The 288,358-nt window shown below is 36.5% G+C and overlaps 17 protein-coding genes, 1 long non-coding RNA gene and 1 pseudogene across 43 annotated transcripts in view; 7 read left to right on the top strand and 12 right to left on the bottom strand.

Moving 5' to 3' along the window:
* Positions 1-69,779, bottom strand: part of ncor1 (nuclear receptor corepressor 1) — an 87,618-nt gene extending 17,839 nt beyond the window's left edge. For 4 of the 16 annotated variants that reach the window (XM_042724458.1, XM_042724464.1, XM_042724462.1 and 1 more), the window contains exons 1-32: positions 68,819-69,176; positions 58,637-58,844; positions 48,018-48,109; positions 47,458-47,659; positions 47,135-47,314; positions 44,532-44,645; positions 43,181-43,237; positions 43,035-43,087; positions 41,015-41,081; positions 39,288-39,460; positions 37,774-37,864; positions 36,705-36,883; positions 36,559-36,613; positions 36,245-36,346; positions 24,772-24,902; positions 23,882-24,069; positions 22,831-22,929; positions 19,318-19,380; positions 13,654-13,793; positions 11,623-11,698; positions 8,820-9,279; positions 8,200-8,398; positions 7,618-7,801; positions 6,241-6,405; positions 2,031-2,191; positions 1,771-1,891; positions 1,515-1,610; positions 1,333-1,415; positions 1,056-1,251; positions 591-710; positions 399-473; positions 1-109 (exon numbers count right to left, since the gene is read on the bottom strand). The exon at positions 1-109 is cut by the window's left edge and continues 118 nt beyond it. In XM_042724458.1, the coding sequence (XP_042580392.1) occupies positions 1-109; positions 399-473; positions 591-710; positions 1,056-1,251; positions 1,333-1,415; positions 1,515-1,610; positions 1,771-1,891; positions 2,031-2,191; positions 6,241-6,405; positions 7,618-7,801; positions 8,200-8,398; positions 8,820-9,279; positions 11,623-11,698; positions 13,654-13,793; positions 19,318-19,380; positions 22,831-22,929; positions 23,882-24,069; positions 24,772-24,902; positions 36,245-36,346; positions 36,559-36,613; positions 36,705-36,883; positions 37,774-37,864; positions 39,288-39,460; positions 41,015-41,081; positions 43,035-43,087; positions 43,181-43,237; positions 44,532-44,645; positions 47,135-47,314; positions 47,458-47,659; positions 48,018-48,109; positions 58,637-58,744 (4,139 nt within the window). In that variant the 5' untranslated portion in view covers positions 58,745-58,844; positions 68,819-69,176. Of the gene's footprint in view, positions 110-398; positions 474-590; positions 711-1,055; positions 1,252-1,332; positions 1,416-1,514; positions 1,611-1,770; positions 1,892-2,030; positions 2,192-6,240; positions 6,406-7,617; positions 7,802-8,199; positions 8,399-8,819; positions 9,280-11,622; positions 11,699-13,653; positions 13,794-19,317; positions 19,381-22,830; positions 22,930-23,881; positions 24,070-24,771; positions 24,903-31,509; positions 32,328-36,244; positions 36,347-36,558; positions 36,614-36,704; positions 36,884-37,773; positions 37,865-39,287; positions 39,461-41,014; positions 41,082-43,034; positions 43,088-43,180; positions 43,238-44,531; positions 44,646-47,134; positions 47,315-47,457; positions 47,660-48,017; positions 48,110-58,636; positions 58,845-68,818; positions 69,177-69,642 lie in introns of those variants that run through there. The other 12 variants (XM_042724463.1, XM_042724466.1, XM_042724459.1 and 9 more) reach the window with 11 other exon arrangements.
* On the top strand, positions 69,493-92,504 carry pigl (phosphatidylinositol glycan anchor biosynthesis, class L; the record flags this gene model as incomplete). Its single annotated transcript, XM_042723397.1, has 7 exons — positions 69,493-69,879; positions 70,169-70,268; positions 84,786-84,876; positions 88,029-88,096; positions 90,210-90,241; positions 91,759-91,892; positions 92,451-92,504. Coding segments are annotated over exons 1-7 (813 nt in total), but the record flags the coding sequence as incomplete, so codon positions are not given.
* Positions 92,505-98,109: 5,605 nt separating this feature from the next.
* LOC122137465 (polyubiquitin-C) lies at positions 98,110-102,075 on the top strand. Its single transcript, XM_042724457.1, has 2 exons — positions 98,110-98,265; positions 99,250-102,075. Exon 2 carries the CDS (start codon positions 99,250-99,252, stop codon positions 101,311-101,313), a length of 2,064 nt encoding a protein of 687 aa, XP_042580391.1. The 5' UTR covers positions 98,110-98,265; the 3' UTR covers positions 101,314-102,075.
* Positions 102,076-106,624: 4,549 nt separating this feature from the next.
* Positions 106,625-113,291, top strand: LOC109090762 (P2X purinoceptor 5-like). The gene is made up of 12 exons (XM_042724456.1): positions 106,625-107,482; positions 108,174-108,324; positions 108,786-108,857; positions 109,050-109,125; positions 109,298-109,382; positions 109,540-109,619; positions 110,754-110,896; positions 111,755-111,894; positions 112,206-112,299; positions 112,394-112,459; positions 112,571-112,656; positions 112,737-113,291. The coding sequence occupies exons 1-12, from the start codon at positions 107,349-107,351 to the stop codon at positions 113,029-113,031; spliced, it is 1,422 nt and encodes a 473-aa protein (XP_042580390.1). The 5' UTR covers positions 106,625-107,348; the 3' UTR covers positions 113,032-113,291.
* Positions 113,292-129,200: 15,909 nt separating this feature from the next.
* Positions 129,201-129,949, bottom strand: LOC109103842 (ER membrane protein complex subunit 6). The gene has a single exon (XM_019117185.2). It carries the CDS (start codon positions 129,935-129,937, stop codon positions 129,605-129,607), a length of 333 nt encoding a protein of 110 aa, XP_018972730.1. The 5' UTR covers positions 129,938-129,949; the 3' UTR covers positions 129,201-129,604.
* Positions 129,950-131,766: 1,817 nt separating this feature from the next.
* LOC109104282 lies at positions 131,767-136,287 on the top strand (annotated as a pseudogene).
* Positions 136,288-137,052: 765 nt separating this feature from the next.
* Positions 137,053-163,948, top strand: LOC109109951 (transient receptor potential cation channel subfamily V member 1-like). 4 transcript variants are annotated; one of them, XM_042724452.1, is made up of 16 exons: positions 137,053-137,422; positions 142,590-142,813; positions 157,703-157,860; positions 158,304-158,456; positions 158,641-158,778; positions 158,932-159,230; positions 159,671-159,841; positions 159,974-160,147; positions 160,405-160,509; positions 160,645-160,715; positions 160,984-161,149; positions 161,351-161,417; positions 162,750-163,060; positions 163,176-163,297; positions 163,522-163,625; positions 163,697-163,948. In XM_042724452.1, the coding sequence occupies exons 2-16, from the start codon at positions 142,626-142,628 to the stop codon at positions 163,807-163,809; spliced, it is 2,340 nt and encodes a 779-aa protein (XP_042580386.1). In that variant the 5' UTR covers positions 137,053-137,422; positions 142,590-142,625; the 3' UTR covers positions 163,810-163,948. The 4 variants fall into 4 exon arrangements, with proteins under 4 accessions (XP_042580386.1, XP_042580387.1, XP_042580389.1 ...); XM_042724453.1 differs by lacking the exon at positions 142,590-142,813 and adding an exon at positions 157,392-157,615 and having other exon boundaries at positions 137,054-137,422; XM_042724451.1 differs by lacking the exons at positions 137,053-137,422; positions 142,590-142,813 and adding exons at positions 155,092-155,236; positions 157,392-157,615.
* Positions 163,949-167,359: 3,411 nt separating this feature from the next.
* On the bottom strand, positions 167,360-218,797 carry LOC109110478 (protein FAM222B-like). Of its 4 annotated transcripts, XM_042724447.1 has the most exons (4): positions 218,671-218,797; positions 217,765-217,874; positions 177,150-177,367; positions 167,360-169,312 (listed from the first exon to the last, which is right to left on the bottom strand). In XM_042724447.1, exons 3-4 carry the CDS (start codon positions 177,229-177,231, stop codon positions 167,616-167,618), a joined length of 1,779 nt encoding a protein of 592 aa, XP_042580381.1. In that variant the 5' UTR covers positions 177,232-177,367; positions 217,765-217,874; positions 218,671-218,797; the 3' UTR covers positions 167,360-167,615. The 4 variants fall into 4 exon arrangements, with proteins under 4 accessions (XP_042580381.1, XP_042580383.1, XP_042580382.1 ...); XM_042724449.1 differs by lacking the exon at positions 217,765-217,874 and having other exon boundaries at positions 218,671-218,791; XM_042724448.1 differs by lacking the exons at positions 217,765-217,874; positions 218,671-218,797 and adding an exon at positions 210,952-211,196.
* LOC109060367 (GTPase Era, mitochondrial-like) lies at positions 218,242-223,768 on the top strand. The gene is made up of 11 exons (XM_042724450.1): positions 218,242-218,504; positions 218,699-218,866; positions 219,024-219,151; positions 219,436-219,513; positions 219,618-219,664; positions 219,878-219,939; positions 220,240-220,352; positions 220,563-220,862; positions 220,981-221,130; positions 222,365-222,445; positions 222,650-223,768. Exons 1-11 carry the CDS (start codon positions 218,396-218,398, stop codon positions 222,770-222,772), a joined length of 1,359 nt encoding a protein of 452 aa, XP_042580384.1. The 5' UTR covers positions 218,242-218,395; the 3' UTR covers positions 222,773-223,768.
* Positions 223,769-224,697: 929 nt separating this feature from the next.
* On the bottom strand, positions 224,698-226,296 carry LOC109060376. The gene is made up of 2 exons (XR_002012725.2): positions 225,457-226,296; positions 224,698-225,088 (listed from the first exon to the last, which is right to left on the bottom strand). It is a non-coding gene; the product is annotated as an uncharacterized LOC109060376 (long non-coding RNA).
* A 1,382-nt stretch (positions 226,297-227,678) lies between these two features.
* Positions 227,679-236,616, top strand: LOC109060377 (T-box transcription factor TBX6L-like). Its single transcript, XM_019077541.2, has 9 exons — positions 227,679-228,558; positions 228,808-228,973; positions 229,187-229,289; positions 230,298-230,462; positions 230,594-230,743; positions 231,131-231,201; positions 231,566-231,642; positions 231,862-232,066; positions 233,708-236,616. Exons 1-9 carry the CDS (start codon positions 228,468-228,470, stop codon positions 234,324-234,326), a joined length of 1,647 nt encoding a protein of 548 aa, XP_018933086.1. The 5' UTR covers positions 227,679-228,467; the 3' UTR covers positions 234,327-236,616.
* LOC109060379 (flotillin-2a) lies at positions 234,767-253,378 on the bottom strand. Of its 3 annotated transcripts, XM_042724445.1 has the most exons (12): positions 253,140-253,376; positions 250,060-250,141; positions 247,270-247,360; positions 246,615-246,705; positions 239,913-240,036; positions 239,497-239,615; positions 239,251-239,364; positions 238,204-238,323; positions 237,874-238,088; positions 237,556-237,739; positions 237,212-237,361; positions 234,767-236,713 (listed from the first exon to the last, which is right to left on the bottom strand). In XM_042724445.1, exons 4-12 carry the CDS (start codon positions 246,687-246,689, stop codon positions 236,675-236,677), a joined length of 1,140 nt encoding a protein of 379 aa, XP_042580379.1. In that variant the 5' UTR covers positions 246,690-246,705; positions 247,270-247,360; positions 250,060-250,141; positions 253,140-253,376; the 3' UTR covers positions 234,767-236,674. The 3 variants fall into 3 exon arrangements, with proteins under 3 accessions (XP_042580379.1, XP_042580378.1, XP_042580377.1); XM_042724444.1 differs by lacking the exon at positions 246,615-246,705 and having other exon boundaries at positions 253,140-253,378; XM_042724443.1 differs by lacking the exon at positions 247,270-247,360 and having other exon boundaries at positions 253,140-253,377.
* Positions 253,379-255,927: 2,549 nt separating this feature from the next.
* On the bottom strand, positions 255,928-261,381 carry LOC109045973 (C-X-C motif chemokine 11-6-like). Its single transcript, XM_042724441.1, has 5 exons — positions 261,264-261,381; positions 261,003-261,129; positions 260,800-260,889; positions 260,594-260,668; positions 255,928-256,251 (listed from the first exon to the last, which is right to left on the bottom strand). Exons 1-4 carry the CDS (start codon positions 261,319-261,321, stop codon positions 260,659-260,661), a joined length of 285 nt encoding a protein of 94 aa, XP_042580375.1. The 5' UTR covers positions 261,322-261,381; the 3' UTR covers positions 255,928-256,251; positions 260,594-260,658.
* Positions 261,382-262,922: 1,541 nt separating this feature from the next.
* On the bottom strand, positions 262,923-267,902 carry LOC109080649 (C-X-C motif chemokine 11-6-like). Of its 2 annotated transcripts, none has more exons than XM_042724439.1 (4): positions 267,778-267,902; positions 267,542-267,668; positions 267,338-267,427; positions 262,923-263,257 (listed from the first exon to the last, which is right to left on the bottom strand). In XM_042724439.1, exons 1-4 carry the CDS (start codon positions 267,833-267,835, stop codon positions 263,167-263,169), a joined length of 366 nt encoding a protein of 121 aa, XP_042580373.1. In that variant the 5' UTR covers positions 267,836-267,902; the 3' UTR covers positions 262,923-263,166. The 2 variants fall into 2 exon arrangements, with proteins under 2 accessions (XP_042580373.1, XP_042580374.1); XM_042724440.1 differs by lacking the exon at positions 262,923-263,257 and adding an exon at positions 266,845-267,186 and having other exon boundaries at positions 267,778-267,872.
* A 3,263-nt stretch (positions 267,903-271,165) lies between these two features.
* LOC109045971 (C-X-C motif chemokine 11-6-like) lies at positions 271,166-272,245 on the bottom strand. Its single transcript, XM_042723415.1, has 4 exons — positions 272,096-272,245; positions 271,861-271,987; positions 271,659-271,748; positions 271,166-271,507 (listed from the first exon to the last, which is right to left on the bottom strand). Exons 1-4 carry the CDS (start codon positions 272,151-272,153, stop codon positions 271,438-271,440), a joined length of 345 nt encoding a protein of 114 aa, XP_042579349.1. The 5' UTR covers positions 272,154-272,245; the 3' UTR covers positions 271,166-271,437.
* Positions 272,246-276,592: 4,347 nt separating this feature from the next.
* On the bottom strand, positions 276,593-277,658 carry LOC109045970 (C-X-C motif chemokine 11-6-like). Its single transcript, XM_042724438.1, has 4 exons — positions 277,535-277,658; positions 277,300-277,426; positions 277,098-277,187; positions 276,593-276,946 (listed from the first exon to the last, which is right to left on the bottom strand). The coding sequence occupies exons 1-4, from the start codon at positions 277,590-277,592 to the stop codon at positions 276,856-276,858; spliced, it is 366 nt and encodes a 121-aa protein (XP_042580372.1). The 5' UTR covers positions 277,593-277,658; the 3' UTR covers positions 276,593-276,855.
* A 3,243-nt stretch (positions 277,659-280,901) lies between these two features.
* On the bottom strand, positions 280,902-282,023 carry LOC109080646 (C-X-C motif chemokine 11-6-like). The gene is made up of 4 exons (XM_042724436.1): positions 281,827-282,023; positions 281,592-281,718; positions 281,390-281,479; positions 280,902-281,237 (listed from the first exon to the last, which is right to left on the bottom strand). Exons 1-4 carry the CDS (start codon positions 281,882-281,884, stop codon positions 281,147-281,149), a joined length of 366 nt encoding a protein of 121 aa, XP_042580370.1. The 5' UTR covers positions 281,885-282,023; the 3' UTR covers positions 280,902-281,146.
* A 3,004-nt stretch (positions 282,024-285,027) lies between these two features.
* LOC109080650 (C-X-C motif chemokine 11-6-like) lies at positions 285,028-286,035 on the bottom strand. The gene is made up of 4 exons (XM_019095673.2): positions 285,955-286,035; positions 285,703-285,826; positions 285,509-285,595; positions 285,028-285,388 (listed from the first exon to the last, which is right to left on the bottom strand). Exons 1-4 carry the CDS (start codon positions 286,010-286,012, stop codon positions 285,376-285,378), a joined length of 282 nt encoding a protein of 93 aa, XP_018951218.1. The 5' UTR covers positions 286,013-286,035; the 3' UTR covers positions 285,028-285,375.
* A 2,019-nt stretch (positions 286,036-288,054) lies between these two features.
* LOC109063003 (C-X-C motif chemokine 11-1-like) overlaps positions 288,055-288,358 on the bottom strand; it is a 6,820-nt gene continuing 6,516 nt past the window's right edge. The window contains exons 3-4 of one of the 2 annotated variants that reach the window (XM_019080088.2): positions 288,267-288,358; positions 288,055-288,159 (exon numbers count right to left, since the gene is read on the bottom strand). The exon at positions 288,267-288,358 is cut by the window's right edge and continues 1 nt beyond it. In XM_019080088.2, coding sequence (XP_018935633.2) covers positions 288,147-288,159; positions 288,267-288,358 — 105 coding nt within the window. In that variant the 3' untranslated portion in view covers positions 288,055-288,146. Of the gene's footprint in view, positions 288,160-288,262 lie in introns of those variants that run through there. The other variant, XM_042724437.1, reaches the window with a different exon arrangement.

Raw genomic sequence — 288,358 nt, 5'->3', positions numbered from 1 at the left:
CCCTTTGTGATGCCTCCCTCAAAAGAGCGTATGGGTGGACTTTCCCTCTTGATCTGTTTACCGTACATGGAGGCCTCATCATAGACTTCAGCAGAGGCTCTTGGTGTTCCTGAAACATGGCAGAGAAGATTAAGCATGATGCAGAAATTTCCCTACATTTTCTGAAAAATTAGTAATTATTAAAATTAAAGTAGTATTTAAAGTTTTCTCCTTATGTGGCTCTTTTAGCTGTCAGAAATATTTTGTACTGTATTATTATTTGAAATAATTTGCAATCCTTTATACTAAAATATACTTATCAACTAGAGTTGAAAATAACTAGTCTATATATATTTTTTATAAAATAATGACATTTTCAGACCGGAGGTAAGGAAGTGTGGTGCAAGCATCAGCATTACCTTGCATGATGGATCCTGTAAGTATGGCCCGATCCTTAGACTCGTGAGGACTTGGCAATGCTCTGCTGATCAAACCTGACAGAAAAACAGGAAACATGTCTTTAAAAGGTTTTCTATTGGCAAACACACTTTCCGCTTTAAATCTTTTGTGCTTTATTCTTCTCAGATAAACAACATAAAAATATGACTAACCTTCATAAGGTGCTGTCTCACGTGTTGGGTGTCCACGGGACCCCTCCATGATGTCATATGAGCGCTTGAGATCGTGCCCCATTCGTGGGCTTCTAGTGCCCTCTCTAGGGTTCTTAATGGCTGTTGGAACATAAAGCGAGATATATTATTGTAATAAAATGAACTAAAAACATCAATAGAGCATGTCAAAAAAAACTCCTGGTAAGCTCTGGCTATAGCGCTCCATAAAAATAGAAACTGCTCTTGTTGCACTGCTTACAAACATGTCATTTAGCCCTTGAAAAGAAGCACTTCACCATCTGACTCCACTTGTGCCGGGAAATATAGCAGAAACTGATACTATAATTTTAGCCTTTTGACAATATAAACTATATAAAACATAAAAAGCATATTAAAATAACTTGTTGTCACAAGAACGACTTAAACATTCAATATCACTGGGATATACTGTTCTCATAAGCACACCAGAAAAGAAGCAGTTCTGGCTCTGACCATCAAAAGAGAGGATGTGTCCGCTTTTGCCTTCGTAGATAACGTGAGGTTTAGAATGAGCTTCAGCTCGGCTCTTCTCTGGGCCACTCAGGTCCTCTGTGGCCAGTTTAGCAATAGTGCCTTTCAACAGATCCGCTGCTACATTGGACTGAGTCAGGGCAGGAGTGCCCTACAAAGACAAAGAGTCAGAGTGAGAAATACTACACAAGTATAAATAAAATTACTCAAATACTACAGAAAGGCCTAATACCTGCGTAATGGAGCCTCCTCTGAAAGTCAGGCCCTCTGAGCCTTTTCCAGGTGGCCCTCTCATGTCTGGAATCTGTATGGGTCCTAATGGGAGCAGAGGAGAGGAAGGAAAACATTGTTTGGTTTGTGTTTGAATGGTAAGATTTTGTGTTTAATTTTATAGTATATTTTAAGTCATCTCACCTCTGACAACTCCCTCATACTGAGCTCTGGATAAGAGACCTTCCGCCTGAGCGCTCTGTCCACGTGGAGAACACTCCTCCTGCTTAATATATGACACTAAGCACACACACAAACACAATCATGTGTTTAGATTACACATTTCAGAAGTTCACACTTCTAAACTTCATAACGAAACTCAGGCACAGCTGAGTCTAGTTCAGCTGAGCTTAATTGCGGGATTAAGATGTATTTATACTCTCAAATCTCTCTTGCTCACCAGGTTTAGCAGGGTCCTGTTGTCTTGGTAAACCGAGTGAGATTGAGCCTCCTGTGGTCTTGACTACCTCCGGTACGTACACAGCGTGCGTTTGAGAAGGAAGGTACGTTCCTGGCGTTCCCTGCAGGGAAGACACAAACCAGAGTGAAATACCAGGAAAACCCTTGATCCCCTGCCTTGATCCCATTACATGTAGGAAGTATTTAAACTTAGCAGAAGCACCAACAGTCTTAAATAACACTCAACAGCATTTCTCTTACCTGTGAAATGGAGCCTCCCTGAATGAAGGAGGGCTTGTCGGTGGGTTTGGAAGTGGGAATGAGGGGCGGAGGAGACGGAATGTTGGGCGGCCTGTGACGGGAAAACGTCATGCGAACATCTGAAAGATTCTGAACCGACTGGTTTGGTGCTGGCTGAAGAACTGTGGGAATAAAAGGATAAGAGGCACAAGGGATGAAAAGAGGTGGGCAAATAGGATCACTCTTTATCCTTGCACAGTTGACAAGTCTTTCCCTCTTAAGCCCAGAGTATACTATGGTTTTTATGTGTATGCTAGGGAATGCATATATTGCTAGTGCCATAAATTTCTTTGTCATTACAGTACATGCATACTGTACCCACACTTTTCTTTTTCTATCCCAGCCTGTATACATTGTGCGCTCAGCACCTGTGCCTTGTTTTTTCTTTAGTTAGTTTGTGCACAAAGCAACAACACTGGCCCAGCCCAATGTTTAACAGTCAAAAAACAACAACAAACTACTGGAGACCTCAACAATGATAGACTACATCAGTTTTATATTTTGGGAGCAGTTAATTTACAACAGTTCATTCAGAGGAACATTATATTTATAACAGTTCTATTAGGGGAACCTATTAAGACTAAAAAATTTTATATGATGTAGCTGTCACAAGCTGTCAAATGTGGCTTTTTTCATTTTTAGTGGAAACTGCATACAAAATATTGCTGTGTTCAAGGGGACTTCAGTGGTACACTTCAGGTTTATTATACTACGAAGCAGTTTGGTTCCTGACTTCTGATTGGTCAGTACATTGTTAAAAAGCATGCAAAAATCCACAACACCATAACATATCACTGTATCACTGCAGATCTCTTATATAGTATTGTTATGTTTGTTGCAGAACAAAAATCTGTTATGTCAGTGACTGTATCTGGAAGGACACCACTTGTTGAATTTCTTAACAGAATAAAAAAACAACAACCCACTAATACAAATGTTAAAATCAACATGTCACTTAAGGCTGTGCTATCCTTTGAACTGCATTGAGCATCGTGCCTAACAACGACCTTTAGTTGTGACTATTCACACTACAGAATGGCATCTCTTCTCTTATTGCTTATATGTAGACTTCAAGTCTCACAGGTCAGATTCACTGCTCAGTACTTCTGACCTACTACACACAACCTACCAAACTTCCGCAGGACCTGCAAATGACCTTTCTCAAAACTGACTAGCTTATACAACCTAGACGCCAAAAAACTAAAATAAAGAGCTAGTTAAAAGCTCACCCAAATAGAGAGAGCCTCAAACAAAAGCATGTGACTAAAGTCTGACAAAGAAACAGACCTGAGTCTAACCTGAAGCTCTTAGCATGGGAGGAATGAAGTCTTCCTTCACTTCTGCTCACCGTGACTCACAGCCCTACTAAAAGCACCTCTTCCCTTTTCAGATAGCCCAGCCTCTCACTCATCTCTTTTGAAATATTGAGTTGTGAACTCTCTTGTCTCCTGTGGTGTAAAAAGCCTAGAGTGTAGAGGTGAGATTAGGTGGTCTCTGTGGTTCTTTAGTGCAGGGTGTGATGTTCTCTTAATGTAATCGCTTATCTGTTGTTATCATGTGTTTCCGGACGATTCTTATGGACAAAAAAAAAACAAACAATACAGGTCTGACAGTACAGATGTTAGTATAGTTTCATTGTTCAAGCATGGTTCAACCACTCATTCAGAGATGCTCTAATGTCTGTATAAAGGCTGGCCACATGATTTACTGGGGAATGCAGAGGAGAAGTGAAAGAATACTCCTGCTATGCTTTGTCATATTCATTCAAGGTTTTAGTCAATACCAGTGACCTTTTACTATTCTCAAAACCAATTTAATACCACTACAAAAACAAAATTTGGGATCGAATAAGAAAAATAAATCATAATTTTATTAAACAAGGATGCATTGAACTGATCAAAAGTGACAGTAAAGAAATTTAAAATGTTATAAAAAAAATTATCTTACAAATAAATACTGTTCTTTTGAACTTTTATCAAATAATCCTGAAAAAAAAAACATCACGGTTTCAACAAAAATATACAGCAGGACAACATTATCATTTTTCTGCATTCTTCATAACCTGAACGTGAGTAGGGCTATCACGATTATAAAATCCTAAATGCATTTTGCACGTGTTGATTAAGTTGCGTGCTGTTTTTGTCAAGGAAAATTTTGCTTTTTGAAAGTACTCTGAAACAGCCGTTTTTGCGTGTGACTGTGAATAATGAGATATTTTCGTAAATAGAATCCTGGCAGAAGAATTTTATGAAAACTTATGTCAGTTCCATCTGTATAATCTCAGTGAACACTTACAAAGTTTTACACATGCGCAGTACGGTGAATTTAATGTGGATGAGACTTTTAGAAAATGTTTGAAAACGCTAATGTAAACAGAGAACGTTTTGAAACGAAAATGTATACGGATTCATGCCGTATAGTATAAAACAATAGTCAGGCCATCAGCGCCCTCTGCAGGCATTTGATATAATACATAATGTACCCAAGTTATCATTATATTGTTACATTACGTATATTAATGGCTTTAAATAAATAATATTTATTATTATTCCTCAGGTTGTTTCCTATTCCACAATACCAAAGTGTGATATAAAGCTAGATATCCCTAGTTTGTTCTGAACCTCAAATTAAGGTAATTCCTTGTCAATCGCAGCTGCTGCATCATCAGTAGTGGTCATGTTATTGATGTAGAAAGAGGGAAAGTTTTGTTGACCAGGTCAGTAATGCAAACATCATTCCACTCAATCTGGGTCCTTACAGCAGAGGTCACTGAAGTCAAAGTTCATTATGAAACCTGATCATCATAAAACAAATAAACCTTCAGGAGTGACACAGTCCTACCGGAACATTCCGTTTACTTAATGGATGCTGTATTTTTCTCTCCCTGAGAGAAACATCTAGTGTGTTTTATAAGTGCTCATCTCCATGAGAACAGTTTCCAGGTTGTAAGGGTAGGGCTGATAAGGGAATCAGTCACATGTGCTGAGCCTCGTGAGAGCTTCAAGGTTTCCTTTAGGAGGAAACTCACTGACCTGACTAGTAAAAAACATGTAACTTACAAACAAATGTGAGCTCCTCTGAAAGATGGAGAGGCACAAGGTGGGTCTTAATCAGTTTTCTAGTGACACAAACACTGTCAGGTTACGCCAGGGGTGTCAAACTCAATTCCTGGAGGGCTGGAGCTCTGCAGAGTTTTGTTCCAACTCTGCTCCAACACCCATACCATGTAGTTTTCAAATAAGCCTGAAGGACTTGATTAGTTGGAACAGGTGTGTTTAATTAGGGTTGAATCTAAACTCTGCAGGGCTCCGGCCCTCCAGGAATTGAGTTTGACACCCCTGGGTTACACGCTCCAGACAAGGTTTCTAATGACTGAAATACCAACTCGTGTACTTAATTGTATGCAGGACTAAATAAACACAGAAGCAAAAACACTTCATATGGCTTGAACATGTATGACAAAGTAAAACAGAAATTGATAACAGATTTAACTGCAAAGTTCAAATATTCAGGCCCAAATAAGAAACATTCAAAAGGACTCATTAATTAACCCTAAGGGTAATGTATATGTAGCGTATATGATGTATATATAGCTTTGTTTGAGACTTAAGTAAATAAATTTCACTGCAATTTTAGCCATAACATCTTGCTGGATGAAACTGCATTTTACCATATATTTATTACAATTATACAGGTGCCGTTTTTTTTATTTTATCCAAAGTGACTTCCAACAATGCATGCTACAAATTTTCTTGTAAGAACTTAAAATCTTTGAAGTATACAAGTATAAGTAGATAGACAGTTAACTTTTTTTTCTAATTTTGTAAAAAAAAAAAAAAAAAAAAAAAAAAAAAAAAAAAGATTTGTATTTATTATTTTTATTTATTATTACTAGTTATTTTATATATTATTCATTTATTCAAATAAATGCAGCCTTTATGAGCATAAAAGACTAAAAAAAACTTGCTCAGTGAGATATAGATGTTTTCATTAGTAGACCTTTAGTAGTGTTTTCTTTAGTGTCTTTGGTTTGAATCGCTCATGCTGCTTACATCAATGAATACTCCTAGCAATAGTATTGCTGAGTGTTCATTTTGGAGCCGAAACCTTGAAAAAAAAGCTGCAAGTTTCTAAAAATTTCGCCTGGATACAGGGTGTACAGACTGCTTACCTGGAGGTACACTGTAGCGGGTGGCGTTACTGGCGTCGGGCTGGGGTGAGGCTTTGCTAGGCTCGCGAGGAGAGAGTCTGTATGGAGAACCCGGTCTGCCCACTCCACCGTGAGATTCCTGCTCCATCAGCTTCAGGTCATATGGCATGTAAGTGAATGGCTTACCTGGGGACAGAACAGAGAAAAAAGTCAGTTACTCACAGAAACCAAGCAGACAGACAGAGACACAAAACAGAACGTCAAGCGTCCTCTCTACTTGCGATCAAGAAAACATTTTATGGATATCACTACAAGAGAGTGACCTAATGTTCCTTTTGGTTGGCTGCGTCTATCTGGCTCTATCAAAAACAGCACTGTGTTTCTTAGCTGTGAAGAGCAAAGTCCACTGTTTCTCTCCTGTGCGCTCGACACCCTTCAAAAATCTGTTTTGGAGACCCATTATAAAACAGAGAGGAGGAGGAAAAACAGAAAAATGTCTGTCTTTGCTCAAACTTCCTGGCATGTAAAAACGGAGCGAGAGTGCATGGGAGGATAGAACAGAGGCACTAAAGGCACATCACAATCTATTTGTTTTGCAGCGGTCCATCTGCTTGTCTTTCAGTCGGTTTGTCTCAGGGGTGATTCTGTAACCTCAATTTTGAATTGTTCACTGCTCTCTTCCCTTCAGAGACAGTTCCTTTGGCCAGTAGTTCTCCCAAACAAAAAGTGACAAATGCTCTATTCGGATGAGATTACTTTTATACTGAGGAGGCTGGGTTGATGTCATAATTACCAAAGCTTCTCTGTAGTTTAAACCCCTTATTAACTGCCCAAGACAATAACATTTCTGGACATTACATGAACATATATATATATACATATATACATATACACACACACACACACACACACACACATATATTATATATATATACACTCTATAAAATGAAGAAATGCCCAGAGGCAATAAACAAATTCACATGTTGGATTAATCTATTTTGTTACTGTGAACAATTGCTTTGACCTCATAATTTTTATTGAAACATTACTCATTCTTCTGATGAAAACAACTTCTCTCTGGTGGTGAATGCTGGACTTCACCAATCATTTAAACAATCAACTGCAAGCTCACATTCAGATCTGCCTCTTTCCACTTAACCATTGGGTAGATCCAAAAAAAGGTTTTCTTGCCAATTCCACTTATTCATGACTTTATAAGCCTGTCAATCTACTCGGTCCGAGAATCTCAAGTGGATATTGACCAAAGAGCAAAGGGACATTTCTTCACAAAACTTCTTAGAGGGAACAATTGGTGCTGGATTTAGTTTTTTTTTTTTCTACATTAACTTCAAGTGTTTTCGTGCATTTTTACTCTCTTTCCTTCTGCGTCTGACTCACCTTCTCGGTCCACTACAGTGGGGCTGTGGGTGGTGACTCGTGGCCTGCGGTCAGACTCATTCTGATCCAGTCTCTGTTTGTCCTCCTGCACGGACTCATGTACAGCTTTGATTTGGTGCTGGAACATAGCAAAGCCGCTCAACGGTCCTCCGGGAACGCTGCTGTGACCGAAAGGAGCTGAAACCTAAACAAACCATTCAGGAACAGAGAGGATTCAAACGGGGGCTACATGCTGGACTAATGTTCAGCAAAACTGCTCCATTAGAAAAATGTAAATGATTAAATATTTAAATGCATGACTATTGTTTGCATTGCACCAAGATGCTACATTTCCATGAACCTTGTGAACAGCCAATCAGGGCCTCAGCTAGATTAAATCCATTTCACAGCCACACCAAATCGCCACAACAGACACCAACAAACAGCACAACTAATCAGCCCAACAGAGCAGCCAAACGTATTTTCACTCATCATGATTTCAGTGTGGAAAATCAATTGGTATTTGCTGATTCGTTTGCTGATTGCCGCAGAAGCGAATCACAGCGCGTGATCTGCGGAGGTGGAGATGGAGGCAGGACTCACGTGGCGGGGTGGCTGGGCCCTGTCTCTGTCCAGAGGGGCATATCTGAATGCTAAGTGGGGGTAGAGGCTATGGGGACTGACCATAGGGGGGATGGTGGCGGCCCGCTGCTGTAGCTGCTGCATGTTGAGGAATTTGGCTGAGGACACGACCACTGAGCCTGCAGCGCAAAGCAATGACGGCTTCTCCAGAGAGAAAAGTCTGCCACAGGAAAGAAGGAACAAGATAATAAAATGTATTAGCTACTGATACTCTACTGCTAGTCATATTTCACATATACACAACAACACAGAGACATACCCTCAATACAACAAAAGAAAACAAAAACTGTATTTAATAAAAGCTGAAGCAATATAAATAATTCATTACACATCAGAGCACAACAGTAAGTTTTTTTTTAAAGGCTACAAGAACTGAAATTTATTATTTTACATTTGCATTTCTAATTTAAATGTATATTTTTATTATTCATTTCAATATTACTGAAAATACAATTACATCATTTTCACACATATACATTATCTTTCAATTAATAAATCACCACCCTATTCATGCTACTAGAAACCAATAGCACTGTATGTATGAAAACCCCGTAACAGAACATGAGCAGAGGCGTTGTCACCTTTGTCGGTCAGGTTCAGCCTCCACATCCTCATCCGCACTGCAGGTGGCGCTAGAGTCATTATCGGAGTGTTGTTGCTCCGCCTGTTTCTCCTCCTTGTCCTTGACCTTTGGCTCAGTCTTCACTTGCACCTGTGCTCTTTCGCTGCTCGGAGTGGTCATCTCCACATCCTGTGTCTCACTTTTTGGATGGATCTGCATTTCATATGCCGAGTGTGCGCGCTCATCCTGAGGAAGTCCGTCTCCAGCTCCTCCTTCTGGACTCTTCTCTACTTTCACCTGTAGCTCGCCGTACGGAGGCTCCTGGCCCTTAGCATCTGCAACTGGGCCTTTGTTTGCCGTGACGTCCTGGTCTGACACACCGTCCAGAGCCGAGCTGGGATGAGTTGGCCCGTCAGATTTGGAGGGATCCGTTTGAGTTGGAGAAGGCGCACTCTCTGTGTCTGAACTGTAATCGGGACCTGAGGAAAGGAGATGATAAAGCGTATGATTGAGCCATCACATCCTCTTTAAATTCTTCATTCATCTGTGCAAAGAGGACACAGAATATCAAACCCAATCTATTTCAATCTCTGCTACAGAAACACAAAGGCAGAGAAGCAGAAAACCCAAACAACCCTGGCGTGACAGAGAAGAGGCAGCATTTGAGGTCACCATCGCTGCACACGGCATCACGCAATCAAGTTAATGGACTTCTGGACATAAACATCCTTTGGCTAATCACTACCTTTCCACTCTTGCTATTTGATGACACACCCTCCAGGGTCACAGGAAGTGCTACATATAAAATACATGAAGCACTGCATAAACATACCATTCAAATGTTTGGAGTTGGTAACATTTTTTTAATGTCTTGGAAAATTCTGTTAAGCTCACCAAGGCTTCATTTATAAAATTTTGTACAAAAACCGTACAATTAACAGTTTCCTATTTTAATATATATTTTAATATATATTCCTGTAAAGGCAAAGCTCAATTTCCAGCAGCCATTATTCCAAGTCTTCAGTGTCACATGTGTCACAGTGTCACATGATTTCCTTCAGAAATCATTTTTATACGCTGATTCACAGCAGTTATTTAAAACAAAAATTTTGCAACAATGCAAAAGTCTATATTGTCATTTATTCAATCACCTTGGTGAATAAAAGTTTTTTTTCATTCTTACTAATCCCAAAACTTTGAAAGGTAGTGTGTATACATATATAACCTACAGGCTAACTTACATATACACATCACAGAAACATGCCCACAGGTTGCAAAGAGCCTCTAAAAATGACTCCTCTCCATCATCTATAATTCCTCCCTCCTCTTGCTATGTGGACGCTCTCTGCCACTCTCACACTCTATCTGTTATCTGTCCCTCTGAGAGAGTGATGAAGAGTAACCTGCTTGGCTCCAGGAGCATGTCAGCAGGTGCTACTCCAAAAAGCAGACGTGGAGAGAAAGACAGAAATTTGAGGGAGGGAGAACAGAAGAAAGCAGCATGTAGCACATGACAAGGAAAGCAGACTAGGGAAGCAGCCTTGCAGGTTTCTTGTTTAGCAAGGAGAATGTGAATAAAGTCTATAATGCACCAGAGCAGAGTTTTGTTATTTAAGAGGAAAGGGAGTACAGTTTACTTTTATTTAGCAAGGATGCATTGAATAAGTTTTACCAAAGATTCTATTCCAAATAAATGCTGTTCTTTTGAACTTTCTATTCATAAAATGTTTCCACAACGATACTTAATAGCAAAACCGTTGATAAAAATTAGAAATGTTTCTTGGGCACCAAATCAGCATATTAGAATGATTTCTGAATCATGTGACACTGAAGACTGGAGTCATGATGCTGAAAATTCTGCTTTGCCATCCCAGGAAGAAATTGGCCCAAACTTTTGAACAGTAGTGTAGATGGGGTGGAAGAAGGTGAAGGCACCCAAAGGGAAGGAAAGTGAGTTAAAAGATGTGTAACTAATAATTACTCTACTTTAATCTGAATGCACAAGTGTTATTCCAAGAACGCCGAAGGGTTGGACCAGACAGGTATTGCTTGGCCAGAAATGACTGATTTTCTATTTTCATGTGCAAGTAACTACTCTTATTATGTTTAAAAGTTACTCAATATTAACTTTTTGTGTTTAGAATCATATAAAGACTTGAAGTTGTGTTGTAGCACTAAAGAAATTCACACAACCATATCTGAATAAAAGCACAACAGATCAAACATTCTCGGCAGGAGCACTCAGTCTTCTTACAGCGTACTTTTTTGAGGCTTTAAAGCGAGGGAATGCTTACACAAGAGTGAGTGTGGCAGGCAGAATTAGACCAGATCTCATATCCTTTCTGCACATTCCCCCTATTTCCACTCTCTTTTCTTTGTGTTTCTGTCTTATTCACTTATTTCCTCTCCCTTTCATCCAGATCTCCCCCACCCGGCTGGTTCTCTCCTCATTTGCTCCTGATTCTCACTCATTAAGCATACAGACAGAAGTAGAGGGAGGATGTTGACCTCTGTGGCAGTGCAGAGCGGTCTGGGGCTTTGCTGTCAGATCTAATCAAACGCACTGCAGTCAGACAGGTCAGCACACTGCTACTACTGCTCCCTCACTTCATCCCTCTTCGTGTGTCAGTCTGTCTGTTTTTGCTCTCTTTACATTATAGCTCCGCTGCTTCTCTTCCTCTCTGCTTGATCGGACTCTGGGTTCATGCGTCACAGAGCAAGAGACTGACAGCGATGGGTTTTAGGGTGTTTGTTTAGGCATTAGAGCTTATGTTGGAAGCAGCCGGCTGTAAAAGACTTTAAATCACAGCGAGAGATCATACCGTCACTCTCCTCATCGTCATCAGGCGCAGGATCGCTCTGTGATGGGTCTCGATTTCCACGGAGCCGCCGGGAACCCTGCACACAACACATTTTATTCAGCAAGGATTAGGGTTGCAAAGGGGTGGTACATTTCTGGATAAATGTGAACTTCGTCTGGGGAATTTTGGAAATATTCCAAGTTGGAAACTTACCAGGAATTTATGGGAATGTGGGGAAATTTATAAAACTATCATATACAAACATAAATATAAACATTCTGTTTGATCATAAGCTGACATGCATGCAAACCAATACAAATTTTTAAAAAAAAAATGACATTTTTGGATTTTTTGGGGAATCTGTGATGCTTTTTTTCAGGATTTATTGATTAATAAAAACTTAAGAACAGTATTTATTTAAAATATAAATATTTTCTAACAATATGTCTTTACTATTACTTGTTTTTAATTTAACATCCTTGTTGAAAACAAATACTGACCCCAAACTTTTGAACGGTAGTGTATTGTTAAAAAAGGATTTGTATTTTAAAGAAATGCTGTTCTTTTTTAAAAAAAACCTCTTTGCTCATCAAAGAGTCCTGAAAAAAGAATCACAGGTAATTAAAAAATATTAAGCAGCACAATGGGTTCCAAAATTGATTATAAATCAGCATATTACAATGATTTCTGAAGAATCATTTACACTGAAGACTGGAGTAATGATGTTTAAAAATTCAGCTTTGCATCACAGAAATACATTATATTTTAAAGTATATTAAAACAGAAAACCATTGTTTTAAAAATTGTAATACTGGTAATACTGTGCAATATTACTGTTTTGTTCTGTATTTTTGATGAAATAAACGAAGGCTTGATGAGCAAAAGAGACGCAATGTTTAAAAACATTAAAAATAGTAATGTGTCCAAACTTTTTCAGTAAACCAATTCTCATATTGGTTTACTGGCTTGCTAGTGTATAAACACTTTTTGGTATTTACTAGTTGAACTTAAATCCCATAGTTCAAATATATTTAGAACATCAATAAATTAAGTCTTTGGGCTCAAATGCAGCAAGTGTGGCTTCAGAGAAAATGGAGGGGAATCCCCCTCTTAGGGGACTAGAGAGGATTGTGTGTGGGGCAAGGTCATCTTAAGACTTTTGTTTTATTATCATCATCTCACTTAAATGTTTGTTTAATCAGTGTATTTGTTTTTACAATGGTATAATTTAGTTGCACAGTGTATTACACACAGCACAAGGAAGTTTCAAACTTTTTTATTTTGTAATATTCATGTGATTTACATGAATACTCACCAAAATGGACATTTTGATATCTTGTGTGCAGGATTTAAGAAATGATCTGTGCATGTTATGGAGGAATGCACAGTACATGTAGCGGGTGTGGCCTGCACTAAGCAGTGTGCTGTGTGCATGTGATTAAGCAATGTGTAGGGAAAAAATTCAACTGAAATTGCATTAAATCTGGTTGTTTTAACCAAGATTATGCTGCAAGATTTTCTTTTTCTCAACTACATTTAAGTTCCCAGTTCCTGCAATTTTGCAAATTCCCAGTTTATTCCCATTAATTCCCATGAAAAGTTTCCAGTCTTGAAAATTCCTGTAATTTTGCAACCCGAGCAAGGATACATTAAATTGATCAAGAGTGACGGTAAAAAGCATTTAAATTAAATGCTGTTCTTCTGAACTTTTCTATTTCTCAAATAGTCATAAGAGAACAATGTTTTTGAAGCACCAAATGCTCCAATGATTTGACTGGAGTGAAAATTAAGCATTGACATCACAAGAATAAATTACACTTTAAGAAATAAAAAGAAAATGTTCATTTAAATTGTAATAACATTTTGTAATATTACAGTTTTTTATTATTATATTGTTGATTAATTAAATGCAGATTAAATGAGCAAAAGAGACTGCATTCATAAATCTTACTGACCCCAAATTTCTGTACAATATTTTAAATATCCAGACACAGAAATAGTGACCTCCTAAAAAATTTACTTTTTGTTTGGATGTAGCAGATAGATCTGTACCTGTACCTTGTGTTGCCGTAGTAGATTGTCTAGGCTGTATCGTCTCTTGTTGTTGAAGTAAAAGTTCTTACACTGAGCTTCACTCTTTGTGCCTACCATCTTAGCAATGGCTGACCAGTTCCTACCATGTTCAACCAGCCCTGTGCACAAGAGAAAGTGGGTAAGGTTATAAATGTGTAGACTGATCGCTGGAGTCAAACAAAACCCCTAGTAATTAAATGTTTACATGTATTACTAATGGTTTTCTTGATGGATGGATGGAGCCTAATATTAACCACACGATCGTTCAACAGGTCCCGCTGTGAGATGAAAATAACACCCTCTATCAGCACCACTATTTAGACACATGAAACATGTCTGGGTTTTAGTTAGCAATGACTGTGCCACTCCTCCTGCCTCGGGGGTGCAGATAATCCTGCCAGCTTAGCTAGAATGGATGAACTAGTTTAGGAAGGATGTGCAGGGCACCACAAGGTTGAAGCAGCCCGATTAACTGAACTCCTGATGAGCATCAGCATGAGAGTCAGCCTGATTTTACAGTATCCCACAAGACAACACATTACTGATGATTATTAAGGTTGCAAGGGATGCAAATCACTTAATATTAGGTCAAGAAATCAGAAAGTACAGCTATTCATATATATCTTAACAATAACTGCTCACTCTCTAAGTGTGATATCACATTAGTTAAATATCTACTAAGGTTTGTCAGCAAAAAATGCCCATTGTCAATAGATCTAACCAAATCTTAACAGCCTGACAACAGTATGGATGGTAAAACTACTGAAACAGTGGTTTGGAAAAGTGTTTGCTTCTGGCATTTCTCAGGTTCTTGCAATGTCCCAATTTGGTAGCAAATTAAAATGAATAAATAACTGAAAAAGATAAACTTTAGATTAAATTAGTAAAGTGACTTTACCCTGCGAATGTGTTTCTTCTGTATTTGTCTATTCAGGGTTAAAGTACACGTGACCAGGACCACACGCATGCCAAAAGCAGTTGTCAGCTTCAGAGATCAAAAGATTTACACTGAATAAACACACTGTTTTTCCTATGTATTCCTTTCTTTATTATGATATTGTAAGTGATCTTCATAAAGTACTCGAGCTATGCAAACAGCACAGATAACAAATGACGTCTGTGATGCTGTATGTGGCTGTGTGTTCACAAATCAAAGTTTGGACCAGATCAGAGCAGTTCACGTCACTGATCACTGCCATGACCATGCATGAGATGCTTTCATGCACAAATTTCGTTTGTGTGTGTGTGTGTGTGTGTGTATATATATATATATATATATATATATATATATATATATATATATATATATATATATATATATAACATTACATTTAAGAGGTCATTGCGCTACATAAACATTCTCTAAGTTTCAGAACTCAACTTTCTTGTTTGTCTAAAAACAGCTTATATTGAAGTCAGTCTGCCAAAATGACAGCTTGTGGAATGTGCCCCTTTATGATGTAATAGTGAGGCTAAACGCTGCTTCTACAGCACTGCCTGTTAAGCACCACCCACAGATTCACACGTATAGTATAAAAAACAAGAGTGACTAACGCAGGTCTATGCAGAAAGCAGATGATAAAATGGCTCCAAAGACAACACGGCACTGTACAGTGGCAAGTTGTGAAAAAACAGTCTGCATCACCTTCCTTACGATCCAAATATTAGGAAAGACTGGAGTGTTCGTTTACGAACAAGGCACAATTCGACACAGGATTTTCAAAAAGACTGAAACTAAAAGATGATGCTGTGCCAAATACATTGGATCCGACAGTAATGTTGCACCAAGCACGTGTCATCATTGCTTTGTCTGTTATTACAGATTGTTCAATATGTACTTAGTATTTATATGTTTTTAACCTAAATCACAGCAGCATCCATCAGTGAAGGACGTAGGCTGTGAAACATACACAAACGTTAGCTAATCATAGCAGTGGGCGTTTACTTCTACAATGTGCCACACTTATTCAAACAGAGCGTTCTGATGAGGAGGGTCAAAACAGGACAGAAAATAGCCTATTACTTCTAAATATGTTATTCTGATGTAAAAATCTTGATAACATTAAAAGTGGACCTCAGAGAACAGTACAAAATAATACAAAAGTTTCATAAACATTTAGTCATTAGCAGACGCTTTTATCCAAAGCAACTTACAAATGAGGACAATAGAAGCAATCAAAATCAACAGAAGAGCAATGATATGCAAGTGCTAGAACAAGTCTCAGTTAGCCTAATGCAGTACACATAGCAAGTGTTTTTTAGAATTAAATAATAAATATAAAGAAAACTGATAGAATAGAAAAAGAATAGAGCAAGCTAGTGTTAGAGGCCTTTTTTTGCTTTTAAATAATAAAGAAAAGGTTCATGGCCCATTTAACGAATCTACCAAACATTATACAAATTGTACAAATGCTCAGTAAAGAAGCTGAGATGGACCTCCTCTCCACCTGCCACATCTCCATCTATCTCAACGCACATCATCTTAAAAAACCCATCAATGGATCTTTTTAGCTGCTAACCGGTCAAAGCTCCTCGATGTACTCTACTAAGAACCAAATGTCCTGAAATGACACCGGTTTAAGAGCGTTTCTGTAATCTGTAATCACATGTTGTAGAAGTTGGCCACAATGTGCTGGAAAGGAGGCCACAACCAGCACCAAAACTCATAATGAAAGTGTGTGGGGTGTACTGATTAAGTACTCGTGGTGTCATGAGTACTGAATTAATCACTGCAAACATCATGGTTCAAGATCAACCGCAGTGGTTTACCTTGATACGGTCCTAACACAGAGCTTCCCTCTGTTATCTGTTTTCACTGGCCTTGTGCGACAGTAAAACCTGGCTTATGCTTGATGTGATAATACAAACAAGAAGCTAAGGGACTTAATGAACTAAAAAACTTCTGATGAGCTGTATGTTTTTTGCTCGTGGCCACCTGTTGTTTCAGCAAACAGAGCAGCGCCTCTCAGGTCTGCTTGGCAGCTACAGTGGTTCTCAACAGAATACAAAACAACACTCAGTTCCTCTAAACAAATACTCAAACTCAGTGTGCAGTTCCCCTAGTCTCCAATCTGTCATGTTAAGACTGTCCTCCAATTAAATTGAACTGTGCAGTGACACTGATGGCTCATCTGAGGTCTGTGCAAAAGATACAGGGAGAAACACACACCTTCATGTTTGTTCCTCAGTGTACAAAACCCCCCCCACAAAAAAAAAAAAAAACTAAAATAAAAAAAAAAAAAGAGCACAAAGAAAGAGGAAGCAGAAGGAATGCACTCAGATGACCGCAGTCTGACCTGAAAACACTTCTGCAAACTCTGATGCTTTAAAGAGTCCTAGGGGTAGTTTGTGTGTTAATGCTTCTGTAAGTGCTTTTATTTTTTTATTTATACAAACACTTATTGCACTTAAATTTGTTTATCTGTCAATATATGTGTGTGTAAATGTTCTTAATGCAAAAATGTAAGTATGCCTTCATCTTTGGATATACGTCACTTAAAATTTCAAGTGATATATAAATGATAAACAGTCTACAAATCTATAACAACCAGGTCTCAGAAGGGTCGATCAACAAATTCAGAAAAACTGCTCCACAAAAGTTGTGGTTATAATCTAAATAAGTGCATAAAGCAAATTTTTACTGTCCTCGTTTCCAGAGTTAATACAATCAGTCAAAAACAACAAACAGTAAATACCAGTGTTCGATTCAGTGCAAACAAGACAAAGCTTCTTTTCCTTCATCTATTTCTGCTGTGACACTGAAAAGGGATGCACGATATTATCGGACCCATACTGGAATCAGCCGATAATGGCTTTAAATGTAAATATTGGCATTGGCCCAATATGAAAACTATGCCGATATGTCTTGCCGATAAGAGGAATACATTAACTCACATGTGCTGAGGGTGTGCTAGTGATTAGATCACATCAGCAGTGCGGCTTATTCTTGAAGCAAAGTTTTGCCTGAATCATGATTAGAGTCACGGTTTTGGATCACTGCATTTAAACTGAGAATGCATGTACAGAATGACGCGTTTGGTGTGAGATATAGTCAGTGATTCAATTCGATTCAAGTGTATTTGTATAGCGCTTTTTACGATACAAATCGTTGCAAAGTAACTTTACAGAAAATTAAGTTTCTACAATATTTAGTAGTAGTTTATCAGTGGTGACTGTCAGTTAATGTACATATGGCAGAAATGTACGGAAAAATCAATTAAAGACGTAATCAAACAGATGATGAACACTATTAACAGCAATTATTATATGATCCAATCAAACCTATAGCAAAATTTGGTAGTTCTGTATGTTGTTTCAGGGTTGGCATCATCTGAGGTCCTCTGATATAGTAAACAGTAATAGCACACGCAATGGCATCCTCCCCTGGGTCCTAATGCCCGTTCGGGGAGGAGTTTTAATTCCTTTGGGGGTGCTGTTTGCCTACTTCCAATAAAATGAAAGCAAAATACACAAATAATATTTAGACTGTGTTTCTGAAATCTAAACTGGAAATTCTATTCTCTTGAAAAACTGAAGCACATTTGAAGACCTAATTAAAAAAAAAAAAAAAAAAACTCATTACTGCAATGCAAAAAATACACTAAATTAGTGACCTGCAAATATGAAGAAAATACTGTAATCAATTTATTTTAGCAATCAAAATTAAAGAGATTCACTGTAAAATAGTTAGTATTTTGGTTGCATACAAATGTGCAGATGAACACAGCTGATTGAGGAAGTGCACTCCTCTGTGCTCGATAAACAATGCAATGCATTTAAAAATTTGAATACATTTGAATCAGTAAATTATAGACTTGAACGGACAATTTAAAATAGGAAAACATTATTATTTGTATTATTATACAAATTATATTTAAATACACTAATTTTGTTGCCATTTCTTCAGGATTCTTGATGAAAAGAAAGTTCAAAAGAACAGCATTTATTTGAAATAGAAATTATAACATTTAAACTTCAAGATTATGACATCAAATTAATGCGTCTTTGCTGAAAAAATATTTTTCTTACTGATCCAAACTTTCAACGGTATATTTACATATATATTTGCATAGCATTTTTCATAGCTTTTTTTTTTTTTTTTTTTTTTTTGCAGTAATAAGAATTTTGGGATGCATTTTGTCATGAAATAATGCCATAATACAAAAATGCATAATGGTCCAAGAACAAGACTTTAGTTTCCTGTAACTTATATAATTACTGTTTCTTCTTTGATTTTGGGGTGACATGTGACCTGGACATGTTTTCTGAGAGATTTGCTAAAAAAAAAATCCTTTTCATTAAAAACCCATTAAACTATAAACTCAAAACCTGGGGCTGAATTCTGTCTAGAGTTGACTGGTTGTCTTGTAAAGTTTCTAGTATGTCAAACAGTCACACAGTTACTTCAGTTTCCTTTGTACAATCCTAATCTGAATAATCACTACAAAGAGGATGCTCACAAGTGCAACCCCAACCAACTTCCCCAACATGAGAAAACATGCAAAACCAGACACATCAAATAAGCAGAGCAAAAGTGAGGAGAAAAGTTTGTGTATGTGTGAAAACGAGATCAGACAGAGCAAATTGAGAACCAGAGAAGGAGAGGGGGTGGGGGAGGGAGATGAAGTAAAAGTCAAGCAGTACCTTTTTTGGCGATCTCCATCTCCTCCTCCGTCCAGCGAGACGTCTCTCCAGCTTCAACTGCGCCTGTAGCGACACACACCGTCAGTGTCAGTGAGGAAAAACTCGAGCAGAGCTACACGACACGGCTCATCTCACACCCTCCCTTTCTATCTGTTTACACTCGAGCGCTGCGGAGACCTCCACCCTCCCACAGTCTCTCTCTCTCTCTCAGTCCTCAAATGCTTTCTGTCCTTTTTTGTTGTTTATTGCTTTCTCTCCCTGGTGCTTACTGGACTCAACTAGGCAGGCTCACCTCTCTCTTACTCCTGTCTCTCTTTCTCGCTCGGTCTCTAGGAGAGAGTACAGTCAGCTGATCTCAAGCAGACAGTGGAGGAGCGCAGAAGCACCACCCTTCTGGGTCTAAGACCAGCACACACACTCTCACTCCCTCACCCATATCATTAGGCAGTCTGTCTCATAACAGTAGCCGAACTGAAGCGAGCAGCGCAACAACCCCTCCCTACGTAATTTCCACTCAAACTACAGCAAGAGCAAGAGAGAGAGAAAGACAGAGAAGGAGAGAAAGACAGCATGGTAGAGAAAGACAGCCTGTGCTCTCCTCTCCCGCCCACTCCATGGGTCTCCTTGAAATTGACTAAACACTAAGACAGATTTAGCACAGTGTGAACCTCTGACATTTATGCGAGAGTGCGAGTGTGTCCCCGCAGTGTTTGGATGACATGTGCGGCGAGTCTCTGCTAAAACGGTTCAAATAAACGTCTCTTTGGTGACCCACTAGACACTGTTTGTGTTACCCCATGACCCCTGAGCATGTGCATGTTACATTTATATGCTCGTAGTCCAATGCTTTGTCATGTTGATGGCGGTTTGGACATGGACTTGGTGCATTATGGCTCTTGACCACCGAATGATAAGATAAAAATCAAGCACAGACAAGATTTTTCAGGTGAGACGGCCAGAATCTCTGGGCCCACGAGGGCTTGAGATATAAAGGACAAGTTCACCCTAAAATAAAAATTCTGTCATTAATTACTCACCCTGCATGTCGTTGAAACCCATAAGACCTTCATTCATCTTCAGAACACAAATTAAAGGTGACATATCATGAAAATCGGACTTTTCCAGGTTTGAAGTGCTATAATCAGGTCGTCGGTGCATCTACCTACCAAGGAAAAAAAGATCAACCCAGTAACTTTGTTTTGTTAAGCCTTTTTCTGCAAGCAAACAAGCGCATCTGATTTTGCTCCCTTGGTGACGTGGCAAAGGGATCTCATTATAATATTACCGCCCCTTAATCTGTAAGTTTATACCCACGGCACCGTCATTTTGATTTCGCAAGTGACAACAATGTACCAGCTCTAATGCCATGATGAAAGTTTGAGCAAAACATGCTAACTGTTCTGTCTTTGGCTGCACAGTTTTGAGTCCCAGCCTCAGAGGAGACAAGACAGCAGTCAATTTATTGATTTATTTACAGTATATTGCTGCTGCCACACAGATCTAAACTTGTGTGTTTTAAACGTAAACTTGTGTGTGAATGAGAACTTAGTTTAGTACACACATGCTGTGACAGCTGCTTTCTGTCCATGTGCTTCAGATGTGTGCTCTCAGAAAATCCTATATCAGAAGTTTAAACTCATATGGATTAAACACATGATTTCAGCGCGATAAACATGATAATCAGAACCAAAACAGATGTTTTTAGCAGATATTGGGGGCTGTAATGGTGGAGCTTTATTCTGGAAAAGGGGGCGGGAGCAGAAGCTCATTTGCATTTAAAGAGACAGGCACAAAAACAGCGCGTTTCTGCTTCCATTCAAAATAGGCATTTTCAAAATGATATATTCAATGATCTGTGGGGTATTTTGAGCTGAAACTTTACAGACACATTCTGGGGACACCAGAGACTTATATTACATAATCTAAAAAGGGGCATAATGTGTCACCTTTAAGATATTTTTGAACAAATCCGAGAGCTTCCTGACCCTTCATAGACAGCAATGCTCAGAAACTTAGTAAGGACATCATTAAAGTAGACCATGTGACATCAGTGGTTCAACCATAATTTTATGAACCTACGACAATACTTTTTGTGCACAAAGAAAACAAAAATAAAAACTTTATTCAACAATCTTCTCCTCCTCATCTCATCCTCTGCCATTATTGAGAGTACCACGACACATGCGCATGCTGCTGCTGATGTAGAACAAGCATGCACTGCGCCTTGTTTACAAACGGAGGAATGCATGCACAGGAGGGGAAGAATTGTTGAAAAGTCCTTATTCTTGTTTTCTTTGTGCACAAAAATGATTTCTATAGCTTCATAAACTTAAAGATGAAACACTAGTCACACTGACTTCTTTAATGATGTCCTTAATACCTTTCTGGGCTTTAAATGTGTCTATTGCGTAGCTGTCTATGCAGGATCAGAAAGCTCTCGGAATTACTCACGAATATCTTAATTTGTGTTCTGAAGATGAATGAAGGTCTAACAGGTTTGAAACGACATGAGGGTGAGAAATTACTCACAGAATTTTCATTTTTGGTTGAAATAACCCTTTACACAGCTTTACTGGTCCATCAGATCATAATACAGAGGACAGAGGTCAAACTGGAGTCTGAAGTTTAGTCACCAGAAACACAATTGGTGACTAAACTTCAAGGTACGGCATGCTAATCAACTACAATTTCTGACCAGGACGCTGACTGCATTCAGGGGCAAACGTAATGAACACTGTTTACATAACAATGAGGTCTCTTAATTAATTTTAAAGTGGCACCAAAAGCTAAATGAAACAATCAGGCCATTCTTTCATTCCCCTTTTCGCTCTAATCAAACTCCTCCTGAGACTCGCCGCGTTTACCTGCCTCTCATTATTGTCTCCATGGCGATCCCTCCACCCGCTGTCACCACGGCAACACAAACTCAGAGACCTTGAGTCTGGCGTTGGGTGGCAGGAAGAAGAGAGGGACAAACAATCTCACAGAAAGCGTGAGAGAGAGAGAGAGAGAGAGAGAGAGAGAGAGAGAGAGAGAGAGAGAGAGAGAGAGAGAGAGAGAGAGAGAGAGAGATGGAGCAAAAGAGCAACAGAAAACAGCAAAAATAGGGAACAAAATAGTGCAAAGGGAATAAACAGTAAAATGAAGAGAAACAGTCTAGATGTCATAACGGTGAAAGAACAGAAGAGAAGTATTGGTGATTTGTCAGCCTCAGGGATCAAATCCTCAGTATTTCTGCACAGCAGCCCTGCGACCACGATATCATTTGAATCAAACACCACTAATGCACACGTATACCACACTGCGGCCAGAGAAACCAGCAAACTAGGTGACTTTCAGGCTCTGTAATGAGGTCACAGAGGAACCGCTCACAGACTGACCACACGATCAGCAGACAGACATCACAGCACAGATGCACCTTTTTGAGAGGTGACAGTGAGTGAGTGTGTTAATGTGTGAAGCTATTTGAACAGAAAGAGAGGGAAAGTATGTGGGGAAAAAGGTAGTGCTTACCTCGTGTCTCTGCACTGGCTGCGGGAGAGGGTTTTGCAGGCTCTCGTGCTGGTTTCTGCGCCGGCTCAGGTTTAGAGGGGGTTGTGGGCTCCGGCAGAACTAAGCAACACACAGAATAAACCATCATGACTTGGGCTCATTTGTGTGTACATGCCCTGTTATTGGGAAGTTGGATCCATTATAAGCAAATCAGTTTGTTTGAACTAATCATTAAAACAATAACAACAACAACAAAACGCCACATTTCTAGTTCTCAGTTGGTCCCCAGTTGTTATTTTTTACATTTCAGTTTGTGAAACTTTGACTGAATGAAAATGAGTTAAGTTTATACAATAAGGTAAGATTTAAAAAATACTTATGTTTTTTCTGCTAGTTCTCAGAAACTCAAATTTTTACTTACAAGTTCACTGGCCCATAATTTAATGTCCTGTTTTGTGCGCCTTAATTTATTTATAATTTTCATTTGATGTTCGTTTTCTTTTATAATTATTTTTTCCTTTTTTTTTCTTTCCACAAATCATTTAACAGAACAATTTATTAGGTTTTTGATTTGCAAAAATTGCTCAGACGTGAAAGTAAAGACATTTTAAATTTAAGGTTTAAAATATTAATTTTAACTCTTTATTTTAAGGTCTGATCTCACTACTAACAAACCATTAACTATGACTTTCTCCTCAATACTCCTGAAACTCCTGATTTGCTGCTTATTAATAGTTAGTAAGGTAGTTGTTAAGTTAAGGTATTGGGTAGGATTAGGGATGTAGAATATGGTCATGCGGAATATATGCTTTATAAGTACTAATAAACAGCCAGTATGTTAATGCTAATAACCAACTACTTAATAGTGAGCATTGGTCCCTATACTTAAGTGTTACTTAAATTTTTTTCATTTCTATTCATCAAAGAATCCAGACAAAAAGGAATTTACACAAACTTTAAGCCGCACAACTGTTTTTAGAAAAGCTTATATAAAACGAATGGCAATAATATTTAATGCAAACCAAATGTTTAAGCTTGCATGGCATAAAAACACATGCTCAACAAATGGTACCTGGTTCAGGTGGTGGAGGTGGTTCCTCTGCCACCACAGATGCAGCTTCATTATTGGCCATGGAGCGGGTGGTGATGCGGCCCTTACGGCGTCCCTGGCTGTTGGCGGTCTTTCGGCCGCGTGCCGTGCTTTGCTCCTTACCCTCTTCCTCCTCTCCCTCACACTTCTCTTTATCTTTACTGATGTCCCTGCGGAGGCAAAGGCGAGGAATAAAGGCTCTCCTCCACACTGAACTCAATTCAAACATCTATTCAGATGGTCGGAGCGAGCAGAAAACAGAGTTATGAATGCAGATACTGTGTGAGTTTCTCACCTGCTGATATATTAGGTCTTTTGGTGTTTATCACAGAGCTTCTATAGCATGAGCTCACACAGATCTAAAAACCACTTCTGTACTGCTTTGTGTGTTCACAGAAAAGTCAAAAATCCCATTTTTTTCCATAATTAATTCTACTTTTTGTTGAATTCTCGGTAGTGACATAACAGGTCCCGAGTAAAGCATGCAGTCTCCTCCAAACCAAATGAGTTAATGAGGTTAATCTTAAGCCCCTGTTACAATAAGGCTCACCTCACAGAAAACAGATCATCTCACCTCCTTTAAACCACTGCTCACTTACTAAGAGAGCAACGAAACGCATCTATCCTTTATTTGGGTGGTTTGCGTAAAAAGGTTCTTTCAAACTTTTCAAACATTTGGAGAACATTCAAGACTTAATCTTGCAGTCTGTACCAACATAACAATAAATGTGCTGCTGTCACTCAAATTTTCAATGTGCATGTGCCTTTCAAGATTTCACAGTGGGATTGGAGCAAAAAGGCGAATTGAGGCCAGTTCTGCACAACTATCTAACCAAAATGGTAGGAAAACAAAATAAAAACCTGGAACTCACTTAGAGTCCTCTTTTTCATCTTTCTCCTCCTCTTCCTTCTTCTCCTCGTCCTCTTTCTTCTCTGATTTCTCCGATTTGTCCTCTTCGTTCTTGTCGTCTGTCTTGTCTTCCTGTGACGGTCGTGTTATCTGCTTTAGAATGAAAAGAACCACAATAAAAGCAGCCTTTAGACAGCTGACCTTTTTTAAGAGCACAGACCTGTGACCAGGTTCCCATCACAGGAATAATCAGCAGTTCACCTTAAATTGTCAGCCCAGCTATGAAAAAAAAGGAATGCTAATGTACCATCAAACACTAAATAAGAAATATGATGAAATATGATTCTAAAAAATATTTCAGCTACATTTATTAAGCTTCCCCTTCTTTGTTGCACATGCTTGTGCTATCTCTCAGTGAAGTTTTTCTAAATCAATTGTGACTAGTTTGTGACCAGTTTTTATGTCTACTTAACTGGAAATATATATATATTACACACACACAATTTTGTGCAGATCATGTTAGAAGAATGCCTCCTTAGTTTGGAAATACTGTCAAACTTTTGGGAGGACCCGAGTTTTCTACATTTCACTATTTGCCACTGTGACAGAGCCCACAAAACAATCTCACTTCAGTTCAAAGCCAGACGGCAAACCGAAATGCATGCTCCAAATCATTCCTGCTCTGGACCGAATCAGACAAAATTCCTGTCTGGTTACTGATGATCTATCTCTGTCTCTTCCTTACTTTTTTTCCTTGAAAAAAAATGATGAAAAAAAAAAAAAAAAATTTCACACACATTCAATCATCACATCCCTTCAGGCCTACTTTCCTAACAAGGAAAGTAAAATGCATTTCAATTCTACCATTTTTCATATGACCTGACAACAGACATCTAAAAAACAAATCTGAAAAATGAAGTCAGATTTACTGTGCAAACTAGTTGAGACTGAATTCCAAGAACAAAGTAACCTGGCCTTGCTAGTTCTTAGAAATGTAGCTTTCCGTGCTCAATGGTGCTAATTTTTGTTTTTCGAAACCTTATCTGATTTTCAGTGCGACGATAAGCACAGAACGCTTAAGATCTGATACATATGACAGAAACACATGATGTGGGTCGAAGGGTAAAATATGCATGATTGGCATAACAGGAATGGCCAAACAGTATTTCAAAGTAGGCCAGACATCTAAACATGCACAGCATACAATGATGTTAACATATGTGATGAATACCAGGACATACTTGTCACCAACAGAAATAAAGGACCAAGAAGAGGTGGAAAAATATGAAGAGAGAAGAGGCAGATGATCAAGTGAGAGGAAAGCTAAACAGAGCAAGTACTGGCCAATCAACAAACTCCTGTAGGTGGTGCCCACATGAACAGAGACTTGGGAAACACCATCCACACACACAAACCATATTTATCCAACAGGTGCAAACAACATTATACAGCATCAATAATGTCAATACTGTACTGTAAAATATCTGAAGCCCAGCATAGTCAGTGCAGAAACTCAGAGATTTTAGGCTTATTAAGGTTTAGAAAAAGCAAATCTGATTTAACTACATGTTACACTTCCATTTAAACTTTCAAAACCATCTAAGCTTTACAAGAAATCAATAGAGAAGTATTAGGAAATTAAATTTGCAATCTGAGTTTACTTGACGGCCTTCCAAACATGAGATCTTGTTATTAAGGTTATCAGCATCTGCAAAGCAGGGGACGTTATGGTTTTTTTAAACAGGAAGGGGGCTGGGTCATTTCACACTGATGTACATTCACACAAATGTAGGTTACTCATAAAAAAACAATGTAAACAAAGCAACATTATCTAAATTCTAAATATTCAGGTTTCTAATGTGAACATAGCGACCGTCTAGAGCAGCGTTTCATACGCAGGCTGACAGTCAGACAATTAAGTGAAAATGTAAGTGAAAGCAAGGCCTCCTTTAGACTAACATTAGTCTAAGTCAGTGGTTCTTAACCTTTTTTTCACTGGGCTGCACTATGGTCCAAGTGCAAGTCTCACGGGCCGCACGCATATCATTTACAATTTATGTCACCAATACAAACCAAACAGATGTATAATATTGTAGCCTAAATATTATGATATCTAATCGATTACATTCATTGAAATAAATAAATGAATAAATAAATAACTCTACTCACTATTAAAAAAAACACCTGACGCTGTCGGGATAATTTTGTGGAATTCGGCTCAAAAGGAGTAACAGCACAATGAAGTTGCGATTGTAAGTTGCAGTCTGTAAGATGCGCACGGAATTGCGACTTGATGCGTGAAATGGCAGAAAATGTGCCTTCACAAATGTAGCCTATGTTGATCCAAATATGGAAAGCACTTTCGAATTTAATAATCTGAGGTTCTCTCCAGAGATGTTTAGCCACATTTCTGCAATTAAGGATGATTGCTGCGTAGTATGGGTGTTTCCTTTTGCCTGTACATCTTCAAGTGAGTGGCGGGACAAACTGAACGTTGATGCTGAAAGTCCAGCACTCTATTCTTGATTGTATGTATTCCTTCGCTGGCATTTTCCACATTTTGTTTTTCTCCCTTAACAAATGTTTCCATTCTGATGCTCAATTTTACCAAACTAATGACTGCTGATGATTATTTGAATAAGTAACTGTTCGTTAAATGCGTAATGTTAATTACATGAGTACATTAACGTAATTTGTTATATTTTTTAAACTAATGTAAAAACTAAAATGAATTGTAAAAACTGAAAGTTATTTTTTTTAATTGTTTTCAGCATGGTGGGCCGCATTTGAATATCTGACGGGCCGCGGGTTGAGAACTACTGGTCTAAGTGCAGGACTGCAGTTGGTGGAGAGGGTCTTTTTTCCTTCCTTTTAATGAGGGAGCCAGTGTGCTAATGGCCCAAGTTTCTTTATCATGGTTGCTGGCGCAGTCAGAGGAACTGGAGCCCCTCCTCCTGCTCTGTCTGTTCCACGAAAGAGAAGCAAAGCACTGGAACAAGCAGGGCTCAGCCAACACAAACAAGCTGTGCAGCTGCCAGATGGGACCAAAAAAAAAAAAAAAAAGTCATAACCTCTGCCACAGAGACGTAGAACAAATAAGGGGGAAGGAAGGGAAACTGAGATAATTCAGGTCAAAACAAAAATAAAAATGACAGAAAAAGGGGCCAACACTGAAAGTCATATAGCGAGCATGAAGCAGACGCAAGATTGATCTTTCATTCTCTAGGCTGAAGGGCAGGAGGAGGATGTGCTTGTTCCAGTGCTCTCTTCCAGTTATAGCACATCAACAAACTGACACATGGATCACAAGAACAAAGCAGTATTGTTATCGTTAAAAAAAAACATTAAACAAAAAATATTTAACTGAAATTAAACTGAAATTTAGGGATGTTACTTTAGATAAAATTTTTAAGTTGATCTACTAAAATGACTAAAACTGATAACTAATAAAACAACTAGTGCTGTCAAAATTAACTCAATGCAGACGATTAATTTTTCCACTTTAACAGCATTAAAAATATTTAACACCGTTAACGCAGGGGCAGAGCTAGTTTTGGCCACCTCACTCACAACTGCTGCCTTGGTCTCTTTTTCCTGTACAAGAATTTTGTTTATTTAGATGCAGAATGAGAGACTTTTCAGATGCACACTTCACTTCGCCTCTGTGGTCAGATTAGATGTTACTAGGTCATATGTCAGTAAAAACGAATCTTCCAGTTCTTTCAAGTGATATACTACGATCGCACACACACATAAGGCAGCGTGTGCCATGTCATGTTCAGCAGGGGCAGCTTTTAAAGTAATAGCAGCAAAATAACCCAATAACCCAGAAGCTGTGATGTCTGCTAATCAAAGAACAAAAGAAATGAGGAAATCAATAACTTCTGTAGCTTTAATGATTCATCTATATTTAATTTACTGTTTGATAATTTTCATTCAAAAATGTTAAAATTGATAGCTCTTAATTAGGGCTGGCTTGATACCACTTTTTCAGAACTGATACCGATCCGATACCAAAAAACCTGAGTATCTCCCGATACCGATATCGATCCGATACCAGCGCAGTTTTTTTAAAATCAGTGTAGAATTTCTATACCTCAATGTGTAGGTCGATCATCACTCTTTTGTATGTTACACACAATCTACTAAATATAGACAGCTTCATTATAAAGAAAAAAATAAAAATCATATTCTATGACAAAAATACTATTATAAACTAGGTAAATGGATAATTCAGCAGCAAAACTTACTCTAGAAAAATCATGAGTGCACAATTTTATAAAATCCTAAACTTTTAGTGGAAAAAAAAACACATTAAAATAAAAGTGTAGGACTAAGTGTAGGACTAAATCCGGTAGGCCTACTCATTGCTCTTTGTATTGTTGTAAAATACATTAATGAAAAGCAGGTAATATATTTTTACATAAATATTTAATATAGTAGTGAACATTTGAAGTGGATCTAAACCTTTCATCAAAGTTGCCCTAAAACCAAAACAATACCCGTTCTAGTCTTAGAACAACTTTCATTAACTTTTTTGATCCACTTCAAATGTTGTCTACTACTGTATAAATTAAAAGACATTTATTTTAAATGAATAGCAGAGTAATGAGGCAGCAACATATGATAGATAAGACAAACAAGAAAGGCTATTAGTTATCTTTCATTGTGCAAAAGTATTATAATACTAAAGGCTCCAAATACAGAGCGGCACAAAGCGCTTATGCGCATCCCGTGTGCAGAATGATGCGCTTGAAGCAACACAGAGTCACAGCGCGCAGCAATCCGCATAGAGAAGTTCAAAGCAATAAAGTGAAGAGATATTGATGCGTAGTATATTAAATGTGCATTAGTTTATTGAGCCTTTTCTTTTAACAGTTTTAAATTTCAGTTACTGTGCTCGTGATGAACAATTTATAGTGCTCTCTTACTTCAGTCTTGTGATCTAACCAGATATCCGGTAGAAATTTACATGATTTAGAAACAGCATGAAACTCCAGCAAGACAATTTCCTTTTATGCAAAATAATTTATCTTTATTTACAGATCAAGTAAAACATTAGGAACATTTTCATTTTGGAGAGAGTTTCATCGTCTTGACTGTAGTAACCGAACGCGACGTGCAGTTTGAATGCTGAATGGAGGATGACAGACAGCCGCAGCGGAGAGAAGAGTTTACGAGAATTTGACAAATATTCACCTGTACACATTAAACTGTGAAATGGCTTCAGAACACTTAAAATATAGTGCACAAAAACTTTATTGCGCTTTATAATGTTTATGTGGCTTTCATGTGGCTTAAATAATGTAATAACAGAATACGTACTATACCGGATTTGGATCGGTCTCGTCTGACCGATACCCCGATCCTGCAGAAAATGCCAGTATTGCCAGTTGACAAATCGGTCTTTAGGAAGAATGTAATTAGGCTGGTTTAGGGTTCATAGGGACATTTTCTTAAGACACCTTGTTTTCAAAAAAACAGCTGACGCACAATGGAAAAGAACAGAATGGGGGATATCCTGAATGTGAAGGAACACACACCAGGGTTTTTACAACCAGTTACTAACACCACCTGCACACATAGCACGTACAACAGCTTATTAAAGGCTGCATGACTGGAAATATTAAATGTTTTCACAAGCTATATAAACAGACAGGATTTTTCTTTTCTTTTTAAGCAGGATAAATTTTTTTAAGGGAGAGGAAGTAAGAATTAAAAATTAATCTACCGCCAATATTCTAAAGTCACCTTATCTTTTATCTTTCAGTGAACCTTTGGACACACTTTATTTTGTATCTGTAGGTAAAGCAGTGGTTAAGACAAACTGCACTACAAATAATTACTGTAAAATTCTCCATTTGGCTCAGATCACAAAATATCATGATTAAAACATTGCAAGTTTTTCAATTCCCAACAAAAGTGACTTGATATATGGTGACAAATGTGAAGAGTGGAAAAGATGCTGATTGCATTATAAACTACTCTGAATTAACATATGCAATGAAAGATGCAAATCTAACACAATGAATGTTCAGTAAAATAGTATCATGATTTTCTAAACCAAGTGAAGTAACAGGAAAGACTGTCACAAGCTCCTGCTGAAGCTCAGATAAACCAATCAAGAAAAGGAGAGAGGGGACCAGGCCAAGAAAAAGCTAACTTGCAAACAAAATGGAGCGTCAACAACTCTAGCAGTTTGCAAAAAAACAAACAAAAAAAAAAACATCTATTTTGATTAGGTTTCATTCATAAAATCCTAAGATTGATCCTTTAATCTATGCCTTTATTTTGTTTTCAAGAAGATGCATGAAAATTTGCTCAAATTTATCAGCAGCACACCTCCCATCCTGTAGATGTCACCAAGTCAATAGCACATCCATGATAATCAACACCGCACACATCTTACGTACATGGTATGCTGATATTGGTAAGATGACAGTAAAGGATAATGATTATTAGTTTAAATAATAATAAAATTAAACATATATTCCCTAAAAACTACAATAATAATAATAATAATAATAACAACAATACTATTAACTACAAACAAAATATATAAATGTCCTTTTATATATAATAAATACATAAATGTCTGCTAAATGACTAAATGTAATAAATAAGCAAACAAAAAACCTTAACCATTGCTTGCACCTCTAACCAAAAACAAGAATGAAGCTCTACAAATCTCTACAAACAAATCACAACAGCCTCCAAAAGCAAACAAAAACTACTTCACATTCACTCATTCATACATTACCTTCATCTATGTTTATCTCCCCTTTATGAGTGTCCTTTTTTATGCCATTATATATCCCAGAATGCAGTGGCGCCGAGGCCAGAGTTAGTGACAGGAACAGGCTGAGCAGGAGAGCGTGCCTCGGGCTGCCTGACAGCGGCGTTGCGCTGGAACAGATCCTCAGATCCGGGACCCGGCTCGCAGATCAATGGCACATATTCTGAGAAAGCGTGCCACGGGGTTGTTTGAGCCAGGCTAAAGAAGCGGTGGCATCTCCATCTCACTCACACACAAAAACGTGTGTGAGCTAGCTAATCTGGGTGTTAGGGTCAAACCAGGTAATCCCCGCAGGGTGGAGGGGAGCGGAGACTGACCGATCTCAACCCAGCCCTGTCAGGATTTTGATTGGCACAGCAAGCTGCTCCACAACTTTCTCACTGGTGTCGGTACAAACGGCGCATACCACTGCGCAGCTCAGGAGGGGTGTCTCGCGTACACACATTCCAACCCTCCCCTCTTTCTCCGAAAAAGCTCTAGAGGGACGGCAGAACACACGGGCTGCCAGTTTAAGAAGGAAAAAAAGGAATAAAAGTTTGTTCTTCCCGTTTATGCATATTTTTCTGGCTTGTTCTTTCGCTCACTTTCTCTAAAACATTCTCGGGGGACTCTGGGAACAGAAAGCTTGAGCAGAAGTTTGTTTGGAACAGTGTTCAGTACTCCACGTGAGATGAACTCGACTGACACAAACACTTTTATGGGTCTCTAATGTGGGGCAGGGTCATACACTCCACCCACACACAGGCAAGCTCGGTTAACAGACTATACTACACACACACACGCACACACACACACAGAGCACTTTAAAGATAAGATAAAAACTGAACCTGCTTGCCCTCTCTTTCTAATCAGTACGTGAAGATAAGAATCACAACAGGTGGTAGAGGAAACCAAGACTGCACTGTATATATCCAGGTAGCTAAAGAGACACCAGGAAACACTAACGGCCACATACACAAACAAAAACAGCTGCGCATACGCCTGCTTGCTGAAAGCGCCAGGGGATACTGGGGGCTGAAGGCTCAGGCAGCAAGAGTGTGTGTATGTGTTTGTGTGTGGAACAGATCAGATCATCTCCTCATTACTGCAGCTCAACTCCTGACTCAAAGACACATGCTTTCAATGAGCTGCAGCCTCAGCTTGTGATCTGCATGGCAGCGGTACTCACAGAAGTCCTCTGTTACACACACTCTTATCCAGCGCTGTCTGCGCTGTCTAGATTGAAGCATAGCTGTTATTAATGCCGATTCCGTACAGCAGCTGCTCACACACACAGGCGACAGAGGGCTAATCAAGTTAGACCAGCCGTGTAGATGCTCATCTCATATGTATGATATCATCCAAGATATATCATATGCACATCAAGCAGTACTTGTTAACTTAGTTTTTCTGACATTTGCCAAATGTTAAACACATTTAATCATAATCCAATATTTTTTGTCAGAAAAAGATATGGTATTACGTTTATTGAGTTTCTTTAAAAACATTCTCACGGTAAAGGATGCTAACAGGGATTGCAAGCATGTGAAACAGAGAGAAAATAAAGTTTTAAAGCACCCCCATGAAAACAGGCCAGGATAGAGAGAGGATTTAATGGGAAGTGAGGACTTAGGGGATACATAATTTATGGGATATTGTTCATTAAACTAGATGACCCGACTGCAATACCACAATACCAGTGTCTATAGTATTTCACACATTGCGAAAGCAGAATACCAAGAATACACAAGTGCGTAATAAGACAAGAAGAGATTTTTTTCTTGTGGTATCAATGCCACCTTAAAATAATGAACAATACATTATTTAACCTAATAATGAACTGATAGCTTGAAGTTTGTTGGTCAAATCAAATGTTGTTATGAATTAATAAATAGAACTTTTAAGTTCCACAGGCTCACATATCTCAGTCCTTAAATCTTTATTAAAGGGATAGATCACGCAAACTGTTCTCACTCTGATGTTGTTCCAAACCTGTATGTTCTGTGGAACACAAAAGATGATATATTTTTTTTTTTAATCTTTTAATTCATAGAAAGAAGAAAGTCATGCAGGTTTAAAATTACATAAAAGTGAGTAAATGATAACAGAGGTTACATTTCTGATTGAACTGTCCCTTTACCTCCTTTGTATGTGTTTTGTCAAGTCCAGGTTGGTACAAACCAAAATTAAAGTTCAAAGCAGGCTATTAATTGCTCTTTTTTAATGACTTAAAATGCTAATATTGAGTTTATTTTAGTGCTGTCAAATGATTAATCACGATTAATCGCATCCAAAATAAAAGTTTTTGTTTACACAGCATATGTGTGTGTACGGTGTATATTTGTTAAGTATAAATAAATATACACCCATGTATGTATATATTTAAGAAACATATGTTGCGTTTATATATTAAATATATTTATATACAATATCAATTATATTAATATAAATATATACATGTAAATACATTTCAATATTTTCAAAATATATACTGTATGTGTATTTACATATACATAAATATACACAGTACACACAGATATATTATGTAAATAAAAACTTTTGTTTTGAATGCGATTAATCGCAATTAATTGTTTGACAGCACTAAATTTTTTAGATGAGATCTACATAATGCAATGACATAAGTCTACATTATTAACCATGCCCCTAAATTCATTATCCATCTCTTGTTGTCTACTCAATTTATATCTTTTCTTTCACCATTACAGTTGAATGATGAAACAGACCAAATATTCAGAACCAAAACACAGGTGTAATGTCCAATTATCTTTGTTGTCTTAAAGTTAAAATGATACATTGCATAAGCAATGCATTTTACTTCCATAACAGAGGATTAGTCCTTTCACAACAAATACAAACTTTTTGACTAGGGCATGAAAGCTGAAGGTCAAGCCCTGCACTGTCTAGAATGACATAATGAAAAAAAGGTGGAAAAACAATAAGAAAATAAATGAGGTTTCAATTTCATGTTTACTTGAAATCATCTATCCATGCAATCAGATAACCACCTTGTTTGGGTGTCATAGCCAGATTAAAACACTGTGTTTGAGTAATTATGCATGTGAAAATAAGAAGCCTCAGATATTATGCTCCAACAGCTTTAAAGTTGGAGTTTGAAACTCTCATGTTCGCTTCTTTTCCCTCTGTGGTCCCTGACAACAGCATGGAGCCTCTCGGCTGTGCCAAACAGATAAAACAGATTCCTGGAAAGCTGTGCAGCCCTCCATAAATCAGAGAGAGCAAGAGAGACTCTCAAAGCACAGATGTATTTTTGCCTGATAACCTGCGCGCGCACACACACATGGTATGAGTTCTTATAAGACATCGTCAACAGCGTACAAAAACAACCACAAAACACACCCTCTCATAAAAAAAGAAAAAGCACAACCTCACATTAAGCATGATTCAAACACACCCCCCTCATAAAAAAAGTCAAAACACGTAGCCATTTAAAAGCACCCGCTTTCTCAGACTGAGATGCAGATGTTGCAACAGTGCATACCGAACACTAGGGGACTTCTTGAGTACTTAAACTGAATCTTAAAACAGTCCTTCTGCTTGTTTGCAATCACAAGAATGAATGCAAATTAGCTTACAATTTTGCATTATCTTTCAAAAAAAAAAAAAAAAAAAAAAAAAAACTTCAGGGAGGAAAAATGAATATGGCATACTTAAAATGCTGTCTTGCAATGAATGCCAGTCTTGAAACATGTCAGTTGCAAATTTACAGTTTGTAGCTGTTAATATTATTATATTTATTATATTTATTATTATAATTTTTTTGCATTATTCACACTGTTTTCCTAATTATTGTTGTTCAGTTGCTTTGACGCAATCTTTTTTGTTTAAAGCGCTATATAAATAAAGATGACTTGACTTGACTAATATTGAAAATATGCAGTCAGTACTGTCTTTAAGTGCCTACTTTGTTAATACACTACTGTTCCAAAGTTTTGGGTTGTAACACTGAAATGTTTTATAAATGTTAAATGTTTTTGAAGGGAGTCTCTTAAGCTCACACCAAAGCTGCATTTATTTGATCAAAAATACAATAAAAAAGTACAATTGCAAATTTTTATTACAATTTTTTTTATACAAAGTTTTCTATTTTTGTATGTTTTAAAGTTTTATTTATTCCTATGATGCAACACTGAATTTTCAGCAGCCATTACTCGTTCCATTACTTCTCCAGTGTCTAATTTGGTGCTTAAGAAACATTTCTTATTATCAGCATCATGTTAAAAAAAAACAGCTGTGCTGCCACATACATTTTGTTCAGGATTTTTTGATGAATATCAAGTTCAAAAGAAACTTCTGATCAGCAGTGCAAGTACAAAAACATCTACATCATTTTTAATTACATAATTATTAGTGGGTATTCACTGCACAACAACGCAAACAGCGTCTGAGATTACGCAAACAGCGTCTGAGAAAAGTCAAGGCAAATGCAATCCTTTTGTGACCACAATAATCACAAAAACATCCTTCAAAATCCTGGTGCTGCTTAAAAACAAAGGCTATATTTAATAGCTTACTTTCACACTACTCTTACAATTCCTACAGTATATAGTATACTGTACAAAAATTTCCTTTTTTCCAGAGAACACTTGGATAACAAACTTTGTCAAAATGTGCAACAGAGCTTACTATGCTTATACTGAGTGAAAAGTGCATAAGTCAAGAGAATTTTTTTTTTAAATACCTGATTCCTCCGTCGCCGATTCCCAAAATTTCGTCTGACAAGAGTTTTATAGTTCTGACTCTTCTTTGTCAAGTAATAGTATAGCACACAATCAGACACACACTGCAGAGAGAGAAAACAAATACAGCTGTATCACTTGGGCTTGAATTTGAAAAGAAAATACCATAATGCAATGTCTGTGGGTGGGGAGGTGTGATCTGAGTCAGTAAAGCTGTTACAGGGCTTCAGTTCAAACATCCACTGATAAACATCCAGGGACATCCTGGGTGTGACACCAGTCCACCATACTCAAAGTCACAAAACAGAAAACCCACCTTTCTCTCCAGAAATGAAGCAATGAACCCAAAGTTTTTTGGATGCTGCACAAACCTATGTCACAAAAGAGTCAAAGGGTGAGAAAAAACTGCAGCACATTCACACAACCTCACTTAACATGCCAAAATAAGCCACTGTTACTCACTTCTCCTTGAAGATCTCCTTCTCGTGTTCCGTCCAGACATTCATGAACTGGCGGGATTTGTAGACCTTCATTGGGTCATCCATCAGACCATTCATGTTGATAAACTTCACTCTCCGCTGTTCGGAATCGTACATCATGGGAGGAATGACAGACAACTGCCTCATCTGTTTCTCATTGTTCTGAGAGAGACAAAAAGGTGTCCAGGATGATTCTTCAGTGCTTGTTTACATTAACATTACTCCAACAGCACACCCACGGTCCATTCACTGACCGTCTGATGTATACTGCAAACAAACTTGCAACTTACAACTAAATCACAAAGCTCCAATCAAATTACTTGGTTGCAACACAACTTCCAGGACTAGAAACAGTTTTTATAAGGCCTCCAGGAAACAAAATTGAACAGGATTTACCAAATAAATGGCATCAAATCTTTAATAGTTTTACATTTACACTTTTAGCAGACGCTTGTATCCAAAGCGACTTACAAAAGGCAAGCAAAAGCAATTTATCAAATAGCCAACAATATCTGTAATATTATAGAATTGCTAGATTCGGAAGCAAGCGAGAAAACAGAAAATGCAGTCATGATAGTAAACCAAAATCCTCAATCAGAATTGTATTACCTGTGTTGTTTTCTTGTCTGTAAAATAATCAGTACTTATTTTTGGACTAATATCAATTATGATCACAAATCTATATACATTGCTGCTAGTCATTCAGTATTGTTTGGATGAATGTTTTAAGTGTCTCTTTCAGGTAGGTCTGACATTAAAGCAAAAAGTGTGGTTGGACTCCATTCCCTCTGTCATGTCTAAATGGGTGATTCTTAATTAAAATAAGCTGCAAAGTACATCAGATTTTATGCTGCACAATCTGGTTATGTGATGATAAAATGACTGCAATGGCTCACAGGAAATAATAAAGTCTGATGTATGGGAGAAGGCCGGGGTGCATGTTTAAGTGCTACCTTCCTTACGCTCTACAACTCTGGCTATTACATTTTCTGTACTTGGGGTAAAGTTTTTCTATATGGATCAGATTTCAGATATATTAACCAGTGGTTTACCTCCTGCTCTGAGAGGCCGTCAATGATCTCAGATATCTCGTGTTCACTTCTTGCGATGGTGGCAGACAGGCCTGTTCCCCTCTGGCCCACCCTAAAGACAAGAACGATGAAGCATGGTTAGAGAGTTTGTCTGTTCCTGGCTTTGTTGTCTCCGTACCATGTAACAGTGCTTTCCCAAGAAAGCTACTAGACCAGAGACCCACCCTGTTTCTTCTCCCACAAAAAGCCTTTGAAGCGGTGGTTACAGCTATTGGCAAGATTCCTCCCTGTCTATTCATGAGCACTGGAGCTCTGAAGTTCTTTGGTTTAGAGACTCTTCCAGCAACAATAGCTATATACTCTGGCTTGTCTAAATAATCAAGACAGACAAATAGTGCTCACTGAAATTGGATGGTTTGATCTGAATGAACAGAACTACAGACGTGAGTCCTGCAACGTTTATGAGAACAAAAAAAAACTATTTAGGGAAAAGCACAAATTGCCAGAACTAACAAGAAGGTCTGAGATGATCATGCAGAGGGTTTAGAAGTAAAATTATTTTTCAAAACTGAATCAGTTTTTTTAAACAATGGTTATAACCAAATGATTTATGACATTGGACATGAATATGCAATTTTTATATTTTTTTAAAAAAATACCAAGCGATTATGTCTTACGTGAATATTTTGACCTGTACTGGCAAAATGAGTCTTAATGAACTCATTTTTGTGAAAACCTAAAAATTTTTGTCTGTAGCTCAAAATTAGCCTGTGCGCATTCCCACTGATTTTGCCAACACCAGTCACATTTACAGAGAACTGGATGTGTATCAGTATATTTAGTCCATGCATTCAGTCTTAAAGTGACACCAGCTTAATATAGCTGCAGCTGGCTGTTCCTTAATGTTAATCAAACAATCAAAGAGAGAGAGAAAAATTGAATAACATTTGTGGATTTAATAAGAATCAATGTATATTTAAGGCATACAGAGAAAATTACCAAACATCAGTCTTGAGCTGATTTATTTTTAATTAGTCTTACTGACTGAATCAGTCGGAACCAGTTCAGTTCTTCAATTTTCATTGAATGTTTAGGTGAAGTCAAAGGCAGAAAGCAACACTGGAAAACTCTTGTGCAATAACATATATACATATCTATAAACGGGCTACTTTGCTTGATAAGATTTTGTTTTATCAGCAAAAACAACAGCGTCTGTGTTTCTGGTTAATCAAGGTCAACGGTATGTGATGTTCTTCTGTTCTTCTTTAGTGGTGTTCCAGAAAGAGTTCCCTGTAATTCAGGGAAGCCCTGTAACCCCTGTACCAGGAACTATCACAGAATGACCTCTGACCCTAGCACCCACAGGATCCTCAATGCTGATTGGCCAACTGCTGAGTCAGGACAGAACACAGTGCCTCAAGTGTTTACACATGATGTTACATCACAACTGTGTCAGGGAAACGCAATACTGTTAAATGTGTGTGTATGACAGAGCGTTCATTGGGTCATTATAGAAACTGGGGGCCCTGACTGACCTCTGGAAGCGTTCCTGTTGCTCACGCTGTTTGCGGATCTCAGGAAACTGCCTCTCATAGTATTCACGTGTGCGGGTTTCCTTGGCTTTACGGCGTGGGTTGTTTTCCATTCGCTCAACTTTTTTCTCCCACTCCGTCATCAGCTCATCATACCGCTGGCAAATTTTCTGTTCCTAAGGTAAAAACAGAAAACATTTTAGCAAAGTAAAACTAAATCAGTATTTGACAGGGATTATGAGTAATTATTGAAGAAAACAAAAATTATATTTACTTAATGTTTGTAATGCAATCCAAAAGCAAAAAAAAACAAAAAAAACATTTAATAATACTGACCAAAGCATCAATTTTACTGATGGGACAACTAGAACTATTTAAATGAACTCCTATTTGCAAATTTAGTTACTTCTCAGTGTGACATATAAACCTGAACGGAGAGACAGAAAGAGACAGACGAAGATACAGTGAGCCAGAAACAGCGAATGAACAAGAACAAAGAGGTTCAACAAGCGCAGCCTCAATCAAGACCTGCAAAGAGAAACAAGTGCGCTTGTGTCTGTACTACGGTACACACAGAACAAAAACAGCTTGTTTTTCCTCTCTCTGAACAGTTAACCTTCCTCTTGGCTTTTGGCCATGTCACCACTCTGACTGTTCTTGGTCCAGAAGGTCTGACCGACCCGGTCTACTAACAAGCAATTGCACTGAGCTATACTTTCCTGAGAACAAACCTATTTATAAAAAAATAAATAAAAAAAGAAGAAAAAACAACAACAAAAAAAAAAACAATCATTATGCTTCCTTGCAGCTTAAGCAGCTTATTTTTAGCACAGCAGTTAAAGAAAACATCACCCATTCAACAGTCCTGAACTACAAAAGAAAAAGAAAGAGAGGACAGGCAGAAAGACACACACACACAGAGGGAATTGGCCAATCTTCATTAGCATGGGCTATCTATAAGAGGTCCCTAAACAGCTCAACACAGCATTGACAACACTTTTAGTGACAAGATATTTTTTTCAGTCCACAAAAAGATGAAGTTGTAACAGGACATAATAACACCCATTCAGAAGACATGTAATATTTCATATACAGTTAAGTGAAGCAGAATTTGTACCGAGCATGATGCCACACAACATGAAACAGTGTAAATGACAAAATGTCTTGTTGGAGTATTTACATTTTTTTTCTTCACAGATTTAGAGGTATCACAACTGTTATAAAGAGACATGAAAACAACCTCTAACCTCTTCTGGCAATGTAAATCTAGACACAGATGACAAATTATAAAATCACAAGCAAAAATTTGGACTGATATGCAAATGAGGGCATGCCCAATAAGCTATAGAGATCAACGTGGAACTCCTTATTTGTTTTTTAATTAGTCATAAAGTAACATCTCCATACAGCCTAATAAATATTTGCCCCACACATTCACTTAACTTCTCTACTTTAAGCACAAACTAAACATGATCATGAAGTGCACATAAGCAGATGTGTTTGTATGTGTAAACAAAGGCCATTTATGAAGCACTGGCTACAAAGTCATTAACATAAAATGGTGTGAAAATGCACCTTCAAGTTTGTGTGTTTACTCCATTCTTGATTTTCCCACAAATATTCTTGTTTCTCTGTAACTTCAGTCACCTTACCTGATGGAGGAGCACTTACTTAACCTGCACTCAAACTCATGTGTTCACTGACACAGCACAGAGAAGAGAGACACTTACCCTCTGTTTGCGTGCATGGTTCCTCCTCTTGAAAAACAGAATCAGTTTCTTCCTCATCATCTGATTCCTGCAGCAATAAAAACCAGTGTGTTTACATTCCCTCTCATAAAAGGAGCAAACACTGCACACTGAACAAGATTTCTCTGCTGATACATAACCTGCCCACAAACAAGCATGGTGAATACAGCCTCTCAATGAGTCCTGCCAACTCCATCAGAAGAGCTGAATTCTATCTAGTCTCTACTTTCAAAAAAATGCCTCAAGATACAATTCCATGAGCCCTTGACTCACAAGTTTTTTGCACTTACTTTCTTACTCTTTAAAAACCTCTACCCTTTTACATTGTCTCATCACCAATTCTGTAGGGACACAGATTTTGCATCTCTCTGTGTAATTCATGTGGCATTTCTCCTGTTACTGTCTCCCTAGCATGACTCACATTTCTTGCTTTAGATAAAAGCATCTGATAAATGAATGCACAATTTTGTGGATCACTGATGTAGGCTGTGCACAATGCAGTTTATTTTCAGCTGCTTTTTTATATTTAACTTTTGGGTAAAAAAATTTGGGGTCAGTTAAATTTTTAAATGTTTCTGAAAGAAGTCTCATTATTGCCAAGGCTGCATTTATTTGATTCAAAAATATAGAAAAACAAACAAAAATTGTTAAACAGTACAATTTCAAAATAAGTTGTCTTTTGATAAGTTGAATGCCTCCTTGGTTAATATTCATTTAATTAAAAATATTTAACTAAAAAGCAGATCTTACTGAGCCCAATTTTTTTGAACGGTAGTCTATGATAGTACTGTTTTTTCTGATTTATGCTAATTGGGGGTTTTCTTTTTTTCACATACACAACCCCTCCTATGTATGGAAGTCTGTCTGAGTCGACCGGACACAACACACAAACAGACTGACCTGTCTACATACACAGTAGTTTCACTTTAACCCACCTATGATTAGCTGGCGAGTCACTGATTGCCTCATTTAAATGACTCCGCACACACCATGCCACATCAACTGTCTGTTGGCTGCTTGAAAGTATCAGACAGCCAAGATGATGTGGGTGAGAAATGAAAGCTTACATACAAGCACCTTAAGGTTCATGCTGCTTTAAAAAAAAAAAAAAAAAAAAAAACACATCCCACTCACTTATAGTTTGCACCAACTCCCCAAAAAATTCTGGCTTATATACAAAAGGGAACACAGACCATTTTCATTGTCTGCATCATGTTGAACTTTTATCATACATAGCGAAGATCAGTTTCACTGCTCTTGACAATAACCGTTACAGTAAAAACAAAAAACAATTTTGGTTGATGCATTGAACATAGAAGGTGGCAGTCTTGCACCTTAATGCTGGTTGCCACCTGTCATAAAAAGAAAATAGATGACCACAATGCAGTGTGTGGCTACTACTAAAAGCATTATTGATTTTTTTAATCAACATTTCTATAGATATCATGATAACACCTTCAATGTGATTTTTTTTTCCATACAACAATCATATAGTGAAAATATGATATTGTGATGGCTCTAAATGGGACCCACAAATAGTAGGTAATAATAATTCATTACATTTATATAGCGCTTTTCTAAGCACTCAAAGCACTCTACATTGTCAGGGGGTATACAAGATATTAAAATTATGGCTGATACTGTTAAGTCAATAGTCTTTATTTGTTATTTTGTCTTTAATTGAAAGTATAGATTCCATTTAAAAGTGTAATTACATTAGTACTGTTAGAGACAGCAAAGGATTACTTTAACAGAAAAAAAAAACAATTCCAATATTGGCTAATAACCAATAATGATATATTGTGCATCCCTAGAAAAAAGAAAAAAAAAAAGAAAAAAAAAAAAGCTAGTTTGAGGTCACATGATCAACGACTAGTTCACACAGAACAAAATTTGATCTAATCATCTAGTCTGTGCAGTCCATTGTTCACACATCTGATTTGTCCGGTCAAAGCCACTATTAGAATTATTTATTGTTCGCTTATAGAGAGCAGATACTCACGTCTTAATGTTGTCATGGTAGACTTTAGTATCAGAGGGCTGGTTGTACAGAGGCTGTGGAGAGACAGAGGAAATGGCTGCAGATTAGCTAGAAGAGCAAACTCACACAAGCTATTGCATCAGAAAAGAATTTCACACAGAACTCACCAGCTCCACTTTAGGCCCCAACCCTTCCAGTATCTTATGGGCTTCTTCTGCCTTTTTCTGTGGCACGACAGAGACAGAATGTTGGTAAAAGAGACAGATCTATGTCCTTGTGGTTACACCACACTAAACGAACGAACTGTGCTCTCATTTGTTGACTTCTAGCTTTGATACAGACAGAATGTGTGAGGCTTTGTGTGTTTCAGCAGCAGAAACACAAATTGTTTAAGCTGACAAACAATTTATCACTTGTTTGGAAAACATTTTCTCCTCCAGGGCGAAAGGGAGTAAAAATAAACATGCCAAAAAATCACCATTTCCTGAGCTGTAATGTTCTGTCTGGGAAACGCCTCCATTACACAATCCCACAATTCTTTACACTCAAATCTACAATCTGTTTTTGTAACAGTTGCAAGCACCTACCAAATATGTGTTGTCTGTGTGTGTGCAACTGCTTCTTGATGGAAGCAGGAAGTCCAGTGATGTTCCCAGATCAGGGTGCTATAGTTTTGCCTCACTTTCCCCATCTGTACATCAGTGCTTCTTTCTCTCACACCCACTTTACCTAAGTCTCATCTGTTATTGTGCTCAGTTAACTTCCCTTCCAAAACAAGCAAACAAACACCATGTGCATATGCACATAATCGCTAAATTTAAGTGTCCCGAGTACACACATAAGACACAACTGAAATTTTTAAAGGAAGCAAGGAATAAAGAAAGTGAAATTAAATTCATGAGAAATTGGGTCTTGGCTGATCAGATGACAATAAACAGGCAGAAATACAAAAAGCTTTCAGCACATCAAGAGGTAGCATACTTCTCTTTAAAGGGGACACTGGGTGAAATATTCACTTTTTTTTTTTTTTTTTTTTTTTTAGCATTTTTTAAGGTTTCTAGCATGTCTGCCAGCTCAGAAAGCTGAAAAGAGAACACGCAGCCGGTTTGTTATGGGCTGCCTGAGTCTGCGAGCTGTTTCAATTTGCAGTCAGTTACAGACATTTGATGAAGACCCCAAAGAATCATACCAACTTGTGGAAAATGGGCATGTCCCCTTTAAAGTTCATGCTTTGCCTTGTCTACTATTTAAAGCCATATGCTCTTAGACAGTCGCATCACACTCTGTTAACAATAAAACGTCCAAAAAAAAAAATAAATAAATAAAAAACTATTAATCGGGTTCAATTAGTCATTGATTATTTTCTCCCAGAGCTGTTCAAAGACTCTCAGGAAACTACTTGCTCACTGAGAATAGTCTAAGCACACTTTAACAATAACTGAACATGATCTGTAGAGAGCACACTCTGATAGGTCTCTGAGTGTAACAGAAAGACACCAGGTGTTAATGGGTTCATACCCGGTTTTCATCATAAATGATCTGGACGATGCTGCGATGTTTGTGTTCAACAGGGGGCGGCGTCACTGGCTTTTCTGGCTCTACTGGCTTTGCTGCCTCCTCCTCCAGTTGTTGCTAAGACACAGCAAACATGACAATATACCTTAAACCTAAAGTCTGAAACAAGCATATAAACACAGACACATACAATAGTAATAAACATTTTCTGAACATGAAATCATTAAGAATTCACCAATTTAACACAAAACATATTGCTTTGAAAAGTAAAAACAGACCTTTTTTAGCACACAAATTGAAGCATCATTCATGTCTTTAGCAGAAATGGTGTGGGATGGTAGTTATAAGTACAGTTAAAAGTATGAGCAGTAATTACAGTGATACTTGCCTCAGTAAGCACCAATAATCATAGGGATGAATGACTACAGCAGACACAATAAAACCTTTTCACAGATATCAAACTGATGTGCAGAGGTGTACTATTACATTCATATAAGTTCTCAACAAATTTCCTCGGTGACCTCCCTTCTAAAACTGCAGTGCATAATTAAAGTTCTGTTGAAGTGAGACTTTTTTCATCTCCTATACAGGAGTGAACAAACAGGCAGAAGACAAAGATCTTTTAAAGACAATGAAGACAGTGGTATACAATGCAAGATAACTCTGTTGTTTTTCTGTCACATTTCCCCATCAGGCCAGAAGGGAAAGTACCTTCGACCAGCATGCTAGTATCTCTACAATCAGATATTTCAGAAAAAGAAGATAGTAGACAGAGTGAGGAATGAATGTGTACACTTGCTGCTTATCATGATGCAAGCCTGAAGGATTTGGCATCGCCATCAAAGAGCAAGAACAGTTGGCAAAGAACGGGAGTTGTGACAAGCTTCTTTCAGAAGGGAAACATTTCCCACAAGGCTTATTCATTCCCTCCAGGATTTCATGGGAGTTTTTTGTGATTTTAGCAGCCTAAAATGACTGATATGGCTGCTGCTTTTCTCAAAACTTGTGGTGATATTTGCGGCTTTTTTATTGTTTTGCAGTGAAAATATACCACAGACAACATTCTTCTAACATTGTTATGACTTTTCTGACTTCGAGAACCATTGTAGGGCTCCAGACTAACATTTGAGGACACCAGCACCAGTGGCATTAAGTTCTACAGAAGGTGGCACCAGCACCTGACAGTAAAGCACTCCCCCTAATTGCACATGTACATCTCAGAGATGTCTATTTGATGTCTGCATTTACATATGCAAGATGTATTTTTTAGAGTGTTTGTTCATCTGCAATACGTCTCTAAAACGTTTCCTGTCAGATGTCAAATAGACATTTGTTAGAATGCATGTAGAATTGCTTCTGAGACGTTTATCAGATTACACAGCAGATGTTTCCCATATCTTTAGCAGACATCTAACAGATGTACTTGTGCTGTCTAGGTAGTTTAGATGCAGATAATATTAACTCTTATTACTGTCATTTATAATGTCTAAATATAATATAATAAATACAAAAAATATATATTGGAGAGTAGATGGCTAATAAGCCAATAAGTACTTCTCTGCAGCCATCTACTAGTGGCAATTTAATGTTTTTTTTATTTTTTTTTTAAATAAGTGTTTGCTTTCTTAAATCATGAAACTTTTAGTTTTATAAATGGGGGCAATACTTAAATTCGGTTATACTTAAAGCTTCGAAGTGCTGGGAAAGGTTGTGTGAAGCATTTAAAAACACTCGAAAACATAAGACCATTTTTGGCCAAGTTATTCCTGTAGTTTTTAATCCATTGTGAATGGTGGTGATTTGTGTTTATTGAACAATGTTTTTCCTGATTTCCACATCAGTGGCGTTTGTTCTGATATCTGTAGCTTTGACAGAATTCTAAACAGAATTTGAATGCTTCTCGTTCTCACAAGATTTCACAAAGATGTTATTGATTTTGCAGTGAATTCGACTGCTTTCTTCATTGTATCTCCCAGTGCTGTGTATAATGTTGTCACGTGACCAAGATCAGCCCGTGGCTCCGGTCCGAGCAGATAAACGAATAACGTGGATTCATTCCAGTTTCAGTTCATTTGTCCAATGTAGCTCTTGTAAATCGGTCATGATGAGAACGCTTAATTCCATTTTTGGAACTGAGAAACAAACTTTCTTTGACTGAATGCGCGTTGCGAAGACGTCATGGGACGCATCTAAGCCCAAAATCTGCGGCAATTACAAAAAATTTTGAGCTCTTGCAAAAATTGTGGAGTTTGCTTGATTTGCGATAAACTCAGCGATCGCAGTATCGCAAAATCCTGGAGGGAATGCTTATTGATAAATACAGAATAAAAACCCAATCTGCTGCTAGCTGTGAGCACCAGAGTAAGGGAGCTTTCCTGTGACATGGGGCTGAACCCTGGGACGTGTGGGGAAAGTGTGAGATGGTCAGCTGTTTTGGTTGTGTTTTAAACAAACAAATTTTGTTATCACACAACTAGCACCTAAAACCGCCATAAGTTCTTTATTTAAAAAAATTAACTATAGCTTGGAGCTTAAAACAAGTAGTTCTTGAGCTGTAGCAGTGTTTAAGTCTCTCTCGTGCATCTGTGTTTAGTCAGGCTACACACCTGTTTCTTTTTCAGTTTGAAAATCTGCTGCTCGACCTTGGCAATCTCACGGTCAACACGGTCCATGCTCTGAATCAACTCCTCTTTGGAGAGCTTGGAGGGCGATGTGTCTGCATCCTCACCCACCTGAGGAACTCCACCTGGGGACGAGGCCTCCACCTTCACACTAAACTGGGATTCCTGTCCCAGAAATCGAGCGAAAATAGAGAAAGCACAAGAATAAGTACAAGTCTTCAAACAACCTTTCAAAATAAATCAAATAGCGGTTTATTTTATGGAATGAGGAAATATTTAAATTTCTTCCATCCACACACACTTATTACCTTCCTGACCTCTCCAGAGGTCCTGATGCTGTCCTGTATGCTCTGTGGAGGGTGCAGTACGATGCCAGTGGGCTGAGCTCTTGAAAAGTGTGTTTCAGATACGTTCTCGATGCGGGGACGCTTGGCCTCGAGAGTCTCCTGCTCCTGCTGAGCTGGGATGGCATGAAACTGTTGCTCATAACCATGTCTCCGCTCCGGTGGCCTGCAGGATTTGGAAGAGATACTTATAATTACAATTATTATGCTTCAAAAACCTCAGCACCAAACAACATTACTGAAAATAACAAAACCGTTTAATTTTTAAATAAATGAAAAAACAATAAATTAATCTCAAAACAATTACTCGTGAATCAGAACATAACGCACTTATATTCCAATCACATATTGTCAACCAAGAACTGCATTTCTCTGGGATTTGGAATAAGTAGCATATTAAACAACAAAACTGTCAAACACACACAAAAACTTTTTGGGGGGGGCGGGGGGGGGGGGGGGGGGGGGGGGGGGGGGGTTGGGGGCGGGGGTGGGGGGGGGGGGGGGGGGGGGGTTGCGGCTGTCACCTCTCAGTCCCGGGGTGGAATTCGGATAGTAGTGAAGGCCTGCGGCGTTGCTGGTCCTGCAAAGGGGTACGGTAGTCGGATACCGGGAACTCCTGAACAAACACAGACACACACACATCAGATAGGAAACACTGGGCAAAACAAAAGCACAAGGACCTCATGGACGAGGGCTCAGAAGACTTAAAGACATGTGGGCAAAAAAACAAATAGTGTGTATGTATGAGAGAAAGAACAAAAGGGATAAAGAGAAAAAAAAATACACTGTGACAAGACAGCCTCCCCAGACAGTCAAGAACACACCAGCACAAGTCTGTTTTACATTCTAGTAGAACATGGCGTCATAAAACACAGACATAGAGCTATCTGTAACATTCACTGCTATAGAAGAGATGATCATCAAACCCTCAATTCACCATTCCATTAGAAAACCACAGACACCAGCAGAGCAGTTCTGAGAACAGCTCAGCAACCAAAGCTGCCTTGTGTGAGTCATTTCTTGAAGCTGGTTTACTCTCAGACTAAAGAACAAGGCAAACAAAAAAAAAACTTTAACAACAGCAAGCTAAATAATTCTTTACATAACCAAACTTGGCACTATCAAGTGTTATAGTGCTCATTCATCACAATTATTTTGTGTAAATTTCACATTTAAAACTCACCAGTCATGGGTTCTTAGAACAAATAGGTGCTGTATGTAAGTTTTTAGGGATATGCCGGTATCAAATTTTCCTGTTGCAATTAATTGATAATGTTTTGTCACAGTATGCGGTATTATCACGGTATTGAAATTAAGTTTGAAAAAAGTGGTCATAATACAGTAAAACAGGTTAAATAACTTTTTTCTTATAACAAAAATAACTGAACATTTAAATACAATACAGCAATACAAAAAAATATATATAAAGTTAAGTTTTACACCGATTTAAGTGCAAAAGAACTTTAAAGACCCATAGGTATCACTTTACAATAAGACCTCATTAGTTAACCTTAGTTAATACATTAACACTCACAATGAGCAATAGCTACATTTGCTACAGAAGTTACTAATCTTTGTTAAAAAATTCAAGTCTTAGCTCATGTTAGCTCATTAAATAACAAAGTTGCAACTTTCGATTTTAACAATGTGTTATTAAATATTGGAATACCTAAGATTCATGTATGTTCAGAAGAATTTTTCTTTGGCAGTTTGTTTACTAATGAAGCCCTAATTTAAAGTGTTAATGAACAATAAAGAATCAAAACACCTTCAAGCAATATCTAGGGCATGTTGTAGTCCAGATTAAAATGGAAAAATTTTATGGAAATATATAAATATTATTTTATATTTAAATGTTTAGAAAGTAGCAGCTGCTTTTATTTATGGGGTTTCCAGGGTAAGGGTTGCATTTTCTGCAGTTTAGCGCCATCTGCTGTCAGAGAGTGAATGTGCTTTCATTCAGCGCGTCTCTCACGTGTACCCCCATGTGCTTCTCAAGGCCAATTTATACTTCTGCGTCGGATGCGCGTAGTAGGTACGGCGTAGCATACGCATTGACGTGTACCATACGTCGTACCCTTCGCCGTACCCTGACGCGCACCTCCTCAAAAATGTAACTACGCGTCGCGACGACGCGGACTGCAAGATCTGTGATTGGTCGGCTTGGTAGTATCACGTTACCTCCTACGCATTTCCGGAATGATCTTCTGCACTCTGGACCGCCCGCCATTTTTAAATTCCGAAATTCAGTGAAGAGCCAACATGGAAATGGTCCAAGTGACCGAGCGATTAATTGAAGAAGTGAGGAAATACAGCCATCTGTATGACTCCTCTTTGGGAGATTACAAAGACTGCCAGACGGCAGCGAATTCGTGGACTGTAAACACAGTGGAACCCGCTCCCGTCAACTAGCGTTTCGGCGGTGTAACTGCAGAGCAAAACAGACATACGCAGAAGTATAAATGCTCACGACGGCGTCGCCTACGTGCGTAGTCTACGACGTACACTACGGCGTACACTCGACGCAGAAGTATAAATTGGCCTTCATGCGTGCTTGTTTACATCAGAGCTCACATGCGTCTTTAAAGCAGCATACAGCAGTGTTGTTCATTTTGACCAGTTGATGGGAAAAGTATTATTAAAATGCATTCCAAATTCTGAATAATTTGTAATATATAATTATTCTCGGTATTTAGAAGTGCCCACGATAACAATATCGTGTATATTCATTACCGCGATATATCGCATTACCGAATATCGGCACATGTCTACTACTAAAGCATAAAAATACCATAATATGTTTGCAGATATTTTTACGAAACATGCTAAGTTAACAACCCATCCACTGCCACTTTACCTAATTGTATTTCAACACCCCAGGTTGCCAGTTGGCGGAAAACACAGTGCATTTCATTTCATTCATTGTCAAGTGCACATGTTCCTGTTGGTGTCATCAATCTGGCAACCTGCGTGTGCCAAGTCTGAGGAGGAGGGGCTGGGTGAAAAAAAACCCTCTTCAATATTTTGAATTTGGACTGCAATACCTAGTGTCAATCCTACATACAGCACCTTAGTTATTCCTGTTTGAATCAGGCTAGCTATGGTCATGTATATGGATACTGTCAATCGTACACTTGATCAGACATTTCTCAGAAATACACTACTATTCAAAAGTTTGGGTTTTGTAACATTTTTTAAACAAGTCTCTTATGCTCATCAAGACTGCATTTATTTGAAAAAAAAAAAGGCAGTTAAAACATTAATATTGTGAAACAATATTAAACATTAAAATTATCACACACATTTTTATTTTAATATTAATAATTTATTCCTTTGATTGCAAAGCTAAATTTTCAGCTTAAGTCTCACATGATGCTAAAATGCTGATTTGGTCCTCAAAATATTAATTTCTTATTATAATCAATATTAAACAGTTGTGCTGCTTAATAATTTAATGGAAACCGTGTCACCTTTTATCAATTTAATGTATGCTTGTTGAATAAAATTATTGTTATTATTATTTTAGTTAAACCAATTCATTTTACTTGGCTGGAACAGCAGCTACGCTAATTATGTCTCTATTTGTTTCTCTGCTTTGCCACGGGATTTACATCCCGTGGTAACTAGGATTTACACAAGCTCCAGTCTGGATCCAGAACACCTGAGAAGAGATGATGCCAACCCCTCAGAGGACCTCAGATGATGCTAACCCAGAGACAACATACAGAACTACCTGTCTGTTTGTTTACGTCTTTTACTGATTTTTCCGAACATTTCTGCCGCATGCACATGAACTGACAGTCACCACTGATAAGCTACTACTAAATATTGTAGAAACTTAATTTTCTGTAAAGTTGCTTTGCAATGATTTGTATCTTAAAAAAGCGCTATACAAATAAACTTGAAGTGAATTGAAAATTGAATTTAAAATCTATAGACATTAAGCAAAGGTTTACAAACAAGTAAAATGTGTTCATAGCTGTAGTGGTGGGGCTTAAAGTTGTAATGCTAAAACTCTCAGCCATTTGTTACTTGTGCAAGGCTTTCAGCTTCCAGTTATTATAAAAGCAAAAACAGTCTCTCATGCAGCTTGATTATGCAAACTGGTATTTGTTATATTATTTTAAAATTTTGTTTTTAAACATTCCTTAAAGACAAAGTATACTTTGGGTTTTACACATACTTGCTGGTAGTCATACAGTGCGGTTTGATGCAAATTTTCGTCACCAGAATAGAATTTTTGTTACCACGTGTACCTTGTATGAGCAAGTCGCATATGTACATTGACTTGGTTTTGCACTGGCCCATGCAGCCCATCATTTTACATTAGAAAAGCAAAACTGAAGAGATGGAACAACAAAATAGCGAAGACTAAAACAACAACAGATGCACGCATTGACAAGCGCTTGTGCGAGAGTCTTACGAGATAGAAGCAACTTCAATTTAAAAGAGTACAAAGACATTTTTATCTGTCATACCTTCTGGAGAAAAATAGAGCAGACACTAAACAAAGGTGATGCTTTCTAGAGCGCATGTGTCAACATGCCTGCATACACTAGGGCTGGGTACCGATTCAGATGTCCCAATTCGATTTGATTTCGATTCACAAGCTCTCAATTCGATTTGAATCTTGGTTCGATTCTTGATTTTTTTTCCGATTACATTCAGTGAATATAGTTTTAATACAAATGCTATTGAAATTTCTAAAAAAAAATGAACAGTAAACATCTGTTTACAAATGGTGAATTTATAAAAAAAATTAAGAGCCAAAGTTTATCAATATTGTCATCAAAAAAACCCTTTTATTTTTTGGCAAACAAAGTGCTGCACAACAGAGGTTTACTGTTAAAATTAAAAAGAAATGTGATTATTCCTTTAAAAATAAAGATTTATTAATATTTATTAGTAGTAGTAGTAGTAGCATTGTTGTTACATTGAGTCTTAATGGTGCGTTCACACCAGATGCAAATGAAGTGTTAAGCGCGAGAGATTTACATGTTAAGTCAATGCAAAGACGCGAATACATATCCTGCAGCACGATTCGCACGAATTGAGCATTTCGGGCGTTTTGAAGCGTGTAACGTGTAATTCGCGTGAATCGCGCGAGTTAAAAAAATCAGAACTTTGGCGAAAATTTGCGCCGCGTTAACCTATCAGGAGCTTGCTATAGTAGTGAAGTGATTTACTGCCTCCATTTATCATTTGAAAACAAGAAAACTATCGAGACAGTTCTTGTCGGTAACATGAGAACTGAGCTCCCACTGATCGTGTGGAGCTGATCGTCTCAGAAATCGGCGAAACACATTTTTAAATAGGCGCTGTCTTTATAAATAAACCGCATATTTGAGTTTAAAACAAATACATTCTCGCCTGAAATACTTTTAAAACTACATTTTATGACACGATAACAGTAATATTTTGAAAATTATCTGAATAAATGGTGGTTGAAATCAGAATGCTGCGTGAACTCAACTGGCAGAAGCCCCTCACATGACGCAAATTCGCGTCTGTTGTGGAGTGAATTTCACATGCGAATGAAGCTAATTTCACGCGCGAATGAAGCGAATAAACTCTAAATGTTCAAGCGTCCAACTACACGTGAATAGCTCGATTCGAGCTATTCGTCTGTGCTTGTGTAAACAAAACAGTGCGTTGCACCATCCGCAATTCATTCATTCATTTATTTCGGAAATTATGGCACCTTTACGCGTGATGTCAAATGCTTCCACAGATTTGTAGTATTACTATAGAATTTTACTTGAGCATTGCAAATCGTGCATATTGCTTTGTACTTGGTTCTTGTCAACAGTATCTCCACCATGATAAGCGCTGAATGAGTGACAGGCTCTGTGTTGTAACATTGCGCAAGATTAATACGAGGGTAACATCTAGTGGAGAAGACTAATGAAAAGATTCATATTAATCAGATCTTCTTTTAAATGTTTGCTGAAATAAATACCGAAAAAGATTGATTCGTGGCTTTTGAGAATCGATATCGAATCGACGTCATTTAAAAAAAACAATTAATCGAAAAATCTGTTTTTACCCAGCCCCAGCGTACACTATCAAATGGAGTATTTTTTTAAAGGCAGCAAACTAAAAAACACTTTGGGCTTTAGTCACAAACCAAGGGTAAAGCAGTAGTGAGTTAAAAGTCTGTCTCATTCATGATCAACTATGTTGATTTTTAGGTCTGTTACACTAATGAAAAACTTAATTTCCAAACAATTTATTTTAGTGTTTTAAGTTTTAGAGAGCTCTCATTAAGAAAAACATGCCCATAGTTTCATGTTATAAAATGAATATTGAGGCACGGTTTTGTATGGCTAAATGGTGAGAACGCGATCACAGTTGTCTGAGTTGGCTGTGGTACAGCAGGATTACTGCAAGATCTGCTGGTATGAGGTCACCTCACTGAAATAGACAGACATCAGATTTCCTCTAGAAGCCACTCACACTTCATGACCATCTGTGTTAGAGACGTTCTAAACCGCTAACAACCCCAGAACAAACATAATATGTAAGGAAATATGTAAATAATTGAGCAATGTGAATTAAAGAGAGAAAACGCGCAGAAAAGAGAGAGAACAGCCAGTGTTTGCTTATTTCTGCTTCTCTACAGTAATAACCAAATTGATTTTTAATGTTGAGGCCCAGCCAATTCTGGCCTCCTTTCATTTGAGACAGAAAGGGATGTTGAGGAAGAAGAAAAGAGAGAAAAAAAGCTTAGAGGGGCATTCACACATACAGAGTCGCCCATCATTCAATATCAATGACAGCTGGCGATTTCCAGAGACATGAGCACCAGAAATAGTTGGCAATGCATACACTTTTATGCCAATTAGTAGTAACATGATGCAACAACTACTAATAGGAGTGAAGATACTGGAGAAAACTTGATCATTATCTCCTGAGAGACACTATCGTTGACTGTAAGAAAAGACAAAAGAAAAGCTAAAATGTAAAAATCGCTGCTCGGTCTCTAAAAACACAGATTTTAAAAAACGATCTTAAGCTGATGACACGCCTGCCGCCTGCCATCATTGTAAAATAATTACAATGCCAAAGGTGAGGTTTCTTCATTAAATAACATATAAAGTAATTTGAAAACTTTCTGTGAGACATAATTTCACAAACAGCGCGAGTGAATGACCGCACACTCTCTCCTTACCTCTCAAAATGCGAAAATGACTTCAAATCACACTGCATCTGCACTATGAGCGAGCTGCACACTGCACAGTTGACATAGCCATAGAATTATCACTTGCACAATCAAGGCAGTCTTGCATTGTCACTAAAGTTTATGAATCGCATTTCTTTTCAATTCTTGCCAGTGTACGGCCTGCAGCAGTGCAGAGATCGTTTCCACTGCATGCGCTGAATTAAAGTGACAGCGCATTGTTTGCAATAAATATGAAAACAAAAATGTAGTAATTACACCATAAATGCATGTAATTAAAGTCTGTGTTGCACAGCCAAAACATATAGCTTGCTGGCTAGTTTTAAAGGAAAAAGAGCACTTTTAGATAAAAAAAGGCAATGATAGATGGCACGTGTGGAGGTAGGAAAACAAAGTTCTTTATGACCCTTAGGATTGCTTGTAATAAATATTTAAATACAAAAGAAAAGGCAGTAGAGCTGAGTGTTTCTGTTAGTGGTAAGTTTTAATTTAGAATGTTTGTGATAATGTAAGAAAAGTAGTTTAAATGTTTTGCCAGTCCTTAAGAAACTGTGTTGTGTTGTGTGTAAGCTATTGTGCAAAGTGTAAAAACAAAAATGCACTTCATGATTGAACATTTAGGTGAGATAAATGTATATTTTTGAAAAAATGTCTAAAAAATGCTCCCCTCCACTCCAAATAAAAAAAAAAAAAAAACCCTCTCACAAGAGTCACCTATAAGAGGGAAATCCACCCCCCCCACCCCCCTCCCTTTTTAAAATGAAATTCAGGCCCTGTATAAATGTCTAAAAATCCTGATTGAAGTATTACTATAAATAATTCAACATGATAAAAATAAGGCTTTAAAAACATACAAACAGTTAACCGCACAGAAAAACACTACTTTAGCACACTGGCGATCGGCCTCAAAAATCCTGATCAGAGCACCTCTAGTAAAAATCCAACAAAATTGCTTATAAATGTCATATTACATTCATTTATGCCTTTTAATTAGGGCTGTGCTAGTTAGCATGACAACGGCGCTGGTGGAGCACCTCCAGGGTGGTACAGCAAAACACATTTTGGCACATATTAATGTTTTTGACATAATTATTAGGACACTAGTGAAGTACAAAGCTTTGTTTACAAAATAAATTATTGGTTAGCAGCCAAATGTTACATTGAGACCAAGAAAACAACAGAATTCATGCAGAGAAAGGTACGTGAGCCCATAAATTTAAAGGGATAATCCACCCAAAAGTAAAATACACTGTCAAGGTCCAGAAAAGTATGAAAAGCATCGTCAGAATAGTCCATCTGCCATCAGTGGTTCAACTGTAACGTTATGAAGCGACAAGAATACTTTTTGTACGCGAATAAAACACGAGAATACTTTTTGGTGAATCTGAGCAGTACGCAGGCAGTGTACGCTCTTCTGTGTCAGCCAACTCCACAAGGATACATTTTCTACATATATTTACGCTTCGATTTGAAAGAAAACACTGCATCCTGTGTCGCGGCTGACACTGAAGAGCATACGCTGCCTGCGTACTGCTCAGATTGCCAAAATAGCGCTACGCTGATTTGGAGAGACACAGAGGAGACAAATTGTTGACTAAAGGCGTTTTTTTTATTTTTTATTCGCGTAAAAAAAGTATTCTCGTCACTTCATAACGTTACGAGTGAACCACTGATGGCAGATGGACTATTCTGATGATGCTTTTCATACTTTGCTGGACCTTGACAGTGTTATTTACTTGGCAGTCTATGGGACAGTCAGGTTCATCCAAAATATCTTAAATTGTGTTCTGAAGACGAATGAAGCTTTTACGGGCTTTTAGAACGAATGAAGCTTTTAGAACGACATGGGGGTAAGTGATTTATGACAAAATTTTCATTTTGGGGTGGAGTATCCCCTGTTTTGCAGGCTGGTCACTCTATTGTTACAGAAAACATTGTTAGTCTATTTTTATTTATCTTATTTTTTTGGTAAATGACAGTCTACGCAAGTGATTTGTTGACAATTTAGATATCACTGGTCACACTGCACAGAGGCTATTTTATAGAAATATTATCTCTCACAGGTATCAGTCTTTATATCTTGCAAATTCAGTATTTTCACAGTCTGTGCTTGTTAGACAAGGTAAGAAATCAAGTATATTAGTACAAAGCCCTGGACATGACATCAAAGTCCCTTTAAGGCAAGTCATGTCACTCGGCAGGCATCTTTGAAACACCTTTTGGGCATGCAAGTGCAGCTCCTATCTCTATGAATGGGGAAACATCAAATTCTCCAAAACTGTTCACCAAGCTTACGATTAAATTTCACATTTGAAATCACCAATGAAATCTGACAACAACTACCTCATAAATATTGGTCATTATGCTCCAATAGTGATAAAAAACACCCTCATGTCGTTCCAAACCTTTAAGACCTTTGTTCATCTTCGGAACACAAATTAAGATATTTTTAATGAACTCCGAGAGCTCTCTGACCCTCTCATAGACAGCAAGGATCCTTACACGATCAAGGCTCAAAAACATAGCAACTACATTGTTAAAATAATCCATGTGACATCAGTGGTTCAAGAATACTTTTTCTTTGCGCACAAAAAAAAAGAAACAACAGCAGTAAGTACAAGCAGCCATAATATTAGTGCGTGATAACTTTAGCTTTCCCGCTCGTGTTTTGACGCAGACAGAGGGATCAGCCCATTTACCCTCCTCTTGACGTAATCAGAACCATGGGGGGGAGGGTGGAGTCAGAAGTAGTCGAAAGTGGACAGAACAGATGGATTAAAATGCCAGTTGTAAACAGGTATGTGTCTCCATTGTCCACTTGTGATCCGATCGACCAAAATGCATCTTAATACCGAGTGTAAACAGGGCCTTTGTGCAGGATATATGATGAAACATTTATCTATCTTATTAACATAATTATACAACTTAGATACTACTTTTCTTTAATTTATATAATTTTATTTTTTAGATACTAAGTTTCTAATGCTTTCCATGTTTCTATACATTAAAATGCAGTTTAAAATTTTTCATTAAATCATTAAAAGCCTAATTTGTATATTGTGAATACACTGTATGTATACAATCATGTAGTGTATTCCAATCAAAACTTTAGGTTTGGCAACCAAATGCTAGCTTAGCTTATCCCTTGCGTAAACGTTAAATTATATAAATTTTAAGTATAAAAATTGCTGTATTAAGTAACATGTTATTGTTTGATAAGGCATTACAAACAGCTATTCTGTGGGGTCTGAATCTAATTCAACTCAACAAGTGGACTGAACTTCTCATTACATCAGCAATGCATCCCATCTGAGGTCATATTTTCAAAGGTGGTGGGCCCATTAATAACTTGAGATCATCGAGCAGTAGAAATGCTTTTCAAATTCACTCTAGCAATAAAACTTCTGTACGTGTGAACGCCCCATGACACAGCACTCGCTATACAGAGGTGAACAATTAAGTGGGTTGGTCTGGTTGTTAGGAGAAAGGAGTTAAGCTGTGTGAAGTAGCTAACCTTTTTCTCACATACATCTCACTTTAAGAGAGGAAATGAGAGCGGAGGAAAAGAGACCGTAGGATAAATTCATGTCTAAAACTAATGTGGGTTTAAAACACAACGGTTGTTGGTATTAACATCCTACTCCAGGTATTGACATTTCAGGCTAAACAGAGGATGTTATGTTCTTTTCCTGTTTATAAACTTCTCTCATTAGCTCTCGTTAAACTAAGGATGTGTAATGGCTGCTTACAGCAATATTTAGGACTGCTCTGTTACAAAGAATAGGTGGATCAAGTCTAATGGTTCAGGATCTGCACTGTATACACAAAAATTAACAAGTACAAAGTGTGACTGACACAGGAACAGCAAAGTTGCATTTATAGTTCTACTTTAGCAGCATTCTTGTTATGTGGTTTGTAGGCAGCGCAATGTGTGGTGCAGGTAGGAGTGTGTGTGTTACTGACCTGCGGGTGGCGTGTGGAGCTGAAAGTGTACTGCACTGAGTGAGGAGGGTAGCGGCTCTGCTCGCTGCTGAAGGACCCCTGGCTGGGGGGGAAGCCTGAACTAGACATGCTGCAGCTGTCTGGTGGGGTGCTGGAGGCTCAGACGGGGCCTGGAGCACTGCTACTCAATCACGGGCTCAACGTTGGCATGATTGTGCTGCTAAACCACCTGAGGAAGAGAGAGAGAAATAGGAGGAAACATCAGAACATTTCAAGAGCCAAATATTCTGAAGGAGTCTTGAGTACAAACTCTTTCCATGACCAAGCAAGTTTTTAAAGGTCTCAGATCACAATGTGCGACCAATTGGCAGCCATTTCTATTGACGAAACATGCTTTGTTTCACAGGATTGCTATGCAAATGTTCTGCTTGGTTTTCCAGAAAAAAAGTTCTGGCTTCCTGAAACTAACAAAAGACATTTTGATTCTTATCAAGCCCATGAGATTTGTAATGATGTTAATATTTCGACACAAAGCACATCAAAGAAAAGGACCGCATCATGTGGCATCTGTCTTCTCAAGAATGACTCAATGCTCCATGACTTTGCCTTTCTGCTGTTGTTTTTTAATTATTTTTAGGCTAATAAAAAAAAAATTCACATACTTCACAAATCAAGGATTCCAAATTTCAGTACTCAATAACAACAGTAGTGAAATTTCACAGCAATATTTAATAGCAATTACCGAACACACTAATTTAAATTTTTACTAATATTAAATACTCTAATTTTAATATTATAAACCTCATCTCATTTCAAACCTCTATGACTGACTTTCTTCTGTGGAACACATAAGATGATTTTCGGGAGAACAGTTTTTGACTTGCACTGTATGGTCCACAGAAGAACGAAAGTCATACAGGTTTGGAACAATATGAGAGCAAGCCAAGTAGCATTTTCATTTTCAGGGCGGGGGGGGGTTAATTTGAGGGGGGAGTTAGGGTATTTTTTTTTTTTAGACATTTTTAAACTACAATCATCCAACCTAAATGTTTTGTCACCCAGTGTATTTGTGTTTTACAATTTATAATGTTGTGAGGAAGATACTTAAAAAAAACTTTCAAACTCTGAATTTAATTTATTTTAACTAAAAAAGACAAGTAAACAGTAAGTAATAAAATAAGAATAGATTAATGACAAGCAATGGCACAAACAAATACAATAACAAGATACAACTAAAATGAACTGTGCTTTAAGTTTTTCAGGTAGGTTTAACAGTAATATTCAGGTACAGAAATGCCTGTGCCACTAAATTTAGTGAACGGTCACACTGGCGTGACCACCGCGTTATTCAACTCATAAGTGCTGCCATTTCTGTTGTTTTTTAGAAACATTAAACAGCAAACTAAACTGAAAGCATAACGAAACCGCGTTACTCGTTTGAACTGCGTCGCGCTTCGAGTGTAGAGCCTGATTTATACTTGCCGTGTCAGCACGAGCGCGAAGGTGCACGCAGCAAAAATTAAGCGAATATTTAGGAAACGATGGATGGTTTTCATGCTACAGTAAAGTAAAAGACCACTTCTTAAACTGGAGAAAGTGAACATGTTTGTATTCTTGTGGGAAAAACACATGCAGCAGTCACCGACAACAAGTTTAATTTTACTTTTCTTTTTGTTTTCATTTTGAAAAGCTTGTTATCTTTGCTGTTTACCTCACGTTACCCCATGGAGGCTCTTTTATTTGATTCCTCAGTGTTTGCTAAACGTTCTGTAATTACTGGGTAGCATATAATACAGCATGTGGTGTATGCCATGCCTCATCTTATTAGTTTTGGTTAGTAAACATTTTGTAAGCTAGTTTGTCATTGTATCTTACAGTTTTATTGTTGTTGTGCTTTTTAATTAAGAATAACAATGAATCCATCTTTTGTTTTAGTCTTAAAGTGAAAGGTGTGTAGATACAGATAATTATCTTTTCTTGTAAAATGTTACAACAAGATTGCGAATTCGAGCGTAAAAGTAAAAGCACCCCAAGTCCGGCTTATAACACAACAAAAGAACTCCCATTCACCAAATTCAAATTACAAATACTACTGCGCAATAAGGTGCGCGCTCTCAGATGCGTCTCTGTGTGCACGCGCTTTGGGTGTGAGGCGGCTCACAGAAAGGGTCTCTGAATTGTACTGAATTGAGCACTTGAATGTTTAAAATGATAAGACTCAAACGCACGTGCAAATGATACATTCCATCATCTGTCGCAAGCGTCTTTCACATTGAAATATTTGCGGGAATTTCCCGCATTACAAGCGCAGGAACTGCAGGAATCAGTAGAATTATGCGTGATGCCCGCATATTACAAGAGTATGTAGTAGACATGAATGACAGAAACAAAAGGATGGCTCATTTTCATGCTTTTTCTGTTAAACCCTAAATGCAATCTAAGGGTAACATGGACATGTGCACAGCATTTGCTGACTCAGATGTAATGTCTTGAGAAAGCACACCTGTTGACATTATGCTCAGTGCCAGTGCTATCCGCGACTGGACAGCAACCACCCCTCCTGACACACGACACACACCAGCAAAGTGCAACAACAGAAGATGCTACAGTAAACCACAGAAGCCTTTGGAAGCACAATCCACAAGTTTTCCATTATCATGGAAAACCTGTAAACCCAATAACAGCTGGGCTATTCCAACTTCTGTTCCTCTATTCAAGTCAATGCATTAACATCAGAGCAAACGCTGAACCATACATGTGCATGTATTACCATTTGGTTTAACTATTAGCTAGTAGGGGTGTAAGAAAACATTGATACACATTAGGATTGTGATATTTTGTGTGGCGATACTGTATCGATTCTCAAAATCAGAATATCGATATTTATAAAAAAAAAAAAAAAAAAATCATACAAGATTCATGGCAGTTGTTTCGTTTTGAGTTTTACATCGCGACCGCTAGATGGCAGTCTTCATCTCTTAACAAATCCTGAGTGACAAGAAATACTAGCATTAAGGCACGCCACTAATGTTGGCGTTAATGTAGTTCGCTGCTAGTAATGGAGGATAAAAAAATTGTTTCGGTGTACAAAACTGAAGTGTGCTGTCATTTGGGCTTCTGTGGTAACGTCCACCATGGCACTGTGGAACGGGCGCTGCCTCAGTTCCGCCGCTTGCCGTGTCTCATCGCGGTTTCGGCAATTTCACGCGGAACATAAATACAAATTGAAAAACCTGTGAAATCCAAGGGGAAAGGTTCAACATCTTTATTGTTTAGGAATCCTGTTAGCACTTTATTTTTCATTGATATTAATCAGTTGTAATTTTTTTTTCAGATCAAAATGTCATTATGACATTGTATGTTACAATGGTAAACTTAAACTGTGAACCTTTAAAGCAGGGTCTAAAAATATATGGTCTTTTAATAAAAATCAATTTTACACATATTATATATTTAACTAAAGGATCCTGCAAGCACTTTCATTTTTCCCCCTTTACTCATACTGCACAAAAAGTGGTTCAATAACGTTGAATGTTACAGGGTCTGATTATTGCAAATGCAGATCCCACTGTGTTATGGTTAAATAATTTTTATTTAATTATTTATTGCTAAGGTTTGCATATGGTGGTGTGTTCTTAATGACTGCTTTCCTAAAAATATATCCTATTACTAAAATAAGAAATATCCCAATATATCGCCTTGCTTACAGTATCGCAATGTATTGCAACATATCGTATCACAAACCCTGTATCCTGATGCGTATCATATCGCCAGATTCTTGGCAATACACAGCCCTATTAGCTAGAATTTTTTCTTTTTTTTGTATATCCTCAAAATAAATATTTAGTGTGTTTCGCGAAGACCCTTTCATATCAGGTCAAAAGGTCAAGAGCAGTTATTTGCCTTTTAGAGATCACGGATAATGCTTCTATACACACTCAAGACCTCTGTCCCATCTACCAACAAGTGAGTCTGTTTGCATATCCAAATCAGTCTGCAGGAATATCCATGACTGGAGTGGGCCGACTGGTCCTCCGTTCAGAGTGTGTGCGGATGGGATTTTCCATACACACTTCCAAATGCTTATCTGTCAGAGCCTGAGCAAGAACACGGCCTAATCAGAAGGAGATACAGCAGACATATTGTTTGATATGTCTACACTTCATTTTTATACCTGTTTGTCATTCTTTCATCAACACGCACCTCCATCTTATTGCGTCCATTCATGCCATAAATATAACTTTATGTCATCACTTCCCCACAAAATATGTCTCAGGCTGAATCAAAAGCTATTCACAAAGTGAATAGCACTAAACTAGCACTGAGGCAGCGTTCACCAAAAACTGAAACATCATTTATAAATTAAACCTGACAATGAAACACTGGGCAAAAGCTAAATTCAGCACAGGAGAGCAGACAGAAAGCATGACACTCCCACTACCTGAAAAATCCAGGATTTGTCAGAAACATCTGTCCCACTGATATCATTTGGCCCCATCAACACCACTATAGAGAAGAATCACTATCCCTATTCTGGACATTATGTGTCAAGCAAAGACAAACTCTTAAAAAAAAAAATAAATAAAAAAATAAAAAATAATAATAATAATAATAATAATAATAATAATAATAATACTGAAAGATCCACAGTCATTTGCGCTGGAGAAGCTTACTGTATAAACTTAACTTTATTAATGATCTGAGATCAGTTTAGATGGTCAAGATTACATTAGGGAAGAGGAGGATCAACATAGATCAGCATTAAATGGTAAACTCGCCCAGAGGGAGTCTCTCTGCTGGCCAATCTTAAAGGGATAGTTCACCCAAAAATTAAAATTCAATCACAAAACTTACCTTCTTCTGCAGTACGTCTCAGTGTTGTTTCCTTCATACAATTAATAGCTAATGCTGTCCAATATTCTTCAAAATATCTTCTCTTATGTTCCACAGAAGAAAGTCACAAGTTTAGAACAACATGGGGGTGAGCTAAATGATGACAGCACTTTTGAATGAACTATTCCTATTAAATGGGTCATGAGATGGAGAATCAAAATGTTCTTGATATTTACACATATAAGAGGTCACTCAATAAAAATATCGTCGCTGTCCAATGAAAACCACGTATGTCCATTTTGCCGATTTTGATATTTTTCGACGGATTGAATGTCCAGGTTCATTTCCGTATACAGTATGCTTCACATATCTAAATGGCCAATGAAATGTTGTGAAATCATGTCATCTGATTTTCACGTATATCCATTTGGTGTCAAAGCTGTCAATCACGCCGCGTATCTCCCGCCCTGTGGAAGCATCTCGCCGGTCTCGTGAAGTTTCACTTTTCTTTTCTGCAATACATTGCCAAATAAACATAGCCTGGTGAGACAATGACTTTCCTTCATCGAGGTAAACGTTTCCCCCCGACGCCAGACGTACGTCTAGGAGTGACAAAATACGGTAGGACTGTGCAAACAAAGTATCTGTCTAGCATTACCATGTCAGTGTATTGATTCATTGTCCCTTCATAGTTTGCAAGAGACATTTAATAAATGTATAATTAATATTAAATAAACTAAGCGTATTTAGTAAACTAAGACGTAGGCTATTTAATAAACTGAGCGTATTCATCTGTCAATATGAAATGCGACTTGGCCATTCTAATTAATGATCGGAAGAACGCGTATCGACCACCGTTACTGTAAAATATGCACGTATGTCCATTTAAACTCAATTTTGGTCAAATGTGGATTATATCATTACACTGGCAAGGATATGGTTACATGTAAAGATGCCGTACCAAGTATGACAACGCTACATTCAACTGCTTTTGAAATACGGTGTTTTTTTCACTTCCTGAAAAGTAACCGTTTTGGACATACGTGAGTTTCATCGGGCAGCGACGATATATTTCAAGCTTCAAAACTCAAAATTAACTCGTTAAAATATTAATTATTCTTTTTTACCCTTCTGAAACACCCAGATTTGAAATCAGGAGAACAGTGACATGATTCTCCTCTCCAATTAAAATGTGTCAATGGTCTTTTCTTGAAGAAAAAAAAACTGTGTATTGGAGGCAGATATGAAGGTCTGGACCAGAAAATCCAGCTATGATATATTTTTTTTTTTATGAAAAATTAAGAGGTTGCATAAAAAAATAAAATAATAAATAAATAAAAAAAGCCTCGTCATCAGATAATTTAAAACAACAAAATTTTATCAAGACGGAGGAGTGAGAGGATATTTAAAAGTCACAATTAGGGATGTTCCGATCCGCCTTTTTCACCTCCGATACCGATTCTGATACCTAGGGTTCAGTATTAGCCGATACCAGTGAATTTTTTTTCCATTTAAATAAATGTAGAATTTATTTATCTCTGTGTGTGGAACTGATAATCATTCTTTCACAATCTACTAAATACAGACTACTTCATTATAAATAAAAATAAACAATAAACATGAAAGAATATATGTATATTCATAATCTATGACAAAAATGTCAAACTAGGCAGCAAAAGTTATTCTAGAAAACTCAGTGCACAAGAAATTCAGAAATCCAAACATTTAGTGAAAAATAAAAGTGTTGCACTAAATATGGCAATATGTTACACATTGCTATTTGTATTATAAAATCCATTAATGATAAACATTCATGAATGTATTTATATATAAGTATATACACTATCAAATTAAAATACATTTCTTTTAAATGTATAGCATATTTTTTAATAAGGCAACAACATATGATAGATTTGATAGGACAAAACAAATACAGTGCAGAATGATGCGCTTGAAGCAACACGGAGTCACAGCACACAGCGCTTTGCATTAAAAGAGAGGAGAAATTGATGCGCAGTGTATTATATCTGTGCAACAGTTATTTAGCCTTTTGTTTTAATATCAAATACTGTGCGCGTTATAAACAATTTACAGTCAATTTGATGCCCGTGTTTTGTTCTCACAGACACCCGGTAACAAGTAACAAAACAACATTAAACTCCAGCAAGAAAATAAAGTCCTTTTTGCAAAATCACAGACATTTATTTACAAATCAAGTATAATAATAGGAATACAGAATAGTCTTGGAGAGAGCTTTACCGAGCTGACTGTTGTAAACGAATGCGACCAGGATTTAAAGGCTGAACTTCCTTCCAAAATATCTTAAATTGTGTTCCGAAGACGAACGAAGATTTTACGGGTTTGGAACAGCATGGGGGTAAGTGATTATTGACAAAATTGAACCCTTTAAGCTATTGTATGGCTTCAGAAGTAACACAGAATAATACGCACAATCTCGGATATGGATCGGCCCTCTCTGTCCAATACCCGAGCCGACAAAAAATGTCAGTATCGGAGCAGATACCCGATATGAATATCAGATCGGCACATCCCTAGTCACAATAGGAATGAAACCTCTCCAAAATTCAGAGTCAACGTGGCAGCTTGCCTCTGAGTATTTTCCGGTGCTTGCTTGCTCACTAGCATTACTGTGCCACACTTGGCCACAGACATGGCAGCATAACAGATTTCACGTCCTATGTTCCACTCCACTGTACCTCAGCCAGCACATTAGCCAACGCTTATAAAACCAACTGCATTGAGAAATGGAAAAAAAAACAGGCCTGGCACTCTTTACAGGCACACTGTATCTCTCCTGATGGCAAGCCTATTTCAGCTCAAGTGGCGCCGCAAACAAAGCTGGGTTCTTCTGCAGGGTCAAGATAGAGAGAGGTGTTTTATAATCGTCCAACCAGCATTGCTCTGGAAGTCATCTATAAATTATTACACACTTAAGGCAAATCAACCTGGGTCTGTCACCTTGAACAGAACAGTACAAAGTCTGGGCTGTAAGTGTGAATGACAGCAACTTTTTTTTTTATCATATGCAGTTATGCACATGCCTACTGTGAACTTCTGCTTTAATGGCAGTCTACCGTAATTAACATGTCTGAAAAGTGATGAAACCTCATTCACAGGGTTTCTGCATGCTAATCGACATTAAGACATGCCAGAAGTTGACACTCACCAACAACAAAAGTTGGCACCAACATGTTACCCTCAATCTCATCAGAGTACCTTTCACACTCTACTAACCAGACGATCATGGACAGTGAAAATGTCTCTACAATCTGCTTTTGGAGAAATATCTTGATTCGTGCTATTCCATCAGCTGCAGTTCTGGCGCCGCAGTATCCATCTACTGTACAACGCGAAATACATTCACATCAGTGTTAACTCAGCGGTAGAGTGGTTACTCACAGGACACTGCACTTATTTGCAATAATGTACAAAAGTACATTATTTGCTTTAAAGCCTTGCCAGTTAAACATTTCATATGCGTGCTGTTCTGATGTGCTTTTCCAGTAAGTACACCTGAAGCACTCGCACACTAAAAGCCTGTCAAATAGCACCTAATTACTGAACTAAGTTATGCATCACATCTGATTGCGCTAATAATGTCAAAAACACACAAGGTTTACATATAAACACAATTGCTTATGTCTAAAGTGAAAATAAACAATTGAGAGAAAAATGTGTGCGTGCCTGTATATTATATGCGTGCAGCTCTTAAAGGGACAGTACTAAACATGCTGCCGCTTGTCATTAAAGGGATAGTTCACCCAAAAATTATAATTCTGTCATTATTTACTTACTTACATGTTTTCCCAAACCTGTAATAATTGCTTTATTGTCCCAAACACAAACTAAGATATTACGAGTAATCAAACAGTAGCTGGTCCCCATTCAATTTAATAATATTACGTTCAACAGAAAAAAAAGAATCTCATTCAGGTGACAGATTTTCCATTTTTGGGTGAACTATTCTTTTAATGTCAATAAAACAACAAAACACAAAGAGAAAACTCACTCACTGCTCTTGACTGAAGAACTTTAATACAGTTGCTCTCATAAAAATCAATGTACAATTGATGTATACAGTGTATAAGTATATAGTTTTTCACTTTTTATATTTGTTAATTCAATACTGCTAAATACACCTACTGTGCCTGAAAAATAAAGCACTGTTTGTTTTATTCGTATTATGTTTATTTGTAATGTGTATCTTTGTTCTTATTTTTTAATAACAAAGATAAAAAAAAAAATTGACAAAGATTTTCATCTTCGCACATTTTGGCCTAAATATCTGCCAATCTTTTTATATTTTTTACTTTGTTACCTTGAAAGGCTTTGTTTGTTTATTTTTTAAAAAGGGAAATTAGTTTGACTGTACTGTTCAGACAACTTCCAAAATAGTAAAACCAACATGACAAAGAATCGTGATAAAATCATGAATCTTTAAAAAAAAAATTGTGATATGATATGTTTGCCATATCGCCAACCCCTACTAACCAGTCATGAGGGGTTGGTGGTTGGAACTAAAATGCTGGAAGGTACTTTCCCATTAATATAGGTGTCCCATTATGAACCCACTGTGAGAGCAAACTAATTCAGCTCCTATGCATTAAGTGTGTATAGGAGTGCTAAACTGAAAGGGGAAGAAGGGCAATATATAAATATATAGATATACGTGTATTAAACATTTTGTCTTACAGATACTTTCTTCCAAGCATGTCATGTGTTATCAGCGTGTGTGATCTTTAAGGTTGATAATTACAACATTACTCCCTAACAGACAATGTTGCAAAGAACGGTCATTAGTTGTGAAACATATATAGGTGCACAAGTCCAAACTTTATGTAATTTCCAGGCAACAAAACTGACACATACATGCAGCAGGTTTCACATTCAGCACTCTGTTATTCTCGTTTCAAGCATGAATTTACAGACTGTTTAGTGTTTTACATGCAAGAACAGGATAACACATGTATGAGAAGTCGCAGCTCATGTGTTATTTGAAAAAGCTGACTTTATAAGTGATGATTTTCTGTAAACTCCAGGCTGTGGTATAAACTCACATTAATGGCGTTAGCCAGGAAGCTACTGAAAACTATTAAACCGGAAACCACATACATAACATAAATGCCTTGGCTAAACAGATGCAAGTCAAACGCAAAAGAGAGCAGCTAAATTAATATATAGTGCAGAATGAGACGGTAAAGAGTCTAAGGGAAAGCGCCGTTAGCTGAATGTTTCACCTTTGCATTCAATCCCGCGTCGCCATCTTGAGCATAAGCGCTCAGCTCTCACTAGCCTGCGTGTAATTCACCACAAAGCGGCCAAAACATTCACATTAAATAATACACTCACCTCATGTCCTCAGAGACACCCCAATAAGCGCTGAAAGGTGAGTCTGTGCGGATCAAACGTGCGGTAATGTAATTCGTCGGCAGTGAGACTGCGCGAGCACTCACACACTTCAAACACAGGCTAGTTATTTGTCCTCACTGAGTCGCTGATACAAATTCAAGTCGCTTTCTATATGATTCTGCGCCAGAAATTAACATGCGTCACAAGTGTACCGGTTTCTTCTTGTTGAATGCCCAGTGGCTTGCATTTTGCGCAGTTCTGGTGCACCTGAGGAGACGAAGTGAAAGAGTTTTTCTCAAGCAAGCAAACAGGATGAAACGGTGTGACGTTCAAACTCTCCCCACAGGCGGCCTTCACCCCACCCAATCCTCTATCTCCGTATATTACTGTTATACAAGAATTACAGGAAATACATGTTTTATTAAAAATCACCTTTTAAAAAAGAACCAATTCCCTCAATAATAATTGTTTTACATATGCTTCCGCCTTTGAAATTATTCCGACTAAGATGTTCGTTAAAGATAATTTATTCAATTCTGTCATGCAGTTGTGCCTTTTTTGGGACATCAACATTATATGCGGTATGTAGACTGGAAATAGAAATAATATTAAGTCTTTTTCAATAAAACAGTTTTTTTTTTCCTGTAAACAATTCGCACTGTAGCTCTATAGGAACCATTAGTCAGGAAACGATGTTCCACACGGACTCTTTCATGGCGCGGTCGAGATGTTTGTTTTCGTTACCATCATATTTGTCTTTGTGGCTTACACTATTTCCATTAAGTTTGTGTATTACAGATACAGTCAAGTATGGCCACACTTACGGAATAAAATATCCACCCCTTTAAACACCGTTGGAAACGCGAGTTTTTGTCCGACTCGAGAGAGGTCCAGCGCGCTCTTACGGAACTCGGAGGAAGACGAGCCGCGCGTTACAGCCGGCGAGACTCGAGCTCTGTTAGTCACTGCGCATCCAGATGATGAGTGCATGTTCTTTGCACCTACAGTCTTAAAACTTGTTGAATCACAAGCAACTGTTTATTTGTTATGTTTGTCGACAGGTAGGTTTACTAGTCCGTAAATAAAATCGTAACCGTAACCTGAATCTTTTTTCAGTTGTAATGAAAATTCTTGGTTATAAAAATAAGAACATAAAAAAAGAAAATAAAACAAATATATATTTTTTTACTTTTATCTTGCAAATATATGTTGTTTAATAATGCAGTTTGTACAAGTAACGTACTTTATGTGCTGAACTGATTAAATAAAAGGAATTTGAACTTCTGCTGAAGTATTTGGGATGCTTGTATAAAGTAAAAGAGACACTTAAAATGTTTCTGCAATGCTCAGGCAATTACAGCAATCAAGGACTACAGCGCAAAAGGGAACTGCTTGACAGCTGTGCAGTTTTAGGAATCCCATCTGACCATGTCACCATCATAGATGACAAGTAAGGGCGGCGCACACAGTTTTCACCTTAAAATGTAAAAGCCTGTCATCATTTACTCACCCATATGTTGATCCAAACTTGTTCACTATCATTGAATGGGGGGTGGGGGGGGGGGGGGGGGGGTGAATGTCGACTAAAACTGTCCCTAATATTATGCCTAAGTTATTTTTTGTACCACGGAAGAAATTAATATGAAAGAAACAACATGAGGGTGAGTTAAGCTGCAACTTGTGTGTGTATGATGATGCAAAGCCATTATGTGACAGATTCACAGGTTTTCTCCCACAGTGCAGTTGCTTCTAATAAATGAGATGAATATTTCCATTAAGATAATAAAGACAATACATCAGCTACTAACACTGACAATAAGCCCTAGTCTATTCTTAGTGGGGGTGTTTCATTAGTCTTCCAAAAATAAACGTTCAGGTCCAGTGTGGCCTTCCCCCCAAGGCTTTAGCTGCAGTGAGGACACCTATTAAGTCTATACCACGCTGGGTCTGGCCCCTCCTCTTCTCCCCTGGCTGCCCTGTGAGCAAACAGTGGCAGGCCTGCAAATGAAACACTTCCATTCTTGTCACAACAGAGGCACAGACAGCTCAAGCTGATGTATGGGTGCTCGCTCTGTCACCGGAGGACATAAATGACCAGGCTGGGAGACTAAAGAGGGTAGTCCTCCACCCCGCTGAGAACTCTATGCTGACACGGCCTGAAAAAAAGAGTCCATGCGGCAGGATTGTCTAAAATAGTCAATGTGATGATGTTTGATGATGTTATGAGCTCCTTCACATCTGTGTGGTGTTATCTTAGTCACGGTTGAATTTTCCTGAATCATCAGCTGTTTTTCTCATTCACTCTAATAATTGTTAGCTATATTACCGATTTCCAAAATACAGGCCGCCTGTAAAAGTTTTCTTGCTACCCACATATTCCATCATTGCTTAACTGTGCCAGAGTCTGGCTGAGCTACAGATTGGCAGAAGTAGTCTTAAAGAAACACATATAAGTAATATGTAGTTTATGTGTAATATAAAGTTTGGGGTCAGTAAGATTCTTAATGTTTTTTATTGGGTTTCTATTTCATATAAATGCTGTTCTTTTGAATTTTATTTTCAAAGAATGCTGGGAAAAATGTATCATAGTTTCCACAAAAATATTAAGGAGCACAGCTGTTTTCAACATTGATTATAGTAATACATGTATCTTGAGCATTAAATCAGCATATTAGAATGATTTCTGAAGGATCATGTGACACTGACTGGACTGATGGCTAAATATATTAAAATAGGAAACAGTTGTCATAACATTTCACAATATTACTATTTTTACTGTAAATAAACATAGCTTTGGTGAACATAAGAGTCTTCTTTCAAAAACATAAACATTCTTAACAACCCCAAACTTTGAATTTGTGTAAGCGCTGAATAGCAGTCCATGGTTCAGTAAAAAAAAAAAAAAAAAAACTGACGTGACATATAGCCAAGTATGATGACCCATACTCAGAATTCGTGCTCTGCATTTAACCCATCCAAAGTGCACACACACACCGTGAACACAAACCTGGAGCAGTGGGCAGCCATTTATGCTGCAGTGCCTGGGGAGCATTTGGGGATTCGGTGCCGGCCCGAGACTCAAACCCACAACCTTAGGGTTAGGAGTAAAACTCTCTAACCGCTAGGCCACAACTTCCCCCAGTAGACATATACATAAGGATAACAGTGATCTTGACTTAAAAAAAAAAAAAAAAACAAGAAAAACCCTGGGCTTATCAGTGCTGTATTTTGCAGTGTTCTGCAACAAGGGACCTGGATAGATGAGTTTTGCGTGCATTCCCAGTAAAAGTATCATGGTGATGTGTTCCTTACATCCTCAGTGCCATGAGGTTAGTAAGGCAGATGCTTTTATCCAAAGCTCCCTACAGGTTACTTATTCTAAGGTCAACCTAAAGTTAAGTGCCTTGCCGAAAGCCACAATGTTAATGGGCTCAGAAAAAAACGGCAGACTTTTCTGTGGTGATTTTAGTGAAAAATCTGCAGACAAAAGTGAGTTAAAAGGAGCTGTGAGTACATTTTGCATCCAAATATTTAGTAAACACATGATGTGTAGAACGTATAGTAGATGTTCTAGTTCTGCTGAAACCTGTAGGTCTTTCTGTAGATGTCTTGACATACAGGGCCTGGCGATGGCTTGTTCAGAGCCCTGCTATGACCTACTACACCACCACCACACGTTTATATGTCTGTATTTTCGGTAACTGGCATTAGGCATCATTGGATGTTTTTATGTGACTCAAATGTTGTAATATCTCCTGAAGTTTGGCCAGGCAATGTACTGTCGTTGCATTTAAGTAAACCAGCTGTGTGTGGGGGGGGGGAGATCATTTTAGACATGATTAAAATATGTTGTCTCTTCACAGCATACTTCTGCTAACACCTTCTTTCAGAATGTTGAAGCATTTTCAGTCATTTAATTTTTTAGTGCTGAGTAAACTCAATCCTCTTTTATTCCCAAAGTCCCTAAATCCACATTTGGAAAAAAGTTAGTTAGGAAGTAATCCTTCAGCATTTCAGATATCACATGGATTTTAGCTTGCAGCTGGACTGAAAAAATAATTTTCTTAAATGTTTAGATGTTTTACTTGAAAAACAGTGTTCTTTAATCTAACAAAGTTTAGTGAGGTTTATGCTTAAAATGTGGGGAAAAAATTGCCAGTGGGTTTAGAAAAATTAACTTAATGGAACTGACTATGCACAATCTCTATTGGCTGTGACAGGACAAAGCAATCTTGATATGATCCACCTTTATGCTATTTACGTTTTTATATATATATATATATAATATATATATATATATATATATATATATATATATATATATATATATATATATATATATATATCTATATATATATGTTGTTATATATGTTTTATGTTTAAACATATTCCACAGAGGTTACATATACTAAAACATGCTTACACATAATATAATACACATATATACTATATTACAATATAACATAATTTGTTGTGATCAACATTTATTAGAAATACGACAGAATGAGATTGTTACTACAACAGTTTCCTCTGGGGGAACACTATACTCTGAAAGCTTGCATAGGAAAGATCCAAAGAAATGTAGCAGTCACCAAGCTTAGAATATATTCTTTTTGGAAAGCAATTTTATTTTTCTTACTGTAGGTTTAAAAACCTGACAAAAGATTTGTTTGAGTTCCCTGAAAACAACACTTATTATCTTGCTTCTAAAAAAGTGCATGCTGTTTCACACATTTTTAGGTTTTTTTTTTTCTTTCTATCGACGATATAGTAAAAGTCCGTCCCAGTCAAATTTTCCATTTAGAAATGGGTTTTTGGTTATTGTAAAATATTTTAAAAGTAGGACAGGATGATAATAAACTCCAGAAAGTTTATACTCATAGTCTTTAGCTGGTCCAGATCCTCTGGAAATTATTGCAAGCTTCTTGCTGAAAAAGCATATGAAGGCATTTTAGATGGGGAAAAATGTTTTTCAGAAACTTTGCTTCAATGGGTTTTTGTTAAATGACATAAGCCAGAGTTTTCCTGTCCTCCCAGGGAACGGCAAGTAAAAATATGATACATGTGTCACAAATTCAAGTTCTCCCAAAAGAATTTGCATAGTCATTGTAATATGTTTTCCAGGCTGTTTTCCAAGTGCTGTGACCCACCCTCCCTGCAGCTCTTCCCTGCATGAATCCGTTCCTTTAGTAAAGTGCACTCTAATCTTCCTTCTTGCCGTTGGTCTTATCGTGCTTAAACGCTGCAGAGCCCCAGAGGTCCCAAACACCATTGCCTGGCTGAAACCTCTCCACATTTAGAGTATGTCAGTTCTTGGAAGCATGGAAAAACTAAAGCATAATGGACAGGCTAGCTGTCCCCTGAGTATGTGTGTGACTGATTGTTTCAGAGATTATACTTTTACATGGGCTGACATCTAAGCATTCCCAAAATTTAACGAGACAATATTTCCTGGCTTGTTGTATGATTAGACACTGAGATACACCCTTGTTTTGACTGCTTTGGACACAAATTTACACTCACAAATTTAACTCTATTTGGGTCATTCAGCTCTAACATATGATGTTACATGCAAACCCTGTGTGTGTGTGTACGAACCCATTGTGTAACTGTGGGGTCAATGACCAGTCGTCTTGTTTCATACTGCTCTAGTGGCGGTACGTGGAACCAGGGTGTGTTCTGAGAAGCCTGGGAGTGTTTGTGTGTGCGTTGACTAGGTCATAAGTATCATGTAAACTCAGACACCCACCTGGAACTTTCATAATCAGCTGGCAAGATGCCCGATCCGCTTGTATCTCTCTCTCTATTGCTCGCCCTAGCTTTATTTTTTAACCTAATGTACACACAGAATAAACTCTGATCCTTTCTGAATAACCCCAGGAGCTGACACTGTAATCTTTATGATCCTTTCCTCTAGTCATTCACAAGCATGTACACAAACACGCAAGGGTTTAATCTCACCTCGAATTTGGCAAAAACCCAGATCACGAATGACAATAAGTACAGCATCGCTTCACTCTTAAATACTCTATTCGAGGTCATCCTAATCTGTTTTTCTATTTTATCTACAGTATGTTACAGAATTGGCTGGAGATTCCAACCATAGCATAGTTAACTGACGACTGCAGTGAACTGATAATGCATAAATCTGAAAGATGAGCTTTGGGGTCTCGTGTTTGCATAGCATGACCTCAGCAGACTGCGGTAATCTCTCTAGCTTTCATGTGCACGTTTAAGCTTTTGTGTGTGTGTGTGTGTGTGTGTGTGTGTGTGTGTGTGTGTGTTTGAGCGTCTGAGTCCAGGCAGGATCATCTGAGCTCTGAGCTGGTTCAGGAAAGGTCGCTGTGTAGTGATCAGGATTGGTGTGCATGCAGTGATCCTATTCATTCCCTGCTGTCAGCAGCACTGACTGCTGTTGTACAGAGAGTTCTGAACACACACACATAAACACTCAACTGAGTCGACAGGGTTACATAAGTGCACATAGTTAGAGTGAAAAGTCTTGTGGACTTTAGTCTCAGTCTCAGACAGCATGACCACAGACTTCTCACTCACTCACTCACTCACTCACTCACTCACTCACTCACTCACTCACGTACATTGTATGCAAAACTGGAAAAAACTGGTTTAAGTCCTTAGTTTATCAGTCCACCAGGAAACAAAGTTGTTTTTGCAAGGTGCTTGGTCTAGTCACTGGATTTACAAAGTTACAAAGAGACATTTTTACATTTAAAATAATTCTACCATTTAAAACTATTACTGTTCATTTGGACTTTCTATTCATGAAACATTTCTACAAAAATTAAGTAGTGCTTAATAATAAAAAATGTTATGAAAGAAATGTTTCTCATTGTAATAGATTGATTTCTGGAGGATCATGATACAGACTGGATTAATGGAAATTGAAAATTCAGCTTTGTTGTCACAGGAATAAATTACATATGAAAACAATAGTGTGTTTTTAATACAGTTTTGGTCAATATTAGGTATTTATCTGTATATTGTGTATTATTATAATATTAATTATTTGTTTATGCCTATTTCGGCCTATTATTAGATTTGTTTTGTTGTCTAGTTATGTAGTGATAACAGGAACATTTTGAATTGGTTGTCAAAAGTCCTGTTGATTATGTTGATTGTTCTTTTTATTTATTTTAGACAAAATACAACTGACTTTAATATCAGCTCAATATTAGCTAGAATTTTAATTTCGGTGCATCCCTACCCTAAATGTGAAGAAGACAAACTGGCTGGACATTTTATGTGTTGATCAGACAGCCTCTTCCGGTTTAAGATGGTGTTTTTTTAGCCACAATTATCTGCAGAGTGGATCAGACTTTATGCCAACTCTCAAAGGTCTGAAATGTGAGACTATTTCGACCTCATAAAGTTGTGGTTATCATCTCTAATTATATCTGCATAGACTTGTTTGCTGGCAATTTGAAGTTGTGTTTCTGATTCAATGAGTTGTAACGACATGCACAGCATATGTGAGTGTGCGTGATATTCATTTAATTTTACACTCTGATTGTAAAGTTTTGTTGTAACTTAACTTGTGCCCTCTCAGAGTGTGTCCTTGTGGGCTCTGAATGGGTCGTGTGACCCTCTTCTCAGAGCTGCTTTGCTCTCTCCAGTGCACAGCTGCACTGACCGCCTACACTCTGACTGAGGCAATGCATCATGGGAGTGCTTTTGTGATAAGAGCACATCTGAACACGCTCCACTGAACTTGTACTTAGTCGACCCCTCTTTTTCTCTCTTTTTCTGTATTATTCATTGAGGCAGACAGATGTGCTCTCGGTTTGTCTGAGCACAGACCACACAGTCCACCTGCCTGGCAGGGTGACATCAGGTTGAGTGCCTGTCCTCCTGTTACTTCCTCTGACAGTTCTCTCTCTCTGTCTCTATCATGTGTTGAGAGCGTTCCATGGGTGTTAGTTTAGTTTTTGTAAGATTATCCTGCATGTTTTCCTTGAACTTGGCGGACATAAGTATGGTTTCTCAACAAAGAGTTCATGCATTTTCACAGATGCTGTCTTAAGGTTGGACTGTTTTCAACAGCAAAAATGTAAAATTCTGTCAATTATTACTCACCATTCATTCAAAACCCGTAAGACCTTTTCGGAACACAAATTAAGATTTTTTGATGAAATCTTTAAATTTATGAAGCTACAAGAATACTTTTTGTTGCACAAAAAACTAAAATAATGACTTTATTCAACAGTTCTTCTCCTCCGTGTCACCCTAGCACTTGGACAATGCTGTTCAAGTTTAGAGCAAAGCACACACATGCGTCATGGTACTCTGACTTTGAATAAAGGTTTTTATTATTGTTTTGTTTTGTTTTGTTTTGTTTTGTTTTGTTTTGTTTTGTTTTGTTTTGTTTTTTCACACAAAAAGTATTTTCGTAGCTTCATAAAATTACGGTTGAACCACTGATGTCACATGGACTATTTTGTCAAAGTTCTTGGACCTTGAATGTGGTAGGTGCATTGCTGTCTATGGAGGGTCAGATATCTCTCAGATTTCATCTAAAATATCTTAATTTGTATTCTGAAGATGAATGAAGGTCTTACGGATTGGGAACAACATGAGGATGATTAATTAATGACAGAATTTTCATTTTTGAGTGAACTATCGCTTTAAATCAGAATTATTATATAAAAAGTAAAAATAAATAAATAAATAAATAAACCTGAAGTGGAAGTTATGAAAAGAAAACTGATAACAGGCCATTGAATTACTGAATAATAATGCACACCTGAGGTGGTAATGCAGCCAAGAAGTGACTCTCAACAGTATTCATCAGCAGCAAATAATTGTGAAGCTGTAAGTTTAACTGATTCAAAAACGGCTGATTCAACTAGAAACAAAACAAGTGAATGGACCGTTGAATCACTGGCTCACATGATTCGTTCAAAAACAGATTCATTCAAGGAATGAAAAACCATGTTGCTCTACACTGTTGTATAAAATTATTAATATATCTATGTGCTGATATTCAGAAAAGTACATTGCTTGTGTAATAAATATAAAGACATAAAAACTCATACATGGGTATTTTTTCTTTCATTGCTTGAATTATAAGGTCATTCTAACTGCATTCTAATGGGCTTCATCCCGCAGTGAATGCTTCTGGACTCTCAAGATGTGTTTTTGTTTGTTTTTTGCAAAGTCGGTGACACTCATCAGCTCTCCTATGGTCTCTCAGTCCCTCACAGTCACATACAGCACAATGACATTATGTTAGGGGAATGTCTTTAAATTCTAATCAAGGAAAAATCATACATTCTGTTGTATTTTGTTTTTTAAAGCACGCAAAATGAGGAAACTTGCTTCAGCTTGTGAGAAGCTTGTTACAGTACCGAGGTCTGATTGGCCAATCGCCTTTATTTAGTTCGTGATTTATCACAAGTAGAGACTTTTAACATTTCATTTGCGCGATAAATTTTTACATAATACACAACATTATTAATCTAAAGGGGATGGTTAGGGGGGATGGTGGTTTCATGGGGGGATGCTTTTTGTCATTTGTTTCTACCAGGGGGATGCCATCCCCCCAGGCATCCACCCTTAAGAGCCCTGGGCAGCGCTGACAACAAGTTTCTGTGTCCTGTGTTCTTTATGTAATTATGACTTTTTAACTCATAATTTTGACTGTTTATCTCATATAATTACTTTGTCATAGTATACCTGTGTCATAATTATTACTTTTTATTTCATAATTTCAGGTTTTTATTTAAACATTTTTACTCTTACCTCATAATTGTGACAGTTTTGAGTATCTGTGGCTTAATTATGACTTTAATGTCGGAATTATTAGTTACCAAAGCATGATTTGTTTTCATTTTGTGGAAATGGACTTCCATAAAATAGCTATAAAACAACCAACATGTATTTCATATTTTAATAAAATGAAAGTGCATAACTACTTTGAACAGTAGTGATGAGGAGAAAAGAATAGCATTCATTGCCCTCCATATTCAATTATAAATAGATTCTGCAAGGAAATTAAACCCTGTGTGATTTATAGGCTGCAGTAAGAGGACAGAAAGTCAAGTCGGGTGGGTGTTGGGGCTGATGGCAGGTCAAGACCCTCAGAGAGATGAGCTCTGTTAATACAATTACCAGACAGCACTGCAATTGCACTGCCTGCCAAGAGCTTGTCATAAAAAAAAAAAAAACAATAAAAAACACCCTATCCTTCTTTGGGAACATTTGGTGTTTCTATGTCTCTTCCAAGGCAGACACTGATTCAGCTGATGTGTTCGCTACCATTTGTCTTGATTTTCTCTCCCTTCTTCTTTTCATCATAAAGCAATGTTCTCTGTATTATATCTTGGAAGCTGCAGGGCTGTTTTGTGCCAAGTATTTGAGATTGTTATTTCATTTTAGTGTTCCAGATTTGGCTGAAATAAGCTGTTTGGCTGCACCTGAACATCTAAATGAATGAAGAATCTAGCCTGAGCTTTCCAGCTTTCTGCAATAAAGAGCTACCGACTGATAAAAGTGCTTCTTAAACTCCATAAATCTGTGCAAATATGACTGCGAACCTGAGCTCATTTCAGTCAGAATATGTTTGTGCCGGAAGGGTTAACTGTCGTTCAGCAGTTCAGCATTTCCCAGCATGCATTGGGGTCTTGTAACGGAAAGGCGGCCAGGGCCCCATGTGACCAGACAAAACAAACGCTGCCAGACCCCACCCCCACCCCACCCCACCCTCTCTGCTCTCACACACACACCACCTCCTCAGTAGGCTAAAGTTCATCTGCTGCATTCAGATGCCTGCAAGCAATTACACATCCACATGCGGTGAGTGAGCAAGAGAGAGGAGGGAGGGAGGGAGGGAATGGAGAGGTTACTATGGGACATTTGGCACTGTTGCTAAAGCGAGGCCAACACTCTGCCTTGATTCATCCTAATAAAAGGTCAGCTAGAGCATGTGTCTTTTTTTCTTTCTTTCTTTATTTTATTGTTCTTCTCTCTTTCTGTCCTATGTTCTCTCGTTCTTGGTTCTGGAAGGTTAAACGTCTAATGTGTGGTTTTTGTTTTACTAGCTGCAAAAAATGGTCCAAGTGGGCTGGACATAACAATGGCTCAATCAATGGTGTTTGGGACAGGACTATCTGTTTGCCGAAGTTCACCCACAAGTTTTTCATCATCAACTTCCTCATGTTATATTGATCCTGAATGACTCTTTTTTCCTTTGGACATTAAATGTGAAGTTTTGAACAGTATCCTGGCAATTCCATAATAAAAAAGTGAAAGGGGGCCAGGTTGTCAAGCTCAAAAATGACAAAAAAACCCACCATAAAAGTATTGTAAAAAATTGCCCATATGACCCATATGTGCTATATTCCATGTCTTTTAAGGTTATATGAGATCTTTATTTGAAAATCAGACCACTGTGACAGACATGTGAGAGCCAAAGCAGTTTGACATCATTGATGACACACAATGTCATAATTATTTGTTGAAAGCGACCTATGCAGTCCATTGAGAGCTTCTGCTGAGGGGAACATTATCAGTTAGTTAAGACTGGTCTATTCACAAAAAGGAAGACTTGATACTTTGTGATGCTTTGCTTTTCTATAATTTGGAGCTTGACATAACCAGTTCTCATTCACTTTTTAATTATGTGGAAAAAGAGCAAAGATATTTTCAGAAATTCACCTTTTATAAATGTAAGTCAATGGAAGGTTTTTAAACTTTAAAATTATAAACTTTAAAATGTTTTTAAAAAATAAAATACAAGCCAAAATTAAAGCTGAACTTGTCCACAAAACAAAAAATTTAATTTCTGTACATTCGTGAGGTTTGGAGTGAATAAATTGCCCGACATTTAATGCTGAGAGGTGTAAGACTATCAGAACAAACCCTAATGCTTGAGCGATAAAAAAAAAAAATAGTGCTGACCTACAAGCTAATAATTGTACTTTTGCTTCAGCTGTGCTGCAGAATATATCATAAGACATGAATTCTTGACAATATTTGGATAAAATCAACATTTTCTTTAAATTGTGTAAGATAAGCACATAGAAAGACGTCCTGGCATTCATATCTCTTTTTCTTAATATCTACTCAGTCTCTTTGTACATGTCCATACTCTCGTCTGTCATATCCTAACTGCTACTGCACCCGTTATTTCCTAGTCAAAGCCTTTTCTATAGCCAGCATATCACCTCGCACCCACCCCACCTCTGATACGGTGTCCTCCAGAGCCGACCCCATGACCCTGACCAGCATTTGATTTGTGTGCAGATCCATCACAAAAGAACAGAAACAACTGTCAAGCCCCATTGTGAGTGTAGGAGAGGAGAGAAGGAGGTGGCCTCAATTCAACTCACACTGTTTCTATCTTTTTATCTGTCTCTGCCTCACTCTGACTTTCACTCCCCCTCTTCTCGTCTTACCCTGTGACCTTGAGCTGGGAGATTGCTGCTGGCTGTCTTTAACACATTCAGTGCCAAATGACATGCAGTGCCAGTCCAACCCTCTCAGCCAATCACAGTCCACTTTACCCTGCCATGTCCAATATCTGACCATTGAATCAGTTTAGATAGAGTGTAGATAGAGTCCTCTAGTGGTTTTGTTTGCCCTTCTGCCTGTCAGAATCCATGTTTAACTTTTTTAGCTTCTTTTGTGTTTCAAAAACATCATGTTAAGCTATTGACATGACACATTAACTATCGTAAGAAATGCTGTTCTTTTGAACTTTCTGTTGATCAATAAATAAAACAGAAAAATATTAAACAGCACAACTGTTTACAGGATTGATAATATTTCTTGAGCACCAAATCAACATATTAGAATGAATTGAAGGATCATTCGATACTGAAAATTCAACTTTGCCACATTACAGGAATAAATTACACTTTAAAATATATTTGAATAGAAAAAAAGTTATTTTAAATTGTAATAACGTTTTTGAATTGCCTTCACTTCTCAAATACACCTACAATGACTTAAAATACTGTCTATGTAGGCAGCCTACTATGTTTTGGAGCTTCTGTCTCTCATTCTTGACCCTCAACTGTTCTCTTTATCTTTCTGCTTTTCTAATATTTGATGTTTGATAAAAGTCAAAGTTTATTTATAAAGCCCTTTTTCAAAAAACAGCAAGTGTTTATCAAAGTGCTGTACATACAAAAATAATAAAAATATCAATGATACAAACAGTCAACAACGCAAAGGAAGACAATAAGACACCATAAGACAATAAAAGGAAGCAGCTCTCATGTAGCGTCAAATGCCAGACTATAGAAATAAATCTTTAGGCTAGATAGTTTTAGTTTGAGCCTGTCTAATGTAGAGGGGCAAACTATTCCAGAGCTTCAGGGCCACCACTGCAAATGCTCGGTCACCACTGCTCTTCAACTTTACCCGTGGGACAACTAGAAGCAAATGGTCAGCAGACCTAAGCACTCTTAGCGGAGCATAGAGCTTTATCAAGTTGGACAGATATTTAGGTGCTAAACCATTAAGAGATTTAAAAATAAATACCAATATCTTAAACTGAATCCTAAAATAAACAGGTAACCAGTAAAGAGAGGGGAGAATGGGGGTGATGTGTTCCCACTTTCGTATACCTGTCAGCAAGCGAGCTGCCGCATTCTGGACCATCTGCAGTCTGGAGATAGAGGCCTGACTAATACCTACATAGAGGCCATTACAATAATCCAGACAAGTTGAAATAAAAATATGAACGATTCTTTGAAAGTCTTTAAAAGACAGGAAAGATTTCACCTTGGTGAGTTGTCTCATTTGGAAAAAAACAAGATTTAACTACCAAGTTAATCTGTTTGTCCAATTTAAAATCACAGTCTATGATAACCCCTAGATTTTTTACATAGGGCTTCACAAGTGGTTTCAATTCACCAAGGTCCAAATCGGATGACTCACAAGTACCTCCCGGCATAAACAGTATAACTTCTATTTTATTTTCATTAAAATTAAGGAAATTTAGTGCCATCCAGGCCTTAATTTCCTCAAGACTGCAATAGGGGCTCTAAAGAACAAGTATCCTTACGTTTCAAAGGTAGGTTTGAAAGGTATCATCTGCATAACAATAAAAAGTAATACCAAACTTCCTAAAAATATGTCCTAAGGGAAGCATATACAGGGAGAACAGAATAGGCCCCAAAATGGAGCCCTGGGGGACCCCACACGTGAAATAAGCAGTTGAGGAGACAAAGTCTCCTAAGCGAACTGAAAAAGTTATTTTGGACAAATAGGATCTAAACCATCCCAACACAGTACCCTTAATACCAACACATTGTTCTAAGCATGAAGTCAAGGTCTTATGGTCTACAATATCAAATGCAGCCGTAAGGTCTAGTAGAATTAAAATTGCACAGTCACCTGAGTCAGTAGCAAATAACAAGTCATTCAAAACCTTCAACAGTGCAGTCTCTGTACTATGTAAAGATCTAAAACCAGACTGAAACACTTCATGTATACCGTGTAGATCTAGAAAGGAATTCAATTGTCCAAATACAACTTTCTCCAGTAGTTTGGAAAGAAACTGAAGTTTTTAGATAGGTCTAAAATGAGCAAAAACTGATGAATCCAAATTAGATTTCTTAAGTACTGGTTCCACTGCTGCATGTTTAAAAGACTTCGGGAAAACTCCCGAGGCCAGGCTACTATTAATAATTGCAAGAAATTTTGGACCAATAGTTTCAAAGGACTCTTTTAAGAGACAGGGAGGAACAATATCCATGCAACATGAGGATGATTTCATTTTAACAATAATCTCTCTCAATGAGGCAAGAGACACCGGCTCAAACTGATTAAAAACAGCAGAGCACTCAGTGGAAATGGATAAAAAAGTAGATGGGAGAGAAATATTAGCTCTAACAGCCTCAATCTTATTAATAAAAAAAGTGTAAAAATTTGTCACACATCTCAGCAGAAGGCTCTAAACAACTAGCTTGGGGAGTGTTCAAAGCAGCGTTAATAGTACTGAACAGCACAGCTGGCTTAAGAGAGTTATTACAGATAACATGAGAGATACTTTGATTTCTCAGATCTAATAGTTTTTTGATATTTAGACAAGTTTAAAATATTGAAAGAAATCTGCAATTTATCCTGAGTGCCTAGGAGTAAAAAATAGCTAGAGAACAAAACAACATGCGCTTAACTGATTGTCCACAGTGGGTGGCGCTTCTTCTGACCTCAATACATTACACAGCAGCTATGTGGGGTGTTTAAGTGAAAGTTGTGTGTGTGAGAAAAAGAAAAAAAGAAAGAGAGATTGATGCATTGCCCTTGTTTTCCCTGAGCTGTAGTTACAGATGAATGAGAGGGAAAAGCCCGGGTGACCTTTGATCCCAGACTTCAGAGAGGACTGTGGGATGCATTCCAGCGGAGTGGTAGTGAGACTATGGCAGTAAATCAGATAGAGAGACACTCGCTCACCACTGCAGCCCTCGGGCCAAAACCTGCCCTTCCAGGACTTTGCTGTTTTGTTGCAGCTGTGTGTGTGTTGGCACGTAAATGCTTTTTGCTCAGTCCAAATCAAACTTACACATAGAACATGGACAGAGCTGTATATACACAAACCTGATCATTTGTCTTTAGTATTATATATATAATGCTACTCATTATTTGTGCTTGTTTAGTCAAAAGTCTGTTTCCACACAGATGGAAAAAAATGATGTGCATTGATAGAGAGAGCCTGTTTCTCAGTAAAAAGGTATTTTTGACTTTGTCTCAATGTGGCTTTATTTTTTGCAGTGTCACTTTATATCTCGCAATTGCACAAGTAACTTTATTTTTCACTTCATTGCACAATTACTTTTTTACTTTTAATTTCACAGCAGAAACAGACATTTAAAGTGCACACAAAACTGTAAAAATGTTGTTGCCTACATGTCTCAGTTTTTCTTTTTCTCTGTAATAAAAGTGTGTGAAATCTCCATATAATGCTTTTGTGTTTTTCCCTCCTCTCCTTTTGTTCATGCAGAGAGCTTCCAGATGACCCCGCAGTCCAGTGGAGCACTGCACTGATCTCCTCTCTGACCCTCAAACACATCCGAAACTACAGCATAAGTGTGGTAAGAAACTTCTAAAACGTTATGAAGAGTGAAGAGTATGTGTACAATTTAACATGACAGTGGTGCAGTCAATAAGTTGAGACCACTGAGAAAATTTTCAAAAAAATTATTTTTAAGAAACAGGAAACAAGTGTGTGCTTTTTCATAGAATGTTCCCAAAGGATATCTAAAATGTTTACTTTGTTTTTTATTAATAATGAATTGAGAACGAATCAACACATACAAAAAAAAATCATTGCAGAAGAACAACATCATCATGTGAAAAAATAAAAATATAAAAAAAAAAAACATTTATAACACCCCAAAAAATATTAAAAAAATAATTTTTTTTTAGTTAATTATAAAAGACTGACCCTGGATTGGCCCTAAAATCTATTGTTTCTGTTTATAAAATGTATAAAAACAATTAGCCTTCTCATAATTATAGCCGAAATATGTTACCCTATATAGTGGGGGGCTTTGAAAAAATGTATTGGACAATGAGTCATAGAGGTTTAGAATCACTGATCTGAGCATTTGCTGCAGAGATTTCCAGAAACTCAGCTTTTCACTGTGCTTACTTTTCTGTCTGATAGCTTGAGTCTTTCTCATGAGGTTTCTTTGAGTGAGACCGTATCAGTAAGATTAATTCACTCATGCGAGGTTTTCATTGGCCCCCTGAATTTAGCCCTAATTACACATGCTGTAATATCCCATAATACCGCTGAACTCGGCTGAAGCAGACACATGCGGTTCCCCCGGGTCACTGCTGGCAAGCCAGTGCAGAGATATCTATCAGCCTGCACTAAGGACTTCCAGAAAAGATCCCCAAAAAATACATGAACAAATATTTTTCCCTCTTGCACCTCCTCTCTCTTTCTCACGTGGACTGTTTAGTGTTTTCTTTCTCCTTCCCTCTCCCTCGTTCTCAGCCCGCATGCCATGAAATTCCCAAAGAACGCCAAGACTAGCATAAACAAGCCAGTAAACAAAACACTGTTCTTGCAACATGACTCGGTTTACCTCCATCGACTATCATCCATAAGTGTTCATGCAAACATCAGCTGATATCCTTCCTGCCAGACTCCCAGCTACACCAACACACCAGTCTGACTTTAAACCGCACACTCACTAATACATGCTGAATCCAGTGGATCTGCACACGGTTCCGCTGCACCCTTAATTTCATGTTTGATTTAAGCCGGAGAGGCTGTGGGCATGGAAATACTGATGTTGCGCTATAACATTACACTCCAATTTGACTTTGGCTTTCAGACGTGTGGGAAAAGAGTGGTGGCCATCTTGCGCACTTTATCACTCTCTCACAAGGAGCAGAGGATTGTGGGTAGGGCACTATTACACAAATAGCCTCCTCTGATTTAAACAGAGGTGCATTACTGCTGTTGTTACCAGACTTTGATTCTGATTCAAACTAAATCTTTGACTCCTTATGCTTTACATAAAAATGTATATGTGTGTGCAGACATGTTTATCTTGCGTTTTTCTCATAGGCAAATGTCAGCAAGTGTGCTTGCATGCACTTGATTGGACTGAAGCAGTGATTTATCATTTTAAAAGGTTATGTAAACGCCTTCATCTGACTGAAACTGTACCAGTCTGATTTTTGTTTACATGAAATCAAACTAACAGACACAGATAACGGAATTGTAGCTTGGCTTCATCCAACATGTGCACGTTATTAAAACTAGGATTGGCCATGGTCCGAAAGACAGATTTTATCCTTTAAATATTACAGACTGACACTTTATAAAATTTCACTGTAGCTTGATTATTACCATGTATGTAAACTTATTTAAATTCGGTCTCTCTGCTGTTCACAGCATTTGGGTTATTCCTCCCTTGTTCATGCCAATAGTCTCTTCTGAAAGCTGACTCACTCACCTTGTTGTGTTTGGCAACAATCTACATACCTGTCACAATCTATTATTTTGTCAACCATACTTTCCTCCACCCTTGGCACTCTCAAGCTATGTGCTGCAGCCGATTGGAAAGCACCCATTCCCAAAGACAGAATCCCTCGTCTGGTGACACAGCAGACGATACACAGATAGAAGTGTTTCCACACAGTTCTGGCAACAACTCCCACCAAGTCCACTGCTGAATCTTCAAATTACTGTTTTTCTTTGGCTTGTGTTTCATCTTATTTTCAAGTTCTTTTCTTTTGCTTGTTTTTTCATCTTGTGTTCACCTTTTCACCCCTGTTCTTCAGTGGGAAGAAAGAATGCAGACGGGAAAAAAGAAAGTAGGGGTGGGCGATATGGCAAAAAGGTTTTTTTTTCTCAAGAAAATCACAATTTTATCACGATTCTTTGTCATGTTGGTTTTAACTATTTTGCAAGTTGTCTGAGCAGCACAGCCAAACTAATTTCCCAATTTTTTTTTTTTTTTTTTTTTAGGTAAAAAAATAGATATATAAAATAAAAAGAATGGCAGACATTTAGGCCAAAGAGAGCATAATCTTTGCCATTATTTTATCTTTGTTATTAAAAAATAAGAACAAAGTTACACATTATAAAAGGCATATAATATACAAATAAAACAAATAGTGCTTTATTTCTCATTGAATGATCAAATATAAAAATAAAACACCATATACACGTCACTGTGTGAATTATACATTGATTCTTATTAAAGCAATATTGTGAAATAATATTCAGTTAAAACATCAGTTTTCTATTTTATTATATTTAAAATGTAACCTATTCCTATGTTCACAAAGCTGAATTTGCATTAACCATTTCTCCAGTCTTCAGTCACATGATCCTTCAGAAAAAAAATTTAATATGCGGATTTAATGCTCAAGAAACATTTATTATTATTATCAGTGTTAAAAAAGTTATGCTAAAAAATATTTTTGTTGAAACCTTAATTTTTATTTTATTTATTTTTTGATGAAAAGAAACGTTTAAAAGAACCACATTTATTTGAAATAGAAATCTTTTGTAACATTATAAATGCATTTACAGTCACTTTTGAACGTTTTATGCATCCTTACTGAACAAAAGCATTAATTTCTTTAAAAAAAAAAATCTTACCCAAACTGTAGTGTAGGTTAAATTATTGTTCATTGTTAGTTCATGATACTTTGTGGATTAACAAATATAAACAAATTATTGCTTTTTCATTCTCTGTTTTATGTCGTGTTGCCGCAGGTACTGACATTTGATGGCAGTGGTGTGAGTAGACATGCAAATCATATTGCCATCTACGTGGCCCTCAGGTAACCTTATGCTGATGTCATAATGCAAGAATTAACTCCACAACAACAGGATGTGAGAAGGACTTGCAAAGTTAAAAAAAAATAAGTTGTACTAAATTCTAAAAATAAAGCAACAGATAAAACAGCTTCAGCAAGAAAAGAGACTTTCTGACATTAGGCCAGCTGTTTGATGTGTATATTTTGTTACAGTTTCAAAAAGGAAACAACCTAATATTGCTTATTTAACATGACCTATGCTATTTATATTAGATATAAACCAAGTATATTACGATCCAAATGAAATGACAAAGAGTTGATATTGCCCACAAACCCTGCTGAACCGTCCAGCATCTCAGCTAGTTATCTTAGCTTAATCAGCACAATGTCTTTGTCAAACAGCTTTACCATCTAGATTTTGCTGATGAATGGCAAGACTGTGTTAGTCCACAAGTTAGGCTATTACCAAACCAGATATACCCAACATAAACCAGCCAGGATCAGCATAGATATACATACTAGTCTCACAGTAGGATGGTGTGAAGATAGATCATGTCAAATCTGAACATGTCCAGGCTCCTTAATATACACTTATATTTGGCACCATGTAGTGCAGTGAAGTTGAATGCAACGTCAATAAAATAAAGAAGTAAACATACTGAAGACTGTCTTCCCCTAATGCACATTCTCAGTATTAAATATAAAATGACATAAAATAAATTTTTATCTCTTGTTTTTGTAGAAATTGTGAGGGGTTTATAAACTATAGTTGACAAAAGGGGTGTGCAAACATATGCACTCAGCTGTATCTAGGTATAATTGCATTACTACAAATAATTGCTCACATCACACACATTCCAGCAGAGCAGCAAAACACTGAATCGTTCAGAAGGAGAGGAAATCCAAACCCCCAGTCTTGGATCAGACAGATTGTAGTTTGAGTGTTTGCAACAATTCAATGTGTGAAGCAGGACTTTGCCTCATGCCTTCACACTGTATGAATCCCAATACTTTCTTCTGCACTGGGATATCAAAGCTTAAATCATTAATATGGGTGATAAAAGCATCCAGACAACAGGAGATAAAGCTTTCTGCTGGTGTGAGGCAATGACTTGCATGAAGCCTCGCAGTAAAACAGCCAGAACAAACAGCGTTCAGTTGTTGAGCAATGTTTGGTTATAAGAAACAGAGCCAATCTTTTCAGACATCTGTCTCTTCTGTCCTGTTGTAGATTAATTTATTTGTCTGTGTGAGAAGGAGAGAGAGAGAGGAAGCAGTAGTGAAGTTGGCGCTGGGACTGGGTCGTCTCGGGCTGAGCTCTGGGCCAACACAGGTGGTGTGACTTGGAGAGCCAGGCCATGTCAGACAGTTCCAGGAACTGCATATGGATTTAGAGCTCACTCTAATCTGAGAAAAACCCAGACCTCAGGAAGTGTGTGCGTCCTTAAAACAAACACACACAGAATAATGGGAGAGAGAGAGAGAGAGTTTCGGTATTCAGAAATCTTAATGCTTTAGCATACCAGGACATTTTGGACAATGCTGTGCTTTGTGGGAAGGCCCTTGTCTGTTCCACCATGAATGTGACCCAGGTCCATAAAGACATGGTTGGATGAGTTTGGTGTGGAAGAATTTGACTGGCCCAGACAGAGCCCTGACCTTAACCCCATCAGACACCTAATTAAAAAAATATATATTTTACAAGTAAATCTATGGTTCTAAATTTTGTCACCATCTTGCAAAACTATATATATATATATATATATATATATATATATATATATATATATATATATATATATATATATTTACCTGGATACAGGATCTTTTGAAAATAAGAAATCAAATTTGCAAATGCAAAAACAAATAAGAACAAAATGCTTGTGAAAAAATCTTACATTTCTGTCATTCCCGCAAGACTATATATATTGCATATATATATATATATATATATATATATATATATATATATATATATATATATATATATATATATACATTATAATAAGAAGTATTAATATTTTGTATGATCTGTTTATCAGGTTAATTTATTAAGGTAAATTGAGAATATGTTTTTAGAGCATATGTGCTTAATTTATCATATTTGGGTGTTTTTCCTTCATGTCTTTGGGAACAGGCATCTAGCTTCTGCTGGACGACTACCTGAAGGTGAGTCTCATTAGATTATGTTAAGTAATACATAATATTATGTTAAATATTTTTTTCAGTTATTAATTATTAATTACCGGTAGAGTAAGACTAGACCGTCTCCTTCACGTCTTGCTAGTATGTTTTCTAGGCAAAGTACTCCACCCACTGGTACACTTTATTAAGTACACTCTAGAAAACACTTCCAGTACACTTGAACATTTTTTCAGAATCTACCACTGAACTAGACCAACCCTCTCTTACTTTCGAGCAAGGAAATGTCTGAGGTCACAGTTCTTCTGTGTCTCCATTGTGTCTAAAAGCAAAGAATGATTAGGATAAAAAAGTCTGATAGATTAGAGCACTATCAGAACTGATGCAAATGAAACGTTCAGTTCACGACTCAGACCTCTAGGGGTCGATATGCTCCCACTCAAAGAAGTGTTTTATGCTCAGTGGGCTATTAATAAAAAAAATTTCAAAGGGTATTTTTAAATGGACAATGTTCTTTCTGACTGCTTTCTAATCTGACACGCCACATTTAAAAATATGACACATTAAATTTCGAGCTGAATTCCTTTCTCAGAGTCAGTCCACTCATACTGAGGACAGGTTAGTCCTGTTAATCCAGTGTTTTCCATCTGCTAGATCTGATTGGATAGATCCTATTTTGCATAACATATATTCAGTCAACCTCTAGGCTCTAGTGTTTCTTTAATCAGCCAGATCTACTTTCTGATGACCGTGTCATTAACTGTCAGTATTAAGAAGGAGCTTATTCATGCCCTTTATACAGTTCCATTTAAAAGTTGGGGCCAGTAAGTTTTTTGTAATGTTTTTGAAAGAAGTCATAGCCATCGAGGCTGCATGATTTGATCCAAATACATTAAAACTATAATATTATGAAATATTCTAACTATATAACTATTTAAATATGGTCGTGGCATGATCCTTCAGAAAACATATTAATATATTAATTTGGTTCTCAAGAAATATATTATCATCAATGTTGAAAACATTTGATCTATTTATAATACAACTGTGAAACTTTTTTTGTCTCAATATTCTTTGATGAATAGAAAGTTCAGACAGCATTTATTTAAAGAGGAATCTTTTGTAACATTATAAATGTCTTCACTGTCACTTTTGGTCAGTTTAACAAATCCTTACTGAATAAAAGTATTAATTTCTTTTAAAAAAAAAAACAATTTAAAATAATGTACATTTTGTTTAAAGAGTCCCTACAAAATGTAATTTAAAAAGAAGAAACAAGCTTATAAGGGTCAACCGTTGTATTACTGTATTTTTTTTTTTTTTTTTTAATTTTATTTTGTAAAGATCCTTGGTAGTATGTAGACAACACCATAGTCGAAGCACTGCTCATTGTGAATACAATCTCTATGAAATAATTAAATCATAATCTTACAATAATAAGAAATTGCTGCAAAAGCCTTAGAAATGTCAAATTCATTGATGAAAATATGTGGAAACCCTGCACTAAGTTTTACTTTTTTTTATTTTTATCTCTGTCCACACAGGTTGTCAGATCTTGTCTCTTCACTCCATCAGCTTGCTCAGAAAGTACGTGTCAGTCCTAGAGCTGCCGGTCAGCTGGCTCCTCCCCTCTGACTTCTGCTGCATCATTGGATGGGAGGAGTATAAACATGCCAAGGTGCATCATCAATCATGTTTGAACAAAGAGCTTAAGCTCTGATTATACTTAATGACCCCTGAACTAAAACTAGACACCCTGGATCAGTTATGATCAAACTTTACAAGTTTGTCACGTGATCCAGCTTTTTTCAGATGAATTCCCAAACGAGGCACTGAATGGCAGACTAAAAATACAGAGCATTCATAACTTACGTGCATAACTAAAAAGCTCCTTCTCAAAAACAATGGCTATATTGCTGATTAACACATTGGTACTTTGAACCTTTACTGTGAACATTAACTAATCCTGCTGAGAGGTTCCTCTGTCTGACCTGCCGAAGCCTGAACTGGCCCTACCAGTCTGGTTCCTAACAGTAGCATGCAGATGATAGCTTGTTCAACCCTATTGTGTGTTCGTTTGACATCTTGAGTCAGGACATCCACTTAAGTTCATTAAGTTATATTAATATAAGTCATATAAAAAAAGATAAATCTTCCTCAGTTATCTGCTCAAAAAATGCATGTCATTGCTCTTGTCTTACGGTCTGTTCATTTCTCTCTCCTCTTCCTTCCTCAGAAAGCCATGCTCTGCCATCGCTCTCAGCTGCTGATACTCCTCCACCTCTACATACTTTTAAAAACATACAAACCCATAAACACATAAAAAAACAACACCAAGAAAAAAAAAAATATTAATATTCACTAGCTTAGATTGTCTTGGGCACTGTTCCTGTTCTGTCTAAGCACTGAATCTTTTAAATAAAGGTTTAATTCATGTTTCATAACTTAATTCCAAATATGCTGTCATTAAAGTACTGTACAGTGACAGAATATATCAATAATGTTCAGCCAACATATCCAACCTGCAGACACTAATGGAGAACTGCTAGCATAAAGAACCTAACAGAATTTTATACCAAACAATACAATGTTCTGAAAGCCAGATTTCTGGGGAGGTTTAGGTTTTGGGGAGTTAAGCTCTTTAATAGAGTCCAAATCACAGTTTGTGCCATTGAGTATGCAGGGGATGAAGGACAAAATGTGATTCTGCATATTGTTTAACTTTTCCGTTACTGTTATTATTGGACTTTGTTGTTACTGTTGTTATTGGATTTATTAAAGTAGAGTTCTAAGTAAAGCACTGTTCCAAATGGATCAATAAGTACTGTCCCAAATCTTATGATTCAGCAGGTTTCAAAACTGACATGTATTTCTGATTTCTATTAGTATATGTTCTGTGATGACTTCAAACATATGCCAATGTAGAGAAATGTAATAATTTTGTTTAATATAAATTTGATAAAGAGAAAAAAAGACCGATTTTTTTTTTTTTTAAGTTTTCTTCTTACCTGACACCCTCAATACAAACAGACATTAACACAATCCAAACGGGTATATATATCATTCAACAATCTTCATCAAGTTCTCACAAATATCTATATTACTATGATTTACATTAAATTTTTTCATATGATATGTCTGTTGATACATTTCTTAAGGAAGCAATATATAATTTAGGCGGAGGTGACGTTTTAATTCTAGACTAAAATAAGCTATTTCAAAAAATCTGTGTATACCTGTGCTGTGTATATGATTCATGAATATTTTTGGTCCAATTTCTCAGAAAATAAATATTTATCATAAATGTTTATATCTGTTAAAGTGAATTGTGTCAACATTTAGGAGTACATTAGCATATACAGTAGGTGTCCTTAAAGCCTAGACAAAAGCCACAAAACCTTAAGTTTGATTTATAGTGTCACTAATATATAATTAAAACTGCCTTGAGAAGCAGGAGAGTACAATTTAGTCTTAGAGCTTACTTGGCAAAAAGAAACAGTGAGTCATGTGTCTGTTGTTTGTTTTGTCATACTTCTTATAGTTTGATGCTTCCGCATACTTTCCTCCCAGTTCTGCCCACAGAAGTTTTCTACAGTGACACTGCTCACTGTTCCAGGGTCCAAAAAGTGGTGCCACACCTGTAAACACATGGCAGATTTCTAACTTGTAAAAACACAAACACAGAACAGAGCAAAATTTTTATCTTCAACAAGAAGATTAATAATTTAATAGAAAGCAAGGTACTGTGTCTATAAACAAATTTCATGCAGTAAAAATTAACTATAAACAAATAAAATGAATAAATTAAATAAAACATCCAAAAAGCTTTCTGATCAACTCACCAGATCCATCAGGGTTGGAAAGTGGCGTGTTGAAACTCTGGACACCACACGTTTTGCAGAATGTGTGCTTGGCCATGTGGGAATTAAATGTGTATGTGGTTATGTTTTCTGATCCCTATGAAACATGATGATTGAATGATTTAGGATTATCTGCATTCTGAACAAATGTATTTTACACTCTTCATCTATTCTACATCCAGCCTGTAGAGCAGTGTACATGCTTCATATCCAATACCTGCAGCAAGGTGAACTGGGATTTTGGCACAATGAAGTGGTGATTGTGTTTCTTTGTACACATACTGTAACTGAGACACAAGAAAGTGAAAATCATGTGGGTTACCTCATGGAAAGGGGACTTTAGTCTCTTGTATGAAAACAATGACTAACTATGAAAAGCCAAGTCAAACAGATCGGCAAAGATAGTTTGCGGTTTGATATTCAGATTTCTTTTGGCTATAAATACACAGTGCACTGTCATAGACATGAAAATAATACCAAATATCATTCTCCATGATTTGTGAATTCAGGTGACGCTGTACTTCAAACCTAAATCTTTTTTCGTAGCTACTCTTAATTTTCTAATGCCTATTGCACCAAAAGTTGGACATTTAGTGGAATGAAACCAGCTTGATCTGTGATTTTTTTCACACGTGATCAAATTATCACACATATACAGATAAAACTGCCAATGATAATCATAATGACATCATAATTCATTTTCATCACATTTTCATCCTATGTCTGTCCGTAAGGAACTATTTGAAATAGAACTTTATCATGATTTGTAAACAACTGATTATGTACAAATGAATAGGCTTTTTGTACAGGCTAAATATCAGCATCAAGACCATATTTTTCCTTGTAGTGCCTTGACATTGTTGGCAACAACTGATGACATTAACATTTAAAGACATCTTTTGCCTAACAGAGTAATTTAAGGCTTTTCATTATGTAAAATACCCCCATTTCTTTGAATGACCCAAATGTCACTTTCCACTGCAAAGTATTCAGAAAGCCATACACGTGATCACACAATCTCACGTTTGACCATTGTACTGTGAGTGTGTTAATGGCTACAGACGGTCCTTACTTGCAATTGAACACGTGTAAATCTGGAGCACTCCACACCTCAAAACGCACCTGGAAAAACAAGTTGATAAGTAGGCCTACTTGAGACAATCTGTACCACATTGGCTAACGTATTTACCAATGTATGCAATCAAGAGACTTTAGTTAAATATAGTTATTTAAGGGATAAAGGTAATTATTTAAAGGATTTTTTTTTTAGTTGGGCAGCAAGATAAACACCGTGGATTTTGTGTTTAATGTCTCCTTTTTTCGATCTCTCTTTTGGTTCACACTGTGCATGACGCAGGGAAAGATAAGGTTATTTAAAGCCTTCCTATTGTCTTTAGTTACGTATGCCATTCGTTTAGCACCTCTAACTTAATGTATGGTAAACTGGTTGCTTGTCGTCTTCAATCTAACCGGTTTAAACTTTTAAGTCATGCTCTTCTGTAGAACATTCCATACTTTGTTGATACCACCACTACTGCTTACAAAACAGAACAACCACTGTTGACTGGCTGGGTCACATGCTTCAGCCAGCTCATTTTGCCCTCGCCGTCATCTGGTTCCACCCGTTCAGCTGTTGTAATACAAGCCCGGACAAAAAAAAAGGATAAGATCAGAGCAGGAAAACTTGTTTTCTTCAAAACAGGCTGAACTGTAACATGTAAATAAAATGTAAATATAGGCTAAGTCATGTATACATAATACAGATGGTTTGTACATTAGTCACATGACTTTTCTGGGGGAAAGTGTGTTGTTAAATAAATAACAATAATAGTAAAGCATGGATTTTTATTGATTTCGAAAATGAGTTTAAATGGGTTTGTTTTGAAAAAGTTAGATTTTATATATATATATATATATATATATATATATATATATATATATATAGATATATATATATATATATATATATATATATATATAGGTGTGTGTGTGTGTGTGTGTGTGTGTGTGTGCGTGTGTCATGTCATGCCAAAACTCTTCCATCTTTGACAAAGATATTCGAACAATATGGTGAAACTTTTAAACTAGGCAAGTTATATAAATATTAGAATTACAGCTTATTTCTTAACATCCTGTATTTGTATTGTCAGGTGTTAATAACAGATTAAATTACAGGCAGGAATATACTGAACATTTCAAGTGATATGCACACACTCCTGAAAGTTCAAGGTACACAAGATCTGGATCTGAACAAACACTCTTTTGAGTTCAGTGATGTGGCAAATCATGTGACATGTATCAGCACGTGTCAGGCAATAATAACCAGAAAATTTCGGGTGATTTTCAGAACATTAATGTTATGTATTTCCTGTAATTTCCTCTGAAAACTTTTCCTTCAACAGAAAGCACATCTTTGCTTTTAAGAACACAAAGCTAAAACACTACAACTTACATTATCACTTTAGAAGAGCAGTGAGGTCAAATTGAGATCTCAAATTTATATTAACCTAAATGCTGACCAACTAGTGATATTATTAGATCACTTTCAAGTGCCAAGTGTCTTTGAGTTAAGATGGAGACTCCAATGTAACAGCAGACAAGACCATATCTATAATCCTAAAAACAAACTGATGACACCATCTTAAAGATCACTGTCTTGTCCTGGCTGTCTTCTTAAACCTTTAACTCACTGTTATTTTCAATATAGGAGTGAAAAAAGTCTAAATGTAAATTCTCCCCCACCCCCCAGTTTTCAAGAAAACTTGCTTAGTTGGGTGATCTAGATAATCTTGTAGCAGCTGTTCATGCTCACGGAAGAAGGAACAGGGAACTGATTCCACAATGATACTAATCCACTAAGTGGATGACTGTCCTGATAAACAAGGCTCAAAGAACATTTTCACAATACAGTCTGCTTTTGAAGTCCAAGCCAGTTAATGTTTAATCATCTGGGGTAATTATTTTATGGTAGCCTATTTTATTTTAACATCACACCCACAGTACTGTACGTTCTGGTAAAAGAAACAAACTGCTTACAATAGGCAGTAACCAGCAATACCTCAGGGAAGCCTCGGAGCAAATTTAGAGCTGGTTCATCTTGTTTGTAGTTGTGTACATGCATGCCTGTCTTTTGCCATGGCAACACAAAGTCACATGGGAAATAACAGATTTCTGTCCAACACATAGTGTACAGTATAGAAAAAATGAATGAAGCCATGAAAATTATAATTACTTTAGCATTAGACCTTTCGGTAACAACAGAGGATAGTGCCAAGACTAACAAAGTAAAACTAACAAAATCCCATCAATTTTATTTAGAAGTCCTACTTTGTAACAGCGGTGAATGTCTGTTAACTTAGCCAGAGAAAATGACCTACATTACTGCAACAGATACTGCAGGCAGCATGTCTGAGGTCAACTTGTTTCAAAGCAATGCCATCTGTGTCACACATTAGCATTCTATTTTAAGTGCGCTGGTTGACACCTCTCTGTAAAGCCTAGGCTAAAACACAAACAATGTACTTCATGGAAACACAGCTACATTGAAGCTGATTTTTGTAAACAAACCATGTTTTTGAGCAAACACTATTTTGGGGACAACACCCTGTCATTTCTGGTCTATAATTATGCTTTAAAAACACAAAAACATTCAGAACTGGTTCCATAACTTTAGCAAGGGATTGTTTTTGATACAATTATTAGCAAGACTGATTTAAGAATATTACATTTTCCAGACTATTCTATTTGTGTTATCACTGCATGACATAGCCCTGCTCTTTGCCTAGCCTAGATTCCAAAGGTCTGAATCGCCAATAGCAAAGCGAACAAACAAACAACACAACCAGCCAATCACTGCCTGAAGGGTGTAGCAAAGGCCAGCCCATTCTAGCATATTCTAGAGACTTCCTTTTTGATACATTGTGATAATAATTATACATTTGAAATACATATACAGAACACGTAATTCCTAAAAAAAACATCATATAAATATTTAGCTTTAAAGCATATTTGAACGTTTTAACAAATAGAAGTTTTGACTGCGGAAGGATCTTGTCATGTGACGTACCATAAACGTCACTCCTCTGGGTTTGTATAAATACAGTAGCACACAGATCCAGCGGCAGAGTTTTCTACGAAGAGGACGCGTACAGTCTTAGAAGAAATATCAGAGTCTACAAGCTTTTCTGAAAGGTAAGACTGAACATCCAATTTGTTTGACAATATTATTCAAGACTTTAAGAATAAATTCTTTAATGCGTCGTTGTATTGTATTGATTCTTTTCGGTTATTTTTAGATGTCTAAGACAAATTAAACTGTAATTCACAATTATTTTAATCAAAGTTAGACGCGTAACGTCATAGGTTACGTTACTAAATGGATGTGTTTGCTTTTTATATGTTATTATATTCGTGCTTTACGATCGGGTTAAGTTTCGTCAGATATGTTTTTGCTGAATCATAGTACACCTAGAACAAAGAGCCCGGATGTTACTGTAACCCCGCCATGTCAGAGAAAGGTTGTGAGATGTTGCGCAGTACGGTTTTTAAATAAAACAAAACATCTGTTATTTCTGCTGTCGTTTATTTACTTTTTGAAAATTTATTTCGGATTTTTTTTAGGATGTTATACTTTATGTAACGTTAGGATATAATAATTCAACAGTTTAGCAGGTCCTTAAGGTTTTCTGGCTGCCAGTATTAAAATGGTCTTTCAGGAAAATCGTTAAAAAGTAGAAATTAAGAAAAAGAGTTACTCTTATTTAAGCAAATGCATTTATATTAAAGTGAGGAAATACAAATCGAATGTATCCATTAAATTAAGTCATGCTAATAGTGTAGTAAATTATGAAACATAATAAATCTTAGTTCTGCCTTGAATACGTGCCATTAAATGTGGTTGACAGAGCTCCGTTCAAGCTTTTCTGGTTGCCTAACACAAGTGAGGTGCAATTAAATGCTTGACTTGCTAGAGCATAGTGCTATCACAAACAAGTGTGATTTCTTTGGAGTTTTGTGTGGTGTTTAAAAAATCTTTCAGATGCTTAAAGCATTCATCTGTGATCTCTGCTTTCATTTAGCTGTTAATGAATGTGTACCAATAGTTTTAAATTAGTTGATGCATGGTTGATGATTATTTTATTTATTTTTTATTTTTTGGTTTTGTTTTGTTAATAGATGCAGATCTTTGTCAAAACCCTCACTGGCAAGACCATCACTCTTGAGGTTGAGCCAAGTGACACCATTGAGAACGTCAAGGCAAAAATCCAGGACAAAGAAGGCATTCCCCCTGACCAGCAGAGGCTGATCTTTGCTGGCAAACAGCTGGAAGATGGTCGCACACTGTCTGACTACAACATCCAGAAGGAGTCCACCTTGCATCTGGTGCTGCGTCTCAGGGGAGGCATGCAGATCTTCGTCAAGACCTTGACAGGCAAGACCATCACCCTTGAGGTTGAGCCAAGTGACACCATTGAGAACGTCAAAGCAAAGATCCAGGACAAAGAAGGCATTCCCCCTGACCAGCAGAGGCTGATCTTTGCTGGCAAACAGCTGGAAGATGGTCGCACACTTTCTGACTACAACATCCAGAAGGAGTCCACCTTGCATCTGGTGCTGCGTCTCAGGGGAGGGATGCAGATCTTCGTCAAGACCTTGACAGGCAAGACCATCACCCTTGAGGTTGAGCCAAGTGACACCATTGAGAACGTCAAGGCAAAAATCCAGGACAAAGAAGGCATTCCCCCTGACCAGCAGAGGCTGATCTTTGCTGGCAAACAGCTGGAAGATGGTCGCACACTGTCTGACTACAACATCCAGAAGGAGTCCACCTTGCATCTGGTGCTGCGTCTCAGGGGAGGCATGCAGATCTTCGTCAAGACCTTGACAGGCAAGACCATCACCCTTGAGGTTGAGCCAAGTGACACCATTGAGAACGTCAAGGCAAAAATCCAGGACAAAGAAGGAATTCCCCCTGACCAGCAGAGGCTGATCTTTGCTGGCAAACAGCTGGAAGATGGTCGCACACTGTCTGACTACAACATTCAGAAGGAGTCCACCTTGCATCTGGTGCTGCGTCTCAGGGGAGGCATGCAGATCTTCGTCAAGACCTTGACAAGCAATACCACAACACTTGAGGTTGAGCCAAGTGACACCATTGAGAACGTCAAAGCAAAGATCCAGGACAAAGAAGGCATTCCCCCTGACCAGCAGAGGCTGATCTTTGCTGTCAAACAGCTGGAAGATGGTCGCACACTGTCTGACTACAACATCCAGAAGGAGTCCACCTTGCATCTGGTGCTGCGTCTCAGGGGAGGCATGCAGATCTTCGTCAAGACCTTGACAGGCAAGACCATCACCCTTGAGGTTGAGCCAAGTGACACCATTGAGAACGTCAAGGCAAAGATCCAGGACAAAGAAGGCATTCCCCCTGACCAGCAGAGGCTGATCTTTGCTGGCAAACAGCTGGAAGATGGTCGCACACTGTCTGACTACAACATCCAGAAAGAGTCCACCTTGCATCTGGTGCTGCGTCTCAGGGGAGGCATGCAGATCTTCGTCAAGACCTTGACAGGCAAGACCATCACCCTTGAGGTTGAGCCAAGTGACACCATTGAGAACGTCAAGGCAAAGATCCAGGACAAAGAAGGCATTCCCCCTGACCAGCAGAGGCTGATCTTTGCTGGCAAACAGCTGGAAGATGGTCGCACACTGTCTGACTACAACATCCAGAAGGAGTCCACCTTGCATCTGGTGCTGCGTCTCAGGGGAGGCATGCAGATCTTCGTCAAGACCTTGACAGGCAAGACCATCACCCTTGAGGTTGAGCCAAGTGACACCATTGAGAACGTCAAGGCAAAGATCCAGGACAAAGAAGGCATTCCCCCTGACCAGCAGAGGCTGATCTTTGCTGGCAAACAGCTGGAAGATGGTCGCACACTGTCTGACTACAACATCCAGAAGGAGTCCACCTTGCATCTGGTGCTGCGTCTCAGGGGAGGCATGCAGATCTTCGTCAAGACCTTGACAGGCAAGACCATCACCCTTGAGGTTGAGCCAAGTGACACCATTGAGAACGTCAAGGCAAAGATCCAGGACAAAGAAGGCATTCCCCCTGACCAGCAGAGGCTGATCTTTGCTGGCAAACAGCTGGAAGATGGTCGCACACTGTCTGACTACAACATCCAGAAAGAATCCACCTTGCATCTGGTGCTGCGTCTCAGGGGAGGTTCAGATATTTAAACTGACAATCTCAGAAATGGACATTTAATTCTTTCAGTATCCCCTGTTCATTCACGCACCAGTTGTCCCCTTTTCTTTCTGTACTTTATTACTCAATCCAGTTACATTTTATTACTACATTTGTTTTTTTCTTTTTTTTTTTTCCACTTTTTTTTTTTTTTTTTTAAATGACTAAATAAAAGCATTGAAATGTATGATTGTTTCCTTGTCTTTGTGGACTACTAGTACAATATCTGGTAAAAAATGTAAATGAGTGAAATAGGACATTGGTTTTATTCTCAAAGAAAAGAATACCAAGCAGAGGTTTATGCTGTAGCATGCAAAAGGGACCATGCGAGTCATATTTAATGTCAAATTTTAATTAAATTAGAAGTGGCTTTATCTCTAACCATGTTAAAAATTTCATCACATTTCACTGCTGGTTATATATGCTCTATATAATCGTGTATGTGACGAATAAAAATCTTGAAACTATCAATTTTTGGATCCTAACACTTAAATCGATAATAGCGAATTACTAGATATCTTGATTTTAAAATTATTGTTTAAAAGCTACATGGCAGCTGCCTAATTTCTTACTTGTATCTGGTGAGACCCTAGGGTGAAAATCACTGTAAATCTATTTTGGTGGAGTCTGTGATGGGCCGGTTAAACAGCTGCTGTTATAAAAGTAAAAATGGTAAGATGGTGCCACTAAGTGTCTCTTCTTGTAACCTGGATGAAATTCCAATAAAGCCTTGCATAAGTCGTTAACAAATTGTATAACTTGTATGCTGCACTGAGTTGTTTGTTCTTTTGTTGGTCCAGTGTTGTACTATTTTTAGTGTAAGTGGTATTTTTTTTTTTTTTTTACACATTCGGGAAGACCTAAATCAATGATTTAAAAAATAAAAAAGTTATATAAATAATTATAATAATATAAAATAGACATTTGGCCAGCAATCTCTATTATCTAAAAAAAATCCTAATCCTGTAATGACTGGAAAGATTGTGGAAAAGTCATGAAATTTCACAAGTCAAAATGCCCTGCAACCCTGGACATAAGACGACGAGAGCCAATATTATGAAAATCAGTTATAGCAACATTTACATTAGGGTTTAATGCCATAGCATATATTCACTGTATTTATCTAGGTTAATGTCAATTTCATAATTCATTTATAATCCTTCCTAGCTGGCACATGACCAATCTTCAATGTTGAAATATGGTTGAATAAGGTCAGTTGTTGTTTTAATGTTGAAACAACCTTTAATGCTGAACAGTTGAAAAACAGCCGGCACATGACCAACCTTCAACATTGAAATATGGTTGAAATAATGACAGTTGTTGTTTCAATGTTGAAACAACGTTGAAAAATGTTTAATGCTAAATGGTTGAAAAAGGTTAACAAAAACACTTGTAAATCAACGTTTTTCTTTTTCTTTCTTTATTTTTTTTACAAGATCTGTATGTTGAACCAACTTAATATCTTCAACAGCACACAAAATACATTTCTGCCTTTTAAATTATTAATATTAAATTAAGATCATTATTTTTATTTTTATTGCATTTTACAATATTTTGATCAAACCTATTCTAAAATCTAAAGGTATGTTACATATTATCATCATTAACAATAAAACTACGCTATTGCTTTGATCATGATTGGTTAATCTGCTGTCATCCATGAAACTGTTCGCGCCTTTCTAAATTTGAAAATATGACCGTTATTATGGTCTTTCTTTGAGTGAAGTTGCTGACTGAGCTGCTGCTCGTTGAAACTGCTCGGTCGCGTCGGTCCCAAATTATTTTATATTTGCCTGTTAAATTTTTATTTTGAGCGAGTCGTGACATGTCAACGGAGAACAAACACTGGAATGTGAACACAAGAAGGGTCAGATGTGTTCTGCGAGGTCCTGCAAACATACTGGCAAAATGAGGTAAGAAAATCTTTATTACCTTTCAAAATTAGTAAAGTATACCGTTAACGTTTCCAGAGTTTACAAATGGGTAAAGGACATGTAAGTTAAGCTGCAGAGGATAAATACCTGTGTGTTTATTTTTGTATTGCTTTATCACAGATGCTAAAGTTAGGTGTGTTTTATACATATATATATATATATATATATATATATATATATATATACACTACAGGTCAAAAATATATAAACATAAATATATATAATTATACACTACAGGTCAAAAGTTTGGAAACATTACTATTTTTAATGTTTTTTGAAAGAAATCTCTTCTGCTCATCAAGCCTGCATTTATTTGATCAAAAATAAGAAAAAACAGTCAGATCAGAAAAAACAGTAATATTGTGAAATATTATTACAACTTAAAAATAATAGTTTTCTATTTGAATATACTTAAAAAAAAAAAAAAATTATTCCTGTGATGCAAAGCTGAATTTTCAGCATCATTACTCTAGCCTTCAGTGTCACATGTAAACATCCAGTCTATCACATGATCATTTAGAAATCATTCTAATATTCTGATTTATTATGAGTGTTGGAAACAGTTCTGCTGTCTAATATATTTGATGAATAAAAGGTTAAAAAGAACTGCATTTATTCAAAATAAAAAAAATGTGTCTAATACTATATTTTCTAATAATATATTTTCTTTACTATCACTTTTTATCAATTTAACACATCCTTGCTGAATAAAAGTATTGATTTTATTTAAAAAAAAAAAAGAAAGAAAAAAAAAATTACTGACCCCAAATTACTGACCAGTAGTGTATATTGTTATTACAAAATATTTATATTTTAAAAACATAGCTTTTTTTTTTTACTTTTTATTCATCAAAGTATCCTAAAAAAGTATCACATGTTCTGAAAAAATATTAAGCAGCAGAACTGTTTCCAACTTTGATAATGAATCATCATATTAGAATGATTTCTAAAGGATCATGTGATAATGATCCTAAAAATTCAGCTTTGCATCACAGAAATAAATGATAATTTAAAGTATAATAAATGTAAAAACAATTATTTTAAATTGTAATAATATATCACAATATTACATTTTTTTCTGTATTTTTGATCAAATAAATGCAGGCTTGATGAGCAGAAGAAACTTCTTTCAAAAACATTAAAAATAGTAATGTTTCCAAAATTTTGACCTGTACTATATATATATATATATATATATATATATATATATATATATATATATATATATATTAGGGCTGTCAAATGATTAATCACGATTAATCACATCCAAAATAAAAGTTTTGTTTACATAATATATGTATGTGTACAGGGTATATTTATTATGTATATATAAATACACACACATAAATTATATATTTAGAAAATATTTACATGTATATACATTTATATATTTATATTCTTATATTTTATATTATATATAAATATATTTAATATATAAACATAACATATTCTTCTTAAATATATACATGCATGTGTGTATTTATTTATACATAATAAATATACACAGTATACACACATATATTATGTAAACAAACTTTTATTTTGGATGTGATTAATCGTGATTAATCATTTGACAGCCCTAATATATATATATATATATATATATATATATATATATATATATATATATATATATATATATATATATATATATATATATATATATATTTAATCTTATAATACTTAATATAACATAATCTGTTCCTGTTTTCTGAAATCATATAATTGCAAATGTCGGTACAATTTAAAAGAATTAAGATTGTTTCAAATAGTAACTTACGTTAGTTCTCAAAGTGTGGTAGGAGTAGCACTAGTAATCACTAAATTAAATATAAATTAATGTTAATACATTTTAATTTAATCTTTATTTATTTATTTATTTATTTTTTACTTTTAAGTACAGTATAGTTATGTAACTTCTGTTATAACACATTTTAATTTAATCATTATTTAAGTTTTTCATTTACCTGTATGTAAGCATAGTGCAGTGTTAATGTTTAAACTGTGTAACGTTATTTACAATTTTAGCTAGTTACAAGTGGCTGGCAACAATACATATTCTTATTAGGAATAAAACCTCATGTTTTGAACTGTGCAGCGCTGTAGCTGAATAGTTAGACCTACTACGCTTCTGAAATTTAATGTTGGTCGTTGTGGTGGTATTTAGAGAGCCAAATATTTTCTGAAGTTGTGCTTGATATAAAAAGTTTGAGAACCACTGGTTTAAAGAAATGGTATAAAATGAAATACTGCTTTTTAAGATCTTTACAGGAAACCATTTCTTCTTTCCCCTTGTAGAGTCATCAAGGATCCAGCTTATTATTCGCAAACTGGTAAGGAATTTTTAATCTGCTGCATTGCACTGTCACTAGAGATTCATTGACCTTTTGATTTTACTTAGTTTAATTAAATACACTGTATAGCTAGTCAGGATTCTGGTTAAAACAGTGTAACTGCGGGCTCTGAAATCACTGCTTGTGAATAATTTGTTAATATTGTAAACTTTCATCTGAATACATTAAATAAGTGTTTAATGAATAGTGTTGTGCACTTTGTTTTCAACCCCACTGTTATTGAACTGTAAAGTGAAAATAATGTATGTGATTTATTTTGGATTCAGTTTTCAGTTAAAAATGTTTCATAATATCAAACTTGATATTTTATGAGGAAGTATTTATGGTGTTTTTGTCTTTGTTTATACAGGACAGTAGAAAGTGCACAAGTGGGAGAGAGTGGAGGGGACGGCATCAGAAAGGACCTAGAGCTGGGACACTTTCAAGGATCACCTGAAGCAAAACCACGCTATATCCACAAGGATGTTGGTTCTTAGATTTTAGGGTCCCCTCTGTAGAAATCACGTTCCGTATTCCCTGTGGTAAAAAAAGATGCGGTCCAGGACCCCCCACCCCCCACGGCGCCCCTGGTTGCAGGTTCCATTCTCGAATTGTTCCAACACATTTTCACTGCACAAATGTACAAATCTCTTGTATGAGACACATTAGTAAAACATGTTTCCACAAAAACTAGAGTTTTCCACCAAAATAAAAGATCAACTGGTTTCACTCATAAAAGTACAAGGGTTTCTCTTGCAAGGGCAGTGCAAAATATGCATATTATTTTACAAAAACTTTTAAATATTATTATATTTGGATTGTTCTTGTACAGGTTTTTAACAATATATCCATGCACAAACACTGCAAGCTAAAGTTTGGGATTATTTTCATTTGTTATATAGCGTATGTTTCCAAAATAAAGCTGTTTTACAATTTTGAGCATGTGGTAGTTTATTGAAGTTGATTGTAAAGCCATTGCTGCCAGTCATTTGATTTTTAACCTTTATAATATACAGTGTTGATCTAAATGCAAATTGAACGTACAGTTGTGTATTCACCCATGCTGAAAGGTACGACAGAGAAACAACGTCGCGTTATCAACGTGGATCCAATTTGCAAAATCGACAAGTAATTCAACGTTAATCCAACGACTACAAAACAACCTCAGTTCACCCATGCTGCAGGCAAGACGGTGAAACAACGTCACAATAATCAACGCTGATGCAATTTGATAAATCGAAACATAATCCAACGTTGATTCAACCATGGTACCGACGTTGATTCACCGGCAAATCAACGTTGAAATGCCGGCTGGGTTAATATACCTACTAGCGTGATCTAACGTTAATGTTAAATTTAGCTTAAAGTTTAATGTTGATATTAAACCTAGTTCAATATGTTATTACATGAGACCAGCATTAAGTAATGCTAATAAAATGGGCCTCATTATTGTGTTCTTACGACTGAAAACATATATGGATATACGCTGAATAAACTAACGTTAGCTCTTGTCTGAATGCTCCTAGACGTTGCTTTTGTTTCGTCCGTAAAACAGCTTAAGCCCGTTACTGCTCGCATCAGCAGTTGCACCAGTGTTAGTAATCTTGTCAAAATAAATAAGTATTTCCAGAACGAAAGGAGAAATCTGACAAATCAAAAAGCAAAAGGTTTTGATACAGCATTTAGGGGAAATAACCGGCTGCACCACCGTCTGCGCAGAACAGCTGACGTCTGCCTCGACGCTGTCACTTACATAGGAGCATGGCTCAGACCTGGGGTAACTTTTTCTTCTCTCTACTCGATTACAAGACCGAGAAATTCATCATCGCTAAAAACAAAAAGGTCGGAGTTCTGTTCAGACTCTTTCAGCTGGGGGTGCTTGGATATCTGATCGGGTAGGTGCCTTGTGCTTTCTCTAAATCAAGACGTTGAAGTGAATGAGCGGGCTCTGTCAGTGTTTCGAAGATTGAATCTTCAAAGCACATATTATAATAGGTCATTAAGTATTGGTTCAAACAAACCGAATGTAAGCAGACAGTTAAAGTACCATGTCTCGAATGGTACTAATATCAAGGGAAAGACTGTTTAACTTGCTGGTGTTCGGTTTGTAAGTTTTGCATGTAGTAAAACTTTTTTTTTTTTCCAGATTAGTAGTCTCCTTTTAGTCTATAGATGTACTAGAACAGACAAAAACTTAATACATTTGTCTTTTTAATTTTCAAATAGTGTTTGGGTTTCTTACACCATGAAAGTGCAACAAAAACGGCTGAATGTAAGATGACCTGGATCACATGTGCTGTAGCCAAATGCTACACACAAAACCACTAGCCTGATTTCATAATTACCATTTAAAACGGTTTGATAGCCGTCCTTTACAAGAAATAATTAATCTAGAACTTTAATGTAATTATATCTATAGATTATAATGTCCTTCAGGGTGATTTGGTCATATAGTAGGACTTACAGGATATGAGACAGCATTTCTCTCTGTTACTCGTTCTTACTCATATATAACCAATAAAATGTATTTTTATACTTTTCATAATCTAAGTTGTTATTTTCTTTTGCTTGTGCATCTTCTTAAAGGTGGGTTTTTATTTGGAAGAAAGGATATCAGGAGACCGAGGAAGTCATCCAGAGTTCTGTGATCACCAAACTCAAGGGTGTAGATCTCACCAACAGCTCTCAGTTTGGTCTGCATATATGGGGTGCAGAGGACTATGTCATTCCCCCACAAGTAAATACACCCCTTTCCTGTATATTCGCTTTGGAAGAAACATATTGGAAAACCACCTGTTAACAGTTTTTCTCAAAATCTCTGTGTATTTGATAATGGATATTCTTAAAAACACTGATGTGACAAACATCTTTTGCTTTGAATTTGAACACTAAACATTTAGTACTTATGTTAATCATGTTACACAATGAAACATCTATTTTCGGTTATCTAATATTAGTAGTGTTCTAAATTAACAGCTTTCAGTCTTTTGTTAGATGACAGATGAAGATTGTTTAGATGGAAGAAGTTTAAAGAAATAAAGCCTGAAAAGAACCAAAAGCTTGTTAGTTATGTGGAAAACAAGCTGAAGTGAGAGCATCACATTTGACACAAATGTCGGTGTTCTGATCAGTTAATTTGCTGTTTAAAAAGAACACGTCTTTTATTTATTTTATTTTTTATTTATTTTTTACAAACAGGGGGACAGAGTCTTCTTTATTGTGACAAATTATGTAGTGACACCCAACCAAAAGCTGGGTTACTGCCCTGAGGTAAGAGACAGGTTGTTGTTTTATTTTGCTATTCCCAACACAAATTATGCAAACAAAGATATGAGGCATCTGTCGGAAAGAGTAGCACTGTCTCTCAATTAGAGAGCTATGTTCGTATAGAAGTTTTTATCTCAGTACATTTTAAAACCACTGAGTTTGTTTTATATGTTTGGTTCATTTTACTTATTTCAGAGTCCTAAAGTGCCAGATGGTTTATGTACTTATGACAATGAATGTGTGGAAGGGGAATCTGTCATAGCAGGCCATGGTAAGCACAAAACGACAACTGCATGCCTGAAGTTATATAAAAGAACAACCTTTGTGAAAGTGCAAGCTTCTTGTTAAAAAAAAAAGATGTTACATTGTGTTATACTATGACCCACTGGCATGTTTAAATTCCTGAGCCTTAAAGGGACTACATTTTATTGTTGTTTATTCAGGAGTGAAGACAGGTCGCTGTATAAACGACACAGGAACGTGTGAGATTCATGCCTGGTGCCCTGTTGAGTATGGCAAGACACCATCGTAAGAAACCACTTTTGTATCAAATTCTTTCAATCCATGTTCAGTTGGAGTACATCTAACTCACCTTTTTGCACTAATATTCACTCTCTATGCCTGTATGAAACTATTTGAAAAAAAAAAACATATTGTACCTGTAATGTTTCAAATGTTGTAACAGGAAGCCATTGTTGGCAAAGGCAGAAAACTTCACAATCTATGTAAAGAACTTCATCAAGTTTCCAAAATTTGCCTTCTCCAAGTAAGTCAAGCCTAGAGGCATCAAGTCAGTGTGTTTTTTATTGAAGGCTGCAGAATAAATGTTCTCAATTTTCTAAAACTAAATACGTATCTTTAAAAAATATCTATCTATCTATCTATCTATCTATCTATCTATCTATCTATCTATCTATCTATCTATCTATCTATCTATCTATCTATATAATGGGCCGTGATTTGTTGCAAATGCATTTAGTGACCTAATAAATGACTGAAGCTTGTAATATGTTCATTGTTTATACTCATCTGTGCATGATAGAACTGGACTAAGATGCAATAGTCTTTTTAAGCTTTTCAACTAGTTTTATTTCCTTTGCAAAGCACCGTCTGAATTTTAGGTGGAGCAAGTATAAAATGTGTAAAACCTCTTCACCCCCACAGGATGCTGCTTAAACATCCTTCCTTGTGAAACCTGTAGCTTAGTTCAAGCAATTCTGATTTGTGCAATAGACACCCACTCAGTATGTAGTATCATACAAATATGACTATTTTTTTCCGCTGTCTTTCTTGTTTGGATGTTTTACATGCTGCATTCAAACAAGTTTGTTTCTGTGTTAGCACAGGATGTTCTGTTGTCATTTCAAACTCCTGCAGTATAATAAAGTTCATAGTTCACTCAAAAGTGCATAGACAGGATTATTTCTATGGCTTAAATACAGTGTCATCTGGCAAGCTGTTAATTAAAAGCCAGTACAATGCTTTTAAATGAGCACACAAACTAATCTAAACTGAGCTGTCATTGCAATATACCAAAAATAAAGAGAAAAACAAATACTATATATAAAGTTCTCTAAATCTCCCACCATGTAGCGGTGTGAAAGAGCAGACTTGCTTGTACATAATGAAGCGTTATATTTGGATACCAATGGAACAGCACGACAGCACAAGCTGCTCTGAATATCTCTCGCTTGCTCATCTCTATTTATACCAGCTCAGCGTGTGGTGCATGAACTGAGACTTATAATCTTGCTATCCTGTGCCTTGCCTGTTTCACTGACAGAGTGACAGTTGTTCCTGTATCCTTACTGGCATGATCTCTGCAAAGTCATCACATTGTAGATCAAGCAAATGGTATGAGCTGTTTCAGATACTGCTTCTACTTTTTCCCCTCACTTGAATCGAACGTCCTGCCTACCACCAATAACACATATCTGAAGATGTGCAGATATGATAAGGACCATCATCCATATTGTCCCATCTTTCTTGTGGGAGATGTGATTAACTGGACTGGAAACAGTTTCCAGGATTTGGCAATAAAGGCAAGTGCTCCAAACGACACAACAAGTTAAAACAAATTCTCCACCATTGTAAACACACTGGTAGTTGATGTTCAAGCAGCAGCTCAATATGTAATCAAAGAGAGATCATATCCTAACTTGTCCAAATTAAGTTATCTGTTTTAGTTTAATGACAGGGTTATTCAAATCTTGCCCTGGAGGGCCAATGCGGTGCAGGGTTAGCTCTAACCGTAGTCAAACACACCTGAGCATGCTAATCAATGTTTTTGGGATCATTAGAAAATCACAGGCAGGTGACTTTGATCAGGGTTGAAGCTAAACTCTGCACCGCATTGGCCCTCCAGGGCAAGATGTGAATAACCTTGGTATATGATTTAGGGATTCTTTTAAAAAGATGCTCATGTTAATAATTTACAAAGGCTGGTCCAGGCTCCCCAAAAAGTATTTGGACACTTAAGCCATACTTATGTGTGTATATCTTATTTGTCTGCATATAATCAAAATATAACAAAGCATTATAAAAAAAGGTATTTATTTAAAAGAGAGCGAAAGAGAGAGAGAGAGAGGGAAAAGAAAAGAAAGAAAGATACCACAAGAACAATTTTTAACCAGAAAAGTGACCTGTGAAGCATCAGTTATGGATTGAAAATTCTAAACAAATTTGTACTGTATGCCAATATTTTCAAGCAAAAGTGTCAGCTAGCACTGATATGAATACACTATTTGATATGAATGCTTTATTTATTTATTCTATTATGCTAAAAAAGAAAACTTTATTGACTTAGATTGAAAAAATTAATTGCCAGATCATGATGCCCTTTATTTAATGCAGAGGGTAATTTTTTTAAACTGATATCATTGTTTTCTATACACACACAGGGTGGTTCAATTGCAGTTGGAATCGAATGGAATTGTGATTTGGATAAAGATGAATCTCATTGTAACCCTGAATATAGCTTCACACGCTTAGATTCCTCTACCAATTCCCAGAACACTGCCATTTCAGGTTACAACTTCAGGTATTGCTCTGATTTATTGATTTTAGCTCATAAAACATGGTTCTGTAAGTGATTTCAGTTGTTTTGCTAACTTTGCTAACCGCACATGATTTTTAAATAACTCCACCCACTAAAACATGCCAGCAAAGCTGAATGTAAAAAATTATTAAATGAAAAAGAGGATTTCTGAGTGGCTAGTTTTTTTTTTTTTTTTTTTTTTTTTTTTTTTTTACAACAAAATCACTTAAACCTTTATTCTTTGCTCTTTTTTAAGCATTTAGATTTGAAATAGTATCATTACATTTAGCTGACATGTTTCTCTCTTTATCCAGATTTGCTCGATACTACAATGATGCAGCAGGTCAATCCTATCGCAACCTATTTAAAGTGTATGGCATTCGCTTTGATATATTAGTTAATGGAAAGGTAAGAAATAAACATTTTACTTAAAATTTTTAAAAGATTCCTCTCATTAGGGTTATGGTGAAATTCTAAAAATATGGTGTTTATCTGTTTTTAGGCTGGGAAATTCAATATCATTCCTACAGTGATCAGCATTGGCTCTGGGCTTGCTTTAATGGGTGCTGTGAGTATATAAGCTAGTTACAGATGGTGTCACTAATAGTTGAAGTATAAAAGGCACAAAACAAAATCTTTCTGAGATTCTTGTGTGATTGGTGTTCATCTCATTCCACAGGGGGTTTTTGTCTGTGATATGATTCTGCTCTACATGATGAGCAAAAGCTCCTTATACCGAGAGACAAAATTTGAGGCAGTCACAAAGTAAGCAGGTGTCTTGTTGACTTCTTAAAAAGGTTTACTTAAAAAATGCAGTGGATTATTATATACTATTTCCCCCACAGAAAGCAATCTGGAAAGCAGAGAGAGAGAAAGCATGTGAGACACCACTGTCACCATCGCCAAGATGGGCGGCACAAGAGAGAGGAGAAACAGGAAACAGAGATACAGCCATTGACATCAGAGTCATGTCAGCCCAATAACAACCCAGAAAAACAGATCCAGCCCACAAGCTCAGCACTCAAAACCCACAGTTCTGAGAGAAGGCCACAGGGCACAGTGTCATTCAGGACTCAGCATGCTACAGAAAAACAGACTATTTCTGCCGTTTCCACCCTGAAAACACCACGCAACCAGTAGAGGATTTTTTTGATGCTGAATCCCATTGGATTTTACTGTGAATTTATGAAAGGAGGTATAATAGCGGGTCTATGCTCAGTCATACCAAAGAGGAATACTGGCAGTGTTGTTATGCTGTCCTAGTGTTTTAAATGGCAGTGTAAGTTTTTGTTACAAAGGATTTGCAATAAGATAAATATAAATGATTTAATAGAAATATGGCCTGACATCAAAAATTGTCAAACCAAGGTTGAATAAATGTTAAAATATTTGACAGAAAATGCTTGGGTCATTGCGTTTCTTTCATCTTGAGTAAATGTGAAAAAGAGTACAAAAGAAATGGAAATGACTTGCGACTTTGACTCTTGAATATTATAGTTTCCATGCACACATTTACCTAGATCAACTTTGAGTTTCCTTTTTCGTCGTGATGCTTGCTGCTGCTGCACAATGGTGCCACATTGTTGTGTCCAATGTTTCTAAATTTTTTATGTACGTTATAATGGGATTCTTTCATTTACATTTATTCATTTAGCAGACACTTTTATTATTTCATGTTGTAGACCACGAAATAGCAATTGATTTACCAATGAGATACAAGTTTTAACAAAAAAACAAAAGAAATTATAAAATGATAAACCTCACAATTGAACCTTTAAACCATTTTTTAAGAAAAGGGATGAGTCGGAGGTATAAATTATGATATTATTTAAAACTGATTTATGTGGGTGAATTGAAAATGCACATTCATTCTCTGCCAGTAGGAGGTGCTTTTGGAACGTCAGAAATATAGTGGTTTCCCCGGAATTTATTTGCTCAGCTAATAAATGATACTTTATCAGGTTAAATGAAAATGCGATCAAAACTTTTCTGAAGACAATAAGTTCCCTTCAGAGGTTCATTCATATAAAAACTTGAATTAGTGAGAATGAGAAAAGTCTGAAAAAATATAGCCTATATTGACGAGGAAAGTCCACTGATGAGTTACCAGTGTAAACCTACATTTTATTTGAGTCATTTTAACTTAGGGCTGTCAATCAATTAAAATATATAATCCCGATTCATCACATCATTGTCATGAGTTAACTCATGAATAATCACAATTTAATCGCACATTTTTATCTGTTCTACCTAAATTAATACTTTTCCCCATGGTTTCACAGAGAAGGCTTAGTCCCAGATTAAAATACATGTTTGAGCTGTCTCAACTGAAAATATTTTGCTCTGACATATCTTAAAATATGTCAGTGTCATTGTTCTGTGTCAAGATGCACACCTGTAACATTTTCTTCTAAGGCATTTTTGTAAAAGTTGCTGAAACATCTTAATTTTAACTAAGGCCTAGTTCTGGCTTAAACAAAGCCCCGTTTGTGAAACCGGGCATTCAAGTTTTTAATCTAATCAACATGGGCATGGACAAATATGGATGCTTTAATATATGTTTATTATTAGTGAAACCATAGTTAAGAGTAGAAAAGTAGATATGTTTCATAGGTTATAGATGTTTTTCAAAGAACTTCATGTTTATTAGACACATTAAAAAAAAACATACTAGGTTCCTATTACTTCTCTTTCTTTGCACTGAGCAATTAACTTACACAAACCTGTTTGCATTTTCGCACTGATTGAATTTCTTCTGAACATGCAAAATGTACATTTATTATTTATTACATTTGTTTGCCTCTCTGTGCCACATGCTGTATTTTGATGCAGCTAAATTCTCAAAGTGTTTTCATTGATATATTTGACTGTTTCTGTTGCATATGAAATAGTGACTGAAACGCGACCCATTAAGACTAACCAGCTCTCCCTTCCAAGATGTTAATCTGCACAAAAATCCTGATTTATAATCGTGCCGTCGCCTGATAAAATCAAATAGGCTACACGCAAGATAAAAATAATAGCTGTGCTGTGATTTCGGCTATACTTGCATGTAAAATTAGAGAAGCAACACGTCTGTGTTTTAACTGAAAGCGCAGCTCCTTTCAGCCGCTCGCTGAACAGAGCAGACGCAGAGAGAGAAGTGTGCGCGCGCGCTGGGAAAGAGAGACCTCGCGCTCGTGCGGCAGTCAGCTTCAAATGCATAGTTTTTTCATTTGCTACAAGCAGGATACACAAGAAGCACCTTCAATTCGGACACGCAGACGGTTGTCGTGGTAATAAACACCGTAAACGACAACCGTTCGCTTGTCCGCGCTTAATGCGCATCTTAGGCTATACAGGTCCTTCTCAAAAAATTAGGATATTGTGAAAAAGTTCATTATTTTCCATAATGTAATGATAAAAATTTAACTTTCATATATTTTAGATTCATTGCACACCAACTGAAATATTTCAGGTCTTTTATTGTTTTAATACTGATGATTTTGGCATACAGCTCATGAAAACCCAAAATTCCTATCTCAAAAAATTAGCATATCATGAAAAGGTTCTCTAAACGAGCTATTAACCTAATCATCTGAATCAACTAATTAACTCTAAACACCTGCAAAAGATTCCTGAGGCTTTTAAAAAACTCCCAGCCTGGTTCATTACTCAAAACCGCAATCATGGGTAAGACTGCCAAAAAAACTCAAAAAATTAGCATATTTCATCACACCATCAAGCGAGAGGGTAAGACACAGAAAGAAATTTCTGAACGAATAGGCTGTTCCCAGAGTGCTGTATCAAGGCACCTCAGTGGGAAGTATGTGGGAAGGAAAAAGTGTGGCAAAAAACACTGCACAATGAGAAGAGGTGACCGGACCCTGAGGAAGATTGTGGAGAAGGACCGATTCCAGACCTTGGGGGACCTGCGGAAGCAGTGGACTGAGTCTGGAGTAGAAACATCCAGAGCCACCGTGCACAGGCGTGTGCTTTTGAACCAGAAACAGTGGCAGAAGCGCCTGACCTGGGCTACAGAGAAGCAGCACTGGACTGTTGCTCAGTGATCCAAAGTACTTTTTTCGGATGAAAGCAAATTTTGCATGTCATTCGGAAATCAAGGTGTCAGAGTCTGGAGGAAGTCCAGTGTCAAGTACCCACAGTCAGTGATGGTCTGGGGTGCCATGTCAGCTGCTGGTGTTGGTCCACTGTGTTTTATCAAGGGCAGGGTCAATGCAGCTAGCTATCAGGAGATTTTGGAGCACTTCATGCTTCCATCTGCTGAAAAGCTTTATGGAGATGAAGATTTCATTTTTCAACACGACCTGGCACCTGCTCACAGTGCCAAAACCACTGGTAAATGGTTTACTGACCATGGTATTACTGTGCTCAATTGGCCTGCCAACTCTCCTGACCTGAACCCCATAGAGAATCTGTGGGATATTGTGAAGAGAAAGTTGAGAGACGCAAGACCCAACACTCTGGATGAGCTTAAGGCCGCTATCGAAGCATCCTGGGCCTCCATAACACCTCAGCAGTGCCACAGGCTGATTGCCTCCATGCCAAGCCGCATTGAAGCAGTCATTTCTGCAAAAGGATTCCCGACCAAGTATTGAGTGCATAACTGAACATAATTATTTGAAGGTTGACTTTTTTTGTATTAAAAACACTTTTCTTTTATTGGTCGGATGAAATATGCTAATTTTTTTGAGATAGGAATTTTGGGTTTTCATGAGCTGTATGCCAAAATCATCAGTATTAAAACAATAAAAGCCCTGAAATATTTCAGTTGGTGTGCAATGAATCTAAAATATATTAAAGTTTAATTTTTATCATTACATTATGGAAAATAATGAACTTTTTCACAATATGCTAATTTTTTGAGAAGGACCTATATATTGAAAGCATTTTAGGGGGCCCTTGGCTTTTGGGGGCCCAAGGCAGTCGCCTACCTTTGCCTAATGGGTAAGTCCGCCCCTGCCACAAATTCATAGAAAATAACCAAAACAATCCAAGGTTTTCATTTAGCACAGTGGGATTAACAAATAACCAGACGCCACCCATTCTAAATATTCCCTTACAGTTTAATAGTAATGACTTTATGAATTTCTACACTGATAAAATAGATAACATCAGAAATACAATAACAAATGTAGATTCTACAGCATCTAATACTTCAGCATCATTCATTGCACCCAAAGATAAACTGCAGTGCTTTACAACTATAGGACAGGAAGAGCTAAATAAACTCCATCTAAACCAACAACATGTTTATTAGATCCTGTACCCACTAAATTACTGAAAGAGTTGTTACCTGTAGCAGAAGAACCGCTTCTCAATATTATTAACTCGTTATCTTTAGGTCACATCCCAAAACCATTTAAGCCTCTTATTAAGTAACCACTACTAGATCCTAGTGAACTGCCAAATTACAGACCCATTTCAAATCTTCCATTTATGTCTAAAATTTTTGAAAAAGTTGTGTCTGCTCAATTGTGCTCCTTCCTGCAAAAAAATCTCTATGAAGAATTTCCGTCAGGTTTCAGGCCCCACCATAGCACAGAAACGGCACTGACTTGCTTCTTGCATCAGACCAAGGCTGCATCTCATTGCTAATTTTACTTGATCTTAGTGCTGCGTTCAACACCAAAGATCATGACATACTCATAGATCGATTACAAAACTATACAGGTATTCAAGGGCAGGCCCCTCAGAGGACCTCAGATGATGCCAACCCTGAAACAACATACAGAACTATCAAATTGTGCTATAAGTTTGATTGCTTCATATAATAATTTCTGTTAATAGTGTCCATCGTCTGTTTGATTATGTCTTTAATTGATTTTTCCATACATTTCTGCCATATGTACATAAACTGACAGTCACCACAGATAAGCTAGTACTACATATTGTAGAAACTTAATTTTCTGTAAAGTTGCTTTGCAATGATTTGTATCATAAAAAGCACTATACAAAAAAATTTGAATTAAATTGAATTGACATTGCGTAACTGCTTTTATATTGACTTGAATGAAAATAGCCTAATCTAAAAGAACGACGTGTGAATTAATGTGAACGCCAGCAAGCAGGAATAATGCTCAGAATACTTGTGGATTAAAAATCTCCTATGACGTTCATTGCCATAGATTGATTTTATCGGGTTGCAAGAAAAGGTAGGATATGGATTTAATTTCGAACTGTAAGTACTAGTGATTTTATGATTGATCATGCATGCTACTGAATGCAAGTCCACACACGTTCAACTAGAAGTGACAGCCTGGTGAATAATCTGCATTACAAAAAGGAAGAAATTATAGAAGAAATTCTATAAAGGTTATTCATGAATTTGTATTGCTGCCAAGGTATCTAGTCTTTACAGTGCTTTGTTATATGGAGCTGTTTGGTAGATCGTGATCTATGTAATTTGTTTGTCTAAAGTGCTTCATTGACAGATCAGATGTATAAAAGTATACAAGTTAAACCATAATTAAAATGCGGTAGACTTTAATGGACAGAAAAACAAAGGAATAACACCGTTTACTTTAACTCCAGACCGGTGTTCTCCGGCACCGTAACTTCATTTTGACGCACGGATAAACAAAGGCAGAATGCCATAACTGAATTTGAGCATTCCAAACCAAGTGAAAGAGCGGTAACTGGTGTTATACTGTGTTCTGCCATGGTTTCTCCTGAGCTTTTTGAAGTTACGGTTAAGACAACCCATTATTTTCTCGGAAAAACAACGAAATTGAATCAAGATACTTATGCACATGATAAAGGATGTCTTGAATGTCCCAAAAATATCAATAACTCATTTTCGAACAAAATCGAAGTTATGGTCTTTTGCCTTTGCACGGCAGTCTGATTTACTGAAGACTTTGTGGGTATACATGTGTGTGGTTTTTTACATGTACGCACACTGTATATCTCAGTATAAATTTGAAGTCAATGTCTTTAAAGTAACACTGAATGAACTAGAATACAGCTGCCAAACTCTCCATGTTCTCATGTGCGCTGCGTCTCTCTCTAACCTGCGATTCAGCTCTGCCTCCTGTGGTGACATTGCAGCTATGCTGAACACTCTGATTGGTCAGAATCATCTGGGACTTAGAGACAGTCGAGCCTTTTGTACAGCCGCCTCCGAATTCAGAAACTGAATTCGCTCATCTAACAAAGGTTGATGTCCTCGTGCAGGGCTGGAATGCTAGATGAGACGGGCCACAACTCGTGTGTAGGTCTTCCCTTTGACATCTACTCTGGCTGTCCAGACTTGACCATCTGCACCGGGGAACACCTTAGTGACTCTGCCTACAGGCCAGAGGGTGCGTGGAAGTTGGGGATCAACAATCAAGACTACATCTCCGATTTCCAATGCCTTCTTTTCAGTCTTCTACTTCTGGCGGACTTGGAGATCTGGTAAGCAGTACTTCAAAAAATGTCTCCAGAAGTGCTCAGCAAGCAGTTGGCTGTGGTGCCAGCGTCGCCAACGAAGCATCTATGACTTGAGGTAATAATCTCGACGGCCAATCATCAAGCAGTATGGAGTGATCAGGTCAAGATCAGCAATGTCAGAAGAGGTATACCCAAGGGGCTTTGAATTGAAAATACCTTCCACCTCAATTAGGACTGTCTTCAACACTTCCTCAGTAACAGTCTGAGCTCTAAGCGCTGCCTTGATAGAGCGGATCTCCCTCTCTCAGCAACCGCCGAAGTGAGGGGCACTTGGTGGGTTGTAGGTGAACTTGATCTGCTGATTGGCAAGGTGGCTCTGTAGCTCATTTTGGAGGGCGGCAAAGGCATCATTCAGCTCACGTTCTCCTCCCTTAAAGTTGGTGCCTTTTTTTCACAATAACTCGTACAGTCTGGCAATGAACCATCGTAGAGCCACCAGGATAGAGTCAGAATCAATACTTGTAAGATTGTCAAGATGGGTTGCCCTTTTTGTCATGCACTTAAAGATTATGCCCCACCTCTTCTCGTTACCTCAGCCGATCTTAATGAGGAAGCTGGAGGGAAGTATCTCTGTCTGATGAGGGGCAGGTCAGCCATGAGAGGGAATTCTGGGCATCCTCTATACATCCTACACGCCATACACTGGCGCTCGTGTTGACGGACAGCTTCACTACCTCTTAGTATCCAGTACGTCCTTCTGATTTCTGCAAACAACTGCTCTGTACCTGGATGATGTAGCCTCTTATCATAATCCTTTATGATTAGCACTGTGATTGGATGTTGAGGGTCGAGAAGAGCTGGATGTATGGCATCCGCTTTACAATACCTCAAAGGGGCATAGACGGCCTCCTACTCAAGCAGTTTCAAGCTCTGGGAAGAATGTGATCAGTCTGCTTGTAGACGATACAGGTTTCCCAAACTTCAGAAGTCTCAGCTCATCGGGGAAGGACTCTGCTTGAGCTTGACGGAAGACTGCATGTTGAGCATCCCTTTGGAATTCGGCACTGGAGGTGTAAGCTGCCCTGTGATGCTCCTGCCTGTAGGCCTTCAGGTACTCTGCCAGTGTGTCATCGTGTTGCAGTTTAACTGAGGGTGTAGTGGTGGTCACTGATCCAGAGAAGGAAGACTGTCTTAGTTCGCAGCTTGGGTCTTCATGCAATAAAGGATGCTGCTCAGGCCAACTATCTGAGGGTAGTTTAAGGAATGCCGGCCCCTGGATCCACCGGCTTCCTTTGGAGAGATCTCTAAGAGGCTTGCCATGAGTGATGTCATCTGCTGGGTTGTCAGTAGATCTAACATAGCGCCAGATGGCAGAAGCTGTCATATCCTGGATCTCCATTACCCTTGTTCCCCAAAACACCTTGTAACAGCATGAGCTGGATGTCAAACACGTTAACACAGTGGTGGAGTCAGATCATACCATAGTGGAGCGGATGGCAACGCGGGACCTGGCAGCGATGAAGGCAACTTCGACTAGACCCTCTTTGTGCTCTATCCATAGGTAGGCCACTGAACCATAAGCCTGCTCCGAGGCATCACAGAAGAAGTGGACGTCATATCTACAGGATGGGTGATCTGTCTGTGATTGACAATGGCACCTGGGCAGAGAGATCTCCTCTAGTCCACTCAACTCCAGTGTGCTGTACTAGTATCTTTGCCCGGGTGGTGTAAGGGATAAGATAGCCAAGAGGAACAAAATTGGCTCGTTAGTACTCTGTAAATCTGACGCATCATTGCTGAGGAAGAGTGTCTGGCTCGATGCTTGTAACACAGAGTATCGGACTGACAATACCACTGCAGTCTAAGTGTAGACTAGTGTGGATGTCTTTTTTGCCTGCGACTGAGCCAGAGGTCAAAGGGGAGCACCTGCCACCGGTACACGTCGGGGGGTCTCTCAGGCATCTAGTGACGCCACAGGAATCGGAGCAAGGGCATGTCACTGGGGTGCAGCTTCAACTGGTGAGACATACCACAAATATCGCTGCTTATGGCGACAGGGTGCTTTCAAAAGTGTGGGTCCTGGTAGGAGGAACTCATTTAGGCTATGGCCTTCAAACTGCAAGGGGCAGTTATAGATGACCCGGTTCTTGTTATTGTGCTGAATCATGTGGTGCAGGATCAACCATGACTCTGTGGAGCTATCCACGTCTCTCGGTTCCAGCTTGGCCACATAACCTGCTTCCTTCAGTCTGGTGATCTCGGCCTGGTAGGCAGATGCCTGCTGTGGGTTCTCCTCTCGACACTCCTAAGCTGAGGGAGAACAACTTCCTTGGGCATAGTCAAGAGTGGCATACTCTGCAAACGAAGTGGTGTGGTATACCGCATTGTATCTTCCACTTGCACTCTCACAGTCTTCTCCTGCAGGAGTCTAATGTCTTTCTTGATCTAGTTTGGATTGTGTCGCTACCTTGTCACTGTGGTAGGGAATCTCATCCATCTGCCATAGTCTCTCGACATGAGCAAACAAGTCTGTGTTGGGGAGAACAGATGTAAAGGAACATTGGTGTGTTTTGATCTCATGACGAACCTCATGAGTAGGACCTTGAAGAGTCCATCCAAGGCGTGTTTTGACTGCTGCAGGACCCCCTGGTGGGCCTAACCAAACTGGTTCAACAGGCGTGATGAGATGTGGGCAATCTGACCCAATCAGCAACATGGGCTGCACTTTATCCATCTGCTGCAATGGGAGGCCAGCTAGATTTCTGGATCTTTTCTGTAAGGAAGCCACTGGATAGGTGTGTTCAGCAAGGCCTAGTCTCTCAGCTGTAAATGCAGGCTGAATGAGGTATTTTTTGTGGGGATTAAGACAGCCGTCCCATGTAGCAACTGCTGATCTTGTCTCATTGTCCGCAGGATCAGATCTTTCTGACCTGTCATCCAGCACTGCAGTGCATACGTTTCCAATGTTGCATCCCCATTAGCAGTGATCACTTTTACTAACTTTCAAGAGGACTCTGCGGCTGCAGACAGAATGGTCTGCATACAAGATGCCTTCTGTGGTACTCACAAGACACGAGTTCTCTTTGGGTTCAGTCTAAGCATTGGTTTTCACACCTTACTCATTCAGGTTATGCAATATAAGCAGGTGTTTCCTGTTGCAGGTCTTGCACATAGCCTTCTGTGTGCATCTGGAAGCATGGTGATTGCGACCACCTATTGTTCGTGCTGATCCATGCCTCTTTCTGTTCTTTAGTCAGCTCCTTGAAGTTGGGGAATACATTAAGGAAGTGACTAGCATTGTCACAATAAGGACAGTAGGCACATAAGTACAATACTCAAGTAAATGTATTTAGTTATGTCTGCCCCTGTTTAATATTGACCAAACATTTAATTCAAATATCCACTTAATTTTTTAAATATTTGGCCACCTTTTTTTGCAATTAAAATTAAAAATTAACCAAGGTTTTATCGTAGTAAAACTGCTTCATTTTATTTTGTGTGATTTCTGAATGCTTGAGACCATAAAATCAGACAACTGTATTAATAAAATCATAGCCATATAGGTAACTGTCTAGAGCTACAATTGTAATTTATAAATAATCCAACTGAATTACCATTTATTTATGTTTATTTTTGATTAAAGTTCTATTTTGACCCCTTATAGTAGTTTTGTTTTTTTTGTTTTTTACCCCCTATAGTAGGTTTTTTTATTATTATTATTATTTTTTTTTGGTTTTTTTATGTTTTTTTTTTTTTTTTGACACCTTGTAGTAGGTGTTTTTTTTTTCTTTTCTTTTTTTTGATCCCTTATAGTAGGTGTGGGTTTTTTTTGGACCCCTTTTAGTAGGTTTTTTTTTTTTTGAGGGAGGGGGCACAACAATACTATTCTGCTTAGGGCACCTATTTGGCAAGCAGCGGCCCTGGGTATGAGAGTTTATTATGAATGTATCTCTGAGGGGAACTGCCTGTCTTTAGAAAAGTTTAGATTGTATTTTCTTTTTATCTTGCCTCTGTGTAATGCATATTAATGTAGTGTTCATAAAAGCAGCGCTGCTTTGTTTAGGGCGGCAACCTAGGAAATTATGTTTAACTGCTGTTCAAGTGCCAGCCTGTCTGCTGTTACGTTTTAAATAGAATATTTTCACAAAACTAAAGTCAGAAAATTTTGTTTTTGCTTTAAATTTTGAAATTATACAATCCAGTGTAGATTAAAAACTGCTCATGGTGCATGTATGCAGCCTCTATGTTAGGATTGTGTTGTTTAAAATAATGTATGTGGTTGCCTCTAATTTTACAATTAGTCATTTAGCAGACACTTTTATCCAAAGTGACTTACAAATGAGGACAATGGAAGAAATCAAAATCAACAAAAGAGCAATGATGAAGTGCCATAACAAGTCTCAGTTAGCTTAAACGCAGTACACATAGCAAGGGCTTTTTAAATAATATAATAAATAAAAAGAAAACAGATAGAATAGAAAAAGAATAGAGCAAGCTAGTGTTAGAGTTCTTTTTTGCTTTTGTTAATTATATAATAAATGAAAAGAAAACAGAATACAAAAAAGATTAGAAAGCTAGTTAGTTTTTTTTTAAAGAAAACAAGCAGCAGATGAATAGAGTGCAAGTCTAAAAGGGACAAGTGTTTTTTAAAGAATAGAATTAGAATAGAGAGTGCTAGAGTTAGAGTGTCAAAAAAGATGGAAGAGATGTGTTTTTAGCCGATTTTTGAAGATGGCTAAGGACTCAGCTGCTTGGATTGAGTTGTGCAGGTCATTCCACCAGGAGGGAACATTTAATTTAAAAGTCTGTAAAAGTGACTTTGTGCTTCTTTGAGATAGCACAATCTAGCGACGTTCACTTGCAGAATGTAAGCTTCTTGAGGGCATATAAGTCTGAAGTAATGAATTTAGGTAAAGGGGTGCAGAGCCAGTGGTGGTTTTGTAGGAAAACATCAAAGCCTTTTTCAATTTTAAATTGAAAAAGAGCACAAACAAAGCATTTGGTTGAGATTTATTTAATTTGTGTTTTTCATTTGATTTATTGGGGTTTGATTTAAAAGTTCAATTTAGTTTTTTTGACATCAATTTTACAAAGAAATGTGCAGCATTTTGTCTGACAATTAATAAATGGACACCTTTTCATTTCTAATTAGGGGCTAAGCACGAAGATGCGTAGGCATCTATTGTATCCGTTGGCGTTCTTCTTCTACTTCTTCTTCTTCTTCTTTCATTTCTTTTTCCACTCTTGAGTCTATGGCTGCCTATAGAACCACTTCCGGGAAAGTTGAGAAAATTGGCACACTAATAGAGGACAGTCCCAACATAAACCATAGCAAATTTGGAGTCTCTAACTCAAACTCTCTAGCGGCACCACTTGTCCAAGCTTTCACTCATGTTTATGCTAACAACTTGTAGGGCCCTATGAAATCCGTTTTATTTTTTCCTAAATTCTGTTTTAGTTTTTTTTTTCCAAATTCCCTTTTTCCGTTTAAATTTTTCTGGATTCCTTTTTTTTTATTATTATTTGATTTTTTCTTGACTTCTTTTTAATAGTTAAATTAAATTTTATTAATCAAAAAGCATGTTTAATTAATTAAAATCATGAAACATACATTTTCACATGAATTCATTAAAAGTGTAATAAAAATTACAGGTTTAGGGCCCTACGAAATGTTTTTTTTTTTCTCACCATATTTTTTTTATTGTTACCAAATTCTGTGTTTTAGCATGTCTCATTATTTGAATGCATAAAACTATTTAATTTATTCATTTTTTTTTTTCTTAAAGTAGCCTTTTTCCTCAGAAATTCTAAATTTTCTGGTTATCAAATGAAGGCATAAAACATCGATTTCATCTTTTAATAATTGAAAATTAAGCAAACTTAATTTAATTTACTATTTAAATGAAAACCTGGAAGAAATGTTGTGTGATTATAAAAATAGTAATAGGCACAATGTCTTCAAATCAAACCGGACTTTTATTTTGACGGGTTGCCGGGAATACCTTTACAGTTCTGTGTATGTGATATGACACTAGTTTTACTCAAATCAAACGCTCATGAAGTGACTCTCAGAGCAGTTCTGGAGATGTTGTTCATGTGTTTATGTCACGTAATGCGTGCTTCAGTATACGTGTAATAAACAAAACCGCTCGTCTGCGCCATTCTTTAACAGAGACATGCAGAACATGCAGGATTCATATTTAAATCGACTTTTGCGGCTTAATATTTACAGATACTACTCCCTATTGTGATTTGATTTAAGTCTAATGACCTACTTATGACCTACTTTTGATTAAATTATTAAAAAATTGACAAATTCCGTGACATTCCGTGTTAAACTGTGAATTCCGTTTTTGTGACTGGTTTCCGCAATTCCGACTGTATTTTCTGCATAGTGGCAATCATAGGGTCCTACCTTTGAACCATAAGGCACAGAAGAACAATTATTTTTTCCTCTGAATCCTTGGCTCATGCAAAGTCGAACACCAAAATTAAAAAATTGTAAGGTTTAGTTTTTTCGCTATTTTTAATAATTCAAAAAACCTACTTTTTCGAACTCATCGTAGACGGTTTGTCTAATTTTCACCAAAATTGGCTCAGATCATCTTCAGACTATGCTGGCTAAAAGTTATGGAATTCAAGTTGATTTGTCCAACAATTCTCAAATAATATGCGAACGAATTATATAAAAAGCACACAAAAATGGATGTGATGTATTGAGACCAAACTTGGTGTGTGTTATAACAAGCATGACCTGAGGCTACCTGCAGTGTTTCGGCGCTGTGCCACCTAGTGCTCAGGAGATATGAAAAATGGCTAATTTTGCTTATAACTTCTGAATGGTCTGGCCAAAAATCACACTGGTCTCTTTAGATTCTGAGGACCATGCCGAGTCGAACCATACCAATTGTCCCATGTCCCATTTTGGGCATCGGCCATTTTTAATTTTGTCATAAAAGGCTATAGTTTATGAACGCATTGATGTATCGCTACGAAACTCAGTATGTGTCTTTGGCACCATGCCGTGATGGTGCTCAAAACGTTTGGGGGCAGCGCCACCTTGTGGCCAAAGGTTATAAAGAAGTGTTCAAAAATGCTAATAAGATTTGAATAAATTTGGCTATTGTAATAAAACAGGTCTCAAAATATTCTTTGGGCCATGCTGAGAACATTGATATCAATTATGCCAAAATTGACCTAACTTCCTGTCCGAGATTTTGATTCATGTTGAAAACCTACTTTATCTAACTCCTCCTAGGTCATTGGTCCAATTTTCACCAAACTTGACTCGATCATCTTCAGACCATGCAGGCAAAAAGTTATGGATTTTGTATCGATACACAAAGCGGTCATCGTTTAATGAATCAACAAATTTGCTGGAATGATGGCAAACTGCGTCTGAGATTGTATCTCTGCAAAGCTTTGACATATTTATGCCAAACTTTGTATGTGCCATTGTCACCTCACACTGACCACACCACATCAATTTTGACAACAGCGCCACCTATTGGTCAAAAGCGTTAAACCAATCATTACCCATTATTACTGAAATTTCCAAAAATACTTATAACATTTCATTACATTAGCCTATTGTAATCTGTAAACTTACAACATTCCTTGGGTCATGCTGACAACATAGATACTAATTATGCCATAGTTGGCCGAACTTCCTGTCCGCCATGTTGAAAATCTACTTTTTCGAACTTCTAGAGCATTGGATCGATTTTCACCAAATTTGACTCAGATCATTTTAACACCATGCTGGCAAAAAGTTATGAATTTTGTGTCGATAGACAAAATTTGCAGCGCTGCTACAAATTTGAGGCATGATGCCAAAATGACTCTGAGGCTGTATGATTTTTCAACCATCTTGACTAAAATAATCTTAAAATGCTTTTAATTACTCATTGCTGCAGTTGGTCTGATGCTTGCTTCTGTAGTGCTTGGCCCTATAATTGCTGCTTGCAGCTATATTTTGTCTTACATTTTGTTAAATATTTTTTGGGAAAATCATATCGTGAAATCAGTATTTCAAAAAAAAAATTTAGCCTCAATAACTAGCTGAAAGAACTGTTGCTAATAAATAAAACAAAGATTTGAGACGTGACTTGGACTCCACCTCAAAGACTTAAGACTTGACTTGGACTCCACTTTAAAGACTTGAGACTTGACAGAGACTCGACCTTAAAGACTCGAGACTTGACTTGGACCTCAGAGACTTGAGAACATGAACTGGAGTACAATCTTTAAAAATAAGAAGAAAAATTAAAAAAATATCTATACTACCATTCAAAAGTCTGGGGTCAGTATTTTTTTTTAAAGGGGTCATATGATGCGATTTCAATTTTTCCTTTCTCTTCGGAGTGTTACAAGCTCTTGGTCCATAAAGAAGATCTGTAAACAACCAAAGACTAAAGTCTCAAATCCAAAGTCTTTATAACAGTTAAGAGTCAACCATGCCCTCCTAAAACGGCTCGTTCTAACACGCCCCCACAAGTCTACGTCACGATGTGGGAAGATTTGTATAACACCACCCAAATGTTCCCGCAAAGAAAGAAAGCATAAATTTTATTCTCGCTGTAGTATTGTTGCTGCAGCCGCCATGTTGTGGAGATGCTGTGTGTTTCATTGTGAAAGCGAAACTACTTTGTTTGGCCTTCCAAAAGAGGACGATATCTGCTTCGTCATGCCTAGAGCTGATCCGTGCTGGTCGCTGAGGAAATACTTCAACTTTGCGCTGTGAATCACCGGATCGGCTTTCACCGTGGACAAAGCGGAGTCCAGCCCGGGGTTGTCACATATGGTTGCCACAAGCCCACGGGCCGCTGCTCACTTAAGCCCGCTGTGTGTTTCACTGTAAAAGCAAAACTACTTTATTTGGCCTTCCAAAAAGAGGACACAACTCAGTTATTATGTCCCCACTGGATGCAACAAATGCCTCGTTTGTAATGGGTTTTATTGTTTTTGTCTTGTCACGCGGGGCACAGGGCATCACAGTGTTAAGGGGCATAACATTTCCGTCACACTCTTAAGGTATTCAGCCAATCACAACACACTGGATAGCTGGCCAATCAGAGCACACCTCGCTTTTCAGAACGATGAGCTTTGTAAAAATCAACATGTTTCAGAAAGGCGGGGCATAGAGGAGAAACAATAATGTACAGAATGTGGAAAATAATGTTTTTTGAACCTTAAACCGCATAAATTGCGTTACACCAAATACACAACATAATGTTCTTTTTACCAGCATCATATGACCCCTTTAACTTTTAAAACTTTAACTTTTTAATTTTTTAATGTTTTGAACCTTCTAAATGTATAATGTTGACAAAATATTAAATCAAGTATATTACACTAAATCAGTATATTAGAATGATTTATGAAGGATCATGTGACACTGAAGACTGGAGTAATGACTGCTGAAAATTCAGCTTTCCCATTACAGAAATACATGACATTAAAATATATGAAAATAGAAAACCGTTATTTTAATTGTAAACAACATTAATGTTTTTACTCTATTGTTGATCAAATAAATGCAACTTCGGAGAGTATTTCAATATCATTTTAATCTAAATATTGTAGAAACTTCATTTTCTTTAAAGTTGCTTTGCAACGATTTGTATCATAAAAAGCATACGAATAAACTTGAATTGAATCATTCAAAAATTTTACCAATTCCAAACGTTTGAACAGTTCAAGCACTGAGGACACAGAAAAATGTGACTGTACCTGTTCAGTCTGAAAAAAAAAAAAAAAAAAAAAAAAGTCAAGCTATTTTATTTGAAATTACACATTATACACAACACTAATAATTTGTAAAACACCCTTGAGCTTGAGCACAGAACAACAATGATAGGCACACTATAGGATGAGTAGTAGCCTATAATAATAAATAAAAAAAAAAATGTACTTTTAGAAACCACACAATTTAATCCATGAGGTGAATGATTTATTATCTGAAATAAAACAATGTGATTTATACAGTTTAAGTTGTTATTGTGTTTTAAAATAGTTCTGATTGGTGAGTGTTGCACATCATACACAGAAAGCAAGATAAAAACAAATTAGTTTCCCTGTTGGGCTGTCATACAAGATCCAAACCCAGCTTTGCCCTGGAATTAGCATTAGGGAAATATTAAATTACAAGAGGATAGAATATGACGACACACCATTTTTAAATATCTAAATTTCAGTGCAATTAGTACTCAGAAACAATTTTAAGCTTTACTGGCTAAACATAAGTAAGCTCACAGACAAAACCTGTGGTACATCAATCAGCACTCTCTACCCTGAGGCTTCTCTATCATCTTTCTACATCTGTACTGTCCGAGTCCCTTTAATATACATGCACCATTCCGTAGAGGAAAGTCCAGAACAACACGTAAGTAAACAGGCCGCCCACGAGGCCCCCGGTAAAGAGCAGACGTCGAGATTTGAAGCACTTGTTCCACCGGCGACCGGCTTTGAGAATCAGCAGCAGTGACAGCAGGAAAGAAGCAAGGAAATAAAAGACGAAGCCGTAGAGTCCGGTTAGGCCGAGGATGCCCGCTGTCGCCCCGGAGAGCGCGGACACGGACGTGCGGCAGTAGTCGAGCACAGCATTGTTTCCTCTGACGGCCGCCTCGCTGATGAACTGCGGCCCCTCGCGTTTGGCTGCTACTGAGGCCATGCTAAAAACACGCTGAGAGACAAAACATAATAGAGACGTGAAACATATTTGATCATCATTTGAAGCCGAATGAAACATCATACTTTAGACTGACGTTAAATCCCCTCCTCCACTTACAGTTAGGATCGAAATAACGATAAACACAAATCACGCTTCCGCCTCCGTGATTCAAGAAAGCATCGTTTACATGAAACGCTCAAACATCCTAAGCTATGCTATTAAGTCTGTATTTCAATAAGGAATGTATTTTTCAGGAAACCATGACAAGTTTTGGGTAAAACACAGCGTGTGTCATTCTCGAGCAGCCATTATCCCGCTAAGCATCCTGGGATTTTAATGAAAATCAAACTTTAATTTTTATTTAATCTTCATGACCAACTTGTACTTAATTCCAAGCAATGCCATCTCTATTAATGCACATTTATTTGTAAAATTTTAAGCAATGTTGCCGTTTTAATATGTTTATTGAATTTACCTTTAACCCACTCTACGGGATCCGCGAAGGCTCCAAAGCGGTGCTCGAAAGTAGGAATCATTTGCAGGAATCGGTTCTTTCAAACTGTTCGCTTCAGAGAGCTGATTTGAACTCCGTAATTATTTTGCGTTACGGCATGTAAGTAAACACTCAAAAATAAGCTTTTTTTTTTTTAAATATATGTTTATTTGTTTGTTTTTGTTCTTTATAACACATTATCTCAACTGTTAAATACTGTAATTTTTGCTCTGTATTTAACTGTAACTACTTAACTAAATACTATTTATACATATTGTTTTACTTTTTTCTACAATTTTGTTTCTTATTGATAAGTCTTTTTAATAAATGTTTATCAAAAGACGGCTCTTGGTTCGCTCGAACCGAACTAATTATTCAGTCCGAATCATTCAGAACAGTTAGTGATCCGGTTCAACTTAATCATTGAAAAGATTCAAAACAACAACGACTCGTTCACCAGTCAGACATCGCTAGTTCGGATCGGTTCGGATAGAAACTGTGATATGTGCAGTTTTTTTTTTTTTTTTTTTTTTTTTGGTGCTGTTAAATGACATATACTTCACATATCTTCCTCCGTCAGCACAAAAATAGCGAGAGATCATGGCGACATCACTGAGTTGTTCTGCTGGCTTTGTTCTCTCCATGGATCGTCAGCTGAAGTGGTGCTGCTGGATGCGCAGTCAAAGACAGTCACAGACAGTAGAGTTTCCCCACGAACCCTGATACCAGCAGCACCTCAGGCATACATGTAGGTAACAGCACTTTGATTAAAAAGGTGGCACTCAAAGGTTACTGAAAAATTAACCTCTCTCTGTCTCTCATTTAATTTTTAAAAGTTATATTTACATTAACTAATAACATATATTTACATTAACTAATAATCGACTTTATCAACCTACTGTATTAACACGTTTGGGAAAACCTGACGTATTGTCATGTTTAATGCATTTCATGTTGTTATAAACAAGTATATTTTCTTTCTCTTTGTATTTTTATATCAATATGGAACTAGAGTATCCTGTTATTATATTATTTAAATGTGTAATATAATAGAATACGTTACAAATTAAATTTTTCATAATGTAATTTGAAATAAGAAACGGACTTCAATTTGTAAGTAATCTACCCTGTATATGTATGGTACTTTTTGTTAGTGTTGCTTAATGCGCTTTTTGAAACATACTTTTTATTTATTGTTGTTGTTGATATTAGGCCAAAAAGCAGGACCCTTCAATAATAATCTCTGCTCTGGACCAGTGCATGGACGCTTTACCTAAAGACAAGCTGAAAAAAGTCAAGTATGTGGACAAATGCATGGCATTAAATCAGGTTAACATTGAACAACTACTGAAAGCATGTTTGATGCTTCTTGCATTGTGGTAAAGGCACTCGTCTTCATTCATAAATAAATAATTGGGATGGTATTAATAACCATACTGTCATTCGTCTCAAAACATCGCTGAATTAGGCCTGAATCAGTTTCTGTCGGGTTTCAGTGATGCAGGCACCATCCAAGACTATGTGGTCTCCATGCTATTTAACCTTGACAAATGTGTCATGACTGGACAAAATGCTGCCTGCTGAGGCTTCTTCAACACAACAACCAACACATGGAACACACAAATGTGAGTCAAGTTAGATATTATATTTGTTTTAAGAGCAGTTTACTAGGGCTGCAAAATGATTAATCGTGATTCGTTAGAAAGTTTTGTTTACATACTATATGTGTGTGTACTGTGTATATTTGTTATGTATATATAAATACACACACATATATGGATATATTATATTATTTTATGTATTAATAATAAAATATTTATACATAGTATGAAAACATTACTTTGCATCTTTGAATATTGCAGCCCTCCAGTTTACACTAAGAACAATAACTAGAAAAATACCAATATTAGCATTCACATTGATGGACGATAATGTTCAGTTATTATAGGGTGTAGGGGAATTTACAGTTAAAACCCAAGGACCAGGTATGATGAATGAAGACCAGGAATCAGAGATGCGATCGATAAGAGAAGAATTTAATGAAGAAAATAGTTTGCAGTTTCATCCGCAGAAGTCAGCTTCAGTACTCGCGATGGAGTTTGTAGGCTGCTCTAAGTACATATTCGAGACACCAGTAGTTATTAACAGAGGTCACTAATTACGTCAATACATAGACATAAACTTAGAAAATCTCCAGACATGGACATGAAACTTGGAGCATATCTTCTAGTGATTATTTTGGTGACAAGTGATCAGAGGTCAGATGCAGTAGGTCTCTCCAGAGACGTATATCTGAAACCCTGGACATCAGGGTGACGGCAAATGACAGTTTCCTCCTAGGGCTGTCTTCGAATCTGCGAAGACAAACACTTGCACACATACGCAGAGAACACTTATCTGTACTTCAAGGGTGCCGGGCTCTGCCCTGAATCTTATCAAATATGTTTCACTACACACACAATGAGAGCAGCTTCTTAGAGAGTAAGAAGGCAGACTACATACTCATTTATTTTCTAACATGCATAAATGTTCTAATCACTCGTTGGTCACATAAATCGGAGGTCCTGATAACCTCTGTGACACTGCAGACCCTGAGAGCAGAATACAGAACTCCACATGTAAAAGCTTTCTGTTACACATTCCAGCTCCTCAACTACAAGGTAGAAAGATATTCAGATACATACATTTTGATGTCTAACTACTAATATATAGTATCTAATAACTTCATTCAATATTAATAACTGTGATTAAAAATTATTCAAGAAGAAACAAATATATATTTTATGAAGGTCGCGATAGCTCCAGGATTTCACTCCTTCAAGGGCATGCAGAGTTAAGTTGTCTGCTGCTTTAAAGATATAGTTCACCCAAAAATGAAAATTACCCTATAACTTACTCACGCTCAAGCTATCCAAGGTGTATACATTCTTCTTTCAGACGAATAAGTCAGAGTTATATTAAATATATCCTGGCTCTTCCAAGCGTTATAATGGCAATGAATGGAGGTTTAGATTTTGAAGCACAAAAAAGTGCATCCATCCATCATAATGTGCTCCACATGGCTCTGGAGGGTTAATGAAGGCCTTCTGAAGCGAAGCAATGCATTTGTGTTAGAAAATTATCCAGATTTAAAACTTCATAAATTGTAAACATTTGTCCTAACTGTCGTACACGCGCTCACAAGAGAGTGGCGTTCAAGTGTATGACATAGGCGTAGCATAAGCGCCGGTGAGAATATGCTAGTCTCGTAATAACCAAGTTTTGTCCCCCGTTGGCTTATATCAAAATCCTCCAACATTTTTTTATTTTTTTTTATTTTTTTATTTTTTACTAATCCTTGTTTTGTACTTCTAATTTGTGACCGGTGTTTTGTTTTGCTCTCTCTTCTGCACTTTCGTTCGTCACTTCTCACCGGAGCTTACACTACACCTTCATCCTACACCCTACGTCATCCACTGGAACACCACTTTCTTGTGAACACATTAGACAGTTAGCGGAAGCTAGGGATTGTGGTTTAAAAAGTTTTAAATCAAGATTTAGAGAGATAAGTGAGAAACAGATTCCGTCCTTTAACATCTTTAAAGCAACTTTAAAGATGTTCTGATAGACGCCATTCAACTGGAGACTATTCTTCAGAAGTAGAAATCTGTTGGATTAAAGTTGGAGTCCGTATCAAAGGCAAATGGTGGTAAAAAAAAAAAATGTCCTAGTTGTTCACATTATTTTGTCCAAGCCCTGTAGTTATCATTATTGTTATCATCTTTGGTGTAAATGGGTCATTACTCTTGACGTGGAAATTCTAACTAATCAACTATGATGTTTAGTATTATACTTACTCTGTGTTGAACTGAAGGACTGCGTTATCATGAATTGACTGTGTATTTATATGTCCTCCAGTCTGAAGGATGCATGTTTCCCTGTGCAGCTCTTGCCTGTCGTGGTGGAGTCCAGAGCTGTGGCAGGTCACACTTCAGGTATAGTGTGAATTAGATGCCTGTTTTTAGCTTTGCATACAGCATATTATGTTTTCCTAATATCAGACTAGGTCTGTAAATGACCCACAGTCAGACTGTTGTAGTTCTGTCAGCTCAGCTACAAACAACAATCATTATACTGTATACTCATCCAGAGGTCAGTTTGTGTTTACTAGTTTGACCTCCAGGGGGAGATGTTATGCGACTGCAGTGAGCACATTTAGACATGGCAGATCTTGTACTCAGATTTCAGTGTCCTCTCTCAAGTGCATGGCTGCTGTAGAGACACTATCTGTTTTATGGGTTCTTGTAAAAGAGATGTTTTTGTGCTTAAGTGCTTAAGCTGTATGGTATTTGCAATACTTTTACCTAATTTATTTATTTTGTCTTTGTTCATTTTGTCAAAGGTGTTATCCACCATCTATAGATGGTCTGGTTTCATATTTTAACACATTTCCTGTTCACAGACAAAAAAAAATTGTTTCCTGTACACAAATACATTTTAGATAAATTGAAGATATGTACTTTATGCTGTGTGCACATCAGTGTTGTGGACTGTAGCATTTTCACTTATACACTACCAATCAAAAGTTTGGGATCAGTGAGGTTTTTTTTTTTTTTTTTTTTTGAAAGAAATGAATAGTTCTGTTGGGCATGGATACATTGAATTGATAAAAAGTGTCAATAAAACTTTATGCTACAAAAGATTTCTATTTCAAATAAACGCTGTTCTTTTGATCTTTCTATTTATTAAATAATCTTTTTCAACTTTTGAATGGTAGTGTACATAAGGCATATCATGCAGAAATTAATTGTCACTTATGTTAAACCACTAGTGCTGAATATGTGCACTTCAGCCCAGCTGACGTTCAGCGTGCCTGCAGAGTTCACCCCTCCAAATTCTCCAGACCCCCTTTCTCCTGTTTCTCCTGCCTGGCAATGGCTGCATCACTAAATGGAGCCAATTTCATGGCCACCTTTGTCAGAATGCTGGACTCGTGGATGAAAGAATTTGGTAAATCAACAATTTTTCAGTTTCTAAACGTATTATTATTGTGAAATCAAGTGTGACCTTTTTACATTTTACTATAATAGTCTTCTTGTTGCATGTTTTTGGTCCTCAGGTGTATTCTTATCTTAATAATGTATTTCTTGTATGTCGTAGATTTGGAAGTTAATGAGTCCAGAATCTACTCCCAACTAATCCATTCTGCTCTGGGACATCCTAACATCTAACCGTAACCACAACGCTACTAGGAGAGCAGCAATACCCCACTTCCAGTGCCAGTGTCTCCCAAACCTCACCCTCTAACCTCTCTCTGGGTCATGTGACTCGTGCTGTGTGCAGGGGTATTATTGAAACATGGCCACTATGATGCCCCCTCAGAGCCTGCAGGCCGCTGGAGTGAGGTGTATTATGGGCAGTGGCAGCGCTCTGTCATGTAACACAGTTCTACAACAGGAAGTAGAAAGAGTGTTTACATTTCCTGTAGTCTCCTTTAGATGTCGACTCAGCAGTTGGAGTTGCCATGTGGTTTAATGACCAAACATGAGATAAAACATTTAATATAATGTCTCTGAGACATCTGACCTGCTAGAATGCTGGTAGGGCTAATTTTTTTTCTGTATCAAACTGTATAAATATTCACACTTTGTACTTAAGTGTATTTAATTAAAAAATGTTTTAAAACCGTATCATTGATCAATTAAAAAATATATATATATTTTAATTTAATACTATATTATTATTTTTGACTAACATGGGTCAACTTTATGTATTGTTCAATGTACACACATTAATTATGAAACTATTGTTGTTTAGTGCAATTCCATTGATGTATGGTTTGTTAGGATAGGACAATATTTGGCCGAGATACAACTATTTGAAAATCTGGAATCTGAGGGTGCAAAAAAAATCTAAACATTGAGAATATCACCTTTAAAGCTGTCTAAATGAAATTCTTAGCAATGCCCATTACTAATCAAAAATAAATTTTGATATTAACAGTAGGAAATGTACAAAATATCTTTGTGGAACATGATCTTTACATAATATCCTATTGATAATTTTGACCCATAAAATGTACTTTTGGCTATTGCTAAAAATATACCCCAGCGACACAAGACTGGTTTTGTGCTCCAGGGTCACATATGTATTTAAGAATATTTCTGAATTCCATAAAATGACTGAAAAAAAACTTAAAATTATAAAATATTGTTTACAATGTTTAGTGGGATTTCAAATGTTAATAAACAGTTGGAATATATCATCACATTTTCAGTATATATTTTCATCATTTGTTATAATTGAGTTTATGTGGTGTATTTCATGTGCTGCACATGGCTGTAACTGACATCTCTGTTTGTTTCAAAAGAGGAAAAGGAGATACAAACCAGCTTTAACTCAAAGGAGCAAATTCTTTGCCATGCGTGCACCAAGAATCGACTGCATGCTAAGGTTTCATTTTGTTCACATAATCTATGCGCCCAAACCGCTATGCATGTGCCAAAACCGCCTTACTCTGCCACAGTCCTCCAGTGTCATACAGGAAACTCTGCACACTAAGAAAGTGAAATTGCTCAACAGAACAGTCCCAACAAATAAATGAAGGTAACCTGAATGCTGCTTCAAACCAAACATGCTCCTCAGAGGTACTTATTCTATATAAAATGCATTCCAGCACATGAAGATGAAGTTAAGATATGTAGTAGAATATAGTGTTGCTGGATGAGAATGAAGCATTTCAAGAAGGAGCTTGGTGACTTCTAGTGCACTGTATATATGGATGATTATAAATGAGCTAGAACAAGGCGTGGACATGGCAGAACATACGTAACAACATACTCAAAAAAAAAAATACAACCCGCCTTTTTGTAAGGCTCTCAGCAACCTCAAAACATCTCTTCCTCTGTGACACACACACACACACAGAGAGAGAGCAAATTATCGTGCTCAAGGAATAAAGCTCATTGATACTGTATACTTCATCTAACAGATTAAAAACCAGAAATTAATTGGTGAGTAGAAATGTTTCATACTTTACTCATACATAATAAACAGTTACAGCTTTATTTAAATAAACACAGGATTTGCTAATGTATTAAATCATATTAAAACCTGTTTTATTTATTTATTTATTTATTTATTTTTTACTTTAATCCATATTGTTGCAGATCAGTTTTAGTGTTGGTCTTTTTAAAGCTGACAATAACCTTTAATTGACTGTTTTTGCTCAACCCAAAACATGCTAAATAAGTGCTAAATCTCATAATGTAGTAAGTGAGATGATCTAAAGATGGTGTCTGTGTAATGTACAGTTTCCGCTGTAATATTATCAGAGCCCATTTACAGAGACGCCATGTCACACTATTTTATTAAATAAGACTATCCAGCATCTTGCACTAACTCATCATCTAGGGCAGTGATTCCCAATCCCGGTCCTGGAGAACCCCCAACACAGCACATTTTAGATGTCTTCCTATTCAAACACACCTGATTCAACTCATCAGCCCATTTGTGAAGACTCCAAGACCTCAAATGTGTGTGTCGGATAAGAGAGACACCAAAAACGTGCAGTGTTGGGGGTTCTCCAGGACCAGGATTGGGAACCACTGATCTAGCGTAAAGCAACATTAACTGATATAATTTGTCCATTAAATATCTGTTAGGCTCATTAACAATCTGTGCTGCCTCACCCATCGAGAAGTCTGTTTTCACACACTCATCGAATATGCTCAATCATCTTCATGATTTAAAAATATCTCTAGCATCCTTGACACCCTTGCTTTACTTTGATATGCACATTAAACATTAATCCATAATTACATTTCCCTAATGATTTTAGCAATTTGAGTTATTATTTAATGCGATACAAATATGCTCAAATGTTCAAATCATATATAGCTATGTAACTATTTAGAAACTAATTTTGTATTTCCTTTGATACTGTGACTTCCTGTCACACAGTTTCAATCTGTATTGTTTTTGACCCTTCCTCTTTTAACTGGTGTTTGAACAAAAAAGGCACATTAAAATGATCCATTAGCTCTTATTCTCACAGCGCTAGCTAATACATTACATTTACATTTAGTCATTTAGCAGACGCTTTTATCCAAGGCGACTTACAAATGGAAGCAATCAAAATCAACAAAAGAGCAATGATATGCAAATGCTATTACAATCCTCAGTTCACTTAATGCAGTACACGTTGCAAGGTTTTTAAATCATATAACAAAACAAAAAAACAAAAAAAATACAATAGGAAAAGAATAGAGAAGCTAGTATTAGAGGCCTTTTTTTGCTTTTGTTAATTGTATATATATAAAAAATAGAATACAAAAAGATTAGAGAAGCTAGTGTTTCTTTTTTAAAAAAAAGAAAGAAAGAAAGAAAGAAACCAAGCTGTTAGTAAATAAATAGAGTGCAAGTCTAAAATTGCATTTTTTTTAAAGAATAGGATTAGAATAGAGAGTGCTAGAGTTAGAGGCAGGGCCGTGCACAGGGGGGTGGCCCGGTGGCTGAAGCCACTGCCCCTTTGCCTTCTTCGGCTGAGGTGCCCCTCTCACCAATCCCCCTTATCACCTCAGCTCAAATATCTCTGTTACTGCTCCGCTAAAGATCAGCTGATTCCGCTAATCCACTCCGTGTTTCCCGCCCACTCCACAGCATCACTCACACTCTGTGTGCCGCTCTCCAGAGAGTGGTAGATGCCAGGTAGATGCATTACAATCTACAGTTGTCAGTGGTTGATCCACTGAATTAGTAATAAGTTCTTCTGCCTTCTAAAAGTGCTAACAACTTCTACAAAATATCCATGTTCTGAATTAGAATGTCGAATCAAATTATTGTACCTGATCAGATCTCAAATAGCAAGCCAGAAGATAAATCATCATATAGAATATTTAGCAGTTTGACACACTTTAATTCTTGTAATTGAATATATTTCCCACTATAATTACTTGTCTTGATACTAGTAATCTATAACACATATTTTATTAAAATCAAATTAATAGTAGGCCTATAAATAGTTAAAAAATAGTATAACTGTTCTAAATTAGTTGTTTATTAGTATATAATATAGATTTATGCTGTAAAATATTAAATTAAATGTCTAATACTTATAGGGGAGAGTGGTGTAAGATTAGCCACTTTTTACTATTGTGTTCCTCAAGATAAGGGAAAATGATGCAGAAGTACAATGAAAGTATCTATCCTCTGCTAACCAAATGAAAGTATTCCTTTCATTTTTTAATGTTCAGAATGTATCTATGACAAAGGGTTCTAAAAATAATGCTTATAAAAAAGTGTTCCCATGGCTCAGTTTGCCCCAGGTTTGGGGTAAGTTGACCCGAGTCGAGTCAGTGGGTAAGATGTACCATCTGGGTGTAAAATAACCATCCGACTGAATTTGATTCAAACCCATGTGAAATAAATGATAATTTAAAAACTAATTTAATAATTTCCTCTTACAAACATTCATTTCTTTTCTTAAAGTTAACTTTGACAACATCAACCAAATGAAGTTTAAATTTCAATATTTAATTGTTTGCATTTCTGAAACAATATGTTGAACACTGTAGCTTACCAGTTCAGGCTAATATTTAGCTAAATTATTTGCATGGTCTTATATGTTGTTAAATCACCAATATGTATCATAAATATTTTCAGACCTTGATAAATTTGCTTTGATGTAACAACCATTACATCTGTTATGCTAAAATTTTACTCTGACAAGCCAAAAACAGTTTTTAAAGTAAATGGGTGCTCTCCATTTCCCCCATGCGTTTCTCCTTATCACAGTCTGGCAGAAATGATGGGTGGTTCCAAAATACATGGTCACATGACAGTAAAAGTGTACAGTTGCCAAGATGCAGGGGGTGGGTCAACTTACTCACTGGCTCATCTTAACCCACTCTCCCCTTCTTCCACTGAAGATAAGACAGAAGCCGGCTCAGAGAGTGAGGGAGAGCCCACTCTTATAAAAACATCTACAATGAAGTCTAAAAGTATTACAGAGTGTGCTGTCTTCTCTTTTAATTGTATATTTGTAACAACTGGATAATTTGTATTAACAAGCACCCACCCTACTTATGCCCCTTTTTCTGGTTTGGGCTACTGCCCCTCAAAATGTCTGTGCACGGCCCTGAGTCAAATAAAGATGGAAGAGATGTGTTTTTAGCTGATTCTTGAAGATGGCTAAGGACTCAGCTGCTCGGATTGAGTTGGGAAGGTCATTCCATCAGGAGGGAACATTTCATTTAAAAGTCCGTAAAAGTGCCTCTTTGGGATGGCACAATAAAGTGATGTTCACTTGCAGAATGCAAGCTTCTAGAGGGCACATAAGTCTGAAGTAATGAATTTAGGTAAAGGGGTGCAGAGCCAGTGGTGGTTTTGTAGGCAAACATTAATGCCTTAAATTTTATGCGAGCAGCTATTGGTAGCCAGTGCAAATTGATAAACTGAGGTGTGATGTGCATTCTTTTCGGCTCATTAAAAATTTATCTTGTTTTTTTTTTTTTTTTTTTTTTTTTCTGGATTAATTGTAAAGGTTTGATAGAACTGGCTGGAAGACCTGCCAAGAAAGAATTGCAATAGTCCAGCCTGGACAGAACAAGAGCTTGAACAAGGAGTTGTGAAACATGTTCCGAAAGAAAGGGCCTGATCTTCTTGATGTTGAATAAAGAAACTCTGCGGGACCGGGCATATTTAGCAATGTGGTCTGAGAAGGTCAGCTGATCATCAGTCACAATTCCAAGGTTTCTGGCTGTTTTTGAAGGAATTTTGGTTGATGTGCCTAACTGGATGGTGAAATAGTGATGAAACGATGGGTTTGATGGAACCTCAAGCGGTTCTGTCCTGGCAAGGTTGAGTTGAAGGTGATGGTCCTTCATCCAGCAAGAAACGTCTGTTAGACAAGCTGAGATGCGAGCAGCTATCGTCGGATCATCAGGATGGAATGAGAGGTAGAGTTGAGTGTCATCAGCATAGCAGTGGTGTGAAAAGCCATGTTTTTGAACGACAGAACCTAGTGATGCCATGTAGACAGAGAAGATAAGTGGTCCAAGAACTGAGCCCTGAGGCACCCCAGGAGTTAGATGTTGCGACTTGGACACCTCACCTCTCCAAGATATCTTGAAGGACCTAGCTGAGAGATAAGACTCAAACCACTGCAGTGTGGTTCCTGAGATGCCCTTTGCCAGTAGGGTTGACAGGAGGATCTGGTGGTTAACTGTGTGTAAAGCAGCAGACAGATCCAGTAAAATACGTATTGAAGATTTGGAATCTGCTCTTGCCAGTCTTAGGGCTTCAGCAACTGAGAGCAAGGCAATAATAATAATAATTATAATAACAGAATTATTTTATAAATGAAGTGTAATTTAAATGGTATTAGCAGAAATAACAATCACTGAAATAGCATCCAAGCATAATTACTGATGCTAACTGGTATTAGAATGTCAAATTGACTTATAAAAGCAAAATTTGTGGTCTTGTCATCTTTAAAAAAATGATTCATTTAAAAAAGAACTGTCTTTTAAAAACAAAACAAGCTTTGTGAGAGATGCAGGGTAAAATGTCACAAGATAGATCACATGTATGCTTAGGAACTGGGTCAAAAGAGAGATGAGTGTTAGTAGCTTGTTTCTATGGACATTAATCTCTTTCAAAATCACAGGCAGACCTGCAAATTATCACATCTCCTTAAGTATTCTAGTTGTTGTTTTTTCTTATTTTTTTCTTCTATTTTATTTATTTATTTTGAAGAGTTCTTGCAATGAGATATAAATGTAAGCCATATATAACAATAGCAGTAGTTCTGCATTTCCTTAAACTTCAACTGTCACAGAGTTTCCATTTGGAACATTTGTGACCCCTTCCTCTTTTGGTGGTGTTTAAACAATATGATGATGATCCACTATAACACTCAAGCAGCTTCTGATCTTACAAAAGCAGCTCTTATTCTATATTACATCATAAATCAATCTGACTGGTCACAAAGGAAGAAACATTAAGTGAATTATCATTAAGCACAATTCTGCATTTTAAAGCTAATTAGTGTAAGACCGTCCCATTTGCTTATAAACGTAAAATCGGCAGTTCTTATCATGCTCACATTTCCTAGAGCTTATCTGAAATTGTCTGAAATAGAAACCTAATGTCCTGTTTCTGTGAATGATACCACTACAGGTTTAATCTCTGCTGTATGACTAAGAAGACATCACTATGAGTAAATCAAGAGACAGCAGCCCCACATTCTTCCTGGAGACAGATGACCTGACACAGGAGCAAAGGGAAAAGGCCAAACAGATGAAGAAAGGTGGCTTAAAGGACAAGAGGCCTATGGATTCTAATTACCTGGATGAGACAGATGAGCCTGCACCCAAAATTAAATTTAACCTACACTTTGACAGGTAAACGGGCCTCCTTAAACCACACCGGAGTGTACGATTAACATAATGTGAGAAATCCTTACTTTATCAGATACATTCTGCACACAGTGGAATCAGAAAAGTTGAAAGAGGAACCAGCTCAGCAGGACAGTGAGAGGTTTACCCTTAAGAGGCTGTTTGATGCTGTGTCCAGTGGCGATGTGTCTAAACTGCAGGGTTTACATCAGTACCTGCACAAAAACATGAAACGGCTCACTGACTCTCAATGTAATTGTATTCAACAACAAATACACCACCGTTTAAATGATTGGGGTTGGTAGGATTTTTGAAAGAAGTCTGCTTTGTTCACCAAGGCTGCATTAATTTGATAAAAAATACAGTAAAAACAGTTATACTGGGAAATATTACAACTTAAAATAAATAAAGCTTCTATATATTTTAAAATGTAAATTATTCTTGTGATGGGAGATCTGAATTTTTCATTCAGTGTCACGTGATCCTTCACAAATCAATGTAATATGCTTATTTAGTGCTCACTGTGCAAACTTCAAGTCATGACTTTTGATCAATTTAATGTGTCCTTTCTGAATAAATGTATTAATTTCTTAATAAATAAGTAATAAATCTTACTGACCCCAAACTTTTGAATGGTATAGTGTATAAAGAGTAAGAGTACTGTAAATTCATGACAGATATTTATTAAATAATAAAACATCTGTTTTTATATCATCTTTAGATAAGTCCAATGGAAAGACAGCCTTGCTGAAAGCACTTTTAAATTTGAGGGAAGGCGAGAATGACACTATTGAACATCTGCTGGAAATTGCAGAGAAATTGGGAGATTTAAAAACTTTTGTCAATGCTGCTTACACAGACAGTTTCTACGAAGGTCAGCGACATAGCTTCATTTTACATTATGGTTTTATTAGCGTAATTATTATCAGAGGTTTATATGAGCTAAAACCTTATATTACTTTTTTTTTTGAATAAATCAACACAATATTGATCATATTAAACAGGTTGTCCAACCTACCCATTTTACAATGTTATTGACTGATCTCTTTGAGACAGGTCAGACAGCACTTCATGTTGCAATTGAACGGAGAAGTGCAAAATTTGTACATATGCTGGTTAAGAAAGGGGCTGATGTCCATGCTAAAGCCTGTGGGAAATTCTTTCAGCCCAATCAAGAAACATGCTTCTATTTTGGTAGGTCTAAGGGTATGGTTAAACTTTTGCAATATTGATATAATTTATACAGTAGAAATGCTGCATTTTAAATGCAAGTCATTTTCAAAATCTACTTAATGTTCCCAATGTTACTTATCCATTTTTGTGGGGACCTGGGCTTACCTGCATTGTGTACAAATTTTGTGCACAGGTGAGCTGCCCTTGTCGCTGGCCGCTTGCACTAATCAGCCAGACATTGTGGACTTCCTTATGAACAACCCTTACCAGGCGGTGGATGTCAGGAAGAGGGACTCTCATGGAAACACAGTGCTTCACGCATTAGTATCCATAGCTGATAACAGTCCTGAAAACACAGAGTTTGTCATCGCCATGTATGATCACATCTTAATCAAAGCCGACCAACTTCACCCCAAGATCAAGCTGGAGGACATTGAAAATAATGAAGGACTCATCCCACTCACACTAGCTGCCAAAACAGGAAAACTGGGGGTAAACCTTTTTTTTTTTTTGGTGCCTACTGACTTTTGAATGTCAAAAAATATAAACAACTTCATTATGTTTTGCAAAATACCAGTATTTATTTGAAGCAGTGATTTATTTGAAGCAGTGTGTATTTCTTAAGTGTCAGTTCTGTTTTCTGTTTTTGCAAGTTCCTGATTTTGTGTAGATGATTAGTCCTCATGTGATTTGAAATGCTATTTCCCTTCAGCATGTGGCATTAAATCAGACACCACACATGTAGTCTACAGTGATAGTCATGACCTTATTTAACCTAAAGTCACAGTTGTCACAATGTTTTGTTCTATATTTTAGCTGATGCTGTTACTGACTGGGCTCATTGATAAAATGAATGTATTGCCAAAGGCATGTGACTAAATAACACATATTTGACAGTCATTTGTTTTTAATTTGTCAACTAGCTGTTAAAGCACATTGTGCAGCGGGAGTTTAAGGGGCGGCGACATCTGTCACGGAAGATCACGGAGTGGGCCTACGGTCCAGTGTGCTCCTCTCTGTATGACCTCGCCTCTCTCGACACCTACGACAAGAACTCCGCGCTGGAGATAATCGTTTATGGCAGTGAGATTCCTGTGAGATGACATGCTACTAACGTGAAACTAATTCATTCTAGAATATAAAATGTATAATTAGACTTTACTCCTTCATAGAAACAAAATTTTAATTTGTAAAGAAACTATATGGATTTTATGGTTATTTGATCTGATTTCAGAATCGCCTCGAGATGCTCAATATTGAACCCTTCAACCGACTAATTGAAGAGAAGTGGGAGAGATTTGCGAAACGGATGTTCATGTTCAACTTTATCGTTTATGTTATCTACCTTTTCATCTTAACTGCAGTAGCTTATCACCGAGAAGCAGGGAAGGACTTTAACAACAGCCAAGTAGGTATACAGCCCAAAGATGGGGAGTGGGACTACAAAAAGGGTGTGAAATGGGCAGGGGTTTGGCTTTACATAACATTTCATGCTAGACAAAAATATTTACTGCCTACACTGACTCAGAGAAAATAAAAACAACTTTTCTGGAATGTATGCATACTTGCAACTAATTCCAGTTCAATGTCTGATTTAAACTATACATTGTGCATGCTTAGTGTAAATGCTTCACTATTTAATGCCATGTCTCATCCCCACTCTTTTCTTTTCATTAAAGCCCCCATTCCGTTATAAAAATAATAGCCAAGACTACTTGCTTCTGACAGGACACATCATAAGTACCACTGGAGCACTTTACTTCTTTATTAGAGGGGTATGTTTGTTTAAAACAAATTCATATGTCATTTTCATGTACATTTGTTTTTACAGAAATTAATGAATTCCCATTTCTTTTAAGTTGATAGACTTGTTTAGAAAACGTCCAGGATTTCAGTCCCTGCTCATAGACGGATACACCGATCAGCTTTTGTGAGTCCTTTGACTCTCTTGTCTTATTTGACTATTAACCATTTCCTAATACAGATTAATAGGCTTGAAAGTACATTCTTTGTCAGTAAAGTTTTTGAAATCACTGTATATGCACAACGCACAGTTAAATTACACTACTCAGACTCATTTTTCCTACAGAAACAGTAATCATTAAATGCATACATCGTTTATTCTTGCATTTTGTTGTATTAGTTTTCTGCAGGCCGTGCTCTTCCTGGTGTGTGCTCTGCTGTACTGCTTGGGTCAGGACCAATATGTGGCCTGGCTAGTTTTGTGTCTTGCCTTGAGCTGGGTAAATCTACTCTACTTCTCTAGAGGGTCCAAAAATATGGGAATCTACAGTGTCATGATACAAAAGGTGAGGGTCTTCCTTATCCATCATCCTGTAGAGTTTTAGTAAAGTATGGTTTGTGTAGCGCTGTAGAAAGATGCTATGTGACACGTTTAATGCCTCATTGTATAGTCTTCACACTTTTTTATTTCATGTTTGTACAACACACTCTCACACTCCTTAATTGTTGTCAGATGGTTCTTGGGGAAATTCGTCGATTCCTTGTCGTGTACATGGTCTTCCTCATTGGGTTTTCTACAGGTACCCTTGCATGCATTCATGAATGTCCTTGAGTCTTTTATTACAGTTAATTTATAATTTATCACAACACAACAAACACTTCCCAATTACACTAACTGTTAAAAAATGTATAGGGTCAGTAGATTTTTTGAAAGAAAGTAATACTTGTATTCAGCAAGTATGCATTCAGTTGATTAAAATTGAGAGTAAAGACTCCTTCATAGTTGCAAAACATTATATTTCAAATAAATGCTGTTCTTTTGAATTTTCTATTTTTCAAAGAATCCTGAAAAAATATCACCCCTTCCACAAAAATATTAAGTAGCACAACTGTTTTCAAAATTGATCATAATAATAAATGTAATAAATCAGTAGCCTATATTAGTATATTTCTGAAGGCGACACTGTAGACTGGAGTAATGGTTGCTGAAAATTCAGCTTTGTCATCACAGGAATGCATTACATTTTAAAATATGTTAACACAGAAACACAATATTACCGTTTTACTGATTTGTCCAAATAAATGCAGCCTTGGTGAGCATAAGAGACTTCTGTCAAAAACATTAAGAAATCTTACAGACCCCAAATGTTTAAACAATATGTGTTAATGATTTGTTTCTAACTCAACAGCCGTGGTAACTCTGCTTGATGAGGAGTCTATCAACAAAGATCAAAGAGCAAACATTTCTGAAAATCAACGTAATGAAAGTTCTGAAGGACAATCTAAGCAGGACAGTTCTGATGAACATTGTAAGAAAAATGCATTCAAGAGCATCTACTTCACCACTCTGGAGTTGTTCAAGTTTACGATTGGCATGGGAGATCTGGAGTTCACCGATCAATATCGATATGCAGAGGTCTTCTATGTGCTGCTAATTGTGTATATAGTAATGACTTACATTTTGATGCTGAACATGCTGATTGCTCTGATGAATCAAAGAGTGGACGAGATGTCCGTCGAGAGCGCCAACATCTGGAAACTACAGGTGAAATCAAAGGCAAAGTTAAAACTGTCTTGTGTCTGACTTTGAATGTACACTGTAATCACTTGAAATGATACAATGGGCAACTGTTTGCGTAAGATAATTAATGGTTTGCAATTTTAGTTGTTCAGTCAGGGTATAAATATGATTGTTATTCACAGCGTGCAATCACCACCTTGGACATGGAGTGGATTCTTCCCCAATGTCTGAAGATAAAGCTGCGTTCTGGGCAAGAGAAGGACCTAGGCGGGGGACAGGAGCCTGATCGACGCTGGTGCTTCAGGTGACCCTGGTGACTTCCACCTAAAACCACAAGATCTGAAGTTTGCATTTGTCTCCCGTCTGAAAATGGCCAATACATTTAGAAAATATGATATTATCATGCACACTTACCCTATATTGATCTGTTTACTTTCAAACACATAGAGTAAAACCAGTAAGCAATAATTGAAGCACGTGTCCTCTTTCTTTCAGCGTGGAGGAAGTCAACTGGAACCAATGGAACAGAAACCTGGGTGTAATTACCGAGGACCCTGGGGAATGCCTGCCTGTATCTTCCCCAACGGAACTTCAGAGAGGTAGTCAATGTTAAATAAATGTGTGTGTGTGTGCCGTTTTTTTTATTTATTTTTTATTCCTACATAATATCATGTGTATTGGTTACAGAGCCCAACCAGCGTGGACTCCTGCAAACGCTCAGCAAACGTTGGACGCAGAGACAACAACACAGAGATGAACAGGAGCTGAGTCCTCTAGCTGAGGCATCTAGCTCCGTCTGATGCTTTTATAATCCATAATCTATTGTGCAGTTCCCTTTCATTCCAACTGGTGTAGGAATAATTACATATTATGACTGGTTAAAACTTGACTGTGGTTCATTTAAAGAACAAATACACCTCAATGGTCATTCCTGTTATGCATCATATAATTTTGAATGTATGTGTTGTTATTTAAGAAAGTATTTATATAAAATAATATACATAACCCCAATGTTTATTAAATTGTGATAAAACAAAACTAATGTGATTTACATATTTGGAAATATCCGTATTAAAATTTGTGTTTAATTATCTATTCAATACATTAACCTTTAAAAGGGAACATAAAGGCTTACCCAAGTAGCCTAGCTATTTTCCAACACTCAAAAATAATATAATTTCATGTCTCTTTAGTCATTCAAATGTTTCTATATACCAGGATTGTGGTTTTGTGTGGTTCTGCTTGATTGATGTAGCATAACAGAGACCTACAGCGGGCCTACAGGATGGTGCAGTTAAGTTCCAGACACGATTAATCCACTGTGCTTAACATCAGTATATTTATTGCCACTATAAATGAATGTGTCCACAAATTTGTTCCATATTATACTTTCCAGTAGCCCACTGTTCATCATGTCCTATCATGCTAATATGCTAATCATGCTAGTACTTCACTGCAGAGCTGAAATTCTGTGACCCTAGTTTGTGAATGTCTTGCTGTGCTCTCATATAACTCAAATTTACATCCACACTAGATTTTTATTTTTTATTTTTTGGATAGAACAGAATATCAACACAGTCAGTACAATTACAATACAACATTTTATATAAAAAAAATGCTAGGGGAGATATAAACATTACAGGAATACATTAAGGAGTGTACAAGCTTGCAAAATTTGAATAGCTTTTTGTTTCATCATGGGCAATATAGACTCAATATAATGCTTTACTTCATTTTTAAATACTATAAAACATGTTTTCCCCCCTAAAAATGTACATTTATGAATATGAAATTTAGCCATTAAAATAATAATAATAATAATAATAATAATAATAATAATAATAATAATAATAATAATAATAATAATAAAAGAAGTGTGGGTCTGTTTATCTTTTGAGTTTACAATAATGTCTAAAAGAATATCTTTCCACTTTAAAGTAACATTTACATCAATATTTTCAACAATAAAATCAAGTACATTTTACAAAAAAAAAAAAAAAGAGAGAGACATAAGTGCAGTGCCAAAATAAATGAAAGAGCTGTCTCGGACCTCTGCTTGCAAAAACTCTAGCATACATCTATACCTTTTTTTTAATTTAATTAAAAGAAGTTTATAAAAGGTTTTTAAAGCAGGGTATATTTTGTGGAGTTTTAAAGATACTTTTTAAATCTTGTTTGTTAAGTGATAGCCAGTGGCCAGTGGCTTTTTGTGGCAATTTAACAGAATTATTGAATTCAACTGTACACAAACACACTGTCTATAATTAATGAATCTTTGCAAATTGCCTTTCCCAATAATGTGCTGTTTAGCAAGTTTTACAATGAATGCTGCTAAAGTAAACAGTCTCTCTGAGAGCTGCACAAAACAGCTTGCTCTGAAAACAGTTTTACACTACCATTGAGAAATTTTAACCAAACTATGTTATAGACTTTTCATTAAGACCCTAAAGAATCATATCAACCTGTGGAAAATGGGCATCCGATGATCCCTTTAAGTTATGTACTGGCTGTGTGAAATAATAAGCAGACTCATGTATGAAATAATCTGGTAAATCAAAAAAATGGTGGAATTTCTAAATATTTTAAATCAAATGTGACCAAGAGGAACCAGGAGTAGTCAGTACTGCCGTGCAAAGGCAAACGACCGTAACTTCGATTTTTGTCGAAAATTAGTTATTGATATTTTTGGGACATTTAAGACATCCATTATAATGTGTATAAGTATCTTGAGTCAATGTCGTTGTTTTTCAGAGAAAATAATGGGTCGTCTCAACTGTAACTTCGAAAAACCACAGAGAAACCAAGGCAGAACACCGTATAACACCAGTTACCGCTCTTTTACTTTGTTTGGAACGCTCAACATGAGTTACGGCATTTTGCCTTTGTTTAACCGCATGTCAATATGAAGTTACGGTGCCAGTTTGGAGTTATACAGTGTTCTGCCTTTGTTTTACTGTCCGTTAAAGTCTGCCGCATTTTAATTAAGGTTTAGACAAATGAATGAGATAGATTGTGGTATACCAAACAGCTCCATATAACAAAGCACTGTAAAGACAAGATACCTTGGCAGCAATACGTAATCGTGAACAACCTTTACATTTTTTTTTCTTTTTGTAATGCAGATTATTCACCAGGCTGTAAAGCAGTGTGGACTCGAATGCCATAGCTAGCATGATCAGTCATAAAATCAGTAACTTACTAACAGTTCGCAATTAAATCCATATCCTCCCTTTTCTTGTAACCTGATAAAATCAATCCATGGCAATGAACGTCATCAGAGATTTTTAATCAACAAGCATTCTGAGCATTATTCCCACTTGTTCACATCAATCCACAAGTCGCTCTTTTAGGTTAGGCTATTTCATACAAGTCAATATAAAAGCAGTTCTGTCTAGCATTCTTTTACGTTACTGAGAATAGCAAATAAATTGATATCCACGGTATCCACTCATGTTTAACTTTTAGTCTGCTTGTTACGGTCAAAAAAAAAAGAAAAAAGAAAAGAAAAACCCTTAATATAGACACATAACTATATGCAATAGCCTATATGAGACAGCTTAAGATCACTAGATTTTATACAGGTGTCACTTTAACAATTTTGTAAATGGTGATCAGCAACCAAATATTGATAATGTGGAAGTTACTGTCTTTTGCCTTGGTGTGACTTCTCACATTTTGCAGACAATGCAAAGGCAGAGTATATTAACTTCAAAACAGGGGTAAAAATCAAGTTTGAGCTCACATTTTTTTTTTATGTAGATAATTTTCATTACTAAAACATCTAATTGTTACATTTCCAGTGTCCTACCTATAATTAATTTTGCTGGACAGGTAAAAAACTTTAAAGTTGTTTTTCTCAGTTTCACACTCTAGCGAGTTAAGGTCTTTTGCCTTTGTAGGGCAGTGTACTCAGGGGATGGCTCCCTCTGGTGGTTGGAGGAATGGATGGAGGTCGCAGATGTTACAGAATCCCCCATTCTATCCCTCTTTGTGGCCGTCCCCTTGGTCTGGGTGCAGGTTGATTGGGATGTGCCTGGTGGAAATCCTGAATCAACAATGGGTCTGAAATATCCTTTGCCGCCACCCATGATCTCTCCTCTGTATCATAGCCCTCCTAGTCCACCAGGTATTGCAACTGGCCCCCATGACACCTGGAATCCAATCCAGGATTTTTTTCACCAGATAGGCCAGAGCTCCATCAATCTCAAGTTGTGGAGGGAGTTCTCTCTCCTTAATAGTGGAGGCAGATGCAGGGAAACATGAAAAGAAGGAGAGATACGGTAATGAGCAGGAAGCTCTAGCTTGTAGGTTCCTGGATTCATTTGTCGTAAGATACAAAACAGACCTACATACCGTGGGTTGAGCTTCCATAACCGCAGATCTCAGGTGGACAATTAGACGTTCTGACCTGGCTGGTAGTTTGAATGAGTATGCCTCCTCTAGTCAGCCTTGATTCTCTGAGCTCTGACTGCCCTCTGCAGCCTCACATGAGCACTATCCCACACCCATTCACTTCTTTTGACCAAATCATCCACTGCAGGCACTTCAGATGGTTCTCACAGAAGAGTGAGTGAGAGAATTTTGTGCGTATTCTTGATTTAGCCTCTCAACCTGTCCATTAGCGTAGAGATGATAGCCAGATATTAAGCTCACAATTATGTCCAGTTGATTACAGAAAGCTTGCCATACCCGAGATGTGAACTGTGGCCTCCTTGGTGAATTAATGCCTGTGTGGTTTCCATTGCTGTAGGTAAACCTGTGAGTGGGATTAGATGACATACTTTAGAGAAGTTATCAATAATTACCAGAATAGTGGTGTAACCATTGGAACTGAGAAGGTCTGTGATGAAATCAGACAAATGGGACCAGGGATGCTGAGGAATTGGTATGGGTTCCAGAAGACAAGCCGGGAGTTCAAGGTGTGTTTTGGACTAAACACACACACTGCAAGATTTATCATACACAGTAACATAATTATTTAGATTGGGCCACCAGAAGGAGTTACGCAATAGTTCAATTGTCCATTGAATGCCAGGATGCCGAGAGCTAAGAGATGTGTGAACCTGTTGCATGATTCGTTGGCATAAAGACCTAGGGACGTAATGCTGGGCAGGTAGACATTCTGGGCTGACTCTGACTGTTGTTCTTTTCGCAGTTCCACAACAAACAGGTGCTACAATAACTTTCTAGAGAAGAAAGCACAAGGGAACAATTTGCCTGGGTTCCCATGTCTCTGAGATAAAACTGCTCCAATACCAAAGTCAGAAGGATCCGCTTCAACGATAGGCGTCAGGATCTGATGTTTCAGTATTGGAGCAGAGGTAAAGCTTGTTTTTAAGGCATCAAAGGCAGGTTGAGTCCATGACAGTTTATTTGTTTTCCCCCTTGAGAGGTGCCGCAATGGTACTGTAGTCACAGACAAACCTTATATAGATGTTAGCAAATCTAAGAACCTCTATAATTATTTTACTGTGACGAGGGCCACTCTGTGAGTGCCCTGACTTTTGGGGTGTCCATCTCCACTCCTCTGTGACTGATCTTATAGCCCAGGAAAGTTGTGCTTCACATTTCTCTGCCTTAACATACAAATGGTTAGTCAGTAATCGAGACAGGACAGTTCCTACATGAGGGATGTGTTGCTCACTGGTCTTGGTCTCAATGGTAGATCAAAATGTCCTCAATGTAGGCAATGACAATGATTTAGAATCTCACAGAAGATCTCATATATAAAGGACTTGAACACAGCAGGCCATTAGGCATAAACAAGAATTCATAGTGCCCTCTTGTGGTGAGAAATCCATCTTCCATTCATCTGCTTCTCTGATTCTGATTCAGTTATAAGCGCTGCACAGATCTAATTGGAAGCTGCTAATGAATTGGACTCTATTTCACCGACTTCATTGCTGCAAATGGATGAGGTGGTAGTGTCCTGGTGAGCTTAAGTGGTTTCGGAACAAGAAATCTGTAGGCTACATATGTGTTTTGTTACTAAAGTGCAGTAATAAAGTTCACTTAAAGTTCTAACAAACTTCATTTGCTGTTACTGTCATAATTTACCACGTTAGTTTAACCTCCTCAATGGTAGCGAAGTGAATGAGCTTGCTAAGGCTGTCTCAACATATTAAAAAAGGTGCTAAACACAGTATGGTAACTGTTGCACTGAAACAAAAACTGAAATGCTGCAAAGTATTTACAAGAAAAATATTTCATAACTGCTCTACCACAGCAAGTGGGAGCTGTTAAGAGCAAAAAGAAGAAAAGCACATTTGAAATGAGTCATTATTATGGCAGCAACATGTAGGCCTTATGTAGGCCTCATTTCTGCTAATCTCCACATTTTTACTGACATCCATCATTTTGAGAGATAAAATGCAAGACAGAAAACCAATTCATCTATATTGCATTTTTACAGAAACAATTACTCTTATTATGTCCTCTCAGAACCTGCAGGCAGCTGGAGTGAGGTGTATTATTGGCAGTGGCAGCACTCTGTCATGTAATACAGTTCTGCAACAGGAAGCGGAGAGAGTGTTTCCATTTCATGTAGTCTACAGAAAAGATGTTGACTCAGCAGTTGGAGTTACCAAAACTCCAAAATACAACACTTAAGATCATGTTTGTCTCTGAGGCATCTGACCTACCGTGGAATGACCTACAATGCTGATAGGGCTATTTTTATTTTATTTTTTTGTATAAATAATCACACTTTGTAATTAAGTGTATTTAATTAAAAAATATTTTAATACTTTATCATTTATCAATTAAAAAATCATTATTTTTGACTAACATGGGTCAACTTTATCTATTGTTCATTATGTAACTATTGTTGTTGAGTGCATGGTGTTAAATAGACAAGTCAAATCAAGTCACCTTTATTTGTATAGTGCTTTTAACAATACAGATTGTGTCAAACACTTTACAGTACTAAATAGGAAAATAGTGTGTCGATAATGCAAAATGACAATAGTAAACACCCTATTTTCAGTTAAAGGCAGTTCATCATTGAATTCAGTGATGCCATCATCCAGCTCAGTTCAGTTTAAATAGTATCTGTGCAATCAAACAATATGTATTTTTAAAGAATATTTCTGTATTCTATTAAATGACTGGACGAAGCCTTGAAAAGAAAGTTCAGTGACATTTTTAAATGTTAATAAATAGATGGAATATTCATCACATTTCATCCAAATCGACTGCATGCTAAGGTTTCATTTTGTTCAGATAATCTATGCACTTTAACCACCATGTATGCACCAAAACCACTTTACTCTGCCACAGTCCTCCAGTGTCATACAGGAAACTTTGCATGCTAAGAAAGTGAAATTGCTCAACAGAACAGTTTCAACAGATAAGTGTAGGTGACTTGAATGCTGCTTCAAACCAAACATGTGCTACTCAGAGGTACTTTTTCAATATCAAATGCATTCCAGCACATGTAGATGAAGTTAAGATATGTAGTAGAATATAGTGTTGCTAGATGAGAGTGAAGCATTTTAAGGAGCTTGATGACTTCTAGTGCATTGTAAGGTGTATGATTATAAATGAAATACAACAAGGCGTGGACATGGCAGAACATACGTAACAACATACTCAAAAAATCAATACAACCCGCCTTCCTGTAAGGCTCTCAGCAACCTCAAAACATCTTCCTCTCTTACACTGAGAGAGATAGAGAGAGAGAGAGAGCGAGCGAGCAAGTTATTGTGCTCAAGGAATCAAGTTCATCAATACTGGATACCTCATCTAACGGATTAAAAAACAGAAATTAATTAGTGAGTACAAATGTTTCATACTTTATTCTTACATATTAAATAATTTAGCAATAGTAAAAAAAAAAAAGATTTTGCTAGTGTAGTAAATCATACTATAACCTGTAAAGTTGGTTTTTGCTGCCAAATGCCTTTAGTTCATTTAATGTTTTGATGTTTTTGTGATCTACTTCAGTCCATTTTGTTGCAGATCAGTTTTAATGTTTATCTTCTTAAAACTGACAATAACATGCATGACTGTTTTTGCTCAACCCAAAACATGCTGAGTAAGTGCCAAATCTCATAATGTAGTAAGTGAGATGATCTTGAGATGGTGTCTGTGTAATGTACAGTGTCCGCTGTAATATTATCTGAACCCATTTATGGAGAGGCCATGCCATAATATTTTACTAAGTAAGACTATCCAGCATCTTGAAATTGCACATTAGGTCATCATCTAGCATAATTTGTCCATCAAATATCTGTTAGACTCTTTAACAATCTGTGCTGCCTCATCCATCGAGAAGTCTGTTTTCACATACCCATCAAATATGCTCAATTTTCCTCATGATTTAAAAATATCTCTAGCGTCCTTGACCCCCTTTCCTTACTTTGATATGCACATTAAACATTAATCCTTGTTTTGACAAATCTGAATAATGTTCAGTCGCTATTTTATGGTTGTCTGTCGTTTATAGTCTGCCTTAAATGAGGAACTGTGACTGGATGCTCTCATGACTACATATTTTGTATTTCCCTATTGATTTCAGCCATTTGAGTTCTTATTTAATGTAAGATACAAATATGCTCAAATTTTCAAATCACACATATATATATATATATATATATATATATATATATATATATATATATATATATATATATATATATATATATATATATATATATATATATATATATAACTAGTTAAACTAATTTTGTATTTCCTGACTTACTGTCACAGAGTTTCCATCTGAGTTGTTTTGTCCCCTTCCTCTTAAATGTGTTTGAACCAAAAAGGCACATGCAGATGGTCCATTAGCTCTTATTCTCACAGCGCTATAGCTATTAATAGAATTATTTTATAAATGAAGTGTAATTTAAATGGTCTTAGCAGAAAGGACAATCACAGAAATATCATCCAAGCATATTAGTGATGTTATCTGGTATTAAAATGTCACATTAGCTTATAATAGTAAAATCTAAACTGATTAATTTAAAAAAGAACCGACTTTTAAATACAAAACCAGCTTTGTGAGAGATGCAGGGTAAAATTTCTGTGTTAGTAGCTAATTGTTTGGATGGACATTTATCTATTTTTTTACCTTACATAACATGATTACACAAAGACAGTGTAATGCAGTTTCTTACTATTTCCTCTCAAAGTTTTCTTTGATGGGACAATAATGGCCCATTCCCTGGATGGGATCATATAGCATGTAACAGCATGAAGAGATATCAATAATTCAGTTAGCAAGGGTCTATTAGAGTCTGCAACTATTTGCAGCATCTATACTTGCACATATGAGCTGAAACTGTTTACATTTTTATTTGTTTCTCTGTCTTCTGTATCTTTGAAAACCTCTTTTGGCATGTAAATGAATCCGTGTTTGTGCTTTGATGAAGAATGGATTTATTGTGTATCAAAAATAACCACAGATCCATTAGATGGTTTATATAAGCCCATGTGGTCTTATGATCAGAACTGTATATAATCAAATCTCCCTAATTATTCTAGCTGTTTTTATGAAGAGTTCTAGCAATGAGATACACATAAACGTAAGCCATATATAACAGTAGTGGTAGTTGTGCATTTCCTTCAACTTCAACTGTGACAGAGTTTCCATTTGGATCATTTGTGACCCCTTCCCCTTTAAGTGGTATTTAAAACTAGAGTGTTGAAATATGATGATGATCCACTATAACACTCAAGCAGCTTATGATCTTACAAAAGCAACTCTTATTCTGCATTACATCAAAAATCAATTTGACTGGTCACAAAGGAAGAAACATTAAGTAATTATCTTTAAGCACAATTTCTCATTTTAAAGCTAATTAGTGTAAGAATGTCCCATTTGCTTAGAAAAGTAAAATATTGTGGTCAGGCTCACATTTCCTAGACCTTATTTATATGAAACAGAAACCTAATGTCCTGTATCTTTGAATGATACCACTACAGGTTTAATCTCTGCTGTATGACTAAGAAGACATCACTATGAGTAAATCAAGAGACAGCAGCCCCACATTCTTCTTGGAGACAGATGACCTGACACAGGAGCAAAGGGAAATGGCCAAACAGATGAAGAAAGGTGCCTTAAAGGACAAGAGGCCTATGGATTCTAATTACCTGGATGAGACAGATGAGCCTGCACACAAAATTAAATTTAACCTACACTTTGACAGGTAAACGGGCCTCCTTAAACCACACCGGAGTGTACGATTAACATAATGTGAGAAATCCTTACTTTATCAGATACATTCTGCACACAGGGGAATCAGAAAAGTGAAAGAGGAACCAGCTCAGCAGGACAGTGAGAGGTTTACCCTCAAGAGGCTGTTTGATGCCGTGTCCAGTGGCGATGTGTCTAAACTGCAGGGTTTACATCAGTACCTGCACAAAAACATGAAACGGCTCACTGACTCTCAATGTAATTGTATTCAACAACAAATACACTACCGTTTAAATGACTGGGGTTGGTAAGATTTTTGAAAGAAGTCTGCTATGTTCACCAAGGCTGCATTAATTTGATCAAAAATAACGTAAAAACAGTAATACTGTGAAATATTATTACAATTTAAAATAACTGTTCTATTTTAAAATGTAATTTATTCCTGTGATGGCAAAGCTGAATTTTCGACTTCTAATATGCTTATTTAGTGCTCACTAAGCAAACTGTGAAAGCCGTGACTTTTGATCAATTTAATGTGTTCTTGTTGAATAAAAGTATGAATTAAAAAAAAAAAATCAATAAATAAACTTACTGACCCCAAACTTTTGAATGGTATAGTGTACAAAGAGTAAGAGTACTGTGAATTCATGACAGATATTTATTAAATAACAAAATTGAAACTGTTTTTATATCATCTTTAGATACATCCAATGGAAAGACAGCCCTGCTGAAAGCACTTTTAAATTTGAGGGAAGGCGAGAATGACACTATTGAACATCTGCTGGAAATTGCAGAGAAATTGGGAGATTTAAACATTTTAGTCAATGCTGCTTACACAGACAGTTTCTATGAAGGTCAGAGACATAGCTTCATTTTACATTATGGTTTTATTAGTGTAATTATTATCAGAGGTTTATATGAGCTAAAACCTTATATTAGTAATTTCTCTTTTTATAAATCAACACAATATTGATCATATTTAACAGGTTGTCCAACCTACCCATTTTATAATGTTATTGACTGATCTCTTTGAGACAGGTCAGACAGCACTTCATGTTGCAATTGAACGGAGAAGTGCAAAATTTGTACAGATGCTGGTTAAGAAAGGGGCTGATGTCCATGCTAAAGCCTGTGGGAAATTCTTTCAGCCCTATCAAGAAACATGCTTCTATTTTGGTAGGTCTAAGGGTATGGTTAAACTTTTGCAATATTGATATAATTTATACAGTAGAAATGCTGCATTTTCATGTAATTAATGTTCCCAATGTTAGTTACCCATTTTTGTGGGGACCTGGGCTTACCTGCATTGTGTACAAATTTTGTGCACAGGTGAGCTGCCCTTGTCGCTGGCTGCTTGCACTAATCAGCCAGACATTGTGGACTTCCTTATGAACAACCCTTACCAGGCGGTGGATGTCAGGAAGAGGGACTCTCATGGAAACACAGTGCTTCACGCATTAGTATCCATAGCTGATAACAGTCCTGAAAACACAGAGTTTGTCATCGCCATGTATGATCACATCTTAATCAAAGCCGACCAACTTCACCCCAAGATCAAGCTGGAGGACATTGAAAATAATGAAGGACTCATCCCACTCACACTAGCTGCCAAAACAGGAAAACTGAGGGTAAACCTTAATTTTTCTGGTGTTGAATGTCCAAACAATTAATGTTTTGCAAAATACCAGTATTTATTTGAAGCAGTTATTTGTTTGAAGCAGTGTGTATTTCTTAAGTGTCAGTTCTGTTTTCTGTTTTTGGATGTTCCTGATTTTTTGTAGATGTTTAGTCTTCATGTGATAGCATTAAATCAGACACCACACTGATTCATAGTCGTGTAGTCTATAGTGACAGTCATAACCTTTACTTTAACCTAAAGTTTTTATTTATTGTATTGCTTTTGTTCTATATTTTATCTAATGCTGTTGCTGGCTTGGCTGATTACTAAAAATCAGTGCATTGCCAAAGACAAGGGACTCAATAGAACGTTTGTCAATCGTTTGTAATTAGTATATTTTGTAAAGAGCCTGATAAAATCATTTAGATTTCATTTTCACTTGTCAACTAGCTGTTAAAGCACATCGTGCAGCGGGAGTTTAAGGGGCGTCGACATCTGTCACGGAAGATCACGGAGTGGGCCTACGGTCCAGTGTGCTCGTCTCTGTATGACCTCGCCTCTCTCGACACCTACGACAAGAACTCCGCGCTGGAGATAATCGTTTATGGCAGTGAGATTCCTGTGAGATGACATGCTACTAACGTGAAACTAATTCATTCTAGAATATAAAATGTATAATTAGACTTTACTACTCCATTGAAGCAAAATGTTTCATTTTTAAAAAGTTAAACATGTTATTTTATCTGATTTCAGAATCGCCTCGAGATGCTCCATATTGAGCCATTTAACCGACTAATTGAAGAGAAGTGGGAGAGATTTGCGAAACGGATGTTCATGTTCAACTTTATCGTTTATGTTATCTACCTTTTCATCTTAACTGCAGTAGCTTATCACCGAGAAGCAGGGAAGGACTTTAACAACAGCCAAGTAGGTATACAGCCCAGAAATGGTGACTCAAAACCCCGCCTCTTTGACGTTCTTCTGCTTCATTACAGAGGAGCTACATTTCGTGCTTTTGCATTTACAGAGAAAATAATAATAGTAATTTTAAAATATGCATAATGACCTTAATCAGACAATTAAGTTATTCCGGTTCAGTGTCTAATTCAAACCTATGCTTAAATGTGTCTTTGATGAATGTTTCATTATTTGATTCATTATTGATCCCCACTCTTATCTTTCAGTCATTAAAGCCTCCATATCCTTATAGAAAAGGTAGCGAAGGCTATCTGCTTCTGACGGGACACATCATAACTATCACTGGAGCACTTTACTTCTTTATAAGAGGGGTAGGCTATGTATCTAATGCTGTTGGTTTAAAAACAAATTCATATATACCCTAACTTTTATATACAAAATGATTTTCCCCCTTTTTACGTTAATACAAAAGATTAATAATAATAAGATTAATAATAATCTTTTAATTAATAGATATGTTAAGGAAGCGTCCAAGATTTCAGTCCCTGGTCATAGATGGATACACCGATCAACTTTTGTAAGTGCTTTCAGTCTGTAATATTTATTTTAGCATTAACAATTAATTGACACTTTTTTTTAACTATTTATCAGTATGCTTGGAATTACAGTCTTTGCCAATAATTCTACTAGCTAGGGTTATTGTTAGAAGTTGAAATCCCTGTATATATATTCACATTACACAGCTAAATTGCACTAGTCAAACAAATTTTTATGCTAGAAACAGTAATCATTAAGTGTATACATTCATTGTTTACTCTTCCTAATAAGGCTTTTTGTTGTATTAGTTTTCTGCAGGCAGTGCTCTTCCTGGCTTGTGCTCTACTGTACTGCTTTGGTAACGATAAATATCTGGCATGTCTAGTTTTGTGTCTTGCCTTGAGCTGGGTAAATCTACTTTACTTTTCTAGAGGGTCCAAAAATATGGGAATCTACAGTGTCATGATGCAAAAGGTGAGGGATAATTGTCCTTCTTATCCATTATCCTTTCCTATGGCCTTCAGAGTAGAGTGCTAGTAAAGTATTCGGTGTAGCACCATAGAAAAATGCTGTGCAACACATTTAATGCCTCATTGTAGTGTAGATTAGTCCTTACAACTCAGACTTTACTTCATGTTTGTACAACACACTCTCAATCTCTTTAATTGTTGTCAGATGGTTCTTGGAGAAATCTGTCGATTCCTTGTCGTGTACATGGTCTTCCTCATTGGGTTCTCAGCAGGTATATTTGAATACATTCAATGTCCTTGGCTTTTTTATTACAATTCATTTCATATTTATCACAACACAACAAACACTTCCCAAACACATTACTGTTTAAAGGGGTCATATGATGCAATTTCAAGTTTTCCTTTCTCTTTGGACTGTTACAAGCTGTTGGTGCATATGATCCCTAAAGTTGCAAAGACTAAGTCTCAAACCCAAAGAAATATTCTTTATAAAAGTTAAGACTCGTCCACACCCTCCTAAAACACCGTGTTTAAACACGCCCCCACATGTTTACGTCACTGTGTGGGAAGATTTGCATAACACCGCCCAAATGTGCACGCAAAGAAAAAAGGCGTAACTTTTATTCTCATTGTTGCCGACACCTCCATGTCGTGGAGATGCTGTGTGTTTCGTTGTGAAAGCGAAACTATTTTGTCTGGTCTTTCAAAAGAGGACACAACTAGAAATCAGTGGTTAAGTTGTATTTACACCACTGTTCCAGAACAGTTCAGAATAAATATTCAGATGTGTGCAGTGCATTTTACAGAGGACTGGTGGGGCAGTTCCAACTTTGCAAGGACAGTCTGGCGCTTCTGACTCCCTGTAAGTACGTTTTCATATTTAAAGGATTTGCCACTCATGATTCAAACGTGAGTTTTGAGCAGTGTAGAGTAGCAATTGTTGTTTGTCATTTCTGCGATCACAAATGCAGATATGGTTTGCGCAGGGCGAAACGCAACACATAAAAAGACAGTATAAGTCATTATAATCAGTAATTATGTCTCCACTGGATGCAACAAATGCCTCATTTGTATGGGTTTTATGGGTTTAATTGTTTTTGTCTTGTCGTGCCGGGACACGGGATCACAGTTTGGTAAGGGATGTAACATTTCTGTTACAAGCTTGAGGTATTCAGCCAATCACAACGCACTGGATAGCTGGCCAATCAGAGCACAGAACGATGAGCTTTTCAGAACAATGAGCTTTGTAAAAATTTACGCATTTCAGAAAGGCAGGACATATGTACATTATATGAAAAACAATGTGTTTTTTGAACCTTAAACTGCATAAACACATTGCGTTACACCAAATACACCAAATAATGTTCTTTTTAGCAACATCGTATTACCCCTTTAAAAGTTTGGGTCAGTAAGTTTTGTTTGAAAGAAATTAATACTTTTATTCTGCAAGGATGCACTGAGTTGATCAAAAGTGACAGTAAAGACTCTTACATTGTTACAAAAAAATTATGTTTCAAATAAATGGTGTTCTTTTGAACGTTCAATTCCTCAAAGACTTCCTCAAATGTTTAATGTGTTTTAATGGTGTGTTTCTTAATCAACAGCTGTGGTTACTCTCTTTGATGATCGACCTAGTAAGGGACGGACTTTATTTCTTCCTATTAATGGAAATGAAAACTGTAAAAAGCCCTCATTTCAGGGCATCTACTTCACCACTCTGGAGTTGTTCAAGTTTACTATTGGCATGGGAGATCTGGAGTTCACCGATCAATATCGATATGCAGAGGTCTTCTATGTGCTGCTAATTGTGTATATAGTAATGACTTACATTTTGATGCTGAACATGCTGATTGCTCTGATGAATAAAAGAGTGGATGAGATGTCCGTAGTGAGCACCAACATCTGGAAACTACAGGTGAAATCAAAGGCAAAGTTAAAGCTGTCCATTTCTGCAACAAACATACACTGTAAATCCTGTTTCAGTGGGCAAAATTGCTGTAATGATTTGCCATTTTGTTTGTTATTCACAGTGTGCAATCACCACCTTGGACATGGAGTGGATTCTTCCCCACTGCCTGAAGACAAGACTGCGCTCCGGGAAACAAAAGGACCTAGGCGGGGAACAGGAGCCTGATAGACGCTGGTGCTTTAGGTGACACTGGGGGTTTTCACCCGAAACCACAAGATCTGAAGTTTGCATTTGTCTTCTATTTAAAAATGGATGATTCATTTTTGAAAAGAGGATATTAGTATACAACCACAAGCATAATACATAATAATACACATTTACTGTCTGCTATTGATCTGTGTTTACTGTCAAACACACTTCAGTGAAACCATAAGCAATAATTGAAGCACGTGTCCTCTTTCTTTCAGCGTGGAGGAAGTCAACTGGAACCAATGGAACAGAAACCTGGGTGTAATTACTGAGGACCCTGGGAAATGCCTGCTTGTACCTTCCCCAGCTGAACTTCAGAGAGGTAATCAATGATAAACAAATATGTATGTTATTTATTTTTATCCTATATCATATCATGTGTATTTGTTACAGAGCCCTACCAGCGTGGACTCCTGCAAACGTTCAGCAAACGTTGGACACAGAGACAACAACACAGAGATGAACAGGAGCTGAGTCCTCTAGCTGAGGCATCTAGCTCCGTCTGATGCTTTTACAAGCCGTAATCTATTGCAATCTGTTTTGCAATTACCTTTCATTCTAACTGTTGTAGGAATAATTACATATTATGCCTGGTTAAAACTTGACTGTGGTTCATTTATTAAAGAAGAAATATTTACACCTCAAGGGTCATTCCTGTTATGCATCATAATTTTAATTGTAATTGTAAAAAAATATGATTATGCATGTATTGTAATTTATGAAAGCATGTATATGACATTTTATACATAGCTAATTCCTTTTTTATTGAGAGTTAGCTAAAATAAGACTGTTGATTTTGTTCATTTTGCTATATTTGAATAATTTTTTTTACATTTTGATACCACACTATAATGTTTTTAGTTTTATGAAACAGGATGTTTTAGACTCAACCCAATGTCACAAAACAAAATTAGTGTCAAACTGCCATTTTGATTAGAGGAAAAAAATATATATTTTGTTTTTGAAAATTAAGAATAGTTGGTAATTGTGCATTACCTCAAACATGAAATTATTAAAAATGAATCTAATATTCACCCAGTGTTTACTTAATTGTGATAAAACAACATATGATTTCCATATTTAAAATATGGATATTAAAAATTGTGTTTAACCAACTGTTCGTTACATTAACATTTAACCTCTTAAGACCCAAGAAAAAAGTTTTAGGAAAAAAATAGTTTTTTCCATGTCTTTACATTGTTTAGAACATTAAAAATAATGTAAAAAAAAAAAAAAAAATTAAATGACATTTCATTCATAAGTTACGCTATGTCCTCGTTAGAGGAACTGAAATCTGCAGGACAGTAGCTCTCCAGGAGCAGAATTGGAGACCCCTGTCCTAGACTCATTTTAGGGGCAACGTCCAAAACTGTTTGTATATATCGCCCTCTTGTGGTGTCGCGTGGTGCTGCTTGTGACTGATGTGACCCCCAACCGATAAACATCACAGGATGATGCAAATAAGATCCAGACACAATGAATCACTGTGCGCAACATCAGTATACTTATTGTACTATAATCAAATGCGTCCACAAATGTAACTGGTTACCTATATTACTGGCCAATAACGAGGCGTTTAAGTTCAGTGATAGATGGGTCACGTCCTCCGGCTATTACTTAACTGCAGAGCTGAAATGCTGTGACCCTAGATAGCTAATGTCCTGCTGTGCTCTCATTTATAAAACTAAAATTTACATCCGCACCAGACGGCTTAAATGCGGCGACCTGCCTATTCTGCGTCACTTCCGGCGCTGTATCCCTTTGATATATAGAGCCATTGAATAAAAACAAGCTGCAATCGTGCATAACTGAGACAGCCGGGGGAAAAGTGGCCCCACTCGGACTGGGAGCTGTTTTTCCTCTAAATGTTGACTTTCCAGTCCTGAATAAGAACTTCCTTTCTTTTAAATTATGAGAAGAGGTTCTCTAGGAATCACCATAGGGTTTTTATCTCATCAGGTGGCATTTTAACAGAATTATTTCATTCAACTGTGCACAGACGCTGTATTCTCAGAAACTATTGAATTTTTTACTCAATATAGTAACTCTTAATGGATGTATAAGCTTTGTCAAGTTGTCGTGAACGATTTATTTTGTGAAGTGATATGCAAATAAATTCTTTAGTTTGTTTGCTTTACCTGAATTAGAACCTGTAAATGGTTCAATGACATCTACTAGAACCACCAATAAGATACATTTCTTTCATCACCAATGTAATGTGATTTTTGTGACCATTTAATATCTCTGCCGCTTTGGATCAAAACATTTATTTTTTAAATTATTGTTTGCTTTCATGTTTTTTTTTTTGTTTGTTTCATATTTCAAACCCAGATGAGCAGACACTGCTTGAGGAAAGAGATTCTTAAAACAAGATCACTGTCGAAAAAAAAAAAAAAAATTCTTGAAGACTATAGTATATGAGGGTATACACAGGGTGACCAGTCCAAGGTTGAAGTTTTAGCAGCTTTTAAGCAATAAACTGAAATTGAGTCATACGTGAAAGCATAAATTAGACCTTTATTTTATTATTACAATATTACAAAAAAAGAGTAGCACAACTCTCACACTCTTCAGATTCTTCCCACGCGTTCAGTTGACAGCCACAGAGTGACAGATACGAGAAAGGCTTCTAGAAGCTTCCTCCAATTTCACAGCAATTGCAGAACGAAAAAAAAAAAGGTTTAAATAATGAGGAAAAAAAATCTAGTTCAGAATTATAAATAGCACAAATTGCAAAAATGAAGCTTCGAAACATGGAATAAAAAGAATTTGTTACAGCCCAGAACTACACACAGCTATAAAACAATGACGATAAAATATTCTTTATTTCTTCGTTTACATTATAAAGTAATTCTAAAGAATTGCTTTTCTATTCAACAAAAGCTTGAGTTAATAAAAATAAACGAGGAAAAATGCTGTTCCTTTATAGTCCATTTTTCAAAATCAGAATTCATTATACCTTTATTAGAATCATGCTTGTTGTCAAAGGAAAGTCCAAGGACCAAATACTTAAGGCTTCAAGAGGGCTGTTGAGGGGAGGCAAACCAACAGTGAGTCAAGACAAACTGACCCACCAGCACACACACCTGCGCTCATCACATGCACACCAAATCTGTGAACCCATATCCATATGCAGCAGCCACATTCATACACAGTTATTACACTTCTTTAAAGTTACAGCAGTACAGTAGATAAGCCAGTGTACAATAAAATAAGCAATTCACCTGCTGTTTCAACTTTTTGACTTTTTTTCTTTTAAAAAGTCCTCCTTAATTTAACCACAAATTATCTTGCAAGTGGTCAATTTGGTCAATTCAAGCACACGTCACAAAAGAATCAGTAGCAACTCCTACTTTACATTATTATAAAGGATGAATTAGAAAATGCAGGATCATAAACCCTTGATTTGGTACATAGTTTCTACATCATAATATTAGTAACAAGCCTACAGACACCACCTTCAGTAGTATGTTTAGTCCTGCAAACCCACATACAGCTAAACCACATACGACCCACCTGAAACGGCACAACTCATCTATACAATTCAAGTAGTAGTTTCTCATATGTTAACAAATAAAGGGAGTATAATGATTAGGCAAAACAAAAATGGCACAGCTTAAACATTAAAACATCTGTTGCTCTTCACATTTGGAAACCCACGACAAGAGCTTTCACCTAGAAACAGTCTGAAAGGACCAACTACCATAATACCCCATAACACATAAAACACTAAAAAAAAAAAGAAAAAGAAAGGACAAAGAACGTGTCATGCTGAAAAGGGAAGTGCTCCGAGTCTGTCAGCCATCTTGATGTTATAAGACGAGCTCAAAACAAAGATCTGTCAAATGAAAGCAAGCTGGTTGTCCAATGAACAGAAGGCCTGGTGCCCTCAGTTTAGAAGTGATGTATTTCACAAGATATATATATTATTTTTAATATATTTCAATAATGTAAGCACTAACACAGGAAAGACATTATAAATAACCCAGGAGCACTTGAGATCCGGGTAACTGGAGATAGATAAGACAGAAGTGGGAAAGAAAACCCCTTTAGTGCCTTAAAAAAGAACTTGTTAAAAGAAAAAAAAAATTGATCACTTGCAAGATTAATAACACAAAAGACTGCTCTTCATTAGACATGTTTGTATTCTTGTTTTTTTCTTAGTTTCATCAGCAATTATCCTTGAGATTTTGAGCTCATTTAGTTCCTCTCGTGATGTAATGTCATTAAGACTAACAGGAGGTGTTGAGGATGCACGTGTGAGGCTGACTTCACTGAGGAGAGACTATGTCTGAGGCTTGTGGGCTGAAGCTTATCTGTACCCTGGGTGCTGGCCTTGCGTCTCAGAGGGGGGGACCACTACCCGGCCCATAGGGGGTGGCCTGTGCATTTTCCCCATCAGGATGAGATTCTGATCTCGGAAGCAGGGCGTCTGGAAGTCCCCTCCCATGCAATCTGCCGTTTGCATCAGATTAGTCTGCCCTATTAAGGCACCCCCTACTAATCGGTAATGGGCCGCTCCTCCCGTGGGGGCACAGTCCATGCCTGGGGTGGGGTTGGTATTGCCTGTTCCAGTGCCATGGAAGGGCATGGGGAGGTCCTGTGAGCCGGAGCTGTCACTGTTGGGCGTGGGAAGAATACTACCCCACATCGGTGGCTGATGGTAGTACTGCCCATTGGTGTAGTGTGTCAGCGCTCCTGGGGGCATTGCATTGTTGCTGTTGTTGGCAAGGAGCGGTGAGGGGCTGGAGGGTTTCATGGCATAAGGCTGCCCCATGCCCATTTCTGGGGGATAGGTAATGCCCTTGCAAGGGAGGCCAGGGTCACGATTCGGGGGTTTGCAGGGGTGTCCGCCCCCTTCCGAGATGTGCTGAAGGTGAGCGAGCTGATGCTGAGTCCAAGACCTCATCTGCGACTGTTGGGGATTTCGCTGCGGTTGATGGCTTTGATGCTGTAGGTGCTGTTGTTTTATATCGCTGTGATACATGTGGTTCATCGTGGCCATGTTATGTGGAGGCATTGCACTCACTGGCGCAGAAGCAGTCATTATATCAGGAGGTCCAATAGCACACGATGGGTGCATGAGGCCAGGAGCAAGCACATTAGGGTTTCCCGCATGCACGGAGACTCGAGAACTGGCATTGATGAGTAGATTTCGACTAATGGGACTGGGGTTGGCGATCTGCCCTTCACACATTGACGTGGCACTGGCGCCCTGAGCCCTAGCCTGGCAGAACTGGCTTATCTGGTGCACTATGCTGTTTAAGTCCGTCTGACGGCCCTGGTGGAGCCCTCCGGCCATGGATAATGGAATTGTTGAGGTAGAAACAGTCACGTTAGGAGGGGCGTCTGCAACTGGCAACTTCCGAGGACCCACCTGCAGGCTTGCAGGGGGGTTCTGTAGGTGCTGCTGAGGAAGCAGGATTGCTGAAGGTTGGTGGGCTCCAGGGTGGCCTAAAGCAGGTACGTGAGACAGAGTCTGGGGCCTCGGAAGGCCCTGGGGTTGCTGTGGCATGGAGGAGGAAGGTCGGTGTCCGAGTCCTTGGTGAGGAGGCCCAGGCTGTTGCAAAGTCTGGAGATTCTGAGGGTGTGGAGGAAGCCCCTGCGGATTCTGGGACGCTCTGGGAGGCCCCTGTGATGGGTGGTGCAGGTTTAAAGTGCTGGCCGAGGTGGCTGCATAAGGGCCACCGGCGGCATTCATTATCACCTCTGGGTGCAGACGTGCCCGTGTGCCGTTGAAGTCCTTGATGACACCCTTGACGAGGGGCACTTTAACGATGGCAAGGAGACCGGTCTTGGCAGTGGCCTGAGAGGAGGGGTAGGGACTATATCGGGGGCCAGCGGTATCGAGTCCGTTGACTGTGCGACGAACGTGGTTCCGCTGAGGGACTTTGACGCTGTTGGGGAAGATCTTGATGGTGAGTGGATTGCTGGCAACCTTTTTAGCATAAGCATCCAATTCTGCAGGGGTTGGATATTGAGCAGATCTCATCCTTTGTGGAGTGTCCCCTATATGGAGGAAAAAGGGAAAAAAAAGAATGAAAAGACAACATATTATGCCTTGAATATAGTGCACAACGAGTTGGTTTGACCTCCCAATTTGTACACAGAGCAGGGCAAGCAAGATAATGGAAACAAAGTAGAGCAACAGATATTGGAAAGAGCATCTTAATTTTATACATATTACTATTCAAAAGGTTTTTTTTTTTGTTTTGTTTTTTTTATTTTTTGTTTTGTTTTTTTTACGAAATTAATACTTTTATTCAGCAAGACTGCATTTAATTGATCAAAAGTGACAGCAAATAAATGTATAATTTTACAAAAGTTTTCTATTTCAAATAAATTCTGTTCTTTTGAAATCTACATTCAAAGAATCCTTAAAAAAAATGTATCAGGGATTCCACTAAAATACCAAGCATCACAAATGTATTCAACATTGATAACAATAATACATGTTACTTGAGCACCAAATCAGCATAATTAAATGATTTATAAAGGATCACGTGACACCGATGACTCAAGTAATAGTTGCTGAAAATTCAGCTTTTAATAATATCTTGTATAAAAATTTTAAAATAAAAACCAGTTATTGTAAATTATAAACAGTAATACTGTGAAATGTTTTACACTGTATTTTTGATCAAACAAATGCAGCCTTGGTAAGCATAAGAGACTTTAAATATATATATAAGTCTTACTGACCACAAACATTTAGTGTAGAAGTAATTTACATCATCAGTCAAAAGTCTGAAGCACATTTGACTGAATTTGTTTCTCGTGATATTAAATTTAATCTTGAGATCTTTATAATGTATCTTTTTTACTCACTACCAATTATTAATCGGTATCATTTCACTGTTTTGATGACCTCACTATTATTCTAAAGCATGAAAAATAGAGATCATTTTCATAAGAATATTGTTTAACCTCTTTCTTTAAGTAACAATTTCCAGTGCACAAATATACAAATGACAAACTCACTTTCCAAAAGAAATGTGTTACTGTAAATGTGGCACTTACAGCAATATTTGATTTTCTCTACGTTACAGAACACATAGTCTTTACAGAGAGACTTTAAATTCTCACAATCTGTTTTTTAGAGTGTTTGGTGTTAAGTCACATGACAAACAGATGCAGGTGAATGTTCACTTTCTTACTTCCTTTCTCACTACTAGATGCAACATGCTTCCTGTATGCCAGAGTGTGATCTGCTATAGCAGACATACACACACACACACACACACACACACACACAGTGTGAACAGACAGACCGCCAGACAAAACCAATGACTGTTAAGTACCTCTGTTATATTTAACAACACCGCTGTGGTGTGTCTGTGCTTGATTCTCTTACAGTTTCAGAGTGTGAATAAGAAATTAACACCTGTCTGGCCCTGCCCCCAAAAATATAGCAACCATGTATGTCTACTGTGATAAGCATCCTAGCCTCACATGTTCTGTGCTCTAAACAAGCTGTCTAATTGGTGAGCCCTTTTTATCAATCTGTTTTTACACATATGTTCTTCTTTTCTGGATCAGAGTAATGCTTTTAAAAGTGAACATTAATGAGCGCAATTATTTAACTCTTTTTACATTCAGAAGTCTGCAGGTCTCTGCACACAATATAAGCTCTGAGAACAATGCTGTTCTTCCTGAGAGTGACATCCTCACCTGCCAGGACACCTCTGATTCGATGGGTTGAGAATAGAGGAGAGCGGGTGAGAGACAGACAGAAAAACAAAGGAAGCGAGGGATAGAGGAAAGAAATTGAGGATGATAAGTGCTCTCTGTGAAGCTGCTGTCTGGCTGCTGAAAGGGGGTCTTTGTATAAAACAAGCTTTCATCACTTGAGGGAAGAAGAGAAAAGAGAGATAGAGAGCGATAGAGAGAGACTTCTAATGTGCACCCACCTGCACTTCCCTTGTTCACACTGATATGGAGTTTACACACACACACACACACACACACACACACACACAAACACAAACTCACAAACTATTAACGTGTTTCTATGCGTTCCTGGCCCCCTCATCCCCAGTGAGAGGATAGACAGCCTGTGCTCTGTGACTGAGCTCTTTCATCCAGCCTGAGCGGATTCAGTCACTGCTCACAGCTCACACTGCCCCGACAAACACCCCGGCCCAAACCCCTAAGACTTCCCACCAAGCACTCCATAACAAACACCATTTAACATATAATGACATCGAACAAGAACATAAAGAACTAAAACATGGGAAAAATCTAGATACAAATAATAAGGCATGTTTTCCACACAGCTTCCGCAAGAATAATGATATTTAGAATTTTCATTTATATGTACCAATATAACATCAAATAGTAATATATACCCCACAGTTGAAAAGTTTGGAAAGAAATGAAGACTTCTTTTAAACAAGAATGCATTAAATTGGATGAATACATTTATAATATTACAAAGGATTTCTATTTCAAATACATGCTAAAATACAAAAGGTCAGGGAGTAATATACACTTTTCCACAGCCAAAAGTATTATCAAATACTGAATAATTCGTAAACATGCGTGGGGCAAGAGATGTATGTCTTTGTGAATGAAGGGCTGTTAGTATTCTAAAGCTAATCTGTGGAGCTTTCAGAATTTTGCTAATAGCTTACTAGCAACTACAGACATCAACAGATACATCTACACATCTGTTCAAGTGAATGACAGCGTACAGCCTTTTGTGAATTATTGGTGCTTGTTTGGTGCAGGACAGGACACACACTCCTTATCCCCATCCACCAACACCTCACACAGCATTCAGCCGCCATGCCATTCACTCATCTTGTTCCCTCTCCCTCTATGTGGGCTGTTGACTAAACAAAATGGCCTCTGACATTTCTTAGCTGAATAGCTTTCCTGCCAATCTCAGGCCGTGTCAGCTGCCTTCACCGGCTGCCCACATTTGCTCACCTCCTAAAGAGAGAGAAGAGAGAGGAAGAGGAGAAGGAAGAGCCACGCTGGGCTCAATAAATGAACCACCGCAGGACTAGATCAAGGAGCGAGGAAGAGGAGAGTCATTATGCTAATAACTCACGAGGGAACGCTCTTTCTCTCTCTCACTCTATTCCCACTGCATCTCTCTCTCGGTCTATGCTGTTCTCCCCTGTTGAGTGACATCCTGGGGGAGGCCAACCGGTGATAATGAGGAGTCAATCTTGTTAGGATTAGTCAACAACATACAGGTCGGCAATCATGCAATCCATTCTGAGGACAGGAGAGCAGGGCAGAGGAAAGTGATCAGGTGACATTTAAATATGCACTGAGATGTAAATGTCTCGAGGGACTTTAACATCTCTAGAGCTCAGTGCCAGATCTGACTCACTTCTTTTTGGGATTTGTAATTAAAGGGAAAGTCCAACAAGAAATGAACGTTCTCTCATCATCTATCTGTTCCAAACCTGTACGACAATCTAATGTGGGACACAACAGGAGATATTAAGAGACATGCCATAGCTGCTCTTTTCCCTACAAGTGAATGGTGACCACGGCTGTCTCTGGTCCCCATCCAATCACAGCAAGTGCAAAAGCTCTACGTCAGTCTAACAAATCAGTGATTCATATATAAAAAAAGCCATGTAAATCTCATTTTTGTAAAGTCAGACTAACAGACTTGAGAATGTAGCTCAGCTTCATCCAGGATGCAGCTCAACATTTCAACATTGTTAATAATAAGATTTTTTTAAACACCAAATCAGCATATTAGAATGATTTGGAGTAATGATTGTAGAAAATTCAGTTTCACAAAATTATACTTAAAATATATTCAAAACTTTATACTTTAAATTGTCATAGTATTTCACAATATTACTGTTTTTACTGTATTTATGATCACATAATGCAGCCTCTGTGAGCATAAGAGAGGAAAACGTTGCAGTGTAAACATACTGTATGAAAAAACAGCGGCTCTGACTTTTTGCTTAATATCTGGTTTTGTGTCCAGAAAATATTACTCAATGTTCATTTTTTATGTGAACTATCCCTTTAAAAGTGTTCTTTTCACTAACCTTTCCTCTCTTTCTCTCTCATCAGCAGTGATTTGAGGAACAAAGTAATCAGCCAAACCCCAGGAGCCCCATTATAGACACACAGGGTTGTTACACAGCTATTGTCAGCCTTTTCTGTCTAAGTACACCACACACATCTCCTAACTGCCTTTTTCCCCTCCGCACAGACATCACACACACACACACACTTTAAACTCTCTTTAATCCAAGAGGCTGCTGATCTGAGTGGGTGTTCTTATATTGTCTTATATAGGGTTATTCCTCATGGAGAAGCAAAGCCTTCTCCTTCTATTCATCTCTTTCTTCTTATCTAAAGCCATATTTTCCTCCCTGCTCATCTCACCTTCTTTTCAGATTCCTTTGAAAGAGTTCAGAGAGAGAGAATGCAACAGAAACCATGCTCTATTTAGACAAAAGACAGTCTTTTTTTTTTTCCCCAATCTATGGCTTGAGTTCCTGAATTCCAAGGTATATTCTGGCTCTTCCTGTGTCTCCTGAGTTGCCTGAGAGAATCTGTGCCAGTAACATCTGGACCACAGCAGGGAGCACATGAATTTAAAGGGGCAGTTAATGACATGCCATGGGACATTTAAAGGGTTAGTTCACCCAAAAATGAAAATAAGGCTGCGTTTTCTCACCCCCGAGGCATCCTAGGTGTATATGACTTTCTTCTTTCAGACGAATCCAGTCGGAGTTGTATAAAAAATTGTCTTTGATCTTTCAAGCTCTATCATTGCAGTCAGTTGGTGTTGCACTGCTTCAGTCCAAAAGACCTGAAATAAAAAGCGCCCTTCCATAAAAAAAAAAAAAGTGTCTCATACGGCTCCGGGGGGTGAACAAAGGCCTCCTGTAGTGAATCGATGCATTTTTGTAAGAAAAATATCCATATTCAAAACGTAATAATCACTTGAATCTAGCTTGCGCTCACTGTTGGTCACCTCCAGGTGTGTAAATGAAGTGCAGCCTTTGTAATTTTATAATCATACTAAGCCATATTGCAATTCTGAGTTTATTTCGATTAAGCATTCAGCTCTACCTTGCGGTAAATGTTTTTATCATTTAAATGATATGTGATCCTGGAGCATAAAACCAGTCATAAGTAGCACGGGTATATTTGTAGCAACAGCCAACAATTCATAGTATGGGTCAAAATTATCGATTTTTCTTTATGGCAATAATCATTAGTACATTAAGTGAAGATCATGTTCCATGAAGATATTTTGAAAATTTCCTACGATAAATATATTAAAAATTAATTTCTGATTAGTAATATGCATTGCTAAAAACTTCATTTGTACAACGTTACTACTTAATATTTAGATTTTTTTGCACCTTCAGATTCCAGATTTTCAAATAGTTGTATCTCGGCAAATATTGTCCTATCTTAACAAACCACACATCAATGTAAAGCTTATTTATTGCATTAATCTCAATTTCAAAAAAATTTACCCTTATGACTTATGTATATATGTACTTATATGTACATATTTACCCTTATGTTTTGTGGTACTGGGTCACATATGTTAATTGGAGATACAATTTAAATATATAAAATTTACAAAAGCCATATGACTCGAAGGTCATGCTGAAATAGTCTTTGAGTCATAATATATTATGCAATATATTATGCATAGCAATTAAATGTTGCAGAATTATTCTGAAGTATTTTCAGTTAACAGTTCTGCACTGGTAAAAAAAAAAATAATTATCAGAGAAATGAAAAAAAAAAAAAACGGCTTTTGACAACCAGGTCCATCAAAGTGAAGAAGGGATTGAACCAAATGTGATCTTATCTTCATCATTTAAAGGCTACTGTTAAAGCTTGATTTTCATTTGTTTTTGTCTAGTTCATTGGGATTTCCATGAGGCGTTTAATCTCTCAGAGCACTTAAACTACAAGACATCATTAACGCCCCAGCAAAGGATGTGGCAAACTAATGAATCCTTTACATCTACTCTCTTCACAGACAAACACTCTGGGCCTGTAGTTTCAGATCCTACTTCTCTGTGTATGGAATGAATGAAATGAATTTCTATTATCGCTCTGAAAGAGGCATCAGCATCAGAGGTATGCCTCCATTTCCTCTCTCCTACCTGTTCATCCCCTGTAGTTCCTGTAGTTTGTAATATGACTCCATCTCTTTCTGTAATCCCACTAGTTAGAAATACAACTCCTGACTTTCTGTGATTTCTGCTCTCTCCTGCAGTTAAAGATTTGTCTCCAGCCTCTCAGTAATTGCTGCCTGATGAGGGTCTTCCTGAGGCGATGTGAGACTCATCAGTCTCCGGGCCATCGGCACTCCCCCGGCCGTGCGTCTCCATAGCATAATTTGTCATCCTGATGGAGAGCTAATCTGACAGGATGTCTGCCCACAGACAGAGAAGGCGAGATATTCTGTCTGTACGTATCCTTTATTTCCTGCACTGACTCAGTTTCTCTGTTTGTCTGACTCTCATTTTCTCGCTGTCTCTGTATGCCACTTATCTGCCTCAATCTATCTCTCTGTGAGCGGTGTGGTTCAGCAGGTGTCTGCCCTTGTAAACCGCCCTAATAAAAATCCTGGGATTTGACAATCTGTCTCTGGAAATATGCTTTTGCTCACCAACAACAGCTCTCTCTTTTTCCCTCATTCCATTTCCTTTCTCTCTCAGTTCTGTTTAGTCTCTTGTCAGCCATTTATCTCTTTTTATACATCTGTTTTCATCTTGTCATTTCTTAAATGCATTTAAATGTCATCTTTGACAACATCTGTATGAATCTGTGGTATTAAAAAGACACAAAATGCACAGCATGAAAGAATATTCACATTTTGTTCATTTGAGAATGCTGAGAGGAAGGTAAACAGGAGAATGAAAGGAATATTCACTCAAAATTGAAAGTTCTGTCATCAGTTTTTCACCCTCATGTCATTGTAAACCTGTGCAACTTACTTTCTTCTGCTGAACACAAAATGATGCACTTTTCCATGCCAAAACAAAAAGTAAAAGATGACAAAAAGCATCATAAATGTATTAATTATGAGTGATGCGCTTTTGTGGTTTACATGCAGAAATATTGCTTTGTTTATTTTGGAGGTGTCCACAATCAGCTTGTTTTTGGTCGGATTTCTGATCATTTATTAAGGATGTCATACCCTGTCATGCCCAGTTTACAGTTGTTTTGTAAATGTCTTGTTTTTCTCACTTATGACATGTCTTATAATAACCAATACGTACACTAGGTATTAATTGCTAAAGCATTAGCTAAATCCAGTGTAAAAAAAAAAAAAAAAAAAAAAAATTAGTTAAATAAACAAGTGATTTTAATTTTGAAGGCAGAAGTTCACACCTACAAAACAAATTTACATTAATTAAAAAAAAGCTGAAAAATTTATTATTTATAAACATTTTTAATCTTACCTTTCTTATGTTTATTTCCATATTTTTTTTTTATTTCTGTTTATTTTAATGAACTCGCGTTTGTATTTGTAAACCTTTAAAAAACTAGTGATGCTTTACATTTTTATAGTTGTGCAAGGAAGAGACCAACATATAAGTTGTTATTCACTCAAACTCAAATTTAAATTTCTGCCTTTTTATCCACACAAAAGACTTCAGTAGACAAAGAAAATAATGTGATAACATGACTCATATGGACTACTGCTATGATGGCTTTATGGTGTTTTTTGTGATTTCCAGCGATCATTGCATGGAAAAGAACGGCATCCGCATTCTGCTAAACATTTTTTATACTCAAAAAAAAAAAATGGTTTAGAAAAACATGAGTGTGAGTAAATGACCACCAAATGTTTGAACTGTGTGTGTTTTGTGTTTGCACTCACATTTCTGAAGTCCAGTGTTCATCTGCGAGTGGGGGTGGAGCTGGAGGGAGAGATCGCCAGGCCTTGGCAGACAGGCCAGCATCTCATACACACGCACGCACACACACACTCACTCACTCACTCACACACTCACTCACTCACACACTCACACACACACGCACACACACACACACACACACTGTCACTCCTAGAGTAACATGGGCCACACACTCCTCACACTGTAGAGAAAAAAAGAGAGAGAAATTCGATATTACAGCAAATACCTCAGTGCCAAGTTAACTTAAACCTAAAACAACATATTGTCATTAATTGTCTTTCTAACTGCAGTGCTACATTGGTTAGCCCCGCTCATAGTGAACTCTCATTGGCCCAAAATCTGACTTTGCATAACTGTTAAACATCAGATATATTCTGATTAGCTGTGACTAGATGTGGTTTTACAGCATTCAATGCAGACAGAAAAATGAATTCTTGTGTTCAGTGTTGTTAAACAAAGCCATTTAAGTTGTTTTCGCTAACTGAAATGAATCTGAAAGAAAAGTTTTTTTTTTATTTAAACAAAAATAAATTAGAAATGTTGCCTTGGCACATGACTGAAATAAAACAAGTTCTAGCTGAAGTACTAAAATTACTAAAAAAAAAAAAATAATAATAATAATAATAATAATAATAAAACCAAAACTTCAAAATGTTAATAAATACTATAATAGCATATCAATAACACTAAAACAATACTGGTTGTGTTACACCTGGCTGTTTGTATAAAAGCTTTTCAGATTTAGATGATTAAAAGCTTTCACAGTACCACAGTAAAGAACAAAGTCTAAATACAGAAAGACAGTAATAATACATTAACACACAGTTTAATATAATGCTACACTAAACAAAATGAAGTAAAAACAAAGGAATAAAATGATAAAATATCTCTGAAATGCAAACTTTTACGATCTGTTAATTGAAGGATGCCTACAGTCTTCATTATTAAAAACAAATGTTAACAAACATTTGTCAGTAATTAGACTTTCAACAAAATTATATTCAAAACAAACTAATTAAAAATGTCTCTTTTGCCCTTTAGAAGACATAATTTAAAAGGCATGGTGTGCATTGAAAGCTTACTGTTAGAAAAGGTGCAAAGCTAAATGACTCACAATCATGTTTTGGATCATTTTCCAACATAACGGGAGCAATGAGACAATTACCATCTGTCAGTTTGACACACATTTTCACTGCATTCATTAAAACTCAGCAAGTCTTCTAATCAAGTGTGTCATGAGGAATGCATCCAAACATCAATTCAAATGTGCGACTGAGTGTAATTTCACACGTATTTATGTGAAAAATGAATTGCATGGCAAACAGAGTTTCTGTTGCAATTACAAAAAGAACCAGCTATGATAGCTTCAAAGCTTTGGATTCGCATCAATTAATCAACCAACCCATCAATCCGGTGAAGCTTAGGAAATCAAAATCTTCTTTAATCATCCTCTCTGTCAATTCAGAGCAGCAAAATCCCCCCCCACATACCTTTCCATTCCAAACCACTCTCACTAATCGTACAGCAGCAGGCAAAACTCACTTCATATCAAATCTGAGGTTCAATTTAACATCAAACATACCAGCCAGAGTGCTCGGACCGTGCCCCAGGCACTTCATCTCACTCTCTCCTCACCTCCACATCTTTGGCCCGTCCTCTCGCATGAACGGTGTGATCTAAGATGACCTTTGCTAAATTCCAAAGTTTCACATTTTAATTTCTTACTGCAGCAAGGCGAGAATCAGACAACTGAGAACATTTCTGACACCTCAACCAGCAGTCATTAGACACAATGAGTTAGTATGACTGTGTGGGCGCAAATCCACATGCACAGAATGGGAGGAATTGTCCTGACCAGCTGTCACTGCGACAGGATGTTCTGTTGATTGCTTGTTTTTTTAATTCATTTTTTATTTTATTTATGTGGTATCTACCGGATAGCACCGTCCATCTGTGAAATGTGACTGATTCAAATCATTCTCTATATAGCATTCAAAAGTGCCAGTCCACTTTTTTTAGCAGCCTTGGTTTCAGAAATTTGCATTCAATACGCCTTCTATGATTATAAAATCACTACTGTAAATTTAAGTTGATGGGGACACGAAAATGGGTGAATGTTGATTGTGCATATTGAAATAATATTGGTCACACTTTATTTTAAGCGCCAATTCTCTGTATGCCTCAATGAACTACTAATTTGCTGCTAATTAATAGTTAGTACGATAGTTGTCATATTTAGGTATTGGGTAGTGTAGGGATGTAGAATATGTGCTTAATAAACAGCCAATATGTTAGGCATGCTAATAAGCAACTTGTCAATAATGAGAATTGGTCCCTATACTAAGTGTTGTGTTATCATAATATATTTTTAATTAATTGAAAAGCAGGCATATTAGTATGGAGACTGCACCCTATAACAATAGACTGAACATCAAATATCTCCTGATGGGCTGTGATCATCACATTGCAAAGTATGTTGGTGTGATGTAGACACAAATTGTTGGACATCTGTCATATCACACCAGGTTTGGACACAGTTTTAGTGTGAATGCATGATGTTCAGGATGTTTTACTCTCTATGAAAGAGAGGATGCAAAGATCACTATGGATATTGCCTTGTAATTTGTGGTGAGAAACCCCGCATGCAGCCACGTACTACATCCTCTCACTACACACTGACACTAGACAAAAACAATGTATTTTAAACATGTATAAGCAAACAAACAGTTCAGACAATAAGCAATTTTGCACCAAACAGCTCTGACAGGGCAGCACAAGGCCAGCCAGCCAAAGCTGAGAGAGAGAGCGAGAAATAAAGAGTTTGTATGTAGTGAAAGGTCATGAAGACAGCTAATTAAAATCACCGCAGGGCTTGATACAAACATACTTGCTCTCTCAAATTTACCTGAGGAAGAGTTCTGATCTGAAAGCTAGTGAGCTGTCTCACTGTATGCGGTCTGCACCGGCTGCTGTCTTCTGAGTGAACTTCATGAGTGAATGATTAGCAGCTCAAATTATGTTCCACACGTGCGACTCAACGCAAAATTGATGTCAATAGTCTGCTGTTAGCATATTGCTAAGCTAATGGCACAGTACTCTAACAAGCTGGGTAAAATAATCAACTCTTTTTATAAACACGTTTCAAGAGTGAATGAAACCCATGTTTACTTATGATCGATATTTCTCTCGTCTCTTCTTCCTTCTTCAATTGATTTTTTGACTGATGATGGGTCATTCATCTGTTCCTCTCAGCCTGAATCTATGATTTCTCCCCTGTCCCCACACAGTGTTTAAATGGGTGCAGAGTCTCACAAATCAGTCCTGTCTAGACAAAAATATCTACACAGAGATAAAAGAACTATAACCAGAAGCATAGCAGTGTTTGTTGGCCAGTATAGTATTTTCAATTGTGCAAGCTATTGTCCTTATTTTTACATTTAGATTACCTTTGCCATCATCTAATGCTCCAACTTTAAAAACATTGTTAAATATAATATTTATCAAATCTTAAAATGAATATAATATATCATACTCTATATTCACTAACATTTACAGCTATTTTGGTGCATTCCTGCATTCAACTCCTATGCCCTTATTTTTTTTCTTCTCTTTTTTCTTTATTTATTTTGTTAAGCTAAAGGTTTCTACGCACATACGCTACCATTTAAAAGTTTGGGGTAAGATTTTAATTTTTTTTGTAAGAGATTAATATGTTTATTCAGCAGTGACATGTTAAATTGATCTAAAGTGAAGGTAAAAACATTTATAATGTTACAAAATATCAAATAAATGCAGTTCCCTGGAACTTTTTCAACATTGATAAAATAAATGTTTCTTGAGCAGCAAATCAGCATATCAGAATGATTTCTGAAGGATTGTGTGACACTGAAGTCTGGAGAAATGGGTGCCGAAAATTCAGCTTTGCCATCACAGGAATAAACTACATTTTTTAAATATATTCATAGAAAAAGGCCATTTTAAACTGTAACAATATGTCACAATATTACCCTTTTTACTGTATTTTATTTCAAAAACAATAAAGTCTTCCCAACCCCGAAAAATTATAACTATATGGAGCAGAAGCCCCATCAGAACAGCACTGAATGCTCCAAACTCAAAATGTACACAAATTCAGAGTCACATGCACTCGAATCAGAACTGTTTGAAAATCTGGAAAGAGACAAAGACAGAAGGAGAGAAAGTGAGTCTGGATTCTCAATGGCTGGGGATGTTTGGGTCAGAGTCTTTTCTCCACAGCTTTTTCTCTTACTTTGTGTGCATGGGAGGACAGAGGGAGGGTGTATGTGGGAGAAGAAAGGATAGAGGGAGGAAAGTGGAGTGGAAGTGAGCTATTTAGAAAATGACTATGGTAAGCTGTAATCAGGCTCTGGTGGGCCTGAGCTCCGGAGCTCAGACAATCTGCCTACACTGGCCTTTACGCTCAGGAAAAACACAGACTAATTACACTAAAATATACACATACAATAGACTGAGCCAGAAATCCAATGTACGCTTACATGTATAGTTTCCCAGGAACACAAAAACCTATTGAGTGAAATGACTTTGCAGGGGAAGAGTGGAGAGGAGAGATTGCGATTATCATTTATGAGGACTATGGAGGAGGACATCGGGTGGGCGGGGGGTGAGAGCTTACATTTCGATTTTTTCAAAAGAGAAACAAGCTTTACCCTTGAATACGAGAGCGGCTCAAAAGGAAGGAGAGAGAGAAAGAGATGCTGCTTGTAAATAAACGTTCACATCAGTGTAGGCCCATTTAAAGCATCAATTTATAGCAGCCTGAATAGATTGCGCTGTAGCTGCCCATTGAGGAAGTGCAGGCATGTCGCTGTCAGCGTGTTACTGATGACTTAAGCACATCCCCTGAACAATATGCTCTCGCATGCTTTTTTATTCTGTGAGAGTTATTCTGAGAGTTTTGTTGGTCTAACAGCGCCAATTTTAAGCACATGAAGTGTGTGAGACATGCAGTTTCAGATATTAGCTCTAAGTCAGGGAGAACTGAGCTAATAGCTAATGCTAATAGACTGTGTGTGATGGCGAAAGAAAGAAAAGTGAGGAGAGAAGAGGTGTGGACTTAGAAGAAAATGCGAAGCCACTATCAAAGAAAAATAGAAAAGGTGAACAGTATTAAAGCTTAAAACAGAGAGACAGACTGGCTGTCTGACACTGCAGAAAGGAGACTCACATAATGACATGTGTAGTAAATATTTCTATACCTTAAGCCCATGCTTGAGTTTTGGCAAGAGCGCTTACAGAATGCATACAGCTGTACATTTTCAAAGTTATACTCTATTTGACATCCTTGATACATGCCCAATAGACAGTTTCATCCATGCCCAGTGTTTGCACTATTTATGTCCATATGTTATGACCAATTAAAAACAAAAACAAAAACAACTATAAACTCTCACAAACTCTTTAAACTAGAGATATGGGTATCTCTTAACCTATCACACAAGCGCTTGTCTGTGTGGGAGCCTGTTGTTGGGGCTTCCAGGAGTTTTTCCATCTCCCATTTTTATGGCTGTAAAAAGTGTGAAAAAAAAAGTGACGTGACATTCAGCCAAGTATGGTGACCCATACTCAGAATTCGTGCTCTGCATTTTAACCCATCCGAAGTGCACACACACAGAGCAGTGAACACACACCCGGAGCAGTGGGCAGCCATTTTATGCTGCGGCGCCCGGGGGAGCAGTTGGGGGTTCGGTGCCTTGCTCAAGGGCACCTAAGTCGTGGTATTGAAGGTGGAGAGAGAACTGTACATGCACTCCCCCCACCCACAATTCCTGCCAGCTCGAGACTCGAACTGGCAGGAATTGTGGGTGGGGGGAGTGCATGTACAGTGCATGTAAAGCAATAATAGCCGCTTTTCCACTGTCGGGCCAGTGCGAGCCAGGGCTTAAAACGGGCCAGGCGGGGCTAATAGACTCGGGCCAGTAGCACGAGCCCAGAATAGCGCTGCGTTTCCACAGTCGGGCCAGAAGCTCCGCTGCGATTCACTAAAACCCGCCCTTTACACGCCTCTCAGGAACAACGTCATGCAACCCCATTCATTTCACCAACGAAAAAAGTTATCAGATAACCAATGAGAAATAAATCACTGGAACATGCGCGATCACAAAATGAACACGATAACAGCGGTCTTTTGTTTGCATGCTTTGTTAAATATTAAAATTTTAAAGCATCAATGTTTTCCTATAAGTGATACATTGAGCATAATGAATTAATTTATCAGGCTTGAAAATTTGTCACAGAAATAAACGTATTTCTATTTTATTTATTTATTTTTAACGCTGAAGCGTTATGAAAATAGCCTGCTTATTCAGTCGAGACTGTTTCTGTTTATTTGTAGTCACATACGTCACATTTAGAATGAATGATAATAACTCTATTTTTATAAAAGCTCCCGAACAAAAAACATTATATTTTTATGACGTAGGCTACGTGGAGCTAATCTCTCGAGATGTGACTTATGACAGATAAAACATGTTTCTACACGATTGTTATGGAGAATAAGAAGCCGACTTCTGATTTCTTCAAACGGTCACATTTACCATGTTTACTATGGTAACGTTAATACCTAGCGTGCATATTCTTTTGCATCGCTTATAAATATTTCTGCCTTTATGGTGATTATAATCCACATCGGATCGGATCGAGTTATTTCAAACACTCGCTGCTGACTGAAAGTGAGTTTTGAGCTCAACTTATTTTAATGCTGGTGTTATAGCTGTAGCTTTCTGAAATGATCCTTGGCGCTGACGCGCTCCCGACACGAAGAAACTCCGCCTTTGTTCATAACCACTCCTCTAGCCCCAGCTGGCCCGCTTTGGCCCAAGGTTTTCGTCGGGCCAAAAAAACCCTGGCCGTTGGCCCCGAGGAAGCCCCGACGAGGCACGATCAAGCCCCGGAAGTGACAGTGGAAACGCGACTGGCCCTGGCACGCACCAGCACGCCCGCTTTTGGCCCGACAGTGGAAACGCGGCTAATGACCTGGGCCAGGGTTACCACTTTGGGCTTGTAAGCTTTGGACTTTTTGTCCTAATTGTTTAGCGTTTTAGTACGTACATTAGCATCTTTACCATAATTACATTTACAGCTCTGCATGTATGCTGCATAAAAGATTGGTCTGAACAAAAATGGCAAAAGGGCTGAATGAAAATTCTGTGCTTGTGTATTTAATTTAGATGTACTTAAAGGGATAGTTCACCCCATCATATACTCAACCTCTACTTGTTCCAAACCTCTTTGAGGTTTCTTTCATCTGTTGACCACAGTTGATGGTAGCCATTGACTTCCATAGTATTTTTTTCCATACTTTGGAAGTCAATGACTACCATCAACTGTTTGGTTACCAACATTCTTCAAAATCTATTATTTTGTGTAAAAAAATAATAATAATAAAGGTTTGGAACAACTTGAGGGTGAGTAAATGATGACAATCTTTATATTTAGGGGAACTATTTTTTTCAGGGCAACTATCCCTTTAAATCTTTTCAAACTGAAATTGAGATTGGTGTATTTGCCAGGGTGTTTATAAAACAACACCTAATACTTATAGATACTTTATTTTACCCTCAAGTATTTACATACACAAGTATTTAAAAAATTATGTTATGTTAAATTATGTTATTTTGCATTTTAATTGTTTGAATTGAAACGTTAAAAAAATCAGCAATTATTGTGATATGAAATCACATGCCTAATATACAGTACAATATAATTATACGATAAAGACCATTGGTGTTGCAATAAATGTTATGCACATGAGCAGGGACTACCAATGGGAGTGCAGACAGTGCAGACTGAGTGAAGAGTAGAAACGCCTTCAAGAAACCAACAGCACAGAGACATGGTGACCTCCAGCGATTTAATCATGGGAGTGTGAGTGACTGAGAGAGCCTCTGACATTTCTACTCATGATCGCTCAGCCACTGAACATAAGGTGTGAATACAGCAGAAAATGAGTGATCTGTGGGTGTGTGAGAGTGTGAACAAACGTGTGGAAAGATCAGACCAGTGAATGTGAGTAAGCGCGAGAGTGTTTGCATGCATGAGAGAAATTTGACGGATAGAGACAGATTTGGGGCAAGATCTGTATCTAATTCATTAATATACATCCTCATTATTACTGTAACATAAAAAAGGCAACCAGGAAAAGCAATATGCAGGTCTAATCATATATAGGTGGATGTGTGTGTTGACCACTTACAGTGAGGTGATGTGTGAAAAATGAACCACATGCCAAATGAAAAGGTGAAAAACTCTCTGCGTTTTTATTTATATCTGGACCTGCCTGAGCAAGGCTGTGTGTAATGTGAAGCCCAACAGAAAGTGACAAAAACAAGAATAACGCTAAGAATAAAGCAGCAGAGCAGAAGAGAGAAAGGACTGCTATACACACAAGCTTTAAATACTCACAAACTAAAGAATCTTTAGGCTCATCGTGACTCCACACAATGTAATTCCAAAATCATCTAAATTTTTCAGCAACATATGGGTTTAAATCTTTAGCGTGTTGCCAAATTCAGTGTAAAGATTGCACATTAAAAGCTGTACTAAAACTAGGAGAGGACAGAAAAGACAGATATTGAGTGTTGTGAGGAAGAGCCTCAATTAATATTACTCAATTCATTTTTAAATGGATGTGACGAAAAAAATAATGACTTTTGAATAATCAGATTATGCATACATTTTGAAACAATTTGTTATAAAGGAGCATTTCCATCTAGAAAATGTCACTCAATTATATATTCCATCATAGATTTAACTAAATTAAAGTGAAGAAACAAATTAGTACAATGTGGCCACGATTTAACTAAAATGAGGAAATTGATTCATTAGATGTATCCACTAATTAATATGTTGTGGGAACAAATTCTTAATCTATTTTTTATATACACATTTAGGAAATTATTTTCATTTTCATGTTTCCATCCAACATATTTTTTATGCATTATTCCAAAATTCACATGAAAATACACAGACGGAAACCCAGCTAGTGATTTAATGGTGCATTGTGAAGTCTGCTATAGTTTCTCACAGCATACTGGACAGAGAAAAAAGCAGAAACAAATCAAATGAGAAATGTTTTAACAACCATCAGCTCTACTTATGCAATTGGATACAGTTATCAAAACACCTCACATCCACCCCACCACTAACAAAAAACCTTTGCAAGACCATATAAAGTAAAAACTGAAGTTTTAACAACCACACAGTGACATACCCACACTGATGCAAGGCCACTAGGGAGTGAGAGAGTGTCTCCTCACACACATTCTTTATATACCAGACGTCTGTGCTGGTTCACAATAACAGAAACGAGGATAAAAATGCTCACAAAACAAGATGAAGAAATGACAGAGTGAGACAATTTCATTTATGAAAAGATTCATCCACTTACTGCTCATCCGTTTGCCCAAGACGCCTGCAGCTCATCTGAAATTGGACACCCTGGTGATAAATTGCGGCAAAAGGAAAAAAGGAAGGAAGAAAGCGAATGATTTTTGAAAGGCCGGGGGAAAGCTGTCTATCTGCCTCTGGTGAGTGGGAGGGCCTCTCGCTCCAGGATTCAGACAGCTGCCATCTCATCCCAGAGTGCAATAGATGAGCAAGCACATCCCGAAAGCTGTCCCTGTGCCCTTCAACTGTTACAGGACACCAAAAATGCAACCCAACGTTCAACATGAAGGGGAACTGAATCAGCCTAGAGTGCAGCTTGATCTTCATCATGATTTGTCACGTTTACGCCTCCTTACAACGATCTATGGCCAGCCTCATCCAGCCGTACCCTACCCTCATCCATCATGATGTGGGCGGCCCACTTGCTCCAGCACCTCTAAACTGCAGTATCCACACAAACACATTTTACAGGTACTAGTTTGCACACAAAGGTGTTTGATTCTATATAAAAAGCAGACACAAAATCTTCTGTTTCTCTCCCTCAAAAACAAAAACATGGATTTTGACCAATTTTAATCAATATCACATGATCTGAAGTGCAAGTATGATATTGCATTCATAACACAGTTGTATATAACAGAAGTTATTATCAAGTAACTGGTGACTAGCTGCAGTTGACAATAAGATGTAACACAGGGGTTCTCAACCTTTTTGAATTGAAAATCCCCCATTGTCCACCACAAAAAATATAAAAGGTTAGGTGGGTTAATTTTAAAATGTATTCTGTTACAGTTACAAATTAATTCATTAAAAAAGTATTCAGTAATGTAATCCAAGTACCACAATATAAAAGTAACGTAATCTGATTACTTTTGGATTACTTCAAGTCAAATATATAGTCAAAAAAGCAATATCAAAGTAGCCTACTTTTATTTAATTATGATTTTAAAATTAAAATGGTTAAAAAAAAAAATTACAATTATTTGAAACTATTAAAAATTCTTTCTTGTTTCACCATCTAGATTTTACAGCCCGTATATATATATATTTATATAAAAGGCTATGCAGACATCTAGTTTAACGGTCTTATTTTATTTTTAATTGTTTTTTTTTTTTATTTACCATGTGCAGTGAAAAAAAAAAAAAGTTTATACATAACATTAAAGACGCCATATACATATTAGTCTATTGTAAAATAAGCCTACATGTTGAAATATATGTGAGATGCTGTGATATTTCTTTATTTCACTGACTACTCCGGGTTGTGGGGACTCTTGTGTTAATTTCTCCATCATCAATCCAATTCACAACAAGAAAACTTAAACAAAAAACAAACAATGCACACCATGGAATTTTAAATCACTAACAAACACTACATTTTTAGCAAACATGATTTCCATGTGTAGCTGCAAATGTTCAAGTTGGTCGAGTAGACAACTTTGTAAAGCAAGAGTCTTCATGCATAGCTTACACTGTACAACTTTGTTATATCCTTTATCCTCTTTGAAAACAAAATAACTGTGAAATTTCCAGACATGAAAACGTTTTTCCCACCAGGAAGCATCCTGATTAATGTAGAGTAGCAGCGTCTCATCCCGCGTTTGAGGAGAGTAATTGTGGACGGTGTTATTTGCGCACGCACCAGCAGGTGGCTCACGCGTCAACGTGAGGGTCAACAGAACCAGGAATTATGATAAAGCAGCGCCTAAATAGCATTATTTTGTCAAAATACTCATTTATTTAATTTTAAACTAAACAAATGTAATCCTGATAGTATTCCCACTTTTTAGAAAATGTAACTGTAATCTGAATACTGTTTTTTAATCCGTTTTTGATGTAACTGTAACGAGTTACAGTTACTAGATTTTTGTATCCTGATTATGTAACGCCATATATATATATATATATATATATATATATATATATATATATATATATATATTATATATATATATATATATATATATATATATATATATATATATTCATTTTATATTTTATTATTCTTTTATTACATTTATAATTTATTAATTTTCCACTGTTTTATTTATTTATTTTTTTTTTTTAATTTTGTTTACATTTATTTAAAATAACCATTTTATTATTTTTGTTATTAGAAAATGTCTCATGATCTCTCAGAAATCATTCTAATATGCTGATTTGGTGCTCAATTAATGTTTCATATTGTTTTTCAGAATTAAGGATAAGAATAAAAATAAAAATAATATATGATCTAGAAATCAAACTTTTAAAATTAAACTACCTCATATATCTATGCGTTTTCAAGATAGTGAGAGTCCTAGTTTTCCAAAGGCGGGAAAAAGTTGTCAAGGGGGTGAATTAAAATCTGAAATATTTATCTGACTTTTTTTGGATTATTTCAAATGGCATCTGGTTTAAGTTTGCTAAGGCCCCCTGGTTGAAAATAACAGCATTAAGGCCTATATCACATAACAAACAAGAGATAATAAATCATTAAAGTGTATAATCTAATCTATTTCCCATGCCTACTCAAAGCATTCTGTCATCATTCCACTCCAGTTTCGCTCCAGTTTTTACATTTACCCAAGGTCAGCTCCCTATTACAAACTGACTTCAAAGCAACACATCAATACTGCATAGAGAGAACAGATACACAAAGAAGAGAATAAATGGCAACATTCTTATTTTAACTGTCGTTCTTTGCTGTACTCACTGACAGACACCACAGTTCACAATCCTCTACTGTTGTCCTGTGGGCTGTGCTGTACAGGGGAGATGGTCAAACAGACAGACCGCCTGGCTTTGTGACTGAAAATATTTCACAAGGGCATGTGACCATGGGAACAGACACATCAAACACAAGCAAATCGCCACAACTGAGCTGAACTTTCCACATTCCAGGAAACAGATAAAGCCTTGTCATGGAAGAAAACTCGCTGAGAATCTGCTTTGGCTCTAGATTATGATAAAACTGTCAGATGTTGTCTTACAACCTACTTATGTACACAAACGCCTGCTGTCAAGGAAAGGTGACATTTTGGATGTATTCAGTTCAGGGTTCCCACATTCCTTGAACAATATATTTCCATGATTTTCCATGTTTGCAGTTTAGAAGGATTTTAGAAATCAAAAACCAAAAAAGAAAAATGTAAAGTTCATTATAAAAAAAAAAAATCTAATTAAAAGTACAAAAAAACACTTCCAATGTCTAAAAATAACATCTCTGAAATGTTCTAATATTTCCAGATTTTCCATAAGTGTGACAACCTAGTCACTTGACTTGCTGGACTACTGCTATAATACTCTTTAGCATTTAGTATTTGCTCCTGACATTTATCTGAGACACGTTCAGATACGCACTCCATCGGTACATCACTTCCTCATCTCAAACACTCATTTTGTTCCCGTCTCAGCGTCCTACAATTGTGTGTTCAGAAGCGTGTGTGAGCAGAAAGCTGATCAGCCCACATCAGACTTTCAAGTTTGGCCTAACCCTTTTCTCTCTCAATAAGCCCTCAAACATCAATCAATGCAGATACAGTGCTGTTGACACAAAGAAAGAGGGCACTGCAGATTCCTGCAGTAACAAAGCTTATGAAGTGCATCTGATGGGGTCGATAAGCTTTTTACAGGCCGGTAAGTTGCTGTGAAACTGCAGGAGTGACCCAGGCATTTGAGAGGTGTCAGGGAGGTGAGCGTTTTCTAATCTTTACGAGAGAACAGCTTGTGCAAGCTTTAACACTGACTCACAGGAAACTGGGCACTGATGCATAAGCAGTAATGTCGCTAACAATGTGTGAGCGGGAGTGAACGAAGCCTTTTGGCCGCTTCTAATCAAATTCATCAGCACTCTGGTGCTCAACGCCGGCTCACCACAAAGCCCAAAATCTGCCCCGTATGTACAGCTAAAGCACAGCTACTTCAGCATCAAGTCTAAATACAAATAAAGAAATAAATGATACCAGTCTTTCTACAGTATCAGAAGAACAGTTTATCAAATGCTGTCTGAGCAATGTGTGAACTATTTGTGAAAGGTCAAATTCGAAAAAAAAATTCAGTGATGAATTCCTATGAGTTTTCTATGACCTTTCCAGTCATTTGTGATTGATTACTGGATAAGGATTTACAAAATTCATTCAAACTCAGACTGAATTGCTAATGAATGATTTCCATAACAAATCAATCAATCATTTGCGAACAGCATACTATTTGGGGATGATTTTTTTATGTTTTTGAAATAAGGCTCTGTTTCTCAGCAAGTCTGCATTTATTTGTTAAAAATACAGTAATAGTAATATTGTGTAATATTCCGATTTAAATTTGTGTTTTATATTTTAATATAATCTAAAAAGTTTTTCTTGTGATGGTAAAGCTGAATTTTCAGCAGGCATTACTCCAGTCTTCAGTGTCACACGATGCTTCAGAAATCATTCTAATATGCTGATTTGGTGCTTATTATTAATATTAAAAACTGCTATGGTGCTTAATATATTTTTATGTGGAAACCATGATATTTTTTTCAGTATTCTTTTCAAAAGAATAGAATTAAAAAAATAGACATAGATTGTATCATTACAGTTTTTTTTTTACTGGGACTTTATATCACATTATATATAAATTAATACTGAACTAATAAGTATATATTTACGATCAAAATTTATATTCATATTTACAGTTAAACAAGAACACACATTTTTGAGAATCATTCAATTTGACTGGTACTGGAACTGACTTCTGAATTTCGGCACCATGACCCTGTTTCACTTTATGGGCTTAATTGAATATAACTGAGATATCTGTCTTTATGAAGGAAGTAATCTTAGCACAGCTATTTAAAGTAAGATTATGTTTTTTTTTTTTTACAGCCTGATTTTTTTTACAGATTCAATCTAATTATCTAGAGAGAATTCTGCACTCAGGGCTCATGAATCATGTGAGCTGTGAATCTTGCGCCTCATACAGAGAAGTCTTTGATAAATATGGCCTCAGTGATTGTGAAGTGCTCTGTAGCGGTTCACAGTAATCAGACAGAGCTAGTGATTCATCCTCATCTCCACTCAGCTCCATGACTGCTTTCAGCCCTCAAATACACTGATCCGACTTTTCATTATGTATCTGTGTGTTTGTTCCAATCCTTAAATTACTACACTGTGTTGTACATCCTTGTGTGTCGTATAAAATACTGTGTGATGCTACAATATGATTCAGTGCAATGCTTCAGTGCACACTGATAAGAGCAAGGCTGTCCATTAATAAGAAGCCATAGTACAATGTGAAGCTCACAAACTTATTTGCTCTGCTACAAACACAAAACACAGATCTCTACGCATACCCTGAGACCCATTAGCCATAAATCACACTTAACCAAGAGGTCAAAGTGTGGCTGATTAGCATGGCAGTTAGATACACCATCTGCCTATACTAAAAGCATCCCCACTGACTGTCATTCAAAAGGAACTACATATACATATACATATATACACATTAATCGCGTTTAATTTCATCCAAAATAAAAGTTTTTGTTTACATAATATATGTGTGTGTATTGTGTATATTATGTATATAAAATACACACACATGCATGTATATATTTTGAAAATATATACATGTATTTACATGCATATATGTATATTCATATAATTTATAAATATATTTAATTTATAAAAATCTTAAATATATACATTAATGTGTGTATTTATATACACATAATAAATTTACACAGTATACACATGTATTCTGTAAATGAAAACATTTATTCTGAATGTGATTAATCATGATTAATCGCATGACAGCACTGATATTTTATATATATATATATATATATATATATATATATATATATATATATATATATATATATATATATATATATATATACACATACACACACACACACACACACACACACGCACACACATACACACACACACTTATATGTTTTATTATACTGTGGTAAAAATTTTACCAGTGATAAGATTATTTTTAAAGGACTCTTGAAAACACAAAAAAGACTTTTCATTTTCTGCTGTCTTTTAAAGTCACATTTATAGAGAAGTCTCTTGGGCACCAGAAATTCTGTAAAAACAATAATATTGTGAAAATAACCGTTTTCAATTTTGTCATTATAAAATGTCACTTGATCCCTCAGAAATCATTCTAATATGCTGATTTGGTGCTCAAGATACATTTCATATTATTATCTTTTTCATTATAAATTATTTTTTTATTTATTATTGTTTCAGAATTCCTTGAGAAATACAAAGTTTAAAGGAATAGCATTTTATTCAAAATAGAAATATTTTCTTTACGTTCACTTTAAATCAACTTGCATTAATTTAATAAAGTTTAATTTAAAAAAAAAAAGAAAAATAGAAAAGAAAAGGTGACTGACTCAAAAAAAACAGGATCCATAACCAAGCGCCCATGAGCAAAGATAGCTAATTTAAAATTGTATAATTCGCAACTGTCATTGAGATAAACGAGTAGCTTTCTCAGGGTATTACAAACCTCCTTCAACTTAACTCACAAGCCACCAAATGTCTCTGGGGGTTATGACCCATGTAAAGGCGATACTCTCACAGGCTGGAAGTGTAACATTCCTGGTGCTCCTACACCATAAGCCCACCCAGCGACTCATGTGGCTGCTTCCAGACACCATAACTCTCGGTATGTGATGGGAGTGATATAGTGGTGAGCCAGACATGCAGAAAACAGCAGCGTATCTGATAGACACACCACCAGCGGTGGGCAAAGTTCCTCCCCCAGTCAGATTGCATTTCATAAGACGGGTCACTTTGGCTCTGATCAAACAGTATCAGGGTTGGACGTGCTCAGCAGGAGTGCTGATCCTACATGACTACGATTCTCAGAAGAACAGGCTACAGGTCCAAAATCAGATCAAGAGGGGTTTCATGCGGAGGCAGAGGCCACTAGCTTGTGTGGGTCTGTTATTGTGAACAATGGTGGTAACAAAGGCATGTGGGCTGGTGAATCATCCAACAAAAGCAGTGATTTTCAGATGCTCATGCATGTGTGAGCACACTTGTTCCGAGTAATTTTCTATGAAGGCCAGGTATAATTAAATAGTAATCTTCTAAAATCCAAACTGCTGTTTGTCTATGAAACAGCGAGCAAAAACAAAGACCAGGGAGTGAAGCGAACACAAATGGTGCTTCCATGATGAACCAGATTTAAATGTCTCTTTATGGAACGAGCTGTGCGGAGCGTCACACTGGAGGAACAGATCCAGCGATGCGGGTTTTAGCGTGGATTAGACTCTGGGTGGTGATGGCGTTGGGTTCACTGAGTCCAAGCCTGGAGTTCTCACAGCCAAGCATAATCTCTGCATATCCACCATGTTTTAAGTGCCGGTTCTTGCCTGATTAACCAAAACCTTTAAAACAATTAATTCACAAAACTCTTGGATTACACAAGTCTGTAATTAGTTTACAAACATCAACCATGATGGTTTAATGGAGGATTATAAGAAAATAAGGAACTTATTTTATACAGGGAGATTTTACACAATTGTTGTTTTGACTGCAAAGTGAAAAAATATACAGGATTGCAGAACTGCTTTTCCTGATTTTCTTGTTCAGGTTAGCTGTACTATTGCACACTATTTTCAGACAGAATTCTCAACTGGGCTGAGCTCAGCACTTTGATTGAGCCATTACACAACATTAATCTTGTTTTTCTTGAACCACTATATTGTTCATTTGGGCCTTGTGTTCAGGATCATTGTCCTGCTGAAAGATGAAGGTTTAGGTTTGGGTAATGTACTATTTACACCAGACAAATTGCTTTGACAAATGCTCTTTCTTGGTTTCATCTTGCCACAAAATTTTTAACATCTTGCTTAAAAGATTTACAATAAGGTTCCATTTGTTAACATAAACTAACAATGATAAATACTTCAAAAGCAATTATTAATCTTAGTCAATACTAATTTCAACATTCACTAAAGTGTTAGCAAAATCTTTTGTTTGTCAGCAAACACTAACACTAAAATTATACATTAACAGTAGTTATTGCATTAGGTATCAGGAACTGAGAACAAACAATAATTCTACAGCACTTTTTCCATCTAATTTCTAAACACTAGTATAATTTTAACAAGTTAATGATTTCACAATGATATATTTATAAATGAACACTGATCATTTTGATAGACACTGTAAAAATGCTAACCTTTTTTTTTTTTTTTTACAACGCCTTTTGTAAAGTTTTTTGCCACCCTCTAATACAGAACTTTTTCTAGGCAACTGGGTGGTTTGACACATCTTCTGCTTCCACACTGAAACAACAGCGCCCAGTGAAACATCCTAACACTTGATATTTTGCTTCATTTATACACGTTTATCTTTTCCTAACTTCTCTGTAAGGCTGTTTAGTCTTTATTCTCACAGCTGTCCTTCAGATTCAAAGATTGAATACATTTTTAACTGTTTTTACTATACAAAGAATGCTTTTAATTTAATAATTCAAAAGTAGAAGCCAATTATGACAAATTTAGACAAATGTGTCCTTGATAGAGTGATTTTTTTTTTCATCTGGGTGAAGTCATATCTTCTGGGATGCTGTTTACACAAGAATATTTCCTAACAAAAACAATGTTACATTAACTTTGAGTGTCAGTGCTGCTCAGAACTGAAAATATGACATAACTAAATTTTAATGTCAGATGAGAGAACTGGTTCAATTTTGTGAGTATCTGACAGATTGGCAGCTGCTGTCACCAGTAATCAAAGGTCACTTCATTTTTATTTCCCCAGAGAAAAGCAATAGATGTTGAGTGTCAGCAACACCTTGAGTGTGAATTGCATGCATATGTGTGTGTGTGTGTGTGTGTAATATGCTGTATCTCTCTCTCTTTCTTCAGATCCTCCAGGGCACAGGGAGGGAAATTGAGGCGCGCTCCCAAGGGTGGAGAGACGGTTGCCAGAAAGATTAACCCGCCTTCCTTTTATAGCCCCTGACAAGAGGTTAAATCACACGTTACATTTCTGCACACTAACCTCTCCCTGAATAATTAGATCATGAATATTACAGTGGCTGACTCTGGCAGGCCACAGCTGATCAGTCCTGGCTGGAGAGGCTGAGGGCACCGATAGGATTTAAAAGCTGCTTTCAACACATCAGCCTCATAGAAGGAAACATTTCAGTGCAACCAAAGAATGCTGAAATGAAATAAACAGATAAAGTCCTCTGGACCAACATACCCCAACGAACAAAACAATGGCAAATGTAGGGCCCTGTGAAATCCATTTGATTTTTTAAAATTCCATTTTATTTTTTTCCAAATTCCATTTTAATTTTTCTAGATTCCACTTTTTCCTGTTTTATTTTTCTAGACTCTGTTTTGATGGTTAAATTAAATTGTAATAAGCAAAAAGCATGTCTAATTAACTGAAATCATGAAACTTACACCATTTAACAGCAATTTATTAAAAATTTATTTTTTAAGCCATTTTTTTTCTCAAATTCAGTTTTATTTTTTTACCAAATTCTGTGTTTTCCATTCATTTTTGGGATTCCATTTTAAGGGTTTCATTAAATTTTAATAATCAAAAGCATCTCTAATTAATGTAAACAATTATTTATTACTATTTTATTTCTTTCTTTGTTCAGAAATACTGTGTTCTGTATTTACATTTTTCTGCTAAATAAATTCTGGTATATTTTTTTAAAAAAATAATGTTTTAATAATAATTTATTAGTAGTAGTAGTACTATCATTAAACTAAGTGATATATTTCTGTCACAGTTTCTTCAAGTTTTTTTTGCACCAAACTTTTTTTTTTTTTTTTGATGGGTTACTGTGAAGAACTTTAGCTTTCTGTCTGTTTATATATGATGACAGTTTTACCCAAAAGAAACGTAAACATTTTAATGAAGTGACATTCAGAGCAATTCCAGAGATTATGTTCATGTGTTCACGTACTCTTATATTCTGGCGGCAGTGGCTGAAAACACCACAAGCGTCACGTGCGCTTCAGTATGTGTACAGTGAATGAAACCAGGCATCTGCGCCATTCATTCACACAGAGACACACAGAACACACACTATTCATAGTATTTTTAGCGGCCTAATACTCACATAATATAACACATATTGTTTTACTATAAAATACTACTTACCTACTTTTGATTTACCCAACCAAAATTGGGCAAATTCCGTGAAATTCCAAATAATAAAATAAATGCCGTTTTTGACTCGATTCCACAATTCCGTCTGCATTTTTTCAGCATCACGGAAATCATAGGGAAGTGCAAATGTTGGGCCAAAGGGGCAGGGTAAATCAAGCCTACAGATTTCATGGCTAACAACTGAAAGACTAAATCCATAGGACAAGAATGACGTATGGAAATATGTTAAAAATGAGTCTATCCCTGCATCCAAATATGCATTCTCCAAAGTAAATCATTTTGAAGCAAATAAAAAAAAGATTAGTAATGGAGTACATTTTACAGGAAAATCATTTTTCTACTTTTTAGAAATTTTCTTTTTAATCCAATGTTACTTGCTGTGTAACTATGCAGACGTCAGGTTTTATAAGTGTCCCAAGTCAAAAAAAAGCCCACCCACGAGTCTCTATGACATTTCTGGTCCTTAGTTATGACACCTCTTAGTGAGCACCACTAATAAGCATTCTCCTTTGCTGTTGTCACTGAACTGATGTTGATTTGTGGATGGGGGCCGAGCGTGTTCATTGATATGGGAGGATGAATATTTGTCAGGTCACGGAGACAACACTACTCCACTTCACAGAAACACCTGCTCTCGGATGACTTTGGGCAGGAGCTCCAATTAATTACAGGAATCCACCACAGAGGGACAGTCAGCATGCAATGAGACCCTGGGACATCAGCTACAGGAAGACAAATGGCCAAACCGTGTCTGAATGCAGACACACACACACACACATTCTCTAGCGCACACACACACCCAGCTCCCTCTCATCCTCTTCAATCAAGCTCTGTAATGCTGCCTGTGTAGGTCTTACTCACTGCCAGCCAGGCTATGCCGCATTTCAGAAACTAGGTCACACGGATGGCTTTTCATCACACAACTCCACATTATATGCACCAAGCTGACTCGAAAACACTATAGGCTACTTCAAATACGCATTCGTATGCATGCAAGCACAAAATAAACAGAGCTAGCATCAACAAGCACACACAAAAGAGCTTCTGCTAATGGATGGTTTCTTCAAGTAACCCCATGTTCCGGACTCTTGCACAAAAGAGGGAAATGGCTGAAGGTGTACTCGTCATTGATCGCTGAGAGACGCCTGACAAAAAGTCTCCGCTTGCCCCCGTAGCTACTTGTACACTCATTGACCCAAGCACTACACTTCGCTTTGTGCCTGTGTGCTTGTGTAGCTTTTGTATCTCTTGTACATGCATAGTGGCACACTGGAGTTTAATAAAGCTCACTGGATCAACTTGTTTTTGCAAGATTTCAAGGAGGACAGCAGAAGCCTAGAAGGCACCTTTGTCTTTTGACAGGATATTAAGCCTCCCTCATGTCTGTCAGCGCACCTCTCTGCACCTGCTTCTGCGAACAACTCTGTCTTTCTCTTCCCCGCACACAGGAGCGAACCGTCCTCAGAGCCAGGCCCGTGTCTGATCCTGTGCTAGACTGATAACCATTTGAGCTGCCTTGATAAAATAGCGGGAGGCACAAAAGGCTACAGAAGGTCTCACATCACGCCACCTTCAGAAAAAAACATCTGATTTATTGGCTTGGTGTGTTGACATCTACAAGTGAATATTTCTGGAAACCTGCTCATGAAGGATGTGGCCCCAGAATCTTTTTTAACCTCAGGCACTGATGATACTCCAGATCTTTCTGAATCTTCAAAAGTACATGTTCTGCAATAGACATTCAATTAAAAGTCATTTGGGTTCATCCTAAATAATGCTAATAATTACTAGTTTAATGTAATCTTTAGCAAAACTCAAAATAGATATCTATGTTTTTACTGTACATTGTTATGTCTAAAATCACTAACACTGAAATGTTTTATTTTCAAATGGATAATTAGTTAAGAAAAAAAATATACAACTCTAATATCACTCATCTAATGATTATCAACCATAACATAACACTAAATAATTATCAGCTCATCTGTACAGAATTTTAATATTTGCTTTCTTTGTTAAAACATCTTTAAAACTTTAATTTTAACCATACTTTATTACATTTCTGAAAGTGCTGATTTGGTTTTTCTGTGCTAACGGCAACTAATATACATGTAAATAGTTGCTCTCACAACTGTTTTCAAAAATAATAATAATAAAAAAACAAATATTGGGCACAAAATCAGCATAACAGAATAAGAAATAGATTTCTGAAGGATCATGTTACTTGATCTAAAATTTCTGCTTTACTATCACAGGAATAAATGACATTTAAAATGTATTTTAGGGATGTAACGATTAACCACAAGCTGGTTAAAAATCAATTAAAATATATGACGATTCAAATCGGTTGAGATGCGATTCATTTAGGGGTAGGAGTTTATATGAATGCATGTCTGACGGGAACTTATTGTCTTTAGAAAAGTTTAGATGGTATTTTTTCTTTTCATATTGCCTCTGTATAATGCATATTAAAGTTCATAAGTGCAGTGCTGCTTCGTTTACAGCAGAAACCAAGGAAATGCTTTAAGCGCCACCTGCTGGCAGAGAGTGAATCTGCATCTCGTTCAGCTCCGCTGTTTCATGCAAATATTTTTATTTCACAAAACTGAAGTCAAACCATTCTATTTTTGCTTCAAAATTTCGAAATTATACAATCTAATTTAAATTAAAAACTGCTCATGTTGCATGTATGCAGCATCTTTGCTTGGATCATGATTAACTGCAGTGATTGCCTCTAATTTTAAATGGAAAGAGCACAGACAAAGCCTTATTTTGTTTAAATGAAGAGATTTATTTTATTTGTGTTACTTATTTATTTGATTTGGGGCTTGTTTTAAAATTTCAATTTAGTTTTGTCATTAACATCTACATTCTACTTAAATTTTAGTCATTTAGCAGACGCTTTTATCCAATGCGACTTACAAATGAGAAAAATAGAAGCAATCAAAACCAACAAAAGAGCAATAATATACAAGTGCTATATTAGTATATTATTATAGTTATATTTCAATATTACAAAGAAAATGTACAGAATTTTGTCCAAGCAAATAAAAGGATACATTTAATTCATAATTTGTCTTAAATATTTTGTTTAAACAAAAAAATAATAATAAATTGTGAATCAAATCGAATCATGAGTGGAGTGAATCATTACATCCTTATAAAATATATATCAATTGTTTTAAATAGTAATACTATTTTCACAATATTACGGTTCTTACTTTTGCTCAAATAAATGTAGTCTTGATAAGCATAGGAGATTACTTAAATAATATTACCAGCCCTTTTGTAATCTATACATTACAAAATGCAACTGGAGAGAAAAATCAATGCATCTATACTAGTAGTAAAGTGAGGGTAAACTTTCCAAACATTTCAGGTTTAAAGTCGCATAAAGTTTTAACCCCAACACAACTTTCCACTAACACAAATCTGTGGTTTACTTCCACAAATTTCAATTTTTGTAACTCATTAAGCTGCAGGGAGACTCAACTGTATCACTAACATTATTTGTGGAGCAAATAATTTTAAAACTGTTCTGTTTACACTTGAAACAACATTAAGAGGAGCAGTTAGCCCTACTCATTCTGCCCTTCCCTCGGGCTACATGTCCTGTTTGAGAGAACATCCCTGATAAACTCAGCAAAACATCGCCACTGATCCCAAAAAATTGTCACCGCCATTTGACTCAGCCAAAGGCATCAAGCACATTCCTGGATTAGGAAGATGAGAAAGTGAGACCATGTGCTGCGGACAGGCTAGTAAACAGAGACGTTAGTTAGCCTGCAGCTCGTATTTAATAAACCCGCATTCTAGATAACAGATCTAGATGTGGCCTGACAGTTGTCACAACGGTTGATCTTTTTTAAGAAAGTTTATGAGGGTCTGAGGGCCCAGAAAGGTGCGTAAAGGATGAATATCTTGTTAAAGAAATGCAAAGAGACAGGATGGAATGGGTCAGGTTTGTAAAATAATTGGGTAAGCGAAATTCCAATTTCTGTTTTGACTTTAAAAGATTACTTCAGAAAATCCTCCAACTAGTCAATTCTGAAAATCAAAAGTTTCATTAATTAAAAGTGCACTTAGCAGTTTTGTTTATGTTGCATGGGTCAATATAGAATTCAACAATAATTACTTTTTTTCCTGCATAAAACATACAAATATTATTCATTCATTCATTCAATCAATCAATCAATCATTCATTCACACACTACCACACAAATACTGTAAAAACTTTCTGTGAAATATTGCAATTTAAAATAACTGTTTTTATCGTAATATTTGTAAAAATGTAAATTCATCCAGTGATGCAAAACAAATCATTACTCCAGTCTGAGCTGATTTGGTGCTCAAAAATATTTCTTATTATAATCAATTTTGAAATAAGTTTGAAAACTGTAACTAATATTTTTCTGGAAACCATGATATATTTTTCCCCCACATTCTTTGATTAATAAAAAGTTCTAAAGAACAGCATTTATTTGAAACAGAAATCTTTTGTAACATTACAAATGTCTTTGATGTCACTGAAGAAAAGTATTAATAGACATATTTAAAAGACATATTTTACTGACATATAAAAAACATTTTCAGTGAGGTAGTAATTACTGTGTGCATGTGTATGAGGCTAATAAGATCACTTTAATGCTTACTTCAGGAACTGCAGCAGAGATTACCAAATCAATAAACCCAGCCTGTGGTCAAAGTAATAACTCTCAATTGTAAGTTAGACTGCAGCACACAAACTATCATGCTTGGCAGTCACACGCTAAACAACATCCTGCCCAAAACAGCTCATAACAAACAGACCAAGAAACACAGGTAATATGTCAGGCTGAACCCCCACCTCTCTCACACTGAATCCAATCTCACAAACACGTGAAGGAGAGATGGACCTGTCTCAAATGTCCAAAGTTGCTGAGGTTAATCTAGCGCATCGGAAGTCACTTTCAGAACGAACACGAAGCACACGCTGCTTCAGCTCTGAACACAAACGTCTATTCAGGATGACTTCTTTCACTCAGTACCAGTGAAGGTCAGCGTTTACCCTTCACCTCCTCTCTCCCCATTACATACAAGCCCTGTTATTCATGCCTGCCCTCTCTCCTACTTTACCTAAATAAAAAAATAAACATTGTGGTTAAAGCAATCCCTTCTGCTTCACTCTTTTTAATAATGTCATCTGTCTATTTCGGCCAGTGCAGAGATAGCATTAAACATTCAGTATTTAGCCTTCTCAACAATGGGTCTTAACAGGAGCACTGATTCACTGGCCACATAAAGGGCTCCTATTCTCTGCTCTGGATCCCTTGTGCTGAAATAACACACACACTCTGAAATTTGCACACACATACAGGCTAAACAAACACTTACACACATACACACTCACATAATGGTGGGACTCTTGTCCCGCTGAAAAATGAAAGGGTTTTTACAGGATATCCAGGTCAGTTCTCTTTTGACTAACTTTTACCTTTACCTTTTAATAAAAATAGGCGCACACAAACATGGCTACAGAGAAAGTAGTTAGTCAGAAGAGGACTAGGAAAGCTAGGCTGAAAGTAAAATGGAGAGATAGTGACAGAAACACAGCGCTAATCCTCAGATATGCTTTTTAATAGGCTCAGCGCTAACAGATGTGTGGCGAATAGGGTTGGATCAATACCAGAATTTTGCTATCTGGTATCTTGGTTTTAATACTAAATCAAAGGCAAAAAATTTACACAGCCTGGATTGACATACAAAAATGAAACTAGCAAATCAAATGATTAAATAGGTAATAGCAAGTTGCAATCAATCTAACATTCTTGTGTAGTTAATAATACATTCAGTTACTTCTTCAGAAAAAGAAATCAAACAATATGTGGGTATCAAACAATAAGAGAAACGCAAAGTCTGCAATAACATTTCGAACTATCCCCACACTTTCCTTTGTTTTTACATGTTACATAATTTGAAGATGTTTTTGTACTGACGCCAGCCTTATCACTCATTTATGAATAATCTTATCTTCTGGTTTCCATACATCAAGTTAAATAAAAAAAACATCAGTACCCTTTCATTTTCATTTCAACCATTTAGCTAGCTAGCCTATTGAAAACTGTATTTTTGTAAAGATGGATGGCTTGCTGTGTTCCTCGTCACTTTGGAAAAATGAAAACAAGCTATATGAATAAATGAAAAACAAAAGTCTATAACTATGTTGTAGTATATATATATAGAGTACATTACAGTGATATAAAATACCTACAATAATATGATATTTTGCTCACATCGTGCTCCACTTCACTAAAATAAATGAAAATGACTTAATAAACATTCCATCTGGATCTGAGTTCAAATAAAAAGTTTTGTAAAAGCATTCATAAAGATATGAATGAATCTCACACATTAACTTTTATGATTTATGTCACAGAAACTTGAACTGATGAATTGTACAGCAAACTGCCATGTAGGTCAGGTCTGTAATTTGCAAAATGATGATTGCTGTGGTTTATTAATACCAGCATACCATAGCCAACACAAGATAACAAAGAGAAACAAGTCTACATTTTCTGATTTTATCATGAAAAATGAAAGAACACAAAGAAAGAAAGAATTTGCAAAAGTCAAGAGATCCAAAAAATGCACACCCTTAGATTTCAGCTCATTTTTCAGAATCTCTTTAAATAATTTCTGTGAAAAGATGTTGGCCTGACTGGTGTGACAGCCTTGAGTTTGACCTGAGGGGGCTGCAGAACTTTATCAGCCAATGGGGACGGCCTCTGATAAAAAGGCAACCAATGGCAAGAACTGACAGTAAGTGCTCGCCTGTGGCAAAGAACATTCATCAAAGTGCTTTTATGAGCGTTAGAGCAGAGGCTGGCATGATAAAATTTAACAGACATGCCAAATATCCACAACACACCCCCTCCCCGCCTCTGTATCTCTCTGACTGTCAGCTGACTCAATCTGCTCCATGTAACTTGACATTAACCTTTTGATGTTTCGCCATATTGTTCTTTGTTCCAGGAGGAATCAGCTATCCCATCATCCTGTCATCTCAATGTACTATGACTTTACAATGTATTATTCCTGTCTCAATAACACACACGAAAGAGCATAGAACACAGATGAAACACACACACACGTTCATGTGTTTTCTGTACAGTTTCATACATTAAAATGGGAATCTGCCAAACACAGAAAACCATAAATTATAGCTCCTGTCCAAAACAACTGCAAAATATGCCAGATTTGTGTCAATCTTTCTGTCTCTCATTAAGAAGCGCGGCTATCTGCATGCATGCGAATCAGCATGATTGGCAAAGGAAGGAAGGAAGAAGGATGAAGATGAACAAGCATGTCAAAATGACTGTCAACAAAACATTCAAATGCCTCAAATGTATGAAAACCCAGAGGACTTGTGTAAAAATGATAAGGAAAGAGAAGGGCATCGTTTCATTGTATTCTAGGCAAGCCAAAAACTATTCAGTATAATAAACAACTGCATGGACTCCATTTAATGGTAACAACAAACACTAGCACTTTATAACTCCCATTTGAGGCACTTCTGAGTTCAAAACAGTCTTCTCCGTCACATGATTCTGCCCTCTGCCCCCACCAGTTGGAGGCAGATCTCGCTTTCATCTCTTCACGACTACAGCTCAGCGTTGCATGACCTCAGAGGTGCCAGCACGCAGCAGGCCTCCCTGGCACCCAAGCAGGAGATGAGAGTGCTGCCATGCTAATGGCATCTTTTCAGATTACACTGGACAGATATGCAATTTGCCAAGCAAACCCTCATTATGCAGCAGGGCAGAGACAGAAGGGAGGGTCAGATATCCCGTTCCAGAGCTCTTATCTAGAGCCGTAAACAGATAAGAGCAGATGACTGCTGCCCTACTGCTCAACTTACAGACAGATGCACAGACAGAGGGGATAAACACGTTCCTGTTCTACAGCATGAGACATACACACCAAAATACAGATCTAATCCCTGCTGTAGAATAGGTGTCATTATACTGGCAATATCACTCCATGCATGCACACACTTCCCTTTTACAGGTACCATAGTAACTCTGCTTACATGCTAAAAGGGAGACAGACTGTGTTGTTTCTCAAATAGGTCTGAATATTTCGGCAGTTGACATTTAAGAATTTCCTGTTTTATTCTATAGAACAAGACATGGAAATCTCTAGTTCTACTCGTGATACACAGAAAAATATTTGCTTAGCGAATTTGGAACATTATACTGGGCTTAACCCTGAGTCATAGTGTGACTACTGATCTACTGAAATTAAGCTTTTGATTATGTACTAATTATTCTAGTATTTATTTTTGTGAAACAGAATAAAACACTACTAAGAATTCTGTTTTAATTTTCTTTCTGATTATTTAAATCTAATTGTACTAATTGTACATTTTTCTAAAATGTAAAAGTTAAACTGAAACTGACTTGAGTACTGCTGAGAGCTGATCTGAACACACAATATATGTTACAAAACCCCAACTCTGGGATTAGTAATAAAACATTGTGTTGCAAACTGAGTAAGAAATGATGAATGAATGTTACTACTGTTGTTTGTGTAGTTATTGTCTCTAAATATATCATGGAAGAATTTATCATGCAGTGTGGCATGAAATACGCTTTATGTTTGGCAGTTATGTTTAAAGCACCTATAGGTTTCAGTGCCTACAATCAACATTCATCCCTGCAGCATACTTACTGCCACATGACAATGTTTATTATCTAAAAATGACAAAAACATTATGGTCCTGCCTTTTTGTTTGAACAGTGTCATACCACATGACTTTCTGATGCTATCTGATCTTCCTGGTTGAGCAAATACTGCTTCAATGGTGCCTAAATAAATGATTGGTCATTATCATCTTTAGAACTCATTACCCACTTCTCTGACAAAATGCGTTATCGATAGCAAACCTTTGACTGCATATGGGTTTCTAATTAACTTTTTTGGTATATTTTACAGTTGAAAATTAGGAATTCTTTTTATGCAAGTGAGAAAAATTAAGTGGTTAAACTAAGAATTCATTACAAATGAGCAATGAAAACATAGTTTTTAAGATGTTTTAAATCCATTTAAAAATGTGCATTAAAAATGCTTTTATGGTTTATCAAGAGGTTTATGGTTGGTTCAAAGCTATCAGTTCCAGCATAACTTCATCAATCACTTCATTTCCTGCAAATCCTGTTTCAGGCATGACTGTGGTAAATTTAGTGCTGAACTGAGCACAGTTACGCCATTTTTCCACATATTGATTGTTCTTTTGCAAAGTACACATTATAAAAGTTATTCCCTTGTCCTCTGGGATAATTTATAGAAATTGTACTTAAACTTACTAAAACTTAAAACTTATAGTAAAGCTAGCTTTGCAAAATACACTAACACTACAACAAACGCAGTTAACAGCTACATAAACCCCGGTACAAATCTCTTTCACACAGACTGCTATGCTTTATCTACCCTCGACTGGATAGACAACAAATTGAGTCCAGCGGTAAACAAAACATAAATTGACATACCAATCATTCGATGCCCTGTAACACAACCTAAACCTGTCCGGTGAAAGCATACGGCCTCACTCTCATCTAACAGGCTTATCTGAGTCTCTTTCTCAGCTGATCTCTTCAGACCTGCAGTTTACCCTCATACAAAGGGATTTTATGAGTCAGGCCACAGCTACTTGCTTTAGGGTGCAGGAAAAGAGAGATCTGGTCTGTTTGAAGCAATATAAAGTGCAGGCACGGGAGAGAGACGGCAGTGAGGCTTTATGACTCTAGTGTAACTAAAGATGTTGAGAACTGAAAAAGAGTGTGTGTGTGTGTGTGGCCTGGTTTAACAGCTGGGTGTTTAACTCACTCTCAATAGGTGGGGAAAGAGATGAGACACAGACCTGCATACATGCATTTTTCTCCAACTGACGTGCAGTGGAAAACAGCTGTGCACATGAGCATGCACACCACAGACACACACAGGCTGGATGTGCAAGCTTTGATCGGCAAGCTAGATCAGGCTCTCTTGCAAGCCAAATAAAAGATGTTATATAATTAGGAACAAGGTTGAAAGAGTCATTTTCATTTGTTTGTTTTTTACAATGGATTTAGATGTGGTTGTTTTTTACGATTGAACTAAGGTTGAACTATTAAACTAACAACTGATAAACAAGAAAATTCTGATTAGTTTTGAGGAAACATAAACTTTCTGTGTGTCTGAATACTCATTAATAGAGGCACATAACTGCAGAAGATCAATGTGTTGAAGGAAAAGTTCACACAAAATCTGCTGAAAATTTACTTCTCAATGTAGAAATTCACTGGACAATTTTGTAAAGGACAGTTATTTTAATTGGAAGCAACATTTTGAAACATCCAAATAATGTATCAGTTTTTTTACAAACTCACAGGTCTCGACTTCACAAGACGGTGAGTTTTATGCAAATTTTCATTTTTGGGTGAAACTTTAAAATGAACTCACAAATCACCACATTCAGGTTCTGATGAACACACAGCCCATAAGTCCTCATCAACTCCATCTTCTTCACTGCTGCCACTTGGGTTCCTCTCCATCACTTATCCTGTAATTTGTCATCTGCTGACTCACAAGCTGTGATTGCTCGTCCTTCAGTTGAGAAATCTGTCCATTTGGACCTCATTCAACTGATCTTCAAAATTGCCAGCTTGTCTGTGTCTCTCACAGCAATCACTATCAGTATTAACAACATGACACTGAGCCTCACAGACAAAGGACTTGAACCAACAGCCAGGGGAAGAAAAAAAAATCACATGATTGCAAACTGTGACAATCCTCATGCTTAAATCTTCACATACAACTTAGTGACCACATACATCACAAAACTATTTAATAAAACATATGGTCAGTGATAATCACATGGTCAGAAATGTTCATTATCTCTCTCCAGCTTACAAAAGCAGCAAGGCATGTCTTTCTGGAATGAGACAAATTTATGGTATTCATAAAAAAAATAGGTTACCATGTTTGCCATTTCCTCTATAATGACTGATTCTATCTTACTATTAATGGTAAACATGAAAGTCAAACCCTGTTTCCCTCTCTATTTACCTCTTGCTTAGCACAGGCAGGTCTATTAAACATAAACCACTTAAAGAGGAGAATGCAGCCATAAGCCCTCCATGCACATTCATAGAGGAATGCGTTAATTATCAAATGCATTAGCAGGTTGCCATGTGTTGCAAAAACACCTGGAGATATTGTGACCACATGGTTATTCCATCAGCAGAGGTTACTTACTACACAATGGATAATGACATGACATTTAAGCAATATCACTTGAGCAAAAATTCACTGTAAAAAAACAACAACAACTACATATTTTAAAGTTTTCATGACTTATAATTAATGAATACTAAGATTTGTGAATTAGGGTTCTTGAAACTGCATAAAAACTTATGTTAGGCTGACAGAATTCTCCCTAATATTGTCCCAACTAGTCAAACACACTTGTCTGAACAAAAAAACTAATTGAACAATATTCCTAAATTGTTAAGGGTTTGTGAATTCCAGCATGAATACATTATATGGTTATTGGTTATTGGCATGGGATTTTTTTGGTTTGCTAGTTATTTGTTGTGTTGTGTCTATATGAGCTGTTTTTTTTTTTTTTTTTACCATTAGTTGACTGCAACCATTCTTAAGGTTTGTGTCAAGTATCTAAACTATATTTCTAGTTTTCCAAAAAACTTTCATTTTTAAGGGGTTTGCACTTTCAAAATCAAATACATCATAGTTTGTCATATGAGGCCACAGGTAAACAACATAGCAGTGCTGTACTAAACCAAGATTGTGTTATTACTTTTATACAACAGCTCTATAAACCACTAATATGTAATTTGTGTCAAATGTTTGGGTACCAAAACCCAAAGCTTCAAGCTATGCATATAAATATATATTAATATGCATATTCTGTATGATATGCATAGAGTCTAATGAATGAAAAACGGATTTGCCAAATAAAGAATACTCTGACAAAATAATAATAATAATAATAATAAATAATCGTGGCTGCAGAAAGGACAAATGTAGGAGTGAAAATGTTTTTATGTATGGGTAGCCATGTATATTTGAAAGCACTGCTCCCGTAATCCATTCAAAAAGCCATATCACATAATTGCTCCTCATATAAGAAGATAAACGTTACAACCAGATGTCAAAATGATCCTTCACAACGCTCGATAATTGTACTGAGAATAGGAGACCGAGTTTCTCTGGAAATAGGAGTCTGAAATTTAATTATCCAGCTTTTGGAAAATGTAGGGCAGACAGAAGACAGCGCAATGATTTAAAACTGCACTAATGTCAAGCTCCGGGTTTAACTGAGCGATCACAAGATACCGGAGCCGTAAATCAAATAAACACTCTCGAGCCTTAGGTAACTGCACTTTTAAGAATGGTTAGAATGAATTCATGAAAAAATAAAAGCACGTGAACACACAAACCAATAGCAAATGTCTCAGAACCTATGATGCTTCACATTCCAGCTATGTTTACAAAGGTCATCCTCAAAATATGTTAAAGCTAAACTTTTGCATTACGATACCAATCTACTGAGCATGCGATGCAGGAATGTTTATGCCAGTGATTCATGCTGTTTGCCAGTTACACAGATGGGAAAAGCTCAGCGCTGCCAAGAGTCTGCTGACTGCATGAAATCCTCTGATGAAAACACGCAACACGGTCGGAGATCACAACATATGGTCAAGAATAAAATATGGCAAGTCTACTAATACACATAAGCTTTAATCTTACCCCGGGATCCAGTTATTTACGGATGGCATTCGACGCAATCATTTAGCACCAATCCACAAGACCGAAATGCATGGTTAAAGATCCCCTGGACCCGCGACAGAAAGTGGCCAATTCAACACAGGAAGCTGCGGAGACACCGACACTAGATTGAGCAGTAGCGTCTATTGCTCCGGTTTCTACGCCAACTAGCCCCGCCCACTCTTAGACATCAACACGGAAGCTTTCCTCCCATTTGCTCTCGGTTAGACTAGGACGCGTCTAGCAGCGCGTTCGACCAATCACGCCGGTTTCTGAAATTAAACAGGGGCGGGATTCAGAGTTGGAAGTCATGCGGGCGGATGCGATGCATGACGTCATCCCTTTGTTACCTTGCCGACCCCTTTCATCTGAAACGGCACTTATCTACGAGTCTAAAACTGCGTAGTTAATTCATAAACATCTTGGTGCACTTTAAGAAGCTTGTTGCAGGGGCTTTCATTTACAAACCGCAGTATTCAAGGCAAACACAACACTTAATTAGAGTATTCTAATGAAGCAGGTGCAGTCGGTAAAACACGTTGGACATGCGTTTTAATTTTAATGACACAAAGCTGTACTTGCTGCATGGGTGGCCAGTGTTTTTTTTTTTCTGTGATTTCTTTGCACTCAAAAGATTTATAACGACTCCATCTGGTTAGACTAAAGCTGAGATTTATGACAGAGCAACTGTACATTGCTATCCAAATGGCCAAGCGTCGTTCACAAAAGTCGTGCATGTATGTGGATCGCAGTCAATTCTCCGCAAACCATAATAAACCCTCTAATGATATGCGACTTTATAACTTTCCACCCACCAGCCAATCTGCTGTCGGCTGTCAAAACCCCCAGCTTCAAATACCGCACTGCTTCTCGGCGGAGAAATCCCCGGTGACATTTCGAGACAACGCCTTTGATATTCAGCAAAGGTCACAGCCATAATTTTTTATTTATTTATTTATTGTCTAGAGGATCAAACGCGAAGTCTGCCCTCCAAAAGGCCCTGTAACAACACCAAGTATCCCTAAAACGCAGCCTATGCTATAGAAATACTTAACATTTGCAAGAACATTGCAAGTAATATATAGGAAAATTGCATCTATTAATGTAATACAACACATCATTGTTAAAATTGCAGCTAAATGTCAATTCATTAATTGGAAGTCAGCATAGAGTAGGCAAAAAATAACACTCAAATAAATGTGAACACCTCACATACGCGGATTTTCGGATAATTGAACTCTTGTTTTGGCCTAAAGCAGAAGGCCAAGTGCATAAGTAGACATCTCTTCCACACTAAATGAAGAGAGCTGACTCCTTTGTTGCTTCTTAAAGCTTGATGGAATAGATGGATAGTAAGCAATCGTGCACAAAATCAGTACGGTAGTTCAAATGATATACTTACTCTCCGTGGATCATGGTATTATACATTGTTCAGAACATCGCACTGGAATAGTATTATTTGGATACTGTGTTTTGATTTTTTTTCTAGTGTTGTTGCTCTGCGTTGCCGAATCAGTGTTGCTGTCTGCGGCATCAACTTCCGGCGCATGCGCTCCAGCGCTCGCGTCACAGACAATGGCTGCGGTCCAGACATTTCTTTATTTATATGTACAAAATTCAATTCAGTATGAAAGAACAGAGAGGAAAAACCACATACATTCGCGCACGAATGTAAATATTACATTAACAAATCCTCCGCAGTTAGCATTAATCCAAATATAATAATTTCTGCAAAAGGCAGTTTTGAAGGCGTTTTTCACCCATGACCAATCAAACACATCTTCCATGGAACTGATTAGGCTATTTTAACTTAGGATCTAAATAATCTTGTAGCAGCATCGTGTCTTTCTGAATTCTTCCAAAAACACAATTTATCACGAGAGCCTTATGTAATGTCTGCCCCTTGCTTCGCATTTCATGTTGCTGCGACTGCAGAGATAATCATGCTTTATCTTTCTCTAACCATGAAATCTTGGGGCAACTTAGTGCATATCATTTTGAGAGATTATTCTCCTCTGGTTCAAAACATTTCCTTAAACAAGATTATTGCATATTCTCACTTACTTAATAAGTAGGTTTAGCCTTTTGGTACAGTCCCAGAGACTGTACTAACATTAAAGTCTGTCCAAAGTCAATTTGTTTCCACGTGCTATGGAAAGGGAGAAAATCGTTACAAATATGCAGTGTATTCATTAGGCTACAGCAAATCAATGCATAGGTTTATATAAAAAATAAAAATCACAGAATAAAATAAAACATTCGTAGCAACACTTGGAAGGAGGTTGGTTAATGGAGGAACAGCATTTTCTCATTTTGAAAAACAAAACAAGAAATAACATGGTAGCTGCACCATTGAGAAAACACAAAGTGTACGTGCTACATTCATCAGATTTATTAGAGCAAATTTAATTGTGTATTTGATCTCATCATAACTATACAGCGCATTCTCTTAATCAAATCACATTAGTCTATAAATAGATTAACTGGCGCGCGGTCATTCAATAAGTAAACAATGAGGTTATTTTATCTTGAGTCATCGTTGTGTGGTTTTGACAGACACTGACTGAAAACCTCATCAGACAGTCTACCGAAATGACTCGACAAGGACTGCAGTTTCGATCTGAGATCCTCGGCTGAAGACAAAAATAGCCCGGGATATATATAATCTGACAAAACACCGTCGAGCTTGCAAAAAAAAAAAAAAAGAGAGGAAATGCTGTAGAAATATTTAAAGAACCGGCGAGAAAAGATCCGTGTAATTTAAATAAATCTGGACATTTACCCGAACTTAACAAAACATTCACCCGTCGTTCGCCATTTTACCGGAAGCCTTCTTCTTCTATTGTTGATTTCTGGTAAAACGCAAGCGGAGTGTGTATGTAGTCACCTACCGGTCTAATGCGCATCTGCATATAAACATCCAATATAGCAAGTGTAAATCATCACATGTGTGTTACAGCGAATGGCCAAAGTCAGAGGACAAGGAATACAATTAAAATCATATTTTGACAGACAAGCCTAAATTTGAAACGCATAACCCTGATACCCACTACTCTCTTAGTCTGTTCACTACATCTGCCCATCCGCCATGAGCACATACATTCCTGACCCCTTGAAAAATGCAGTAAATTTCACTCTTTCTTCATGACCTTATGGCTTTCTTCCTTTGCATGCACTCCATGCTAAGAATTAACCCATTATATCCCAGCATTTAGCTGGATTCTTGTTTTATATAGCCTATAAAAACCAACAATTCAACCAATGATAACCAACTCAACCAGTTAGTTAAAATACATTTGATGGAAAAACCAAGGATTTGAAGTTCAGAAAAGAATAACCAGCAATTGCCTATTGCCCCCTGCAGGCATTTTACCCCACAGACTATGTTTGAAAAAAAAAATGTAATTCTGAAAATATAATTATATTTTTATTAAAAAACACGTTCTCCCTATATGCCCTACTGTTCTCATATCATACATAACTGTGATGTTCTACAAATCAACAAGCTTTAAAACACTTTTTTCTTACTGCTGAAAATTAAATAATTTACTGTGAAATCCATTTTCTCTCCGGTACATCACCAGTGTAAGCTTCATGGTGAAAACTTCTACATCACTCTCGTCAACGTAGTCCATAGTTACAATAAAAATTTATCTCGATTTTATCTTTTGGTTATTTTGGGAAAAACAGTAGGGGGCGTTTCCCCCCACTCTACCCTATATATACTGTACAGCCAGTGCTCCACACAGAGATCTGGAATGACATGAAGAAACAGAACAAACTGAGATATAATAAATAATGTCATAAATAGATTTCCTTTATTAATTAACTTCTATTAACTACACTAAATCAACATTTGGTGTGACCATCCTTTGCTTTTAAAGCAACTTTGGCCCTAGGTGCACTTGCGCATAGTTTTTCAGGTAGCTTTGCAGGTTTCTTGAAGCATCTTGGAGACGTTGCCACAGTTCTTCTGGACTGAGTCTATCTCAGTTTCTTCTGTTTCTTCATGTAATTCCAGATGAACTGAATGATGATGAGACCAGATCTCTGTGTGGACCACTCGCTGTTGTCAGATTCCTTGTGCATACAAAAATCTCACTGGATTATTACAGTTAATGTCAAAAAGATTGTTTGGTAATGCAAACTAATATTTCCTACTGACACTACAGCTAAAGACAAATAACTGACTTAAAACCATTTTTTGTTGGTTCGCCCGTAACACAGACATACACTTTAAATATATGCTTTAAATAAATAATTTAAAAGATATTATATAAAATTAAATATATTTAATCCTTCTTTGTGCAGGAACCATCATTTCTCAAAAGCAAATAAGACAGAGATGGTGATTTTCTTTCTATATTTAAGCTCCCTAAATTTTCCTTCTATAGAGCACTCTTCAGTCCACTAAGCCATGTTATATGCCAGTGAAGGATCTGAGGGATCTGTATCTCCATACAGTAATTTCCTTTATGCTAATAGTGTTAGAGTGTGTGCATATCATGAATAATTTGAATAACTGCTTAGTTTTGATCTCAGTGGATCAACTCAGAAGCATTGCAGCTATATTTATCATACTGATAATAGAAGGCCAAGAAATGTTCTGTATTGTAGAAGATGGATGGCGTTAGAGCCTCTGACTCCATCCCACACAAGCCCTGTCAAAATATGTCTCCTGTCATTTCTGTTCCTACATGCCCGTAATGCCTCCACACATCAAACTTTCTGCTCGCTGTATATTTTTGTACGTCCTATGCTTTCAATTGTACTTGACATCCTCCATACACGCTGCACTGTGGAAAGCAGCTGAATTACAACAGCGGAGCCCATCAGTCACTTGACATTTATAATGCTCTAACCATCATATTTTTCACATCTCATTTTCCGTATATGCACACTCCTGCTACACGTCCTGTACACTGACACCTGAAACAGCTTAGCATTGGAGGAATAATAGTTATACCTTGTCAGGAAGTCATCCCTCATACTGAATTCAGACTATCTTGTTATTCTTTTTGAAGCTGAACAGACTCATTGCTTTTCACTTTACTTCCTTTGAGGTTTACACCAAATGTCCTCAACTGTTATATATTACTTGTTTTTCCAAGTTTATTTTTTTCAGCCAATATTTAGTTAGCAGCCAATATTATTAATCTTTTTTTAATATAATGGTATCATCAGTGTCATCAGCCAATATACTGTTGTATTTACCTCTGCCATTATTTAACACTTATTTAAAATTAATCTTTAAAAACAGCAAATCACAAATTAATATCATTTTTGTATTGCACATTATAATCTTAGGATGTCTAAATTCACATATAGCATTTAAAACTATTGATTTTCATTTAGTTCTTTGTTTTTTACTTATTTATTTAGGTAAAAAAAGTGTAAAATGTTTATATTGGACATAAAAAAAATTATTGGCTCATCTATAGGCCTACTAGATCTTTTAAATGTTCTTCTATATTTTTCATAAACCAATAGCTCTGAAAAGTTACAATTCTCATTCACTAATATTTCTAAGAATGATTGAAGGAAATATTAAGGAAAACATATTTGATTTGTTCATAGCTATTAGTGACCTCTCTACACTCCCACTTTACCAAATATCACCAATTTACTATAAAAAAAACAGCAACTTTTGTAACTTGTAAAGTTGTTCATACATAAAAAAAATGCAGCAAAGCCAAACAAACAACTTAATACATAATACATTCTAAATAAAATTATAAACAGAGCATCTAATATTACAGATATTAGTACCTGACTACCATTACCCAGGCATTGTGTGATTCAGGCAGAACTGAAGCAGGCAGAACTATGTGGTGATGAAGACTAATGATTCTCATCTTTGCCATTGAGAAATAAGAAAACACTGGTTCAGACCAGGCCATTCAACATGCTCGGAATCATATCAGGGTCACAAGGCTTTCTCAAAAGAAAAAGCCATTATGTGCATGGGAATAATGAAACAGAAGTCTTGAGCTTGAAGCTTTTAATGTGCGGTTTCAGATTTTTTTCCCCTGGAATTTTTAAGGATCTGATGGCTGATCCTGGACCAGTACAAAGTGTAATTTTGCACCCACAGAGCCTCAGGCAGTTGAGGGGAAGTGCTCAGCAGTGTGCTTCATCACACAATAATACAACGTTAATGACGCAGAATGGTGTCTTTCTTTGGCCCTGAGAGACGTCAAGGCAGGATGTTTAAGGAACGGTGGTCCTAATTACGCTTTTTATTCCCAACTCTGACGTGATTGGTGGTTTCAAAGGAGATGCATTATTGATCCACTTCACAGACAAGTTGTATTGATTGCGAAATCTTGATAGAGTATGACTTTTCCTTCTCCTCTTACTTTCTTTCTGCCGCTACGATCAGGGCTGGAAAGTATGGCCTCTGGGTGCTTTTTAAAATAAACGTCCTAAAAGCATTTTGATGAGGATGTGACAGAGGACGCCTCAGCTGTGTGTTATGCTGCAATCATGTGTAATGGCTGAGCAAGTTGGAGCTGCATCTCTGCCTGAGTAGCAACTAACCAGCACGGCTCAGCCAGCTCCTGTCACACGCCTGTCGTATACTCAACATCTCCGCAGCTTTGTTATTCCTCCTTGCCTGCAGAAAGGTCGCAGTGCTGTGCTGTAACTGCGGGACATTTCTATCTGTGTGTGTGTGTATCTGTCTGAAATATTTGACATGACAGCAGTTATTCAGCATCCGCAGCTCCTAAACAATAATGGCAAATGCAGCACAAACAACCCTGGGACGAGGCTGTCATTTTATGCTGATATGGGATTCCTTATTATGATTTCTAACCCTGAGCTTTGTTGAATAGAACCTAAACATGAACATAGATATGCACAAGAATTGTCAGAAATAGTTTTAATAGTCAAGTTATTTTTGGAGAAACCATTTAAGACGGTCCACGATGTTTAAAAACAAATAAGAAATTTAAAATCGTCCAATATGGAAACCTGCATACGTTCTACCTTTTTTACTTTCAGTATTTTAATTATGAGACTCAAATGAATTATTTAAACATGACATTATGTTTTACATAATGTAATAGGTCCTGCAGAAGTTTTTTTTTCTAGATGAAAACCACATAGCTGAAAGAATATTTAGAAGGTCATAAGACCACACTGAAAATGAAGCCTAAAGAGGTTTCTTTGAATTTAGGGCTAAACTACCAGGATTCAGGTTCCCGGAAGTGGAAGTCACATAAAATTCCACAGACACTTGCCAGAAAAGGTCTTCTCACAAAGCTCAAGGAGAATTATGAGAGAAAAAGATAAATAATTTTATCTTAACATTAGCCTTTAATGACTGGCAAAGAAGAAGTTATTACTCAAAAAGATGTGAAAGCACATCAACATGTCTTTAGAGTTTATTTATGGTGACCTAGTTCTAATGTGGAAAAAGATTTTGTGGTTGCATGAGACCACAATTACAGATGATGGGTGTGTTGTGAATGTAACGCTGGCCACATCTCAAAAATAAAAACCTACAGTGAAATATGAGGGGGTAGAATCATGATGTCTGCATTTCTTTGAGCAAGGACTGGACATCTTGTTAAAATTGATGGAAGAATACATGGTGAAAAACACAGTGAAATACTGCAATATGTATCTGTGTGCTAAAACAGTTTGTGAGAACGTTCATGGCTGTGGCTGAAGAACAAAAGGTAGTTAAATCCCAGATATCCAATTTATATCATACAGCAATAATAATACACAATTAGAAACAAAGATCTTTAGAAGTTCTGCAAAATGGTTCTCCACAACAATCATATTTAATTACTGAATACCTAATCAGTGCCTTAAAATACAGAATAGGCTACATTTCATCATCAAATTAGCAATTGTCTTTATAAATTCTGATCATATGTAGCTATAAATGGCCCATATTATCAAATAATGGGCATTAGGGGAAGAATGTGCCATTTCTCCTGGTCTGCAGGGTAAAATAAAGGTAGACCAAACCCATGTGAGAGGGGGTCTTGTTTAAGTGAATGCATGCAATGAGAACGTTTTGTTGGCACATGTGATTGTATCTGATATATTTGTGTCTATTCCTGAACTTAACTATTCACGGCTTTTTCTTACGCAAACAAATCTCTGCTTCAGTCAAAATCCTCATTTTCTTTGCTTCCTGAATGTGTTATGGTTTGTAAGTTTTCACTAAGATGATATATGCTGACAGATTGTGAGCCACCTGATATCCTTTCTTCTCCCCAGTGGAAGCGTTTTTCTGCTCTGTGCTGCTCCTGGTGGACTAGCTTTTGATGGGAGATGGAAAAACACATCTGTTCCCTCTGATTTTACCTGAGAGGATGAAAACAATATCAGTGCCTCTGATTAGGGATCATATTCTCAGGTCTCTGGTCCTCAAAGGCTCCTTTTACCACAAACCTAACAAAAGTAATTTTGATTCAGAAGGCCTGTCTGTTTCATGCTAGACCAGTGAACTCCAGAATCGGACTTCTGTCAAAGTAAATATCCAAAGGGCATCATATACACGCTACAGCATTTCCTCTTGTACTAGCTGAAATGATAACAAATGTTCGTGGTTTTTATTATCATACGCTGAGGCTGTCTATATATTTAAGTACTATTAATAATGAATGAAGACTATACTAGCAGGTTATTTATGGCGCCTGAGCAGCAGATGGCAGTAGTGTGTAATATATAGATTCATCACTCCAGTTCACTCGACTTGAGCAACATGTCTGCGCCCTGGACACATGCGTAAACAAACATGGAGATGATAATAACCTTGCACAAGGGTTAACCTAAGTGAAACATTCTGAAATTATCCACTTGTGTATAGAAAACTTGTTTCAGCAATGGCCTTGCGGTTTTGCGACACGTTTCTACGCAGATCTTTGCGATTTTCAACGATCCGCAAACTGACAACAGCCCCGGAGCACGCGCCACTGTATCTGCGTCTATCAGGTGATTTATAGATCCAGTTTATAGATTATACACGGTCTGTTTATCTTTCTTGTATGTCGTGACGTTATGCTAGATGATAAACTGGCTGTATTTGTTTTATTCGCCACCAGAAATAAAACCAAACTCAGAGTAAAACAACAACGTCATGGTATATCTCTTATTTTACCTGTCGTTTGTCCTCTACTTCTTCACAGGTTGCTCAGTTTTCGGTCCACAGACAGTAAGAAAGTGTCTCTTTCACTGCACCCCGGCCAGTTTGGTGTCTTCGAGTGCTTTTTTGGACAGACTACAGAAGGGGAGAGCGGTGGTGTCCGATGAGGGTCTCTGTCATCATCAGCCTGTCTCTGTTCCATCAGACAGCGGTAAGAATATAATCACCAGCCCCTCTCGAGCCTCCACGACTGCTGTTTTACAGATAACATGTCGAAACAGTTATTATCTCCGTGGGTATTTGTGATATTATAGCCTATCCGTTAAACCAGTTTTGTCTGTGTGCTTATGTGTGTGTTCTGCTCTCAGGTCATCAATTTTCCTTATTGCTAAAGGATCCTGATCAACCTGAAAATGCCAAATCTCTTAAAGTGACGATAGTGGGTGCGCCTAATGCAGGGAAATCAACATTGACCAATCAACTGCTGGGTCGAAAGGTGATATTATACTAATATATGGAATAAAAATAAAGGTGAAATGTGTTTTTTTTTTTTTTTCACCCAGAAATGTTATTTCTGCTATTTACTCAGCCTGTAAATAACAGGCTGTGTATAAAGTAACAGTCCTGTTCCAATATGTTCAAATGTAGACATGAAAAAATTAGATTTGCATAGTGATGCATAATTAGGAGTAAGTAATGACAGAATTTACGTTTTTGTGTGAACAATGTCTATAAGAACTTGTCTGTAACCTTAAATGTTAATTCACAATTTTTATATAGTTGTTTGCGGTTTCTGAGAAAGTGCACACAACAAGATCTCGTGCTGTTGGTGTCCTGACAGAGGATGACACACAAATCGTAAGTATCTCTTCTACCCCATGTATAATAGTCTAGTCTGTTTAGGGAATGTTCTATGTTTGGATGGTATTTTCTCACCTATTTATATTTTTTCTTTCTATCAGATACTGTTGGATACCCCTGGTCTCACCACACCAGTAAAGGCTAAAAGGTGACTATGTAATACAGCAGTTTCTTATAACATTAGGTGGCAACTGTAAGCAAAACATTTGTTGGTTAATTTCCCAGAAAAGTGTAGATACTGTGATTGTTTGAACATCTAAACCAACCCGAAACAACGACATTGGTTTAACTAATGCCATGATTGTGGTAAAAATTCTCATTCTCATAAACAAAACTTGATTTTGTTTTATTTGTTTAACAGACATCACCTGGAGGAATCGCTGCTGGTGGATCCTTTTGACTCAATAAAGGAAGCTGATCTAGGTTAAAAAAAAAAAAAACTTTTTTCTTTCAGTTGTTCTTCTCTTATTTATTTCTTAATCTGTTCAAAAACAAAGACACAGCCAGCATCCAATAGAATCACCATTGGCTTAGTGTGTGTGTATAATTAGAACTAACCATGAAAATGTACAAGAGGTATATATCAACTTAGTTAGGAGAGTCTGAATATAGTCTTGGACAAACGAGAGCCTTGGAGTCAAAGAGGCTGAGAACCACTGTATGATGACTCTGTATTTTGTGCTGAATCTTCTATTTTGTTCCATTTCTGCTATATATTTGCAGTGGTGGTGCTAGTCGATGTGTCTGATAAATGGACCCGCAATAAGCTGGACTATGAAGTGCTGAAGTGTCTGGCCCTGAATCCAGATGTCCCTGCCATCCTTGTCCTCAATAAGGTATTAGCTTTGTCATTTTGTGTTGATCTGTCCTAGTCTGACCAAATTACCATCTCTTTTTCTCTGCATATCCCATATCTCATCAGGGGGGTGGGGCTCTTTTGCTGCAACTGTTAACATTGAAATGAAGATTACTATTAAACTCAGTGAATGATTAATAGCTGGTACACTTAGAAGATCTAAAGCAAAAAATCAACTCTTAACACACAGGTAGATCTACTGAAGAACAAAACACTTTTGCTAGACATCACGGCACAGCTGACAGAAGGGGTGGTTAATGGAAAGAAGATCAGGATCCGTGGTGCAGAGAAACCACATGAGAAATCAGCAGCCAGACCCCACAGCAGACATGCTGAAGAACCACAGTCTGAGAGCATGAAGGACGGGCTGTCTCAGGAGGGTCAGGACAAAGACAGTCTGAAGGCCCTGAAGAGCCGCAGGGGGTGGCATCTTTTTAAGGATGTATTCATGTTAAGTTCTATTGACAGAGAAGATGTGGAGACATTAAAGGTTAGAGAATGCATTTGAGATTTTAAGAAAGAGACATTTGCATTAAAGCAAACTTGATGGAATCTCCAGCATTGTGCTACTCATCCTTAATTTGTCTGTGTTTGAACATATGCAACAGAAGTACCTGTTTGATGGTGCAAAGCCTGGCCATTGGCAGTACCACAGTGAAGTACTGACTGATCAGGGTCCTGAGGAGATGTGCATCAACACTATCAGAGAGAAACTTCTACAGCATCTCCCGAAGGAGGTGCCGTACAGTATGACACAGGTGGGTCATGATTTGTGCACACTAAAAAGGTGCTGAAATATGGTACCATTTGGGGTCAATATAATTTTTTTTTAAAGAAAATAAATTATTCAGCAAGGATGCATTAAAATGACCAAAAGGGACAGTAAAGACCTTCACTTATTCATCTTAGAATCCTGAATATATGGTTTACAGTACACAAAAATATTAAGCAGCACAACTGTTTTGTGTTTTTTAAATATTAATGATAATAAGAATTGTTTCTTGACCACCAAATCAGCATGTTATAACAATTTCTGAAGGATTGTGTCACACTGAAGACTGGAGTAATTGCTGCTGAAAATTCAGCTTTGCCATCAGAGAAATATACATAAATATAAAACAGTTATTTAACATTTTAAAGGGTTACTTCACTCCAAAATTAAATTTTGTCATTAATCACTTACCCCCATGTAGTTCCAAACCCGTAAAAGCTCAGTTCATCTTCAGAACACAATTTAAGATATTTTGGATGAAAACCTGGAGGCTTGAGACTGTCCCATAGACTGCCAAGTAAATAAGTGTCAAGGTCCAGAAAAGGTATGAAAAATCGTCGTCAGAATACTCCACCTGCCATCAGACGTGCAATCTGGGTTATATGAAGCGACGGGAACACCTTTTTGTAAGCGAAGAAAACAAAAATAATGACTTTATTCAATAATTCCTTTGTCAACAGTCTCCTCTGTGTCTCTCCATATCACCGTATGCTGTGTATGCTCTTCTGTGTCCTCCGCGCCACAAGGAAGCGCTGTTTCTATGTGTATTTAGCTTTGATTTGAAATACAAAATTGTGTTCCAAAGACAAAGGGAGCTTTTACGGGTTTGGAACAACATGGGGGTAAGTGATTAATGACAAAATTGTCTTTTTAGGGTGGAGAATCCCTTTAATGTCTTTATTGTAATAATATTAAAATTATATTTGACTGTTTTTACTGTATTTTTGGCCGGATAAATAGTCATATTCACTTATTTGCGGTTAAATAGCTGTTTCCAAGCTTGCTATGGTCTGTTTTTCATCATCAAAAGTGCTTTTATTTTATCCCAGTATGATTCTCATTCTGTTAGCTCTAAATTGGGAGTTTCTTCACAAAACCTAATCATACATACATGTTTCTTTTTGAATGATTCTATTACTCAAAATATGTATGACCTTTTTGTATTATTTATGTTTTCTGGAATGTTATTTGTTTCTATTATTATTTTGGTCTTTTTGTAGCAAATTGAAATCTGGAAGGAATCTGAAGATGGGGTACTCGACATATCCATCAAACTATATGTAAAGAAAGACACTCATATGGTGAGTTGATTTGTTTGACACATTTATTTAGTGAGGCTAGTCTTCTGTGCTGCTGTTTTAACCATCAGGCGACTTTAGTTTTATGGTCGAAAGTTTGTGGAATTGTTTTTAATACAAAAGAGTGCTTTCTCACTACCTGAAGAAACAATAACATTACTGTTACTATACTTCACTATAAATTGAAACCTTTGTTCTTTCTTGCAGAAAATGGTTATTGGTTCTGGAGGTCATCTGATAACCAGAATAACCCAGGAAGCTGAAAGTGACCTAATAAAGATTTTCTTGCGTGAAGTGCGTTTAAAAATCTCTGCAAAGTTGAAGAAGTGAGGTAGACTGTTTGAATGATGAAGGTCAGAGCCTGACACATGCAGAGGCAGACGGAAACCTGAAAAAAGTTAAATAAGAGTAAAGAAATGGACATGAATTCAAAATTGGCTGTATTTTGAGTTATACTGTCAGGTTGATCTCAACAGACCTCCCTCATTCCTGTAAAATGAAATGTAAGTATATCAGGCACATTACATGGGTTTTCAGTATCGTTTTAATGAGACTATGATCGATTGTATCACATATGCCTGTGCTGCTTACATATCTTGCTGCTTTTGATTTATAAAAATGTCTATATAATAACAAATGCCAAAAATCACATAGTTCTGCATTCGTACATCAGTATACTTGTTTGCTCTGAGGGTAAGGTTCACTTTCACTCTTTTACTGGAAGGAAGGGTTTACCTTGTTTTTTATTATTCCTTGTCTTCAGTGTGGTCAGGCTGTTATCTGTGGTGCAGTCTTCCTGTTTAACTGAATATCTCGTGTAATAACATTACACTGACCTGAAATCACTCAATTGTAAGCCCGGCTCCAGCTCTAACATGTAAGGAGGGCCGTAACAGTTGGGCTGCACAGTTGGGGTGGTGGCTGGTTGCCAGGGTGGAGCCGGTTATCTTTTTAGTTAATTGTAGCTGTTATATGTCTGTAATATTGCAGTTAATAAATATTATCAATAATTAATTTTTATCAGTTGAGTAAATTATTGCATCAATTTTAGTCAGTGGTAAATGTTTTGAGTAAAAAAAAAAAAAAAAAAAAAGTCAGATCTCATGGTGCAGGACTGTCTGGTAAAAAAGTTATGGTGTCTTTATCTACAGACTGGACATAAGGAGCTGAAAGAATCAACTCACTTATTGGCTGCAGACATTTAATTGTGTAAATCTCAATTGTTTGTTTTATTATAAAAACCATTAAAAAGTTTGGGGTCAATAAAATTGTAATGTTTTTGAAAGAAGTCATTTATGCTCACCAAGGATGCATTAATCTGATACAGTAAACAGTAAAATATTAATTTGAAAAAGGCTTCTATTTTATTATTTATTATTTCAAAAAAGTAATTTATTCCTGTGATGACAAAGCTGGATTTTCAGCAAAATGGTTATTGGTTCTGGAGGTCTTACGTGTCGCATGATCCTACAGAAATAATTCTAATATGCTGATTTGGTCTCAAGAAACATTTCTTATTACTAAATGTTGAAATCTGTTGTGGAAACGGTGAAATTTTTTATCAGGATTCTTTGATTAATGTAAAGTACAAACAAACAGGATTTATTAGATATAGAAATAATTTGTAAAACTCTTACTTTTTTTAAATAAAAAAAATTAAAAAAATAAATTACACTGACCCCAACCTCTGAACAGTTCTCTCTCTCTCTCTCTCTCTCTCTCTCTATCTCTCTCTATGTAATTCTTTTTGTAAAACTATTTTTTTCTTTAAATAAAACATAAATAATGTAAACTGTCTTTTTTCTTCTTCCACCTTCTTTAAAACATGTGGAAAAAGCCATTTAAAGTTCCACTGCCAAGACCCTAGAGGATAAGATAACCTTTGGAATGGAAAGTGCAGTTAACCTGCTGCTAAAGTGAGTTTCTAAATGGTGACAAGATTCACTTATTTCCCTTTTTGTAGTAGGACTCCATAAAGAATTATATGCTTAGCTCTAGCTGGCCTAAAGCAATATGTCCCTGATTCTTTCTCTAGATCCTAATTCTGGCCATTACTTTTATTTCATTGGCTGCATCAGTTAATTGTAAGTTCATTAAAGTTAAAGCAAAGATTCTTATTCATCATGTCTTTGGCTCCTAAAAGCACAAGTAAGCATTTTACCAACCGCATATGCTGCCTTTCTCTGTAAAATTATAGTTAAAAGTAGATTCTGTAAAAAATAATTGCAAATAATGAAACAAAACAAGAAAAATGGTTAATTTCAGTTCAATGATATTTATTTAAAGTACACACAATGGCAGTATTATATAACACATTATAGGTTGTATAAAATACAAATGATTCAGAATTTCACATCTGCTTAACATTGGTCTTTCTGGTGTTTGTGTCCATCCGTTCACTCATCTGATTTTGACTGCGCCCTCCGTTGCTCTGAAGTTCCATCATATCCAGATGATTTTTGAGAGAAGGCAACAGAACCCTTACCATTACTAAACTCAGTAATGGTAACGGTTTCACCGCCACTCTCTGTCACAATGTTTGCGGGTCCACAGGAGACAGTTGGAGGTGTGTTGACCCCCTGGATAGTACATCATCTATACTGTAGTGTCTCAATAATGAACTTACAGTATACGATGATATCCTGTCTAGAGGACAAGACTTATGAAACACTTTCACTTTGGAAATCCACTGAACATTTGCATTTACTATTTTTAACATTTCTGTGATCTAGAACATTGTCAAACTATTTTTATGGAACTAAAATGATATTTGACTTGCCAATGTTCCAAAGCAATTTCCAGAAACTGTAAAGCTTTCCAGATCTATTGCATCTTCAATTCAGCGTGGTCTAAATTCTTAGATTCATTTGTGTTTCCAAAAGATTTTCCTGTAGAAACTCTTGCCATCTCTTCAGATGATCACACCTGTGGTAGATCCCTCACATGGGACTTTTCATCTAAAAGGAAGAGCAGCTGCCATCCTGTAGTTCATAGTCACCGGCCGACACACTCACCTTCAGATCTGTGGCCTCAGTACTCCTGCAGGAAGTGTTGAAAAACAGTTTAATTGGCTTCATCTGTCACCTTTACCCGTCTTCTCACTTTTTTCACAAGTCTGTCGTCTCCATGCCGTTAAGCGATCGTAAACGTTGCTCCCTTGCTCGTGAGTTTTAATGCTCACTGCTCATTTGCATATGATGACACAAAGGCTGTTCCATCCTTATCATGTCTTTGCCCTTCAGTCTGCTGACCAATCAGAATCGTTCCCTATATCAGACCCTGAACAGTTACTTAGCATCAGGTCTCGCTCTCACGCAAGTGTGTGAGCCCACACCCAAACTCTCCCACCCTTGGGATAAACTTGAAATTTTACCAAAAAAGTTGGTGGACAGATCCAAAGACATGTTTTTTGCATATCATATTAGTTTCTTCAACTTTTATCTATAGCCAAACCTGCATAAGTAGTTAATAATACCACAGGAGGAAAGTGCATCTTGAGGGTGTATGAGGGGTTTGCAAAAATGTATTCCTAAAGGACAATGTTTTGTTTAATTTCTATACAAGATTTAAATCACTGAAATGGATTTCATGACATTATGATGCATTTGCATGAACAGATGCCAATTTCACGGATTATTGTGGCCAGTTGTTGATTGACTACCGATGAAATCAGCTCTGGGTGTCTGTTCTCATACCCATGTGTGAGTTGTGACAAATTAACTTGATTCTACATCTGTAGTTGTCCTCAACATCTGGATGTTAAAGGTCTATTGGCTAACATGGGAGTAGTCCCCCACAGTTACTCTGGAGACAGACTCCCGGTTAGGGTGGGGTTGGGGGGTGTTTGTGACTGCTTAGGCCATGTTAGCAGATAAAAACAAGATTGTGGCCTATCTGGGTTACACCAGCATGTAGCAAGTCCCTGACACCTTATCTGCCACCCAAATAAATGGACATTTCTGTTAATTTGTGATGATTTCACAGAAAAGAGATTGCTGTGGCCAGACATGAAGGGAACTGGAAACTGCCCTTTAGAGCTCTTATGAAACACAAGTAGTCACCTGATCTAACTGATTTGGGATCATCTAAACTTAATGGTCATTGAGTGCTGGCATAAAGTGAAGTAAAGTATAAAGTGACTTGTGGCCAAGTATGGTGTCCCATACTTGGAATTTGTGCAATGCATTTAACCCATCCGAGTGCACACACACACGGAGCAGTGACCTTCAAACCCGTGACCTTCGGGTTACAAGTCCGACGCTCTATCCATTAGGCCACGACTGCCTCTGTGTGCACATAAAGTGTGCAGAGTCAATTCTTGAAGAACAATCCTGCTATACCAGTGTCTTTTCCTTTATCAAAGCACTTAACAAGCTACTCAGTTGTGACTTACTATTCAAGTAGTTTACTGTAAATGACCATAAATGAAAAACACTAAATGATGAAGACAGTTCAGGGGCAGATACTAGATCAGGACTTTCTGGCTTCTTGGTTTACAGAGAGACTGAGCAGAGACAGTTACATAATATACAAAACTGAGACTTCTGATTTATAAAATATGTACAGTTTTAATGATAATTTATTATGATCTTTGCATTGCACATCAATTAAAATATAAACAGAAAATGATTTCTAATTTCTATAAATTTTTTATTTATATTGATTTAAAGAGACAAATATGTCCACATTTAATTTTCATTTTCTTGTATTAAAATTTCTTTGAAAAATACTACTGGGCAGTGTTGGGAAGGTTACTCTGGAAATGTAATAGGTTCCAGATTACAAGTTATCCTATTTAAAATGTAATAAGTAGTGTAACTATTGCAATTACTTAATGTATCTGATTACATTTAATTACTTTTGGATAACTTTTCTAAATTTCTATTGAATGATTTCAACTGTTAATCATTTTGAAACATTTAAAGCAGGCCAGGTTAACCTTACAGTAGTACTCAACGCTGATTACAGATTATTGTCAGACTTTCAAATTCCTTCTTCACTCGAATTAAGATGATAATCATTTAATTATAAAGCGCAACCATCACAAAATCAAGACTTTAACACCTCTATTTACTTTGAGATCTACAGTTACTGAAATGTAACTGTAAACTGTAACAGATTTCAGTTACATTTATTTTCTAATTTAATTACATCATTCCATTGCATGTAACTAGTTACTCCTCAACACTGCTGGTGGGACAATTAAATATTTATTTATTTTACTTTATTTATTTATTTTCAAAATTAGTTTGAGCTCAAACAGTTGGACCCATTGTTGAAGATTCTTGTATTAGATATGCTCATTCTCTCTCAGAGGAAAATATCTACTATTTCAGGGAGGGAAAGAATATGAACACAACTGATGAATTTGATGTTGGCTACTTTCATGTTAAACATTACTGCCTTACTTAAAATAGTTGTCAGATTAAACATTTGATTGTCTGAAGGCCTTTATTGCTTGCTAAGATGATTAGAAGTAAAACTACACTTACTGCTGTCCAGGATTATTCAATTTTGGCCTAACTCAGAGGGTGTTTTGATAGAGAAAGCCCTTAGCAAATTACATGAAACCAGATTTAATGCACAGTTTTAATATTTAAGATTACAAATTATCTGCTGAACTTTGACAGTTTGGCCAAGAGCCAATAAATAGTGGCAAAGGCTTCCTGTAGTAATGAGGGGGACAAACTGCTGGGGTGATTAACACCTATGTGTGTGTCTGTGTGAGTTTGGAGGAAGTGTTAGGGAACCCTTGGCCTCTAAAGTCAGATGCACCCCCCTTTCCCCCAGATCCAGGGATTGTTGTTTCTACACACCTTTGTGGGCAAGCAGGAGCACAAACTGGGAACTGGGAGAGACAAAGAGGCAGATCAAAGACGAGACTGATGTTTTGACAGAAGTGCACATACACACCTCTGTCCTCTTTGAAGTTATGGAAAGGTAGCATCCTAAAGGATAGTCCTAGCAAGTCATTGGCTTGCTACAAACCTCTGGACAAGTCACTTTAGTTTGTTGCTCCAGTCTCATGGTCATGTATCTCCCAGAGGAACGGCCTGTGCTGGACTTACCTTACCAAATGAATTATTTGGCTAATAACTATGGATATTATCCACAAGGTAGGACTGTTTTTTATATCTCTCATGTTTTTTTAAGTTTCAAATTCAATTTCAGGTTTATTTATTTATTTATTTTTAAATTTACATTTATTAATTACTGTGAGTTGTCAAAAGAGGGAGAACCCTCAAACTGACTAAAGGGAGGGTTCTCTAATAATAAACAATTGTCATTCTTGAGAGCCAGTGTTGTACATATATGAAATAGTGTGGTGAATGAAAATCTGAAATTATTCTGTTATCGATTATTAGACTGTAAGGAACCCATTTTCCGCACTCAACATGGCCTCAATAGCAGGATGAACAGTCCTGAAGCTGAACTGACCTCACTGCCAGTGCATGTATCCCTGCAAGATCGAGAGCTTTGGGACAAATTCAGCAGTATTGGCACAGAGATGCTGATTACTAAATCTGGAAGGTATGCACCTACAATGGTTTAAAATGACTAAAAGTCTTGTTTATAATAAGTGATGATATAACAAACATATAATTGAATTGCATTCAGTGTACTATTCATTTAGCTGAATAGTTCATAATCTTGAAAGCATTACAAATCAGATTGCACATTATGCATTGTCTAATATGTGATGACTAATTGTCATGATGTGTTTCCGGTGTACATTTATTTCAGGCGGATGTTTCCCAGCTCCAAAGTAACAGTGACAGGACTAAATCCAAAAGTCAAGTATGTGCTGATAATGGACATGGTTCCTTTTGATAACCACAAGTACAAGGTACCACCCCTCCACCCCTCCCTTATGGCACATACACACATACTCCCCCACAAACACACACGTACACTAGCATTCAAAACTTTGGGGTCAGTACAATTAAAAAAAAAAGTATGATTTTATTCAGTTGATCAATAATGACAGCAAATATATTTTTTAAAATGTTACAAAAGATTTCCATTTCAAATAAATGTTGTTCTTTTGAACTTTCATCAACGAAACCTGAAACTGCATGATGTTTTTTATAAAAATAGTTTTTAATATGTTTTGATGACAACATTGATGACAATAATGTCATGTCATGTATCACTAAAGACTGGAGTAAAGATATTTATAAATATATTTATAAATATTAATTTTAAATTGTAATAATATTTTACAATATTACTGTTTTTACTGTTTTTATTTATTTATTTATTTATTTCTGGTCAAATAATGCAAATAATGCATCCTTGGTAAGACTTCATAAGAAACGTCTTTTAAAAACATTTTATAAAAAATCTTTCCCAACCCGTTTTGAACAGTAGTTTACTATTTATTTAGTCTTCTTCTGCTTATACATTATAATATGACACTCACCCTGTTTTATTCCTTAAAGGGATAGTTCACACAAAAATGTAAATTTTGTCAACATTTACTCACCCTCAGGTTATTCCAAACCTGTATAAGTTTATTTTTTCTGTTGAGCACAAAAAATATTTTGAAGAATATGGGTAACCAAAGAGTTGTTGATCCCCATTGACTTTCATAGTATGGCTTTTTTTTTTCAAACTATCTTTAAAATATAAATAAAAGTATTTAAACTTTAGAATATAAATTAACAGAAATTTCATTTTTGGGTGAACTATCCCTTTTATATCAATGATTCAGCTGATACACATCATACTTTCAGCTCCAGATGGGTATAGGGGTGTCATAACGCTGCAAACCTCATAGATAAATCTGCTTAAATGAGTAGTGATTAATTGTTGTAGTCTTCATGACGGTTCATATGCTCTTATATTGTTTCAGTGGAATAAGGACCGTTGGGAAGTGAATGGTTCCACTGATCCACACCTGCCCAATCGCTTCTTCATCCATCCAGACTCTCCTGCACCTGGAGAGAAATGGATGCAGTATCCAATCTCCTTTCACAAGCTCAAACTGACCAACAACACCCTCAACTCTAATGGCCTGGTAAGATTTTAGAAATGGGGTGATATAACTGTGTATCGGTTGAAAGATATCTAATAGATGTTTTCTGTTTTGGGGATCACATTTTTTTTTTTTTTACCATTGATACTTCTATTTCTCTCTATGTTCATTAGGTGGTTCTCCACTCCATGCACAAATACCAGCCCCGTCTACACATTGTCCAATCTCCAGACCCCTGTAACCCTCACAACTCTGGTGGTTACCTGCGCTTCTCCTTCCCTGAAGCTGCTTTTATAGCTGTCACAGCGTACCAGAACCAAGAGGTGAGGACAGACATTTCACATGAGATGAATAACTGTATGGAAAAATAGGACTTTCAAAAGCTGGCTTTCAAAGATACTTTTCATTAGAGTTGCACTGCCATCTAGTGGGTCAAGTTCATGAGGATAAAAAGGTCAATTAAAATTAAGTCTATAATAGTAGAATCTAGTACCCAGTATAGTGTGCAAAATATGCAAAACTCAATATTCTCACAGAATATCAGCAAAACATTTAAGTAAAAGTTGATGTTTGAAGACGTCAATATGTCTGACATATTCTTCTCTTGATTTATTATGTTTTATAAAACTATTCTGCATGGTTTATGCTCTTTGCCCGGCATGTCTGTGGTTTTTGCCGATGGGACTCTTTATTTCTCTTCCTCAACACAGATCACAAAACTCAAGATTGACAATAACCCCTTTGCTAAAGGCTTTCGTGACAATGGGCTGAACAGGAAAAGGTGAGAGACGCTTCATTAGAAATAATTAATTAGAGGTCAGTTCAATAGAGAGAATTATTAGGTCACCACAAAAAGAAGTGATGGAGAGCTGTTTTCATAATTTTCAGAAATTCAGAAAATTTCACTTACAAATATCTCCAGGGCTGATTTGATTCTGTTATTTTATTTATTTGTTTTATTTTTGTGAATAATTATAATTCTTTTCAACCATTTTGTGGGTAAAAGAGCAAGATTTTCATCATTCCTAAAGGCAAATCAAACTGTTAATAGAATTTCATAATGTTTCCTTTCCTGACTGTTGAACCTCCAACTCTAATAATTAATTCTGATATTTTCAGTTAATATAACCTTTAATTTCTCCTAGGTTTAGAGAAAAAGAGAGCCGAGAGACCCAGGATTCAGTTGGACAGGCCAAACAGGATTTGACATCAAATGAGCATGGTATGGTTTACCAAGAGAATAATAATAATAATATTCAATGTAGCTTCACATTATATGCATCAGTGTCCCTTCTTGTTTTTAGTGCTATGACCTGGTGCCCAGCAGAGGGCAGCAGAAGGGGACTTTTTACCTCAATCATGAGGGGGTCACCCTTATTTTATTTACCACTTAATTAGCTTTTATTATACATTGTGTATTTCGTCTTCTGTCCACAAACAGTAGGACAGCCACAGAAGGATGAGGATGTGGATGTGACCGTGTCCAGCTCTGTTGACTGCAGCAGAAAACTGAATTCTTCAGAAGTGGCTTCCTCTGTCACCCCTAATCCTTTCATATCAGCCTTCATAAACCCCAGCACTGCTGGAGGACCTTCACCCCATCAGACCCACACGATTCTCAGCCTCAATAACAGACACCTGAACAGGTGAGTCTGGCTCTGATTCTGCCTGGGAATTTTTGTGATGCAGTGAATATCACATTATAATCAAACCATGATATTATGCCACAGTTCTGCTGGAAAATACTAATTCTTGCTCTAGAAATTCAGGGATGCAAACTTATCAGGGGTGAAAAAAGGTGACAAAGATAGCCTAGTGAAAAAGAAATATACTAAAGTGTATTTGGAATTAGTGCTGTCAAACGATTAATCATTGCATCCAAAATAAAAGTTTTTGTTTACATTATATATGTATGTGTACTGTGTATATTTATTCTGTATATATAAATACACACACATACAGTATATATATTTAAAAAATATTTACGTTTATACATTTATATATTCATATTATTTTATTTTGGATGCGATTAATCACGATTAATCGTTTGATAGCACTATTTGGAATACATTTATTTCATGCAAAGTATACATTTACATATTTATGCACTTATTAAAAATATCTTGCAATTGTACTTTTGGTATACTAAACTGGTATACTTTAAGTCTGCTAAACTGGAACAACTAATTTTGTGCAGAAGTAGTGTTGAAGTCCAACTAAAGAAATACTGAAGTATATTTGAATGTGCTAAAGTGGAACTATTGCAAGTACACTTCAGGTAAACTTTAAATGATGATTTAAATCTTGATTTTTAAAGACCAATATTATACAAAGATCATGCAATCCTCATCAATAGTGATATTAAAACACATTTTAGGCTTAAAATTAAGAAATGTGCATTGCACACAAGTGATACGCAGAATAAAGTATAATTATAAATTTTATATCGATAATGTCATGAATGATATGTCAGTAAATATGTTAATAGATTTAAACTATACTTAGTATGAAATGTTTTTTTTTTTTTTTTTTTAAATATATAACTTTTTTTTTCTAGGGTAAGAGTCCTCTATGGAATATTATTATATAATTAAAATGAGGATTTACTGTCAATTTTAGCATGGCAATATTGGGGAGGGGGGGGGGGGGGACTCACTTTAGACCCTATGAAGAATAATTAAAATATTACTGTAGTAATAATACTGTTGTACTGCAAAATTAAAAATAAATAAACAGAATTTCATTTTACAGAACATAAATAAAATTAAAAGTAATTTTTAAATTTCTTTGCTTTCAAATGTTAAGCTACAGAGCTTTTATTTTGGCCTAAAACTTAGTTTGAATGCTGCAATTTTTGCTGAATAGTGAGACATTTGGATCTCTGGAGATTACATTTTTTCTCAGTTTATTACTTTTTAGACAAAGCTTAAGTTTTGTTTTTAATAATTAAAAAAGGCATTGTCCTCCAAAATAATATTATTATTATTATTATTATAACAAAATATTCCTTTTTAACAAAATTCCAAAAAAGAAACTAATATATGAAAGAAATGTATTACTGTAGTAATAATACTATTGTACTGTCAAATAATGTATTTAATAATTTTGTTTTACAGAGCAAGTGTAAAACTCTTTATTTTTTTCAAATGTTAAACCATAGAATTTTTTCAATTTGTAACTGCACTGAAAAGTGCAGGTTTGTATCCATCAAGATCACTTTCTAGACAACAGCTAAATACAGACTTGAGTCTTGTCTTCCAAAATAATGTTGCGAGTTTTTTTCCAAGTCCCAGAGAAGCCAGACCCTCCAGCCTCCATAGTCTGTGTGCAGCTTTGCCCGTGGCCCAGAGCTTCTGTGTCCAGTCCTCCACAGGAGACACCGACCTCAGCAGACTGCCATCTCAGATCAGCAGCACTCTAAACCCTCAGCAGCACCATCATCACAGCAGCCCAGCCTCATCCATCATCCAGCTCCAGCCTTATTTCCAGACCCCTCCACATCCCTCACGACAATGTCCTGACATGGAGCTGCCCCTCCCTCTGCCTCCCAAACTGAGCCGGATGCAACTCCCTGAAAGTGCTCTGAGGAACCCGGAGATGACCCCAGTCTCTGAATATGCTAATCTGAGGCCCTTCACTGACATCCTCAACAGGATCCATTTTCGAGCTTTAGCCTCAGGACCATCGGGGAAGGTCCTGCAAAATCCCCCCCAACCTGAGCAGTACCTCCGTGGCTCAGACCGAGAGCTGCGTCCGCAGATTTCTCCAGCGCTTCAGGAACACATCGATCAGCAGTTCACATTAAACAGCATGCTGAGCAGCCAGACTGAACACAGATCACAGATGGACTATGTCAGTGCCAGAGCACTAACTGAATATTACTGTGAACAGCAGACTGGGAAATGAAGTTTTTCAGTCATCATTGAATTATGCCTCATTTTGTTGCTCATTTCCAGCAGAGACTGCACTGCTCTGCATTAGTAGTTTACAAAGCAGATTCAAGCTAAACACTGAGGGCTTCCCAACAAAAGAATGTAAATATTTTCAGCGGGATATGAGGTTGTTAGTTGTCACTAATGTCCATATTTATGTTTAGTCGGTTACTGTCTGTATGAACTTTAAACTGCTTAACATCTAAAGTCAACATAAAACCATTCAGAGATGTGAATGACTTCAAGTAATTCTGCAGACCACACTTTTGCTGTTTCTATCCTAACTTTTGACCCTGTTTTTTTTTTGTTTTTTACATTAAACCTAAATACAGTTTTTAAGTCATCACAACTATAACTTTTCTTAGCAATGTAAAGTTGCCTTTCCAAACATCAAATATTTCACATGCAAAAAAGTAAAACAAATCAAGATGAATTTATTGACTGTGATCAGAAACAGATTTCTTATTAGATACATTTATTGTATATTTACTCTACAACAAGTTATAGGCATTAACTATATGCACTGCTATGTAACACATTCTCAGTATGTGATTGTTAGTGATGGAAAAATCACACAACTCTAGAACAAACACACTCAGCTCAGAAACAACAGCTCTCGTTAGTTTAGATTAAGCATAGAAAAGTATTCAAAGCCTGAAGTTGATTTTAAACGTGCGCAACATCTTATAAACAATGGCTACATTTTTAAAGCACAGTTCCCTTTTCCCAGCTGAAACAGATATTGATGTAAAATAACAAACACTGAAAATTGAATGAAAATGAATGAAATGAAAATTGAACATCAGTTTTAATGAACTTGTTTCTGACAAACAGAATATTCTTACTGTAAAAAAACAAAAACAACAAAAAAAAACCTTATATTTGGCATCTGATTACCAATGAGCAAAAGACCCAATCATTTATGATTCAGCAGCAATGTAAAATAAATGCGGATATACTGTTTGACTTACTGATGCTTGGCAAATTGATTTGTATTTTCATAACACAATAGCAAGCTGAGAATCAGAAGACAACAAAACATTAAATATAGTCACTCTCAATGAAAAAAATGATAATATTTTGCTGAAGCAGAGTTAACCTGACAGAGCTCTCACATTATCTGGATGATGATAATTAGCACTTTAGGAACAAAGAATACATTTGACATTATTTAAAACATCACTGTTAAAACATAAAAAAAAGAGGAAGAAGACCTGTTATAATCAAGCTACATCAATGAATTAAAAAATAACTGAAGTTATTCAATATGGAAAAAAACTCTGTAAGGCAAGAGCTATGAACATGGTAGAAGTTCAACTTAAAATGCACAGTATCAATCTCCAAATGTGTAGATTTAACAGTAGACAAAAGAGTGCACTAGGTTCTGTACTGTCAGTTTGGCTGCAGTCATAAAATCTTGCTTGCAGCTAATGGAAGAGGACCAAAGCTTTATCATCTGCATAAACATTTGCTTAAGTAAATTATATCGGAGGTTTTCTGCAATGAAAAAATAAGGATACTTTTTAAAATCCTGCTAAACTCAGCATGGTTTGGCCTTTGCTTGGTGTCTCGGTAAAAATGCATTTGGACCACTACTTATTATTCAAAAATAGGCAAAACATTCTCAAAGAACTTACATAAAGATATGATTATGAATCACATGGCGAAGTTTTAGATGAACCACTGCACAGTGAACGGGTGATTCGACCTCCAACCCTAAAAGCAAAGTTAATTTTTTTAAAATAGTTTATCCTACTTTAAAAAATTATTATAGTGCTTCCTGTTTGAACTATACAAAAAGATGTTTACAAATGAACCCATGTCTAAATGCATTGGTTAGATAAACTAAAAGTCAGTTCTCCTCACTACTGTGTCACTATTTGACCTGAACAGAAATGTCTTCACAATGATTTCAAAGGCCTAGTTGATCAATCCAATAAATGGCTTTTCTACACTATACTTCTATATATCTTCATACAGTACATCGCATAAACATAACTGTGAATATAACCTTAGCTACCCATTCAAATGGAAATACTTCCTTATCTTCTAAATCACTACATACACACACATCTGCAGCTGCCCACTAGTTAATTTTATGAAACAGTTCTGCGATTAACAAAATAACTATAATTGAGGTATGTTGTTTCAACAAAAGAGGCAAAAAGTGACGAAAACAAGAGCACATGCAGAGATTCTGGTCCTGCAGAGGTAAGGCACCAGGGGTCAAAAAAAAAAAAAAAAAATCCTCATTTCTGTAAAAAGAAAACAGCTCGTGTTTCTTTTCAAGGCAATCAATGTGGGCGTGTCAGAAAGGCGTGTTCAAGCTTGAGGATTGATCATTTTCTGAAGCAAAGGGATCTGTAGAGAAACAACACATTCATTTACATGTTTATACTGACAAAACATCATCTATTTTACTTGATCCTGGTGGTTATTCATTCCCTAATCCTGTTCTACCTCTGAAAAAATACTGATGTCAAAAAAGAATCAGGTTTGATATATAACATGCTAAACAGCACTATGCTTATTATTTTATGACCATATTAAATGAGAGCCTACACAAACATTTTAATGTTTGCGATCAGTAAAAAAGAATACTTTGTGTGTGGACACATTAAATTCATATGATTTCTAAAGGATTATGTGACACTAAAGACTGGAATAATGACCGCTGAACATTCAGCTTTGTCATAACAGGAAATAAATTACATTTTTAAATATATTACAATAGAAAACATATGTTTGTAACAGTATTTCATAATATTACAGTTCTGTTTTTGATCAAATCAATGCAGCCTTTATTTTCACCATCAGAACAGTAGTCTATGTGAAAAGGTGTAGTTTATATGTATTCACCTTGGACAGATCCACCCCCGTGAGGGCGTTTACAGAAACAGGTAGTTCAGCCAACAGACGATTCACTTCCCCAGTAACACGGCCACCGTCGCCGCTCAGGATCACTATCTCATTGGTACGACCTAAGGGTGCTGCCACCTTTTCAGCAATCTGTGATGATACAAATTCACCGACAAGTAAACACAATGAAAACACACTCAGCTTAAACTTAAACATTTGCATTTTAACTACTGGTAGTGTTGGAGAGGTCTGACCAAAGTAATGAGAAAAAGAAAAAACTGAGACATACTGCATCTGTAATTACTGTAATCAAATTTTGAATAAGTTCCCAGACTTCCACACACCTTTGGCAGAGCCTCCAGGACGAGGGCAGTCTTTGCAGCTTCTCCATACTGCTGATAGGCCTCAGCTTTGAGCCTCATCTTCTCTGCTTCGGCTTTACCCACAGCCTCAATGGAGCCGGCCTCTGCTTCTCCAATACGCTTGATCTTCTCCGCTTCAGCCTGTGCCGTCAACACCTTCTTTATCCTGACAGAGAGGAGCAGAAGACAGAATGAGTTAACGAGGCCTTTGTTCTTGCCTTTCTTAACTGGCTCCCTTAAACTAAATATACCAGTTTTATATATAAACCTCTCTAATTCCCTCTCACTTGTGTTACTCACTTCTGTGCCTCTGCGAGCTGCTGCATCTTGTAGGCTTCAGCCTCAGCTGGTCTCCTCACGGTGGCGATCAGCTCTTTATCTGTCCTGAGGATCTCTTTCTCCTCAATGGTGATCTGCTTCTTCCTCTGAACTACCTCGATCTCAATCTCCTCCAGTCTGATCTTCTGCTGCTCCTTGGCTGCCTGAAGCTCATAGGCCAATTGTGACTCAGCTTTCTGAGATAGAAGGAAAGGAAAGAATGATTATATATGTTGTATTCTGTGTGTCACATGATTTACTTCGCAGTCCATCTGCAGTATTAAAATAACCAGAAGAATAACTTAGCTCTACCTTTGTGTTCACTTCTTGATTGAAAGCAGCCTTCTGCATCTCCAGCTCTCTCTTTGAGTTTGCCATTCTTGTATCGGCTTGGAATTTAACATCCATCATCTCCTTCTTACATTCTGCTTCCTAGAACAAGAGAATAAGGAATGTAAGAAAAAAAGTTCCACACCACTTGCCACACCATTTTCCAGTTTTATTTTATTTGTATTTTATTTTTATTTTTTTTTGGATTAGAATAAAATTCGCTGCCCTAAGACTTTTGGTGTCAATCTGCTGAATTCATATTTTAGCAACTGTGGTAAAAACAATTGTAAGTTCATTTTAATTACCAAAAATAAATAAATAAATCAACATTTGGTCTTAAAACTAGTCAGCCCTGTATTAAATTAAATCTTAATTTTGGTTTACGAACTTTTATCAAAATTTGTCATTTAATTTTGATGTTTACTTCATGTTTATGACAAAAGGATTTTAAACTGTATATACTGTATACCAATCTTCACAAGTTGGTAAGAAAGTTTTAAGTTTTTGAAAGATTCCTCTTATTCTTACCAAGTCTGCATTTATTTGATCAAAAAATATAGTAAAATATTATTACAATTTAAAATAAGGGTTTTTATTGTAAGATATTTTCAAATTTCAGTGAAAAAAACAGTGATGCATTTTTTTCAGGATTCTTTGATGAATACAAAGTTCAAAAGAAAAGCATTCATTTGTTAAAGAAATCTTTTTTATAACAATGTAAGTCTTTACTGCAACTTTAAGTCAATTTAATGTATCCTTGCAGAATAAAAGTGTTAATTAATTAAAAACAAAAAAATTGTTTTTATTTTTTCAGCAATGTCCAAAGTTATTCTAATCTGAATGTTCTATATTCTAACAAAAAGAACATAAAACTTACTTTGACATCCTGATGATAAATATTTTCACTTGACCATTTATTTGCAAAGTTTTTTTTTCCCCCTCAAATTATGTATTCCATTCTTCAAAGAGTTTAAGGCTCTATTTTGTACTATATGCATGGAAAGTGAGTCTTTCATTTCTTCAGCTCACCCTGATTCCAGCGTCTCTCTCTGCTTCAGCCACACCAATGTCAGCATCTCTCTGAACAGCAGCAGTCTGGGATTTCCCCAAGGAACTCAAATAGTCCACCTTATCATACACATCCTGATGGGAGAAAAACGGTAACATTTATACCCTGACAACTGAAATGGATTTGAAAGACACTGACTGATTGTCGAAAACACAAATATAAAAGCAAAATAAAACGAAACTCTATCCATATTAATGTAAGCACACCTTGATAGTAAAGCTTAGGATCTCAATGCCCATCCTGCCCACATCAGGTGCCGCCACCTCCCTCACCAGCTTGGCAAACTGATCCCTATCCTGGTAGATCTGCTCCACCGTCAGAGTCCCTGTGATCAAAGGCAAATGAGATTGTGAGGATGTGAAAGTCATGTTTCCTTGTTTTCATGCTCCAGGAAATTGACTGGAGTTTGCCATTATAAAGGATATATACATCTTCTAAATGCAGTGTGAAAGCAGAAGAAGCTTTTAACCACATAATGTCCCAAACTTTGAGATATCTGTTCAAAGAGTGGTTGCTGGTCATGTTGCTCATCGAACTAACACTATGCACACTGTCTGAACTCTTCACAGTGAAGGTAAGAGAGTGGCATTTGAGATGGACACAAGTGTCAGGCGTCACTCACCCAGAATAGAGCGCAGGTGACCTTCCAGCGTCTGCAGAATGACACTTTTAATATCTGCCACGGTCTTGCCCAGGAACTGTTCACAGGCATAACCCAGCAGCTCATTGTCAGTCATGACCTTCACCTGGTAGCAGAACACATATAGTCATGGTCCAATACTGACATGCACTGGATTACAGCATACCATTGACACCTAGAGCTCTATACAATGCACTCAGACAGTAGAACAGTCGGCTGTTGTGTTACTGTACACATTTATGGTTATGAATTGTTATACTGTATAATACAGAAAAAGATCAACACTTGCAGTTTGACACATCTAAAAGAATATTTTGCAGGTGTGAGCCAAAGACATTAAGCACAATCAAATCTGCATACATATACAGGTCCTTCTCAAAAAATTAGCATATTGTGAAAAAGTTCATTATTTTCCATAATGTAATGATAAAAATTAAACTTTCATATATTTTAGATTCATTGCACACCAACTGAAATATTTCAGGTCTTTTATTGTTTTAATACTGATGATTTTGGCATACAGCTCATGAAAACCCAAAATTCCTATCTCAAAAAATTAGCATATTTCATCCGACCAATAAAAGAAAAGTGTTTTTAATACAAAAAAGTCAACCTTCAAATAATTATGTTCAGTTATGCACTCAATACTTGGTCGGGAATCCTTTTGCAGAAATGACTGCTTCAATGCGGCGTGGCATGGAGGCAATCAGCCTGTGGCAATGCTGAATTGTTATGGAGGCCCAGGATGCTTCGATAGCAGCCTTAAGCTCATCCAGAGTGTTGGGTCTTGCATCTCTCAACTTTCTCTTCACAATATCCCACAGATTCTCTATGGGGTTCAGGTCAGGAGAGTTGGCAGGCTAATTGAGCACAGTAATACCATGGTCAGTAAACCATTTACCAGTGGTTTTGGCACTGTGAGCAGGTGCCAGGTCGTGCTGAAAAACGAAATCTTCATCTCCATAAAGCTTTTCAGCAGATGGAAGCATGAAGTGCTCCAAAATCTCCTGATAGCTAGCTGCATTGACCCTGCCCTTGATAAAACACAGTGGACAAACACCAGCAGCTGACATGGCACCCCAGACCATCACTGACTGTGGGTACTTGACACTGGACTTCAGGCATTTTGGCATTTCCTTTCTCCCCAGTCTTCCTCCAGACTCTGGCACCTTGATTTCCGAATGACATGCAACATTTGCTTTCATCCGAAAAAAGTACTTTGGACCACTGAGCAACAGTCCAGTGCTGCTTCTCTGGAGCCCAGGTCAGGCGCTTCTGCCGCTGTTTCTGGTTCAAAAGCACACGCCTGTGCACGGTGGCTCTGGATGTTTCTACTCCAGACTCAGTCCACTGCTTCCGCAGGTCCCCCAAGGTCTGGAATCGGTCCTTCTCCACAATCTTCCTCAGGGTCCGGTCACCTCTTCTCGTTTGTGCAGCGTTTTTTGCCACACTTTTTTCTTCCCACAGACTTCCCACTGAGGTGCCTTGATACAGCACTCTGGGAACAGCCTATTCGTTCAGAAATTTCTTTCTGTGTCTTAACCCTCTCGCTTGAGGGTGTCAATGATGGCCTTCTGGACAGCAGTCAGGTCGGCAGTCTTACCCCTGATTGCGGTTTTGAGTAATGAACCAGGAGTTTTTAAAAGCCTCAGGAATCTTTTGCAGGTGTTTAGAGTTAATTAGTTGATTCAGATGATTAGGTTAATAGCTCGTTTAGAGAACCTTTTCATGATATGCTAATTTTTTGAGATAGGAATTTTGGGTTTTCATGAGCTGTATGCCAAAATCATCAGTATTAAACAATAAAAGACCTGGAATATTTCAGTTGGTGTGCAATGAATCTAAAATATATGAAAGTTTAATTTTTATCATTACATTATGGAAAATAATGAACTTTTGCACAATATGCTAATTTTTTTAGAAGAACCTGTATATATATATATATATATATATATATATATATATATATTACAGTTGGTAATGACAGGAAGATGAGGAAATGATGACAATAAACACACATATATATATATATATATATATATATATATAATAAACACACATATATATATATATATATATATATATATAGATATATATATATATATATAAATAAACACATATATATATATATATATATATAAATAAACACATATATATATATATATATATATATATATATATATATATATATACATATATATATATATATATATATATATATATATATATATATATATATATATAAATAAACACATATATAAATATATATATAAATAAACACATATATAAATATATATATATAAACACATATATAAATATATATATAAACACATATATATATAAATATATAAATATATATATATATATATATATATATATAAACATTTACAATATATTTAAGATTCATTAATTTACACATATGTAAAATTAAAGAAAGTAATACTGTGAATATTGCTATGACTTTTCATAATTGCAAGTCAGAGTGATTAAATGTATAAAAAAGAAACACACAAATACAAAAATACACAATATTATCAAAAAAATAAATAAATAAAAAGATATTTTTTTTTAAAATCTATAACACCCAGCCCTAGTATGAATTAAAGGGATAATTCACCCAAAAATGAAAATTCTGTCATTAATTACCCTGATGTCAGAATTTTTGGTTGAACTAACCCTTTAATGGAATTTACAATTAATGTAAAGGGTGGTAAAACCAAACCTGATGGAAGAACAAACTAAAAAAAAAAGTCAAAAATGGGTCTAAATGTTCTTGTCTGCATGCTAAATAAAGTAAAAGAAATAAAAATAAAATAATGTCAGGAATAACTAAAACATTTCAAATGCAACCAATGTGCAAACCCAAGGCCTGGATTTTCCACCACTTCACCAGTTATGAGTCTATGAGACACATTTTAAAACAATCTCTGTCCATGGCTGTGAAAAGGAAAGGAGAATGAAATCATGCATCAGAAAGAGAGGCCTGAGTTTTTGTAGGTTTAAGGTTCTGGCTAGAAGCCGCCCCTCTCTACTGAACTACAACCAGCTTCCCATTTAAATATAATTTTTTTTTTTCCCCAGAGCTGAAAAAAATCTGCATGTGGCCTGGTTATTTCAGCAGTGTGTGATTATGACGAAAGCTGATTTCAGTGCAGTGTCAAAGGTGAACTCTGGCTAGAGGGTGTTTGTTCATCCTCCCCGTAGTCGAGCAGTCATCAAACAGTTAAAGATGTGGTATTTTACAAGCAACTCAATACACAGCAGAATGATGCCACTAATGTGGGTGGGGGAAAACATTAGCTGTACAATGAATCTCAAATGACTCCACCGGAGTAATGCCCTGTGAAAGGCATCTGGTGATGGTTGGTTTAGTATGGCTGATGCTCCAGATAAATGTTCCAGGTCTGGAACCATATTTCCAAATATAAATTCTGAAATTACATTTTAAGGATTTTTTTTTTTTGGAATGAAGGACAGTTCACCCAAAGATTAATATTCAGTGCAAAAATTTGATGCAATAAACATTTTAACATTTTCATGTAGAGATTATATTTTCGATCGGATGGCGAAGAAAACTGGGCCAACCAACAACATTTGTACTTTTGGTTACATGCCCAAAGCTGCTGCTGTTACACAAAACCAGGGCATTTCTGCTTTTCTAAAATTGGTCTGAACAGACAATTTTTTTCTGCTGAATACTTTGGTGTGAACAGTCTTGATAGTCCAGTGTAAAAGTTCAGTATTACAGAATTTAATCAATAATGGAGTCTGATTGAGTTATTTCAGAATCAGCAGTCATTCAGGACAGACATGTAAATCAAAAATGTCAATAACAATGTAATGTGGTAGCATTTACAGTTAACATGGGGAGCCATGCTTTAACAAGCATTTAAATGAAGGCTGCGTGCACTGGTGACAATTTCCACCAAACTAAACAAAAAGAACCATTCAGATGTTGTGCTCAAGAGAAACCACAGCAATTGTGCAATCATGCAACACAGTAAAAACGAAAGTAGGGCAAGACTGAAAATCTTTTAGGATTAAAAATAAGACTTTCTCTTCTTGAAGCTTTCCAGGTTAAGAAAACAAAGTTATCATGAACTCAGAAAAATAAAAACACCACAGTGCTAGTATTATCTGTATCTTTGTTTGTTGGTGAACATGTATAAGGATTGATTCATAATAGAAAACAGACTCAAGGAGGAAGATATTGCAGAGGACTGGGTGGCCAACAGATAAGTGGGTCCATTATTTCAACAGCTGCAAGGCCTCCATTTACAAAACAAATGAGACAGACTTCCCACGGTTGCTCTAAAACTGAGGGGATATAACTAGGGATAATGATAAATTGATACGGATTGATGCAATCAATCAAATGAGAGACTAACAATATAATAAAACATAATAAATAAATATGGGAATAAATAGATGTGCACATTTTAGAGAGCACTGACTGAAAGACTGAAAAACATTCTTGACTGTTGTCAGTGCGTATCTCACTGGACAAGCCAATGATCAGATGACAGATGTGCAACTTAATTTTTCCCCCATTATTTTAGTATTCAGTATTTTTTTTAATGCCCCAACTGATCTCTCTATGGAGAGACCTTGAGTTCAAGCCTCTATGCAGACTGAATTGTGGAATGTCTTGTTTAAGTTCCTCATTCAATCACATGTGACTACCACAGATAATTGCCATGTAATGGCTGGACTGCCTCTTTGAGTTATAATGCTCTCATTGTTCACATCAGACTAAGTATTCACAGAGAGAAAATAACACTTGAAAAAAAGAATCAGGCTTTGAGAACTGAAATTAAAGATCTTACAATACAGGTGATATAAAATGCTCCGTTGTAACCATAGTGAAATTTGGTATTTCCTCTTGAAGTTGAGTTTTCAAAAGAGCAGAGAAATGTTCATTAGAGTTCAGTTACACACTGCAAGTTTTGGCACGCTGACAAACAAGAGCAATCAAAAAACTGTCAAGGTAAAGAAATCAAAGAATGAAACTAATCAGCATATAATTTCATCCAGAATCCTTTTGTCTGTTTGAGGAAAGCTTTTAGATGCTTAAAAAAAGAAAACAATTAAAAATATCTGTAACATCTACACTACACAAGGTCACAGAATGTGGCAACGTATTGGCTCTGTTCTAAAACCTAGTTTGTGGCATTATAAGGCACTCCCAATACGTGTAGATGAATTTAAGTAATTATGAAATTTCGAATTTTAGACATGTCCTTGTAGAACTTGTAATTACAACTACTTGTAAACTCAGAATTTTCAAGAGTTACAACTTATACCACCTGACCATTGTAATGTCATGAGAAAACATGAATGGCGATGGCTACAGTGGTAAAATGTAGTTATTTCATAAAACTTCTGTATAATAATTCTCATAACTGACTATTGTTAATGTCTCAATCTAATATCCTGCTAAATAAATTTTAACTTTATTAATAAGGCATTTGTTACTTGCTGTATTGTGGTTTTGTTTATTGATTACTTAAATGGATAGTTCACCCAAAAATGAATATTCTGTCATTAATTACTCTTCCTCATGTTGTTCCAAACCAGCAAGACCTTTGTTCATCTTCCGAAAACAAATTAAGATATTTTTAATGAAATCCAAGAGCTTTCTGACCCTTCCTAGACAGCAACGCAACTGACACGTTCAAGGCTCAGAGAAGTAGTAAGGACATTGTTAAAATAGTTCGTGTGACATCAGTGGTTTAACCTTAATTTTATAAAGCTACGAGAATACTTTTTGTGCTCAAAAGAAAAAACGAAGTTACGACTTTCTTCTACTCAGTCTCTGCCACTATTCACGAGAGTACCACGATGCATGCATGTGGTGCTGCCAACACCAGAGCCAGCATTCTGATGTAGAACCCGGAATAGCTGAGCATTGTTTACAATCAGAGGAATGCACACATATGCATCGTGGTACTCTAATGAATGACGGCAGAAACTGACCTGGAAGAGATCATTGAATTAATTGTCACATTACTACTTTAACTATGTCCTTACTACCTTTCTAGGCCTTGAATGTGGTAGTTTCATTGCCGTCTACGGAGGGTCAGAAAGCTCTCAGAATTCATCCAAAATATATCTTAATTTGCGTTCCAAAGATGAACAAAGGTCTTACAGGTTTGGAACGATGTTCATTTTTGGAAGAACTATACCTTCATTTGGATTTAATAGTGTTGCCATAGAAAGGCATAATTCAGAGTCTGAGGACATACAACATCCTGGGTTGCATCTAGTGATTAAAGTCACTTACTGTATAAGAGTGACGTTTCAGCCTATGTAGGAATTATATACACCAGGACATCTCACTGGAACAGAGCCATTCTTGTAAACTGTTGTTTTTTTTAACAGAAAAAGCTTTCCCCCAAAATACCAGCAAATGAGCATTTAGTAAGTACCCACAACTTTTTCAGTTTTTCAACAGTTCATCATGTCAAGCACAAACCAGTGACCTTCAGTCTGTAAACATACTAAGATTGGCACTGTTAATCCCTGAGATGGGGGGGGGGGGGGGGGGGTCAAATTCAGAGACCAGAAAAGGAGGGAAGGAAATGAGAGGGAAAAGCATGATAAAGGGGTGCTGGGTCTGAAACCAGTCTGGCAAACCTGAAAGTGGCATTTGGAGCTGAGGTTAGGTGAGGTAAGGTGGTTTACCTGTGCCACACCTGTGACAGTAAGAGCTACCCCCTCCGCTGTCTCTACATCCTCACACTTGGGTTGCAGGGTCATAATCTCAAGGGTTATCCTGTGGAAAACGCAAAAAAGGGAAACAAACCAAAAAAGTTGGCTATGATCTACGGGAAGAATGTCAAGCGGCGTGAAAACGGGAAAGGTGGGATTAAAGAAAGACGTGAAGCTAAACACAAAATGGATCTGTAGGGTGAAAATACGAAGACACAACCACTTAGTCAGCACAAATCAGGTGTTTTGACCGTGGGCTGTAATGGCAACCTCTGGATTCAGATTCCCAGAACCTTAAAGATTATTTCCCAACCCACAATATTCCCGAAAGCCCATCTGATACATTCAACATCATTACAGACTCAACAGTCAAAACAGGCTGACGTGAGACATTAGTAACATGAGCCATGAGCGCTGCGTAGCCAAACTCCAGAAAAGGATAGTGAGAGATGACTGGCTCTCCTTCACTGCAGAGGAAGACCAACACAAGAGTGTGGAAGAGAGCGTGAGAGCATGTGTATGTGTGTAACTTAGGAAATTGAACCAGGCCACCGCCCTTCACATCCCGAGTGCTTGAAATTGTTCTCGCTGTCTCATTAGGTTGGCTTGATTCATTCAGTGTGATTACCTGAGCGACCCCTGTCACATCCAAGGGGACACCCTCCGAAGTTTCGATATTCTCACAGCGACAGAGGATGGTCATTATCTCCAGAGAGAGTCTATGTGGGGGAGATGGGGGGTGGAGGGGAGGGGGAGAGAGGGTGAGGAGGGAGGGAAGGAGGGGAGGCAGGACAGCACAATATTATCAGTGTGTTAACATATGTAAAAGGGGAGGATTGAGGTCAGGGTTCAAGGTTAGGGAGGATGGGCGCTGGTGTTGATTGCAGTTGAATCCAAACCATCAGGGAGTCGCTGTCTGCTGCGTATGGAGAGACCTTTCATATCATGTCATTCATCTCTGAAATCTCATGACTGACTTAATCAGGTTATGTATTCCAGCTGTATTTTTGCTATAAAAATGTTGAAATTTAAAATAATACAGAAGACAAATAATACAATAAAGATCCAATTATAATCACTAAAGCTGTCACTCACTGCAGGTTTATTATGTTTTACACTGTCTAAGTCCTGCAGTTCTGATTTACTGGGTGGAAACAGGGTCCCAGATGGCATACTATTTCTAGTGGATTGTTAGGCCAATATAGCTCTACCCTAATAACCCTAGCCCAAACCCATATAACACAGGACAGTTCACACAGTCAAGAGACCATAGTCTAGGTCTCAGCCTATATCTACGAAGTTAAATATGCACCATCTACCAATATAGTTGCTGTGAGCAGCGAGTATGAACTGCACATCAATGGCGCTTTTCTGTATACTTCAAACTAATGTATTATCATTTGTTTTTTGTCTCTTTCAAAAAGAGTATCTCTTTAATTGGACTGAAAAGAAACTGTGCATTTCTGAATGGCAACGTGCACAAGGATATGCAGTAGGATCCACAACTAAATGTTTAAATTCAGCCTTTGTGCTGCAGCAAGCCCTACAGCTCTCAATCTTTTAAAATTAGATCAATGTATCTTTTAGAGCTGCCAGCAAACTAGATTACTACATGTTTTATCAAGGAAGGGGGGATGGTAAAAGATATCCCACCCAGCCTTGCTTTATTTCTAAGCTATGCATTCAGCTGAACACAACACAACCCATATTTACAGTTCTTTTTGACATTTAATCCCTCTCTAGAAATTGCTATTGGCTCTAACAATAAAACATGTTTTCATTTTAGCTGTAACATTTAATACTAATAGCTGCATTTCTGCAATAGATCTTTCCCACACATCCATGTGTTATAACATGACTCTCTGATAAATGACCAACTTCCTGTGCTCTGGTAAACGGAACTGTTAGTGAACTTCCCGATAAACCTTTCAACGGTTTCTTTAGCTCGACATGGTATTTCCCTATATATTATATTACCAATTTTAATGTATGACCGTGGTGAACAGGGACATTATTCTCAGAGAGATCACTTGCTCAAGAACTAAATCCTTCCGCTGTGCAGACTTGGAAATGTGATCAAATTTACTGATTTGTATTTCCACAGAGCTGTTTTAGCATAATCATCTTATGATCCCCAGCAGTGAGATACCAGAGAAAGATCAGATGCTCAGACACACACGGGTGAGTCCAGCGCTTAAAGGCAGGTTAGCTCAGCAAACACTTAAAGAAATAGACAGGAGAGGAACATCAGAGAAAAGACAGGCTGGTTATTAGAGATTGCACATGCATAACTATCTCAATAATGGTTAAAGAAGGAAACAAGGAACGGAAATAAATCATATGGTTCAGAATAATAAACAGTTCTCTTATTTCATACATATGACTTATGGCTACAAAAGCACCCACAGTGCTCTCACTGAATGACACATATAGGCTTTTTACACTGCACTTAACCATGGATTATCATCTTTTTAAAGCTCACTTTTAGATAAACATCATTTGAGGGAAAATATGACAAAATCTTTTATTGCTACAGTTATGGTCCAAGAAATGTCTATTTAGGACGAATTAGACAGTCAGTAATAAATAAGCCTGATGTGCAGGAGTGAGACAAGCCCTTATTTAAACCGTGATATTGACACCGCAGATATGCAAATAAGAAAGTTAACCCTGGGTTTACGATTGTACAGTACGAAATCTGAATAACCAGGGTAATTTCCTACCTAGAGCAAACAATGAAAATGTGTGAAACAAAATATCATAACCAGGTTTCCTATAACCTGGTGTTAATGATGTTAAATGTCAAAAGCCGTATATAATTTTAGCACAACAGATTTTGGATATACTATGTTTTCATCAGCAGATGCTGCACCATTAATGATCTTCTGTTTGTAATCGTTGAAGTGGAACTTCAGTCAACACTCTAGTATTGTTAATTCTATTTATTTTTCCAAACACTGGCCCTGGATACTCAGGCCCTTAATGAAGTGAGTTCATGTGAATGGGGGGGTTGAGTACTGAAATATGAGACAACGTTCGTGTTTAACGTCTGAAAGCGGTCTAAGCTGAAGACTATATCACTGAAAGGAAGAGCACTCAACAAATAAATTTTTTCCTTCCTAGCAAACAGAGTTATTTTAGTTACAGTCAATGTCTTTCATATGTTGGGAAGAAAACAACAGGCACAGGCCTGTGCACTCTGGAGTTTCTCTAAAGTAGATATATTATATACTCACAAGTTTAAAAAGTCTACCAAGACAAATATGAGCATGCCGTGACGCGTCTCTAAAATGCCCACTCAACTGAAATGTACATATATGGAGAATAAAGTCATTCAGTCAGTGGGAAAATTATTTGTTTATGTTGTGAGCCAATAAACACAATAGTAGGAGTGAATGTGATGAATGTATAATCTTACTTCTGTATATCGGTGATAAGCCACCATGCCCAGGCCCAGCCGCCCACTGTATAGCTCTTCTCATCAGAGCCACAGCAGCCACCTGAGAAAATAAACACGGCATATTTCATACAAATACACATTGCACACTAATCTCACTTTCAAACTCAAACATGCTTGCAATCACGTGTGGTATTCTACAATGGCAATCTAACATTAAAGTGAATACTTTAATAAATATTCATTTTAAATTGTCTTTAAAAAACTCAAACCATATTTTTCATTGTAATAATCTAAATCTTTCATCCTATTTCACAAGCTATTGGTCGGTCACCACTTTCACCACCTACAAAAGGTAAAAATCTCATACATGCCTCACCAAACTGGTTTATAAAATGTAAACTGAACACCAACGTCATTATAACCACATGTAATGAAAATCATTGGAAAGCCCCAATGCACACAGGCTAACCAAACCACTATGGTGGTTAAATGTTTACAGAAATGAGCTCAAGTCAATAATCAACATGCTGTTCCCAACAAAACTATTTGTGCATCTGTCAAGGTCTTACTACATATAGTTCAAAAGTTTGGAATGTAAGATTTATTTTAAAGAAATTAATACTTTTATTCAACAAGGATGCAACAAAAGTAACAGTAAATACATTTATATTTGTTATGGTTAACATAACCATTTCCACAAAAATATTAACCAGCACTGCTGTTTTCAACATTAATAAGAATTTTTTTCTTTCAAGCACCAAATCAGCATATTAAAATGATTTCTGAAGAAAATTTAGTTCTGCCATAACAGGAATAAACTACCCTAATGAAATATAATAGAGAACAGTTATTTTAAATTGTAATAATATTTTACAATATTAAACATTGATTTTTTTTTTATCAAATGAAGAGATTACAAAGATTTTTTATTTATTTATTTGTAAATCTTGCTGACCCAAAACTGAATGATAGCATACATGAACACACAGAATTACGATTCAAATACTAAGGTGGGACTAGTTTATGAGGTTTACTGAATCCCAAGGCCATAATTTAAACTAAATGTCTGTTTTTGTTTGCAAGACAAACAAACAAAATACTCTTCACTCATATAAATATCTTTTCCATCAATGGCGGATTAAATCATACACATCTTTTGGCCACATGAACATGCACATCCTATTTGCCTTTAATTTTCATTATGTAAAATACAGTCTGTTGCTCATATTGTGTTTTGGCTAACAAAGTAATGCTATGGGAGGCAAGCAATTAGAAGGGTAAGTGTAAAACAGACCTTCCAGTTTTACATGATATTAAGTTTATGAAACAAGATTATTTAGGCTATGCGTCGGTGCAAATGTAGATATTGTTAGGTCAACTATGACAGGTGACCTGGACTTCAGGGAGATAACCTAGGATCTATTACATTCAGCCTTCAATATTACAACATCCATTCATGTTGCCTGAAGTTAATACACAAATCTGGACTCCTGATGTAAAGTATAAACAGTAGGGGCCTGTAACCATTAGGAATGTGAGATATGTGAGGAACTCCCTCACAAATCTATGTGTATGGGTCTGGTCCCCAGACCATTCAAGTCAGAGTTTGTCTCTCTTCATGCTTCAATGGAGGTACAGAAATCTATTCCAACAAATTCCCTGCATGTCATCAGCTATTAATGTGCAATCCTCAGCTGTTGTTTAATCACTCGCACAACTGCAGCCAGATCAGTCACGTGAAAGACAGACCAACTAACCAACCCACTGAAGTTTCTGTCTGCCATGTGACTTTATATCATGAAACATGACCAATGTGGACACAATGTTCAGGCAAGTTAAGCAAAGAGGAAAAAACCCTGTATGAAACTGTTCAGTTAGAAGAAAAAAACTGTAGCTGGCAGATCATTTAAAATAAAAGACCTAGTTAATTTTGTGACAGTGTGCACTTTAGTGTGCTATGACTTCCTGTAGTCTGATATCTGGGATTCATGCCTCTATCAGGTATATTTGATAAATTATATTAAACATTAAAAGTAGCTATAGCTTATACTGAATGCCTGCATTGCCCACTTAATTGTGTATTGCTCAAAGTCAGAGGTCTTGACCTTCTTCACTGTATCCAGCAATCAAAATCATACAATATAATAATTTTGATGTAGTCTATTGATGTAGACTCAATTCATGTAAAACAGCTTCTAATCGAATAAAAACGTTATATTTTGCTTATATTTATATAACCCCATTACTGCCTGATTTCCCCCTTAAGAAATATAAATGTAACCTAAAATTGTGAAACCCAGGAACCTTTCTACAACGTAACAGGAAGACGAGTAATGACAAAAAGAAATCAAGGCTTTGAACTGTGTAGATAAGTCCCGGTTTTTATAAACAGGTATATGTTAAAAGGTCTTTGTTCAAGGGTGTTCCTGGAGATCTGCCTACCTGCAGAGCTCAGTTCCAAACACACCTGCCTGCAATGATCAAGTGCTACTGAAAATGTTGATTAGTTGGTTCAGTTGTGTAATCAAGGTTGCAGGAACAGGATTGGGCACCCCTGGTCTTGATCAATACGGTTTCTGAAACACGACCACTTTATTCTACAGCGACAAAACGTGTTATAGTAACGTTAGTCTTCAAACAAAGGTGGCTTAAAAATATTTATACTAAGATATGGACGTGGCAGCATCACATAAAAATAAAATGCATATATTTAAAAAAAGGCACAATACGTACGTCGTGTGCTTAATCTAAAGAAATACACGCAATCGATATTCAAGACCAAGAGGATTTCAAGAAAAAAATCGATTTCATTGCGCAAGCACTTCAAACTCGAACAGAAAAGAGCACGAGGGAGGCACAACAACACGAGCCGAGTAATGGATTGTGTTCTTTCATCCAACACAAACTACAATGCAACAGGCAAGCACGAATGGCTACACACCACTCGACTGAAATGCTTGAGAAAATAATCGTTAATTGCATAAAATACATGTATGATGATTTACATACACATGCTACGTTAGCTACATTTCAGATTAATATAATTACACGCGAAAAGCGGACTGGTTTGAGGAAAAACCGAAGGCAGGATATGTTACCTGACACCACCAAGGCTTCGTTTGGTCCTACCGTGTGGCAATTCCCCATATTTTTCCTGCCCGACGGCTTAAACAAGCTATTCAGAATGTGAGATTACTACTTTTTTTTTTTTCTCCAGGGATGACGGAACAGTGTATTGAAAACGGTCACATACAAAGACAAGGCACTCAAAGCAGTCTTGTGTACACCATCTTCCTCCCGATTTCTGCTCGCATGCACCAGAAGTCACCGCCCTTCAGACATATGACGCCTTACTACGATACACGTTCCATTTGTTATTCTTTAACGTTCCAGTAGAGGGAGCCATAAGATTGTAAATGAGCCTAAACACCAAAGTTGCTCAGATCTAAAAAAAAAAAAAAAAAAAATTCCATGCAATGCTTTTATGAGTATTTAAAGGGTTTGGCCTTTTTATATCAATTCTAGAATTCAAAGTTGAGTACTTTGTCCTTCATCTCCAGACAAGCTGATGACAAAGGCAATTTGAGTCAACTGACCTGTTGATACAGATGATGTTTTCTTGGCTTCATGCTCCGATGCATTTTTATCTTGTAAATCAGTCGCCATGCTCACCTTCCACCCAGAGCTTACCATCACAGCAGTGGTTCTCTGCTTTAAGTTTCATAGAAAAGAAAAAATCATATTAGACAAACAGCAAAAGATTATGAGCTTGAGCATCTTGGATTTAGAAGACAATTTTACCCAAAGCGACTTACAAATGGGGAACATCATGCAATTTGTCATTGTCTATAGTACATAATGCCAAATGAAAATTATAAACTGCATTAGTACACAGAATTGAGGTAAAATGAAAGAAAAGAGAGAGATTTTTTTTTTTTTGAACAGCAAGCCAAATCTGTTTACCCCATATTTTACATTAACAGATTAAGTAAACATGCAATTCATGGATATGCTTTTGACACGTAATATCTTGTTTATGAAAGTGAATAACAGCTTGAGGAATCCACATCATGGTTGTGTGGTTTTGTTAATTAGTAATATATTATTCAAACATCATCTGTGCAGACTTGTCAACAAATGTAATCAGGCTGAAAGCTGCAGAGCACCATCCTTTTATTTTAATAGATGATGGTTTGATTAACCCTTACTATAACAAAGTGATGGGGATGAAATATTACTTTCCTTTTTCAAGCTTGAGGGAAATCAGCCAGGAATGATGCCCTCCGTCACAATCAGTGTTGGGGAAAGTTACTTTTAAAAGTAATGCCTTACAATATTGCGTTACTCCCTAAAAAAATAACTAAATACGTTACTTAGTTACTTTTTATGGAAAGTAATGTGTTACATTATTTTTGCTATACTTTCACGTTACTTTTTAAATATGAGCAGGGCTTGATTGTTTTTAATATAATAAGTTCTATTTATAGCAAATGTAAAAGCCCTTTCACACCAAAAAGTGTAATGAATAAACCTCAGGCTGAAGGAAAAGTAAATTCACGTCTGTACAGTAGAACACAGGAGAAGAAGGTTCAACACTCTTCAGCAATAAAAAACAAAACAATGAAGCACAATTGTTAGTTTATCTAAAGTCATTTTTGATAATAATAATGTTTAAACTGAACAATAAAAGTCAACAGCAAAGACACTGTTAATAAAATGGGAATAGATTGCAGGTTTGCGTCATATTCTGAGTTTGCATTTCACTGTTTTGTTAATTTTGATGAATACTAAATCTGTTTTGTTTTTTGTTTTTTTGTGAGTGGGATGAATTAATGCACATTCACATTTAGTCTAGAACTACAGTAACATCATGTTCACACAGCGCACACAACTCCTCCATACTTCCGATTTCTCCCAATATGGGAACAGGAGACTTGTCAGTTAATAAATGGGAAAACAAAGTAACTTACGTTACTTTCTTGAAAAAGTAACTCAGGTATTTTCTTGTAAATTAAAAAGTAATGAGTTACTTTACTAGTTACTTGAAAAAAGTAATCTGATTACGTAACTCGTGTTACTTGTAATGTATTACCCCCAACACTGGTCACAATGCCTTTTGGTCCCATGTAATTACATATCTGGAGAGTCTCATAAGTCCTAACATTGATCAGATGAGAGGCATGGCTTTCAACACTTAAGCTTTGTTGGTGCCTGGAATGTGATAATGTTCCAAAACCAAAGCATTCCCCTAAACCAGGGGTGGGGAACGCTGATCCTGGAGGGAGGGATTTTTTTCAGGGTTGGAGCTAAACTCAGTTACACCAAAATAATGGACCTAAAGGCATCACTGAGGATTGTGAAGATATTTCACTGGAACTTCTTCATCACATATATTTTCTGTTGTTTTGTGTTATACTTCATGTATTTGTTTCATGTTCATCGTCAATTGTCATTTATGAATATATTCAGCTAAAGTAATAGCTTGTTAAGAGCACTGACATTTTTTATGTTTAATATATAAAATAATATTGATAATACTACTATTATGTAAATATACTAATATAGCAATATTAATGAAAATAAACTATCATTAAAAAAGTTATTTATAACACCATTAAGGTTCAGCATAGCACTTTCAAAGCATGGTTCTTTAGCACATAAAAGGGTTCTGCTATTGTTACAAGCTGAGGAACACATTTGTTTAGAATTTTTTTTCAAGAGTGCATAGCTTGACCAATTTGCATTTCAAGATGAATTAGACGTAATGTCATTTCAAGATGACTTAGACGTAATGTGCAAACCTTAATTTACATTTAAAATTTAAGGTCCACATTACACAGATTTAGTAATATAATATTTCTTCCAAACAGGCTACTTAAAAGGACATTTTGTTTTTTATTTAGTTTATTTTTAATCTATGCTCTATAGAATGACCATAAGTACAACAATATAATGTATATACTGAAATGTCAACAAAACCTTTATTTTGCACGACTGTACGTATGACACACTGAAATCAGGCATGTTTTGCATTACTATTTTAAAATGCACAACAGTGATTAATGATCATGTTTATCAGACACAAAACAAGTTCCAAACACAACATTTTGGAAACATTTAAGCAAACATTAAGGAAAGATCTACATTCAAAATTTCAGTTTAAGATTTGTCTGAAGGATGTTGGTTACTGATCGTAGGGTGCTGATATAATTAGGGCTCAAGCCTGGAGGGCGAGAGCCCTATTGTTTTCCTTAGGATTATTTTTTATTATTATTATTATTATTATTATTATTATTATTATTATTATTATTATTATTATTATTATTTTCCAACGTCTCGGGGGCTTTTGGGGCCCTTAACATACTCGAAAACTCTTGAAAATTGGCACACACATTGGAACCTGCGGCCATTAGGGCCGGGCAGAGACTGATACACGGGCGTGGCACAGGGGCTCTACAGCGCCCCCTGGAATATCGAGGGCCATATATCATACATACTTGCACATAGACGTATGAAACTCGGTACACATATAGATCTCATCAAGCCAAACAACTTTCGTACTGCATGTCATAGGCTCCGCCCAACAGGAAGTTGGCTATTTAGGGTTTAGTATTCTTATTTTTCGTCAAAGTTGTGGGGGCTTTTGGGGCCCTTAACATGCTCAAAAACTCTTGAAAATTTGCACACACCTTAGAATCTGTGGCCATTAGGAGGCTGCAGAGGCTGAGACCCGGGCGTGGCACAGGGGCTCTACGGCGCCCCCTGGAACACAGTCAGAAATGTTGATGTATAGTTCAAACATACTTGCACATATTCATATGAAACTCAGTACACATATAGATCTCATTGTGCCGAACAACTTTCGTATTGCATGTCATAGGCTCCGCCCAACAGGAAGTCAGCTATTTAGAGCTATGTAAAAAGTGCATGCTCTGGAATTTGATATACTTGTCATAGGTTTTTTACCCGATTGCCACCAAACTTGGTCAACATGATCTCAAGACATTGGGGATGCAAAATTGCCAGGGGATTTTTGATATCTCGAATGGTTTGCTTGTGGCGAGGCGTTGAAATTATGGCGAGAAATAAGAAACAGGAAGTGTCTAATAACATCCACATACATTTCCTGATTTTAATTAAACTTCATCAATTTATTCGTTGTATGATGCCGATCGCATATATGTGACTATTAGGAGTCAAAATTATAGCGCCACCAACTGGCAGCAGGAAGTGTGTCATTTTCAAAATGCTTTGAATTCAGCATCTTATTTTTACTCAATTTGCTTCAAACTTCATCAGAATAATGACAAAACACGACCCATGTAAAACTGTTGAGGGGATATTGATATCTAATATAGTGTTTGCCATGGCAACATATCAAACTGGAATATTTTTCTGTATAATATATTCTGATTTTGAGGCAGATAACATGCTTAGAATTTCATGAAACTCAGAACACATATCAGTATTAATGATAGCTAGACACTGGCAAAAGGTCATAAAAGGGCGTGGAGGAGGCACTCTATAGCGCCACCTTTTGTCAAAAGTGGGGGGCTTAGTTTTAGCTACAGACACCAAACTCGGTACATATATTGTTCTTATTAAGACGGACAACTTTCTAATTTACAGTCATTAGCTACGACCAACAGGAAGTCGGCTATTTTGATTTGAATATGGATTTTTGGCTCTGTGTGAGGAATGTATGTGTGCTGAGACTTTCATTGTCTGAGAGAAAATGCGCCTCTACAGGAGCAATTCCCGGGACTGAGAGGGAGGAGTCTCGCTTAGTTTTCACTTTTAAATCGGTTAAAAATACAACTAAATAAATCAATTTAATTCACACTGACAAGCTAAACCAACATATCTTATTATTAGCGGGTCAGGGCTTATTAATAATTGATGTCTGGCGACAGAGAACAGAGAGATAGACGAGAGATATGTCACCGCTCCGAACAGCGCGTGCAGTCTCAACGAGCTCACAACAAACGAGTTTATTCTTGTTTGAGACCTTTTAAAAATAAAATATTACGGCGATTGCACACAATCCGCCAATTAGAACACACCAAGAGCTAAATTCAGATGTTTGTGAGCTGTTAACATGTTAAAATGAAATATTTGCTGCAGCCTGTCTGACAGCGCGAGACGTCTGAACACTTGAAGGGAAAAAAAGTGTACATAAAGAAACTACAGCCTTTTACATTAAAACACAGCGGCGAATCAACAAAAAACAATTAGAAGAACATATTATAGAGATGAAAATGAGTGTTTATGAGTGCTTGTGAGATTTTCTTTGTCTAAGGGCTGAACATCACATCGATTGCTCTGCGCTCCAGAACACGGTGTGATGTATTTTTCGGCGAGAACGGACAAATAAATACACGTTTCATTCACACTGACAAGCTGAACCAACATATGTTATTATTACCGGCTCAGATCTCATTAATAATTGATGTCTGGCCAGAGATCAGTGAGAAGGACCAGAGAGAAATCACCGCTGCATCAGCGCCTGCAGTCTCACCACAAGCTCACAATAAAAGCATTTTTATAGTTTTAAGAGCTTTTTAAAATAAAATATTACCGCGAATGCACACAATCCACCCATTAGAACACAACAAGAGCTAAATTCAGGTATTTGTGAGCTGTAAAAACTTGAAAATTGAAACACTATTTGACAGCGCGAGACTGTCTAAGGGCAGAATAACATCGATCTCTCGAGCTCCAGAGGACGCTGATTCTGGCAAGAACGAACAAATCAAGAACAAGGTTATTTCAAAATACATAATAGCTTGGCGAATATAAACGAAAAACAGTCACGTGAACATAAACAGTTGAGAAATAAATCTGAAGTGTATCATGATACTGGATTTGAATATTAAAGTGACTGCATTTACCAGCTGCTTTCTGTCTTTAATTTTAATCTATAAAAACAGAAAATCATTCGTCTTGGCTGCTTTTTTTGTATGTATTCATGTATTTATTATTATTATTTTTTTTTTTTTTTTCTCTAACAAGAATTAATCTATATTTAATTAAATTAAATTTCTGCATCTAAGCACCTATAAACCTAAAACATGCTCTATTAAACTATTGTTAGCAATTTCTTTATCATCCAGTTTAACTGGTGTACACACTTTTATTTTCATAATAAATTTGTTTTTTTTTAGATAATAGACAGTTACAGTGGTCTATAATAAATATTAACAGGTTTTGTTCAAGCTGCTTAAAATGTTTGAAGTAGGCTCATTTTTTTAAATGCAAATCCTAAAAAAAAAAAAAAAAAAAAAACAAACAAACAAAAAAAAAAATAAATAAAACTGGGAAACAGCCATATTTACAAAAAGGTGCTTAACCTATAGAAAAATAAAACTATGAATTAAATTAGTGTTTAATTTTTAGTAATGACCATTTTTGTTGTCATAAAAACCTTCTTCTTTACAATACAGAATAACGATTGTCAATAGTAAATATTATGAAAACAATAACTGTTGTATTTTTCATCATTATATAGTTTATGTATTATAATTGTAAAGTAAAAAAACAAATTTAGCAACTCACATAGTAATCATTCAACACTGCTTAAAAATGTAAGTTGAAAATTAAACTCATGATTAAGCATGAAATAAGATACAGAATCAGTAAATTCTATTTTAATGTGGGTATATTATCAGTAAACTAATCATTAAATATTTATAATCAATCAAAAAATATTGCCCCCTCTCATAGTGTTGTTCAAAAATGAAGGGCACAATGTTAATGTTGTCCACTCGATGGCGCCACAGGACAGCAAATACCTTCAAGATCTGTTCAAAGACTTGAAAATGTTTCATTTATGTAAATAAATCAAAAATGCATATACATTCATTCTTTTTTCATAAACTTTAATAAAGCCCAATATAGTAATTATGCAAAAACTATCATCTCCAAAATACCATTACGTTTTTATCTTATTTTAATAGTATTGACAACATATTTCTCAAGTTATCACGCATTACTGAAAAAGTGAAGAAGGGACACTATATTTGTTATCTATTTTCATGTTGTGCGCATAATAATTTACTTGAAAAGAGACAAGTCCATTGTTTAACTGCATCATCTACACAAACCATTGTGCTTGGACCCCTTATGATCACCTGGACTTAAACCACATTGTTTCAGTTACCTTCTGTGTCTTTGGCCACAACGCTTCAGTGACAGGAATGTGAAATAGCAAACAAGGGAACAAATAAAAGGCATGACTTTATTTGCATCCAGCTAGCCAACTCTATTACAGGTGTTCCACAGCCAAGACTCTTATTAGAATAGAAAATAGCAAGGGTTCGAAGAAATAGTTTATTAATCATTTAATTTCACTTTCTTAATGAATATTGTTCTGTGTATGTGATTTCAAAGTCTTGATGCTTCGGATTAACCCGTTAATTGCCGTATCCCTTAAAACCTGAGTGCCAGAGGATTACTGTAAATGCATGTGCCTGCTGGGCACAGTTTACCTGATGCCACCGGGGTGGCGTTTGCGCTGATGGCTTGAGCCCGCCATCGCTGCTTGCAGCTATATTATGTTCTTCACTTTACAATAGCTCATATGGATTCATCTGCAGGCTATTTCTTCTCCTATTTCTACTACAGGCTCCTAAAAATAATCAGAAAAAGCTGATAGTGAGCCTTCTCTGTTTATTATGTAAAAAAAATAGTATTCATATTGTATGGACATCTAGTATAAACAAAATATAAATATTAAGAATATTAAAGGTTTATACTAACCTCTTTTCAACAGCCTTCATTATGTATTTCTGCATGAATTTAGATTCTGGATTCAAGCATTTCTGCTCTGTACTGTTTTTCAGAGTAACACTAGAAAAACACAAGACAAAATAAACTGCATTATTATTTATGTCAGTCAAAATATTTAAACAGATGTACAATATTTAGAGAATATTGGTATGTAAATGACAGTATACACCTACACAATCTCCTGGGTTTTACAAGAGGGACTTGGTGGAATGATTTCAATCTTCTCAATCAGTTTTGGAGGAACCATGTTCACACCTTTGTCTGCACAAAAACACCTGCCCTTCGGAACTCTAGCCTGGCCTGGAGGAGAAAAGTGCATTTTACCATTATCTACAACATCCTGCCATGCAAAGAAGGTTTCACAATATAAATGCACAGTATGAAAAACTAAATGTGCATTTCTTCAATCTGCAAAGTTCAGATATCAAACTCACCTTTCACCTCTACAACAAGCAGGCAGCCTAGAATAACCACAGCTGTAATGATTTTCATGTTATTAATCTTCTGTTTTCTCCTCCCTAATTGCTGGTTAATGAAGTTGTGTATGATTAAGTCCAGCTGCTTTGTTTTTATGCTTTTGTAAGGGGTTTTCCCTCCCTGAGAATTTTTCAGTTTTTGTTTCTATGGTCCTGCATCTGTATTTGTCTCGTTTCTCAGAAACACTTTCTTTTCTTGCAGACTTGACCTTTCCAAGAATGAGGAAGGAATCAGTTGAATGATCGTTTTCTTTGGTCAATATTAGACTATAATTGGAATTAAATTATTTTGCAATATTAGACTATAATTGCAATATTAGACTATAATTGGAATTCAATTATTTTGCAATATTAGACTATAATTGCTATAATAGACTATTATTGCAATGAAAAGCATTAGGCCATTAAAAGATTAAAAACATAAACATAGCTTGGCTGTTTACCAACCTAAGAATCTTTTTCAATTATGTCCATAAGCAATTATGTAATGTGCAAACCTGGTAATGTGTGTTTTCTATCAGCTGTTTTAAATCAGAACTAGGGATGCCAGATTGTGAATAAATGAGTCGGTCAAATGGGTTTGCATAAAGGTCTGGAGTTGTTAGTAACAAGATGTTTTACAAGGCAGAAAACAAAAGGAGTTGCAGGAGGAAGTGAATTGTTACCTATAATCCTTTGTTTATAGGTAAACTCTTGAGCATACAGCTTTTAAACGACGCTGTACTACAGGTAAAGAAAATGTATATCCATCCAATAGTATTAAAAAGAGTATAAAAATACGAGGAAATGTTTTTGATGGGGGTACTGTGGCCGGTACATTAAGAAATGCTAGAAACATTCCTGTCAACTACTTATTCACAAGTGAAACACTATTAGACACATGTGACATTTGAATCTGCTGTGGCTTATTTTTCTTAGCTGATGAATAATAGTCAAAAGTAACTGACAATATTGTACGTAAAATGTATGTCTCTTCCTTGTAAATTGAACTATTGTATGCTCTGAATATCAGACTGTGACCTTGTGCAGACAGCTGAATCGCAATGTGGTGATGGAAACCACAAACTAGTACACAGACCAACACTTCTTTTTAAATAGATGTTAATAGATCAGTGGTTAGTTTCTCTCACTACCCTTTTATTTTACATTCTATCTTCTACTTTAAAGTCAAAACAGTGATTTATTGAAATACATCAACATGGGAAAAACCCCTTATAAGACTGGTATAATTATTGGTATTACCAATAATATAATATTGTTATAATTTAAAATACCTGTTTTCTATTTTAAAATACTTTAAAAAAAAATTTGTCCTGTAATGCTAAGCTGAATTTTAATTCTTTATGTAGGTATGTCATTTTCAGTTGATTGATTTATCCGGTGCAGTGGCAATCTACAGTGGCAAAAGTCTTTATATCAGTCATATCAGTCAAAAAAAGCTGGTTATAACTGAGGCTCTGTTTGGCAATTTTTTAAAGCTTTATTGAGTTTTCACGTCCCAGACCTTGTGTTTTAGATGCCCATGGGATTATTGCTTATTGGAGTGTCATATTCATTTACACTCAGAATGTCAGAATGCAAGTCTGCAACTACTCTGAAAGAGGTTGGGAGACATAATTTATAGATATAAAAGCTTTATTTGACAGCTTTGTGGATAATGAAAATACAATCAGCATATTATAAAAAGACATACATATGACACATTGTTCAGTGGTCTTATGAAAATACATTTGTGATAACAACCCAGTGGTCAGATAAAAATAATTTAATCAGCTTAGACAGGAAATATTTTTAGTTTTAAAGTTTTTTTTTTCCTAAATTGAACTCCAACTTATGAGGCAGAATATTAATACATCTGAAGTCATTTGAAGGATGTTGGTGCTGATGATGATGTCATGGTGTTCTTCAGTGGCACAGAGGCAGTTGTACTGTGTGGTGCTGTCTGCTGGCTCCTGAGAAAATCAGAAACATTTTTTCTTCACTAAAACTATGTTTGCACCTTTGTCTTCACAGAAGCACCTGCCCTTTGAAGATCTGTCCTGTCCTGGAAGAGAAATGTCATATATTTCATTAGAGTCTATTAACTGCAAAACATGACCATAAACAAATGTACATTCTGAAGATATGCTGAATGCTCAGAGCTCAAAATCACCTTTCACCCCTACAGCGATCAGGCAGACGAGAAGAACAAAAGCTGCAATAGTCTTCATTGTCTTCTTGCTCTCCTTGAACTGTGCTTGTGTTATGTCTGGGTCAGTGAGATTATGACTGAAGGACTTCAGGAGTTCATTTAAATACTGTAGGATCAGGGTTTCCCCCTCAGTTTTAGTTCTCTTTTTAGGTTTCAGTACTCCAGCTTCCTCACTTTTTTCTCTTTTTATTGCGATTTCTCGGAATCACTCCTTAACCATCATGGAGAGAAGCCTTGACTTAGGGCACCCTGTTTGTAACTTTCCATGAATGAGGAAGGATATATTGCTTAATTAGACTGGAATATCTGTGTGAATTATGATTTGGTGAAAATACTACTGTACTGAAACATTGAAAGTGAAAAACTCTTGGGGCATTTCAGTTGTTTTCAAAATATTTTAATCGATTGAATTTGATGTCTTTTATTGTCTGTTTTAAGCTTGTGACCGTCTGATGTTTACATTTTGTTCATAAATTAAGGTAACAATACACAGAAATATAGAAAATGCACATTAAACTTTTTATTAACACAATCTGTGCAGGTAAAACACAGATACTGTACACAGTGACAGGCACCCATGTTGCAACCAACAATTTCTATGCATTCAGTCTGACTGAATCCTGCTGATTTAGTAGTTTATAGCTAGACTTTGAAGTTGTAGTTTGTTTCATTTGCAAATTGGATGAAAACATGGTCCTACTCTTTACTGAAATCAGCTTTAATTAAATTTTATAAAATTCTAAATCACTGATGCCACTCAACCACCAACACCCCTATTTGCTAGGACATTATCTGTTTTTTCTACAGATTTTTCTTGCAATGAAAAAAAAGTGCACTTCCATTAGATACTTAAAGAGCTTTATTTTCATGCACTCATTTTGTACTTAATATAATTATTCTTTTGTAGAATAATCTAAAGATAATCTTAAGAACATCTAATTATCCTTAACTGGGCTTATTACCACCTACCCATCTTTCATACACAAGTCTGTTCAAGTGTTCTACAAGTGGTATCTAAATATTTTTTTTAAATACAAAAATAGTATGAAAGTACATTTTAGTTCATATTCATGGTGTCCCAAAATAGCACATTTGAGTACACATAGATGTTCTTAAGATTATCTTAAGAAGTACTAAAGAAGATATATATATATTTTTTTTATATTAAGTACAAAATTAGTGCGTGAAAAAAGAGCACTTTAAGTAAATTATGGAAGTGCACCTTTTAGGGGTTTCCGGTGACTCTTTATGCAGGTAACATTGCGCCAGAAGGTGGCGTGGAAGCAAGTGAGTGAGTCACTGAACCATTTTCCAATAGATTTGTTAAAAAACAATACATTCAGTTACAAAAAAAGTGTGATTATCCATGAATCAACTGAATCCTTCAACAAACAGGGGCATAGCTGGACCTTTTTACTGTTGCACAAGCCCCACTGAAATGCTGCTGTGCTCTAGTAAAATATCTGACAATGGAGATGACTGCATACCAACCTAAGAATCAAAATATTATCTAAAATGTGCATAACTCAATAATGATTCCTTGTTTATTGAACTATTGTACACATTGTACTGTTGTTGTTCTGTGGCTGTGTGCAGACAGCTGAATCACAGTGTGACGATATAAACCACAATCTACACAGACTTACACTTTTTTTAAAAACATAGAGCTTAACAGAGGTCAGCTGTTAGTGGTTCTCACTACCCTTTTAATTTGCATTGGATGTTCTATTTTGAAGTCTTTGAAAAAAAAACTATGATTTATGAAAATTTGGAAATGCTGACATGCATAAATGTCATCAATATAGGAAAATGTACTGTATAAGAAAAGGTAAAATTACTTCTATAAACACAGCTGTTTTTTCTTTTTTTTCTTTTTCAGGCATATCAATACAGTATATTGAGAATATATATACACTGCTGTTTAAAAGTTTAGGATCAATAAGATTTTTAATTTTTTTTTTTTTTTAAATAAGTCTCTTATGCTCACTAAGGCTATTTTATTTGATCAAAAATACAGAAAAAAATGTAATATTGTGAAATATTATTACAATTTAAAATAGCTCTTTTCTGTTTTAATATAAATATAATTTCTTCCTGTAATGCTAAGCTGAATTGTGATCAGCCTTTTCTCCAGTCTTCAGTGTCACATGATCCTTCAGAAATCAATCTAGTGTGCTGATTTATAATCAGTGTTTGAAACAGTTGTGCAGCTTAATCTTTTTTGGAACCTGTGATACTTTTTTCAGAATTTTCTGATGAATGAATAAAAACATTTTATCAACTTAAAACATCCTTGGTGAATAAAAATATTTTCTTTAAAAAATACTGCCCCAAAACGTTTAAACAGTAGTGTATATATTGTTAAAATAGATTTTTATTTTGCTATTTAAATGCTGTTCTTTTAAACTTTGTATTCATCAAAGATCCTGATTAAAATGTCACAGGTTCCAAAAAATAATACAGCAAAACTGTTTCCAGCATTGATAAATAAATCATCATATTAGAATGATTTCTTAAGGAATCATGATACTGAAAATTCAGTTTTGCTTCATAGGAATAAATACATTTTACAGAATATTCACATACAAAAGTGCTATTTTAAATTACAATAATATTTCACAATATTACAGTTTTTTTCATGTATTTTGAACAAATAAATGCAGCCTAAAATAGCATGAGAGACTTCTTTGAAAAATATTAAAAACCTTACTGATTCCAAACTTCTGAACGGCAGTGTATGTATGTATGTATGGATGGAGGGATGGATGCATGCATGGATATAAATATTGTGGGTATGGGGTCTCAATGTCTGCTCTTAATGATACAATGAATAAATAACAGTGAACACTAATTGTTTTTTTTGTTCATGTATTCACTATATTCCATCACTTCCTCCTCTCTTCCTTTTTCAAGAGAGACTCATTTGTTTAAACTCTTTCTTCTATTAATGATGACACAACTAACAATAAGCAGAGCAGATGTCCCCATGTTTAAGACGTTTAAGGCTTTTTTATTACAATTTTCTTCTGATCACAGTTGGAAGTAGCTGTCTAGATTTTGTTTTAATTCATTATGTGGAATGGAAATGTAGCTTGATGTAATTTTCAGTTGATTGGTTTCTCCAGTTCAGTGGCAGTCAACATTAGTTTGCACTGGCAAAAGTCTTTATACCAGCCATATCAGTCAACTGAGACACTGTTAAAATAGTAGCAGTCTTTAAAACTTCACTGAGTTTTCACATCCCAGACCTCGTGTTTTAGCCCATGAGACTATTGCTTATTGTAAATGGATTATCATATGCATTTGTATTCAGAATGTAAGAACTACTCTGAAAGAGGTCAGGAGACATATTTTATAGATATAAAAGCTTTATTTAACACATCTTTGTGGACAATGAAAATACAATCATAAAGCAAATTATAAAAAAAAAAATAGTCTGTACATATGACACATTTGTGAAAAAGTTTGTGAAAACAACCCAGTGGTCAGATAAAAAATAATTAAATCAGCTTAGACATTTGGAAATATTTTGAGTTTTAAAAGTTTTTTTTTCTATATTGAACTCCAACTTATGAGGCAGAATATTATTTCATCTGAAGTCATTTGAAGGATGTTGGTTCTCATGATGATGTCATGGTGTTCTTCAGTGGCACAGAGGCAGTTGTACTGTGTGGTGCTGTCTGCTGGCTCCTGTGAAGATCAGAAATAGGTTAAAATTAGGTTAATTTCCCATTAATCAACGAATTAATTATTTTTAAATTGCTCTCTGCCACACAAATCTACATCTTTGTGTTGAGTGTGTATGTGAAGCATGAGTAAATATGTTTAAATATATTCTCACCTCTTTTCGAGAGCCTTTATGATGACATTTTGAGTGAATTTTGACTCTGGATTCATGCATTTCCGTCCTGCACCATTCTTCAGAGTGACACTATGAAAGAATAAAAAGCAATGAGCTGAATCTTACTTGGGTCTTGTTTTTTCAGTTTACAAATTAACTGAAAATGAAAATAAATGATTGTATACAAATGTAGGCTGTGCTTACATAATCTCATGTTTGCGACAAGATGGACTTGGAGGGATGATTTCAACCTTCTCAATGTTCTTCACTAAAACTATGTTTGCACCTTTGTCTTCACAGAAGCACCTGCCCTTTGAAGACCTGTCCTGTCCTGGAAGAGAAATGTCATATATTTTCATTAGAGTCTATTAACTGCAAAACATGACCATAAACAAATGTACATTCTGAAGATATGCTGAATGCTCAGAGCTCAAAATCACCTTTCACCCCTACAGCGATCAGGCAGACGAGAAGAACAAAAGCTGCAATAGTCTTCATTGTCTTCTTGCTCTCCTTGAACTGTGCTTGTGTTATGTCTGGGTCTGTGAGATTATGACTGAAGGACTTCAGGAGTTCATTTAAATACTGTAGGATCAGGGTTTCCCCCTCAGTTTTAGTTCTCTTTTTAGGTTTCAGTACTCCAGCTTCCTCACTTTTTTCTCTTTTTATTGCGATTTCTCGGAATCACTCCTTAACCATCATGGAGAGAAGCCTTGACTTAGGGCACCCTGTTTGTAACTTTCCATGAATGAGGAAGGATATATTGCTTAATTAGACTGGAATATCAGTGTGAATTATTATTTGGTGAAAATACTACTGTACTAAAACATTGAAAGTGAAAAACTCTTGGGGCATTTCCGTTGTTTTCAAAATATTTTAATCGATTGAATTTGATGTCTTTTATTGTCTGTTTTAAGCTTGTGACCATCTGATGTTTACATTTTGTTTATAAATTAAGGTAACAATACACAGAAATATAGAAAATGCACATTAAACTTTTTATTAACACAATCTGTGCAGGTAAAACACAGATACTGTACACAGTGACAGGCACCCATGTTGCAACCAACAATTTCTATGCATTCAGTCTGACTGAATCCTGCTGATTTAGTAGTTTATAGCTAGACTTTGAAGTTGTAGTTTGTTTCATTTGCAAATTTGATGAAAACATGGTCCTACTCTTTACTGAAATCAGCTTTAATTAAATTTTATATAATTCTAAATCACTGATGCCACTCAACCACCAACACCCCTATTTGCTAGGATATTATCTGTTTTTTCTACAGATTTTTCTTGCAATGAAAAAAAAGTGCACTTCCATTAGATACTTAAAGAGCTCTATTTTCATGCACTCATTTTGTACTTAATATAATTATTCTTTTGTAGAATAATCTAAAGATAATCTTAAGAACATCTAATTATCCTTAACTGGGCTTATTACCACTACCCATCTTTCATACACAAGTCTGTTCAAGTGTTCTACAAGTGGTATCTAAATAATTTTTTTAAATACAAAGATAGTATGAAAGTACATTTTAGTTCATATTCATGGTGTCCCAAAATAGCACATTTGAGTACACATAGATGTTCTTAAGATTATCTTAAGAAGTACTAAAGAAGATATATATATATATTTTTTATATTAAGTACAAAATTAGTGCGTGAAAACAGAGCACTTTAAGTACATTATGGAAGTGCACTTTTTAGGGGTTTCCAGTGACTCTTTATGCAGGTAACATTGCGCCAGAAGGTGGCGTGGAAGCAAGTAAGTGAGTCACTGAACCATTTTCCAATAGATTTGTTAAAAAACAATACATTCAGTTACAAAAAAAGTGTGATTATCCATGAATCAACTGAATCCTTCAACAAACAGGGGCATAGCTGGATCTTTTTACTGTTGCACAAGCCCCACTGAAATGCTGCTGTGCTCTAGTAAAATATCTGACAATGGAGATGACTGCATACCAACCTAAGAATCAAAATTTTATCTAAAATGTGCATAACTCAATAATGATTCCTTGTTTATTGAACTATTGTACACATTGTACTGTTGTTGTTCTGTGGCCGTGTGCAGACAGCTGAATCACAGTGTGACGATGTAAACCACAAACTATACAGACTTACACTTTTTTTAAAAAACATAGAGCTTAATAGAGGTCAGCTGTTAGTGGTTCTCACTACCCTTTTAATTTGCATTGCATGTTCTATTTTGAAGTCTTTGAAAAAAAAACTATGATTTATGAAAATTTGGAAATGCTGACATGCATAAATGTCATCAATATAGGAAAATGTACTGTATAAGAAAAGGTATAATTACTTCTATAAACACAGCTGTTTTTCTTTTTTTTCTTTTTCAGGCATATCAATACAGTATATTGAGAATATATATACACTGCTGTTTAAAAGTTTAGGATCAATAAGATTTATAAAAAATACATTTTAAAAAATATTACAATTTGAATATTTTAAAATGTTAATTAAATAAAAAATACATAAAAAAAATGTAATATTGTGAAATATTATTACAATTTAAAATAGCTCTTTTCTGTTTTAATATAAAAATAATTTCTTCCTGTAATGCTAAGCTGAATTGTGATCAGCCTTTTCTCCAGTCTTCAGTGTCACATGATCCTTCAGAAATCATTCTAGTATTCTGATTTATCATCAGTGTTTGAAACAGTTGTGCTGCTTAATCTTTTTTGGAACCTGTGATACTTTTTTCAGAATTTTCTGATGAATGAATAAAAACATTTTATCAACTTAAAACATCCTTGGTGAATAAAAAATATTTTCTTTAAAAAATACTGCCCCAAAACGTTTAAACAGTAGTGTATATATTGTTAAAATAGATTTTTATTTTGCTATTTAAATGCTGTTCTTTTAAACTTTGTATTCATCAAAGATCCTGATTAAAATTTCACATGTTCCAAAAAATATTAAGCAGCAAAACTGTTTCCAGCATTGATAATAAATCATCATATTAGAATGATTTCTTAAGGAATCATGATACTGAAAATTCAGTTTTGCTTCATAGGAATAAATACATTTTACAGAATATTCACATACAAAAGTGCTATTTTAAATTACAATAATATTTCACAATATTACAGTTTTTTTCATGTATTTTGAACAAATAAATGCAGCCTAAAATAGCATGAGAGACTTCTTTGAAAAATATTAAAAACCTTACTGATTCCAAACTTCTGAACGGCAGTGTATGTATGTATGTATGGATGGAGGGATGGATGCATGCATGGATATAAATATTGTGGGTATGGGGTCTCAATGTCTGCTCTTAATGATACAATGAATAAATAACAGTGAACACTAATTGTTTTTTTGTTCATGTATTCACTATATTCCATCACTTCCTCCTCTCTTCCTTTTTCAAGAGAGACTCATTTGTTTAAACTCTTTCTTCTATTAATGATGATGCAACTAACAATAAGCAGAGCAGATGTCCCCATGTTTAAGACGTTTAAGGCTTTTTTATTACAGTTTCTTCTGATCACAGTTGGAAGTAGCTGTCTAGATTTTGTTTTAATTCATTATGTGGAATGGAAATGTAGCTTGATGTAATTTTCAGTTGATTGGTTTTCTCCAGTTCAGTGGCAGTCAACATTAGTTTGCACTGGCAAAAGTCTTTATACCAGCCATATCAGTCAACTGAGACACTGGTTAAAATAGTAGCAGTCTTTAAAACTTCACTGAGTTTTCACATCCCAGACCTCGTGTTTTAGCCCATGAGACTATTGCTTATTGTAAATGGATTATCATATGCATTTGTATTCAGAATGTAAGAACTACTCTGAAAGAGGTCAGGAGACATATTTTATAGATATAAAAGCTTTATTTAACACATCTTTGTGGACAATGAAAATACAATCATAAAGCAAATTATAAAAAAAAAAATAGTCTGTACATATGACACATTTGTGAAAAAGTTTGTGAAAACAACCCAGTGGTCAGATAAAAAATAATTTAATCAGCTTAGACATTTGGAAATATTTTTAGTTTTTAAAGTTTTTTTTTCTATATTGAACTCCAACTTATGAGGCAGAATATTATTTCATCTGAAGTCATTTGAAGGATGTTGGTTCTCATGATGATGTCATGGTGTTCTTCAGTGGCACAGAGGCAGTTGTACTGTGTGGTGCTGTCTGCTGGCTCCTGTGAAGATCAGAAATAGGTTAAAATTAGGTTAATTTCCCATTAATCAACGAATTAATTATTTTTAAATTGCTCTCTGCCACACAAATCTACATCTTTGTGTTGAGTGTGTATGTGAAGCATGAGTAAATATGTTTAAATATATTCTCACCTCTTTTCGAGAGCCTTTATGATGACATTTTGAGTGAATTTTGACTCTGGATTCATGCATTTCCGTCCTGCACCATTCTTCAGAGTGACACTATGAAAGAATAAAAAGCAATGAGCTGAATCTTACCTGGGTTTGTTTTTCAGTTGACAAATTAACTGAAAATGAAAATAAATGATTGTATACAAATGTAGGCTGTGCTTACATAATCTCATGTTTGCGACAAGATGGACTTGGAGGGATGATTTCAACCTTCTCAATGTTCTTCACTAAAACCATGTTTGCACCTTTGTCTTCACAGAAGCACCTGCCCTTTGAAGACCTGTCCTGTCCTGGAAGAGAAATGTCATATATTTCATTAGAGTCTATTAACTGCAAAACATGACCATAAACAAATGTACATTCTGAAGATATGCTGAATGCTCAGAGCTCAAAATCACCTTTCACCCCTACAGCGATCAGGCAGACGAGAAGAACAAAAGCTGCAATAGTCTTCATTGTCTTCTTGCTCTCCTTGAACTGTGCTTGTGTTATGTCTGGGTCTGTGAGATTATGACTGAAGGACTTCAGGAGTTCATTTAAATACTGTAGGATCAGGGTTTCCCCTTCAGTTTTAGTTCTCTTTTTTAGGTTTCAGTACTCCAGCTTCCTCACTTTTTTCTCTTTTTATTGCGATTTCTCGGAATCACTCCTTAACCATCATGGAGAGAAGCCTTGACTTAGGGCACCCTGTTTATAACTTTCCATGAATGAGGAAGGATATATTGCTTAATTAGACTGGAATATCAGTGTGAATTATGATTTGGTGAAAATACTACTGTACTAAAACATTGAAAGTGAAAAACTCTTGGGGCATTTCAGTTGTTTTCAAAATATTTTAATGGATTTAATTTGATGTCTTTTATTGTCTGTTTTAAGCTTGTGACCATCTGTTGTTTACATTTTGTTTATAAATTAAGGTAACAATACTTTAAACTTTTTATTAACACAATCTGTGCAGCTAAAGCACAGATACTGTACACAGTGACAGGCACTCATGTTACAACCAACAATTTCTATGCATTCAGTCTGACTGAATCCTGCTGATTTAGTAGTTTATAGCTAGACTTTGATGTTGTAGTTTGTAGTTTGATGCCCCTCAACCACCAACACCCCTAGGACATTATCTGTTTTTCTACGGATTTTTCTTGCAATGTAATTTACCAAAGAGGTCTGCCATCTAAGTCCAAAACAGACTCATCCCTGCTAAGTGGCATCTAAATATACTTAAATGGGCTTATTACCACTACCCATCTTTCATACACAAGTGTGTTCAAGTGTTCTACAAGTGGTATCTAAATATTTTTTTTAAATACAAAAATAGTATGAAAGTACATTTTAGTTCATATTCATGGTGTCCCAAAATAGCACATTTGAGTACACGTAGATGTTCTTAAGATTATCTTAAGAAGTACTAAAGAATATATTTTATATATATATATTAAGTACAAAATTAGTGCGTGAAAACAGAGCACTTTAAGTACATTATGGAAGTGCACTTTTTAGGGGTTTCCGGTGACTCTTTATGCAGGTAACATTGCGCCAGAAGGTGGCGTTGAAGCAAATAAGTGAGTCACTGAACCATTTTCCAATAGATTTGTTAAAAAACAATACATTCAGGTACAAAAAAGTGTGATTATGAGTGAGTCAATGAATCAACTGAATCCTTCAACAAACAGGGGCATAGCTGGACCTTTTTACTGTTGCACAAGCCCCACTGAAATGCTGCTGTGCTCTAGTAAAATATCTGACAATGGAGATGACTACATACCAACCTAAGAATCAAAATATTATCTAAAATGTGCATAACTCAATAATGATTCCTTGGTTTATTTAACTATTGTACACATTGTACTGTTGTTGTTCTGTGGCCGTGTGCAGACAGCTGAATCACAGTGTGATGATGTAAACCACAAACTATACAGACTTACACTTTTTTTAAAAAAATATAGAGCTTAACAGAGGTCAGCTGTTAGTGGTTCTCACTACCCTTTTAATTTGCATTGCATGTTCTATTTTGAAGTCTTTGAAAAAAAAAATGTGATTTATGAAAATTTGTAAATGCTGACATGCATAAATGTCATCAATATGGGAAAACATATAAGACTGGTAAAATTACTTCTATAAACGCATGTTTTTTCAAGCATATCAATACAGTATATTGAGAATATATATACACTGCTGTTTAAAAGTTTGGATCAATAAGATTTTGAATGTTTTTTTAAATTAGTCTCTTATGCTCACTAAGGCTGTATTTATTTGATCAAAAACACAGAAAACACGTAATATTGTGAAATATTATTACAAATTAAGATAACTCTTTTCTGTTTTAATATAAATATAATTTCTTCCTGTAATGCTAAGCTGAATTGTGATCAGCCTTTTCTCCAGTCTTCAGTGTCACATGATCCTAAAAAAAACATCCCAAAAAACATATATATCATCAGTGTTTGAAACAGTTGTGCTGCTTAATCTTTTTTGGAACCTGTGATACTTTTTTCAGGATTCTTTGACGAATGAATAAAAACATTTGATCAACTTAACACATCATTGTTGAATATAAATAGTTTATTAAAAAAATACTGCCCCAAAACTTTTAAAAAGTAGTGTATATATTGTTACAAAAGATTTCTATTTTGCTATTTAAAGGCTGTTCTTTTTAGCTTTGTATTCATCAAAGATCCTGATTAAAATGTCACATGTTCCAAAAAATATTAAGCAGCAAAACTGTTTCCAGCATTGATAATAAATCATCATATTAGAATGATTTCTGAAGGATAATGTGACACTGAAGAATAATGATACTGAAAATTCAGTTCCCTTTCGAAAGGGCACTCCACGCTGCGTCCTCTAGAGGGCGCTATGGGAACGCTGTCAGCGTGACCGGTGTCTGAAGCATGAATGAAAAAACGACAATGAACTTGACATTGGCAGGCGGAAGCCTATGATGTAAGCTAATGAGTGACTGCGGATATAAAAGGGCACTTGTAGAATACATCATCCTCTTTTTTGTCTTCAAGCCTTGTGTACTAAGCATGTGCGTTTTGACTCACGAGGGAGTAGGATGCGCCCACTGTTGCATTCGCGTAACTACTAGAGCAGAGGTCTGTACTCGAGTTTTTGCCAGCGGTTGCACGAGCGCGTTCGCCTCTCGGGGGAGTTGAACAAACTTAATGCTATGCATTCGAAGCGGTTTCTGTTCTCGCCTGATACTTGAGGGAATTAAGTGTTTGATCAGAATGTACGGCTCTCAGGTGAGAACCACGCTGCGAGAGGTGATTGCATTGAGACTGCCTGATTCTTTTGAAAATTTAGCGCCTCTCACCCGCGTTTCGGGTCTCGCGGCTGCCGAGGCAGTTAGTCAGGCCGATCACGGGTATTGTAGGCGGGACATGGAAGGAATCTGACGTGGAATGCTTTTTTCTTCCAGAATTCCTTTTGTATATATTTATAGAATAGGAACTGTGTATAATGTGGGTTATCTACATTATTGGTGAAGGAGGCTCCTGACTTGGTGTATATATATATATAAAAAAAAAAAAAAAATTTGCCCTTTTATTTTTTGAGTTGTTAGGCTCTTGTTTGAGCCTCCTCATCCTCTCAGCCCAGGTTGTGAGGCTCTCTGTGAGCCTCCCTGATCAGCGGTTCTTGAGGGGGCTAGGCTGAGATCACAGTTCCTGGTTCTCTCAACGGAGCTCTGTGGACCCGCTTAGACAGAACTATTAGTATGTAGGCTCTATGTGAGCCTCACTAACTGCGTCTAGGATTGAGTAGTCAGGTCTCCTCTCGTTTTAGAGAGACATTACGTCGAGACCTCCACTATTAAGAGCTCCTCAGCTAGGTTGGGTGTTGGTAGGCTTTCTCTCATTTAAGAGTGTTATTCTGCTGAAGCCTCCGCTCTCCATAGCTCCGCTTAGAAAGCACTATTGGTTTGTAGGCTCCTTTTTTGTGAGCCTCACTAACTGTCTTTAGCTCTGAGTGTTGTCAGGCCTCCTCTTGCTCCTGAGGGTCATCATGCTGAGGCCTCCACTCTTAAGAGCTTCTCGAAGTGTCTCGTTCCCTATTCTCAGGGAACCATGGTTACATGCGCAACCTGAGACGTTTTGCTTCACAGGAATAAATACATTTTACAGAATATTCACATACAAAAGAGCCATTTTAAATTACAATAATATTTCACAATATTAGTTTTTTTTTTTGAATGTATTTTGAACAAATAAATGCAGCCTAAATGAGCATAAGAGACTTCTTTGAAAAATGTTAAAAACCTTACTGATTCCAAACTTCTGAACAGCAGTGTATGGATAGATAGATGGATGGATGCATGCATGGATATAAATATTGTGGGTATATGGGGGTCTGCTCTAATGATACAATGAAAAAATAACAGTGAACACTAATTGTTTTTTTGTTCATGTATTCACTATATTCCATCACTTCCTCCTCTCTTCCTTTTTCAAGAGAGACTCATTTGTTTAAACTCTTTCTTCTATTAATGATGATGCAACTAACAATAAGCAGAGCAGATGTCCCCATGTTTAAGACGTTTAAGGCTTTTTTTATTACAGTTTCTTCTGATCACAGTTGGAAGTAGCTGTCTAGATTTTGTTTTAATTCATTATGTGGAATGGAAATGTAGCTTGATGTAATTTTCAGTTGATTGGTTTCTCCAGTTCAGTGGCAGTCAACATTAGTTTGCACTGGCAAAAGTCTTTATACCAGCCATATCAGTCAACTGAGACACTGTTAAAATAGTAGCAGTCTTTAAACTTTACTGAGTTTTCACGTCCCAGACCTCGTGTTTTAGCCCATGAGACTATTGCTTATTGTAAATGGATTATCATATGCATTTGTATTCAGAATGTAAGAACTACTCTGAAAGAGGTCAGGATATTTTATAGATATAAAAGCTTTATTTAACACATCTTTGTGGACAATGAAAATGCAATTATAAAGCAAATTATAAATAAAAAAGTCTGTACATATGACACATTTGTGAAAAAGTTTGTGAAAACAACCCAGTGGTCTGATAAAAAATAACTTAATTAGCTTAGACATTTGGAAATATGTTTAGTTTTAAAGTTGTTTTTTTTTTTGTTTTTTTTTTTTTTCTACTAAATTGAACTTTGACTTATAAGGCAGAATATTATTTCATCTGAAGTCATTTGAAGGATGTTGGTGCTGATGATGATGTCATGGTGTTCTTCAGTGGCACAGAGGCAGTTGTACTGTGTGGTGCTGTCTGCTGGCTCCTGTGAAGATCAGAAATAGGTTCAATTTAGGTTAATTTCCCATTAATCAATTAATTAATTATTTTTATATTGCTCTCTGCCATACAAATCTACATCTTTGTGTTGAGTGTGTATGTGAAGCATGAGTAAATATGTTTAAATATATTCTTACCTCTTTTCGAGAGCCTTTATGATGACATTTTGAGTGAATTTTGACTCTGGATTCATGCATTTCCGTCCTGCACCATTCTTCAGAGTGACACTATGAAAGAATAAAAAGCAATGAGCTGAATCTTCCCTGGGTCTGTTTTTCAGTTGACAAATTAACTGAAAATGAAAATAAATGACTGTATACAAATGTAGGCTGTGCTTACATAATCTCATGTTTGCGACAAGATGGACTTGGAGGGATGATTTCAACCTTCTCAATGTTCTTCACTAAAACCATGTTTGCACCTTTGTCTGCACAGAAGCACCTGCCCTTTGAAGACCTGTCCTGTCCTGGAAGAGAAATGTCATATATTTCATTAGAGTCTGTTAACTGCAAAACATGACAATAAACAAATGTACATTCTGAAGATATGCTGAATGCTCAGAGCTCAAACTCACCTTTCACCCCTACAGCGATCAGGCAGACGAGAAGAACAAAAGCTGCAATAGTCTTCATTGTCTTCTTGTTCTCGTTGAACTGTGCTTGTGTTATGTCTGGGTCTGTGAGATTATGACTGAAGGACTTCAGGAGTTCATTTAAATACTGTAGGATCAGGGTTTCCCCCCTCAGTTTTAGTTCTCTTTTTAGGTTTCAGTACTCCAGCTTCCTCACTTTTTCTCTTTTTATTTCGATTTCTCGGAAGCACTCCTTAACCATCATGGAGAGAAGCCTTGACTTAGGGCACCCTGTTTGTAGCTTTCCATGAATGAGGAAGGATATATATTGCTTAATTAGACTGGAATATCAGTGTGAATTATTATTTGGTGAAAATACTACTGTACTAAAACATTGAAAGTGAAAAACTCTAGGGGCATTTCGGTTGTTTTCAAAATATTTTAATCGATTGAATTTGATGTCTTTTATTGTCTGTTTTAAGCTTGTGATAATCTGATGTTTACATTTTGTTCATAAATTAAGGTAACAATACACAGAAATATAGAAAATGCACATTAAACTTTTTATTAACACAATCTGTGCAGGTAAAACACAGATACTGTACACAGTGACAGGCACCCATGTTGCAACCAACAATTTCTATGCATTCAGTCTGACTGAATCCTGCTGATTTAGTAGTTTATAGCTAGACTTTGATGTTGTAGTTTGTTTCATTTGCAAATTGGATGAAAACATGGTCCTACTCTTTACTGAAATCAGCTTTAATTAAATTTTATATAATTCTAAATCACTGATGCCCCTCAACCACCAACACCCCTATTTGCTAGGACATTATCTGTTTTTTCTACAGATTTTTCTTGCAATGAGAAAAAAGTGCACTTCCTTTTAGATACTTAAAGAGCTCTATTTTCATGCACTCATTTTGTACTTAATATAATTATTCTTTTGTAGAATAATCTAAAGATAATCTTAAGAACATCTAAATATACTTAACTGGGCTTATTACCACTACCCATCTTTCATACACAAGTCTGTTCAAGTGTTCTACAAGTGGTATCTAAATAATTTTTTTAAATACAAAGATAGTATGAAAGTACATTTTAGTTCATATTCATGGTGTCCCAAAATAGCACATTTGAGTACACATAGATGTTCTTAAGATTATCTTAAGAAGTACTAAAGAAGATATATATATTTTTTTATATTAAGTACAAAATTAGTGCGTGAAAACAGAGCACTTTTGGGGGGTTTCCGGTGACTCTTTATGCAGGTAACATTGCGCCAGAAGATGGGGTGGAAGCAAGCAAGTGAGTCACTGAACCATTTTCCAATAGATTTGTTAAAAAACAATACATTCAGTTATTATTTCAGTGATTATCCATGAATCAACTGAATCCTTCAACAAACAGGGGCATAGCTGGACCTTTTTACTGTTGCACAAGCCCCACTGAAATGCTGCTGTGCTCTAGTAAAATATCTGACAATGGAGATGACTGCATACCAACCTAAGAATCAAAATATTATCTAAAATGTGCATCACTCAGTAATGATTCCTTGTTTATTGAAGTATTGTACACATTGTACTGTTGTTGTTCTGTGGCCGTGTGCAGACAGCTGAATCACAGTGTGACGATGTAAACCACAAACTACACAGACTTACACTTTTTTTTTAAAACATAGAGCTTAATAGAGGTCAGCTGTTAGTGGTTCTCACTACCCTTTTAATTTGCATTGCATGTTTTATTTTGAAGTCTTTGAAAAAAAAAACAATGATTTATGAAAATTTGGAAATGCTGACATGCATAAATGTCATCAATATAGGAAAATGTATAAGAAAAGGTAAAATTACTTCTATAAACACAGCTGTTTTTTTTTCTTTTTCAGGCATATCAATACAGTATATTGAGAATATATATACACTGCTGTTTAAAAGTTTAGGATCAATAAGATTTTTAATGTTTTTTTTTTGTTTTTTTTTTAAATAAGTCTCTTATGCTCACTAAGGCTATTTTATTTGATCAAAAATACAGAAAAAAATGTAATATTGTGAAATATTATTACAATTTAAAATAGCTCTTTTCTGGTTTTAATATAAATATAATTTCTTCCTGTAATGCTAAGCTGAATTGTGATCAGCCTTTTCTCCAGTCTTCAGTGTCACATGATCCTTCAGAAATCATTCTAGTATTCTGATTTATCATCAGTGTTTGAAACAGTTGTGCAGCTTAATCTTTTTTGGAACCTGTGATAATTTTTTCAGAATTTTCTGATGAATGAATAAAAACATTTTATCAACTTAAAACATCCTTGGTGAATAAAAATAATTTCTTTAAAAAATACTGCTCCAAAACGTTTAAACAGTAGTGTATATATTGTTAAAATAGATTTTTATTTTGCTATTTAAATGCTGTTCTTTTAAACTTTGTATTCATCAAAGATCCTGATTAAAATGTCACAGGTTCCAAAAAATAATACAGCAAAACTGTTTCCAGCATTGATAATAAATAATCATATTAGAATAATTTCTGACGGATCATGATACTGAAAATTCAGTTTTGCTTCATAGGAATAAATACATTTTACAGAATATTCACATACAAAAGTGGTATTTTAAATTACAATAATATTTCACAATATTACAGTTTTTCATGTATTTTGAACAAATAAATGCAGCCTAAAATAGCATGAGAGACTTCTTTGAAAAATATTAAAAACCTTACTGATTCCAAACTTCTGAACGGCAGTGTATGTATGTATGTATGGATGGATTGATGGATGGATGGATGGATGGATATAAATATTGTGGGTATGGGGTCTCAATGTCTGCTCTAATGATACAATGAAAAAATAACAGTGAACACTAATTGTTTTTTTGTTCATGTATTCACTATATTCCATCACTTCCTCCTCTCTTCCTTTTTCAAGAGAGACTCATTTGTTTAAACTCTTTCTTCTATTAATGATGACACAACTAACAATAAGCAGAGCAGACGTCCCCATGTTTAAGACGTTTATGGCTTTTTTATTACAGTTTCTTCTGATCACAGTTGGAAGTAGCTGTCTAGATTTTGTTTTAATTCATTATGTGGAATGGAAATGTAGCTTGATGTAATTTTCAGTTGATTGGTTTCTCCAGTTCAGTGGCAGTCAACATTAGTTTGCACTGGCAAAAGTCTTTATACGAGCCATATCAGTCAACTGAGACACTGTTAAAATAGTAGCAGTCTTTAAAACTTCACTGAGTTTTCACATCCCAGACCTCGTGTTTTAGCCCATGAGACTATTGCTTATTGTAAATGGATTATCATATGCATTTTTAATCAGAATGTCAGAATGCAAGAACTACTCTGAAAGAGGTCAGGAGACATATTTTATAGATATAAAAGCTTTATTTAACACATCTTTGTGGACAATGAAAATACAATCATAAAGCAAATTATAAAAAAATAGTCTGTACATATGACACATTTGTGAAAAAGTTTGTGAAAACAACCCAGTGGTCAGATAAAAAATAATTAAATCAGCTTAGACATTTGGAAATATTTTGAGTTTTAAAGTTTTTTCTTTCTAAATTGAACTCCAACTTATGAGGCAGAATATTATTTCATCTGAAGTCATTTGAAGGATGTTGGTGCTGATGATGATGTCATGGTGTTCTTCAGTGGCACAGAGGCAGTTGTACTGTGTGGTGCTGTCTGCTGGCTCCTGTGAAAATCAGAAATAGGTTAAAAATAAGGTTAATTTCCCATTAATCAATTAATTAATTATTTTTAAATTGCTCTCTGCCACACAAATCTACATCTTTGCGTTGAGTGTGTATGTGAAGCATGAGTAAATATGTTTAAATATATTCTTACCTCTTTTTGAGAGCCTTTATGATGACATTTTGAGTGAATTTTGACTCTGGATTCATGCATTTCCGTCCTGCACCATTCTTCAGAGTGACACTATGAAAGAATAAAAAGCAATGAGCTGAATCTTACTTGGGTCTGTTTTTCAGTTGACAAATTAACTGAAAATTAAAATAAATGATTGTATACAAATGTAGGCTGTGCTTACATAATCACATGTTTGCGACAAGATGGACTTGGAGGGATGATTTCAACCTTCTCAATGTTCTTCACTAAAACCATGTTTGCACCTTTGTCTGCACAGAAGCACCTGCCCTTTGAAGACCTGTCCTGTCCTGGAAGAGAAATGTCATATATTTCATTAGAGTCTATTAACTGCAAAACATGACCATGAACAAATGTACATTCTGAAGATATGCTGAATGCTCAGAGCTCAAAATCACCTTTCACCCCTACAGCGATCAGGCAGACGAGAAGAACAAAAGCTGCAATAGTCTTCATTGTCTTCTTGCTCTCGTTGAACTGTGCTTGTGTTATGTCTGGGTCAGTGAGATTATGACTGAAGGACTTCAGGAGTTCATTTAAATACTGTAGGATCAGGGTTTCCCCATCAGTTTTAGTTCTCTTTTTAGGTTTCAGTACTCCAGCTTCCTCACTTTTTCTCTTTTTATTTCGATTTCTCGGAAGCACTCCTTAACCATCATGGAGAGAAGCCTTGACTTAGGGCACCCTGTTTATAACTTTCCATGAATGAGGAAGGATATATTGCTTAATTAGACTGGAATATAGTGTGTGTTGATTTTTGGGAATACTACTAGATGTTAGACTAAAACATTGAAAAACATTTTAAAATGTTTTAACTGATTGAATTTCATGGCTTTTATTGTCTGTTTTTAAACACCTGACAATCTGTTGCATACATGTTGTGTATAAATTAAGGTAACAATACACAAATATAGAAAATGCACACTGAACCTATTTATTAACACAATCTTTTGCAATAATTTTAATGATAATGCCCCACTGTTTCAAATAAATCTGTGCAGATAAATACAGTACAGTACACAGTGACAGGCACCCAAGTAACAATTAACAATTTCTGTGCATTCAGTCTGACTGAATCCTTCTGAGTTAGTTGTTTATAGCTGCACTGTGAAGTTGAAGTTTGTTTAATTTTTTGACTTTTTACCAATTGGATGTAAATGTGGTCCTACCCTTTACTGAAATCAGCTTTCTCAATAGTCAAGTTTTATATCATCCTTAATCACCTGCTACCCTCAACCACCAACAACCCTATCTGCTAGGGTAATATCCATTTTTCTACAGATTTTTTTTTTTGCAGTGTTTTCCCAAAGAGCTCTGCTATCCAAGTCTTAAGCAGACTCAACCCTGCTAAGCATCAAAGTATTAGCTGCTGGTCATCATTAAAGAAAATTTTCAATGTAGTAACCCAAAGATTATAGTTCTAACACCACAGTTCAGTCAAGTCAATAACAAACAATGAAAAAAATAAAAAATAAAAAATGCTTCTTAGCTTATACTCTAAAAAGATAATAAGTGGATCTACAGTCACAACTTAAATAAATGCATGGTTGCAAAAAACTGATTGATTGCTTATACTTAAACCTTTATGTAAAGTTCTTTTGACATAATATTGTTGTTTTTTAAACATCTGTTTAATACTGTGTGTATTTTAAACTCAAATATCTGCATCGTGTTTACATGTTAAATACTGTTTCTGTTATGTTATAGTTTTTGTGGTTACCATTTTTGCCAGTGAATGTCTTACTTCATTAAGGTAAATATTTATATATTTGATCAAATTGCTAAAAAAACAACAACTTTTGGCTAGCATATTACATGCTTAATGTAACTTAATTAGCAAGTACATTTAAACTATTTAACACAAGATCTGTTACAGTCATTTCTGGTCTGTGAAATTAATAAAATAATAATAATGATCCATCTCCATCATCATAAAGTGTGACTGGGATCTTTTGGTTTTGCTGTGCTTGTGGATGTTTAATCTATTTATGAAGTCATTAAGAAACCACAACCAAGGATGTGGGACAAAACGTATATTTTCTGTGGAAGATGGTCTGTTGTTTTCACTACCTCTTTATCTTCAAGCCAGTCTAAACAATATTTGTTACATCTGATGGTAAAAAGATGATGACATATATTGGCCAATAATGTGTGTGAGTTATTTTTGCATAAATTATTGTATAGTTATTCTCTAAGCAGTCCTGGGTCATGTTTTTCAAATGAGACTTGTTTGGGGAGTCAGGTAAGTTTGAGAATAAACTGGCATAAACCAAATCAGAGTTCCAATGTTGAAATACATACCAAATAGTTTAATACATAAACAAACTGCAAATCAGGTCATTAGACAAAACTTTTTTTTGTCTTCACTGAAATTTCACTGGAATGTTGTCAAGTGTTTTCACTTCCCTTTTCTTTATATAGGATCTTAACCAGACATTGTATTGAAGTCTAAGCTAATGAAAAGCTAAACTGAAACTGAAAAAAAAGAAAACCTTTTGTGAAATCTTGAAATGTCACTTCAACTACTACATATTTTTATTATGCATGCACAATGCATGCTGGTATTATCAGTTAACACCAGTAAACCATGGAGTACCACAAGGATCTGGAATTACACAAGCTTCAGTCAGGATCCAACCCTTACAAAGATCTGAGATGACCAAACACCTGAGAAGAGATGATGCCAACCTCTCAGAGGACCTCAGATGTTGCCAACCCTGAACCAGCATACAAAACTACCAAATGTTGCTATAAGTTTGATTGCAATAATCATTGCTGTTAATAGTGTTCATCTTTTGATGGAATACGTCATTAACTAACTGCATGATATTTACTGTCCATTTCTGCAATATGGACATAAACTTGACATAGTCACCACTGATAAACTACTCCTAATTAAATATAATGTGAACTCACATTTTCTGTGGAGCTGCTTGGCAACGATTTGTATCGTGAAAAGTGCAATACAAATAAATGTGAATTTAACTGAATAATATTCAAAGTTACTTTTTTATTATAGTCATTTGTCTATTCTGTATTTTTTTTTAATCTATTCTAGTCTACTATTGTCTTTATTATTAGTGTTATATTAATTTTATTAACTTAATTTATATGTACGTCTATGCTATATCAGTACTTTTTCTCTGCACTGGAAATTTCTGTAATCAAGACCAATGTATTGTGTGCATAAACACACTTGGGAATAAAGCTCTTTATTCTGATTCATTAATTTTTGAATTCATTAAGTTGTTTTTTAATTTCATTCATTTATTTCATTATTTCATATTATTTCATTACATTCATAATGATTCATTTGAGCAGAATCATGCAGTCTGAATTCAGTTTACTTGCAATTATGACATCACTTCAGTATAATTCAAACATATGTCTGTTTTTAATTCATATGTAATTCAGACACTCTGACTGGGATAATGTTATTTCTTTTGTATGTCAGTAATTTAAACTAAATTGTCAAAATGCGTTTACACTTGAATAAAGTGAAGTTTTAGACAATGTTTCCATTCCTTGAAGATGCATCCTTGTCATTTATGTTAAAACAGTTTTTGCGCGAATAATTAACAGAGACCAAAGAGCTAGAATTTATGGAAAACAAAAACTTTTATTTGATAACATAGTGGACACAGATGAACAATGAAATAATTAACATCATAAGTGGACTGTATAACAGCAACAACAGTGTTTGACCAAAATTAAACACAAAATGAAATATATATATATAATTCATTTTTGTAATCTGAAATTTATAATTACTACACCATAGTCAGTTGCATAAATTATCAAGCAGAAAATATTTACAGTTTATACATATGTGTTCTAGGCAAACTCATGCAATGTATGCAAACTGTCAGCTAGAGGTCATACAGCATCTGAGGATGTTCTTCATTGGCATTATAACACAGCAGCGAATCCAGTCTCGTACTAAGCATCTACTGCCGGGCTCTGTAAAGATCAGAAATAGTAAATTATATATTATTTTAATATTCTATATTATTTTTATGTGATTTATTCATTTGAGAAATTGCCAATAGGTCAAACAAACAACAAAAATGTTACACTTACATCTTTTCAAGAGCCCTCTTGATTAAATTCTGTGTGAATTTAGACTCTGGATTCAAGCATTTCTGCTCAGTGCTCTTCAGATTGACACTGGAAATAAAAAAGGAAAGATGAGCTGAAGGTGTTTAAGAGGGTTGAAACAGCAGCATGATCATTAATAGTAAATAACTGTACAAAACCATTGTTGTTGTCCTTACATAATCTCCTGTCTCCCACAAGATGGACTTGGAGGAATGATTTCAACCTTCTCAATGTTTTTCAGTAAAACTACATTCACTCCTTTGTCAGCACAGAAGCACCTGCCTTTGGGAAATGTCTGCCCTGGAAGGAAGATTGTACTTTATAAGCTGCAGAACAGCATGATAAAAAATAATAATAATAATAATATTTTTAAGAGATACAGTTATACAATAAATATTCAATTATAGGTCTTAAAAGGCAACACTTACCTTGTACTTCCGTTGCAAGCAGACAGGAAAGAAAAACAAAAACTGCTGCAGTCTTCATTGTTTTTTTTTAAAGTTTTGACGATTGTCTAAGACTGTTATTGCCATTTCAGCTACAGTACTTATAGCTGTCAGAAGATCAGGGATTTACAGTGTGGAGTCAGTTCCCAGTTTCAGTTTCACAAGCACAGCAGTTTTGATTTCCCATTTCTTTGAAATGCCCTGACTTTGTCTCGTGTCGTTTAGTGCAAAGATTATTCTGGCCAATGAGGAAGAATTATAATTTGTTTTACAGCAGTTTTGGAAGTTGGTGTAAATTCTTTCAAACACTCTTTGAAGCCCAAGGTAAATGAAGGGATCAAATGTAAAATCCCTGCACAAGTGCTAATGTATCCGATCCATTATACTGGCAAACATCTTTAATTATAATACTGTTTGGTCAGACAACAGCAAACAGTTATATGTGTTCAGCCCCATGTGCATAAATTATTAAAATGTTTAAACTGCCATTATAAACACAATATTTTGGATTATGAAATGACCAGTGTTGTGATGATGAAAATCAGTGACATCATGTCAAACGTGAACCCAACTTCTGTTTTCAGAGAAATCAGTTATTAGTTTTCACTACCTCTGTAGGCTATATGGAATAGAGTCTGAATAAGAAGCTCACACTTATGAAGGGGGAAAAACATTTTGCAAACTCATGCAATGAGCAAAATGTTTACTTTGATCTTTTCTGTTGCATTTATAATGCAGAAGCAGAAGACCAACATATAAATAAGGATGCTTGAACATGTAGGTTAAGTGTATGTGTACGTCTAGCACACTACAATACTGATTATTAAAAAACATTATTATAATACCACATCAACAACATGCTTTATAGTATGATTAATACATATAAACCCAATCTGGTTCTTATACACATAAGGTACAGTCTTGATTCTTTGTGTTTATGTATTTTGGCAACAAATTTACTTAAACCACAAAATAGTTACATTTCTCTCATGAGATTGGGGGGCAGTTGCATAAACATAGTCATTATGCTAACAAGGTGTTTTAAAATCTGCACGACATACTGCGATAATCTTTTCTTCCCTACACTGTGAAAAATAAACTGTACTGGCAGCTCATTACACATGACATGACATTATCCACTGAGTTCACAGACATTTCTGTTAACTCTAAAACACAATGCAATGAGGTGTAAAATTCAAAACACTGGTAAAATACCTTTAAAAAATAAATATGGAAAAAATTTCCTTATAAAAAATATACAGTATATTGTGGCCTATTTTTACAGATTTTTTTTAGAGTGTACTGTGATTTATCTATGAGTAAAATGGCTTCTCAGTAGCAGTTAGCTATAGGGATAATCAGTCTTAATCAGATTCAAATTAGACCAATTACATTTTATGTTATTGATTTATAAAAGTTATGACCAGTTTTAAAGAAAAAAAAAAGACTAACTTGTAAGGCTTAAGCATTTTATGCAATGAACAGCCTAGCCAAATTTATTTGACCACATGTCACACATAAAGTATGCTCTCTCTGTGTATTTAAGACATTGTGTTCAATGCAAAAGAAGCTGAACTTTTAAAAACACTTTCATTTTTTTCATTTTGATACATCCTTGTTCCCCGTGTGAACAAGCCTGTATGTACTAAAATTTGGATGGTCTTCTTTTAGTGACAGGTCATTTCTGCTTTTTTCCCCTGTGACTGGTGAATGCACTCCTACAGACTCAAATGAAAATGTATTCACAGTTTTGTTATTGTCCCCTTCCTAACTAATGGCGTTTCTTGTACCATTTTCACATATATTGTCAGAAATGTGATATTTCCGTGTTCACCCTTGATTTGTGATGTTGAGATATAGACAATGCATCTTTATGTGTTCTTTCTTAATCTCCTGTTTACTTTTTGCACACACAGAGACATGAAACATAACTAATATTTCTTCAGGAGCCAATGACCAAGACCATTAACACAAAAATGTTTTTTTATTTGAAACTTTCATCTGACATTTAACAACAAACAGAAGAACATCCAACACAGTGTTTTTAAATAAATTAAACTACTCATAACATAATGTGTAAATATAATATATAAAATATTCCTATTGTAATAAATGAAAGAATCTATACAGCTTTTTAATAATAGAGTCCACTGTGGCCACAACCTTCACACATTTTACTGAGCACTCCTAAAAAAGAAGAAACATAAATAAACATTACTCCATTATATTTCTTAATTTTTTTAATAAGATGTGAAGCTCAGGTCTTCAATTGTTATGTGATTGATAAGACTCACCTGGTCTTTTTTGCAATTCTATCAATGATGAACTTGGTAAACAATGACTCTGTGTTTAAACATCTTCGACCTTCATTGTTTTTCAGCGTGAC

Source organism: Cyprinus carpio, chromosome B5 (assembly GCF_018340385.1).
Source record: "Cyprinus carpio isolate SPL01 chromosome B5, ASM1834038v1, whole genome shotgun sequence".
Classification (NCBI taxonomy): Eukaryota; Metazoa; Chordata; class Actinopteri; order Cypriniformes; family Cyprinidae; genus Cyprinus; species Cyprinus carpio.
This window is presented reverse-complemented; position numbering and strand designations above follow the sequence as displayed.

Bases quoted from the DNA above. Each gene is read 5' to 3' on its own strand.
- LOC109103842 (XM_019117185.2), bottom strand. From the start codon at position 129,937: ATGGCCTCAGTAGCAGCCAAACGCGAGGGGCCGCAGTTCATCAGCGAG.
- LOC109080649 (XM_042724439.1), bottom strand. From the start codon at position 267,835: ATGAAGACTATTGCAGCTTTTGTTCTTCTCGTCTGCCTGATCGCTGTA. The intron at 267,669-267,777 runs GTGATTTTGAGC...TTTCTCTTCCAG, and splicing joins GATCGCTGTAGGGGTGAAAG to GACAGGACAGGTCTTCAAAG. The intron at 263,258-267,337 runs GTGAGAATATAT...TGATTTTCTCAG, and splicing joins ATAAAGGCTCTCGAAAAGAG to GAGCCAGCAGACAGCACCAC.
- LOC109045973 (XM_042724441.1), bottom strand. From the start codon at position 261,321: ATGAAAATCATTACAGCTGTGGTTATTCTAGGCTGCCTGCTTGTTGTA. The intron at 261,130-261,263 runs GTGAGTTTGATA...TTTCTCCTCCAG, and splicing joins GCTTGTTGTAGAGGTGAAAG to GCCAGGCTAGAGTTCCGAAG. The intron at 260,890-261,002 runs GTAGGTGTATAC...GTGTTTTTCTAG, and splicing joins TGTAAAACCCAGGAGATTGT to TGTTACTCTGAAAAACAGTA.
- LOC109090762 (XM_042724456.1), top strand. From the start codon at position 107,349: ATGGCTCAGACCTGGGGTAACTTTTTCTTCTCTCTACTCGATTACAAG. The intron at 107,483-108,173 runs GTAGGTGCCTTG...ATCTTCTTAAAG, and splicing joins GTGCTTGGATATCTGATCGG to GTGGGTTTTTATTTGGAAGA. The intron at 109,126-109,297 runs GTAAGCACAAAA...TTGTTTATTCAG, and splicing joins ATCTGTCATAGCAGGCCATG to GAGTGAAGACAGGTCGCTGT.
- LOC109060377 (XM_019077541.2), top strand. From the start codon at position 228,468: ATGGTCATGTATCTCCCAGAGGAACGGCCTGTGCTGGACTTACCTTAC. The intron at 230,463-230,593 runs GTAAGATTTTAG...TATGTTCATTAG, and splicing joins CCCTCAACTCTAATGGCCTG to GTGGTTCTCCACTCCATGCA. The intron at 230,744-231,130 runs GTGAGGACAGAC...TCCTCAACACAG, and splicing joins CAGCGTACCAGAACCAAGAG to ATCACAAAACTCAAGATTGA.
- LOC122137465 (XM_042724457.1), top strand. From the start codon at position 99,250: ATGCAGATCTTTGTCAAAACCCTCACTGGCAAGACCATCACTCTTGAG.
- LOC109080646 (XM_042724436.1), bottom strand. From the start codon at position 281,884: ATGAAGACTATTGCAGCTTTTGTTCTTCTCGTCTGCCTGATCGCTGTA. The intron at 281,719-281,826 runs GTGATTTTGAGC...TTTCTCTTCCAG, and splicing joins GATCGCTGTAGGGGTGAAAG to GACAGGACAGGTCTTCAAAG. The intron at 281,238-281,389 runs GTAAGAATATAT...TGATTTTCACAG, and splicing joins ATAAAGGCTCTCAAAAAGAG to GAGCCAGCAGACAGCACCAC.
- LOC109110478 (XM_042724447.1), bottom strand. From the start codon at position 177,231: ATGCTGGCCTGTCTGCCAAGGCCTGGCGATCTCTCCCTCCAGCTCCAC. The intron at 169,313-177,149 runs GTGAGTGCAAAC...TCCTCCATATAG, and splicing joins GAACACTGGACTTCAGAAAT to GGGACACTCCACAAAGGATG.
- LOC109060367 (XM_042724450.1), top strand. From the start codon at position 218,396: ATGGCCTTGCGGTTTTGCGACACGTTTCTACGCAGATCTTTGCGATTT. The intron at 218,867-219,023 runs GTAAGAATATAA...TTCTGCTCTCAG, and splicing joins CTCTGTTCCATCAGACAGCG to GTCATCAATTTTCCTTATTG. The intron at 219,514-219,617 runs GTAAGTATCTCT...TCTTTCTATCAG, and splicing joins CAGAGGATGACACACAAATC to ATACTGTTGGATACCCCTGG.
- LOC109109951 (XM_042724452.1), top strand. From the start codon at position 142,626: ATGAGTAAATCAAGAGACAGCAGCCCCACATTCTTCCTGGAGACAGAT. The intron at 142,814-157,702 runs GTAAACGGGCCT...TTCTGCACACAG, and splicing joins TTTAACCTACACTTTGACAG to GGGAATCAGAAAAGTGAAAG. The intron at 158,457-158,640 runs GTCAGAGACATA...TCTTTGAGACAG, and splicing joins CACAGACAGTTTCTATGAAG to GTCAGACAGCACTTCATGTT.
- LOC109045971 (XM_042723415.1), bottom strand. From the start codon at position 272,153: ATGAAGACTATTGCAGCTTTTGTTCTTCTCGTCTGCCTGATCGCTGTA. The intron at 271,749-271,860 runs GTAAGCACAGCC...ATTCTTTCATAG, and splicing joins TGTCGCAAACATGAGATTAT to TGTCACTCTGAAGAATGGTG. The intron at 271,508-271,658 runs GTGAGAATATAT...TGATCTTCACAG, and splicing joins ATAAAGGCTCTCGAAAAGAG to GAGCCAGCAGACAGCACCAC.
- LOC109060379 (XM_042724444.1), bottom strand. From the start codon at position 253,188: ATGGGGAATTGCCACACGGTAGGACCAAACGAAGCCTTGGTGGTGTCA. The intron at 239,616-239,912 runs GTGAGTGACGCC...CTTTGATCACAG, and splicing joins TCACCTGCGCTCTATTCTGG to GGACTCTGACGGTGGAGCAG. The intron at 237,740-237,873 runs GTGAGTAACACA...CCTCTCTGTCAG, and splicing joins CAGCTCGCAGAGGCACAGAA to GATAAAGAAGGTGTTGACGG.
- LOC109080650 (XM_019095673.2), bottom strand. From the start codon at position 286,012: ATGAAGACTGCAGCAGTTTTTGTTTTTCTTTCCTGTCTGCTTGCAACG. The intron at 285,827-285,954 runs GTAAGTGTTGCC...TCTTCCTTCCAG, and splicing joins GCTTGCAACGGAAGTACAAG to GGCAGACATTTCCCAAAGGC. The intron at 285,596-285,702 runs GTAAGGACAACA...TTTTATTTCCAG, and splicing joins TGTGGGAGACAGGAGATTAT to TGTCAATCTGAAGAGCACTG.
- LOC109045970 (XM_042724438.1), bottom strand. From the start codon at position 277,592: ATGAAGACTATTGCAGCTTTTGTTCTTCTCGTCTGCCTGATCGCTGTA. The intron at 277,427-277,534 runs GTGAGTTTGAGC...TTTCTCTTCCAG, and splicing joins GATCGCTGTAGGGGTGAAAG to GACAGGACAGGTCTTCAAAG. The intron at 277,188-277,299 runs GTAAGCACAGCC...ATTCTTTCATAG, and splicing joins TGTCGCAAACATGAGATTAT to TGTCACTCTGAAGAATGGTG.